The sequence below is a fragment of the Cherax quadricarinatus genome, chromosome 35, assembly GCF_038502225.1.
Source record: "Cherax quadricarinatus isolate ZL_2023a chromosome 35, ASM3850222v1, whole genome shotgun sequence".
In the NCBI taxonomy this organism is placed as follows: Eukaryota; Metazoa; Arthropoda; class Malacostraca; order Decapoda; family Parastacidae; genus Cherax; species Cherax quadricarinatus.
Window position 1 is genome coordinate 1404282 of NC_091326.1, and position 253737 is coordinate 1658018.

The 253737-nt window shown below is 40.2% G+C and overlaps 8 protein-coding genes across 20 annotated transcripts in view; 7 read left to right on the forward strand and 1 right to left on the reverse strand.

Annotated features, from left to right (window-relative positions):
* Positions 1-13317: 13317 nt before the first annotated feature.
* Positions 13318-37427, reverse strand: LOC128695190 (uncharacterized). 2 transcript variants are annotated; one of them, XM_053785690.2, is made up of 9 exons: positions 37312-37427; positions 33625-33811; positions 32662-32774; positions 24438-24551; positions 23657-23717; positions 23031-23143; positions 20217-20336; positions 16644-16710; positions 13318-14570 (listed from the first exon to the last, which is right to left on the reverse strand). In XM_053785690.2, the coding sequence occupies exons 2-9, from the start codon at positions 33775-33777 to the stop codon at positions 14475-14477; spliced, it is 837 nt and encodes a 278-aa protein (XP_053641665.1). In that variant the 5' UTR covers positions 33778-33811; positions 37312-37427; the 3' UTR covers positions 13318-14474. The 2 variants fall into 2 exon arrangements, with proteins under 2 accessions (XP_053641665.1, XP_053641666.1); XM_053785691.2 differs by lacking the exon at positions 37312-37427 and adding an exon at positions 37115-37269.
* Positions 37428-45738: 8311 nt separating this feature from the next.
* On the forward strand, positions 45739-51492 carry LOC128695192 (COX assembly mitochondrial protein 2 homolog). 2 transcript variants are annotated; one of them, XM_053785693.1, is made up of 4 exons: positions 45739-45884; positions 48512-48646; positions 49847-49918; positions 51355-51492. In XM_053785693.1, exons 2-4 carry the CDS (start codon positions 48566-48568, stop codon positions 51451-51453), a joined length of 252 nt encoding a protein of 83 aa, XP_053641668.1. In that variant the 5' UTR covers positions 45739-45884; positions 48512-48565; the 3' UTR covers positions 51454-51492. The 2 variants fall into 2 exon arrangements, with proteins under 2 accessions (XP_053641668.1, XP_053641669.1); XM_053785694.1 differs by lacking the exon at positions 45739-45884 and adding an exon at positions 46191-46213.
* A 91-nt stretch (positions 51493-51583) lies between these two features.
* LOC128695191 (protein Abitram) lies at positions 51584-54058 on the forward strand. The gene is made up of 3 exons (XM_053785692.1): positions 51584-51964; positions 52994-53158; positions 53725-54058. Exons 1-3 carry the CDS (start codon positions 51584-51586, stop codon positions 53911-53913), a joined length of 735 nt encoding a protein of 244 aa, XP_053641667.1. The 3' UTR covers positions 53914-54058.
* Positions 54059-57682: 3624 nt separating this feature from the next.
* On the forward strand, positions 57683-68526 carry Vps2 (vacuolar protein sorting 2). 3 transcript variants are annotated; one of them, XM_053785696.2, is made up of 5 exons: positions 57683-57879; positions 60362-60545; positions 62378-62553; positions 63633-63767; positions 64345-68526. In XM_053785696.2, exons 2-5 carry the CDS (start codon positions 60372-60374, stop codon positions 64523-64525), a joined length of 666 nt encoding a protein of 221 aa, XP_053641671.1. In that variant the 5' UTR covers positions 57683-57879; positions 60362-60371; the 3' UTR covers positions 64526-68526. The 3 variants fall into 3 exon arrangements, with proteins under 3 accessions (XP_053641671.1, XP_053641672.1, XP_053641673.1); XM_053785697.2 differs by lacking the exon at positions 57683-57879 and adding an exon at positions 57950-57970; XM_053785698.2 differs by lacking the exon at positions 57683-57879 and adding an exon at positions 57991-58012.
* Positions 68527-71930: 3404 nt separating this feature from the next.
* LOC128695050 (ral GTPase-activating protein subunit beta) lies at positions 71931-149986 on the forward strand. 6 transcript variants are annotated; one of them, XM_070091291.1, is made up of 36 exons: positions 71931-72026; positions 72860-72981; positions 73353-73493; positions 76080-76281; positions 76705-76869; positions 81590-81655; positions 82434-82542; positions 84327-84451; positions 85437-85523; positions 86631-86807; positions 87569-87661; positions 88408-88536; positions 88657-88837; positions 91556-91712; positions 92508-92735; positions 93787-93922; positions 100425-100529; positions 102175-102303; positions 102669-102722; positions 109120-109260; positions 112452-112537; positions 113113-113253; positions 114472-114579; positions 120942-121140; positions 122353-122566; positions 123760-123783; positions 128188-128281; positions 135495-135653; positions 136157-136327; positions 137334-137469; positions 138485-138646; positions 139757-139887; positions 140078-140210; positions 143408-143543; positions 148739-148855; positions 149105-149986. In XM_070091291.1, exons 2-36 carry the CDS (start codon positions 72907-72909, stop codon positions 149220-149222), a joined length of 4629 nt encoding a protein of 1542 aa, XP_069947392.1. In that variant the 5' UTR covers positions 71931-72026; positions 72860-72906; the 3' UTR covers positions 149223-149986. The 6 variants fall into 6 exon arrangements, with proteins under 6 accessions (XP_069947392.1, XP_069947395.1, XP_069947396.1 ...); XM_070091292.1 differs by lacking the exon at positions 71931-72026 and adding an exon at positions 72076-72173; XM_070091294.1 differs by lacking the exon at positions 102669-102722.
* A 9832-nt stretch (positions 149987-159818) lies between these two features.
* Positions 159819-178912, forward strand: LOC128695051 (uncharacterized). The gene is made up of 6 exons (XM_053785441.2): positions 159819-160668; positions 161319-161513; positions 163232-163330; positions 168874-168951; positions 169681-169779; positions 178772-178912. The coding sequence occupies exons 1-6, from the start codon at positions 160453-160455 to the stop codon at positions 178910-178912; spliced, it is 828 nt and encodes a 275-aa protein (XP_053641416.1). The 5' UTR covers positions 159819-160452.
* Positions 178913-184997: 6085 nt separating this feature from the next.
* LOC128695053 (uncharacterized) lies at positions 184998-198161 on the forward strand. The gene is made up of 7 exons (XM_070091524.1): positions 184998-185205; positions 187004-187197; positions 193705-193899; positions 194909-195007; positions 195194-195271; positions 196250-196348; positions 197140-198161. The coding sequence occupies exons 1-7, from the start codon at positions 185004-185006 to the stop codon at positions 197266-197268; spliced, it is 996 nt and encodes a 331-aa protein (XP_069947625.1). The 5' UTR covers positions 184998-185003; the 3' UTR covers positions 197269-198161.
* A 27229-nt stretch (positions 198162-225390) lies between these two features.
* Pxn (Peroxidasin) overlaps positions 225391-253737 on the forward strand; it is a 243207-nt gene continuing 214860 nt past the window's right edge. For 3 of the 4 annotated variants that reach the window (XR_011392793.1, XM_070091297.1, XM_070091298.1), the window contains exon 1: positions 225475-225814. Coding sequence is in view for 3 of the 4 variants with exons in the window: in XM_070091297.1 (XP_069947398.1) it covers positions 225621-225814 (194 nt within the window). In the remaining variant the exon portion in view is untranslated. Of the gene's footprint in view, positions 225815-253737 lie in introns of all 4 variants that reach the window. The other variant, XM_070091299.1, reaches the window with a different exon arrangement.

Sequence of the window (253737 nt, forward strand, 5' to 3'; positions counted from 1 at the left end):
TGGCTACCCAGGTTTTCCCATGGCCTGGATGTTTTGTATCTTTTTGTCCCCTTTAGATGGTATGCCTGGCAATTTAAGTTATAGCACAGTCTTTCCTGTACTGAAGAGGTACACATTTCAGGGTGAAAAAGCTTACAGGAAGGGAGTTTGCATTTTCCTGTTGTCATATGGGCATGACATTTTCTAGGGTGGTCATAGTTGCATGTCCCATCTGTTTTTCCAGATTTCCCATGCCAGCAGATACCAAGTGCATAGTATGTGCACAGGCTTGGTTTCCGTTTGCCTTGGGTTTCTGTGACTGTATTCCCTGTTGGTGCATGTTTCCCTGTCTTACTCCTATCCTCCCTAGCACCAACAATGGAGCTCCCACCAGTTGTTTTTGGTAATTTATCCTCACTATTGCTATTGGAGTCCTCTTGTTTGCTATTTCCTGCGGTATTTCTAGTTTGCAATATTGGTTTTATCTTATCTTTGACTACACTTGTTTCCCTACTATGGCTCCTGTCCTCTATGAGGTCATTTATATGTAGTCCTTCCTGCGTATAATTCCCGACTACCTGGACAAAATCTCCAGCTTCACCATTACTGTCTCCCAGGACAGTATCTCCAGCTTCACCATTTCTGTCTCCCAGGACAGCACCTCCAGCTTCACCATTACTGTCTCCCAGGACAGCACTATCAGCCCCACATTTACTGACTACCAGGACATCACCTCCAGCCTTACAGTTTGTGACTACATGGCCAGTATCAAGGGCAGTACCATTCAGCCCAGACTTTTTATGTTCCCATCTGTTGTAGAAAGCTTCCAGGTTTTCTATGAAAGCAGCTTTGATGTTATCCTCTTTTATTACCCTTGTAATTTTAGTCCACAGATTTTCCTCATTTGGGCATACCCAAAAACACTTCTCTGTTTTAATACTGCTTGTAGCTAGTTCTGGGATATCTGCACAAGGGGCGTGACACCAATTTCCACAAAAATGACAATTTATCCATGTGGAAGCCCGTTTGTTTGACTGACCACAGACTACACACAGCTTCATAATGATTTGAATGGTTGATTTACTGCAATTCTACTAGCAACCTCTTGAATATTATATTAATAACCTTAAATGAAACTCTAGCTATTTGTATTTCTGTTTCTAACTCTTTTTGTATATTGGACAGCTTACCGTCACGTTCCTGATTTTTAATGTTTGTGTTTATAAGGGCGCCTACAACCCCATCCGTTTACAGTCTGCTTTATTGTCCAACGAAACTGTTTGAAACCAGTCCCGGGTTCGGACCAGTCAAGGGTTCGGACCAGTCAAGGGTTCGGACCAGTCACGGGTTCGGACCAGTCGATCTGCTCTGATCAGTGGGTCACTTATTTAAAACATACTGGTCGGTGATTTGAGCTAACACATGAAGGATCTACTGGAAATTATCTACCCGAGTAATATGTGATTTGACTGATACAAAAGTATAACTTGCGTGTTGAAGAGCCGGTGATATCTGGCAGCTCCTACAATGACGTACAGTCGACCTCTTTGTTTATCAATCGCTGTATCTGGCTTTTCTATTTTTGTTTTTTCCGTCTCCACCACAATAAATGCTATATTATCACTATAGTTGACTGGTGAAAATTTTGGAGGAAGGACGCTTTTTCTGTAGTAATAATTGCTTCTCGTTGTGTATATTGCGACCGCTGGTAACTACAGGTTATATGAAATTCACAGTAACGTCTCGTATTTCAAGAAAAAGAAACTAATGAAAGTCACTCCACTCCACTAAGTACCATTATAATACTGGTTAGATGCTACTACAACACTGTATTCTGCTATTCACTGGTATCACTAGATTATATGCGAGTACACTAGCAGGCCAGGAAGATTATTAAAAACAGCTGACCTGTGGTAAGTTTCTGGCGACTTCTTGCACCTGCCTCTATAGGCTTATCACTTCATTTACAAATTCGCCCAAAAAAGAAAAACAAAAGTTTCTCTTTTTAAATTTAGTAATTTATATGGGAGAAGGGGTTACTAGCCCCTTGCTCCCAGCATTTTAGTTGCCTCTTACAACACGCATGGCTAACGGAGGAAGAATTCTGTTCCACTTCCATGTGCTTGATATTGTTATCCAACATATTAAGCAACCATAGTCATTTTTTAATATCACATTAGACTTTTGTGCTATATTTATACCATACACTTCCCCCTCATGACAGTTCCTTTACATACATGGTAGTCGATTATGATCTTCGTTGTCATAAGAGTAGAGGAGCACTGCAGCAGAGCTAGTGACACATGCAAAGAAGGTCCTCATGTCTAAGTGAGCATCAGAGGGCAGGCACTGTTTTGGTCCTGTGGCTGCCACTGAGTCCTCAGTTGGTCACTTGCATATACTTATTAGCCCCGGGGTCATTTTAGTAAATATAAGTCTTAATTTTTGGACTTGATGGTGTGGGAATTGAGAGCTTAAGTTTATTTTGTTTTGAACTCATCAGCAGTCTCCTACCAAGGTAGAGTGACCTAAAACAGGAAACATTCACCATTATTCATTTAGTTACTTGCCAGCACACTTATGACAAGACATAATTCAGATGATGCTCTTAACTACATCATTCTCACCCTTCCTTCAAAGTGTAAGCATTGCCCTTTCCACCTCCAGGACTCTTGAGTCTGCTAACTGATTTCCCTGAATCCCTTCATACACACTAACAGTTCATCAAGTCAAAAAACAAAAAACTTGCTGCCACATCTGTCAGATATGCTAATACATACCTGCTGAATGTCCAAGCCCCTCACATACAAAACCTCCTTGACCCCCTTCCCTCCAACCTTTCCTAGGGCAACCCCTACCTCACCTTCCTCCACCACAGATTTATACACCCTCCAAGTCATCCTATTTTGGTACATCCTCTCTTAATGTCCAGACCACCTCAACAGCCCCTCCTCAGCAGTCTGGATAATACTTTTAGTAACCCCACACCTCCTGATCTCCAAACGACGAATTGCCCTCGGATACAATATCTCCACTGCCTCCATCCTCCTCCTTGATGCAACATTGGTATCTCGTGCTTCACACCCACATAAGAATGGATAATGTTCTTTGTCTCCACAAATGCCTCGATGCACCACCCACCTTTTTTCCCATCATCAATTCTGTGGTTTACCTCATCTTTCACAGAACCGTCCACTAACAAATCCACTCCTAAATATTGAACACATTGACTTCCTCCAAACTCCCTTCTTTCAGTCTGACATCCAGTCTTCCGTTACCTACATATTTTGTTACCCCTCATCAACTTGCTCTTTACATAACTTAAATACTGTATTGGATATTAAACTTAGCATTCGGACAATTACATTTAACTTGGTGTCAGTTTCAAAAATGTAACCTGCACAGTGGGTCTACTGTATTATACATGTAATTTGGTCAGACATTTTCTTACCTTAAAATATGGTACAGTCCACCTAATAAGTCATGGTCCTGTACATTTGGTACTACAGTATAATATTGCTGAGCACTCAGTGACCCTGGAGGGAATAGTGATGGTTTAGAGAGCACTACAAGTTGGGACAGTTAACTAGTTCTACATATATATGTGTGCACCCACACGTGTATGCTACATGTTTGCTCTTGAGCATTTCATGATGACATACCTTTTTTTTTTTATTATGAAATGCTCAAGAGCAAACATGTTAAATTTTATACATGTGTGAGACTTGCTTTGGTACATTTATCTGCCAGTCAAATCCTCTCATCCATTTTATCAGTTTTATTTAGTTTTTGAACAGTTTAGTGATTAAAATTACAATCAGGTCTCATTGAAAGAGCATTATTATTATTATAATTAGAGGGAAGTGCTAAATCCATAGTGATCATACAGCACTTGGGAAAATGGGAGTCTATCATTTTGATCCAAGGAATGGGAAGACATTCAGTTCCTTGAATCAAGAGTCCCTCACCACTCCAAGCCACCTAATTTGAGGTGTGTTGAAAGAGTGGCCAGTTTAATGAGTTGAGTCTAAAGGTTTCAAAAACAAAAGAACAAGCTCAAGTTCTCCATATAATTTAACTAGCAAGTTGAGAGGAACTGTTCTAATTGTTACTGGTTGAGTGAGATAGTCACAGTTAATCACTGATAGTGGCAAGCTGGCCTAATAGACTTCATTTTTTATATTAAGTGAATTACGTGGCAGGATAACCCAAAAGCCTAGAAAATTTTGTTTTATTTGTATTTAAGTTAGTTCTCATTCATTGTCTTTACTTGCATTATACTTATTTACATTATTAAATAAAAAATTTTACACTTCTGGATATTATAGGTTTTACTGTTTACAATGCATTGAAATGTGTAATATATATCAGAAACAGAAATTGGTATTTAAAAATCATTTATGGATTTGGAAAAGGCATATGACAGGGTGGATAGGGGGGCAATGTGGCAGATGTTGCAGGTGTATGGTGTAGGAGGTAGGTTACTGAAAGCAGTGAAGAGTTTTTACGAGGATAGTGAGGCTCAAGTTAGAGTGTGTAGGAAAGAGGGAAATTATTTCCCAGTAAAAGTAGGCCTTAGACAAGGATGTGTGATGTCACCGTGGTTGTTTAACATATTTATAGATGGGGTTGTAAGAGAAGTAAATGCGAGGGTCTTGGCAAGAGACATGGAGTTAAAAGATAAAGAATCACACATAAAGTTGGAGTTGTCACAGTTGCTCTTTGCTGATGACACTGTGCTCTTGGGAGATTCTGAAGAGAAGTTGCAGAGATTGGTGGATGAATTTGGTAGGGTGTGCAAAAGAAGAAAATTAAAAGTGAATACAGGAAAGAGTAAGGTTATGAGGATAACAAAAAGATTAGGTGATGAAAGATTGGATATCAGATTGGAGGGAGGGAGTATGGAGGAGGTGAATGTATTCAGATATTTGGGAGTGGACGTGTCAGCGGATGGGTCTATGAAAGATGAGGTGAATCATAGAATTGATGAGGGGAAAAGGGTGAGCGGTGCACTTTGGAGTCTGTGGAGACAAAGAGGGGAATGTATGAGAGTATAGTTTTACCAATGCTCTTATATGGGTGTGAAGCATGGGTGATGAATGTTGCAGCGAGGAGAAGGCTGGAGGCAGTGGAGCTGTCATGTCTGAGGGCAATGTGTGGTGTGAATATAATGCAGAGAATTCGTAGTTTGGAAGTTAGGAGGAGGTGCGGGATTACCAAAACTGTTGTCCAGAGGGCTGAGGAAGGGTTGTTGAGGTGGTTCAGACATGTAGAGAATGGAGCGAAACAGTGTAACTTCAAGAGTGTATCAGTCTGGAAGGAAGGCGGGGTAGGGGTCGGCCTAGGAAAGGTTGGAGGGAGGGGGTAAAGGAGGTTTTGTGTGCGAGGGGCTTGGACTTCCAGCAGGCATGCGTGAGCGTGTTTGATAGGAGTGAATGGAGACAAGTGGTTTTTAATACTTGACGTGCTGTTGGAGTGTGAGCAAAGTAACATTTATGAAGGGGTTCAGGGAAACCGGCAGGCCGGACTTGAGTCCTGGAGATGGGAAGTACAGTGCCTGCACTCTGAAAGAGGGATGTTAATGTTGCAGTTTAAAAACTGTAGTGTAAAGCACCCTTCTGGCAAGACAGTGATGGAGTGAATGATGGTGAAAGTTTTTCTTTTTCGAACCACCCTGCCTTGGTGGGAATCGGCCAGTGTGATAATAAAAAAAAATCATTTCCTCTAATGTCACTATTTTTATTACATTGTACCTTGCATGTACAGCTTAAATCCATTCTTCAGGTATCATAACATTATTGACACAGCAACACCATGGAATCTTGGTACATTGGATATTTTCTATATCCAGCTTTCTAAACTCTGGTCCAAGTCTTGGGCATGACCTACTTCCACTAGTGGGTTCTGCCCACCAGTGATAGTGCCTTCAACTACTGCACCTCATTTGATTCCAGTATATAAGAATTATTCATCTTGTTTATGCTTTAGATTCATAAAGACTATGATAGTGAACACTTTCAAGGCTGAGGACCATATTACCTCATCTGTTGTCTCCTGTTATAATTATTATAATAATGGGGAAATGCTATATCTGTAGGATTATACAGCACCTGTGGGGGGGGGAATGGAAGGTATTCAGGCTTAATTCAGGGAACTGGAACACAGATCCAATTCCCTTGATCAAGGGCCCCTCACCAGCATCAAGGAATCCCCCTCGAGGGGACTGTCTCCTGTTACTTGTGCTGTATTAAATTGATAAGTCAGTGGTTGGTGAAGCATCTTTAAAATATAGGTACTCAGGTGTTGAACATATCTAATTCATCATTATGTTGGTATTGCTTACCAGTAATGTAATGATACTTGTCTGACACAACCATTATTATTATTATTATTATTATTACTATTATTATTATTATTACTATTATTATTATTATTATTATTCAGATGTGACATGGAATAGAACTCGTGGAAAGAGCTATGTTATACTGTAGAAATAGATACTCAAATCACTTCATTTTTAGGATGCATTACTGTATTACCTATTTGTAGCTACAGGAGCAGAGCTATACTCATGATATCCAGTCTTCTATCATATAGATTAATTTCTATGTGACGTACATGGTAATGTAATCATAGATCCAAATATGTGGCTAATTTACCTGTATGTCTGGTTAGCTGTTGCCAACTCTAGTGCTCTTGGGATGAACATGTGACTTGTGCAGGCTCCCCATGTAATTGTAATATACTGATGTATTCCAAATGTTATCTTGCATTTTTCTATAATGAATATTATTTGCCAGTCTGTTGCCCAATAGTGAAGTTGCATAGGCATGGTAGTAATGCCTTCTCTGCTGTTCACCATAAATCTCTGAAAAAAATTCTCATGGCATTCTATTCAAAAACAATGATTGTAGCTGCATTCTACTCTATTATAATACTTGATTTTAAAGTTCCAGCCATTGTTTTATACATTGTAAAGTATGTGATGTAGAAATGATGTTAATTGTACTTAAATTGTATTGTTGATCTCATGTAGCCATCTTTTAAAACATTTCAAATATACTGTATGAATGCAGTATTTTTAATGGAATAATATCATTATTGAAAAAGGACTTTTTTTTTTTTTCAATGAACTGGCCATATCCCACTGAGGCAGGGTGACCTAAAAACAAACTTAAAAGTTTTTCTTTTTACATTAATAATTTATACAGGAGAAGGGGTTACTAGCCCCTTGCCCCACCTCAAAAAGGAATGCAATTATATAGTGGTGCCTCGAGTTTTGAACTTAATTCGTTCCAGAAGGCTGTTCAAGTCCCGATACCGAACAAATTTGTTCCTATAAGGAATAATGTAAATTAGATTAGTCTGTTTGAGACCCCCAAAAATACACTTACAAAAATACACTTACATAATTGTTTGAGTTGGGAGCTGTTTGAAATTCGAGGTACCACTGTATATGTAAAACTTGCTAAGTTATACAGTATTATAATGATTGCTTCTTCATTTATTTAATATGTACAGTATTTTGAAAACTATTCAATGATTTTTGTTCTGTTACATTTGATATTTTGGCTGCAAGTGACTATCAACAAGATGCAGTTTTTGCTTCAAAATATTTCTGCTTGTTTAATTTTTTGTGGCAATATGTATAAAAATATTATCTCCTGTGTTACCCTAAGTACTTCCTTTTTAAGATGTTTTATAAACATGTACAGTACTATGCATTTTAGATCTGTATATAAATAAACAAAACCTGTGTAAAATGTATAGGTTTCACCTTATTTAAATTTGTGTCACTTTCAATTTAGATATTCAGCAGTTTAAGATATAGTCAAGTAAAACAAACACTTCATATCAACAAAATCCTGTGAAATTTTTCTAGATGTACCTGTTCTATTTAGGGCAGAAGCATTAAACCCATATGGGCCATACAATGCCTGAACAGTCATATTCAATCCAACTAAGAGGACACATCTTACCCATTGGATCAAGAGCCTTTACCAGCATTAAGGAACCTTCCTTGAGAGATGACAAGGGAAAACGGTGAGTATATGAGAATAGCTCTTAGCTAATCTTACCACAACCTTCTTTAACCCTTTCAGGGTCCGTCCCGTAGATCTACGGCTTTACGGTGAGTGTCCAAACCGTAGATCTACGCCATGAGCTCAGCTCACTCTGATAAACTGTGAGTGGTACATTTGGGCCTAGATATGAGAGAATACATCTATGTGGTATGTGTGCACCACATAAAACAGATCCTGCAGCACACTGTGTATAATGAGAGAAAAAAACTGAAATCATGATTTTTCGATTAAAACAGCGACTTTGCAGTGTTTTTTCGTATGTTTTTTATAGTTGTATTTGCGATTTCTTGGTCTCATTTGATAGAATGGAAGACATATTACAGAAATAGAGATGATTTTGATTGGTTTTAGCACTGGAAATGGCTTGAAACTGAGCTCAAAGTAGCGGAAATGTTAAATTTTTGCCGATATTCAAGAGTAAACAAACGACCTCACACATCTAATACACGTCAGCTGGTGGGTCTAATATACATTCACAAATATGGTGATGATATTTATACAATTATTACAGTATTGCATAACAGTAAATCTATTTTTTGGTGTGAATAAAAATTCATTATGTGAATAAAAAATCAAAGTGGAATTTATTTGTAAAGCCTCAAAATGTAACTAATGAACAGAGGAAATGTTAGTTTAGTTCCAGGAATACCTACATTGTTTATTCTGGAGCCTATTTTGAAATTGGAATATTTTGAACTTTGTGTTAAATTGGCCAAATTAACAATTTCCGATCACTTTATTTTGTAGTTGAAACAGTTGACTTGGCGATTTCTTGTGCTCAATCGATAGAGTAGAAGTAATACTAGTGAAATAGCCAAGAATTTGGTTGATTGGAATAATGTAATTGGCCTAAAATGGGAGTCAAAGTCGGCAAAATCGCCGATTCGTAAATATCGCTGACACATCAAAATTCGCGAGAGCATAATTTCGTCAATTTTCCACCAAATTTCGTACTTTTTGTTTTATTACCTTCACAAAAAGATTCTCTATGATTTCATAAGAAAAAATAACAAATTTTTTTTTTTGAAAATTCTTGGACACTGGTGCGTGACTTCAGATTTGGGCCTTGGACCCTGAAAGGGTTAAACTGTATAGCCCATACCAGAAAAAAGTGGCTGCCTATAAGAAATGGATAAAGAAGTGCAATGAGCTGATGACAAAACTAGTAACCAATGCCACTCAGGTGTTGATTATTTACATTCATGGGGAGGGTTAAGTCTATAGGGGTCACGTAATTTTAACCCTTTCAGGGTCCAAGGCCAAAATCTGAAGTGGTGCCCCAGTGTCCAAGAATTTTCAAAAAAAAAAAATTTTTATTTTTTCTTATGAAATGGTAGAGAATCTTTTTGTGAATGTAATAAAACAAAAAGTACAAAATTTGAAGGAAAACTGACGAAATTATGCTCTCGTGAATTTTGATGTGTCAGCGATATTTACGAATCGGCGATTTTGCCGACTTTGACTCCCATTTTAGGCCAATTACATTATTTCAGTCGACCAAATTCTCAGCTATTTCACTAGTATTACTTCTATTCTATCGATTGAGCACAAGAAATCGCCAAGTCAACTGTTTCAACTACAAAATAAAGTGACCGGAAATTGGTAATTTGGCCAATTTAACACAAAGTTCAAAATATTCCAATTTCAAAATAGGGTCCAGAATAAACTATGTAGGTATTCCTGGCACTAAACTAACATTTCCTCTGCTCATTAGTTATGTTTTGAGGCTTTACAAATAAATTCCATTTTGATTGTTTATTCACATAATGAATTTTTATTCACACCAAAAAATAGAAGATTTACTGTTATGCAATATTGTAATAATTGTATAAATATCATCACCACATTTGTGAATGTATATTAGACCCACCAGCTGGCGTATATTAGACGTGTGAGGTCGTTTGTTTACTCTTGAACATCGGCAAAAATTTAACATTTCCGCCACTTTGAGCTCAATTTCAAGCCATTTCCAGTGCTAACACCAATCAAAATTATCTCTATTTCTGTAATATGTCTTCCATTCTATCAAATGAGACCAAGAAATCACAAATACAACTATAAAAACATACGAAAAAACACTGCAAAGTCGCTGTTTTAATCGAAAATCATGGTCTCAGTTTTTTTTCTCATTATACACAGTGTGCTGCAGGATTTGTTTTATGTGGTGCACACATACCACATAGATGTATTCTCTCATATCTAGGCCCAAATTTACCACTCACAGTTTATCAGAGTGAGCTGAGCTCATGACGTAGATCTACGGTTTGGACCCTGAACGTAAAGCCGTTGATCTATGGGACGGACCCTGAAAGGGTTAATGGGAAATGCTAAACCCATAGGGGCCATGTAATTTTATGGGGAAATACTAAACCCATAGGGGTCATACAACATCTGTGGAATAGGAGAGAGACAGGTTCAATCTGAGGAAAAGGATGACATATTCCATGGATTAAGAGCCCCTCAAAAACATCAAGGGACCCTTGATGAGGATAGGTGTCAAAGCACCAAGGAAATTGGAAGTAATCAGATTCAATCCAAGGAAATTATTATTATTAGTTCTGATCCTCTCCCCTTGTGGTTTAGCACTTCTTTTTGATTATAATCTGATTCTCTCAATTGAACCTTACACCAACATCAAGGCACCTCCCTTGAAGGGCATACAGGTGATAGTAATAATTCACCAAGTACTAAACCCATACAGGTGATGAAACAAGTACATGCAATATGCTAAGTTGTGCTAATTAACCTTTAAACGGTCCAAACATATATATACGTTCACCTGCGCAGTGCCCCGAATATTTTGTGAAAAAAGTTTTTTTTTTTTATAGGAAAAAAGAGCATGTGGTACCCAGACGTCCCCAATTTTTTTTCATGTGGCGCACACTTGAGTGCACACCCATTCTCTCATGTCTAGGCAACTCAGGCCTATCGTGCCAATGTTGAATGAATGACAATTGAAACGTATACATACATTTGGGGCGCTAAGTAAGAGAACGTGTATATACGTTTGGACCGCTTAAGGGTTAATTAAAGATAATTACACATACCCGCACATGGAGTCATATATCAAATGATTGGTTAAGGTTTGAAGTGCTGGAAGTGAAGCCTGAAAACACAAGACAAAACATATCAAATCCACAAGAAATATCTTTTTTTTTTTTTTCAACAAGTCGGCCATCTCCCACCAGGGCAGGGTGACCCAAAAAGAAATAAAATCCCCAAAAAGAAAATACTTTCATCATCATTCAACAGTTTCACCTCACTCATACATAATCACTGTTTTTGCAGAAGCACCCAGATAAACAGTTTAGAAGCATATATATATAAAGATAGATAACATATCCCTCAAAACTGCCAATATCCCAAACCCCTCCTTTAAAGTGCAGACATTGTACTTCCCATTTCCAGTACTCAAGTCCAGCTATATAAAAATATCATGTTTACCAGAATCCCTTCACTAAATATTACCTTGCTCACACTCCAACAGCTCATCAGATCACAAAAACCATTCGTCTCCATTCACTCCTATCTAACACGCTCACGTACACTTGCTGGAAGTAAGCCCCTTGCCCACAAAACCTTCCTCCCTCCAACCTTTTCAAGGGTGACCCCTACCCCGCCTTCCTTCCCCTACAGATTTATACGCTCTCCATGTCATTCTACTGCGATTCATTCTCTCTGAATGACCAAACCACCTCAGCAACCCCTCTTCAGCCCTCTTGACTAATACTTTTATTAACTTCACACCTCCTAATTTCCACACTCTGAATTTTCTGCATATTATTATTATAATCAAAAAGAAGCGCTAAGCCACAAGGGCTATACAGCAATTTTCTGCATAATGTTTACACCACACATTGCCCTTAGACAGGACAATTCCACTGCCTTTTTGCTGCAGCATTTACAACCCAAGCTTCACACCCATTTAATAGAGTTGGTACCACTATACTTTCATACATTCCCTTCTTTGCCTCCATAGATAATATTTTTTGTCTACATGTACCTCAACACACCACTCGCCTTTTTTCCTTCATCAATTCTATTGTTAACCTCAGCCTTCATAAACCCATCCGCTGACACGTCAACTCCCAAATACCTGAAAACATTCAGTTCTCCAATGTGATATCCAATTTTTATCTAAATCACTTGATACCCTCATCACCTTACTCTTATCTGTGTTCACTTTCAACTTTCTACCTTTACACACCCTCCCAAACTCATCCACTAACTTTTGCAACTTTTCTTTAGAATCTCCCATAAGCACAGTATCATCAGCAAAAAAGTAGCTCTGTCAACTCCCATTTTGTATTTGATTCCCCAAAGTTTAATCCCACCCCTCTCCCCAACACCCTAGCATTTACTTCTTTTACAACCCCATTTTTTAAACCACCATGGTAACATTACACATCCCTGTCTAAGACCTACTTTTACTGGGTAGTAGTCTCCCTCTCCTACACACCCTAACCTGAGCCTCACTATCCTCATAAAAACTCTTTACAGCATTTAGTAACTTACTACCTATTCCATATACTTGCAACATCTGTTGCATTGCTCCCCTATCCACTCTATCATATGCCTTTTCTAAATCCATAAATGCAATGAAAACTTCCCTACCTTTATCTAAATACTGTTCACATATATGCTTCAATGTAAACACTTGATCTACACATCCCCTACCCATTCTAAAGCCTCCTTGCTCATCCGCAATCCTACTGTCTTGCCTCTAATTCTTCCAATAGTAACTATACCGTACACTTTTCATGGTATACTCGGTAAGCTTATTCCCCTATAATTTTTACAATCTCCTTTGTCCCCCTTCCCTTTATATAAAGGAAATATACAAGCTCTTTGCCAATCCCTCAGTACCTTCCCCTCTTTCATACATTTATTAAACAAAAAATACCAACCACTCCAACACTAACCCCCCCCCCCCTGCTTTTAACATTTCTGTCATGATCCAGTCATTCTACGTAATGCCTCACATAATTCCCCCACACTCACATCCTGCTCTTCTTCACTCCTAAAAGATGTTATACCTCCCTGACCAGTGCATGAAATTACTGCGTCCCTTACTTCATCGACATTTAAAAGTTCCTCAACATATTCCCACCATCTACCCAATACCTCCAGCTCCCCATCTACTAATTCCCTGTTTCTAACTGACAAATCCATTCATTCCCTAGGCTTCCTTAACTTGTTTATCTCACTCCAAATTTTTTTTATCTACAATAGATAGGAATAATAAAAATTTGAAAGTACTATAGTATTTAATGATTTTTTTTATTTTAATGAATGGTTAAACTGTAAATCATTGGAAATCTATAAAATACTAATTTGACTTGCTACCAAAATTTTCCTTGTGTGTGTGTGTGTGTATTACTAGTCACAAGTGACTAGAGGATGATGCAGCAAATAAGTTTAAATTTACAAAAAGCTTTAAACAAGAAAATTAGTGTATTTCCAGAAGAATTTACATTATTCAAAGCTGAAAAATGCTAACACTGCAAGATACTGATATGACAGCTAATTACAGTATTAATACATTTATCAATTACAAGAATAAATATTTACTAGTTTTCTAGTTTAGCTACATTAAATATTGCATTTCTGAATATGTTGGAGGCCTCATTCAGGTTAGCAGTTTCACGCCTATGACATCCTTTCCATTGTTAACAATGTATCTAACAATAAAGTGTAATCTCTGTGGGCAAAAATTATTTAAATGTTTAAAAGTTTCAAGTTTAATAATTAAACAAATTCAGTAATTGTGTTGTAGTATTATAATTGGTGTTTGATGTATGGGAGTGTTTGTTTATTTAGATATAGGTACTGTTTACATCCATAACAATAAGAACAAAATGAGCTATGATACGATGCATGGAAATGACATGAGCTTAAGATTATTTAACATACTGTGACATGAGTTACAGCAAATGAGTCAAGGGGCTTTTGTGCCATAGGTTATTCAAAATGAGATCAACATAAAACACACCAAAAGAAAAGCTGAAAATACTGTATATCCTGCTGACTTGACATGCAATATCAACTGATAGGTTTTCAACCTACTAGATAAGAAAATTTAATATTACATTGTACTGTCACAAATTTAACACTTAAGCTTTAGCAGACAAGGACTAACTGCTTTCTAAAATCCAAATGACTAACCATAAATTTCATATTACACACATGTTCAGTACTTAACTGAAGAAGACACAGTGGAGTGGAAAAATAAATTCTTTTGCTGACACTCATTCCTTGATGCCTATAACTTTAAACAAATGTTGTCAAAATTCTACATTTCTCATCAACCTATAATGACCGAGTATAAAATTTGCTAGGATACATTGCCTACAATAAAAAAAGTTTGTAAAGTCATTAAATTAGGAATTCTAATAGTTCACCATCATATTCTTATTCACTAACAGCATCATTGTTAGTATCCTCATTTTCTTCTATTTCTTCCTTATTATTTTCATCTTCATTTTCACCCTTTTCATCTTCCTTAGTCTGAGAAAAAAAAAAACATTTGTAAGAAGTGTGAGCCAATGATTATTACATACAAGTAAATGCACAAAGTGTAACGAACATAAAGAGCAGTTGAAAGATGCAAGTAAACATTAGACAGAAGTACAGTATCTATTTATCCATGTAATATCCAAATGTATTCATTTGGATCTATGAACCACAGAATAAAGGAAATAAAAGTAGATAGTGTACTGAGGCATCTGTGAAAAGAAAGGCATATATATGGAGGCAAAAGAGGGGAATGTACCAGAGTAAAGCTGATGAGACAGGCTTTAAAAGTTGCAGGCTGGAGGAAATGAGATGTCATTTTTGAAAGCAATGTGTGGTATGAATATTATGCATAGAATTCAGAGAATAGAAATTAGAAGACAGAGAGGGGGCTACCAAAAGTAAAATTCAGAGGGTTGAGCAGAGGTTGTTGAGGTGGTTAGGGCATTTCGAGAGGACAGAAGCAAAACAGGATGACAAGAGGGGTACACATATCCGGGGTGGAAGGAAGGAGGGGTAGTAGTTGTCCCAGGAAGAATTGGAGGGAGGTGGAAAAGAAGGTTTTGAAAGCTAGAGACTTGAGCATTCAACAGACTTGTGACAGTGAGTTAGACTGAAGCAAAGATGAATGATTTTCATTGCTTGACGTACTGCAAGAGTGTGAGGTAGCATTTATGAAGGGATTCAGGGAAACCAGTTAGCTGGATTTGAGTCCTGAAGGAAGGAAACAGTGCCTGCACTCTAAAGGAGGAATAGGGATGTTGCAGTCACCAGGGTCATTTGAACAGTGATATAAATTGATCTGAACAAACAGGGAAAGGGGCCAGACGACCAGACACAAATTACAAATTCAGGAGACAGAGGCTGCAGACCTCACTTGGGGAAAAAGACTAAGAGGTGAGCATAGTGCCTAGCATATCACCAGAGACTCGCAACAACCATATGACCTCTGCAGCCAATGCTCATCTGACAAATCTAAGAGTAGCCTTCAGGAACCTCAACAAAGAGCCCTTTGTACAACCTACATCATGCTCATCTTCAAGTGTGAAGCACTGTCATGGAACCCACAACTGAAAAAGCATATTAAGAAACTAGAGAATGCGTAGGCATATGTAACAAGACTAGTTATTGAGATACAAACAAAGGCTAACAGAATTGAATCTAATGACATTTGCAGAGGAATCAGGATATAACAACATTCAAAATATTCATGAGGAATTAATAGGGTACACAAGGATTAGTGGATAACAGATACTTCAGGACATAGCTGGAAATTAAAGACACAGATAAGCCACATCGATATCAAGAAGTGTTCTTTAGTCACAGGGTGCTCAGGAAGTGGAATAACTGAAAATTAAATACACAGATAAGCCACATGGATATCAGGAAGTGTTTCTTTAGTCATAGGGTGCTCAGGAAGTGGAATAACCTCAATGAAGGAGTAGTGGACTCCATACAGTTTACGATAAGGCGCAAGTGGCCAGGAGGAAGCTTATCTTCCATGCAGCAGGATGAGGAGGATCTAGGAGTAATAAATTGACCCCTGCAACCACATATAGGCAAGTATATACTGATGAGTACGTTGTGCAAGAAAGTGTATTCCAAATTTATTTTAAATTTTGGCAAAATTTTATGTATGTAAAGGCCATGATTTGAAAACTGGTGAATCACTCTTGCAAAATATGGTTCACTTACGGCCAAGAAAATATTGTAAATTATACATTAGTAAAAAGAGATGATTCACTTCATTCCTCACATTAAAGGAGATACTGATAATATATTAACAAGATCAAAAATAAAAAATGGATTAAGAAAACACATTATACAATTAATCTCTCTCAAAGCTGTCAGCTAAAATATATTTATAGATTTCTTGAACTACAAACCTGTTTTATAAATCAGAATATCTAAATGTATGAGCAATCTGAGGGCATTTTAATGTTCAAATAAAAAAACTGACAAATTTCTTATTGGAAATTTATGAATAAATTTCTTACTGGAAATTCATCCATAAATTTTTTCTATTATATACAACAATTTCATCTATGAGACTGATAAAAGGCTCACCTTTTTATTGGTGTGGGATTCTTCAATATCATCATCCACAACACGTTTTTCTTGTTTGACACCATCCCTAAAAAAACATCAAATGCATTATAAAACTTATTAGTCACAGTAAATCTAACCTTTACCTACTACTTACAAGCCACTCTAATTTTTCAACTCTCACTGCATCAAATTACTTATCTTTTAAATATTAATTATTTAGCAATCATACTTTCATTCCAACAGCAACAATAATATTATTATTATTACAATAATCATAACTAAGCACTAAACCCACAAGGGTCATACAGCAATAATAATTTTTTTTTTTAATACACCAGCTGTCTCTCACTAAGGTAAGATGACCATCACTTGCTCCATCAACATCTTGCTGTAGGCACACTGCAATATTCCCACCCCTCTTTCAGAATGCAGGCACTGTAATTCCCACCTCCAGGACTTAAGTCCAGCTAACCAGTTTCCACGATTCTCTTCATAAATGTTACGTTGCTCACAATTCAACAGCATCTCAAGTCATAAGAACCACTTGCCTCCACTCACTCCTAACTTACACACTCACACATACCTGTTGGATGTCAACCCTCCCATTACTTAAATTTTTTGCTATTCTCATCAACTTGCTCTTTCATATGTTCACTTTTAATTTCCTTCTTTTACATAATAATAATACTCCGGTAATAATACTCTAATGACAAATTATTCACCAAAAAATACAGTACAGTAGAACCCCTGTGTTCACAGATTCTGTTTCCATGGTTTCATTCATCCGCAGTTTACTGTGGCCCTTAAATATTAAATGGAAAATTCCAGAAATACACGATTCATGGGTTTCAAACTGCACGCCATTCTGAGTAACATGGTGAAACCTTCCTGCCCTGTTGTATTCAGTACATGACTCCTCTCTCTTTGTCCTATGTACCCACACTGGTCCTCTTTTAGGGGTATACAGCCTGCACGGTGCAGGCCATTTAGTGTTTGCCCAATTTCTTTTAATTTTTGGGGGGTTTGAATAAGCATATGTCATATTACTGTGTAAAAGTTTCATTAAGATCAGCCAACAAACAAATAAAAAAATATATACTGGCAGCAAGACCTCATGTACTGACACTGCCAAAAGAGTTCTGGGCACTCCCTACAGATAAAACAATGCTCAACCAATTTTATCATGAAATTAAATACTGTAATATACCTTATTTTCATTCCCACAAAAAATAAAGTTGGTAAGTTTTTGACATTTAGTATACCTGCCCTTTACCTTCCTCCTAATACAAAGAAATAAAAGCTACTGTGAAAATATCAACATTAGTTTGTAAAACACTCAGTGTTGAGTGCTTATTGTGAAAATGATTTCAATCCATGCATTATTAATGGATGGTTTTCAATAAGTCAACTTATTGCTGAGATCAAGAAAAAAACAGCCAAACATGTTACTTGGGAGCAAATTTTTTGCCCTATTTATGAGTCTTGGCATACAAAAGGAGTGTTCTTCTGCAGCTACCCCTATGATACACATTTTTTATCATGTTAGTGGACCAGTGAGAGTGTAAAATTATATTCTTATGGTTACACTGCTTTACCGCTCGCTGCCGACCACTCCTCAAATTATATCAGCTTTTCTTCATTTGGGCATCTGTATTATGTTTGTATGGTATTTATTGTATGTCTAATGTCATTCTGGAAGACTTGTGATAGATAAATACAATAGTCAATAATACAGTAAATAGGTAACATGGATGTCCTTTGAACCAAGATTCCATGATGTTGCAGTGTCTGACAAGTTGTACACGAATGGTATACAATACCGATAACTTGAAAAATTTAGACACGTGTAACATCTGGGTATCTTTACTGTAGACGTTCCGCCAACCAGTGGCTTTATCAATACAAATTCTAGGACATTATTAGAAGACAGTAGAACTATATACAAAAGATTAGGTAATCAGTCCCTCAGCCTCGAAGGTGGTGTTAAGAGCACCGTGGTCGTGAAGATTCTGGACCACAGGCAAGAAGGCTGCTGCTTTTATACTGGCGGAAGATGGAGGGCATAGTCACTGGTGGGCGGGAATCCCCAGTGGAAGTAGGTCACACCTGAGGCACAGGTTAGTGGTGGTAGTAGTAGTAGTAATCGTCGCAGTAGTAGTAGTCACAGTAGTAACAGCTAGAATTTGTACTGATAAAACCACTGGTTGGCGAAACATCTACAATCAAGATACCCAGATGATGCACATGCCTAAAGTTTTCAATACAGTAAATATACAATATACACCTACCATCTGACTTACAACCTGCTCGACTTACGACCACTCGACTTACGACCGTGTTTTTTATGCCAAATTTCTGGGAAATAAACAACTATTTGTGTTGTACACAGTGTTTATCCTAAACTTTACAGTATAAAATACAGTACTAACAACATAAAAAGTAAAGTAAAACATGAAATACCAAAATAAAACAATAAAGTCATTACAAAAATGTTTTGTTGATATTCAGTAGTAAAGTTCGACTTATGACCATTTCGACTTACGACCGGTTTCTCGGAACCGAACTCGGTCGTAAGTCAGATGGTAGGTGTACAACATTTTACAGCATCATGAGCGACATGCTACTTTTCGTCATGCCATCTTCATTGTCATTCCTGGCTTTTCCTTGGTCTGCCATAGCTATTCCCATTTTGTAACGATGCCAAATGGTGATTTTAATATATTAGGGGGGGAAAAATATAAAAATACAAAAATCAGAAAAAAAAAAAACTGAAAATTCACTTCATGTGCAGGGATGTACTAACTGTGGCATTACCACAAGAAATGTTGTAATGACTATAATTCATTGTAGAAATATTGTACAAAGATGAGACTTACACCAAAATGTTGAAGTATTTTTCTGTAAGTTTAATTTTTTTATCTTTTCAATTTTTTTTATACTGGCCTGCACCATACAGGCTATATACCCCTAAACTCGCATCCAGTTAGCCTCTAGCTTTCTCTCTGCCCGCATTCATTACTGTGTTTCACAATGTTGTTGTGAAGATAAAAATTAATTTTGCTTAATAATGGCCCCAAAGCACAAAAGTAGTGAGAGTGGCAATACTTCAAAGCCTAAGAGAAGTGTAATTTATCAATTAAACTTTATCAGATGTATGCATGTAAACAAAAACAACTTATATATAGGGTTCGCTATTGTCTACGGTTTCAGGCATCTGCATATCACCCACAGATACGGGGAGACTACTTTACTGTATATTGAACAAAAAAATACTGGAGATAATTCAGAAGGAATGAAAATATTGTTTTGTGAAACCTATGGTACAACAGTGACAGCATTTCAAGCAAAACAGTTGGGATAAATACATAAATAAGGATAAAGCATTAGGATGACACTAACACTATGCTATTTATACTGCAGGATGGATGGAGATGTTGCATTTCTGACGATATTTTGAATTAAGCTGTCTACGCACTTCTGGCAAGACAGCTATTGAAAGTGTGATGATCAATGTGTTTCCATTTGAGTCACCCCTACCTTGGTAGGAAACAGCCAGTGTAGTAAAAAAACAAAGAAAATACAATATTGTACCTGCTTCGATGTTTATATGCAGAGTCAACATGTGGCTTTAGTCCATCAAATTCCATTTCCATTAGTTGTTTTTTAATTTCTTCCGCCTCATCTTCTGTTGCAAAATTCATATGGCACATTCTGAAGTAAAAAGAAGATAATCAGTAACAATACTGCACAAAAAAAATGTTTCATTGAATAATTAAGACAGTTTTAGTGCTGAGTAGTTAATACAATACTCACTGTCCCATTTTAAGCAATGCAATGAAAGTGATATATCTTGAAGGTGAACATTAAATGTCAAAAGGAGTTAAAGTAAGCTGTCATCTGTAGCCCTTTATTTTGTACTATCTGCATTATATTTCTCATACAAAAATTTAAAAGTGCAATGTCTGCTGTCACTTGTCCCTCATCTTCAGTATGCTTTTTTAATTATACAGTAGATCAATATACACAATTTCTACATAAAAAGGACACTTCATGGTTTTGTGAGGACACACTTAACTGGTTCATAAGTTAAAGCATACATTTCCATTTACTTTAGATAAAGTACAATGGCTGATAACGAAAATATGAAAACACACAATACACAAATTTATATTGTGGGAGGTATTTCACATGGGGCTTGCTGAAAGTTCTTTTTAAGCAAAATGTTTACAATTAAGGAGTGTCCTTGTAAATTTTTCCTTCACATCCCTACATAGCCCTATCACGTCCAGGGATGGGAAAAACCACTCCTGCCTCTTCCAAGGAGGGGTGGGGGAGTCAGGTGGGACGGTATGATAGCCAGCAGTGTGCATAGCTGATCCTCAATAATATGAACCCACACTGCAATTACACATTCCAGTGCCTTTTAGGCTAATGTGTCTACTCTAGGCAGATCTTGATACTGCTGAGGTATGGTCAAGATCATCAACTGACTGCCCAAACACAGGCATAATCTAGTGATTCACCATACCCTGCTAAGTAGGGCAAATTAGTGCGTATCTGTGCCTCAAACTATATACAGTGGAACCCAGACTTATGAGTTTAATCCATTCTGTGACCTAGCTCGTAACTTAATTTACTCATATATCAATTTTCCTCATTTAAATTAACTGAAAAGCCATTAATCCGTTCCTGCACTCTGGAGACAAGACAAAATACTTGAATATGACACTAATATCAACTGTACAGCTTATTTATCTATCACAGTTTCTCTAATATGACATAATAAACAATATAGTTAACACAGAAACATGATATATACTCTAGAATTAATAAAATAGGCCATGATATGGTGGCAGAGGCAGTGGCGGAAGCGTCCGCCATTTCCTGTCTAACTTTGACTATACATGTATTATCTTACCATGCTCTAATTGTAAGAGAAAACGGAGTACTTGTGAGGCTAACTGCAGAAATATCGTATATAAAAACATAATAAATCATAATACACTACAGAATGTAAAGAAATATTAAACTGTTTATATAAAGTGTACATGTACTTACACACTTGGAGCAGAGATGGTGGGGGAGGTTAGTGTGGGGGATGTTGAGGGGGGGGAGGTTGAGAGTGGGGGAGGTTGAGCTGTGGCGTATGATGTCAGTGGCCCTTTACACCTCCAACAACAACATTGTTTTGTTTGATCGCTGAACTTAGCTGATACAATTTGTTTTGTTTAATCACTGAACTTAACTGATACATTTGTTTTTTTAATCGCTGAACTTAATTAATACAATCTGTTTTGTTTAATCACTGAACATAACTGATGCAGCTTTAGTATCTACATATCATAGATGTACTAAGCTGGTATTGCCTGGCTAAGTCCATGGAAATCATCATCTTTTTCTTCACAGTAGAAAAAAGAAATTTAACCAAATGACTGTCAAAAAAAATGCAAGAAAGCACGAGAGTACTACTCCCACAGCGATGTAAACGTGTACTGCTTACCGGATGTTTTGGCATCAGCTGTGCCAACTAGCGGCAACATTCTGAATTATTACTTACGTACTAATATGTATTATTATTTTTTTTTTTTTTCAACAAGTCGGCCGTCTCCCACCGAGGCAGGGTGACCCAAAAAAGAAAGAAAATCCCCAAAAAGAAAATACTTTCATCATCATTCAACACTTTCACCACACTCACACATTATCACTGTTTTTGCAGAGGTGCTCAGAATACAACAGTTTAGAAGCATACACATATAGAGATACACAACATATCCCTCCAAACTGCCAATATCCCAAACCCCTCCTTTAAAGTGCAGGCATTGTACTTCCCATTTCCAGGACTCAAGTCCGACTACACGAAAATAACCGGTTTCCCTGAATCCCTTCACTAAATATTACCCTGCTCACACTCCAACAGATCGTCAGGTCCCAAGTACCATTTGTCTCCATTCACTCCTATCTAACACGCTCATGCACGCTTGCTGGAAGTCCAAGCCCCTTGCCCACAAAACCTCTTTTACCCCCTCTCTCCAACCCTTTCGAGGACGACTCCTACCCCGCCTTCCTTCCCCTATAGATTTATATGCTTTTCATGTCATTCTACTTTGATGTGTAAGTGTAAAGGACAATGCTGAGAAGAAAAAGAGGATGATTTCCATGGAATTAAAGCATGAAATCATAGATAAACAAGCGAGGTGTCCAGGTTTTTGTGTTGATGGAGAAGCAGAAGGAGCTGGCTCGTAACTCAGAGCAAAAAATCGACCCAGAGATGGCTTGTATCTCAAAAAACTTGTACATTGGGGCACTCGTAAGTCAAGGTTCCACTGGACATGTATAGAATTACTGATTCTTCTGTAAAGACAAAAAAAAAAAAAAAAAAAAAAAAAAAAGGTTCCATTTACTCACCTGCCAAATCTAATTTGAGTTGCACTTTTACCAACTACCAATAACTTTGCAGCCGGGCTTGATGTGATAATATTTTTGAAGAAGATGAAAATCCCACATGGATCTTTCTCCCTCTGTGTGAAATTTAAACACGTTAAAAGGATGGAAAAAATTTACCGATTTAATATAAGGGTTAAAATAAAATTAATCTTGCAATATGCTGTCATTAAGACTTTCTCATGTTCCTCTTCTAACTAATGACCTACCAAATGCCATTCAACAATTATGAGCCTAGTACCTCAGTGATCTAGGTGCAAATACAATATCCTACTCATTTATGTACTGTTGTTCAGTTGAGTCTTTATATTGGTTAATTTGAAACATTTTAATTCTAAAATTTCTGGAATATCTACAAGTATAGGTGATAAAGAAAGATGAGGCTCTGCAATCTTCACTAAAAAAAAACAGAGGAACACAACTAAAATTAAGAAAAATAAAACTGAATGATCCATTAGGGCTCAGGGTATTGCGAGGTAATTTTGTCATTTTTACTTCAATGAAATACTAGCTGGTTATCAAATAAACAGATCTCAAGAAGATTAATTATGTAATATCATGTCTAATTTATGTTACCGATAAAGACTTACCTCCTTATTCTTGGATGGTGCTGCCTCTGTCTCTTCATTGGAATTCTGTTTGTTAGAATCCCTAAAAATATAAGTAGTTAAAAAAATTATTTGCCACAATTGGTAAAGAAAAATAAGCTACAGCTATATACATTTTTTCATTATGTATATAGCAGAGGACATTTTGGAAAACATGTATACTGAACAAAAAAAATATTTTGGGGTTCAACCCAACTGGTACTCTTTCATTCATTTACAGTACTCAGCTACATCCATTTTCCACATTCCTTTATCTTTCTTCTTTCAACAAATCGACCATATCCCACCAAAGCAGGGTGGCCCAAAAAGAAAAACAAAAGTTTCTCTTTTTAACTTTAGTAATGTATACAGGAGAATGGGTTACTAGCCCCTTGCTCCTGGCATTTTAATCGCCTATATTATAATAACGTAAATAATTTTGGCCAGTCAATCATGAAAGCATTATCACTCTTGAGAACCTCAGTAACTGATCAAAAATCTCCATACTGAAACATTTCAAACAGAAATTTGATAATAATGCAGCTTAAATAACTATTCATTTCCCACTGAAGTATTATGACCCCCCACTTTCCCTTAAAAAGAAGAATCACTTTCACCATGATTCAATCACTATCTTCCCAGAAGCATACCGACATGACAGCTCCGATGAACCTCCTGAACTACAACATCCCCACCCTCTCTTCAGAGTGTAGGCACCAAACTTCCCACTTCCAGGACTCCAGCCGTTATAACCAGAAATGTTAGTAAAGATCAGTAAACATACCGCTGCTTGAAGGCAGAATCAATATGTGGCTTCACACCATCAAAGTCCATGTCTGACAATTCTTTCTTCTTCTTTGTGGCTTCATCTTCAGTTGCAAAATTCATGTAGCACATCCTGGGAATTAAAAACACCAGTACTGTGTATTATATGCCTACAGCAAATTATTTTTAGTTGAAATCTTCATTTTAAGTTATCATACAATCACTGTTTTAAATTAATTCATGGTAGTCCCATTTACATAAAAAAAAAATTTCAACATACTGTAAGGCAGTATGAGATATTGTAATATTTGTACTGTACATATGAAGGCAAAAATAAATAACATGTACATATACAGTACAAAAGCAACAATAACAACCAAAATCTGGACAAACTGCAAGACTGGTCAGGTAAGTGGTTGGTTGATATCAACTCCAGCAAATGCAAGGTTATGAAGATGTGAGAAGGGGCAAGAAGACAGGATAGAGGCTGTAGACCCCACCAAAAGAAAAAGGCCTAGGGATGGGCATAGTTCCTGGTATGTCACCAAAGGCTTGCATAGCTGAATAACCTCAGCAGCCAATGCTGTCTGGCAAATCTTACAGTAACCATCAAAAATCTCAACAATGAGACATTCTGGGCCCTTTATATAAACATATGTAAGGCCCATCTTGGAGTATGCAGCACCAGTATGGAACCCATTCCTGAAAAAGCATGTTAAGAACATAGAGAAACTGCAAGAGTATACAAAAGGGCTTGTTCAAAAGCTAAGAAAATGAGCAATGAGGAGAACTACCAAAACTGAATCTAGTGACATTGAAAGACAGAAGACCCAACGAAAGTATGAAAAAACATAAACATACTAAGAGGAACTTATAGGAGAGAAAGGGATACAGCTGAAACTTAAAGACATAGATGGGCCACAGGCATGTCAGGAAGTATTCCTTCATCCTCAGGGTGGTCGGGAAGTGGAATGATCTGATGAAGTGGTGGAGGATCTGGGAAGATTATAAAATAGTTATCACAAAACACCACATAAATATAGTATAACAATCTCAAATGCTATATGGACAGACAAATTCTAAACTAGCTTTCAGATACAGCATAAGGAGTGTTAAAATATATAAAAATTACAATATACATTAGACCAAAATCAGAATATACAGCGGTAAAATAGCAACCTTAACAAGAAAACAAATATATGGAAAAAACATTCAGATGTGCTACATATTGGATCAAGGTCTTAGCAAATATGAAGCCCCCAAAAGACACTGAAAATGACTGTGTTGAGGAAGAAAAGAGATGTACAAAGCACATAAAAGATGGAAATCCAGCCATGATGAAGTCATGGGAAAACAGCCCCAGTGACACTTAGAGCCTTACTCTTTTTTTTTCTTTTTTTTTTCAACAAGTTGGCCGTCTCCCACCGAGGCAGGGTGACCCAAAAAAGAAAGAGAATCCCCAAAAAGAAAATACTTTCATCATCATTCAACACTTTCACCACACTCACACATTATCACTGCTTTTGCAGAGGTGCTCAGAATACAACAGTTTAGAAGCATATACGTATAAAGATACACAACATATCCCTCCAAACTGCCAATATCCCAAACCCCTCCTTTAAAGTGCAGGCATTGTACTTCCCATTTCCAGGACTCAAGTCCGACTATATGAAAATAACCGGTTTCCCTGAATCCCTTCACTAAATATTACCCTGCTCACACTCCAACAGATCGTCAGGTCCCAAGTACCATTTGTCTCCATTCACTCCTATCTAACACGCTCATGCACGCTTGCTGGAAGTCCAAGCCCCTTGCCCACAAAACCTCCTTTACCCCCTCTTTCCAACCCTTTCGAGGACGACCCCTACCCCTCCTTCCTTCCCCTATAGATTTATATGCTTTCCATGTCATTCTACTTTGATCCATTCTCTCTAAATGACCAAACCACCTCAAAAACCCCTCTTCTGCCCTCTAACTAATGCTTTTATTAACTCCACATCTTTTCCAAATTTCCACACTCCGAATTTTCTGCATAATATTTACACCACACATTGCCCTTAGACAGGACATCTCCACTGCCTCCAACCGTCTCCTCGCTGCTGCATTTACCACCCAAGCTTCACATCCATATAAGAGTGTTGGTACTACTATACTTTCATACATTCCCTTCTTTGCCTCCATAGATAACGTTTTTTGACTCCACATATACCTCAACGCACCACTCACCTTTTTTCCCTCATCAATTCTATGATTAACCTCATCCTTCATAAATCCATCCGCCGACACATCAACTCCCAAGTATCTGAAAACATTCACTTCTTCCACACTCCTCCTCCCCAATTTGATATCCAATTTTTCTTTATCTATATCATTTGATACCCTCATCACCTTACTCTTTTCTATGTTCACTTTCAACTTTCTACCTTTACACACATTCTCAAACTCATCCACTAACCTTTGCAATTTTTCTTTAGACTCTCCCATAAGCACAGTATCATCAGCAAAAAGTAACTGTGTCAGTTCCCATTCTGAATTTGATTCCCCATAATTTAATCCCACCCCTCTCCCGAACACCCTAGCATTTACTTCTTTTACAACCCCATCTATAAATATATTAAACAACCATGGTGACATTACACATCCCTGTCTAAGACCTACTTTTACCCTAACCTGAGCCTCACTATCCTCATAAAAGCTCTTTACAGCATTTAGTAACTTACCACCTATTCCATATACTTGCAACATCTGCCACATTGCTCCTCTATCCACTCTATCATATGCCTTTTCTAAATCCATAAATGCAATAAAAACTTCCCTACCTTTATCTAAATACTGTTCACATATATGCTTCAATGTAAACACCTGATCTACACATCCCCTACCCACTCTGAAGCCTCCCTGCTCATCCGCAATCCTACATTCTGTCTTACCTCTAATTCTTTCAATTATAACCCTACCGTATACTTTTCCTGGTATACTCAGTAAACTTATTCCTCTATAATTTTTACAATCTCTTTTGTCCCCTTTCCCTTTATATAAAGGGACTATACATGCTCTCCGCCAATCCCTAGGTACCTTCCCCTCTTTCGTACATTTATTAAACAAAAGTACCAACCACTCCAACACTATATCCCCCCTTGCTTTTAACATTTCTGTCATGATCCCATCAGCTCCAGCTGCTTTAACCCCTTTCATTCTACGTAATGCCTCACGTACCTCCACCCCACTTACATTCTGCTCTTCTTCACTCCTAAAAGATGGTATACCTCCCTGGCCAGTGCATGAAATTACCGCCTCCCTTTCTTCCTCAACATTTAAAAGTTCCTCAAAATATTCTCGTCATCTACCTAATACCTCCCTCTCCCCATCTAGTAACTCCCCTACTCTGTTTTTAACTGACAAATCCATACTTTCCCTAGGCTTTCTTAACTTGTTTAACTCACTTCAAAATTTTTTCTTATTTTCATTAAAATTTCTTGACAGTGCCTCTCCCACTCTTTCATCTGCTCTCCTTTTGCACTCTCTCACCACTCTCTTCACCTTTCTTTTACTCTCCATATACTCTGCTCTTCTTATAGCACTTCTGCTTTGTAAAAACCTCTCATAAGCTAACTTTTTCTCTTTTATCACACCCTTAACTTCATCATTCCACCAATCACTCCTCTTTCCTCCTGCCCCCACCCTCCTATAACCACAAACTTCTGCCCCGCATTCTAATACTGCATTTTTAAAACTATTCCAACCCTCTTCAACCCCCCCCACTACTCATCTTTGCACTAGCCCACCTTTCTGCCAATAGTCGCTTATATCTCGCCCGAACTTCCTCCTCCCTTAGTTTATGCACTTTCACCTCCCTCTTACTTGTTGTTGCCACCTTCCTCTTTTCCCATCTACCTCTTACTCTAACTGTAGCTACAACTAAATAATGATCCGATATATCAGTTGCCCCTCTATAAACATGTACATCCTGGAGCCTACCCATCAACCTTTTATCCACCAATACATAATCTAACAAACTACTTTCATTACGTGCTACATCATACCTTGTATATTTATTTATCCTCTTTTTCATAAAATATGTATTACTTATTACCAAATTTCTTTCTACACATAGCTCAATTAAAGGCTCCCCATTTACATTTACCCCTGAATCCCTTCACTAAATATTACCCTGCTCACACTCCAACAGATCGTCAGGTCCCAAGTACCATTCGTCTCCATTCACTCCTATCTAACACGCTCACGCACGCTTGCTGGAAGTCCAAGCCCCTTGCCCACATAACCTCCTTTACCCCCTCTCTCCAACCCTTTCGAGGACGACCCCTACCACACCTTCCTTCCCCTATAGATTTATATGCTTTCCATGTCATTCTACTTTGATCCATTCTCTCTAAATGACCAAACCACCTCAACAACCCCTCTTCTGCCCTCTGACTAATACTTTTATTAACTCCACACCTTTTCCTAATTTCCACACTCCGAATTTTCTGCATAATATTTACACCACACATTGCCCTTAAACCGGACATCTCCACTGCCTCCAACCGTCTCCTCGCTGCTGCATTTACCACCCAAGCTTCACACCCATATAAAAGTGTTGGTACTACTATACTTTCATACATTCCCTTCTTTGCCTCCATAGATAACGTTTTTTGACTCCACATATACCTCAATGCACCACTCACCTTTTTTCCCTCATCAATTCTATGATTAACCTCATCCTTCATAAATCCATCCGCCGACACGTCAGCTCCCAAGTATCTGAAAACATTCACTTCTTCCATACTCCTCCTCACCAATTTGATATCAAATTTTTCTTTATCTAAATCATTTGACACCCTCATCACCTTACTCTTTTCTATGTTCACTTTCAACTTTCTATCTTTACACACATTCCCAAACTCATCCACTAACCTTTGCAATTTTTCTTTAGAATCTCCCATAAGCACAGTATCATCAGCAAAAAGTAACTGTGTCAATTCCCATTTTGAATTTGATTCCCCAAAATTTAATCCCACCTCTCTCTCGAACACCCTAGCATTTACTTCCTTTACAACCCCATCTATAAATATATTAAACAACCATGGTGAAATTACACATCCCTGTCTAAGACCTACTTTTACCGGGAAGTAGTCTCCCTCTCTTCTACACACCCTAACCTAAGCCTCACTATCCTCATAAAAACTCTTTACAGCATTTAATAACTTACCACCTATTCCATATACTTGCAACATCTGCCACATTGCTCCTCTATCCACTCTATTTCTTTTTTTCTTTTTTTATCACACTGGCCGATTCCCACCAAGGCAGGGTGGCCCGAAAAAGAAAAACTTTCACCATCATTCACTCCATCACTGTCTTGCCAGAAGGGTGCTTTACACTACAGTTTTTAAACTGCAACATTAACACCCCTCCTTCAGAGTGCAGGCACTGTACTTCCCATCTCCAAGACTCAAGTCCGACCTGCTGGTTTCCCTGAACCCCTTCATAAATGTTACTTTGCTCACACTCCAACAGCACGTCAAGTATTAAAAACCATTTGTCTCCATTCACTCCTATCAAACACGCTCACGCATGCCTGCTGGAAGTCCAAGCCCCTCGCACACAAAACCTCCTTTACCCCCTCCCTCCAACCTTTCGTAGGCCAACCCCTACCCCGCCTTCCTTCCACAACAGACTGATACACTCTTGAAGTTATTCTGTTTCGCTCCATTCTCTCCACATGTCTGAACCACCTCAACGACCCTTCCTCAGCCCTCTGGACAACAGTTTTGGTAATCCCGCACCTCCTCCTAACTTCCAAACTACGAATTCTCTGCATTATATTCACACCACACATTGCTCTCAGACATGACATCTCCACTGCCTCCAGCCTGCTCCTCGCTGCAACATTCATCACCCATGCTTCACACCCATATAAGAGCGTTGGTAAAACTATACTCTCATACATTCCCCTCTTTGCCTCCAAGGACAAAGTTCTTTGTCTCCACAGACTCCTAAGTGCACCACTCACCCTTTTCCCCTCATCAATTCTATGATTCACCTCATCTTTCATAGACCCATCCGCTGACACGTCCACTCCCAAATATCTGAATACATTCACCTCCTCCATACTCTCTCCCTCCAATCTGATATTCAATCTTTCATCACCTAATCTTTTTGTTATCCTCATAACCTTACTCTTTCCTGTATTCACTTTCAATTTTCTTCTTTTGCACACCCTACCAAATTCATCCACCAATCTCTGCAACTTCTCTTCAGAATCTCCCAAGAGCACAGTGTCATCAGCAAAGAGCAACTGTGACAACTCCCACTTTATGTGTGATTCTTTATCTTTTAACTCCACGCCTCTTGCCAAGACCCTCGCATTTACTTCTCTTACAACCCCATCTATAATTATATTAAACAACCACGGTGACATCACACATCCTTGTCTAAGGCCTACTTTTACTGGGAAATAATTTCCCTCTTTCCTACATACTCTAACTTGAGCCTCACTATCCTCGTAAAAACTCTTCACTGCTTTCAGTAACCTACCTCCTACACCATACACCTGCAACATCTGCCACATTGCCCCCCTATCCACCTTGTCATACGCCTTTTCCAAATCCATAAATGCCACAAAGACCTGTTTAGCCTTATCTAAATATTGTTCACTTATATGTTTCACTGTAAACACCTGGTCCACACACCCCCTACCTTTCCTAAAGCCTCCTTGTTCATCTGCTATCCTATTCTCCGTCTTACTCTTAATTCTTTCAATAATAACTCTACTATACACTTTGCCAGGTATACTCAACAGACTTATCCCCCTATAATTTTTGCACTCTCTTTTATCTCCTTTGCCTTTATACAAAGGAACTATACATGCTCTCTGCCAATCCCTAGGTACCTTACCCTCTTCCATACATTTATTAAATAATTGCACAAACCACTCCAAAACTATATCCCCACCTGCTTTTAACATTTCTATCTTTATCCCATCAATCCCGGCTGCCTTACCCCCTTTCATTTTACCTACTGCCTCACGAACTTCCCCCACACTCACAACTGGCTCTTCCTCACTCCTACAAGATGTTGTTCCTCCTTGCCCTATACACGAAATCACAGCTTCCCTATCTTCATCAACATTTAACAATTCCTCAAAATATTCCCTCCATCTTCCCAATACCTCTAACTCTCCATTTAATAACTCTCCTCTCTCTATCATATGCCTTTTCTAAATCCATAAATGCAATAAAAACTTCCCTACCTTTATCTAAATACTTTTCACATATATGCTTCAATGTAAACACTTGAACTACACATCCCCTACCCACTCTGAAACCTCCTTGCTCATCCGCAATCCTACATTCTGTCTTACCTCTAATTCTTTCAATTATAACCCTACCGTACACTTTTCCTGGTATACTCAGTAAACTTATTCCTCTATAATTTTTAGTCTCTTTTGTCCCCTTTCCCTTTATATAAAGGGACTATACATGCTCTCTACCAATCCCTAGGTACCTTCCCCTCTTTCATACATTTATTAAACAAAAGTACCAACCACTCCAACACTATATCCCCCCCTGCTTTTAACATTTCTGTCATGATCCCATCAGTTCCAGCCTTACTCTTGTAGATGAAAAATACACATGTACAACACTTGTTATATTTATTGTGAAGACATTTTTGCCATCTAAATGGCATAAAGGATAAAGGAGTTTCCCAGAGAGACAGCAAGAGATTGCATTTACTGTGTACTGCTATTATCTAATAGAAGTGAAACTGAAAGGTAAAGAAGAGAAAAAAAAAGATCTATGACCATACCAATATTCAGAATGAAATTAAAAAGAAACAAGACGATTTCTGACAAAAATATAAAGGAACACAGAACTTAAATGATAAACCACCCAAACAAATTACACCATCTCATTTGGAATGAAGGCAAATAAACAAGAGGTTTAAGAAACTTGTATTTACACTATGCATGTTAAAACTGAGCAACTCAAGGATTGTGAATTATATTTTCATAAGCTAAAATGGAAATACTGTACCCTATTACTTAGAATTTTTACTAATATTAGTAACTGATATTATCAACTATGTTTAAATATTTAGTAAATACCATTGTGTACTGTCTGAGAAGAATTCCCATGGAGATTTCAACTTTTCTAAAATATTAAATACATGATAAAGAATAATACCTAAACATTGAAAAAATATAATTAGTTACCAGTAATCTGAGTCAGGATAAAACTTACTTTCCTAATCTTATTTCAGTAGCAATTTTTCCAACCCTCAATAATTCTGAAGCTATGTCAGCAGTGATGACGCTAGGAAAGAAGAGGAATACACCACAGGGGTCCTTTTCTCTCTGTATTAAAAAGAGCACAATTCATGAATAACTATAAAAAACATAAAATTATCAATACACTAAGAGTACCTAAATTAAATCTTCAATCCTTTTTTGTTTTTAGATCATTCCTCCATTGTCTTCCCAAGACATCTCAAATATATACTACACAGGGCAAAGAAGGAACCCAAAATACTTCAGTCTGTTCAATTATTAAGTTAATTAAATTAATGGGGGAGTAATAAACCTATCAAATTCATACAGCACCACCTCTTCTTCAGGTGGTGATCTAAGAGGAGAGTAGTAGCTTTCATTCCTTGGATCAAGACACTTTCCTTTGAAGAATCACCATTTTAAAGATTTCCATCCACTTGTTTGGCCATTAAAAACTGTACATATAGTAATTATCCTTCACAAGTCAGAAAGTAACAGGGAAAGGTAGCAAGCATAAAAAAAAAAAAAAATTATTGAAAGACAAAATGGAAGTGGGAAAACATGTCAGACCACCAAAGGTTCTATGTTAGTGTGGCAAAAAACCCATCATCAATGGTATGGTTCCACCATAAAGGTGCTTCAATAAAAATGGTCAACATACCCATATGTAAATTATATCATTTTAGTGCATACAGACAGTAGATTAATAATATAACTCTCCAGGAGAATACTGAGATTGTGTAAATAAATCTCAGCAAACCTAAACATTTATGTTGACTGACTTCATCATGCATAACCACCAAGTAGCATAGTCTGAATTGGATATGATAATGCTGCAGTTCCTATAGCTTGTTGCCATGTGAGTGTTTTACTGTAGTGTGACTAACACTATAGAAAATGAATGAATCATTTAAGAGTTTATCATCAGATTACACACCAGGTCATCTGAATCAGATCTTCCTTTGAAGGTTCCTCTTCCTCTAGCCCCACCTCTTCCACCTCGAGAACCAGTACGTTTCTCTTTCTTTTCTTCTTTAGGAGATGCACCATTGGCATCTGATACAACACTCGTAACCTCTCCATCTGCCATGTCTGTAGTTTAAGTATCTTCAATCCTTACTTAACTGAAAAGTAAAAAAGTAATTATTTTAAAAACATACAGTATTCTATAAATGTTTGAAAATTTAAAATACGTATAGTATTTTGGTTTTGAAACCTTAATTATGTAGATAGAACTCATTAAAACAACTTTGACAAGGTGCATGGAAGTGAAGAGGTGCAACAGAAAGACAAAAAAAGATGTAATAAAATACCCCAAAAAAAATGTTTGGTATTATCTGTACCACTGTTCACATAAGAAATTTACAACTGAATATCCAACTAGGTAACCCTTGGAAAATTCCAGCTTTTCCAAACCCATCCAATACTGTGAACAAAGTTTTAATTTTAAACAAAAATAAAAAACTCTGATGTGCTAACATTTAAAACTCACAAAACTAGTCTACAGTAAAATGCTGTTGCCACCAAACTACTTATTTGAATAAAATAAAAGGTACACAAAATTTGATAGAAACAAAAGACACGCCAGAATACCAGTCCTTATACGTACTCCAAGTTAAAGTTTAGATTTATGAAAATATAAATGCAACACAAAAACAAAATTAATTTTTTATACTGTAAGCCATAAAACAAGTACATACTGTACCAAGACGTGAAACAAGACAATACACTATTAACTAAAAATGATGGTACCACAATGCAGAAAAATACACACAATCACACATGAACTCCTTACTTACCAAGATATAAACTTATTCAATCACTAAGGAATGACAATTTGAATAAATGCATACCCATTTCCATCACATACTTTACTCTTCATTCCTATTTATTCATGTTTTCCATTTGAACACTTCATCCATATCCTCCCTCCAAATTCTATAAATTTTCTGGTTATAAATTCAATGTCTTTAACTTATCCTCACAGGAAACAGTTCTAACATTCTGATACTGGGATAAACTTTATTATCCTTCTCTGTAAATTTTCTGCACATTTATTCCATTCTGTAACATGGAGACCAAAAATGCATCTCATAATTTCAATAAAGCCTTACCAATAATAGGTATGTAATTGTGATATAAACCCTGGAACTTCTATTATACTAAGAAATTAAAGTGTACATATTACCTTTAATACTTATGATGATTGAGTTTCACTGTAGATTTCCAACCAGATCCCTTATGCTAATTATTATTATTACAATCAAAACTAAGAACTAAACCCACAAGGGCTATATAGCTTCCTTATGCTAAGTCTTTTTCACATTCCTTTTCCACAGTGAATGACTTAGTTTATAACTGCGGCAATTTTTTTTTCAGGATGAAGACCCTATACCTGTCAACACTAAGAGGCATCTTTAAACCTGTATAAAAAGACAAGTGCAACATACAGAGAGCTTTTATTTGGAAACATTTCACTCACCAGGAGCTTCCGTAATCCAACAGAATAAATACAATCAAAGAATCGTCAAAGGAGGATTATATGTGGTAAGGTCAGATGTACTATGATTGTCTAATGGCAGTGTTCTGTTAGTTACACTTGCCTAACAGTTTTGATGGACTAAAGCTTCCAATATTTTGCACAACTGTATTACTAATATATACTAAAACTGATTTTAGATAATGGTCGTTGTCATCGATGTCTCCCTCAACCAGACTTTGTCACAATCTCCATACAAAATAATGTAGACTCTTGAGTTGGCATCAACCAGTTAATGGTGGAGTTGTATAACAACAAAATGATAACCAACTGATTAACATTCATAATGTGAATAAATAGTTTAGAAAACTGACAAGTTGATAAATGAGACACTGTGCAACATTTGGCTATCTTTATTCTGGAAATGTTTCTCCAGCCAGTGGCTTCTTCAGTCCAATGCAGAGAAAGGTGGAAGATGAGGAGTTTGAGGTAATCAGTCCCTAGCCTGGAGTTGACGTGTTCTGTCCATCAGTATTGACACACAAGTGTGTCATTTATCAATAATCATCATAGAGTACACATGATGCAAAGTTCTATGCAATGGAAAGGAAAATAACCATAACACTTATAAACTAAATTTAGATCTTATGGTTGCAAAAGAGATTTAGGAGTTCTAGTTAGAAGTAATCTAAAACCAAGACAACAGTGCATAAGTGTTCGCAATAAAGCGAATAGAATTCTTGGGCTTTATATCAAAAAGTATAAATAACAGGATTTGTAGATGAATGGTTCAGAGAACCGACTTGTTGATAAATTAGACACATGTGCAACTCTTGGGTATCTTTATTGAGGAAACGTTTCGCCACACAGTGGCTTCATCAGTCCATACATAGGAGATTGATGGACTGAACACATCGACTCAAGGTTGAGGGACTGATTACCTCATTCTCCTCCTGTTCTTCAAGTTTCTCCTATGTATGGACTGATGAAGCCACTGTGTGGCGAAACGTTTCCTCAATAAAGATACCCAAGAGTTGCACATGTGTCTAATTTATCATAAATAACAGGAGTTCTCAGGTTGTTCTTCAACTCCACCTATCACTGGTTAGGCCTAATTTAGATTACGCTGCACAATTCTAGATACCATATTACAGAATGGGTATAAATGCACTGGAAAACATACAAAGAAGGATGACAAAGTTGATCCCATGACTGAGGGGCCCTGAATCTGCATTCTCTAGAAAGCCATAAAATTAGGGGGGGGGGGAATATGACTGAGGAGTGTAAATGGAAAACAGGAATAAACAAAGGGGATGTAAATAACGTGCTACAAGTATCTAACCAAGACAGGACTCAAAGCAATGGCTTCAAGCTGGAAAAATTTAGACTAAGTAAGAACATAAGAACATAAGAAGGAATGAACACTGCAGCAGGCCTACTGGCCCATACGAGGCAGGTCCAAGTCTCCTGCCCCACCCTAGTCAGGTCAGGTCACATTCACTTAAGGAAGGAACACGGCAACTGACCTAGTAGCACAAGCTAGTTAGGTCCAACTCACACCCACTCATGTATTTATCTAACCTATTTTTAAAGCTACACAACTGTACTTGGGAGTTTGTTCCACTCATCCACAACTCTATTGTGGGTGAGTGGGACAAACTCTCGAGTACCTTCACTGAAGATAAAACGTTATAAAGTTTTAAAAATAAGTCAGACAAATATACTAGTGGGTGTGAGTTGAACCTGACTGGCATGGCCCAGTGGGTCAGATGCACTGCTCCTTCTTATGTTCTCATGATGGCAAGGACATGTGGGACGGTGCCTGACTAACCCAGCTTTCTGATGAACGAGTAGAAGAAAATGCATTTTAAAGAGCAGTGTGCACATAATTATTAAGCCTGAGTCGCAAAAATACAAAAAAAAAGATAAAAATAAAGGGGGTGATCACCATTAATATTTTGTGGTAGAGTTCACCTCCAGACGGCCGCCACAGCTCTCCTGCCACCATTACACTATAAATACATCACATAAAGCTATATATTAGGGTCAGAGAGAGAGGCAAGTGCATAAAGCACAGTCAGGTGACCTTCCAGGCATGTGGAAACATCCACACATGTCTTTATCTTGTATTAAATGTGCACTTGCCTGTATAAAAGCTGTGTGGTCTGGGTGAGTGTGTTTACAGTGTTGCTCAAGTGAGGCGCCACAAGCGCAACACCATTATAACTTCATAGTAAGTAAGTAAGTAAGTAAGTAAGTAAGTAAGTTTATTCGTGTATACACAAATACGGTTACATAGAATTATCATACATAGAAGCATATGTGTAGAGAACCTGGGATAACCCAAAAAAGTCAGAGACTTATTTCCATTGGGGTCCTTTTACCTTATTATTATAATATAAAGAAGTAAGTAAGTAAGTTTATTCAGGTATACACAAATACAATTACATAGAATTATTATACATAGCAGCATATGTGTAGAGAACCTGGGATAACACAAAAAAGTCAGACAGAGTGACTTATTTCCATTGGGGTCCTTTTACCTTATTATAATATAAAGGTTATAATATTTTCTTATTATTCTATAATGAAGATAACATCTTATTATCATACTAAAAAGACTGTCTACTACACGAGGGTCATTAAGACTATCTACAATACGAGGGTCATTACTAGGAATAAGGTAAAATTTACACGTATGTTAGCTAAAAAATAAAAAATCATTCCTCTCCATCATCCTCATTAAGACACATGTGCAACACCTGACTCTCTACCTGTACCGAAACTCAAGAAAGAATGAAAAAGACACAATGCCGTGACTGGAATAAACCATAAATAACCCGCATGTAGGACACAAACGTATGACGCTTCATTCCGACTTGGACCTTGACCAGTCACCAGGGGGGGTTTTATCAACCTAATAACACCGATGTAAAAACAGAATTTTTTTTTAAAGTAGAGCCAGGGAAAGGAGTGGATTCATGAAGCAATACTGGATGCGGTCACATGTGATGCATTTATGCAGTAGTACTAGATGCGGTCACATGTGGACGGGGCCCACTAGTGGAAGAGAGGGGTCAGGCACATTGGGTGGGCAAGAGATTTAGAAATTGAGTGGAAGAGACTTTCACTGGTTTCATATAAGGAAGCTTATGGGTCTTTACCATGTTGTAATGGTAATTTGAGAAATAAGATACCTGCTGGTAGGCAACGCCTTCACTTCACATGCTGTGTGTCCTTGGTTCGATCCCCGGCAAGGGTGGAAACGTTGGGCGTTTCCTTACACCTGTTGTCCCCGTTCACCTAGCAAGTAGGCATCTGGGTGTTAGTCGACTGGTGTGGGTCGCATCCTGGGGGACAAGATTTGAGGACCACAGTGGAAATAAGACAAGACAGTCCTTGATGACTTCCTGACTTCCTTACCTGGAGTTTACCTGGGAGAGTTCCGGGGGTCAACGCCCCCGCAGCCCGGTCTGTGACCAGACCTCCTGGTGGATCAGAGCCTGATCAACCAGGCTGTTACTGTTAGCCCTCCGATACCTGGGTTAAAAATCCCAGCAAAATCTTATCTTCATTGCTGAAATTTTTGGCCTGCACAACTGGCTTCTTCAGTCAAATATAGAGGTGATTTTAATATGTACTGGATATGGTGGAAGTAACAGAGAGAATTTTAAGATGTTCACTCCCTCAGCATTGATAGGTGTCCACTCCTTTAATCTTGATTGATGGTGGCCAGTTCCTTAGCCTAAATTAAGTTAGTCTTAAGTTTGCCCGAAATGCTCTCCATATTAAGGGGCTTTCGGTATATATACCTAAATGTAATTCACCTTTGTACAAACATTGCATCATGGTGAAATAAAGCATCTTCAACTTTATGAGGACAAAGACTAATATGCCAAAAGTGATGTGCAGCAGTTGTAGATGGATTTAGATGAGCAGGACCCACCAGTGGAAGTAGGTTATACCAGTTCTTTAGCAATATAATTGCATAAAACTTCCCCTGTACCATGATACCATGGCAATATTAAAATGTCAAGTAATACCGAACATTTCGGCAATAAAGTTACCCCAGTGTTGCACATATATCTTAATCATCTACGTGTCAGTATTGTATACTGGCATAATATGATAACTGTCTACCCCAAGGTAAGGCAGCCCCCAAAGTACCCCAAATAAAAGTAACTAGGTGTATTTCTGTCACCGCAGGATCTGAGAACGGTATCCCCCATTTTGCAGAACTCGTCCTACAAAAGACATGGTGCAGAGCGAAGCCTCAGTTTGTACAGTTAAATATTAGCACTGGAGGTTTCAAGTGATAGGTAAGAGGCATTCACAAGTTACCACATGGAAACTAATATACCAGTTACATTAAAAAACTACAAATTAGGACATACACAGCCCAACGCAGATTCAAAGTTTCCACCAAGAAACATCAATTTTAAAAGTTAGGAGCCAAACTGAAGTCATTGTGTAATTATCTCACGTACATCAATATCCTATAATATACTAACGCTAAGTTTGAAGCCACTCAGAAGGTGCATTATTAGGTTGAAGGTTGAAAGTTTGAAGCCAGATGGGTGAGAGACTCTCAAATTATCTTATCACAACCAGTATTTCAATTTTCCAAATATCTTCAATAGAAAATAGCAGTTTAAGACCTACACAGACCAAAATCAATCCAAACTATTAAGGCTTATTAGCTTTTATTTACGCTTGTATGCATAACTACAAATTTGTTACAATGTCCTTGATGACACAGATGTCACGGGTGTAAAAAAATTACATAATGCAACTTAACCTAAGATAACTCAATAAAGTCAAACACTGACATCTAATTAGTAGACATTCCGGTTACTTCACGGAACAAAATTTGTTTAAAAAAAAAATGAGGCTTCCTTTTAGAAAACCACATCAACACTTTTTAAAGCTGACCGGAAACTGCATTCTTCAACTTTTACACATTTTCTCATCTAATAAATTAAGTTTTTGAAGCGTCATTTAATATATAATACCACAGAAATATGCGAAGTACAAAATGTTACTTGTCAATGCTTCAGGTTAGAACCAATAAATTCCGACAAGGAAGACCTGTATATACCCGGCTATATTGCCGGGTCAATTAATGAACATGATTTAACAATTTCAAGTTTGAGTTGGGTCAGGCGTCCCTCTCAGAGTAGGACTTATGGCTGCCGGTGTTGAGGTTCTGAGATACTGGGTCAATGCATGAAGAACTGGGATCCCTCACGGCGACCCTACTTGACCTAAGAACGTCGTCCCTGACCTTGAAGGGAGTTGTGCCGCCTGATCAGCTAGTTAAGCCTTAAACTGTCCAAACGTAGATCTACGTTTGGAGCACTACGCATGTGAACATAGATCTGTTTGGACAGTTTAAGGGTTAATATGCACTTCCTGCTGATCCTGTGCGGGGTAGCGCAAAAAATAACAGGATTGCAGAGGTAACAATAGACCTTATCAGACCCTACTGGGCATAGTTACATTAAAAAGCATTACAGACACTTCATATATTACAATTACTTCATATAGCCAATGTACACACACCAATGTGAAGACAATCTCAAAAAAAATAAGTACCTTATTCCCACTAAAACAAAATATTAATGAAAAAGCAGTTACAGTACCTCAGACAAGATGATCCAAAATATGACATACAATGAGAATAGTTGATAATCTAATGGAGAGAAATTTTGTTAGTGAATAAAACTTCACAGAGAGTTTAAACACTGTTTTCTGAGTTGCAGTTTAATTTGTTTATAATTAATTAGACCTTTTCTTTTATTTCTTCAGGTAGACTATTCTTCATTTTATGCTCCTTAATTTGTATAGTATTTTTACATAGATTCAACAGTACACATGGAATATCAAACAGGAGTTTATTGCATACTGAAGTCCAAGCCAAGGCCGGGTCACCACTACTGAAAAGACCCGGGCCGGGAGAGTACCGGCAAATAAAAAAAAAATCCCGCATCGACATCATGCCCAGCCCTTCTAGAGCAGGGTAGGTACCTGAGCCAGAGCTTGCAACTCACAAGACTGCCATTCCCATTAGGCCCCTTGGGGTGGGGATGGCAGACCAAAGAGGTCTAGCTTTTCCTTGCGAGCCCCGTGAGGGCGGGGAATGTGGCTAGGCATGGGGACAGTTGGTCCCAACGATGAAGGGGTACTTGTGCCTCCTTCCATGGGAGACTTAGATCTCAGACACTCCCTAGACAGGGAGCCACCACTTGGAAAAGGTCCGGGCCGGGAGAATACCGGCGAATCAAGAAGTTAATCCCGGTACGGGTGGAAACATTAGGACGTGTTTCCTTAAGACACCTGCTGTCCATGTTCACCATCAATAAAACAGGTATCTGAGTATTAGTCGACTGGTGTGGGTCGCATTTTGGGACAAAATTGACCCAATTTGCCAGAAATGCTCTGCATAACAAGGTGCTTTATAATAATAATAATAATAATAATAATAATAATAATAATAATAATAATAATAATAATAATAATAATAACAATGTTTATTCCTTTGTAAAGGTTACAAGGTGTAATTACAATTTTGATTTGCTAAGTACAAAGATAGCCACTATCATGCCAAGGCATGATAGTGGCATGTCATTGATGTCAATTAGGCCTGTATACACTGTAGATGTACTTGTAGAAATAAAGATTACTTTTATTATTATTATTAATTATTCTTTTATCGTCATTTATTCCCAGCAATATTCGTTTTTGGTGTTGCGGTTGTTAAAGGCCACCTAAGCTGATGCTTTTTAGTCCTACCTCCACGTGTTCTGGAAAAAGATGTTCCCTAATATGGAGGGAAAACAGAAAAGAAACAAAGATGACTTCGGTAAAAGAAAAGGGACCATGAAAATCCCACTTTAGTCAGGTGGACCCAGGCCTAAACACAGCCAGGCACTGAAGTCCTGGTAATTTAGCTGTGCCGCCGGGCGACGAGTTCAAAAACTGATTACAATGGTCACAATAGGTCTTTGTCTAATCCCTAGAACAATATTACCGGTCATCGAAAGATTGAGATCCATGCAGGACACGTGTCCTGGAGAATTATTATTATTAAAGATTCGCCGGCATTCTCCCGGCCCGGGCCTTTTCCAAGTGGTGGCCCGGCCTTGGCTCCCTCTTTAGGGAGTGTCTGAGACCTAAGTCTCCCATGGGAGGAGGCACAAGTACCTCCTCATCTTTGGGACCAACTGTCCCCAGGCCTAGCCACAAGCTAGGCCTCTCTGGTCTGCCATCCCCGCCCCAAGGGGGCTAATGGGAATGACAGTCTTATGAGCTAAAAGCTCCGGCTCAGGCACCTACCCTACCCTAGAAGGGCTGGGCATGGTGTCGATGTGTCCTGGAGAATATAACTGTTACATCATACACAAAAAATAGTTTTTTTTAGTATACTACAATTTATTTATATAGCCATTGAACACAATACAATCTCATAAACATTTAGGTATCTTATTACCACTAAAGCATCAGTCATTATACAAATATTAATAAAAACACAAGTCTTTATTTCAAAATTACTGTATAAAACAATAATCTGAAGGTCCATAGGATGATTACCTTATCGGGCAATAAAAATTAGTCTATACTTAAAATTAACATAGTTTTATTTTTATTTAAATGGGTCTATTACAGGGTACTATTATGAACTTAAAATATGCATAAGTTTATCCATAAAATGACGAATAAAAATAAAAATATGATCTTGTCAGTATAACAGCTATGTCGGTATTTTATACTTTTTATCTCCATACTGTCATCTTGCTATTGACTCACGAAATCGTAATGACACGATTGCAAACAAACCATACCACGGGAGGGGATAGAACTCGCGACAGTCTGGAGTTTTGAGACTGATCGCGGGTTCTATTCCCGCCCGTGGTATGGTTTATCTTGCTATTGTTCTTCCTTGGCCACCAGTACTTATGTACCAAAACTGGTGGTGTTTGATAGGTATGTGGTTTAGCACTGGGTACCAGGTAACTGTAATGGCTTCTTTTGCATCCTGGGCAGAAGGATTCTTATGGTAATAATAATAATAATAATAATAATAATAATAATAATAATAATAATAATAATAATAATAATAATAATAATAATAATAATAATAATAATAATTTTAATTACTACAAGTACATGTACAAGGTATACAGACCATAGCTGACATCAATGACATACTACTATATAGAAAGCCGCTTGTTATGCTCAGCATTTCCCGCAAATTAGATCGGTTTTGTCCCAGGATGCGACCCACACCAGTCCACTAACACCCAGGATGCGACCCACACCAGTCCACTAACACCCAGGATGCCACCCACACCAGTCCACTAACACCCAGGATGCGACCCACACCAGTCCACTAACACCCAGGATGCCACCCACACCAGTCCACTAACACCCAGGATGCGACCCACACCAGTCCACTAACACCCAGGATGCGACCCACACCAGTCCACTAACACCCAGGATGCGACCCACACCAGTCCACTAACACCCAGGATGCCACCCACACCAGTCCACTAACACCCAGGATGCGACCCACACCAGTCCACTAACACCCAGGATGCCACCCACACCAGTCCACTAACACCCAGGATGCGACCCACACCAGTCCACTAACACCCAGGATGCCACCCACACCAGTCCACTAACACCCAGGATGCGACCCACACCAGTCCACTAACACCCAGGATGCCACCCACACCAGTCCACTAACACCCAGGATGCGACCCACACCAGTCCACTAACACCCAGGATGCCACCCACACCAGTCCACTAACACCCAGGATGCGACCCACACCAGTCCACTAACACCCAGGATGCGACCCACACCAGTCCACTAACACCCAGGATGCGACCCACACCAGTCCACTAACACCCAGGATGCGGCCCACGCCAGTCGACTAACACCCAGGATGCGACCCACACCAGTCCACTAACACCCAGGATGCCACCCACACCAGTCCACTAACACCCAGGATGCCACCCACACCAGTCCACTAACACCCAGGATGCCACCCACACCAGTCCACTAACACCCAGGATGCCACCCACACCAGACCACTAACACCCAGGATGCCACCCATACCAATCCACTAACACCCAGGATGCCACCCACTCCAGCCCACTAACACCCAGGATGCGACCCACACCAGTCCACTAACACCCTGGATGCCACCCACACCAGTCCACTAACACCCAGGATGCCACCCACACCAGTCCACTAACACCCAGGATGCCACCCACACCAGTCCACTAACATCCAGGATGCCACCCACACCAGTCCACTAACACCCAGGATGCCACCCACACCAGTCCACTAACACCCAGGATGCCACCCACACCACTCCACTAACACCCAGGTACCCATTTTACACTGATGGGTGAACAGGGACAGGGACAGCAGGTGTCTTATGGAAACACGTCCCTAATATTTTCCAACCGTACTGGAGGAGATTCGAACCCCGGACCTCAGTGTGTGAGCTGAGTGCCACATGTTCTTGGTCAGGATTGCTACTGCAGAGAACAAAATAAACTGAAGGCCCATATGAATGCATAGCATCTTGAGGGCAACGCTTATACTAAATTTAAAATTTATTCTGTTAATTCAAAATAAAATTCACACTAAGTTTATTACGCACTCCATAATGTGGGGGGAAGTCAAAGAATTACAAAGAGGTACATAATAGGTCCAGGGACTGGACCCCAAAGTTTTGACAGCTGAACAAGTTAGTGATAATATAGTTTTTACATGGTTTTAGCTGGTTACAACCGTAGTGGATTATTTATGCTGACATAAAGTAGGTCAGGGGCCCGAGACTGTTCAACTGCCTCCCAGCATACATAAGGGGGATTACCAATAGACCCCTGACTGTCTTCAAGCTGGCACTGGACAAGCACCTAAAGTTGGTACCTGACCAGCCGGGCTGTGGCTCGTACGTTGGTTTGCGTGCAGCCAGCAGTAACAGCCTGGTTGATCAGGCTCTGATCCACCATGAGGCCTGGTCACAGACCGGGCCGCGGGGGCGTTGACCCCCGGAACTCTCTCCAGGTAAACTCCAGGTATACACACACGTTTGTGGTGAAGCGTTATTTACAGTACTTGTAGAAATAATAATAATAATAATAATAATAATAATAATAATAATAATAATAATAATAATAATAATAATAATAATAATAATAATAATAATATATTGCAAGATCCCAACATTATTATTATTATTATAATCAAGGGGGAAGCGCTAAACCCAGAGGATTATACAGCGCCTGGGGGGGGGGATGTGGAAGGCATTCAGGCTTAATTCGGGGAACTGGAGCACAGATCCAATTCCCTAAATCAAGAGCCCCTGACCAACATCAAGGAACCTTCCTTGAGGGGAAGATCCCAACAGAAATAAGTCACTTCGTCAGGCTTCTTTGGGTTATCCTAGTTACTTTACACATATTACTATATCTCCCAGCCCAAATAATTTCACATGTTTGTGAATCGTTTTAAGCATATATTACTATGTATGATAATTTGTTTAACTATATTTATGTGTATCTGTACCTAAATAAAGTTAATGTATATGTGTCCAGAGGTGGTTACTGAGGTAGTTGTTACTGACCCTTACAAACCCAACTACAACAATCTTTCTCATTTATTGTCCAGTATTTTCTCTGGTAAATTATTGCCTCAATAACAGGTAACTAAACATTTTCAAGTGTAAAGTCACATTTAAAGAATCCTTAAAATTTAGTTATTGTTATTTATTAGTTTTCTGGGTGTGATCATAGCAACTACTGTATCTTAAAGTGCTGTATGACCCTTGTTGGTTTAGCGCTTCTTTTTTATTATAATAATCTTAAAGTTAGGCTGTAAATAATAATTAATATTACGATTTAGATTAGATTTTGCCACCGAAGTGGCTAATTTATTGTGCACCCCTTAATATTACGAGGACTCCAGTGGAAATAAGTAATTTTTTTTTGAGGGGGGGGGGAGGTTATCAGACTAATTTACACACGTTACTACGTATGATAATTGTATTTGTGTACTTATACCAAAAAATAAGTAATTCTGTTACTACATAAGTCATACTACAAGACATTAACAACCTGTAGTATAACTGTATAGGCTTACACGTGAATTTACAAAGAATTTATTACATTTCGAAATTTCTGTAGGAAGTTTTGTCACTTATGTAGTAAGGCAGATTGTGATTTATTGATTTAATTAAATTTGATGCCTTTATTATACATCCTTTGACTATCACCCACAGGATGAGTAAGTTTATTTAAGCACAGATACACATAAGTACAATTATCATACGTAATTTACACCATTTATTATAATTGCATGTACTTATGTGTACCTGTGCCTAAGTAAACTTACCCCATGCTATCCTGTGATTACAGAAGCTCTATTGTTATTCCAGGTTAATCATCTACATAATATATATGTCCATAATATCTATGTGACCTCTGAACCATTCGGGGTGACCCAGTGGCCTGGTGGCTAAAGCTCTCGCTTCACACACATGGGCCGGGTTCGATTCCCGGCAGGTGGAAACATTTCGACACGTTTCCTTACACCTGTTGTTCTGTTCACCTAGCAGCAAATAGGTACCTGGGTGTTAGTCGACTGGTGTGGGTCGCATCCTGGGGAACAAGATTGAGGACCCCAATGGAAATAAGTTAGACAGTCCTCGATGACGCACTGACTTTCTTGGGTTATCCTGGGTGGCTAACCCTCCAGGGTTAAAAATCCGAACGAAATCTTATCTTACAAATTTATACTGCTAGGTAAAAAGACACATGTGCATCTAATGTGGCATTTTATTGTGGCAACATTTTTCTCTCTAGGAACTTTGTCACATAAGTTGCACATTTGTCTTTTTACTTAACATATTGTTGGTAATGCTGCCAACATTATTTCTGTTCTGCGTATATTGCCCTAAATACAATTTTATGCCCATTGTCTCTCCGGCTCAAGTCTGTTGATAGAGAGCCTAGCATGTTTTAATTCAAATGAAGATATTACCTATGCAAATGTTTCAAGTGTGTGTTCTCTCAGCAACCTGGTAATGAACACTTTATTAAACACTTTTTACCCTGCAGTCAATAGCTACCAGTTTATGAGTTAGGTTATATAAACCTATAAGAATTCATATTTAACCACAAATAAGTAAATTGAAAATGAATGTGACATGCTTGGTCAAGTGGTCCAATATTCATTTGTGTGTGGGTACCCAGCTATTGGTCAAATGACCTTGGCCTAAAACTTTAGTGTTGCATAATTCCAAAGGATTGAAATGCAACTAATTTCATATTTTAGAATTTTAAGGTTAAAGTTATTTGTTATTTCTTGGCTAGATTCAATTCAATTCAGTTCAAGTTTATTCTCTATAATGGTTACAATGTGGGGTTTACAGGTTTTGGGTATTTTGTGGTTTACATGTTATAAAATACTAATTACAGAGGGGGCCACTAGGACACCTAGCATGGCTAGGCATTTCGAGCAGACTTAGATTAATTCTTAACATTAAGTCTTACAGATTATAGTATTAAGGCTAAGTGACTACATCATAATTTTGAGTTATATGGGCTTAATCTCCTAACGTCGACTACCCATTACCTAGCAATAAGCAAATATATCTGGAAGTTAGTCAGCTGATGGAAAAGACCTCAAAAGGGCCTAATGAAAATAAGCCACACTGCTTGACTTTCTTGGGTTATCCAGGATTAACCCTCCAGGATTACTAATCCAAATAATATTTTCCCCCCTTTCCTGATAACAGCTAATAATGTGTAGATATAAATATAGCAGCCACCTTTTGGAACTTAGTGTTCTGCCATTATCTATCCACAACCATAGGGATACTATTACCAAGGGAATAACAGCCTCAGCTTGCATCATAGCTACTGTGGAAATTTACCACCAGTGTATCACCTTAACAATTATGTGCTTATTTCAACCTGACCAGTCAAGAGAGTAGACCGCATGCAGCAAGAAAACAATTGATGATAAATGTTTCTATTTTTTGGGTCACATTGCCTAGGTGGATGGGAAGTAGCTGACATACAGTAATTCAAAATTACATTCTGTATTAATGCAGTACATGATAAATATTTTGTGAGAATGGAAAGGAGATATTTTGGAATTTATGATATAAGTACCTCTCCATTATTTTCTCTGGTATTTGTGTTGAAATTTTACTTAGTTTTTTGGGAAGTTGAAAGGCTTAAGTTTAGAGTATTGTATTCTCTATACATTTTAGAGTTGACCTGAACAGTGGTTTATCTTACAGTAGTTTCTGTCCTGTACTTGCAGACGTGTCTAGTGGTTTTACTGACAGATTCTAGCAGACTTGTTATACGTAGCAGCATGCACCCAGATCTCTCTCCACATTTACACTCAGAAGAATGCAATGAGCTTATTTCTAAACTTCACAACTGCCACAAAGAGGTACTATTCTTAAACTTTATGTAAGTTTTTAAACTGAAATCATCAGTGCTGAAAGAGTTTTAAGGGAAATGAGAGGGCAGCAGTCCTTTTAAGGGTCAGTTTTACATAACTTGCCATATATAATTAATTGCATAATATGGAAATGAGTGCAATTTTAAAATGAAAATCAAATGATTTATGACTATTATACAAGCAACTGGAAAGAATAAATGTGAGAGAGTATGTAAAATTAAATTTGTTACCTTTCATCTTGCAAAAAATACTAATTATATGCAAGGGGTCAAACAAAATGTCCAACGCTAAATTTGTATTTTATTTGTGCACCATACTTAAATTTCATGTAACAGTATAGAAAGAGAAAAAAGAAAAAGGCATAGAGAAGTGCCACATTTGTGAGTTTTATGAAGACCATAGAAATAAGAAAGAAAGGGACAGATAGCATGGAAACTTCTAAGAAACTCAGAGTCATCTGAGATCATTTATCCCCAGGATGACTCGAGTATGGAACACATTCGTACAGCATTATGATGTCATCGAGATAGTCAGTTGATCAGATGAAAATGCTGGCCCACAGATGGCTCCAACTTCATCATGTTCCCTACTTGTATGTTTCATAACAATAAAAATGCTTTCAAATGAGCTGATGTAGGTAACAGCTCTTAACTTGTCAATAAAGTTAGGAATCCTCAACCTGTTAATAGCTTGTCAATAAAGCTAGGGATCCTTAACCTAACCTTGTCAAACCCTGTGTAAAAGAAAAAAAAAGAAAAAGATTAGAGAGAAAGTATGAAGTTCATGGTTGAAAGTTCTCTGGGAAACAAATGTGTAAGTGTGCAAATCTCATCATCTTGCTTTCTGGCTGGCCAAACCTCTCACTTCTTTCCTTGACTCTTTGTGAAGAATGCGCAGTTGTAGCAATTTATGTGGTGCATTATAGAAATTTGCCTTTCCAAATGGAATTTGTTTTATCACACTTGCAGAACTAGCTGGAAATGTTTTTTTTATTTTTAGATGCTGTGGTCAGTATTGCATCTATGCTTTTGTTGTAAATCTTTATATTTTTGGATCCTTTTCATTTATCAGTTGGTTGGCAGCTAATTTGTAGAAAAAATTGCAAATTATATTATATTTCTCACTCAGAAAAATTAATAAACAATACTGTATAAATTTCCTATAATTAAAGATTTTTTTGTCTTTCAGAATAAGTTCCTGAAATTTATTGGGGTTTGCAATGATATAGATTCAGCTGTGTGGAAGTGCATGAAGGCAGAGGTAAGTTGTGGGGCACAAATTCAATCATTGTGTTAAAGCAAATATAATGGTTTTTATTTTGTGAGGGGTGTTGTTGTTTTTGCGGTTATTTTTATTTTGTATTACACTATATGCTGTATATACATACATAGAGTACTGTAGGAGTGGGATACCTTTCTTAATGATGCTGTTCCTTTGCTGTAGAGTAAGTTCTGTATTGCTCTATATATGCCTTGACCACATGAGGTATGTTATAATATTATTAGATGGTGCTTTGGTGTAAGAGCTGATAACTTATACTGTTGCTGTGTTTTGGAAATTACCCTAAGATATTGTGTGATATTACTTTTTAACTCTCTGGCAAACTCCATCCATCAAGGTAGAATGACTCATAAAGGAAATACATTTCACCATCAATCATTCAGCAGTAGTACTTCCCACCAGGTTTCCCTGAGTCACTTAATAAATATTCCCATGCTCATACTCCAGCACTACATTGTTACTTTTTGGCTTCAATCACTCTGATCTCACATGCTGACACAAGCCTGCTTAATGTTCAAACCCCTAGCACTCAAAACCACCTTTACCCCTCCCTCCAATCCTTTCTGGGATTACTTGTACCCCTCCTTTCCTCCTCTCCAGATTAATACAGTGTCTTTGCCCTATTCTACTCCATTCTGTCTAAATATCCAAAACACTTCAACAACCCCCTCCTCAATGCTCTGGATTATACCTTTGGTAACTCCACACTGTCTTCTAATTTCTGCTCTCCAAATTTTCTGCATAATATTCATACCACACACTGCTCTCAAAGACTGTATCTCACACCCATATGAAATGTTTGTACCATTATAATGTACTATGGTACATTTTCTTTATTGTCTCCAAAGTTTGCTTCATTCTTTCCATGTATCTTTTCTTTCACCTTTTTTTTTTTCATAGACCCATCTGCCAACACATCCATTCTCAAATACTGTATCAAAATACATTCACTTCTTCAATAATTCCTCTCTCAAATCTGGTATCCAGTCTTTTATTGCCTAGACTTTGTTACTTTCATCACCCTGCTCTTTTCTATGTTCATTTTTGGTTTTCTTCTTTTTCATATCTTCTCAAAATTCATCCACTGACCTTTGCAATTTCTCTTCAGAATTTCCCAAAAACACTGTTAATGGTAGAGAGCAACTGTGACAACTCCTACATACTGTATTTGTAATTGTGTATCTATAATAAGAGCAGAGCAATGCTTGTCGTGCTCCATCTTAAGTACTTAATTTATCAAATAATTTTTTAAGTTTTCAGTGGTTGAAGCATTTAGTGTACTACATAACAAGCACAGTAAACCCTCAAATTTAAAATTAGAATCTTTGATTTTTATGCATTAATATTGCAAATTGGTAGTTTTTATCAGTTATAATTTTATTGATGGTTTACATCTGTGTTTTTTCTCTCGACAGCGCTTAGAGAAGCGTAAGAAGAACCAGATGGCTAGTGAGGAGCGAAGGAAGAAATTATTTGCCAAGCTTGAAGAAGGACACACTTGGCGAAACATGTAAAGTGTGAAAATATATAATCATTGGAGCAAATATTAAAGTACATACTTCGTTATTTGGAATTAAAACACTACGTACTGAATGTTTAATTTTTCCTTAGGTTAGTTTAGCAGAAAGCATAAAAATTATCACCATGTCGAATGTTGTAGATCGTATAGAAGAAACAGTTGTGCTGGATCTCAAGTATCCAAGTGTAAGTGAGAGATACTTTACAAAATATTACTTCATACCAAAGGAGAGGAAGAAAGTGGAAAATGTCAGCAATTTGTCGAATGTTGATCAAGATTCACCTGATGAGCTCAGTAATACCGAGACTAATCCTTTAAATGTCAACAGTGAAGAAACCAGTTTCCAGAGCCATGAATATGGCTTTGCCAAACTCAATGAGGAACAAATTTCATCAAATCCAGACAGCAGTGGGCATACGTGTGTTATGGTACACACCAACAAGTTGTGCCTTATAACCCTCTCACATGTTCACCCCATATTGGCTGAAAAGAAGGAAATTACTGAGGTCTGATAAAATTTGTGTACTTTATTTTTATATATATTTTGTGTTGTGTTTTCCATGGTAAACCCACTATTGAATGGAATGGGGGAAGAGGGTGGTTGGTAATGGTGATTACAGTGGGTAGAGATAAAATTATTTTGCTATGATCATAACAATATCTGACATTTCTGTAAACAACAGAGTTTGTCCAATGTTTATAAATCATTTTACTAGGCAGATTTTGTCCCCTATTTCAGAAGTTCATTAATTCGAGGACTGTTAAATCAAAGGGTTTACTAGATCAGTATTATTTTAGTATTTTACATTTAATTTCTTTTAACACTGGCTGTGTTAAAAGAAATTAAATGTAAAATACCCAACAACGAAGAAAATGCTTTCACTGTCTTGACAGACACACCAACATCACAGTTCCAGTGACCTTCCAAACCACAATATCCCTGCCCCTCTTTTAGAGCGAAGGCACTGTACTTCTCACCTCCAGGACTCGAGTCCAGGTACATGTATATAGGGAAACCTTAGATCAGCCTGATAACAATTGATTCAGTATAAAGCTCATTATCTTAATGTTCTGCTGTTCTGTACATGGTAATGCATAGTGTTGCATACTAGTAATTTTTCTATTTTTTTTCCTTTTACTAGCTCTACAGGCTATTAGTACAGTAAAACCCCTGTATCCACTGAATCTGTATCTGCTATTTCAGTTATCCACAGTTTACTGTGGCCCAAAAATATCTTTTAATTTTGCATAACAATGGTCCCAAAGTGCAAAAGTACAGAAGCTGGCAGTTCTTCAGAGCCTAAGAAAAACCGTAAAGTGTTTCTCATCAGTAAAAAAAATGATAATTCTCCACTTATTGTACATAATTTATCAATGAAACTTTATAATAGATATGTATAGGACTTATATATAGGGTTTGCTACTATCCACGGTTTCAGTATCCGCGGCATGTCCTTGAATGTACTCCCCGCCGATCTGGGGACCTTACTGTATTTGTATTACAACTGTGATGCGATGTCTTGTTTCATTTTTAGGTAAGCTATAATGTAGGCAAATTCAACCGATTAGAAAATCAAGTATCTGGAAAGGGAAAGCGAGGTGCTCAGCTGATGGGAGTGCAGTCGTCTGTGTGCATCATTACGTGTTCTGATGGTTCCAAATACAATATCTTAGCTGGAGTTCAAGGAAAACTAGTGGAGGTGAGTTCTTCCTAGCATTTAATTCTGATAACATTTTTCTTTTAGCTCTGTGACTATTCCTCGCTAGGCAAAGCAACCTAAGTAAGAAAACTACATTGGCCATCTCCCATCATGGTAGGGCGGGAGATTCACTCAATAGCTGTTTTGTCCGAGATGTCCTGTAGACATCAAAATTCAAATGACCTTTCATAAGCGTGTAGGCATTATATTCAAGTTTGGCTAACCAGTTTCCTCTGACTTCCTTTGTAAGTGTTACCTTGATTACACTCCAACAGCATGTTAAGCCATAAAGACCAGTCTGTAGGAGGGATGGAGATATACTGCAGATTTTGAACTGTAGTATTGGCATGCCTCTGGCAAGACAGTAATGGAGTGAGTGATGATGAAAGTGTTTCTGTTTTGGGTCTCCCTACCTAGGTGGGAAACAACCGATGTGTTAAAAAAAATATGCATTTTTGTTATTAGTGAATTTTCTTCTAAACCTTTTAAATTTTTTTTTTTTTTTTACTGTTTCTTTACCATCAATAGTGATGTTTTGAATTTTGCCTGCTTTCTTTTACATATAGGTAAATGAGCGATTAGTAACACAGCCCCAACTTGTGAGTGAGCATCCAGATGCAGAGGGCTACTTAGCTGTTGTTCTGCCTCCATTGAGAAATGGGGACTTCATGCGAAGCAAACTTCTGACCGAGGAGCAGTATAAGCAGTTGAACCACTGCACAAAAACTAAGAGCTCTAGTGAAGCAAGTAATTAGTAGTGAAAATTAAAACTAGTGCATCATTACTGTGTTATACTGAATTTTACAACTACAGTATATGTATACTGTAAATAGATTTGCCAAGTACATGTATTAAACTTTATGTTGGGCATTTGAAGAAAAATAAAATGTATTAGATTGCTTTTAGTGTTTTCTTTATTACCTGTATTTATCTTTTACTGAAAAAATGTGAATTGGTTTCATAATTATTACTGCTCTAATTCTTTTGGGCATTAAGATGTTGCTCTCTTTGGGGGTACCTGGATGCTGGTGAAAGGCTCTTGATCTAAAGATTTTGAGCTATCCTTCCTTTCCTTGGATGAAACCTGTTTACCTCTTATTCACCAGATGCTGTTTCCTGTTTGGATTTAGTGCTTGATAATGAATACACACTGAAATATTTAAAGAGTTCATCTGAAGGCTTAAAATGTATAAGAATTCTCATTATGTAATGGGTTTAGTGCTCTCCCATGATTATAATAATCTCATTATGTAGAATGTAAGCAGTGAAGAGCAGTGGTGCCATGGTCACTACTGCAGAACACTCAACAATCATGATATATGATTTTAACTGTCTCTTAGCAAATATCTCCTCAGGGTTGATGCTTTGATTATGGTGAGGGGTTTTGATCCAAGGAGCCCCTCAAGGGAGGTTCTTTGATGTTGGTGAGGAGCTCTTGATCTAGGGAATTGGATCTGTGCTCCAGTTCCCTGAATTGAGCCTGAATACCTTCCACCCCCCCCCCCCCCAATGTGAACTGTATAATCCTATGGGTTTAGCACTCCCCCTTAATAGTTTATTCAAGGAATTTGACCTATTCTTCCCTTGTATTGAACATGAATGCCTCTCATTCCTCAGGGGCTTTATAACCCCCATGGGTTTAGGTCCTCCCCAACTAATAATAATAATCATCATCTTTTTTTTTAACAAATTGGCTGTCTTCCCCTTAGACAGTGACCAAAGAGCAAGATATACCTCCATGATCACTAACTTGCCAGAGGCATGCCAGTACTACAGTTAGGATGCTCCTCCAAACTGCGAACATTCCAACACCAGAATGCAGGCACTGCACTTTCCACCTCCAGGACTCAAGTCTGGCTAACTGGTTCCCATGAATCTATAAATATTACCTTGCTCACACTCCAGCTCGGTTGGCAATGTTCTCGCCTCATACACTAAGCCTTATATGCCTTTATATTGATCTTTTATTGTTCTAAGAAGCAATATTGCCACCCACAACAACACATCATCATAAAAACCACATGCCTCCACTCCTATGTAACACGCTTATATGTGCCTGCTGGATGTTCAGGCCCCTTGCATACAAAAACCTTAACACCTTCCCTCCAACCTTTCCTAGGCAGCCCCTACCCTGCCTTCCCTCTAACACAGATTTATACACCTTCCAAGTCATCCTATTTTCCTATGTAGAATATAACTTTGGTATATCTGTGTCTAGCAATAAGAATAATATTAGGAGAGAAGTAAATAATGAAACTGATTGTTACTGGAATACAGTTAGAAGCCTGAGTAGATCTATAACCCACTAAGATAACATGGAGCAATTTGCAATGTGAACAGACTGATGTTGTAGTGGCCAGGCTTAGGCTTGGTTACAAGTACTTCTGGCAGTTTAGGAGATAAACAGATGATGATCAGACTAAATGCAAATTATGTGATCAGGCTTATGGTCACTGTCTTGAACACTGTGCTTAATTGTCCACTTATTGAGGAATACAGAGATAGACAGTATAATAACCTCTGTGACATGTCAAGATACAGTGGACCCCTGGTTTACGATCAGCTCCCAATGCGACCAATTATGTAAGTGTATTATGTAAGTGCATTTGTATGTGTGTTCTGTATAGTCCTTGTGGCTTAGCGCTTCTTTTTGATTATAATAATAATAATAATTTGTATGTGTATGTTTGGGGGTCTGAAATAGACAAATCTAATTCACAATATTCCTTATGGGAACAAATTCGGTCAGTACTGGCACCTGAACATACTTCTGGAATGAAATAATATCGTAAACCGGGGTCCACTGTGTTTTATTAATGAAAATAAGATACCAGATATACTAAGCAAATTTCCTAAATTTGCTTGTAACAGGTAAGTGAACTGTAGATATGTAAATATAAATCCATATGTACACCTGTTAACCCTTTTGGGGCCTAGTTCCTAGGCCTCACGTGTATCCATATGCTCTTGTGCTACCGTCCAGGGGATGTATATGGGGTGCACAATAAACTAGCCACTTCGGTGGCAAAATCTAATCCTATTTTCCTCCATTCTCTGAATGTCCAAGCCACCTCAATAATCCCTCTCAGCCCTCTGGATAATACTTTTAGTGTTATCCAGAATTCTTTGCATAGCATTTGCACCACGCATTACCCTCAAACACGACATCTCTATTGCTTACAGCCTCCTCCTTGCTGCAACATTCACAACCTATCCATCCTATCATACATCTTTTTTAAATCCAATAATGCAACAAAATCTTTCTTACCCTTATCTAAATATGTATTGTTCACTTGTGTTTTAATGTAACTCTCTGTATACACATCCCCTACCTTTCCTGAAACCTTGTTCATCTGCGATCCTGCTCTCCATCATATCCTTAATTCTTTCAATAATAAATAACTCTTCCATCCACTTCACCTGATATACTCAAGCTTATTTTCCTATAATTCTTACACCTTCTTGTATTACCATTTCCTTTATACAAAGGAACTAGTCATGCTCTCTGCCAGTCCCTAGGTACCCTCTCCTCTTTCATACATTTATTGAACAAAGGCACCAACCATTCCCTAACTATATCCCCACCTGCTGTTAACATTCCAAGTGGAACCATTAACTAGTCAATGGTCCAAGTGGGACCATTAACTAATCAATGGTCCAAGTGGGACCATTAACTAGTCAGTGGTCCAAGTGGGACCATTAACTAGTCAATACTCCAAGAGGGACCATTAACTAGGCAATGGTCCAAGTGGGACCATTAACTAGTCAGTGGTCCAAGTGGGACCATTAACTAGTCAATACTCCAAGTGGGACCATTAACTAGGCAATGGTCCAAGTGGGACCATTAACTAGTCAATGCTCCAAGTAGGACCATTAACTAGTCATTGGTCAAAGTAGGACCATTAACTGGTCAATGGTCCAAGCGGGCTCTGGTGGCTAAAGCTCTTGCTTTGCACGGCGAGGGTCTGGGTACAATTCCCAGCGAGGGTAGAAACATTGGGCGTGTTTCTTTACACCAGTTATCTATGTTCCCCATCAGTAAAATGGGTACCTGGGTGTTAGTCGACTGGTGTGGGTCGCATCCTGGGACACTGACCTAATTTGTCCGAAATGCTCAGCATAACAAGGGGCTTTCTGTATAGTAGTATTATTATAATCAAAAAGAAGCACTAAATCATAAAGGATATACAGTTTTCTATATAGTAGTATGTCACTGATGTCAGCTAGGCCTGTATACCTTATATATATACTTGTAGTAAATAAATATATTATTATTATGGTCCAAGTGGGACCATTAACTACTCATTGGTCCCAGTGGGACCATTAACTACTCATTGGTCCCAGTGGGACCATTAACTACTCATTGGTCCCAGTGGGACAGAAAGTGGTCATAAATTTTCGTCTGCCATGTGCGGGATATTTGTATAATAAAAACGTAAATTTTGGTTTAATTTTGATCATTTAAAAGTGGCGGCTGATGACGTCACAGTTGTAAACACTATATAAATCTTCCATATAAACTGTGTGTATAACATCTTGTGCAAGATTATATATTATTCCCCTTAAGCACCAATATACGACAAAATATATATATTAGTGGTGTGTTGAGTGTGTTAATATAAGTGAAGGTGTGACACTGACTCATTACTATCATCTTACTCATCAATATTAACTCACTCTTACACTCATCCTTCAAGTATCAACTCTTACAAGTTTCTTAAGTAAGTTAACTTAAGTAGACATGAGTACAGTTATCATAACTTGTAACATAAGGGTAAGTTACTTACTTAAGTTATCTACCAGAGTAAGACGGTAAAGTCAGTCATAAGTGACTTTATTTTCATTGTTGTCCTTGTAATATCTTATTATTTGAAGTTGTAAGATAGACAGTAACAACCTTCCCAGTCCAGTTATAATAGACAAGACTTTTTACAACGGCCACTTGAATATAAAAGCCAAGTTAAGGGAGTTTGTGCTGTGTGTGTTGAAATAATGTTGATTCTTACAGTTGCAGACAGACAGGTCTTCATACTGGTGGAAAAAGGTTCAACCCTTGTGGGTTTAGCGCGTAATTTTTGTGTATAATGGTGATAGGTTATTGATGAATGGGTTGAACCATCCTCTCTTTAAGATTTTGTTGGGATTTTTAACCCCGGAGGGTAAGCCACCCAGGATAACCCAAGAAAGTCACTGTCATCCAGGACTTTTTGTCTTATTTTCATTGGGATCCTCAATTTTGTACCCCCAGGATGCGACCCACACCAGTCGACTAACACCCAGGTACCCACTTTCTTCCTCGGAACATACCTTATAACACCCCCATTTTACCCCTCCCATTCCCCCCAGGTGTGTATGACTCCTACAGGTTTAGCACTTTCCTGTGAATATAGTAATAATCACGGTGACCTGGTGATGAAAGCTCGAGCGTCACACAGTGAGGGTCCGGATTCGATTCCCAGCGAAGGGTTAGGAACATTGGGCGTGTGTCCTTACATCACTTGTCCATGTTCACCTATCATTGAAAAATAGGTACCTGGGTGTTAGTCAACTGGTGTGGGTCGCATCCTGGGATAAAATTGACCTAATTTGCCTGAAATGCTCTGCAATGCCTGGTCACAGACCGGGCCACGGGGGGCATTGTCCCCCTGAAACTCTCTCCAGGTATACCCCAGGTATAACAAAGGGCTTTCTATATAGTAGTATGCACAGCATTTCGGGCAAATTAGGTCAGTTTTGTCCCCAGGATGCAACCCATACCAGCCGACTAACTCCCGGGTACCTATTTTACTGACCTTAGTGTGTGAGTTGAGTGGGCTAGCAGTCGAGCTACATATTGTAAATTATCTAGGATAAACCCAACATAGTCAAAGTGGGTGTGGGCATATGAGAGTTGACCCGCCTAGCATGGGCCAGTACATAGATAATGATATATGAATACGCGGAATATACCTGGAGAGGGTTTTGGGGCTCAACGCCCCTACAGCTTGGTCTGTGACCAGGCCTCCTGGTGGATCAGGGTCCGATCAGCCAGGCTGTCACTGCTGGCAGCAAGCAAACCAATGTATGAGCCAGGCCCAGCTGATCAGGTACTGACTTTAGGTGCCTGTATTATTATTATTATTATTATTATTATTACAATCAAGGGAGAAGCGCTAAACCCGTAGGATTATACAGCGCCTGGGGGGATGTGTAAGGCATTCGGGCTTAATTTGGGGAACTGGAGAACAGATCCAATTCTGTAAATCAAGAGCCCCTCACCAACATCAAGGAACCTTCCGTGAGGGGTTAGATGCCTGTACCTTCTGGCTAAATGTTTCCTCAATTAAATGTCTTGAACTGTAACATGTGTCTTTATTTACATATCGTCTGTATCACCATACCTCTCCAGTCATGGGCCAGGAGGCCTTCTGCAGTGTTCCTTCATGTAATCTCATGCACCACTCATTCTTAACTCTTGCCAAACCTGTATTTTACTGCATTCTTAGGAGATTTGGGGAAAACTTTTAATAAAACTAATTAACTACTTCACCAGTTTTGATGGCAAATTAAACCTTTTAGACTGTATTATGTATCAGAGTTTGTGAGAGACAAGAGGTTCTCATTGCATCATGTATATTTGGTTAATGCCTAAGGGGTTAATAATCCAAAGAAACTCCATGTAGCATTATATTGTTCTGGGAAAGTAGTCTTTATGTATACTAATTACATATTGATTTTGTTTTAATTTGTATAGTAATATTTATATTTAGTACATTATATAAGTAAAGAGTAAATCTCTATAAGTAAAGAGTAAACTCGCTCCAAAATTTTGTTTATATACATGCAGTACTTTGTTTTTATTATTACCTGGAGAGAGTTCTGGGGATCAACGCCCCCACGGCCCGATCTGTGACCAGGCCTCATGATGGATCAGGGCCTGATCAACCAGGCTGTTACTGCTGGCTGCACACAGTCCAGCAGTAACAGCCTGGTTGATCAGTCCCTGATCTACCATGAGGCCTGGTCACAGACCGGGCTGTGGGGGCGTTGACCCCCAGAACTCTCTCCAGATAAACACTTTCACCATCATTCACACTATCACTGTCTTTGCAGAGGCACACAGATACAATATTTCTTTTTTTTAGGGGATGGGGTCACCCTGCCTCTGTGGGAGCCAGTTAATTGTTAAAAAAAAAAATATTATGAATGTTTGATCTTCTACAGTTCATCAAACATGCCGTTGGAATGGCTATTTGGGCGGAAAATGACACCAGAGGAAATGCTGAGAAAAAATCAGCGTGCCTTAACCAAAGCCATGCGAGATCTAGATCGAGAGAGATCAAAGATGGAGCAGCAGGAGAAGAAAATAATTGCTGATATCAAAAAGATGGCAAAGATGGGACAGATGGTTAGTAGAAGCTTGTTTTCTTTGATGGACATTGTACTACTGGTAAGCCTGTAGGTAAACTGATTTTAATTTTATTGAGCAGTAAGGTATACAGTAGACAACCAAGATCTGATAATCTGACTTGTGATGATCTGCACTAACAATATTGGCACTTTGATATCTATTAATTGCAGATACAGACTCTTCCTTCCTGACAGTGGGACTACTTACAGTCATGGAAATATCATTTCCAGTGAGCAAGACATTATCAGTATTCAATGTAAATACTGCACTGTGTATTTTATTGTAGCTCTGTGACATGTAATTAGTCTCTACACATTTATTAAGCATTATTTGCAGTTAAAAGGAACAGTCATCAATGCAAAATGAAGGATAGTCTAAATATTCTTAAATTAGATTCACAATATTATGGTTCAGGGATGCTCTGATTATAACATGGGTATTCATGGGAAAGTTAAGAGCTCCAGGCACTCAGGTTAACAAAATTTTGGGGAATCTGTTAACGGCATAAGTGGGGGACCTATAGAGCTTGTCATTAAAGTACTCCTTCCTACTCTAAAACCACAACCACAAGATAAGTCATCCTTCATGTTTTAAGATATTTTTCAACTGTCTAGGAAGTGATTAACATACATTCTTTAGGATTTCATAGGGATAAATCCCCGACAGCTCATAGATAGCATTCTAAAACTGTGAGAGTAGATTGATATCCTTTCCCTACAGATCTCTCTACTACAACCCAGATGGTCTCATTGAGGTTCAAGTCTTGTGGAATATTAGTCATCAAGGAAGGGTATGTCACAGGCACAAAGCCACTGAACAATAGATTTTGCAGCATGGCAAGAAGCATTGTCTTGCACCACATTGGGTAAAAGATTTGGGTAAACATAGCAAAGCAATTCTAGGTATTTTGTTACAGTTAACATATGTGGGGATGTTTTTCTAGTCTTCCCTGGATGTGCTTTTAGTGTGGACATGTCAGCAACACTGTCCTCAAGGAAACGATGCAAACAGGTTTTCACCAGACACTCACATACATTGGTGGCTTCTATTCCCTTTGTTTGATGGCCTGTCTTATGTAATCCAATGATCCTCACAGTTGTATCTTGTGTCAGCCACTTACTCCTGCCCATATTAATTCATCAGTAGCCAAAAATGTCTGACTAACTCTATTTTCAAGACCACACAGTGAAAGCATATCACATACACAAAATCATCCATCACACAAGCCAAGAAATCACTTAGGAGCAACCTTTGGGAAACCTGGGACATCCCTCTTCAAGTTGCAAGGCCAGCATAATTTTTGGTTTCTGACAAACCTGGCAGGATAAGGTATTATTTTGGACATTTAGGTACAGAGTGCCTTCCACCTGGTATACTTTAATGACAAATGATGAACATTGTGTTATGTAATGTATACATTATTGTGTTATTAAGCTACCTAAAAGAGATCAAATTCCCCCTCAACTGTGGCTGCATTTTCCTTGGGAGGGAAAGGTAGGACCTTCAGTTAACTTCCAGCTATTAGAGTTTGGGATTCAACCACCTGGATTCATCAGAAAAAACTAAGGGATATGATAAATTTTCAGCTTTTATTAAGCAAGTGGGTACACGCAAAGGGAAGTATTCAGTGTTCATGAATATCGAGAAACCGAGCTGCTTTCTTTTGAAATGTATAAGAAAAAACTTTCAACAGATTGCCATCAGTTCCTTGAAGGAACAGTATTGTAGTTGTACATACTATTTCAGATAGATGATGTTTGACTTTAATGTGAATTTATTGTCTCTGTAATTGCTTTTCTTCATAAAATATTTAGCTCTTTACTTTTTAGGATGCGGTGAAAGTGATGGCAAAGGACCTGGTGCGCACCCGACGCTACACCAAAAAATTCATCATGATGCGTGCCCAGATCCAAGCTGTATCCCTTAAAATTACCACATTAAAGAGCCAAAATGCCATGGCTCAGGCTATGAAAGGAGTCACAAAGGCCATGATGAATATGAACAAGTTAGTAAATGCCTCATTCTCTTCATTATTTGCCAATAATAATATTTTACTGTAATGTTCTAGATACCCTTTTAAAAATTTTTTCAAACCACAGTGGCTGTATAAGCACCTTTTATCCAAACCAGAAGAAACTGGAAGTAGATAAAGAGTCACATAATTCCTGTACATGGTAGTTTGAATGATGTCTGCTGATTTTTCTGAAAACAGTGTGGGTATGGTAGCATTATCTTTTCCATGAATTCTGGAGGTGGGAAGGGCAATGCCTGCAATCTGAAGGAAGGGTGGAGATGTTGTGGTCAGAGAGTACTCTGAATTGTGATATGGAAAGATGGTGATTAAATAAATGATGTGGAAAGATGGTGATTAAATAAATGATGGTGAATATGTTTTCTTCTTTGAGTCACCCTGCCTTGACAGAAGATGACTGTTGAGAGAAAAAAATATTAGTAGTCGTAGAGTCATTGTTTTTATCAAATATTACTGCATAATACATGGTAAAAATACCGCAAAATTTTTGGGAAATTTTTATAGCTGATTCAGCAGAATATATTATTGTAAGTACAGTACTGTACTGCATATTGATATATATTCAATATATTTGTTATTTTCATATAGTCAGACTTGAGTCCTGGAAATGGGAAGTACAATGCCTGCACTTTAAAGGAGTGGTTTGGGATATTGGCAGTTTGGAGGGATATGTTGTGTATCTTTATACGTATATGCTTCTAAACTGTTGTATTCTGAGCACCTCTGCAAAAACAGTGATAATGTGTGAGTGTGGTGAAAGTGTTGAATGATGATGAAAGTATTTTCTTTTTGGGGATTTTCTTTCTTTTTTGGGTCACCCTGCCTCGGTGGGAGACGGCCGACTTGTTGAAAAAAAAAAAAATGTTAAAAACATTTATTTCAACTCTGAATCGCTATTTCACCTTTCATTGTTGCTAGCAGGCATCCCCATGCAGTGCTGAATTATCCACACACAGGTTTAATGCTTTTTCTACACAATTACCTCACAATTTAGTTTGCTGCATTTGATTTTTCATTCTAGTATTTTTACATTGCTTACATATTTCTTTCAGGCAACTAAAGCTTCCTCAGATCCAGCAAATTATGCAGGAATTTGAAAAGCAAACTGAAATTATGGATATGAAAGAAGAAATGATGAATGATGTGATTGATGATGCCATGGGTGATGAAGACGATGAAGAGGAGAGGTAACGTATTGCAATTAAAGGTTCTGTCTAAGTAGATGAGTGTGAAATGACCCACAGTCATAATTAGGGATTGCTGTCCCCACTGAACCATTTAACCATCATCACAGTTTCCATGTTGTTTTGTATAAGACATGTTTCATACTAATACTTAAAGAATAGAAACATTTTACTGTTATTGAGAAGTAGATATGTATATAATGGAAAATAACTAAGGTTTGTACATGTAATGAGGGAGTTTGCAATGGGAAGAGTGCAGCAAAATTTATGAAATTTCTTGGGAAGGACATTTGCTTCAATACAAGTTAATCTCTTTATTGTTCCTGCATCCAAATTCATGGTACAAATATCTGCATACTTTCTACATGAAGAATTGAAGAAATCCACTTGGTCTTCAGCAGAAAATTATAAATATGTATACCTTTATTTAACTTAGTGTAGCACTGTTGATCTTCACATGAAGTGGGGAAGAAATCCAGGAGATAGGCAGTCATCTTTATTTAATATTTTCCCTGATTGTAAATAAGATTTTTCTATTCATTTGAAAATTTTGGTCACTGACTTTTTGAATTCTTGACAGTGATGCTATTGTATCTCAAGTGTTGGACGAACTTGGCCTCCAAATGACAGAAGGTTTGAGTGAACTTCCATCAGCTGGTGGAACTCTTGGTACAACAACTGCTTCCAAGACACCTGTTGCTGTAGCAGATGCTGCTGATGATGACATTCAGGCAAGATTGGACAACCTCAGGAGAGAGTGAACATTCAAGGACAAGAAAATGAAGAACACTGTTTAACTTGAACTGTAGCCATTGTATTGTAACAGTTCAAGAGACAATATGATTGTGTTAAACACTATTACAGCAATGTAAATTTACAAACTATCTAGTTTTCCACACACACATTGTGTTATCATACTTAAGTGTTATCATTTGTCTACAGAGTTTGTAATATTATTGTCTAAAAACAGATCACAGCAACATATAAAGTAAAAAAAAAAAAAGGTAAACTCAGTCATTAAATATACTGTACATTCAGTCCTCCTGCATTTTCTTAACATTTATTGATCACATAAATTTTGTTTTTACAGAAGTTAAATTCCACCACTCCTTTCACCAAATGATCCATACAGGCTTAGCACTTCCAAAAAAAATGGCTCCTAGACTTACAATGGTGTTGTTCTAATAAACCCATCGTAAGTTAATAATATCATTAAGTTGAATATGGATATGATATGCTAAATAAATTAAGCAAGTAAGTAACTGTCACTGAGTAAGTAAACAGACAAATAATTACTGTAACTAAATACCAATATTAAAAAGTAAATGAATGAATACAAGTTATGGAATCATTGCCTTCATGCTGGGTAATTATCTTAAGTAAAGTCAAAATATCGTAAGTTGAACCATTGTAAGTTGAGGAGCACCTACCCATGAGAGAAAGACTCAAAAGTACTGTATTTTGAAATTAGACGTGGCTCAAATGTTTTGCCTTTTAGACGAATGAGTGGTAAACGATTTTTGTTACAGGTACTGTACTTAGGTATTTTATTTTATATGATCTCTTTCTTGTTGTCTTTGGGATGGAGGGTGCAAATGGGGATCACTTGTTAAGTGACACTGGTTGGTACTGTATGTGTAGACTCATCTCAGTGAAAAGGTCTTACCAAGGAGCTATCCCTTGTCATATAAATAATGTAATGTTTACAGGATGAGATTTATTATGACATTAATTTTTATATAGAGGTCTTCTGTGTCTGTAGGTAAAGGTAGCTAATCAGAAAATCTACAACATATACATACATACATATATCTTTCTACCTATCTATCTATTTAATCTCTGCACTATTAAATGTATCTAAAAACTATGTATATGTGTATGTACACAATGCACATAAATGATATCTAGACTCAACGCTACACTGGCAAACTATAAATAACCTTCAGATATATAGGTCACGAAATGCTCAAAAAAACCTTCATAACATATGCTAGGGCAAAATTAGAATAAGCAAAGGTGGTGTGGTGTCTGCATTTTGAAATGTGAAAAATGCAAAATGACTTTCAGAGAGAATTATGTAGAAATGCTGAAAACTTAAAAAGCCCTCATTGACCGAGAGGAAAAAAGGTGATGTGGTAATCACGTGGGATTATAAGAGAATATAAAATAATTGATGATGAATTCTTAGCACCATCTGCATGGAGAACACAAGGCTACAGTTATATATTAAAAGCAAGCAATGCTGAAAGGTAACCAGAAAGCTAATTCAAAGTGATAGAACAGTATAATGCCATACAAGAGGGGTGTAAGTGCTGCAGTTACAGAAATTTTTAAAAAATAACTTAAATGTTCAAGACAGCACCAGAAGAATATCCTTGCTACTATAGCTACAGATAATCATAGTGACTGAAAGACAAAATCATTATCCATCTTTCATTCTCTAACTGTGTTTGTAGAAGCACCAAGACATCACAATTTAAATGACCTTCCCAACTGCAGCATCTCCACTTATCCTTCAGCATACAGGCACTGTAATTACCACCTCCACATTTCAAGCCTAGCTAAATGTAAATAAATATTGTACAGATATGTATTATGACAAAATTACCAACTTAAGATTTTTGTTTAATCTGTAGACCAAAAGTAATAACTATGGTAAACTATTGTCAACTTTGTGTGTCAGCCAAGCTAGATTTTACATTTGCTAAAATTGATCACAAATGGTGATCAATTTTAGCAATGTGAATTGACTCCAAAAGGTCAAAATCATACCATCAGCATTCCTGTCATGAAATATGTGTATAATATATATTTTTTTTCAATTTTTCAGGCACAGTACTGTATACATGTATTAATATGACTTCATTTTTGAAACAAATGAAGGGAAATGTGAGGTACTGTGTTCCATCTTTCTACAAGGAAAATCAGTGTTTGACTAAAAATTATTTTTTTTATTACTTAAAATTGTATCCGTATTTAAAAATGCATTGGGATGTAGTATAAAATACATAAGTTAAATTTCTTCCTGCTTTCCCTTTGCCTTACCCCAACTCCTCAGCCATACTTCCTTGACCCCCTCTTTCCCCATTATACAATTTCCCCTCTTTGTCTCTCCTTCCTGTCTCTCCATCTTCCACTTCCACATCACTCCAACTACCTTCCAATCTTTCCCTCTCATATCACCCCAGCCTCTTATCCACCTTTACCCTATCGCATCACCCCAACCTCTTACCCACCTTTTCCTCTTCAGATTTACCCCTCCCCTCTCTTACTCCCCACCCGAATTCTCCATTCAATCCACCTTTCCCATTTCCCTTGTAACTGTTGTCAACCCCATCTCCCCCTACTTCTAAAATTTTCCTCCCTTGAACACTCCCAAGTTTATACAAACACTCACCCCCCAGTTTCCACCCCTTCCCTCCCTTTCCTGTGCTAGTGCCTTGGGTTGATAATGCACCACCATGTTTGTTATGGCAGTACTGTTAAAATGCTCCTTTATTCAGTACATCACTAGGGAGCCTGGAGTGTGTAGGATCTACAAAAATACACAAGGCTCAAGGTTAAACATAGTTTCGTCAGCAATATGAGATCATTTTCGTGAATTGAAACTTTGTACCAAGGTGAAAATATTTTAAACCTAGTAGATGCTGCAGAAACAACAAAAACATATAAATGGTGCTTCAATTATACAGTTCCCAAGATATTGTAAAAATTAGTCTTTATAGGACTTGCCTGAATACCAATCCTGCCATGCATTGATAGCACTACAGTGATTACAGTAAGCTCACTTATAAAGTGTGATTGAAAAAGGACATGCAAAAATAAATAGCATGTGGAAAGGCAAAAATACACACATTGGCTTCGGATTCACTTTTTCAGTCGTATTTACAAAAATTCACACCATGTAGAGGAGCTTTATAAGAGAGCTGACTGTACAATAGAATGTTACAAACCTATTAATAATTTTTTAATAGTTTGTATTGTTAGAAATTTTGATTGTCATTATTTTGAAAATGTCAGGGAATGAACCTGTGTGATGCATGTGTAATTGAATCCAAATCACTAAAGTTATCTGCTCTGGAAAGAGTTTACTTTACATAATCATTTTCTATCTGTGGTCTTTTAGCAGACATTCTATTTCATGTGAGATCAGATAACTGCACATAAGGGAGTTCACTATTTTTCATAAAGTTTTATTAACCCTTAAACGGTCCAAACATATATATACGTTTTTCAACATCTGAAAGTACGTAAAAAAATGTAGATCTTCTTTTTGTTTTACATTTGAAAATGTGTAAAAAAACTTTTATCTACATTTTTTTTTTTTTGTTATATTTGAAAATATGTAAAAAAAAGTAGATCTACTTTTGGAGCACTACGAATTTGAACGTCGATCTGTTTGGAGCATTTAAGGGTTAATGTGTATAATCATGTACTTAGAATGTTTGGAATGTATTAATGATTTATAAAGTGTCTTGCAGTAGTGACTACAGTGCATACTTAAAACACTTTTTGTTCAGATTTTAGTTAGATATACAGTAATTCATTTTTTCTCAAGTATAACAAAGTTTATATGTGCATATTTATCAATAATAGGTACAGTACATATACAAAAATCTAAAAATCTTTTCCGTCAAATGTATTGTTCATGATACATAACCAACAGTACCATATTTTTTTATATAAATTTGTCTTTTTCTGTAAATTTTAAAACTTGCCAAATGTTGAAGTAGCTTGTATCCAATATATTGTATATCTAACACCTTGTTCCTTCCATAAATTTCCCTTACTGGACGAGTTGACCTGGAGAACTATCATGATATTTTAAATGCCTTAAATACTGCAATGTGCACTTGAAATGTTTCCCGAGTCCATTTGACTTTTGCTAGTAATGAAAGAAAAGACTATGAAAAGATCCAGCAGTCTCAGCTAGTATCTATATAGGAGAAAGGAAGAATAAAGCAGCACAGAATAGCATGATTACTGAGAAAAAAGTGAAATGGGGAAACTACAGTGCTTATTGACATAGTAATTTCAGGGTGGAGGAAATGCAACAAACTATTATTGCCAAGTGGTCATGAAATTTGTGTGTTGCAAAAGAAAAGAATAATAATTGGCATGAAATTTATTCCTTTTCCTTTCTCAGTGGTAATACTAAAATTAGTAATCAAAATAACTCGTAGATATCTTACTATCTTTAACTGGTTCAACTTGTTTATCAACACTTGATGAATATTTCCTCAAAACAAGGATAATTGTTAATCTTCAATGGTGGTGCCTTGATGCCCATGAAGGGTTTTTGATCCAGTATTTTCACAGCAGTTATAAGTATATGGCAGTTCTCTCTGCTATCAAGCACATTGCAACTACCTTGTCATTTATAGTTGTTTCAGACTTCCAAAAGCACATTACAAGATATCTAGAAATTTGACTTCTCATATTCCATTTTCTACAGTAAACAAGTTTGGTTATGTCACATTTCTAGTAAACATGAAGAAGTCATTGTTTTTAGTGCTCTCTCAGCAACTCCACAACCATTGGCAACAATATTAGTCCACGTTGAACCATAACAAATTTTCTATCAAACCACATTTGGGATTCTTGCCATCTTCCCAGAAGTGTCGGGTTTGGGAAACTGCACTCTTGTACTTATGTATCGGACACACATGACTCACAGATGCCACATGGAGAAACAAATGGTATAGCTCTGTGGGGACTTGCAAGTCACACTGTCAGTCCACTACATCTTAATAGATTGTCGTGTCTACCAGCAGGTATGCACAATTAATTTCCAATGTCTACATCACCCTAACACATATATACCCTTAACTGATCACTCTAAGTCCCACCTTTGATATAGATCTCTCTCTGATTTTTTAACAGACACTAACCTATTGTGTTAACTGTGATTTAAATTTCACTCTTCTCCTACCCCACACTATCCACTATCCCTTGCACACCCCAACCCCTCACACATCCCTTCCCCTCACACACCCCCTACCCTGGCACATCCCTCACATACCCTTATTCCCCTACATGACAGTACCCCATGCTCACTCTTACCCTTCCCTTACTCGTAACCTTCACATTTGCCTACACTTGCATATTTCTACCTGCAGCGCTGTGTGACCCATATGACTTCCATTCGTCAAACTTGATTGCCTTCCATTCTCTAGGTGTTGTATGACCCCTATGGGTTTAGCACTTCCCCATAAATATAATAAAATACCTATTTATAAACAAGTGATGCATTGTATGAACCTTGAAGGTTTAGTGCTTCCTTTTGATTACATATAATAATATAAACAGGTAAACAAATTATCATGTGTTAATTGTTCTCATGGCAGAGAATAATTTGCTGTAATGTTAAATGTAGCATCTTCATTAACATGGCCTCTCAGTGAAGGTTCGTTGATGCTAGTGAGGAACTCTTGATCCAAGGAATTGGACTGGTTCTATCCTTCCTTGGATTAAACCTGATTGCCTTCCATTTCCCAGGTGCTGTATGACCCCTTTGGGTTTAAAGTTTCCTCTAAATACAATAACTGCAGAATCAAATACAGAATGGGAGTTGGCTCGGTTACTCTTTGCTGATGATTCTGTGCTTTTTGGGAGATTCTGAAGAAAAGTTGTTGTATAGCCCTTGTGGTTTAGTGCTTCTTTTTTATTATAATAATAATGAAGAAAAGTTGCAAAGGTTAGTGGACAAGTTTGGGAGGATGTGTGAAGAAGAAAGCTGAAAGTGAACACTCCTCAAGGGAGGTTCCTTGACACTGGTGAGGGGCTCTTGATATAGGGAATTGGATCTATGCTCCAGTTCCCTAAATTAAGCCTGAATACCTTTGACATCCCCCCACAGGTGCTGTATAATCCTACGGGTTTAGCGCTTCCCCCATTGATTATAATAATGAAAGTGAACATAGATAAGAGTAAGGTGAAGAGGGTATCAAATTATTTGGGTAAGGAAGAATTGGATATCAGATTGGAGGGAGTATGGAGGAAATGAATGTGTTCAGATATTTGGGAGTGGATGTGTGGGGCGGGTTTATGAAATACAAGGTAAACCAAAGAACTGATGAGGGGAAAAAGGTGGGTGGTGGATTGAGGTATCTGTGGAGGCAAAAAAAATGTTATCCATGGGGGCAAAGAAGGGAATGTATGAGTATTGTGGTAGCAACTCTTACAGGGGTGTAAAGCATGGGTTATAATGTTGCAGCGAGAAGACTGGAGGCAGTGATGTGTCTACCAGCAATGTGTGGTGTAAATATTATAAAAAAATATTATACAGAGAATTCATAGTTTAAATATTAGGTGTGGAGTTACTAAAAGTATTATCCAGAGAGCTGAGGAGGGGTTGTTGAGGTGGTTTGGTCATTTAGAGAGGATGGAGCAAAATAGGATGACTTGGAGGGTGTGTAAATCTGTAATGGAGGAGGGGGGGGTAAAGGAGGTTTTGTGTGCAAGGGGCTTTGACACGCAGCAGGCATATATGAGCGTGTTAGAGGAGGAGGGGGAGGAAGATGAGCAGTTGAAGCAGAATAAGAAGAAAAATGAGAAGAATAAGGAAAAGGAAAAAGAAAAAGAAAACCTCTAGAGTTTTACATTCTGAGGTGATTCTCCGCGAGCATAAAAATATTTGATATTACCTCCCAAGTTTATCTAGATACAAGTGACTAATATCCTTGAGGAAAGGCTCTTGATCCAAATAATTGACTCTGTCCTTCCCTTTCCTTGGATCAAGCATTCTCCAGGCACTGTATTATCTCTACGAGTTTGGCGTATATCTCTACATAATAATAATAATAATAATAATAATAATAATAATAATAATAATAATAATAATAATAATAATAATAATAATAATAATAATAATAATAATAATTAACACCAATAATAATAATAAGATGAAGAATAGATAATAATAGATAATTAAAAGCTTCAGTGATTTAAAGTGTTTTATGTATATATATAAGTAAATTTATTTATTTAGGCACAGGTTCACATAAGTACAATTATCATACATAGTGTAAATTATCAGGATAACCCAAAAAAAGGCAGAATGAGTGACTTATTTCCATTCAGGTCCCTTATTTCCATGTTGATTATCTTAGATCCATTTCTACATAACTTATTATACAAAAAACTAATTAGTTATTTACTAGGACCCTCTTAATCATTGTAACTTCTATTTATGCTTCTTAGAAATAAATATTTTGATTTTGACTTAGATTGTGCTGGCGGTCTCTGGCAGGTGGAGCTCCAGTAAGTGTTATTGTTAAATTATTCTTCATTAAATAGTATTTATGGTGTTTTATACACTTGTTGAGGGCACACACAGGTGTTGTGGGCACACACGGGTGTTGTGGGCACACAAGTACCCACAACAAGCCGAATTAAGAGTAATGTGAGGTATTTCCACTGTTGTCTTCTATCTTACAATATATCTATTTCCTTTCTGCAGTAAACAAAATGTAGTTTATTTGTAATGGAATATTGATAGACAGGAAAGAAAAACCACTAAGATAAAGTGTCTTGTTTGTAGCCTTGTTGATCTGACACTTGGCAGAGAAACCAGATATTTTCTGGCAAGATGTTAAAAAGTCGGGCTGTGAATGTTAATACTGTATAGCCCTTGTGGCTTAGCGCTTCTTTTTGATTATAATAATAATGTGAATGTTAATACAGTGTTCTATTATACCCACGAGGTTTATTCTACACATTCAAGGTTTATTCTACACATTCAAGGTTTATTATACATATTCAAGGTTTATTCTATACATTCAAGGTTTATTTTACACATTCAAGGTTTATTCTACACATTCAAGGTTTATTCTACACATTCAAGGTTTATTCTACATATTCAAGGTTTATTCTATACATTCAAGGTTTATTTTACACATTCAAGGTTTATTCTACACATTCAAGGTTTATTTTACACATTCAAGGATCCCAATAGTTGTGGTTGCAGGGGTCGAGTCACAGCTCCTGGGTATCTATTGAGGAAATGTTTTGCCAACCAGTGGCTTCCTCAATCCAATACAGAGAAGAATGGTTGTAATAATATAATTATTAAATAGTTTTTCATTCTATCACAGAATAAGATGGGTGGCACATGTAATAAGGTATAGTTGAAGCCTCAGAGATGTTCAGTGACTGGCCATCAGAACTAGTACCTCAGCAAGGATGGGGTGATGAAGCAGCCATCAGTGCTTTTAAGGTAAAGTTGAGCTCGGATTTTATAAAGCGTCAAAGAATACAATTGGTATACCAGTAACTACTTTTACGGGAAGTTTTTCACATCGTACTTTTTAATTCTTTTGTAATTTCATTATACAGATGTCTTCTTCTGTTTTGTTGTGCATATGATAATTTATATACTGTGTCATACATACTGTACTTAATATCTGTTTATAATTTGTAATAATTTAACCTAATATATCAAGCTGAGTTGTGAAACCGTGAATAATTTTAAAATATAATGTGATTACATGACCATGGTTTCATGTCATGGATGTTAGTAGGAAATTGGCTTTGCTGACTACCTTTTGTTCCTCCTTTGTTAAGTGTTTTAAATTAGTTTTTATGCAGGATGCCATACCATGGTCTGTAGGGCGAGACTTTGTGGCAGGCACTGCCAAACACCTTGCTACAAGTCTTGGCCTTACCAAGCCTGGGCCTCCTATTAAGAGCAAGATTATACATGATAAACAGCTGCAAGTTCTCATGCCTGTGAGTAAACTTTTAATTTCTTCTGTTGCTGTAGCACCATTTTCTTGTAGAAAATTTTGAATATAATTTCTCCTTGTTTGTTTTTTTGTATACTGTACATTTACTGTACAGTTGAATACTGTTATTCCAGACACTTTAGGAACTAAAATTCTTGTACAGAGAGAATATGCATTTGAATATAAATATACTAAAAAATGTTTTGAACACTCAAGGTATATGTCCACTTGCATTAAGTCTACTAATAATGTGTTTTCCCATACATTAACATGTACACAAAGATTATTGCCAACAATATTGCCATGATTATACTTTGCAATCTCTATTAAATAAGTGAAATACTACCATGAAGATGAGTAATGTCACTTTGGTTGTAAAAGAAGTAAATGCTAGATTGTTGAGGAGAGGGTTGGGATTAAATTATGCTGAATCAAATACATGTACAAAGTGGGAGTTGACACAGTTACGTTTTTCCTGATGATACTGTTCTTTTGTGAGATTCTGAAAAGTTGCAAAGGTTAGTGGACGAGTTTGGGAGGGTGTGTAAAGGAAGAAAGTTGAAAGTGAAAATAGTTAAGAGTAAGGTGATGAGAGAATCAAACGAGTTAGGTAAAGAAAAAATTGAATATCAGATTGGAGGGAAGGAGGGAGTATGGAAGATATGAATGTGTTCAGATATTTGGGAGTAGACTTGTTGGCAGATGGGTTTATGAAGGATGAGATAAACCATAGAATTGATGACTGAAAAAAGGTGGGTGGTGCATTGAGGTAACTGTGCAGACAAAGAACATTATCCATGGAGGCAAAGAAAGGAATGTATGAGAGTATAGTGGTACCAACACTCTTGTATGGGTGTAAAGCATGGGTTGCGAATGCTGTAGCAAGAAGAGGCTGGAGGCACTGGCGATGTTATGTCTGAGGGCGATGTGTGTAGCATAAATATTAGGTAGAGAATTCTTAGGTGTGAAGGTATTAAAATTAATACTCAGAGGGTTGAGGAGGGGTTGTTGAGGTGGTGTGGTCATTTAGAGAGGATGGAGTAAAATAGGATGACTTGGAGGGTGTATAAATCTGTAGTGGAGGGAAAGAAGGGTAGGGGTCATCCTAGGAAAGCATGAAGGGAGGGAGTAAAAGGGATTTTGTGTGCAAGGGATTTGGACATACAGCAGGCATATGTGAGTGTGTTAACCCTTAAACTGTCTAAACGTAGATCTACGTTGACATGCGTAGCGCTCCGACCTTGATTTTCTCCATTTGAAAGCATGTAAAATCGGATGTAGATCTACGTTAGGAGCACTGCTCACGTCAGCGTAGATCTACGTTTGGACAGTTTAAGGGTTAAATAAGAACGAGTGGAGTCGAATGGTTTTTGGGACTTGATGAGCTGTTGGTGTGAGAGCAGGGTAGTATTTTGTTAAGGGATTCAGAGAAACTGGTTAGCTGGACTTGAGTCCTGGAGGTGGGAAGTACAATGCCTTCACTTTACAGGAGGGGTTTGGGATATTTGCTGTAGAGTAACATCTAAACTGGTGTATCTGCATGCCTCTGCAAAGACAGTGATAGTGTGAATGATGGTGAGTGTTTCCTTTTTTTTGGGGGGGGTCACCAGGTCTCAGTGGGAAATGGTCAGGGTGTTAAAAAATATAAAAAAGAATAAAAAAATGATTAATGAATGAGGCAGTAGCTTACTGTTAGTGCCATTATGGACAAGTCTTCTTGAAGCCAAACTGGAATCCACAGCTTTGGTAGGGTGTTCTGCTACTTGACATTAAAAATGCTGCCCAAAATTTACAGAATAGAACAAAATTTTATAGTAATTAATTTTTAAGTACATACTAAGCTTATTGAGTATCTTAAATTAATACTGCTTGACTGTACAATATTTTTATATCCTTTGATGCCCGATTCCCACTTAGAAATTATCTTCTTGAAGTGATGGTCCCATGTACAATTCTTATACTGTATAAGGAGGAAAGTCTTGATTTCCCACTAATTTTTTTTAGCTATACAGTATTTGCAAAATTGTGTATGTGAAATCCTCTTGAGCTGTTCTTATGAGATATGATTATGATTTTATATTAAAAATATAAATACTGTGGTCACATTAATGCATCAATGGACTATCATATGTTTGATCCTTGGATATATGAGTGTAAGAGACTCGTGCATGAAAAAGGGCATGTACAGGGATGTAGAATAATTACCATTATACTGTGTATTGTCATACCTCTTTACTTCAAGAACATTCACTTTAAAGCTGTTTCTGCTGAAGATGTTCGAAATGGGTCATTGCTTAGAAGTAATACCTTCAGCTCAGAATTGAGGGACTCGGGTTCAATCCTGGGATGAGGTGAGATGGTGGGCACATTTCCCTATAAATGTTGCATCTGTTCACTACCAGTAAATGGTTATTTGGGTACAGTTAGCTGACTTTTGTGAGTCATATACGTACTACGTGGTGGCAGTAAACCCTTAGTTAGGGCTGTGTAATGTAAGTAAGAGCCTGTTAAATTCAATAGTGTAAAAAAAAAAAAAAAAGTCTGAACTTTGACATTTTTGCATGTTTTGATTAAAAATGCAACCTTTCAGGCACTTGGTCATGGATTAAGCTTCCCACTCTCTGAGATAGATATTCTGCGAGATTGTGTGAGCGTCTATTGTGAATGGCTTTCAGCACTTCTACCAAATCCCAAGAGCAGTGTTCCTGGCCCAATTCTTAATGATCCAAATCATTATGCCAGGATAATAATCAATCATTTTTATTATCTCTTTGTTCCAAGAGGAGCTCAAGGTAAATGTTTTAAAATGTATATTTTGTTAGCCATACATGTTAACATGATACTGTACCATTATTATATCTGTTGACTAGCATATCTGCTAAGTACAGTACATATGAAAATTTTCAGTAGTACTGCATTTGACTATACACAATGTGCATTTTATTTTTCATTATTCTCCTGTCTTGGCTTTTCAAGGGGAGGTGTACCTTGATGCTGGTGAACTGTATTTGATCCAAGGAATATGAGCTAGCCCCCTTCCCTCCTTTTCACACTAAACCCAAGTACTTCTCATTCCCAAGGCACTGTATAACCTCTGTAGGTTTAGTACTTCCCCCATGAATATAATAATTATGTTCCTGTGTCCTTCCATTCTTTATTAAATAATAACTATGTTCTTATGTAAGCCAGAGTATACCCATTACATTGAATTTCAGGTCCAGATGTTATAAACCGACAGGCTGTGTTGTGTCACCGTGTTCTTCGTACCCTTCAGAATATTGCTCAGAACTCTCCTTGCCTCAGTGAGGACACATGGCAAACACTACTTTTATTTCTCTTACATATAAACTCAGCTCTCCTTTCTCCTCCCACCATCAAAGGTATGGTTCTTCTTGAATATTTTATGGGGGATTATTTGCACTAACATTTTAATGTTGCAAATCTCAGATATAATATGTTAAGCAGCTGTTGTAAATTGCTCATTTCTGAAATTACAAATAGAGTACATGCTGAAAAAATGTATGTAGCTCTAGTTTATATGGCATTATTTCTAGTGAATGCATCCAAGGCTGTTTGCAGGGTCCAAATTATAGAAAATCATGAAGAAAATGTGGATATTTCTCTTTTAGTCAAGACAAAAAATTTGAATTAGGAAGTAATTTAAAAACTGAAATTTAGAATTTTTTCTTAATATTTTCTGAACGAGGCAAAAAATTCCAAAATGAAAATGTTAGGGAACATGTTCTCTTGATTTGGATAATTGACCATAAGAGTTAAGAATTTTATATTCCAAATCTGGGATATTCTGAACTCGAGAATTTTGAATAACAAAGAGATTTTAATGTACAGCAAACCCTCTTTGAAAGCAACTTTACATAGCATGTTTGTATTGTAATGGAAATCAGAATGTGCAACAAGAAATTTTTGTTGCACATGAAAATCTTAGTTGTCCATGGGGAAGTGGAGCAGAATTCTTCCTCCGTAAGCCATGCGTGTCATAAGAGGTGACGAAAGTGCTGGGAGCAAGGGGCTAGTAACCCCTTCTCCTGTGTACATTACAAATTTCAAAAGGAGAAACTTCATATTTCATTGCTCTGGACGGGTTTCCCTGTCATATTTCATTGTTTTAGATGGGTATCCCTGTCATATTTCATCGTTCATGATGGGTTTACCTGTCATATTTCATTGTTCTGGACAGATTTCCCTGTCATATTTCATCGTTCTGGACTGGTTTCCCTGTCATATTTCATTGTTCTGGACGGGTTTCCCTGTCATATTTCATTGTTCTGGACAGATTTCCCTGTCATATTTCATCGTTCTGGACAGGTTTCCCTGTCATATTTCATTGTTCTGCACGGTTTTTCTGTTTAGGTCACCCTGACTCGGTGGGATATGGCTGGTTTGTTAAAAAGAAAAAAAAAAAAAAGAAAAAAAAAAAGACTTTTAGATAAGCAAGTGGCTAGTAACAGCTTCTGTATAAATTGCTAAATTTAAAAAGAAGAAAATATTTTGTTTCTTCTTTTTAAGGTCATCCCATCTTGATGAACATCAAAATGGTATACAATACCGACAGGTTGTTAGGTAAGACACATATGCAACAGTTAGACAACTTTATTCCGAAACGTTTCGGAATAAAGTTGTCTAACTGTTGCATATGTGTCTTACCTAACAACCTGTCGGTATTGTATACCATTTTGATGTTCATCTTGTCAGACACTGCAACACATGGCATCTTGGTACAGAAAACACCTTGGACAAGCTTTTCAAGTGAGAAGTGTTGGATCTGAGAGGGACATGACCTCTCAGTGGCTACATTCTCACTACTACTACTACTACTACTCTGCACCTCTCCTTCCGACAGTATTTAAGTCTCCACACTGTCGCTTGATGTTCAGATAGTTCCTGACTATGGAACTGAACTTCTCCAGGCCGAGGGACTGACAACCTCAAATTCTATGACTTCAAGGGTGATGGACTGATTACATCGTCTTCACATCTCTACTGTTCCTGCCTACTTTCTGTATTCGACTGAAGAAGCCTACTGTGTAGGCGAAACGTTTCGGAATAAAGTTGTCTAACTGTTGCATATGTGTCTTACCTATCATCCCATCTTGGTGGGAAATGGCCAGTGTGTTAAAAAAAAAAAAAAAGATAACTAATTAGTATAAAGCACCTGTATAGAATGACTGAAGAGAATGTTCAGTGTGTTAATATCCAGCATCCACAAAAGGTCAGTGTTACATACAGTATTTTCATAATTACAGTGTAATGACACATTCTCATGCCTTTTATGGTCAGGTGTCCACTATACCTGTATTTTTACAGTTGTTGAATATGTTGGCAGTTTATAGCAAAGAATGAATAGATGTTTATGCAAGAAAGTTGTGTAGTGTATCCTGACACACTGCTGGGGCATGGTCATGATTATCAGCTAAGCACCCAAACACGGGCATTTTTCAGGGATTCCCCACACCTTGCTGAGTAGGCAAAGTGGTCCTCATTTGGCTGTCTAATAAAATGAGTATAAATGTACAGGCAAGTCTCCTCACATGCTGCTGCCCATGTTTACTTACATTATGAACATAAAAGTAATATTTGAGGGAGGACTGAGACGTGTTTTGGATTCCTGTATCCCTTGCTGACTCTGGCTTCATATTGGCTGAAGCATGTTGTGTTGGTGACTTCTTACACTATACTCAAAAAATGCCATTATTGGCCCTTTATGTGTAACTCGTACAAAATATAAACTGTACAGTACAGATAATTCAAAAGCTGTACAGACAATATGTATTGAATATAGAAATCTGTGATCTCATAATGTTGCCAAGAGCCTCAGCCAATATTACCATATATTGCGTTATCAAGTGCATTTATTTTAAATGTACAGTACTGTATGTACTGTATGTTTCTTTGGTGTGTGTGTTAAGTCCTATTCACTTGGTACAATTTGGTAAACTGCGGCTTTTATGACTGCGGCATTCACACGGTAAACCTCAGGAACATCCCTCTCAACTCAGCAGGCTCCCATCAGTAGTCTCCACACTCTTCACATCTTTCAAGTAACAACAATGAGGCAAGTTATAATGTAGCAATTTTGACAAGATACAGTTTTAAAAACATTGGCAAATTCAGAGGTGTCTGGAACATAACCCTGTTTTTCCCAAATATTCTTCATTTACATAAGTTACTGTATTTTGTATAGCACAACGGTCCTCAGGAATGTAACCCAAGCATTACGAGAGGGTTTACTGTATGTATAATGACTTCGTGCCCCTTGACAGGTAGTTAAATTTATTTACCAATGCAGTACAGTCTAATAAACACTTAGAACTATGCACTGCTTTGTTCTTTATAGCTGTGTGTTGACTCTGTTAATAATCCCTTGCATGTTATTTTTATTTGTGGAATGAGTAAAATTAATGTTTTGCTGTGGTGCACGTATTGACCTGAGACAGTTGTATAATCAGAGAACTTTGCTGTTATTGTAGGAAATCTTATGGTACAATTAGTACAGAGTAAATCAGTTGGTTAGCCTAGGTTGCCCATGGAAGCTCTAGGGAAAATTCCACATATGTCTGTGAAAATATCTGCATGTGATTGAGAAAGTATCTACATGTGTTTACACCTTTCTCATGGACTGAAAAATTCTAGAAAATTTTTGAACACTGTTAAAAACTTTATAACTATGGCAAAGCAGTGATGAATTATTTATATCTTCAGGCTCAGACTTAAATGTATTTGGGCACATGTCTCTGCAAGTCTGAAAAGTAAATAACAAAAAGGAAAATAAAGTACAGTACATAAAGAATTGGTAGAAACAAAAGATGAAGGAGAATGCCTCCTAATAAAAGGGGAAAGGAAATATTGAGCGTCCTATATCATTGTATACTGTAATGCTTCATGGGCAGCAGAAGTCATTCAGCTGGCTATTTGAAACTATGAAGCAAGAGATCTAAAAATTTCTCGAAGTTATTGTAGAACTCTGCATCAATTATAATTAGTTTGAAGTTATATAATACTGACAAATTGATTAATAAGACACACATGCAAGTCTTATTACTGTGCATCACTTACCTTTTATTGTCTTAAGTGCTTATTAAAGAGGTATTGAAGGCTGAGAACTAACTGATATTTACTTCATCTCTGCTATTAATTAATTTTCATTACCCTAGAATCTCTATATGTGATCAGATCAAGTTCCTTCTTTTATATGAGTTTGATGTGCCTTCTGTCATTATGTTAGGGAGCTTCTGCCATCCTATAACCCTTCAATAGGGATGCCTATGATACTGGTGAAGGGCTCTTGATACAAGAAATTGGAGCTGCCCCCCTCTCTTTCAATGAAACCTGAATGCCTTTCATTCTCCAGGCACTGTATGACACCTATGGGTTTAGCACTTCCCAGTGAATATAATAATGCAGTAATAACAAATAATTTGCCATTCTTATATATCATCAGTCATTTAGCTTACTGTTGGATCTCTTATATCTAAAGTAAATGTTGTATCTATATTTTTAATATCCTTCCATGCATAAGCAGATGTAGTTATGAGTGGAATATCTTCCCACGTATTTCTTTCCTTCTTCCATGTTGTTGCCTGTGTAACTGAGGCCCCTTTGCTGTTTTGGGTCTGTAGTCAAGTGTGATGGTGTGCTATGCATGCCTGGGACCATCTCACCTGTGATGCTGCTATTACTTTTTATGATTTAGGTGGGAAACACTAATCAATAAACATATCCAGTAATTCCCACATACACAAAAGGATCTGAAGAACTACTACAAGGAGGGCCTGTGATAGAAACTGTAATATACAGATTCTTTTTACTCTATATTTTATTTTCCATTCATGGAAAATTTGTTCCCTGCTTACACTATACATGTTTCTGAAAAGTTCAATCATGATCTAAAGGCATTTGTATAACTTTTTTTTTTGTTCCTTGTTACAAACATTCCTCTTCACTATTAAAATTGTGTAGGATGATCAGCATCTTAGCAGCATGATCAATTTCCTTCTACAGCCTATTAAGCATATGACAGCTCTAGATGTGTTTGTGTGTCAGTGTTTCTGTTCTGCATAATATCAACTTGTTCCACTCTAGTTGCAGATGAGAATGAGGTTACACCCAGCTCCACTCTAAGTCTAAACTTTACTGGAGATGTGCCTGGTATTTATGTACTCACGTTGTGTGTTGCTTATGCTGCTGCTTCTCTAGCATTGCTTATTTTGAGATGCTCTTTTGTATAATACACTCTTTGCAGCTCAATGAATGTAAGGGATAGGTTCTAATTCTTTATACTGTGCTGGTTATGGTAGTAAGGTGTTTCTGTGAGGTTATGCAATGTGTAATTAAGAATCAAGTCTTATCCAAGTGTTTCTGCTGCTACACCACTTTTTTGGCTTATCATCTCTTGTTATTTTTTACTAAAAAATGGGTATTTCAGTATGGTATATTTTATTCTCTCAATTTTTTTCCTTGCTTTGCCTGGATGAAGTTGTTAAAGGTAAGAATTAAGGCTTAAAATATTAAAATGTATATTGATTTGCTGAAATATAATAGTGTTGGCAGGTGTTGTTTAGTGTTTAAAAATTATGGAACCTGTAATACATTTAGAAAATATTTTATTTAATGTTATCTCTTATCTAAACAGTATTACAGAACCAAATTTTTAATATTAATCATAGTTTTTTAAAGAGTTGGTAAAATTTTAAGTTTTCTTTAATAAAGAAAGTTTAATTACAGTTTAATATTTCATTTTTTTGATAGGAAATCCATAATTATGATGGATTTTCTATTTTAAAGAGATTGCTAAACGTATAATAATTTAAAGAAGGTAGACTGTCTTAGTCTAGAGCTGTGCTTTAGCAGAGCTTGTATTTATATTCTGAAAATATTTTGTAATTTTTTCATGAATAATACTGTATTGTTAATGCTTGTATTACAGAGGATGCGGGAGAGCAGTTGTGTGAGCGTGTATTAAGTGTGCTCTTCGAAACCTGGCTTTTGGCCTGTGCTCGCTGCTTCCCTCCACCACCACTCTGGAATGCGTTAAGGTAAATATGTCAATGATGAATATAAGCATGTGATAGGGATCACTTGTAATGGTAAAATCTTTCAACATTTATTTAATATAATGATACTTCAATGACAGCATACATACAGCTTACTACAGTACCCCTCTATTCTTCTGTCCACTTGTAGAGTAATTTTCAAAATTAATTTTCAGGATGTTTGGTGTAAGGCTTCGTTTGCTTGCATTGTAAATATCGCCATTGCTTTCATTGTCACTGATGTTAGGAATTTTTTTTACAATAACACCTGTGCTCTCTTCCCAGAAAGTGTGATCCACTTCCTCTGATGCCCACTTAGTTACAGTAGGGCCCTGCGTATACTGCAGGTTAGGTGCCAGGCTACTGCCGTAAAGTCAGAATCATCATAAAGATATGACTCTCTTTTCAGTTTTAAATGCATATTAATGTCTGATAGCACAATACAAACATCTTACACTGTGTACAAATTGTCTTCACAGTCTTTTCTGGTGTTGTACTACAGAGAACGTGTTATAGTAATTATTGTTGTACACTCCTTTTCTCCCTCCCGGCTACCATACCTCACAATTGTGTTAACTTGTTCTAGTATGGTTGTTTGTGTTATGTTTATATGATATGTAGTGTGTCTCTAATATAATTTTGAAAAAATGTGATAGATGGATTAATGAAAATGTCTGCGATAATGTAATATTATCATTATTATTATTATTATTATGTTATTGCATTTTCAAATAGTGATTTTAATGTACCTGCATGCCAGCACTGTGTGTAAGCTTATTTACGTACAGGTATACATAAGGCCGATTATCAGTAGTATCTCAGTGCGATCTCAACCTTAGATATTCCTTGCTCACTGAGTTAAATCATTTCTAACATTCCACTTAATGTAAAAGCCTTATGATGACTCTTTTTATCACTACCTTTAGATGTCATTGTAACAAAAAGAGTGCATATGAAATAATCGAGAGAAACTTTGGAAAGATTCCAAACATAATTGAGAGAGGTACGGAGCTCATGGAGCTCCGCATCTCTCTCCCATGGTGTGGGGGTGAACCACTCTGTCTATTTACATCGGGAGCTGTACAAATGACTTCTTGGGTATAATTTGAAATGTCTATGTTAGTGAAGTGCCATAAAGTGGGGCCTACCTGTACTAAGCAATCACCTTGCTAGGCCATGAAGCACACAGGATTTTTATTGATAGCAGAAAGCTGATGTGGAAAAAAAGTGCATATTAAGTGCTCATATTAAGCCCATAAAAATTAAATAGCTAGTGGTGGGAAGTACAGTGCCAGTTATAGGGAAGTTACATTTTTGGTCATTGGAATTGCGATGTCCATGCACTTTTGGTAAGAGTTATTGAATGAGTGATGATGAATGTTTTCTTTTTTGGCCACCATACCTTGATGAGAAAGGCTGATGTGCTCTTTGATTGTAAATGAACTCTTTAATATTTCTTTGCCTTGGGTGTGTATGAGATAGATTATTTCTGGCCTGAAGAATAGATAAATACAGTGGACCCCCGGTTAACAATATTTTGTCATTCCAGAAGTATGTTCAGGTGCCAGTACTGACCGAATTTGTTCCCATAAGAAATATTGTGAAGTAGGTTAGTCCATTTCAGACCCCCAAACATACACGTACAAACGCACTTACATAAATACACTTACATAATTGGTCGCATTGGGAGGTGATCGTTAAGCGGGGGTCCACTGTACTTCCATGAATGTGCTTATGTGTGTCCATGTACTGAGGATTATTATTTATAATTCCAACATATTTTCCAGGGAGAGTTGTCAACGATGGCGTCATCGTGTTGGGCTCATTGACCAGTGGAACAGGATCAACTTTGCATTGACTCGTAAACTTATTGGTTTCATGTATGGACCCACCTTTCCTGAAATCATAATATGTAAGAATTATATTTTGAAACTGTTTGGGTAGTAGTACTCACTTGTTATATGTGTATGATCTTGATAACATTACTAAATCCTAGGTAGTAGGTTGGTAGACAGCAACCACCCAGGGAGGTACTACCGTCCTGCCAAGTCCTTTTTTTTCTGTCTCATAAACATGCAAGATTTCAGATACGTCTTGCTACTTCTACTACACTTAGGTCACACTACACATACATGTACAGTGGACCCCCGGTTAACGATATTTTTTCACTCCATAAGTATGTTCAGGTGCCAGTACTGACCGAATTTATTCCCATAAGGAATATTGTGAAGTAGATTATTCCTTTCAGACCCCCAAACATACACGTACAAACGCACTTACATAAATACACTTACATAATTGGTCGCATTTGGAGGTAATCGTTATGCGGGGGTCCACTGTACAAGCATATATATACTCACACCCCTCTGGGTTTTCTGCTATTTTCTTTCTAGTTGTTCTTGTTTATTTCCTCTTATCTCCATGGGGAAGTGGAACAGAATTCTTCCTCCGTAAGCCGTGCATGTTGTAAGAGGCGACTAAAATGCCAGGAGCACGGGGCTAGTAACCCCTTCTCCTGTATAAATTACTAAATTTAAAAAGAGAAACTTTTGTTTTTCTTTTTGGGCCACCCTGCCTCGGTGGGATATTGCCAGTTTGTTGAAAAAAGAAGAAAAGAACATCATTAAATAGTGTACAATATATAAATGGAAAATGGTGTGGTGATACCAACAAGATGTGGAAAAGGCACGTAGTTCAGGACATTTATTAGAAGAAAGATTTCTTCAGTCCTAGTGAAGAGGTCACTTGTAGCAAAACATTAACCCTAATAAATGTCCTGATCTGTGCACAAGTGTCTTTTTCCGCAGTATATAAATACATAGTTTTATCTTGTGTGAATCTTTTAAACAATTAAATCTCAGAATTGTACTGTAAGCTAACCTACTGAAACATTGCAGCTGCTGAGGATGACCTTAACATTATTCCTACAAATATGAGCCGTGACTGCATTGCACAAGTTTGGTACCGCATCTTGCATATCATTGGTAAGTCTCTTGTCTGTTTGTGTTTCAGACTCCTTTCCTATATTAATACAGTGGTTTATGAAACCCTTTACAGAATGTAGAATTTCATAATTCTGTGGTCAGGTTCCACGAATGACTTAGTCTTACAGGAATCCTACCACCATTACTCAATACTGTGTAGGAGGCAACTGAAGACCAAAGAGAAATACATGAGTGCAAGGGCACTGAGAAGGCAAAATCACAGATTTTAGAAAAGTTAATTGTTCAGTAGAGGTAGGACTAAAATCTCTAGCTCACCTCTACAAACTCAAATAGGTGATTAGATCGGTATGACTGTAGGTAGATGATTTCTTGTTATGGGTCCAGGGCAAAGCTATGTATCCTCAGTGAAAGATTGGTTTTAAGCTTACCACCTTGTTAGCCAAAAAAATCATGATAGTTGCAATTGTATGTGCTTGAAGAGTTCATGCAACATCACCTGCAACCTTATGTAATCAGTAGCATGAACCAGGAACTTGATCATACTTATGAATAACTATCAGTGTCAGGCTTAAATTATAAGACTCAAAACCCAGTCTCTGTGAAACCATGTTTAGGTGGGAAAGAGAGCCTTCACAAGATTGTAAATTTAGTGCTGACTGGTTTGAAAGTTTTAAGCCACAGCAAACTGCATATCACAGAGCAGAGATGCATTGCTGAATACTTGACCACTCCAAGTTGACCAAGTCCAGTCTTCCATCCCAGCTCTGTAAGTTAACATCAACCATCCTTTATAGAATCTTCACAAGTGATGCCTACTAAATTGTGAGGTAAATCATAGTGCTGTATACAGTTTTGGCCTAGTACAGTAGTAAACATTTTTTGATGGGTTAATTTTGAGATATATAGAATATAACCTCTTTTTCCACTGTGTTATTTACACTTTCATGCAGTTTTATTTTGCACTTGTTTTCAGGAATGTAACTCCTGCCATACATATTAAAAACTCTTTGAAATGGTGCTTTTATTTTCATCTTTTCATCAGTCTGCCTTGCTGGGAAATGACTGATGTTTAAAAATAAAACATTACATTTTATACATATTTTGGAAACCTTGAAAAATTAAATCCCACATGTGTGTCTGTTCCAGGAAACCCAGTGGATCTGAGTCGGCATACTGTCATCAGCAAAACACCAGCTTTCCTCAAGTATGCAATTTCATCAGCACTGGTTATTGAGCCCAGCCAACATCCTTGTCTCCAGATGTTGCCCTCAATTTTTCTCTCTGCCATGAAAGGAGTCTCAGGATTAGTAGATGCTTTCTTAGGTAATACACAATTGCCGATGGCTTGGACATCAAACATGTTTGTGTGAGCATGATTTATGAAGGGATATAGGGAAACCAGTTAGCCAGACTTGGGTCTTGGAGGTTGGAAGTACAGTTTCTGCAGTGTGCAGGATGGGTGAGGATGATGTAGTTCAGAGGGCTGTCTGAACTGTGATGTAGGTGTGCTTTTGGCAAGACAGCAGTTGGATGAGTGATGGTGAATTATTTTGCTCTCATTAGGTCACCCATACATTGGTGGGAGATGGCTGGTATGTTAAAAAAAAAATCTTATAATTTTCTCCTGTGTTGGTCAGGAATATCATTTTCCCACTATTCTTATGTAGCACATTATTTCAGTTAAACTACAATTAGTGCGTATCTCCTAATATTCAGCTTTTGTACTGCTATCATTGAGATTCACTAATTTTATTCTTTTCTTACATTGTCACCTTATTACTTAGCACCTGTGTTGTAATAAGCAAACATATCCCTTACTTATGTGGTCATTGTATAATATAATGACTTGGTGTAACACATAAGTGTCTGTATATGTGACTATATCATATCAGCATGCTTTCTATATTATGGCCCTGGGGGAAAAACCTGTTATATTTCTCGCCTCATTTGCAATGACACTCGCCTTTCATGACCTCAGCAAGATTTATAACGTCACCACTATAAATGAAGTAGATATTAAATAATATACTGTATTGTATAGGAAATCACAAGGTAAGGTGATGAAATGCATCTCTCTGTTGCAGGCGTTCCCAATACATCGTTAGATAACCTTAGTCATAAAGGTCGCCAAATCTCCCCTTCATCTACGCTGTCTTTGTCTTCAGATTGTAAAGGTGGTAAGTACTGATGATCTCTAATAATGCTATGGTCAGGCTGGGGTGCACCAATATCAGAGGATGAACATGTGCTTGGTAAATGAGTGTGGGATTTTTTTCTGTTATTTGGGGTGTTTTTGCTGAGGTTTATCAGCAGTAACATAAACCTTCTGCATTTTTATGCTTGGGATTAGCAGATAAATTTATTAATACTGTTTTGGTTTTCTTGACACTTATATCCAAAGGTTATTTATAGAACTACTTAACCAATTGATATATAAATGATCATGGCTAGGATGAGATAAATTGTGTCCTTTAATTTGTATTTGTGTAAGTTTAATTCCTACATGGTAATTTGGTGGATAAAATACAGAACTCTCCTCACACTCTTGCCTATTTGCATATGTATAAAGTAATATGAAGTAAAAATTCTTTACTACAGAATTTTTATATTTACTACTTAAGCTGATGCTTCAGGTAAGGTTTTCTCCATTCTCTTTTACATCTTTAAACTAATGATTTTGCTAATGGTAACAAATACTGAGCAGTGAATGTTTTGTAACACTGAAATGCATGCCAGCTACAGCCAGTCTTATATTCTTATAGATAACAGAAGTTTATCTTCTGAATAGCTGAAAAAGGCTAATGGCTTTTATAAGTAGCATATATATATATCAAGGTGTCATTTTTTATTGGGATCATTTTACTATCATGTATTTGGGAAATCTTGAATTAAAGTTTCAAATACTCGTTATGTTGTTTTACAGATGATACCTCTCGATTTTTGGCAAGTGGAAGACCCAAATGTAATAGTATTTTGCATCTTTTTGGTCCCTGGCTATTTGAGGCAGCTCTTATTAACTGCAATTTACAAGCTAGCCCAGGACCACAGCACAGTATGTAATGACTCTTCTCATTTTAACAGAATTTTTGCTTAATATTGAACCATCAGATGAATGAATGAATGCCATACAATATTTAGATTTTTTCAACTAAATTGATCATATGGCTTACAGAATCAGATGTAAGTGGGACTGCCAGTTCTGGGTCACGTAGACCAGTTTCTGTTTTTGTTGGTGAGAGTAGAAAGTTAAGTGATTCATCGGTGCCAGGAGAGTCTCATGCTGATCGTCTTGCCAATCTTACTCCTCAACACTTCCAGAGTGGAAGAGCTGAGGCACTTGGCGCACTCTGCAGGTATGCTAAGGAACCTTTTCCTATACAGGTGTGCTCCTCGACTTACGATGGGCTTATATTCTGATGAACCCATCGTAAGTTGAAAATATCGTAAGTTAAATATGAATATATGATATGATAAATAAATAAGTAAATGACTACTATCACTAAATAAGTAAATAAACAAATAATTACTGTAACTAACTTAATATCAAGTTTATCCATATATCCATGCTATTAATAAATGTACAGTACTGTCAAGTTTGAGCCATTCATCTAAAGTCAGAATATTGTAAGTCAAACCATTGTAAAGCAAGGAGTATCTGTGTATGGTTTAATTACGTAAACTTTTGTGTGTGCGAGTGTTCACTAAGCTACATTCACTTAACTGATCCTACAGCTCCTGGCCCTGCCACTAAACTTTGTCACTACTGTAGTTTGTTTTTAGCTTCTTCGCCTTTATCATATTTACTTTTGAATTTATATATTTATATATGGAGGGTGTGTAAAGGTAGAAAGTTGAAAGTGAACACAGAAAAGAGTAAGGTGTTGAAGGTATTAAATGATTTAGATAAAGAAAGATTTGATATCACATTGGAGAGAGGGAGTATGGAAGAAGTGAATGTTTTCAGATATTTGGGAGTTGACGTGTCAGCGGATGAGTTTATGAAGGATGAGGTTCACCATAGAATTGATGAAGGAAAAAGGGTGAGTGGTGCATTGAGGTATATGTGGAGACAAAAAAAAAACATAATCTGTGGAGGCAAAGAAGGGAATGTATGAAAGTAAAGTTTTACCAACTCTCCTATATGGATGTGAAGCTTTGTTGTAAATGATGCAGCAAGGAGGTGGTTGGAGGCAGTGGAGATGTCCTGTCTAAGGGCAATGTGTGGTGTAAATATTGGAAATTAGGAGGTGTGGAGTTAATAAAAGTATTAGTCAGAGGGCTGAAGAGAGGTTGTTGAGGTGGTTTGGTCATTTAGTGAGAAAGGATCAAAGTAGAATAACATGGAAAGCATATAAATCTGTAGGGGAAGGAAGGCGGGGTAGGAGCCGTCCTCGAAAAGGTTGAAGGGAGGGGGTAAAGGAGGTTTCGTGGGCGAGGGGCTTTGACTTCCAGCAAGCATGTGTGAGCATATTAGATAGGAGTGAATGGAGACGAATGGTTTTTGGGACCTGACAAGATGTTGGAGTGTGAGCAGGGTAATTTTTAGTGGAGGAATTCAGGGAACCCATTTATTATTATATACCCGGACTTGAGTATGTACTGGAAATGGGAAGTACATTGCCTGCACTTTAAAGGAGGGGCTTTGGGATATTGGCAGTTTGGAGGAGGTATGTTATATATGCTTCTAAACTGTTGTATCTGGGCACCTCTTCAAAGACAGTGATTATGTGTGAGTGAGGTGAAAGTGTTAAATGATGAAAGTATTTCCTTTTTGGGGATTTTTTTTCTTTTTGGGTCACCCTGCCTCGGTGGGAGATGGCCGACTTGTTGAAAAAAAAAAATATGGCGTCTAGATCTACTACTTGTTGATCTAGCTCATTCAACTTGTATGTACTGTATTCAGGTACTGCAGTATTCATACAGAATACAAAATGTGTTTTGCAAAATTTGAAGGATTGAAGTTTTCAGGTTTTTGGATTTTAATTGATCAGAATTATCTGAATTCTGGAAGAATTTCAATTCCTCTTATTCACTCTGTCACTCTTTCCCCTTTTTATCTGCCCTTTCACTCTTCCCCTCCCTTTTTTTTTATCCCTCTCACTTTCCCTCCTGCCTCTATCCTCATTGTCACTCATCTCCCTCCAGTCTATCCTCCCTCTCACTTTCCCCCTTCTGCCCTTCTGTCCTCTGTCTCACATCTGCCCCATCCTTTCCATATCTTTCATCTTCCTTATCTCCTGTCCTTTCCCACTTTCCCACATCTCCTTTTTTCTTTTCTTTTCCTCACTAGTGTCAGCTCATTATTTAGAATAAGAATAAGAATAAGATTTCGTTCGGATTTTTAACCCCGGAGGGTTAGCCACCCAGGATAACCCAAGAAAGTCAGTGCGTCATCGAGGACTGTCTAACTTATTTCCATTGGGGTCCTTAATCTTGTCCCCCAGGATGCGACCCACACCAGTCGACTAACACCCAGGTACCTATTTGCTGCTAGGTGAACAGGACAACAGGTGTAAGGAAACGTGTCGAAATGTTTCCACCCGCCGGGAATCGAACCCGGGCCCTCCGTGTGTGAAGCGGGAGCTTTAGCCACCAGGCCACCGGGCCACCCGCCAGGCCACCGGGCTTATAGTATTTGCTAATTTGAACTTGTGTGCAGTATTCCTAATACAAATACACCTATCATCCGACTTATGACTTGCTCGACTTAAGACCACTCGACTTACGACCGTGTTTTTTATGCCAAATTTCTGGGAAATAAACAGCTATTTGTGTTGTACACAGTGTTTATCCTAAACCTTACAGTATAAAATACAGTACTAACAACATAAAAAGTAAAGTAAAACATGAAATACCAAAATAAAACAATAAAATAAAGTCATTACAAAAATGTTTTGTTGATATTCAGTAGTAAAGTTCGACTTACGACTGCTTTCTCGGAACCGAACTCGGTCGTAAGTCGGATGGTAGGTGTATAGGTACTGTATATGTCTTAGTGTTAAATATATAATACTTATACATTACTAAAATTTCTATTAATTTCTTGCTTATTATAAATGTATTTTTCACAGGATATTTTGTTCTAAAAAAACTGGTGAAGAAATTTTGCCGGTATACTTAGCTCGATTCTACATCGCTCTGCACCAAGGTCTGCGTCAGAGTGATCCTTCTGTCCCTGCTCCCCATCATGACGCCAGTCAGGGCTCGTCCAGCCGTCATAGTATCAGGGTAAGTTGTCTGTTGGGACTGTGATGTTTTTTAATTAAAATGGACAAGTCTCATATACCTAGGTAGTAGGTTGGTAGACAGCAACCGCTCATGGAAGTACTGCCATCTTGCCAAGTGAGTGTAAAACGAAAGCCTGTAATTGTTTTACATGATGGTAGGATTGCTGGTGTCTTTTTTCTGTCTCATAAACATCTTGCTCCTTCTACTTACACTTAGGTCACACTACACATACATGTACAAGCATATGTATACACACCCCTCTGGGTTTTCTTCTATTTTCTTACTAGTTCTTGTTCTTGTTTATTTCCTCTTATCTCCATGGGGAAGTGGAACAGAATTCTTCCTCCGTAATCCATGCGTGTCTTAAGAGGCGACTAACATGCCAGGAGCAAGTGGGCTAGTAACCCCTTCTCCTGTATACATTACTAAAGTTAAAAATAGAAGCTTTTGTTTTTCTTTTTGGGCCACCCTGCTTCGGTGGGATACGGCTGGTTTGTTGAAAGAAGAAGTCTCATATATTGTTAGAGGCATAATTAAGGGCTCCACAACAGTTAGTTTAAGTGCTGTTGTCCTGTTCCACTCTCTTTTTTTCTTTCTTTTTTCTCCCTTTTAATTTTACACTTCGTCCTTTTCTTACACAAATTCTTGCTGTTCATGTCATATTGACTTTCACTCCTGCAATAATGTGTGCATTTTCTCTCCATTTTTTACTTTTGCACTTTATCTTTTTTTCATTCTTCTGTCTCATGTCTCTTGTTGTTTACATAAAATTACTTTTATTATAATTTATTGCAGACTGGAATATGTAGTGAAACTGCAGCAAGTATCCTGATGAATGGCGTGGATTTATTCCGCTTGGACCTGCAGGGTGTGATCAGCTTGGTGCCCAGTGTTTTGGGAGTGTTGGAGTGTGTACTGCCAGAAGGAGAGCTCACTGCTCCTTCCCACCTTCCAGTGACACTCTTGCGTCGAGCAGCCACCCATGTCTTGCTCTCCATCCTTCCATTGCCTCTTCACTTTCAGGTGAATAATATGTAAATTTAGTTTGAGTCATTGCTGCTTTGTGGCTTGAATTGAAGCCCAGTTCAAACTTACCATGAGTGGGAGGGGTTGGATTTGAGTGGGACTTTCACATCAGAGCTTATTTCTTGGGTAGCATTGAAAATTGGGTTGGGCAAATGTTTTGTTAGTGGGATGAATTGTAAAGGACCTGCCTAGTATGGGCCAACAGGCCTCCTGCAGTGTTCCTCCTTTCTTATGTTCTTCTGTCCTCCTTTTGTGTGTCTGATTCTGCATATGTAATTACCTATATGCAGTTTAAAGTAATAATGTCATGGAATAGCATGTCAAACCAAGAAAACCACCCAATTCCAATCACTGCAATCTAGCATGCTCCCACAAGCATGCTGGACTCTCAAGCCCTAACACACTAAACCTCTTTTACCCCTCCCTCTAATCCCTTCTAGAATGACTCCTACCCCTCCTTTCTTCCATCCCAGAGTTGTATACCCTCGTGGTCATCCTGTCCTGCTCCAGCCTCTCTAAATGCCTCACCAGCCTCTCCTTATTCCTCTCAATTATACGTTTGGTAACCCATTCAGTCTTCTAATTTGTACATTTTGAGGTCTGTACATCCATACATAATATTCACATATCACATTTTACATATGCATTTATTGTACATGTCATATATACATATTGATCCTTAGATCGATCTTGTGTGATAAGGGAATAATTCCACAGCATGTAGAACAGTTTTTGTACATAACTTGATTCCACTGAAGTCTACAGCAGGTAGTACCAAAATTTAGTATGTTGACTTATTTTTTCATGCTTTACCATGTGTACATGTATTATCTTAGGCTATCAAAATTCTTGGTGCACTTTATCAGTTGCATTGCAACAAAATAGCACTGTGATGTTGCATTGTAAGAAAGAGTATTGTATTTGTTTTTGGTCCATTTGAATCTTTGGTTTTTCAGGAAGTTTGTTGATTGTGGGTACTTTTTGTGTATCTAAAACTGTCTAAGCTTCTTTATTGTACTGTATTGCTAATGAAAATGTATTTTCTTAGGGTTTACAAGTAAAAGAAGTTGGCAGTAACAGTGGTGAAAGATTGTCCCTATCCCACCTTCGTCCCCAGCTTGTCAACCTTCTGACAAATGCTCTCCAAGTGGAGACTGATCCAGCAAATACCCAAATGCTTCTAGGTAAACTGTATTCATGACTTAAGTGATGTGTATATGTTAAAAGGGTTTTACAAGTAGGCCGGGAAGACTTTGCTCACGACAGGCTTTGTTTTAATTTGTTTTTTAAAGTACCTACTAGATTGTATTGTTTCTTACCTGTCCATGAGTGTGACTTTCAGTATATTTTTTCTTAAATCTGTTACTCTACTTTTTGACAGTTTTGTAGCATTTTCTACTTGTAAAAATCTTAGGTACACTTAGGTCACACTACACATGCATATACAAGCATATATATATATATATATTTTTTTTTTCAACAAGTCGGCCGTCTCTCACCGAGGCAGGGTGACCCAAAAAAGAAAGAAAATTCCCAAAAAGAAAATACTTTCATCATCATTCAACACTTTCACCACACTCGCACATTATCACTGTTTTTGCAGAGGTGCTCAGAATACAACAGTTTAGAAGCATACACATATAAAGATACACAACATATCCCCCAAACTGCCAATATCCCAAACCCCTCCTTTAAAGTGCAGGCATTGTACTTCCCATTTCCAGGACTCAAGTCCGACTATATGAAAATAACTGGTTTCCCTGAATCCCTTCACTAAATATTACCCTGCTCACACTCCAACAGATCGTCAGGTCCCAAGTACCATTCGTCTCCATTCACTCCTATCTAACACGCTCAGGCACGCTTGCTGGAAGTCCAAGCCCCTTGCCCACAAAACCTCCTTTACCCCCTCTCTCCAACCCTTTTGAGGATGACCCCTACCCCGCCTTCCTTCCCCTATAGATTTATATGCTTTCCATGTCATTCTACTGTGATCCATTCTCTCTAAATGACCAAACCACCTCAACAACCCTTCTTCTGCCCTCTGACTAATACTTTTATTAACTCCACACCTTTTCCTAATTTCCACACTCCGAATTTTCTGCATAATATTTACACCACACATTGCCCTTAAACAGGACACTGCCTCCAACCGTCTCCTCGCTGCTGCATTTACCACCCAAGCTTCACACCCATATAAGAGTGTTGGTACTACTATACTTTCATACATTCCCTTCTTTGCCTCCATAGATAACGTTTTTTGACTCCACATATACCTCAACACACCACTCACCTTTTTTCCCTCATCAATTCTATGATTAACCTCATCCTTCATAAATCCATCTGCCGACACGTCAACTCCCAAGTATCTGAAAACATACACTTCTTCCATACTCTTCCTCCTCAATTTGATATCCAGTTTTTCTTTATCTAAATCATTTGATACCCTCATCACCTTACTCATTTCTATGTTCACTTTCAACTTTCTACCTTTACACACATTCCCAAACTCATCCACTAACCTTTGCAATTTTTCTTTAGAATCTCCTATAAGCACAGTGTCATCAGCAAAAAGTAACTGTGTTAATTCCCATTTTGAATTTGATTCCCCAAAATTTAATCCCACCTCTCTCCCGAACACCCTAGCATTTACTTACTTTACAACCCCATCTATAAATATATTAAACAACCATGGTGACATTACACGTCCCTGTCTAAGACCTACTTTTACCGGGAAGTAGTCTCCCTCTCTTCTACACACCCTAACCTGAGCCTCACTATCCTCATAAAAACTCTTTACAGCATTTAATAACTTACCACCTATTCCATATACTTGCAACATCTGCCACATTGCTCCTCTATCCACTCTATCATATGCCTTTTCTAAATCCATAAATGCAATAAAAACTTCCCTACCTTTATCTAAATACTGTTCACATATATGCTTCAATGTAAACACTTGATCTACACATCCCCTACCCACTCTGAAACCTCCTTGCTCATCCGCAATCCTACATTCTGTCTTACCTCTAATTCTTTCAGTTATAACCCTACCGTACACTTTTCCTGGTATACTCAGTAAACTTATTCCTCTATAATTTTTACATTCTCTTTTGTCCCCTTTCCCTTTATATAAAGGGACTATACATGCTCTCCGCCAATCCCTAGGTACCTTTCCCTCTTTCATACATTTATTAAACAAAAGTACCAACCACTCCAACACTATATTCCCCCCTGCTTTTAACATTTCTGTCATGATCCCATCAGTTCCAGCTGCTTTACCCCCTTTCATTCTACGTAATGCCTCACGTACCTCCCCCACACTTACATTCGGCTCATCTTCACTCCTAAAAGATGGTATACCTCCCTGACCAGTGCATGAAATTACTGCCTCTCTTTCTTCCTTAACAATTAAAAGTTCCTCAAAATATTCTCGCCATCTACCTAATACCTCCATCTCCCCGTCTACTAACTCCCCTACTCTGTTTTTAACTGACAAATCCATACTTTTCCTAGGCTTTCTTAATTTGTTTAACTCACTCCAAAATTTTTTCTTATTTTCATTAAAATTTCTTGACAGTGCCTCTCCCACTCTATCATCTGCTCTCCTTTTGCACTCTCTCACCACTCTCTTTACCTTTCTTTTACTCTCCATATACTCTGCTCTTCTTATAACACTTCTGCTTTGTAAAAACCTCTCATAAGCTACCTTTTTCTCTTTTATCACACCCTTTACTTCATCATTCCACCAATCACTCCTCTTTCCTCCTGCCCCCACCCTCCTATAACCACAAACTTCTGCCCCACATTCTAATACTGCATTTTTAAAACTATTCCAACCCTCTTCAACCCCTCCCCCCCCCACTACTCATCGTTGCACTAGCCCACCTTTCTGCCAATAGTCGCTTATATCTCACCCGAACTTCCTCCTCCCTTAGTTTATACACTTTCACCTCCCTCTTACTTGTTGCCACCTTCCTCTTTTCCCATCTACCTCTTACTCTAACTGTAGCTACAACTAAATAATGATCCGATATATCAGTTGCCCCTCTATAAACATGTACATCCTGGAGCCTACCCATCAACCTTTTATCCACCAATACATAATCTAATAAACTACTTTCATTATGTGCTACATCATACCTTGTATATTTATTTATCCTCTTTTTCATAAAATATGTATTACTTATTACCAAATCTCTTTCTACACATAGCTCAATTAAAGGCTCCCCATTTACATTTACCCCTGGCACCCCAAATTTACCTACTACTTCCTCCATAACATTTTTACCCACTTTAGCATTGAAATCCCCAACCACCATTACTCTCTCACTTGATTCAAAACTCCCCATGCATTCACTCAACATTTCCCAAAATCTCTCTCTCTCTCTCCTCTACACTTCTCTCTTCTCCAGGTGCATACACACTTATTATAACCCACTTTTCACATCCAATCTTTATTTTACTCCACATAATCCTTGAATTAATACATTTATAGTCCCTCTTTTCCTGCCATAGCTTATCCTTCAACATTATTGCTACTCCTTCTTTAGCTCTAACTCTATTTGAAACCCCTGACCTAATCCCATTTATTCCTCTCCATTGAAACTCTCCCACCCCCTTCAGCTTTGTTTCACTTAAAGCCAGGACATCCAGCTTCTTCTCATTCATAACATCCACAATCATCTCTTTCTTATCATTTGCACAACATCCACGCACATTCAGACTTCCCACTTTGACAATTTTCTTCTTCTTATTCTTTTTAGTAATCTTTACAGGAAAAGGGGTTACTAGCCCATGGTTCCCGGCATTTTAGTTGACTTTTACAACACACATGGCTTACGGAGGAAAGATTCTTATTCCACTTCCCCATGGATATGAAAGGAAAAGTAATAAGACCAAGAACTATTAAGATAAAATCAAAGAAAACTCAGATGAGTGTGCATAAATAAATGTGTACATGTATGTGTAGTGTGACCTAACACACACACACCCCTTTGGGTTTTCTTCTGTTTCCTTACTAGTTCTTCTTCTTGTAAATTTCCTCTTATGTCCATATTGAAGTGGAACAGAATTTTTCTTCCATAAGCCATGCGTGTTGTAAGAGGCGATTAAAATGCTGGGAACAAGGGGCTGGTGACCCCTTCTGTATATATTACTAAATTTAAAAGGAGAAACTTTCATATTTCCTTTTGGGCCACCCCGCCTTGGTGGAATATGACCAGTTTGTTGAAAGAAGAAGAAGAAGAAGAAGAAGCTTCTTTCTCCTATGTGTGGGTTATTTATGTATTGATCCAGTCACAGTATTGTGCCTTTTTATTCTACATTTACTAATAATTTGTCTTTCACCTAATTCGGGATGATAGCTTATCTCAATCATTTTCATTTGATATTTGCTGAAATTAATATGTAAATTATATGATTCAGTTTTTAAAAAATTACTATACAGTGGACCCTCAACCAACGGCATTAATCCATTCCAGAGGGGTTGCTGTTGGTCAAAATTGCCATTGGTTGAGTTAATTTTCCCCATAAGAAATAATGGAAATAGAATTAATCTGTGCCTGACACCCCAAAGTCTGATTTTTTTTTTTTTTGCATGAAATGATTTCCTTATATGGAAAGGAATGGGACATGCAAAATAAACAATAATTAAATGCCACTTACCTTTATTGTGGAGTTGTTGATGAGTGATGTGCCAGCAGCAGGGGAAATTCAGGATTGTCTATTGCTTGGAAGGAGAATCCCCTTCCATGAAGACTTCAAGTACCAAGTCCTTGATGGGGTTACCTCCCTTCTTGGTTTTTTAATGCCACTAGGACCAGCTTGAGAATCACTGGACCACCCTCTACCTCCATCACTACCACCCTCTACCACCATCACTACCACCCTCTACCACCATCACTACCACCCTCTACTACCATCACAACCAGTATCACCCTCTGCCACCTAACCAGTACAACCATCACTACTACCCTCTACCACCTTCACTACTGCCCTCTACCACCATCACTACTGCCCTCTTCCACCATCACTTCCACCCTCTACCACCATCGCTACCACTATCACTACCACCATCACAACCAGTACCACTCTCTACCACCATCACAACCAGTACCACTCTCTACCACCATCACAACCAGTACCACTCTCTACCACCATCACAACCAGTACCACTCTCTACCACCATCACAACAAGTACCACCCTCTGCCACCATCACTACCACCCTCTACCACCACCACTTTCGTATTTTTCTACAGATGTTTTCTTGAATCCTATCGTGTTTCCCATATCCTTTACCAAAGGGCTGGCTCTAGAAGCTTTCTTGGGGCCTATTTTGTGGCTTATTTAGTGGTTACAAGCACTAGAAACAGTGGAATAATCCAAAATGTATGGGAGGCACACGTGGAAACCGAATGCAACAGCTTGTAAACAATGGCACACTGAATCTTGGAGTGGCTGGGGACATGTTCCGGACGAACATCGTTAGTTAAGTTTTTTGCCGTTGGTTAAGGTATTTTTTCTACGGCAAAAAGCGCTGTTAGACAAAATTGCCATTACTTAATGCCGCCATTAGTTGAGGGTCTACTGTATAAATAATTGGAGGGTATTTCATTTTAACAAATTTTTTCCATACAAGTCATTGCCCACGAAGGCAGGGTAATCTTAACAAGGAAAGCACATTTACTAATATTCATTCCCTGGGTATCTTTCCATGAACATCTCAGTCCAGATAACCCTCCTAACTGCAAAATTCCCATCTTTCAAAGAACAGGCACTGTACTCTTTAAGTCTGGTTAATCAATTTTACTATATCCCTTCATAGATATTACCTTGTTCACACTCCAACACTACATCAAATACTTAGAGAAACACTTGTCTGCACTTACTAATTCTGCAGTCAGGGATTAACCATGCTCAGTTCGGGATTATGAACTGCATTATGAAAGAGGAAAGCAAACATATTTTCTTTATGACTAGTGAAATCTCAGTGATATGACTAAACAACTCATGAAATGGGTGGAATGCGAACTCGTATTCTATGAATATTTTACGATCGTGTCATAATGACTTTGCAAATCACAGATGATGGCTTTGAAAGGACTTTAGGTAGAGCTTGCCACAGACATGTTGGTGTGAGACTTGTTATGTAGGATCAAGCAAAATTATATTATATTCATTTTATCATGATGAAGTTAGGCTGCTGAATTAATCCTGTTTGAAAATTAAGAATGTGCACATCATATTAATTCACACATTTATGCAGTATTTATCATTGAGAAGAGAAAATGTTCATGAACATCTGTCTTCCAAATAGGTTTTGTTTATTTAATTGACTCTGCTTAAAAAAGCACAGCAGTGTTTTTCATTTTAAAGCATTTCACTTGTAACAGGGAATATACATTTTAAACACCTGTTCCAGTATGTTTTTATCTGCATAATCATTTATAAATAAAGTTAATTGTGTTATGACTGTAAATTAAAGATTTCATGAGGATACTTTTATACCATATGTGACTTGTGTAGACTTTTAATGTTGTGTTTTTATTCAATTATACTTTAGTAAGTTTCCTTATTATTTGGTTCTGGACACTGTACTAGTGCAGATATATCTGTGAACTGGGAACATCAGCTCGGCTGTCTGTTAGTTACTATCTTACATCTAGATATATTTGTGCTTACAGGGGGACTACTTTTCTGTGTCCAAGATGCTGCTCTTTGTGAAGTTATGGACTCCATTTCACAGCATAACTTTTCAACAGATCGAGATCACAACATTATGTCTTCTGGTAAGTTTTTTTTTTTATGCCACATCAGACATTTTCCACCAAGGTAGAGTAATCCAAAGAAACCAGTACATTACTCACAAAATTGTAATAACACATCTACAAATAAACCCCAGAGCGGCCTGGAAATTTACGACACTCTCCATGGGTTCAAGCCCCACCCGTTGTGTGGTTGAAAGCAGTGCATTTTCCATCACTTGCTATCTAGCTGTCAGAGTTATACCATGTTGTTCAGTGTATTTCATAGTTCAGTCTGAAAAATATTTTCATAGAAACAAACTAAAAATAGAAGTTTCACGACTGTGTCTTTAAATAGTGTGTACTACACTTGATATAATTAAACAGCTTCAGGTTTGTCTTAGAGATATTTAAAATGGATTTATATGCTTGTGCTTGCTTTGCTCACAGTTTTTTTAATATATTGCATTATTATTATATCAACTTTGCAGTTAATCTTTGCATATTCCTTCGGAAATTGAGGCTATAAAATTACTGTATTTCAATTCCTCAAGCTCAGGTTTATAGTTTATGGAATTGTGTATTTGTGTAAATGAACACAAATACTCAACTTAAGACAACATCTCAATTCTCTCCTGGACTGTTATGAAGTGTATATTGTGTGTTACACTGTCCATTATTAAAAAAATTATATTCTGCTAATGAACACGTAAATTCGTCTAGATATAAATTAATGTGTAAATATGCAATATCTAAATCTGAGGTGGCTGGTAGGTTTTAAGTGGTGGTGTCTCATCATCGAGCTTTAACTTGCGAGGCTCTTAGATCAGAGCAAGTGAAATTGAGTAGTTTTGGAGATATGACATGCATTTGGAGTGTGAGCAAGGTAATGTATGTGATGGGATTCAGACAAACTACTTATATAAGATATGCCTTTCTGTAACTCGTGCATACTCTTTTTCTTTTTTTCATTTATATATTTTATGGCTTTTTCTTAGTTTTTTATTTGAATTGCTTTTATATTTTAACTAAAATATGTTTATTCAACATAGATATTTTAAGTGCACTTTTGACCTTTTTTATTAGTTGACTAAAGTTCTTAGGTCTCTATCATTGATGAATCCAAATTTCTGCTATTGCATGAGATCAGCTTCTTTGTTATGAATTATGATAGTGAGCTGCTGTTAGCAAACCATGTTGCATCGAATAATATTAATCACGTATCTTAAATTTACCATTATATGATTAATTACATTATCGATCAGCTTGCTTAAAAATTAACAAATTAGCATTTAAGTATAGTCAATTTGTTCATCTGTTTGCATTTCTTTGTGTTATACTTATTGCCTGGTGAATGGTTAAGAATAAGTACAGTAAACCCTCAGTATAACAAACTTTTAAATTAACTGGCAAAATACACTGGGTAAATTGTACTTTTAACATCTTTTTCTCTTTTTTTATATAATGAGTACTATATTAGGTGTACAGTACAGTATTTTGTTTTGGATATTTTTAAACATTATTCTGGTTTAACAAAGACCTGGACAATCCCCCTATTAGTCTATATTGAGAGGTTACTGTATTACCTAATTATATAATTCAGAATTATTTTCTTGAAAGTATTGTAGGAAGTTGCCTTCTTGATCATTAGCCATATTAGCTTATGCTTATCAGTCTCCTAAACCTGTAGGTGCCTCAGACACAGTTAGTTCGCATGGTGACTATAACAGTCTCCTGGACGAGAGCTGCGACACGCTGCCTGAAGGAAGTCTCGGCCAAGTTGGCTCCCCAAACTTCACCAGTGCAGCCACTAGCCATGGTAATAATTACATTCTTATGTTTCCTTTCACCTCTAATTAAAATTACATGTTTTGATCATGTTTTATACTTATCACTATGTGTTTATGAACGGAATGCCTCCTGAATATGGTACAGTCCTTTGCATTTATAATACTTATCCCCTGTTGTTTTTAAATATCAGTAGTTAGTATTTAGTTAAAAAATCATAATACAGTTGATAAAGAATTTTTAAGTTTAATTGTTGTCTAAATTAATTAGTGATTAATAAAGCCAATAAACAGGTAAATGGCTGACTAAGCTGTTAACCGCTGTTTTATAATTATTAGTATTGTCATCAATTGTCATCATTATTCATTGTCATTTATTTGAAGACTTGTTTTGCAGCAACCTTGCCGAGTACTACAGAGGGTGAAGCTCTGCAGGTCTTAGAAGATTCTGGTAAAGCAAGTCATGTGTAATTTACTAACAACATAGAATTAGTTGAACCTACAGATATGGCTACTAATTTTACCTCTGTATTTATATTATGAATATGTCTTTTGTGCTATGATAATAACTGCTTTTTTTTTGTCCTAAATATTTCAGTGATGTAACAATTTGTGCACTTTATATGAGATACAGAATTTGTTTTGTACAGCACAGGTACATAATATGTTGTGTACAGCACAAGTACACAGTGTGTTGTGTACAGCACAAGTACACAATGTGTTGTGTACAGCACAAGTACACAGTGTGTTGTGTACAGCACAAGTGCACAGTGTGTTGTGTACAGCACAAGTACACAGTGTGTTGTGTACAGCACAAGTGCACAGTGTGTTGTGTACAGCACAAGTAGTACACAGTGTGTTGTGTACAGCACAAGTAGTACACAGTGTGTTGTGTACAGCACAAGTAGTGCACAGTGTGTTGTGTACAGCACAAGTAGTACACAGTGTGTTGTGTACAGCACAAGTAGTACACAGTGTGTTGTTTACAGCACAAGTAGTACACTGTGTTGTGTACAGCACAAGTAGTACACAGTGTGTTGTGTACAGCACAAGTAGTACACAGTGTGTTGTGTACAGCACAAGTAGTACACAGTGTGTTGTGTACAGCACAAGTACACAGTGTGTTGTGTACAGCACAAGTACACAGTGTGTTGTGTACAGCACAAGTAGTACACAGTGTGTTGTGTACAGCACAAGTAGTACACAGTGCGTTGTGTACAGCACAAGTAGTACACAGTGTGTTGTGTACAGCACAAGTAGTACACAGTGTGTTGTGTACAGCACAAGTAGTACACAGTGTGTTGTGTACAGCACAAGTAGTACACAGTGTGTTGTGTACAGCACAAGTAGTACACAGTGTGTTGTGTACAGCACAAGTAGTACACAGTGTGTTGTGTACAGCACAAGTACACAGTGTGTTGTGTACAGCACAAGTAGTACACAGTGTGTTGTGTACAGCACAAGTAGTACACAGTGTGTTGTGTACAGCACAAGTAGTACACAGTGTGTTGTGTACAGCACAAGTAGTACACAGTGTGTTGTGTAGAGCACAAGTAGTACACAGTGTGTTGTTTACAGCACAAGTAGTACACAGTGTGTTGTGTACAGCACAAGTAGTACACAGTGTGTTGTGTACAGCACAAGTAGTACACAGTGTGTTGTGTACAGCACAAGTACACAGTGTGTTGTGTACAGCACAAGTACACAGTGTGTTGTGTACAGCACAAGTACACAGTGTGTTGTGTACAGCACAAGTAGTACACAGTGTGTTGTGTACAGCACAAGTAGTACACAGTGTGTTGTGTACAGCACAAGTAGTACACAGTGTGTTGTGTACAGCACAAGTAGTACACAGTGTGTTGTGTACAGCACAAGTAGTACACAGTGTGTTGTGTACAGCACAAGTAGTACACAGTGTGTTGTGTACAGCACAAGTAGTACACAGTGTGTTGTGTACAGCACAAGTAGTACACAGTGTGTTGTGTACAGCACAAGTAGTACACAGTGTGTTGTGTACAGCACAAGTAGTACACAGTGTGTTGTGTACAGCACAAGTAGTACACAGTGTGTTGTGTACAGCACAAGTACACAGTGTGTTGTGTACAGCACAAGTAGTACACAGTGTGTTGTGTACAGCACAAGTAGTACACAGTGTGTTGTGTACAGCACAAGTACACAGTGTGTTGTGTACAGCACAAGTACACAGTGTGTTGTGTACAGCACAAGTACACAGTGTGTTGTGTACAGCACAAGTACACAGTGTGTTGTGTACAGCACAAGTACACAGTGTGTTGTGTACAGCACAAGTAGTACACAGTGTGTTGTGTACAGCACAAGTACACAGTGTGTTGTGTACAGCACAAGTAGTACACAGTGTGTTGTGTACAGCACAAGTAGTACACAGTGTGTTGTGTACAGCACAAGTAGTACACAGTGTGTTGTGTACAGCACAAGTAGTACACAGTGTGTTGTGTACAGCACAAGTAGTACACAGTGTGTTGTGTACAGCACAAGTACACAGTGTGTTGTTTACAGCACAAGTAGTACACAGTGTGTTGTGTACAGCACAAGTAGTACACAGTGTGTTGTGTACAGCACAAGTAGTACACAGTGTGTTGTGTACAGCACAAGTACACAGTGTGTTGTGTACAGCACAAGTACACAGTGTGTTGTGTACAGCACAAGTACACAGTGTGTTGTGTACAGCACAAGTACACAGTGTGTTGTGTACAGCACAAGTACACAGTGTGTTGTGTACAGCACAAGTACACAGTGTGTTGTGTACAGCACAAGTACACAGTGTGTTGTGTACAGCACAAGTACACAGTGTGTTGTGTACAGCACAAGTACACAGTGTGTTGTGTACAGCACAAGTACACAGTGTGTTGTGTACAGCACAAGTACACAGTGTGTTGTGTACAGCACAAGTAGTACACAGTGTGTTGTGTACAGCACAAGTAGTACACAGTGTGTTGTGTACAGCACAAGTAGTACACAGTGTGTTGTGTACAGCACAAGTAGTACACAGTGTGTTGTGTACAGCACAAGTAGTACACAGTGTGTTGTGTACAGCACAAGTACACAGTGTGTTGTGTACAGCACAAGTACACAGTGTGTTGTGTACAGCACAAGTACACAGTGTGTTGTGTACAGCACAAGTACACAGTGTGTTGTGTACAGCACAAGTAGTACACAGTGTGTTGTGTACAGCACAAGTAGTACACAGTGTGTTGTGTACAGCACAAGTAGTACACAGTGTGTTGTGTACAGCACAAGTACACAGTGTGTTGTGTACAGCACAAGTAGTACACAGTGTGTTGTGTACAGCACAAGTAGTACACAGTGTGTTGTGTACAGCACAAGTAGTACACAGTGTGTTGTGTACAGCACAAGTAGTACACAGTGTGTTGTGTACAGCACAAGTAGTACACAGTGTGTTGTGTACAGCACAAGTACACAGTGTGTTGTGTACAGCACAAGTACACAGTGTGTTGTGTACAGCACAAGTACACAGTGTGTTGTGTACAGCACAAGTACACAGTGTGTTGTGTACAGCACAAGTAGTACACAGTGTGTTGTGTACAGCACAAGTAGTACACAGTGTGTTGTGTACAGCACAAGTAGTACACAGTGTGTTGTGTACAGCACAAGTACACAGTGTGTTGTGTACAGCACAAGTAGTACACAGTGTGTTGTGTACAGCACAAGTAGTACACAGTGTGTTGTGTACAGCACAAGTAGTACACAGTGTGTTGTGTACAGCACAAGTAGTACACAGTGTGTTGTGTACAGCACAAGTACACAGTGTGTTGTGTACAGCACAAGTACACAGTGTGTTGTGTACAGCACAAGTACACAGTGTGTTGTGTACAGCACAAGTGCACAATATTGTATTATATTTCTCCACAAGTGTTTTCAGTATGGGATATAATACAATATTTTTTTACATTTAATTAATGAATCAGTGTCACCATCGTTCCTAACTATAACTGTTTTCATACTTTCACCATGATTAACAAGGCTTTTATGGGCCATGTGACACAAGCCTTCATTCCTTTAAATATCAACAAGGAGAAGGTGACTCGTCTTGATCATGTTATCAATCTTCTTTATCTCTATATTTTGATCATTCATTTCGTCTAGAAGTCTCATTCCTTGATGGATTATCATATGCAGAATTTTCCCCAGGCATTATATGTTTTGAGGAAGTGAAGGATAAGTGGGGGAAAAGTGGGGGGAGGAATTTTCATTCATGCTAGTGGAAGGCTCTTGATCAGAGGAATGGAAGCAAGAATTTTTTTTTTAACATGTCTGCCATTTCCCACTGAGACAGGGGGATCCAGAAAAAAAAAGAAAGAAAAAACTTTCATCATCAATCAACACTTTCACCATTTTTTTTTTTTAACAAGTCGGCCGTCTCCCACTGAAGCAGGGTGACCCAAAAAGAAAGAAAATCCCCAAAAAGAAAATACTTTCATCATCATTCAACACTTTCACCTCACTCACACATAATCACTGTTTTTGCAGAGGTGCTAAGAATACAACAGTTTAGAAGCATATACGTATAAAAAAGATTTCAACAACCATTCCTGCAACCTGGTTAGTTTATCATACATAGTTTATTTATACGTAATGATGGTGAAAGTGTTGAATGATGATGAAAGTTTTTTCCTTTCTTTTTTGGGTCACTGCCTCGGTGAGAAACAGCCAACATGTTAAAAAAAAAAAAAAGTAATTTGTGAATAATTTAAAGATAACATCACTGAATATGTGCAGATTGGAATACACAGAGGTGCAATTTTTTTTTTTTCAACAAACCGGCCGCATCCCACCAAGGCAGGGTGGCCCAAAAAGAAAAACAAAAGAGAGGTGCAAGTAAGGGTAACAAATACAGGTAAATAAATAAGTAGTCTTATATCTATATATCTTTGGGACCTCCTCTTTCTTGAGCAAGATTTTCCCGTTTACAATTATCACCAGACGTATAAACCTTTTTCAAGGGTTATCATCCATTAAAAGGCCACTTGAATCACAGTATAGAACATATTTATTCCCATAATGTGTGGGAAGGTTGAGGATTGCATCAGGGGAAAATATACAGTAAGAAAGAAGAGGGAAAATTGGTTAAAGATAAAGGGGAAGGTAATAAAGATTTTAAGATATTGGAATGAAGACTCCCAGTGTGGAAATTTAGTATTGCTCTATAGCATATTAAAACATTTATGTATAAGAGGTGAAGCCTATATCACACAGAAAGTGAAGCATTTTGAAATTTTGATGCTTTAGTAATATTAGCACTAATTTTCACAGTTAAAGCAAACCTAAATATAAGTATAGCTTGTTTATCAAAGTGAACCGTGCTACACATTGAGAAGAAGTTTCAGTGAATTAAATTGTTAAGACCATTTTATTTTTACTGACAAACACAGCCAGTTAAACAGCTTTATAATGTATATTATTTCCAGATGTTTGACTTGTGCTATTATTTGGCTTATTTGCTTGCATCATATTAAGATACTGTGAATAATGTATCACATTATAAAACAAAGTAGACAAAAACAATGGTAAATACTGGTGACACTGTGGATTGGCACTTTTTATACTTCTGTATTTCCCAAGAGTCAGTTTAGCAGGTGTTTAATTGCACCTCACCTGCTTGTATATTATACACCAAATTTTGCTACATACTTAAGGCTGTTACATAAAAACAATTCTTCTTGGTCAGCTTTGTTCTTTCTGGCTATTCCTGTATTACTTTTGTTTTACCTTTGCTTTTCTTCAGTTCTGTGGTTCTGCCTATTTACTAACCACCAAAGAAGGGGCTCCTGACAGAGGGGGTGGGAGGGATAGAGGATTAGAGATTCATTGTCATTATACATCAGGGAATGTGAGTATCAGCACCTTCGGTAGACAAGGCATAAAGAAAAAAATAGGTATAAATAAAAATTAAAAAAAAAGAATTGTCAAAATATCTGAATTAATAAACTAAAATTAAAATATAAATTAAAAGTATTGTAAGTGCACATTGGAACCCCAGTTATCGCCTGTCCTAATAATTTGTGTATATATTCATTAGCATATAATTGACTCTTTTTGTGTTTATCTTATACTTGTCAGCCATCTCCCAACAAGATAGGGTGACCAAGAAACAACAAAGAAAAGGAAATATTCACCATCATTCATTCAGTAACTGCCTTGCCAGAAATGCACAAACATCACAGTTTAAATGACCTTCCTAGATGTAACATCCCCAGCCTTTCTTCAGAGTGCAAGCACTATACTGCCTACCTGCAGGACTCTAAGTCCTGCTAATTATTTGCCCTGAATTCCTTCATAAATGATACCTTGTTAACACTCCAACAATGGAATTTGTGTATAATTTACCTTTGCATGTGTTAGTTCATCAGATTTGATGTAACATATATGAATGTTAAAGTTTCCCATCTGTTGTCTGCACTGCCACTTCTGTATGAAACAGTAAGGTCCATTTGAACCTAGATTTTCATTCTTCAATTTACACACAGCAAGTGAAAATGAACCAAGTTCTCCACACTAGAAACTTGAGCATTTCAGTATTTTTTTTGTACATAAGCCATTTGTTAACAGTTCCTGTAACATTGTTTTCTTTCAGATGTTTATGCACAAATTACTGCCATTGCTTTCTTTTGAAATATCACCTCAGTATCATAAACAACTCATTTCTATCATTATTTGATATTAGGTAATTGAGGTTTTAATTGAAAACTAAACTTCTCATTCTTTCATAATATTTTGGAAGAGAGAAAGTTGTGAAATAAGGAAAAGGGAAATAGTGCTAATTGTGCCTTTTTTGACTCTGGTATCTACAGATTCAGCTCATGCTTTGTTTGTGCGATCAATTTATCTCGTATGCCATCGACTCATCTCTTCGTGGAAGAGTGATGTTAATGTTTCACTTGCTGGGCTGGAGCTGCTCTCTGGTTTGGCACGTCTTAATATTGCAGAGCAAGGTTTGTGACACCCATTTAATGCTTTGAAATTATCTTTTTTTACATGAAAGTTTAATTGATAATTTTAGAATGTTCATTGTGCAGCTGTTACTCAGTAAAGAAAAAAATGGCATGAAACCATTACGATGTATCCTACAGTCATTGTTGATGTTATTGGTGCGGCACGTGTGTGTGTTCATATACAAGTGGACAAATCCCTAGGTATCTCACCCACATATACTTTATTGCAACTAGTACAAGGGATGGTGTAGATTCCTGCAGTCTTCTCTGAGCTTCTCTTAGACTTAGTAATATACAGTAGGGCTCTGCTTTACGGCATTTCGCTAATACGGACATTTCAAATTATGACCAAAACTCATTATATGGCTCCCCCCTCCCCCCAACTTGACTCGCTGGCATTTACAGTGGACCCCCGCATAACGCTATTAATCCGTTCCTGAGAGCTCAATGTTATGTGAAATTATCGTTATGCGAATTAATTTTCCCCATAAGAAATAATGGAAATCAAATTAATCCGTGGAAGACACCCAAAAGTATGAAAAAAAAAATTTTTACCACATGAAATATTAATTTTAATACACACAAACTTAAGAAAACATGCACAGTTACATGACACTTACCTTTATTGAAGATGTGGTGATGATTGATAGGATGGGAGGAGGGGAGACTGGATGGTTTTAGTGTTTAGAAGGGGAATCCCCTTCCATTAGGACTTGAGGTGTCAAGTCCTTTTCCGGGGTTGCTTCCCTTCTTCTTTTAATGCCACTAGGACCAGCTTCAGAGTCACTGGACTTCTGTCGCACAACATATCTGTCCATAGTGGCCTGTACCTCTCGTTCCTTTATGACTTTCCTAAAGTGTTTCACAACAGTGTCAGTGTAATAGTCACCAGCACGGCTTGCAATAGCTGTCTGAGGGTGATTGTCATCAAAAAAGGTTTGCACTTTAAGCCACATTGCACACATTTCCTTAATCTTTGAAGTAGGCAACTTCTTCAATTTCTCTCTCCCCTCCTCCAAAGCAATTTCCTCAGGTGTGGCCTCTTGCTGTTGAAGTTGATCTAGCAGCTCATCAGTGGTTAGTTCTTCATTGTCCTCCTCCACCAACTCTTCCACATCCTCCCCACTAACCTCCAACCCCAAGGACTTCCCCAATGCCACAATTGATTCCTCAACTGGCATACTCCTCTCAGGGTTAGCCTCAAATCCTTCAAAATCCCTTTGGTCTACACATTCTGGCCACAGTTTCTTCCAAGCATAGTTCAAGGTCCTCTTAGTCACTTCCTCCCAAGCCTTACCTCTAAGGTTTACACAAGTGAGGATATTAAAGTGATCTCTCCAAAACTCTAAGAGAGTCAATTGAGTTTCTGAGGTCACTACAAAGCACCTTTCAAACAGAGCTTTTGTGTACAGTTTTTTGAAGTTTGCAATAACCTGCTGGTCCATGGGCTGCAGGAGAGGAGTGGTATTAGGAGGCAAAAACTTCATCTTAATGAAGCTCATGTCCCCACAAAGTCGCTCTGCCAAGTCTGTAGGATGACCAGGGGAATTGTCTAAAACCAGGAGGCACTTAAGGTCTAATTTCTTATCAGTTAGGTAATTTTTCACAGTGGGGGCAAATGCTTGGTGTAACCAGTCATAGAAAAAGTCCCTAGTGACCCATGCCTTACTGTTTGCCCTCCACAGCACACACAAATTAGCCTTGAGGATATTCTTTTGCCTGAACGCTCTGGGAGTTTCAGAGTGATACACTAATAAAGGCTTCACTTTGCAATCACCACTAGCATTGGCACACATGAGAAGAGTAAGCCTCTCTTTCATAGGCTTATGTCCTGGGAGTGCCTTTTCCTCCTCAGTAATGTAGGTCCTGCTTGGCATTTTCTTCCAAAACAGGCCTGTTTCGTCACAATTAAACACTTGTTCAGGTTTCAGTCCTTCACTGTCTATGTACTCCTTGAATTCCTGCACATATTTTTCAGCTGCTTTTTGGTCCGAACTGGCAGCCTCACCATGCCTTATCACACTATGTATGCCACTACGCCTCTTAAATCTCTCAAACCAACCTTTGCTGGCCTTAAATTCACTGAAGGCATTTTTCTAATTAAATCCTCGTGCAACTTCCTAGCCTTTTCATTTATGATCGCTTGAGAGATGCTATTGCCTGCTATCTGCTTTTCGTTTATCCACACCAATAACAGTCTCTCAACATCTTCTATCACTTGCGATCTCTGTTTCGAAAGCACAGTTAAACCTTTGGCAAGAACAGCTTCCTTGATTGCCGTTCTCTTGGACACAATAGTAGCAATGGTTGATTGGGGTTTACTATACAACCTGGCCAGCTCGGAGACACGCACTCCACTTTCATACTTAGCAATGATCTCTTTCTTCATCTCCATAGTAATTCTCACCCTTATTCCTGTAGGGTTGGCACTAGAAGCTTTCTTGGGGCCCATGGTCACTTATTTTTCAGGTGAAATCACTATGAAAAGGCTGTAATAATACAAAATGTTCCGATTGTATGCTTGAATGTTACCGCGGAGGCTGGCTTGTAAACAATGCCACTGGCAGAACAAGTGAGGCTGGCTCAGGCCGCATGGACGCATTTCGGACAAATCGCATTGAGCGAATTTTTTAGCACTATGCAAGGCAAAATTTTAGCGATAAAATGTATCGCTATGCGGATTTAACGCTATGCGATGCCAACGTTATGCGGGGGTCCACTGCATATGCATTTATAAGTGGATAAAAAGGGCTTTCCACTTTACGGTGATTTCTGCTTTACAGCAGTAACCAGGAACTTGACCTGCTGTATAAGTGGGGCCCTGCTGTATACGATAACATTGGAGGTGATGCTTGTTCTCAGTTAAATATCTCAGTTTCCAGTCTGCCACAGTGTCTTTGTATCAACTTCTCAGTTTTACAGTTTTGAGTATTGTATATAAATTTTGGTTAGATTTATTTTAGGCATTCTAAAAGTTACTTTTATATTACTTTTATGTTACTTTTATATTACGCAAAATATTCTTGCCAACATATTTGCTTAAATTTCTTACCTATAAAATAATTGAGGTGACATGGTGATCTACCATATGGATTCTTGCTGATTTCAAAAAATTTAAATCTTTTTCTTGCAAGTCATGCTAACAGTGGTAAGTTGACTGTAAATAAAGTTCAGTATTACACATTTACCAGATGGGTTAGAGTGCAAACGTGCCGTGAAATGGTTATGCGACTACATAGCATATCAGTGCTCGAGACCACCCAGGGCACACTCCAAGGCAAGTTAAAAAATACAGTAATTGTCTTCCTTATCCTCTAGTTGTCACTCATACCTTTGGTAGTATTTATTGATTCTTTGAAGTATCTAAAAGTGTTTGGTTCATTACAATAAATAATAGCACTGTTTTCACCGTGCTGAAAAAAAAGAAAGCAAGCTTGTACAGTGGACCCCCGGTTAACGATATTTTTTCATTCCAGAAGTATGTTCAGGTGCCAGTACTGACCGAATTTGTTCCCATAAGGAATATTGAGAAGTAGATTAGTCCATTTCAGACCCCCAAACATACACGTACAAATGCACTTACATAAATACACTTACATAATTGGTCGCATTGGGAGGTGATCGTTATGCGGGGGTCCACTGTTTTACAAAAAGGCATTTTTTTTTTTTTGCTAATACGTGTTCAAGTGTATCACAAATATTAAAAATAATAATATTTAATTTTTATCATCATATTTTTAGTACTGTTTTGCATTAGAGAATTTTTAAACTAGCATTCACAGTTAGAGCTTCCTAGTCACCTCAAATTGTTCTCATGAACTAAATAATGTAGTTGTAATGTACCTTCCATAGGATCTGCACTCAACCATTGTTGCAGCATTCCATTGTGCAAGTGTGTGGCTGGTTGCTCACCCATACCTACTCCAGGATAAAGAATGTCTGTCAACAGTACTGGAAGTTGTGGAGCTTGGCATCTCAGGATCAAAGTCACAAGTAAGCTATTTATTAAGTGAAAATGATGATATTATTTTGCAAGATTGATTGAAGCTGTGATATAGATTTTATAATTTCAACTGTGTGATATTCTTTAATGATAATTAATTCAATCTGATTTCCCGGTAAAGTAGATACAGTAGGACCCTGCTTTACGGTGTTCCGCTAATACGGACATTTCAAATTATGATCAAAACTCGCTATATGGCTCTACCATACCTCCCACACCTGACTTTCTACAAGTAAATACTACTCATCTCTTGCCCTACATTAAGACTATAAATATTTTAAGGTAAGTAATGAGTGTACTGTGTGTGTACTTTACTTTTTATTGTTTTTAATACCTAGTTCTATTACTAACTTAGTATATGTTAGTGTAAACTTGTTATCTGGCATTTATATGCATTATTTATGAGTGGAAAAAATGGCGTTCGTTCTGCTTTCCGGCGGTAGCTTGGAGCCCAAACTGCCGTATAAGTGGGGCCCTTCTGTGCAGTTTATTCACTTGGGCAAAATGAATGATATAAAATTACAGTCTAGAAGATAAACCACCTTAGTATAGCTCATAAGGTACAGTTTTCATAAAATTTAAGAGTGTAACAGTTGACATCAAATTTAATTCAAGTCTAAAAGTATTTAAACATACTTGAGAACCTAGAACATAACAGCTGTGAATATGGACTTAAGAATGTGAAGCATCTTTTTCTGAATTGCTCTTTGTTAGGGAGATACTCAGTAGTTTTGTCTTCATTAAATTTTATACTTGTTTTAAAGACATTTTCTTTCTTGCTGATGAATCTTCTGTACTGTACTTCAGGAAGTTTATTAAAAAGTTAGGTTTATATATTAAAAAGTTTATATATTTCTTTAAAGTGTCTCATTTTATTCTAACTTTTCAGTATTCACATATATTTCAACCTAAAATACTGTATTTACAGTCATATATGTAAAGATTCATGCATCAGGAGAGTATTGTTGTGTTTTCATTTGCTGGAATGTATGCAATGTTCTTTCCTCATATGTATCAGCAACATTACTACTACTTACTACTTATTCCATACTAAGTGTTATCTACCAGATCTATACCAACTAGCATAAAGTTTGTCATAACATTGTACTATCAGGAAATTACTCATGCTTATTTAATACATATTCTATTAGGTAAGTGTCAAGAAGTATATTGAAGACATACCAGCCAAGTATGTAATGTATTCCCAGGTTAAGTCCAGTGATGCCCCTCGTCTGAAGCACGAGAAAGAGCTGAAGCCAGCCAGTATGCGAGTGCGAGACTCTGCTGAAGCTTTATTGTCTTGCGTGCTCTCACAAGTAAGGAACAATTGAGGCTTTTATAATTTTTAGTGAAAATGTAAAGCATTTGGATGATTTTTGTGTTGGTGGTATCATAGATGAAAAGATTTTACAAAGCTCTTCATTTAGTAATTTTTACAGAAGGGTTTACTAGTTCCCTTGCTCCTTACATTTTAGTCGCCTCTTACGACACGCATAACTTATGGAGGAAGAATTCTTCTCCACTTCCTCATGGAGGATAGGATATTTTTTTTTTTTTTTTTCAACAAGTCGGTCGTCTCCCACCGAGGCAGGGTGACCCAAAAAAGAAAGAAAATCCCCAAAAAGAAAATACTTTCATCATCATTCAACACTTTCACCACACTCACACATTATCACTGTTTTTGCAGAGGTGCTCAGAATACAACAGTTTAGAAGCATACACATATAAAGATACACAACATATCCCTCCAAACTGCCAGTATCCCAAACCCCTCCTTTAAAGTGCAGGCATTGTACTTCCCATTTCCAGGACTCAAGTCTGACTATATGAAAATAACTGGTTTCCCTGAATTTTTTTTTTTTTTTTTTTCAACAAGTCGGCCGTCTCCCACCGAGGCAGGGTGACCCAAAAAAAATATTACCCTGCTCACACTCCAACAGATTGTCAGGTCCCAAGTACCATTCGTCTACATTCACTCCTATCTAACACGCTCACGCACGCTTGCTGGAAGTCCAAGCCCCTTGCCCACAAAACCTCCTTTACCCCCTCTCTCCAACCCTTTCGAGGACGACCCCTACCCCGCCTTCCTTCCCCTATAGATTTATATGCTTTCCATGTCATTCTACTTTGATCCATTCTCTCTAAATGACCAAACCACCTCAACAACCCCTCTTCTGCCCTCTGACTAATACTTTTATTAACTCCACACCTTTTCCTAATTTCCACACTCCGAATTTTCTGCATAATATTTACACCACACATTGCCCTTAAACAGGACATCTCCACTGCCTCCAACCGTCTCCTCGCTGCTGCATTTACCACCCAAGCTTCACACCCATATAAGAGTGTTGGTACTACTATACTTTCATACATTCCCTTCTTTGCCTCCATAGATAACGTTTTTTGACTCCACATATACCTCAACGCACCACTCACCTTTTTTCCCTCATCAATTCTATGATTAACCTCATCCTTCATAAATCCATCCGCCGACACGTCAACTCCCAAGTATCTGAAAACATTCATTTCTTCCATACTCCTCCCCAATTTGATATCCAATTTTTCTTTATCTAAATCATTTGATACCCTCATCACCTTACTCTTTTCTATGTTCACTTTCAACTTTCTACCTTTACACACATTCCCAAACTCATCCACTAACCTTTGCAATTTTTCTATAGAATCTCCCATAAGCACAGCATCATCAGCAAAAAGTAACTGTGTCAATTCCCATTTTGAATTTGATTCCCCTAAATTTAATCCTACCCCTCTCCCGAACACCCTAGCATTTACTTCCTTTACAACCCCATCTATAAATATATTAAACAACCATGGTGACATTACACATCCCTGTCTAAGACCTACTTTTACCGGGAAGTAGTCTCCCTCTTCTACACACCCTAACCTGAGCCTCACTATCCTCATAAAAACTCTTTACAGCATTTAATAACTTACCACCTATTCCATATACTTGCAACATCTGCCACATTGCTCTTCTATCCACTCTATCATATGCCTTTTCTAAATCCATAAATGCAATAAAAACTTCCCTACCTTTATCTAAATACTGTTCACATATATGCTTCAATGTAAACACTTGATCTACACATCCCCTACCCACTCTGAAACCTCCTTGCTCATCCACAATCCTACGTTCTGTCTTACCTCTAATTCTTTCAATTATAACTCTACCGTACACTTTTCCTGGTATACTCAGTAAACTTATTACTCTATAATTTTTAGTCTCTTTTGTCCCCTTTCCCTTTACATAAAGGGACTATATATGCTCTCCGCCAATCCCTAGGTACCTTCCCCTCTTTCATACATTTATTAAACAAAAGTACCAACCACTCCAACACTATATCCCCCCCTGCTTTTAACATTTCTTTCATGATCCCATCAGTTCCTGCTGCTTTACCCCCTTTCATTTTACGTAATGCCTCACGTACCTCCACCACACTTACATTCTGCTCTTCTTCACTCCTAAAAGATGGTATACCTCCCTGACCAGTGCAGGAAATTACTGCCTCTCTTTCTTCCTTAACCTTTAAAAGTTCCTCAAAATATTCTCGCCATCTACCTAATACCTCCCTCTCCCCATCTACTAACTCCCCTACTCTGTTCTTAACTGACAAATCCATACTTTCCCTAGGCTTTCTTAACTTGTTTAACTCTAAAAAAATTTCTTATTTTCATTAAAATTTCTTGACAGTACCTATCCCACTCTATCATCTGCTCTCCTTTTGCACTCTCTCACCACTCTCTTTACCTTTCTTTTACTCTCCATATACTCTGCTCTTCTTATAACACTTCTGCTTTGTAAAAACCTCTCATAAGCTACCTTTTTCTCTTTTATCACACCCTTTACTTCATCATTCCACCAATCACTCCTCTTTCCTCCTGCCCCCACCCTCCTATAACCACAAACTTCTGCCCCACATTCTAATACTGCATTTTTAAAACTATTCCAACCCTCTTCAACCCCCCCACTACTCATCTTTGCACTAGCCCACCTTTCTGCCAATAGTCGCTTATATCTCACCTGAGTTCCTCCTCCCTTAGTTGATACACTTTCACCTCCCTCTTACTTGTTGTTGCCACCTTCCTCTTTTCCCATCTACCTCTTACTCTAACTGTAGCTACAACTAAATAATGATCCAATATATCAGTTGCCCCTCTATAAACATGTACATCCTGGAGCCTACCCATCAACCTTTTATCCACCAATACATAATCTAATAAACTACTTTCATTACATGCTACATCATACCTTGTATATTTATTTATCCTCTTTTTCATAAAATATGTATTACTTATTACCAAGTCTCTTTCTACACATAGCTCAATTAAAGGCTCCCCATTTACATTTACCCCTGGCACCCCAAATTTACCTACTACTCCCTCCATAACATTTTTACCCACTTTAGCATTGAAATCCCCCAACCACCATTACTCTCACACTTGATTAAAAACTCACCATGCATTCACTCAACATATCCCAAAATCTCTCTCTCTCTCCTCTACACTTCTCTCTTCTCCAGGTGCATACACACTTATTATAACCCACTTTTCACATCCAATCTTTATTTTACTCCACATAATCCTTGAATTAATACATTTATAGTCCCTCTTTTCCTGCCATAGCTCATCCTTCAACATTATTGCTACTCCTTCTTTAGCTCTAACTCTGACTTAAGAAATCGTAATGACACGATTGCAAATAAACCATAGAGTTCGTCACGGCCACGCTAGCTGGAGATTCGTCTGTAAAAACTTGCATTTGTGGTCACAGAGGTGCCTGTGCTAACCTTCCTATGGTGTAGAAATATACCTAGTTGGATGAATCTTATTGTGGCTAGCTGGTCTAGTGGTTAGCGCGACGGGCTGGAGTTTTGAGACTCTATGACCGCGGGTTCAATCCCGGCCGGGGGTATGGCTCTAACTCTATTTGAAACCCCTGACCTAATCCCATTTATTCCTCTCCATTGAAACTCTCCCACCCCCTTCAGCTTTGTTTCACTTAAAGCCAGGACATCCAGCTTCTTCTCATTCATAACATCCACAATCATCTCTTTCTTATCATTTGCACAACATCCACGCACATTCAGACTTCCCACTTTGACAATTTTCTTCTTCTTATTCTTTTTAGTAATCTTTACAGGAAAAGGGGTTACTAGCCCATTGTTCCCGGCATTTTAGTTGACTTGTACAACATGCATGGCTTACGGAGGAAAGATTCTTATTCCACTTCCCCATGGATATAAAAGGAAAAGTAATAAGACCAAGAACTATTAAGATAAAATCAAAGAAAACTCAGATGAGTGTGTATAAATAAATGTGTACATGTATGTGTAGTGTGACCTAAGTGTAAGTAGAAGTAGCAAGACATACCTGTAATCTTGCATATTTATGAGACAGGATAATTATGATGTGTAAATTAAATGATGGGGAAGTGTGTTTCCTATTTTTGAGTCACCCGTCCCTTGGTGTGAGACGGCTGATGTTGTTAAAAAAAAAATGTTAGGTGAAATGGTGTAGCGTTGGAAGGTGATATAGTATATTAATCCCTATCTTAATGAGGTTACCTACTTATTGTACCCTGTCAAGGCTTGAACCCACTGGAGCTAATTGGGATTCTTAAGTAGGCTTTTAAGTAGTTTTTGCTTTTGTTCACCTCTACTGTGGTTACTTTGGAAACTAATTTTTGCCTATTATTGTGTAGGGAGGATCCTTTGGATTTCTTTTGAACCATGTTAAAAAAAATAATGAATAAAGAATAAAAAGGCACAATACCATGCCTGGGGCAAAGTGCAAATATCCTGCTCATAGGAGAATGAAACTTACGAAAATGTTTTGGTTGTGGGAGAAACTGTTCTAGTGTAGATGGCATAGTTGGTAACCAGGGGTAAATGATAATGGGGGTCTTTAATTGAACTATGTATAGAAAGAGGTTTGCGAATAGGTAATACATATTTTAAGAAAAAGAGGATAAATAAGTATATCATTTATGATACAGAGTGTAATGGTAGCTGTTAGATTGTCTATTAGGAAATAAGAAGTCGATGGGTAGGCTTCTAGATATTCATGTGTTTAGAGAGGACATTTATATCAGATCATTATTTAGTGGCAGCTACAGTGAGAGTAAGAGGTAAATGGGGTACAAGGAGAATGTCATCAGTGGGCAAGAATGAAGTGAAAGTTAGTCACTTAAAGGTGGATAAGATGGATGAATTTGGTAGGGTATGTAAAAGAAGAAAATTAAAAGTGAATACAGGAAAGAGTAAGGTTATGAGGATAACGAAAAGATTAGGTGATGAAAGATTGGATATCAGATTGGAGGGAGAGAGTATGGAGGAGGTGAATGTATTCAGATATTTGGGAGTGGACGTGTCAGCGGATGGGTCTATGAAAGATTAGGTGAATCATAGAATTGATGAGGGGAAAAGGGTGAGCGGTGCACTTAGGAGTCTGTGGAGACAAAGTACTTTGTCCTTGGAGGCAAAGAGGGGAATGTATGAGAGTATAGTTTTACCAACGCTCTTATATGGTTGTGAAGCATGGGTGATGAATGTTGCAGCAAGGAGAAGGCTGGAGGCAGTGGAGATATCATGTCTGAGGGCAATGTGTGGCGCAAATATAATGCAGAGAATTCGTAGTTTGGAAGTTAGGAGGAGGTGCGGGATTGCCAAAACTGTTGTCCAGAGGGCTGAGGAAGGGTTGTTGAGGTGGTTTGGACATGTAGAGAGAATGGAGCGAAACAGAATGACTTCAAGAGTGTATCAGTCTGTAGTGGAAGGAAGGCGGGGTAGGGGTCGGCCTAGGAAAACTTGGAGGGAGGGGGTAAAGGAGGTTTTGTGTGCAAGGGGCTTGGACTTCCAGCGGGCATGCGTGAGTGTGTTTGATAGGAGTGAATGGAGACAAGTGGTTTTTAATACTTGACGTGCTGTTGGAGTGTGAGCAAAGTAACATTTATGAAGGGATTCAGGGAAACTGGCAGGCCGGACTTGAGTCCTGGAGATGGGAAGTACAGTGTCTGCACTCTGAAGGAGGGGTGTTAATGTTGCAGTTTAAAAAACTGTAGTGTAAAGCACCCTTCTGGCAAGACAGTGATGGAGTGAATGATGGTGAAAGTTTTTCTTTTTTGGGCCACCCTGCCTTGGTGGGAATCGGCCAGTGTGCTAATAAAAAAAGAAAAGATATAAACAACTATTAGAAAAAAGGTGGGCTAGAGAGAGTACAGATAATGAGGAAGGGGTTGAAAAAATAAGGGATAGATTGAAGAATGCAGTGTTGGTGTGTGCAGAAGTTTGAGAGTATAGGAGGGTCGGGATATTGTAGTTCAGACATCCATCTGAACTGTGATGTCGGCACACTTCTGCCAAGACATTAATTGAATGAGTGACGGTGAAAGTGTTTCTTTTTATAGGTTACAATACCTCAATGGGAGATGTCCAGTGTATTAAAAAAGAAACATATTAATGACGTGGTTTACTTTCTGCATGTTTGTTATGCATTTCAAGGACCATAAGTTCAACTTTGAAGAGCTTTTTTATTACACTAATTATTCATGGCTACTACAGTTCAGACCAGTTTATATATTTTGTTTTGAAATTAGCAAAATATGAGAAACTGAAGAATAAACTTGATCAGTTATTTTATACTTTGTTTTTTTCTACAGGTTGGCACTTTTCCATCGGTGTGCGGTGCTGAATCATTATCATCACTATTAGATGAGGTGACTCTTCTGCGACACTGTAACACCTGGGGTGGTTCAGACCAGCTCACACGAGACTCTGCAGCTCAGCACTTCAGATATTTTGTTGCCCAAAATTCAATTATGCTGGCCCTCTTAGAACAACCGCTTGGCAATCATCAAGGTATCACAGTTCCCTCTGTCACACACCTAAAAAAAAAAAAAAACAGAAAAACACAATTAGCTTATTTATTCTACAAAACAATCTTTTTCTTGTTAACACTGGCCATCTCCCATTGAGGTAGGATGACCTGTAAAAGAAACACCTTCACCATCATTCACTCCATCACTGTCTTGCCAAAGGCATGCTGAAACTACAGTTCAGATGCCCCTCTAAACTGCAAATATCTCCATCACTCCTTCAAGAGTACAGGCACTATATTTTCCACCTCCAGGACTGGAGGTGAAAAATACAGTTTCCCTTAATCCCTTCAGAAAATGTTACCTTACATTTCAGCAGCTCATTAAGTCCTAAAAACCAATTACCTTCAGTTGCTCCTATGTAACATGTTTACACATGCCTGCTGGATGTCCAAGCCCATTGCACACAAAACCACCTTTACCCCCTTCCTCCAATTTTTCCTAGGGTGACCTCTATCCCTACCTTCCCTTCACTACAGATTTATACATTCTCCAAATCATCTGTTTTGATCCATCCTCTCTGAAGTCCAGACTACCTCAACAACCCCTCTGGATAATGCTTTTAATAACTCTCCACTTCCTTCTCATCTCCAAGCTATGAATTCTCTGCATAATATTTACACCACACATTGCCCTCAGACACATCATCACTACCTCCAGCCTCCTCACTGCAAAATTCATAACCTATGCTTCACAACCATATAACAGTGTTGGTTCCACTAAACTCTTATACATTCCCTTCTCTGCATGGATAACATTCATTGTCTCCACAGATACCTCAATGCATCACCCACTAGTTCAGTTTGTTTTGGTGTTTGTAACAGCATTCTTTCAGTTGCTTTCCCTGTGTGTTTGGGAAGGTGCTTCTTCTAGATGCAGGAGCAACAGTGATTAAGTGGAATTGTGTGAAGCTCACTAAACATATTCCAGTATCCAAAAGGCTGTCTTTACAGGCTTCATTTCATTTTGTTGGCCCCAGAATTTTTCTTGGAATAAGTTTTATGAATCTTGTGAGGTAGATTTGAGTTTCACTTTGAAAATTATGCAGTATTGTAGAAGCTTTTAAAAAAATTGAAATTATGCCCAAAGCATTTTGGTGTTTGAGAAATTATGTTAGATTTTGTTAAGGCAGAATTATTAGAAAATTAAATTGTATACATTTTTTTTGGGAGGACATCATAATTTGTTTCACCAGATCCTCAGCCAACAGTAACAGCACTCATACGTGGGCCATTTGGTAGAGTGGCATGGACCATGCAGCTTCGTCATTTACCCAGGCACAAATCATCAGCAAAGCTGTACACAGTTAACCCAGGACGTCCTTTGCCCATGAACGATGTAGGAATTAAGCACAGCGTCAAGCCTAAGTACTTCCCTGACAGTGTTGACAGGATACCTCTTTGTAAAGCGTAAGTTTTAAAATAAATGCTATAACTCTGTTATGTAATTAAATGATTACATGAAATTAATAGTAATTGGTCATTTTTACAAGAGACAGATGGTGAATATTTGAGATAGTATACAAGCCAGTTGCACTGTGAATAATTATTATTTATGAATGGAAAAGTAATTGCTTCATAAATTGTTTGTAATATAACTTGCACTTTAAATACAGTGGACCCCCGGTTAACGATATTTTTTCATTCCAGAAGTATGTTCAGGTGCCAGTACTGACCGAATTTGTTCCCATAAGGAATATTGTGAAGTAGATTAGTCCATTTCAGACCCCCAAACATACACGTACAAATGCACTTACATAAATACACTTACATAATTGGTCGCATTGGGAGGTGATCGTTAAGCTGGGGTCCACTGTATTTAGTTACCACACGAGTTCAGCTTATTATTGATCACGCATTTTGGATAGTAGCTGAAAATTGCTTACCTAATGTAGACAAACTTAATTTCAAAATTAAAATTCATCACTGCTTCATTTTTTGAGTTTTGTGGATTTTTATTTATTAACTTGTTTATTTAATTACTATTTTATGGTAATGTATGTACTGTAAATTGTTTCTGCTGAACCACTTTACAAAGCACTTTCTATCAGTTGTACTCCCTAGACAACCAATTTTAGATCTCCCTTCTTCACCAAATTTAACTTCAATAACATAAACATGCAGTGGGATCAAATCATCCATGTCCTAAATGAAACACACTGGAAAGATATCCTAAATGACATGCTGGCCTGGTGTTTTACAACTCGCTTGCTGGAAGTTCAGTCCCCACCCATTCCGTGGTTTGTTGTGAGTCCAGTTCATCATAGAAAAAGCAGGAGAGCTTGAAGAAAAATGAAGGAAGGAAACCAGACTGATCAAAAAAGTGGTAGGGAGGTCCCAAACTGGTAATTTAGGGGTAAATCTGATAAATATTGATTACTGGAGTGGTTCATCAAACCAAGTACAGGAAAATGCTTTTCATTCTGAAAAAATAGTATTGATGCTTTATTTGGTTTATTTACAACAGGAAGGCTTATGACTTTATTTGCCATTATTCCATTTTTTCAGCAAGCAGAACGGGATATTATAACATGGTTGTCTTTACGTATGTTTATTTGGTTGTTTCAGTGCATTTTAATAATGATTGTGTTCCCCATGCAAAGAGGATGCTTGGGATTGCTTTGGAGGTCAGTGGGTCTCTGGCCAAGATCATTGGTACTTTTATTTTTTTATTTAATCTTAGGGCATTTATAATATGAACTTTAGATAGATTTTCATTCAGATTTATTGTCTTGTATCCAAAGGATAGAATTCAGATGAATTGTTTGTTATTGTTTTTACTACATCATGGAACTTGATCTTAACCATTAAATTGTTTCATCTTGATGATCTGCCAAGTGGGCAACCAGCAGAACATGAAGCAACAATTTTATTAACCCTTTGACTGTCGCGGCCGTATATATACGTCTTACGAGGTGCCGTGTTTGACGTATATATACTCATAAATTCTAGCGGCTTCAAATCAAGCAGGAGAAAGCTGGTAGGCCCACATGTGAGAGAATGGGTCTGTGGTCAGTGTGCACCATATAAAAAAAATCCTGGAGCACCCAGTGCATAATGAGAAAAAAAAAAACTCCGACCATTTTTTTTAATTAAAATGCCGACTTTGTGGTCTATTTTCGTATAGTATTTGTGGTTGTATTCTCATTTTCTTGGTCTCATTTGATAGAATGGAAAACATATTATAGAAGTAGAGGTGATTTTGAATGATTTTACTATAAAAAGAACCTGGAAATGGAGCTCAAAGTAGGGGAAATGTTTGATTTTTGCCAATGTTCAAAAGTAAACAAATGATGTCATTGTCCAATAAATGTCCAACTAGCCATTATAATATGCAGTCATGAATGGGCTGATGTTATTTATACAATTATTGCAGTAGTCTGCATAATAGTAAGTCTTCTATTTTTTGTTTGAATAAAAATTCAAAATAGAAAGCAAGAGTAATATCAGAGGGGCCTGGAGACGTGACTGATGAACAAAGAAAATGTTATTTTAGAGCCAGGAATGTCTGCATTGTTCATTCTGGACCTTATTTTGAAAATGTCATATTTTTTAATTTTCGTGAAATTGGCCAAATTCCAAATTTCTGACAACATTATTAGGTAGTTGAAATTGGTAAATGGGCAGTTTCTTGTACTCAATCGATAGAAAAAATGGAGTTCTAAAGAAATAGCTATGAGTTTGGTCGACTGGAACAATGGAATTAGCCGAAAATAGGGCTCAAAATGGGCGAAATCGCCGATTTGTAAATATCGCCGAGGTCGCTAACTTCGCGAGAGCATAATTCCATCAGTTTTCCATCAAATTTCGTTTTTTTGGTGTCATTTCATTTGGGAAAAGATTCTCTATCATTTCATAAGAAAAAATAATTTTTTTTTTTTTTAAATTTTGCGACACCAGGAGACACCTCAGGATTGGGGGTTGCAACAGTCGAAGGGTTAAAGTAAGAAGTACATAATTTATATCTAGCAAATATTTTAGGTCTTGTGCTGAATATTTATATCAAATAAAAAATGTTCATCACCCACCAAGGAGGTTGTTTAGTAATAAAATGGGTGTCACAATAAAGAGGACAATACATTCTGGGAAGAAAACATTAGTATTATTGTACAGCAGGATTTTGATAACAGTGACACAGATATCAGCTGTGATAAAATATATTGTAATATAGTTTGTAAAGATAGTAAGTAAAATGAGCATAAGCTTGGCTTGGACCCTCCCAGGAGGTGTAATAAAATGTATGTTATGGTAAGAACAATGTTTTTTGATCATACAACATTGTTGTTTTTAACAGTGAAAAACAGAGCTAACATTTTTCATTTTAGAATTTATATTATAATGGAACGAATGGATTTGTCAGTTAAAAACAGAGTAGGGGAGTTAGTAGATGGGGAGATGGAGGTATTGGGTACATGGCAAGAATATTTTGAGGAACTTTTAAATGTTGACGAAGAAAGGGAGGCGGTAATTTCATGCACTGGCCAGGGAGGTAGACCATCTTTTAGGAGTGAAGAAGAGCAGGATGTGAGTGTGAGGGAGGTGCGTGAGGCATTACGTAGAATGAAAGCGGGTAAAGCAGCTGGAACTGACGGGACCATGACAGAAATGTTAAAAGCAGGGGAGGATATAGTGTTGGAGTGGCTGGTATTTTTGTTTAATGTATGAAAGAGGGGAAGATACCTAGGGATTGATGGAGAGCATGTATAGTCCCTTTATATAAAGGGAAGGGGGACAAAAGATATTGTAAAAATTATAGAGGAATAAGTTTACTGAGTATACCAGGAGAAGTGTACGGTAGGGTTATTATTGAAAGAATTAGAGGTAAGACAGAATGTAGGATTGCGGATGAGCAAGGAGGTTTTAGAGTGGGTAGGGGATGTGTAGGTCAAGTGTTTACATTGAAGCATATATGTGAACAGTATTTAGATAAAGGTAGGGAAGTTTTTATTGCATTTATGGATTTAGAGAAGGCATATGATTGAGTGGAGAGGGGAGCAATGTGGCAGATGTTGCAAGTTCGTATATGGAATAGGTGGTAAGTTACTAAATGCTGTAAAGAGTTTTTATGATGATAGTGAGGCTTAGGTTAGGGTGTGTAGACGAGAGGGAGACTACTTCCCGGTAAAAGTAGGTCTTAGACAGGGATGTGTAATGTCACCATGGTTGTTTAATATATATTTATAGATGGGGTTGTAAAAGTAGTAAATGCTAGGTTGTTCAGGAGAGGGGTGGAATTAAATTATGGGGAATCAAATACAAAATGGGAATTGACAGTAATTTTTTTGCTGATGATACTGTGCTTATGGGAGATTCTAAAGAAAAATTGCAAAGGTTAGTGGACGAGTTTGGGAGTACATATGTGTAATGTTAGAAAGTTGAAAGTGAACATAGAAAAGAGTAAGGTGATGAGGGTATCAAATGATTTAGATAAAAATTGGATATCAATTGGTGAGGAGGAGTATGGAAGAAGTGAATGTTTTCGGATATTTGGGAGTTGACGTCTCGGTGGATGGATTTATGAAGGATGAGGTTAATCATAGAATTGATGAAGGAAAAAAGGCGAGTGGTGCATTGAGGTATATGTGGAGACAAAAAATGTTATCTGTGGAGGCAAAGAAGGGAATGTATGAAAGTTTAGTAGTACCAACACTCTTATATGGGTTTTTAGCTTGGGTTGTAAATGCTGCAGCGAGGAGACGGTTGGAGGCAGTGGAGATGTCCTGTCTAAAGGCAGTGTGTGGTGTAAATATTATGCAGAAAATTCAGAGTGTGGAAATTAGGAGAAGGTGTGGAGTTAATAAAAGTATTAGTCAGAGGGCTGAAGAAGGGTTGTTGAGGTGGTTTGGTCATTTAGAGAGAATGGATCAAAGTAGAATGACATGGAGAACGTATAAATCTGTAGGGTAAGGAATGCGGGGTAGGGGTCGTCTTCGAAAAGGTTGGAGGGAGGGGGTAAAGGAGGTTTCGTGGGCGAGGGGCTTGGACTTCCAGCAAGCATGTGTGAGTGTGTTAGATAGGAGTGAATGGAGATGAATGGTATTTGGGACCTGACAAGCTGTTGGAGTGTGAGCAGGGTAATATTTAGTGAAGGGATTCAGGGAAACCGGTTATTTTTATATAACCGGACTTGAGTCCTGGAAATGGGAAGTACAATGCCTACACTTTAAAGGAGGGGTTTGGGATATTGGCAGTTTGGAGGGATATGCTGTGTTTCTTTATATGTATATGCTTTTAAACTGTTGTATTCTGAGCACCTCTGCAAAAACAGTGATTATGTTTGAGTGAAGTGAAAGTGTTGAATGATGATGAAAGTATTTTTTGGGAGGGGGATTTTCTTTCTTTTTGGGTCACTCTGCTTTGGTGGGAGACGGCCAACTTGTTAAAAAAAAAAATTTTGTCACAAGGAAAAATAAGATTTAGAAAATGCCACGGGCTAGTTGGTTGCCTTTGATTGCAAGGATTACCTGGGAAGAGGGATGTGGTAAAGATTCCTATGTGCCACAATTTAAAAGTTACTAAATTTATTTACAAGTCTGCTCTTTCATTTTATAAAATATTAAAACTACAGTATATATTTTGCTAAGTCTGTTGTAGTAAGATTTTCTCTGTATTCATTTTAACTAAGAAATTTTGTAGTTGCTTATTTTCAACCTTTGACAATGCAATTAGCTGCCATTTCCTAAAAACATTTTTTTTTTTTTCCCAAAGCATACAACTGGACCACAGGGATCTTGCTTGTTATCTCATTATTTACATACATTGCTCTTCATTGTGTGAGTGAGGTGAAAGTGTTGAATGATGATGAAAGTATTTTCTTTTTGGGGATTTTCTTTCTCTTTGGGTCACCCTGCCTTGGTGGGAGACGGCCGACTTGTTGAAAAAAAAAAATTGCTCTTCATAGTATATTAAAGTACTTATGTCATATTTAGGTATTAATAGGCTGCTGTAAGTAAATATAAATAAGAATACACTATACAGTATTTCAATTCTGGACTAATCAGAATGTTATCTTATAAATAAATTAATTGCAGGGACAAATCCATTCCATCGTTGGAGAGTGTGATCATGAATGATGAAAGATCTGCACTGGAACACGATAAGCTTCTTCAAATATTGGATCACCAGGTAAAATTACATTGAATTTCACTGTCAGTATTAAAAATCGGTTTGCCAGGAAATGCATTAATAATAAAATAAGACTAAAATAAAGTTTCATATTTCCTACTAGCCTTGTTACTAGAGTGGATCCAGTTGAGTAAACACTAGTATAAGAGAATGGAATCATTTGAAAGATTAGGTAGTCAATGCTACAACCATTGGAAATATAAAATAAAATATGAACTTATTAATGAAGAGAGGATACTATGAGCATAGCTTAGTTCCTGTAGCTACAATTAGGTGATTCCCACTTATACTTGATCATCTTAATGCACTTATGGGGTTTGGCAAGTTTGTCTAGGGACAGTTTCTCTTCTCTTGGAGGAGTGCCACTCTTCCCACAGGTTGCACACATGGTTAAGAACCCAGTGTCTTGGCAAAAATGGTGTTCATATTTATATCCCTTTGTCTGAATTTGCTAATGGTGCAGAATGAATTATGGATGTGGATCATGAAATGTGAAAAATAATTTGAACAGTTTTATTTGCTTTGTGATCATGATTTATGTACTAGGAGAATGAATTAGTCATACCATTAGGGAGTTATTAATGATAGTATTACTTTGGTACTGTTAGAAATTGAAAATGTTTAAAGCACTGAATAACCAAATGGTTCTTGTAATTTGTAAATAAATATACAGGAGGCCCTCCACATTTGCGAGGGTTAGGGAATCAAGAACCTCACGAACCTTGAAAATTCACAAATGTTTGGTGCACAAACATGATGTAGGGAAATATAATAATACTGTACTGTAGCATTCACGGATGTTTTGATGCGTAAATATATTGTAGGGAAATATAATAATAGCATTTACTTAGCCTAACAATACTGCTTCCTTAACCTGTTGAACCACGAACAATCGTAAAACACATGAAAACATTGTAAAGTATTGTACACGCATGTTATGGTTTAATAACGAATAATGAGCAAACAAAACTCGCCACTCATAAGGTTAGGCAGACGAACTCTGATGACTTGTGATGATGACAATGACAATGATGGTGATGCTAGCCATGCAGTTACCGATGACAGTTGAATGGAGGTGATTATATGGAGTGTAACTGCATGGCATGATGAGTCTAGCATGTGAATTCTTACTCTTCACTGCCAGTGTCACTGCTGATATTGCTAGAGTCAGAGTTAGCAACGGTCGGATTCTACCACGGGTTCAGGTGAGGCGGTAGGGGTAGCAGGAAGGGTAGTGGCAGGCTTCCTTGTGAAGAACATTGTGATGGGCAACTGAGACCATTTCCTCTTCATAGCTACAAACAGAGTTTTGTAGGGAATTATGCTCCTATCAATGTCGCTCGTTACCTTCGAAGCCCTCAACATCAATGGGTCTGTCATCCTCATCACTTGCCCTAGTTTTTCAGGGGTGAGGGCTTGAGGTTGATTTGCCTCAGCAACACACTCTTCTTCATCCTCACTCTCTGCCTGCACAGTTTTCAACAATTCTTCATCATTTAGGCCCAGTGCATGTTCTTCGACCAGTTCTCTCACCTTGCCCTCTTGAATGTCCTCGAACCCTTCACCACCCACTAGCCTTGCTAACTCCAGTCTTCCTAACTCCACAGTCTTCCTCACGACTTTGTTAACCTCGGCGAGAAGCGTTTTCCTGTACTTTTTTCCCACATTTGTTTGGTAAATATGATTGGGCAGCGAATGTTTGAAGCTCGCGAGAGTGGAACTCGCGAAAGTGGAGGGCTAGCTGTAGTACAGTAAAATAAACAAATTCTCCATGGGGAAGTGGAACAGAATTCTCCCTCTGTAAGTTATGAGTGTCAAAAGAAGGGACTAAAATGCCGGGAACAAGGGGCTAGTAACCCCTTCTCCTGTATACATTACTAAATTTAAAAAGAGAAACTTTCGTTTTTTTTAGGTCACCTGCTTCGGTGAGATATGGCCGGTTTGATGAAAAAAAAAAAATAGGTAATTACTATTTAAGATTCTTAAGATGTAAATTGATTGAGGTGAAGGACTCGAGGGTAACACCATGGTCAGGTACGAAGGTGGAAGGAGCAGAGCCAAAACTTTTGAGGTGCTTGAACAATGAATGCATCGGGAGTTATATGTAGATTATGTGTCAAGATTGTCATAGAAAAAATTAAAGATTATTTAAAAAATTAAAAGAAAATTCAGGTGATGATATGGGACAGTTTGATTAAAATAATTCTTTTTGGGGAATGAAAAAGGAGTGAAGATTCGGTCAGAAAATAATACAGTGGACCCCTGGTTTACGATATTTTTTCATTCCAGAAGTATGTTCAGGTGCCAGTACTGACCGAATTTGTTCCCATAAGAAATATTGTGAAGTAGATTAGTCCATTTCAGACCCCCAAACATACACGTGCAAACACACTTACATAAATACACTTACATAATTGGCCGCATTGGGAGGTGATCGTTAAGCGGGGGTCCACTGTATAGTAGAGACCCCCTGTATCAGTGGATTCAGTTTCCGTTGTTTCAGTTATGTACAGTTTACAGTGGCCTGAAAATAATAAATGGAAAATTCCAGAAATAAACAATTCATAAGTTTCAAACTGCGTGCCATTCTGAGTAACACAGTGAAACCTTCCTGACCTGTCATGCTCAGTACACGACTCTTCTCTCTTTGTCCTCTGTACCCACACTGGCCTGCTTTACAACCTCTCCAGCAAAAGTTTAATGAGCTGAAAAGAAAGAAACGTCTTCCTATCATGATGTTTTTCCAAGAGGTTGAAAAACAAACCATGTCCACTATCTACGATCCCCAACCATCAACATCATCCTGTCTTATTGTGCATAATTTATCAATTAGACTTTATTATAGGTATGTATGTAAACAAAAAACAACATATATAGGGTTTGCTATTATCTGCAGTTTTGGGCATCCACGGTAGGTCTTGGAACGCATCGCCCACAGATGTGGGGGGACTACTGTATGTGAGAAAGTGGTTACATAAACTACAATGGGAAAAAAATAGGAAACCCCCCAAGTGTAGATGAAACCATAGCAGAAACACTTAAAAGCTGACTTTAACAATTGAAACATAAGTGGCCATAAATAACATGTACGATGATCAATACATTTTTTTTATTATTATTTATTTATTATTTTTTTTATTAACACACTGGCCGATTCCCACCAAGGCAGGGTGGCCCGAAAAAGAAAAACTTTCACCATCATTCACTCCATCACTGTCTTGCCAGAAGGGTGCTTTACACTACAGTTTTTAAACTGCAACATTAACACCCCTCTTTCAGAGTGCAGGCACTGTACTTCCCATCTCCAGGACTCAAGTCCGGCCTGCTGGTTTCCCTGAACCCCTTCATAAATGTTACTTTGCTCACACTCCAACAGCACGTCAAGTATTAAAAACCATTCGTCTCCATTCACTCCTATCAAACACGCTCACGCATGCCTGCTGGAAGTCCAAGCCCCTCGCACACAAAACCTCCTTTACCCCCTCTCTCCAACCTTTCCTAGGCCGACCCCTACCCCGCCTTCCTTCCACTACAGACTGATACACTCTTGAAGTCATTCTGTTTCGCTCCATTCTCTCTACATGTCCGAACCACCGCAACAACCCTTCCTCAGCCCTCTGGACAACACTTTTGGTAATCCCGCACCTCCTCCTAACTTCCAAACTACGAATTCTCTGCATTATATTCACACCACACATTGCCCTCAGACATGACATCTCCACTGCCTCCAGCCTTCTCCTCGCTGCAACATTCATCACCCATGCTTCACACCCATATAAGAGCGTTGGTAAAACTATACTCTCATACATTCCCCTCTTTGCCTCCAAGGACAAAGTTCTTTGTCTCCACAGACTCCTAAGTGCACCACTCACTCTTTTCCCCTCATCAATTCTATGATTCACCTCATCTTTCATAGACCCATCCGCTGACACGTCCACTCCCAAATATCTGAATACATTCACCTCCTCCATACTCTCTCCCTCCAATCTGATATTCAATCTTTCATCACCTAATCTTTTTGTTATCCTCATAACCTTACTCTTTCCTGTATTCACCTTCAATTTTCTTCTTTTGCACACCCTACCAAATTCATCCACCAGCCTCTGCAACTTCTCTTCAGAATCTCCCAAGAGCACAGTGTCATCAGCAAAGAGCAGCTGTGACAACTCCCACTTTGTGTGTGATTCTTTATCTTTTAACTCCACGCCTCTTGCCAAGGCCCTCGCATTTACTTCTCTTACAACCCCATCTATAAATATATTAAATAACCACGGTGACATCACACATCCTTGTCTAAGGCCTACTTTTACTGGGAAATAATTTCCCTCTTTCCTACATACTCTAACTTGAGCCTCACTATCCTTGTAAAAACTCTTCACTGCTTTCAGTAACCTACCTCCTACACCATACACTTGCAACATCTGCCACATTGCCCCCCTATCCACCCTGTCATATGCCTTTTCCAAATCCATAAATGCCACAAAGACCTCTTTAGCCTTATCTAAATACTGTTCACTTATATGTTTCACTGTAAACACCTAGTCCACACACCCCCTACCTTTCCTAAAGCCTCCTTGTTCATCTGCTATCCTATTCTCCGTCTTACTCTTAATTCTTTCAATTATAACTCTACCATACACTTTACCAGGTATACTCAGCAGACTTATCCCCCTATAATTTTTGCACTCTCTTTTATCCCTTTTGCCTTTATACAAAGGAACTATGCATGCTCTCTGCCAATCCCTAGGTACCTTACCCTCTTCCATACATTTATTAAATAATTGCACCAACCACTCCAAAACTATATCCCCACCTGCTTTTAACATTTCTATCTTTATCCCATCAATCCTGGCTGCCTTACCCCCTTTCATTTTACCTACTGCCTCAAGAACTTCCCCCACACTCACAACTGGCTCTTCCTCACTCCTACAAGATGTTATTCCTCCTTGTCCTATACACGAAATCACAGCTTCCCTATCTTCATCAACATTTAACAATTCCTCAAAATATTCCCTCCATCTTCCCAATACCTCTAACTCTCCATTTAATAACTCTCCTCTCCTATTTTTAACTGACAAATCCATTTGTTCTCTATGCTTTCTTAACTTGTTAATCTCACTCCAAAACTTTTTCTTATTTTCAACAAAATTTGTTGATAACATCTCACCCACTCAATCATTTGCTCTCTTTTTACATTGCTTCACCACTCTCTTAACCTCTCTCTTTTTCTCCATATACTCTTCCCTCCTTGCATCACTTCTACTTTGTAAAAACTTCTCATATGGTAACTTTTTCTCCCTTACTACTCTCTTTACATCATCATTCCACTAATCGCTCCTCTTCCCTCCCGCACCCACTTTCCTGTAACCACAAACTTCTGCTGAACACTCTAACACTACATTTTTAAACCTACCCCATACCTCTTCGACCCCATTGCCTATGCTCTCATTAGCCCATCTATCCTCCAATAGCTGTTTATATCTTACCCTAACTGCCTCCTCTTTTAGTTTATAAACCTTCACCTCTCTCTTCCCTGATGCTTCTATTCTCCTTGTATCCCATCTACCTTTTACTCTCAGTGTAGCTACAACTAGAAAGTGATCTGATATATCTGTGGCCCCTCTATAAACATGTACATCCTGAAGTCTACTCAACAGTCTTTTATCTACCAATACATAATCCAACAAACTACTGTCATTTCGCCCTACATCATATCTTGTATACTTATTTATCCTCTTTTTCTTAAAATATGTATTACCTATAACTAAACCCCTTTCTATACAAAGTCCAATCAAAGGGCTCCCATTATCATTTACACCTGGCACCCCAAACTTACCTACCACACCCTCTCTAAAAGTTTCTCCTACTTTAGCATTTAGGTCCCCTACCACAATTACTCTCTCACTTGGTTCAAAGGCTCCTATACATTCACTTAACATCTCCCAAAATCTCTCTCTTTCCTCTGCATTCCTCTCTTCTCCAGGTGCATACACGCTTATTATGACCCACTTCTCGCATCCAACCTTTACTTTAATCCACATAATTCTTGAATTTACACATTCATATTCTCTTTTCTCCTTCCATAACTGATCATTCAACATTACTGCTACCCCTTCCTTTGCTCTAACTCTCTCAGATACTCCAGATTTAATCCCATTTATTTCCCCCCACTGAAACTCTCCTACCCCCTTCAGCTTTGTTTCGCTTAGGGCCAGGACATCCAACTTCTTTTCATTCATAACATCAGCAATCATCTGTTTCTTGTCATCCGCACTACATCCACGCACATTTAAGCATCCCAGTTTTATAAAGTTTTTCTTCTCTTTTTTAGTAAATGTCTACAGGAGAAGGGGTTACTAGCCCATTGCTCCCGGCATTTTAGTTGCCTCATACGACACGCATGGCTTACGGAGGAAAGATTCTTTTCCACTTCCCCATGGACAAAAGAAGAAATAAAGAAGAACAAGAGTTATTTAGAAAAAGGAGAAAAAACCTAGATGTATGTATATATATATGCATGTGCGTGTCTGTGAAGTGTGACCGAAGTGTAAGTAGGAGTAGCAAGATATCCCTGTTATCTAGCGTGTTTATGAGACAGAAAAAGAAACCAGCAATCCTACCATCATGCAAAACAGTTACAGGTTTCTGTTTCACAGTCATCTGGCAGGACGGTAGTACTTCCCTGGGTGGTTGCTGTCTACCAACCTACTACCCCAATACATGTTGCATAAAAAAAAACTTTAACAGAAATTAATATTTAAAGCAAATGAATAAGCAATAAATAAAGAATATTTGATGTTTTATGTAAAATGAGCAAATAAACAATAGGCCACCTGAGCTGTGTTGTCAGCATGTCTCTGTCAAGACAGTGATTGAATGAATGATGAAAGTGTTTTTTTTTTTCTCTCATTTATGGGTCACCCTTTGGTGGGAGACAGCCAATGAGTTAAAAAAAAAAATTGATCATATATTTTGTACAAAATATTTACTCTGACTTTTGATCTAGAATAGAATATTAAATTGAGATATGAAAATACTGGATTATAAAAAGATTCTCTTAAAAACTGAATGATTACTTATAAGAGATCGTGGGGATGAATACGAACACAGACACATTTTACTGAGGATGACATGTAAATAAAAAATTAAAACAGCTGTTAGTTTTTCATAATATGACCTGTATTCCAAACAGTCATTGTATTCCTTTCATCAGATTGCATTTGAAGAAAACACAAGGCGACAGGTTGAGAGAGAGACCTCTGAGTACCCAGATGTTGAAACAGAATGTGTTGCTCCTCCACTATGCCTAGAATTCCAGACAGCTCGTCTTTTGCTGTCTCACTTTGGATTTTTATCTATTGATGCACTGCAGGTAAAAGTACTTGTGACCTCATTATATGAAATAGGACTTTGTTGTATCATTGTCATTGTTTGAAGAGTATAATTATTTTGAAAACTGATTTACATAAAATTATTGGGTATTTAATTGTATAAGGAATTTTTAAAATTAGTATTTGATATATAAAAAAAGGTCAGAGTAGTGCCAACACTTATGTATGGGTGTCTGAATGATCTTTATAGAAACTCCATAGAAATAAAGGAATTTACAGTATTGGCCATCCTATCAGGAGAAACTGTAAATTTGTAAAATTTCATCGTTTAAAAGAAATGTCATAGTGCATTTCCTGAACTCCATGCAAATACTACCCTGTCTGTACCTGTATTTTTTGTAAACCTTTGAAATATAAAGCATTCATATGTATATTCTGTATTTGTCTTTCCAGAAGTACATGAACATCACTATTTTTTATGCTATTTGAACCTCTACCATTTTGCTACTTGTATCCATGTTTTAAATAATTATTTTGTTTGCAGGAATCAGTTGAGTCTGCAGTACCATCTTTGGTTGCTTTGGACTCGAGTATAGCTGGATTTGCTCGAGATATTGATATTCTCGATACTACCAACAATAGAACTGTGGATACAGCACATGTTTTTTATGTCCAAGCTGGTCAAAGTGCACCACAAGATATTCTCTCAAATGTGGTAAGTTAGCATCATATTGTCTTTAGGGGTTTAAACCACAAAACAATAAATCTCTTGAGATATGTCTAAATATGGAGCACTCAAGAGTGTGCAAAATAAGGATTTAATGATAATACTGTAATACGTTGTAGGTAGTCTGTTGGTAAACAGCAACTGCCCAGGGAGGCACTACTGCCCTGCCAAGCGAGTGTAAAATGGAAACCTGTAATTGTTTTACATGATGGTAGGATTGCTGGTGTCTTTTTTTCTGTCTCATGAACATGCAAGATTTCAGGGGTGTCTTTCTACTTCTACTTAGGTTACACTACACATACATGAACAATCATATATATACACACCCCTCTGGGTTTTCTGCTATTTTCTTTCTGATTCGTGTTCTTGTTTATTTCCTCTTATCTCCATGGGGAAGTGGAACAGAATTCTTCCTCCGTAAGCCATGCATGTTGTAAGAGGCAACTAAAATGCTGGGAACAGGGGGCTACTAACCCTTTCTGTATAGATTACTAAATTTAAAAAGAGAAAGTTTTGTTTTTCTTTTTGGGCCACCCTGCCTTGGTGGAATACGGCCAGTTTGTTGAAAAAAAAAAAAACTAATGCGTGGCTTATTAGTAAGGATGAGCCAGTTAATTTTTCTCTCTATTTCGGTTGTATTCCTCTTATGCCATCATGTGACCTATCCCATATACTATTCTCTTATCAAGGATAGGGCACTTACAGCCTTTGAAGCATGCACCAGTTCTGTATGAGTTTTTCAGGTATCTTTTAATTATGAATAGTGTTCTTGTTTTGACACCTTCAGTAGGTAGCCTTATCTCGTAGGCTTACTTTCTATATCTTGACAATTATTAAAACAAAATTTCACTGTGGCAGTCTATTTCAACAAGTTTAAGGAAGCTATGTAATAGGGAATACATGGTTTATTTATAAGCAGCTGATGTATGTATTATCCAGTGTGCTTATTCTGCTAAAAAACATTTTTTTAAGTTAATTATCAATTTATTTTCAGGTGACTTCCAGTTCTGTACATCCTCATTTCTTGGAATTGTTAAATGGTCTGGGATGGACTGTGTGTGTTCACCAGCACCCAGGCTGGACTGGTCACACATCTACTGCTTTCACAGTTACTTCACCACCAACTGATGGTACATTGTTTGCTAGTCTCTAACATGTACTATATTATAATTATCTTTTAAGTCATACATGTTTTGAATGACATGCAATATTAAGTGTGAATGAAATAGGTGTTTCAAAATATAGATAGAGAATATATCCTGGTTATTTTAAGCAAATTTGATATATTTAGAGCATTGCAAGTCAAAATACTGTAAATGGCTTTGCAAATAATGGGAAGAAGGCAAAGTATGTGAGACATACATTTAAGATCTATGGTAAAAAAGTTGATTGAATATAAATGAGGGTCATTTCATTCAGTTTTGTTGTCTTGAAACTTGTGGATGGGGTGAGACTTAATGCAGAGGATATTTCATGTGATCAGCTTTAATAAATTGTCATTATAGATAGTTTGTTTAGTTGATGTACTGTATTTTCTATATGTGTATTACTCTGCATTGATTTTCTTGCTTTTCCCCATTGTGTTTTCACTTAGCATATTTACCCTTTTGTATGCAGCCTGGTACTATATTTGCAAGGGAATCAAGCATGTCTACCACATGATTCCTGACAATTCAGACATTAGGTTATTAAAAAATCAGTTTGTTTCTTAATTTTGTAATTGATTTAATATAATGTAGTCATATGAATTGTAGTCATTTTTTTTATCTTAATAAGGTGTTAACTTACTTCCTCCCTTGCTCTTTCCTTTTCTTATGCATTTTCCAATTCTGTACCTTTGATATACCTTTACCAGCACAGCACTGTATTTGTGAGGAAGCACTTCTCAGTATCTTTTATGTATTTAATTTTTTTTTGTAATTTTAAATTGTAGCCTCTTGTTCTGTTACTGATTCTCCCTTGACTCCTGCCCCCCAAAATTCTTATTTCTGATAGTCTTTTATACACTTTAATGTGTTATTTGGCACAGTACTAGTGCCAGTGTAATAATGGGTTTCTTGTTTTTACCTTAAAAAGAACTACTTTTGAATACTGTATAGTCAGCTTCTATTTTGCTTCAAATACCTTTTGTCTTTCCTTCTCTAGGAGCAGTTGATGGAAACCATGGCGGCAGTGGCTTCAGTGGACGCTCCCATGTATTATACTGGTCTGATGCCCTCAGTGAGATAGCCTTTGTTGTGCCTGCACCAACACTTGGTAATCAATCCTCTGGCACCCAACCACCAAGCACAAGTAATGTTAATATGGGTAAGTTCACAGGATTTGCCTATTTTGCTTTCAGTTTAAGATCAATCTCTCATTTGCTCATATGATGATTGAATTATTTTATACTACTACACCATCCAACTCACCAAGGAGTGTGTCTGAAAGTTGACAGGATCAACTTAGTGCTTGTTACTTTTCCTTCAGGTGGTGGTTATTCTTTTTGGATAATTATTCTGGTAATGATAATACAGATTCTCAAAATAACCATTACTAAATGCAGCTTTTATAAGGTTAGAAAAAAATTTTTTTTCCTCTAACAGTCTAACTCATATTTTCATCTTCAGCTTCACACAGATTTGTGATGTTCATGTACAAATTAACATAAATTCATTGGAACTAGCAGTGCATCACAATCCATTTGAATTTTGATGTCTGCACACTTCTGGCAAGAATGAATGGTAATGGTGAATGCTTTTTTTTTGTCACCTGAGGTCCTGTAGGGACCTCAGGAAACTTTCAGGAGATTCTTTTGACAATAATTTAATGTTTTTTTTTTTTAAATTGACTGGTTATTATAACTTGGTATGGTAGTATTTATTTGTGTTGAGTGTTTGGTCAAAGTACTCTACTAATGTCACAACTACTACCCTACTTTGGTGGGAGAGATGGCCAGTGTGATAAAAAACATATAAAATTAAAAACTGTGTGTTGTAGAAATGGTTCTGAAAAATCTTATGATGGGGAATTAGAATGCCATATAAAACATTTTGGAAGTCAGTGCTGTTATTGAGAAGCTGTTAGGTGCAGTAAAGTTGTTCTATGAAAGAAGTAAAAAATTTTTTAAAGCAAATAGAAAATTGAGTTGAATTTTTTAGTAGATGTTGGAGTAAGACACTCCTCTCTCATGAGTCCAGTTAACAGGAGTGAATCTTGAATGGGATGGAATCTCATTATTCCTGCTCAAAACACTTGTTTCTCATAATATCATTAATGATTTAAAATGAAAACGAAGCGATAGAAAAAACTGAGTTAACACAATGTGTAATAGCAGATTGCATGCTGTATTAACTTACTATTTTGTATACTTTATTTCTAAGGTAGTTGGAAGGTGATCCCCAAAGTTCATTTACAGTTCTGTAATTGTTATTGCAGTTGGATTTGTTCTTGAGCCATGTGATCGTGTTAGTGGTGGTGGCGGGTCTGGTAGTGAACGCTCAGATTCTCTTCCTCCTTATGATACTGATGTAGATGCTGGATCATCAATTTCCTCACATACTTCCCAGGTGTGTTCTACGCAAATACTCTGTACTATTTGTTAATTATTCTGTTTAGATTATTGTAGGTTATACAGTAAATATTTGTAAAAGTAAATAATCCAGTTTTATAGCTATGGAAATCATGTAACTGATATTAATTTTAAAGTAAGAGATATAGAACTAAAGTGCTCATCTACTAATTGCACTCATTTTTCAGATGTCATATGGTCATGGAAGTGACAACAAACACCGGAAATTTGGTCGGCAAACAAGTGCCATGTCTTGTAGTGACCACAAAGTGTACATAGTGTGGATGGAGAGTTTTGATGATTGTTACACATTCCCAGCAAGTAAGCTTACTTACATGCTTTGTTTACATTTGTGGATGACCAGTGGTGTACCTACATTTTTGGAGCCCTGAAGGTTGGGGGGGGGACCCTTTGCAACCCCTTCAGCTTTAGGGCCCCTAATCCCAGAGGGATTAGGGGCCCAAAAGCTGAAGCTTTATTAGTTTCATATTAGGGAGTAGTAGGTAAATTTGGGGTGCCAGGGGTAAATGTAAATGGGGAGCCTTTAATTGAGCTATGTGTAGAAAGAGATTTGGTAATAAGTAATACATATTTTATGAAAAAGAGGATAAATAAATATACAAGGTATGATGTAGCATGTAATGAAAGTAATTTGTTAGATTATGTATTGGTGGATAAAAGGTTGGTGGGTAGGCTCCAGGATGTACATGTTTATAGAGGGGCAACTGATATATCGGATCATTATTTAGTTGTAGCTACAGTTAGAGTAAGAGGTAGATGGGAAAAGAGGAAGGTGGCAACAACAAGTAAGAGGGAGGTGAAAGTGTATAAACTAAGGAAGGAGGAAGTTCGGGGGAGATATAAGTGACTCTTGGCAGAAAGGTAGGCTAGTGCAAAGATGAGTAGTGGGGGGGTTGAAGAGGGTTGGAATAGTTTTAAAAATGCAGTATTAGAATGTGGGGGCAGAAGTTTGTGGTTATAGGAGGGTGGGGGCAGGTGGAAAGAGGAGTGATTGATGGAATGATGAAGTAAAGGGTGTGATAAAAGAGAAAAAGTTAGCTTATGAGAGATTTTTACAAAGCAGAAGTGTTATAAGAAGAGCAGAGTATATGGAGAGTAAAAGAAAGGTGAAGAGAGTGGTGAGAGAGTGCAAAAGGAGAGCAGATGATAGAGTGGGAGAGGCACTGTCAAGAAATTTTAATGAAAATAAGAAAAAATTTTGGAGTGAGTTAAACAAGTTAAGAAAGCCTAGGGAAAGTATGGATTTGTCAGTTAAAAACAGAGTAGGGGAGTTAGTAGATGGGGAGAGGGAGGTATTAGGTAGATGGCGAGAATATTTTGAGGAACTTTTAAATGTTGAGGAAGAAAGGGAGACGGTAATTTCATGCACTGGTCAGGGAGGTATACCATCTTTTAGGAGTGAAGAAGAGCAGAATGTAAGTGTGGGGGAGGTACGCGAGGCATTACGTAGAATGAAAGGGGGTAAAGCAGCTGGAACTGATGGGATCATGACAGAAATGTTAAAAGCAGGGGGGATATAGTGTTGGAGTGGTTTTTTTTTTTTTTTTTCTTCAACAAGTTGGCCGTCTCCCACCGAGGCAGGGTGACCCAAAAAAGAAAGAAAATCCCCAAAAAGAAAATGCTTTAATCATCATTCAACACTTTCACCACACTCACACATAATCACTGTTTTTGCAGAGGTGCTCAGAATACAACAGTTTAGAAGCATATACGTGTAAAGATACACAACATATCCCTCCAAACTGCCAATATCCCAAACCCCTCCTTTAAAGTGCAGGCATTGTACTTCCCATTTCCAGGACTCAAGTCCGACTATATGAAAATAACCGGTTTCCCTGAATCCCTTCACTAAATATTACCCTGCTCACACTCCAACAGATCGTCAGGTCCCAAGTACCATTCGTCTCCATTCACTCCTATCTAACACGCTCACGCACGCTTGCTGGAAATCCAAGCCCCTTGCCCACAAAACCTCCTTTACCCCCTCTCTCCAACCCTTTCGAGGACGACCCCTACCTCGCCTTCCTTCCCCTATAGATTTATATGCTTTCCATGTCATTCTACTTTGATCCATTCTCTCTAAATGACCAAACCACCTCAACAACCCCTCTTCTGCCCTCTGACTAATACTTTTATTAACTCCACACCTTTTCCTAATTTCCACACTCCGAATTTTCTGCATAATATTTACACCACACATTGCCCTTAGACAGGACATAATAATAATACCTTCCATTCTACACCATCCCTCATTAATAAATAGCTTCAAGAGTGTGGCTTTGTGCGTTGCAATGTAAAGTACAGTGGTACCTTGAGTTACGAACTTAATTCATTCCAGAAGGCTGTTCGAATGCCATTACCAAACGAGTTTGTTCCCATAAGGAATAATGTAAATTAGATTAGTCGGCTTCAGACCCCCAAAAATACATTTAAAAAAACACTTACAAAAATACACTTGAACATTGAAATGGTATAAAATACCAACAGGTTGTTAGGTAAGACACATATGCAACAGTTAGGTATCTCTATTTCTATTTTCTGTATTCGACTGAAGAAGCCTACTGTGTAGGCGAAACATTTTGAAATAGAGATACCTAACTGTTGCATGTGTGTCTTACCTAACAACCTGTTGGTATTTTATACCATTTCAATGTTCACTCTGTCAGACACTGCAACACAAGGGTATCTTGGTACAGACCTGAAATCAACTTTGTAAACTTATACTAGTGAGAATGGCTGGATTTGAGAGGAACCTGACCTTCCAACGACAATATTCTTACCTCTACTAGTGGCCTACATCTCACCTCCTTGCAGTATATAGGCTCCATCCTGTCACTTCAACTCCATATTGTTTAAGACTATGGAACAATACTCTTCTCCAGACTGAGGGACTGACGACCTCAAAACTTCAAGGGTGATGGACTGATTACATCGTCTTCAAGTATCTTCTGCTTCTATCAACTTTTCTGTACTCGACTGAAGAAGCCTACTGTGTAGGCGAAACGTTTCGAAATAGAGATACCTAACTGTTGCATATGTGTCTTACCTAACAAAAATACACTTACATAATTGTTCGAGTTGGGAGCTGTTCGAAACTCAAAGTACCACTGTACCTGTAAATGTCTTTTCCTAGTGTAAGACAGTGATAATTTATTGTGCAGCAGGGCAAAAAGTGATGGATGATAGTTTTTCTTGCTGCACCAAATACATGATGCAGACATATCCAGATGATGAATAATTTTAAGCTTTATTATAGTATTTAATAGATGTTTGAACTAATTTATGTCTTTTGATAGGTGATATTTTTAATGCAATGACACTTGCTAGACATTTTATACATAACCAAGGATGGGAACCTTTAGGAAGGAATCTTTGAAGGCTCAAGTTTATTGACAAGACAATCATTATAAGCCATAAATATCAAGGTTTTTTAGAGCTATATTTTGTTTGTTAATTTTCTGCAGTTATTTTTTTAAAACATAAGCCTTGCCTTTCAGATGAACTGCTATGCGAGACTGTAACAGGCTTAGAATCCAGCTCGTGGAAGGACAAAGAAGCTAATGTATATATTATCTTCATACATCCCCTCACTAATGGACTTTTCAGAATAAAACTTCAGGGACAGAATGCAAAGTGGGTATTTATTCTATATGATGGATGATTGAAGGTTATCAGAATTTGTATTTGTCATTACTTTTTAGATATTCCTCTTGTGATCAGTAGCTTGGTATTTTGCAGTTGATTTCATGTTGTCTATCAGGTTTCTCTTAAATGAGAAATTGCAAAATTTTATGCAAGGAAATGAAAGTTGTGTAAGAAGCTTAACCCTTTGACTGTCGCGGCCGTATATATACGTCTTATGAGGTACCGTGTTTGACGTATATATACTCATAAATTCTAGCGGCTTCAAATCAAGCAGGAGAAAGCTGGTAGGCCCACATGTGAGAGAATGGGTCTGTGTGGTCAGTGTGCACCATATAAAAAAAATCCTGGAGCACGCAGTGCATAATGAGAAAAAAAAAACTCCGACCGTTTTTTTTTTTAATTAAAATGCCGACTTTGTGGTCTATTTTCGTATAGTATTTATGGTTGTATTCTCATTTTCTTGGTCTCATTTGATAGAATGGAAAACATATTATAGAAGTAGAGGTGATTTTGATTGATTTTACTATAAAAAGAACCTGGAAATGGAGCTCAAAGTAGGGAAAAATGTTTGATTTTTGCCAATGTTCAAAAGTAAACAAATGATGTCATTGTCCAATAAATGTCCAACTAGCCATTCTAATATGTAGTCATGAATGGGTTGATGTAATTTATACAATTATTACAGTATTGCAGTAGTCTGCATAATAGTAAGTCTTCTATTTTTTGTTTGAATAAAAATTCAAAATAGAAAGCAAGAGTAATATCAGAGGGGCCTGGAGACATGACTGATGAACAAAGAAAATGTTATTTTAGAGCCAGGAATGTCTGCATTATTCATTCTGGACCTTATTTTGAAATTGTCATATTTTTTAATTTTCGTGAAATTGGCCAAATTGCAAATTTCTGACCACATTATTGGGTAGTTGAAATCAGTAAATGGGCAGTTTCTTGTACTCAGTCGATAGAAAAAATGGAGTTCTAAAGAAATAGCCATGAGTTTGGTCGACTGGAACAATGGAATTAGCCGAAAATAGGGCTCAAAGTGGGCGAAATCGCTGATTTGTAAATATCGCTTAGGTCGCTAACTTCGCGAGAGCATAATTCCGTCAGTTTTCATCAAATTTCGTTTTTTTGGTGTCATTACAATCGGGAAAAGATTCTCTATCATTTCATAAGAAAAAATAATTTTTTTTTTTTTTTAATTTTGCGACACCAGGAGACACCTCAGGATTGGGGGTTGTGACAGTCAAAGGGTTAAGTTATTATTCCTTAAATTCTTATTAAAATGTAATGTTGTAATAAATAGTATTTATTAAATAAACAGCTCTTTCTTCTTTCAACACACTGGCCGTATCCCACCGAGGTGGGGTGGCCCAAAAGGAAAAACGAAAGTTTCTCCTTTTACATTTAGTAATATATACAGGAGAAGGGGTTACTAGCCCCTTGCTCCTGGCATTTCAGTCGCCTCTTCCAACACGCATGGCTTATGGAGGAAGAATTCTGTTCTACTTCCCCATGGAGGTAAGAGGAGATAAACAAGAACAAGAACTAGAAAGAAAATAGAAGAAAACCCAGAGAGGTGTGTATATATATGCTTGTACATGTATGTGTAGTGTGACCTAAGTGTAAGTAGAAGTAGCAAGACGTACCTGAAATCTTGCATGTGTATGAGACAGAAAAAGACACCAGCAATCCTACCATCGTGTAAAACAATTACAGGCTTCCGTTTTACACTCACTTGGCAGGATGGTAGTACCTCCCTGGGCAGTTTCCCACCAAGGTAGGGTGACCCAAAAAGAAAGAAAACTACTTTCATCATCATTCAACACTTTCATTGCCACTCATACATAATCATTGTCTTTACAGAGGTGCTCATATACAACAGTTTAGAAGTCCTTCCAAACTGCCAATATCCCAAACCCCTCCTTTAACCCTTTGACTGTCGAAGGGCCCAATCCTGAAGTTGCTCCTGGTGTCGCAAAATATTCGAAAAAAAAAAAATTATTTTTTCTTATGAAATGATAGAGAATCTTTTCCCGATTGTAAAGACACCAAAAAAACGAAATTTGATGGAAAACTGACGGAATTACGCTCTCGCGAAGTTAGCGACTTCGGCGATATTTAAAAATCGGCAATTTCGCCCACTTTGAGCCCTATTTTCGGCTAATTCCATTATTCCAGTCAACCAAACTCATAACTATTTCTTCTATTTTTTCTATCGATTGAGCACAAGAAACTGCCCATTTACCGATTTCAACTACCCAATAACATGGTCAGAAATTTGCAATTTGGCCAATTTCACGAAAATTAAAAAATACGACAATTTCAAAATAAGGTCCAGAATGAACAATGCAGACATTCCTGGCTCTAAAATAAGATTTTCTTTGTTCATCAGTCATGTCTCCAGGTCCCTGTGATATTACTCTTGCTTTTTATTTTGAAATTTTATTCAAACAAAAAATAGAAGATTTACTGTTATGCAGACTACTGCAATACTGTAATAATTGTAAAAATTACATCAACCCATTCATGACTGCGTATTAGAATGGCTATTTGGACATTTATTGGAAAATGACATCATTTGTTTACTTTTGAACATCGGCAAAAATCAAACATTTCCTGTACTTTGTGCTCCATTTCCAGGTTCTTTTTATAGTAAAATTAATCAAAATCACCTCCATTTCTATAATATAGTTTCCATTCTATCAAATGAGACCATGAAAACGAGAATACAACCACAAATACTATACGAAAATAGACCACAAAGTCGGCATTTTAATTAAAAAAAACGGTCGGAGTTTTTTTTTTCTCATTATGCACTGCGTGCTCCAGGATTTTTTTTATGTGGTGCACACTGACCATACAGACCCATTCTCTCACATGTGGGCCTACTAGCTTTCTCCTGCCTGATTTGAAGCCGCTAGAATTTATGAGTATATATACGTCAAACACGGTACCTCACAAACGTATATATACGGCCGCGACAGTCAAAGGGTTAAAGTGCAGGCATTGTACTTCCCATTTCCAGGACTTGAGTCCGGCTAACCGGTTTCCCTGAATCCCTTCACAAAATATTACCCTGCTCACACTTCAACAGCTTGTCAGGTTCCAAAAACCATTTGTCTCCATTCACTCATATCTAGCACACTCGCACGTTTGCTGGAAGTCCAAGCCCCTCGCCCACAAAACCTCCTTTACCCCCTCCCTCCAACCAGCTCTATATACTGTAATTAATGTCAAACTTGAAGGAGGGGGAAAAAATGTAAGAAAGTAGGTGGAAGAGCACAGTAAGTATGTACTGTATTAAGAATTCTTACTTATAGTAAAATGAATATAAGTAAAAATCACCCTGCCTTGGTATGAGATAGCCAGTGTGTTAACAAATAAATAAAAGTAGTGAGAAAATTAATTATTGGAAATAGTATTAAAGTTTTAAAATTATTTAATATGCAATTAATAATTACTTACAGCCAAATTGTGGAGCAATTCTTCATGGTGGAGCATAGCTACTGTGTCCGTTTAGTCAAGTAATAGAAACTGAAAGGGTGGAAATGTTACAGTTGGGATGGTTATGTGAATTAACAAGAATTCTGACAGGACAGCTATTGAATGAACACTGATGAATGTATTTCCTTCTTTGGGTCACACTACTTTTGCAGGAAATGACCAATATAATTAAAAAAGAAAAAACTGAATGCTATACAATGTGACTTGTGTTTTCAGTTGTAAATATTGAAGTGTTTAGGCAGAGTGAGTTTGTTATACAGTATAAAGGTTTAACAGGATCAGAAAAAAATATTGCCAAAAGCTACTTGTGGAATTTTGCAAAAAAGTGCAGTTTATGAAAAATGTATACTAATAAAATTTCATTTATAAATAACAAAAAGGCACAATACCGTGACTGGAACGATACACAAATAACCCGCACATAAAAGACAGAAGCTTACGACGACGTTTCGGTCCGACTTGGACCATTGACAAAGTCACACTAACAGAGGAGGAGCAGGACGGCTATATATAGGCAGGAAGAGGTGGAGGTAGTAGTAGTGGTAGTAGTAGTAGTAGTAGTAGTAGTAGTACAAGAATTGTATATAATACCGACAGGATGAAATGACACATGCACAACACCCGGGCATCCCCACCGTAGACGTTTCGCCATCCAGCCAGCCACTGGATGGCGAAACGTCCACAACAAAGACAACCAGACGCCGCACAAGTGTCTAATTTCATCAGTAGATGTAGTAGAAGAAGAAGAGGTAGTAGTAGTGGTAGTGGTAGAAGTGGGAAATAAGGAAGACGAGCCAGTCAAATACAAAGGAAGGGGAGCACTGCAAGAGAGCTAGATGCCCACAGAGGGAGAGCAAGCTCACCGAGGTGCGTGAAAGGGAAAGTGGTGAAATAAAATAAAGAAGGAACAGAAACACGAGACAGGAGAGAGAAAGACAACCCTGAGGAGAAAAGGAGAGAGGAAAGGGGAAGAGGAAGGAGAAAAAGAAGAAGCTTCTGTCTTTTATGTGCGGGTTATTTGTGTATCATTTATAAACTTAGTAATTTTAGGAGTCATAAAAGACTTGCTGGTAAGATTTTATTAGCAACTGTTGGATCTAACAGTATTATATGGTACAATATTTTTTACACGGCACCTGCATTATTATTTGAAATTAAAAGTAAATTACATGTATAAATCTGTTGGGTAAGGAAGGCGGGGTAGGGGGGTAAAGGAGGTTTTGTGGGCAAGGGGCTTGGACTTCCAGCAAGTGTACATGAGCGTGTTAGATAAGAGTGAATGGAGATGAATGGTTTTTGGGACCTGACGAGCTGTAGGAGTGTGAGCAGGGTAATATTTTGTAAAAGGATTCAGGGAAACCGGTTAGCCGGACTGGAGTCCTGAAAATGGGAAGTACAATGCCTGCACTTTAAAGGAGGGGTTTAGGATATTGGCAGTTTGGAGGGATGTCTAAGCTGTCATATCTGGGTGCCTCTACAGAGATGATTATGTATGAGTGATGGTGAAAGTGTTGAATAATGATGAAAGTTTTTTCTTTCTTTTTGGGTCACCCTGCCCCTGTGGGAAACAGCCAATGTTAAAAAAAAAAAAAAAGTAAATTATGTACAAAATATGATATGTAATGAAATCTGTCTCATTTGCCTAGTTTTAGTTTAACATGTACTGTATCACACAGATTAAACATGGCTGGTCCACTAGTAGATGGTCAAGTGGTTAGCAGACGAGTTCTGGGCACACTCGTTAGACAGACTGCCCTCAATATGTGTAGACGTAGAAGACTAGAGAGCGACAGGTTTGTATGATGTATATGTCTATTGTTTAAAAATTTGCTGTGCTACATATTCCAGATCTTATCCAAAACCACTCCATCTAAATTACACCCATCATCCTCAAATATGCAATACTGCTGTCTGCCTGTACTTGTTAATTAATAGTGATTATTTGAGAATACAGTACCAAGTTTTTCTTTGCCTTTATACCCTAGTGCTCATTCCAACCCATTTTCAGATTTAAAAATATTAAAAAAAATTTCTTCCAACAGTTACCAACCTCCTCATGTTCGGCGCAAGTTACGTATTCAAGAAATGGTGCAGAAATATAGATACGAGATGAATGAGCCAGAGTTCTACACCCACTTATTTACCAGTCCTTTATGTTAATTACAACAATTTTGTTAATAATTTAGAATAGAATTTACAGTCTGAGTAGTTACAGCTTTGCAATTTGAGAAATAGTACTTAATTAAAATGGGTATATGTACTGTGTTAGAAATTTATATACAATACATAAGAACTCGCATTCTGATAAACTTTAACAGCAGTTAGTTTGACAAAAGGAAAAAATGTAAAAATCAAGAATATTTACAAATTGCTGTTAAAGTTGTAATACCAAAGAATACTTGTGATTTTTTTATATAATTAATGTTTGAATTTTAATTATTCTAAACTGTATTTGCCAGGGTTGTGAACATTTAATATAGTTTAATTTTTTCTTTAAAAGTGTGGCTTAATTTGATATTGGAATCTGTAATTAATTTATTTCTAATGGACTTGTGGTATTAATTTTAACCTAAGTTTTTCTAGTGTAATTAACATTGTTTTTCCTTGTTGATATTATTGATTTTTTTAAATTAGTGTCTTTGAAACTTATCTGGTAGGATGCATAAGTTTTTATATAAAAATATGTATGATATATAATGTATATGCTACAGTTTAATATTTAGCTATTAAGATTGGATGCACTGTAATATATGTATATATTTTCAACTATTAGGATACAAACTACATGTGTCAGTGGTTCGCTTTTTTTTATATATATCATCTTATATACCTTCAGGATTAATGCTCATGTTTGTTTTATTTTTCTATATTGGTGTGACTTCACAACCTGTCAACTGGAAGAGGAAATAAAAAATTTTTTTTAATCATCTTTGTGCCCAGATCCTGGACTTATTGTTCTGAGAAAATGGTCTCATTTTGGATGCTTCCCATATATTGTAATTTCAGTACATACCTTTATTATAATCAAAAAGAAGCACTAAGCGCATACCTTTATTATTATAATCAAAAAGAAGCGCTAAGCCACAAGGGCTATACAGCATACAGCTCTCTTCTTCTCAACAAGTCGGCCGTCTCCCACCGAGGCAGGGTGACCCAAAAAAAAAGAAAGAAAATCCCCAAAAAGAAAATACTTTCATCATCATTCAACACTTTCACCACACTCGCACATTATCACTGTTTTTGCAGAGGTGCTCAGAATACAACAGTCTAGAAGCACACACATGTAAAGATACACAACATATCCCTCCAAACTGCCAATATCATACCTTTAAATATTTGGAACCTCTGAACTTTGAACCCTTTAAGACCCTAGTGAGCTTGGCACTTCATTTTGATGATAATAATGAACCCTTTAAGTAGGGTGCCTTGATGCTGGTGAAGGACTCTTGATCAAAAAAATTGCCCTCACCTTGGATCAAGTTTGTTTTCTATACCTTCTGTTCTCTGTTTTATGAAGAAGCTCCAAACCTTTAGAGGTCATAGTGAATGAAGTATGGGAAGCATTCAGGTTCAATTATTATTATTATAATCAAGGGGGAAGCGCTAAACCCGGAGGATTATACAGCGCCTGGGGGGGGGGGATGTGGAAGGCATTCAGGCTTAATTCGGGGAACTGGAGCACAGATCCAATTCTCTAAATCAAGAGCCCCTCACCAACATCAAGGAACCTTCCTTGAGGGGGCAATTCAGGTTCAAGAAATTATTATTATTATTATAATCAAAAAGAAGCGCTAAGCCACAAGGACTATACAGCGTCAGGTTCAAGAAAAAGAAGGTAAAGTCCTATTCCTTGGATTAAGAGCCCCTCACTGTCTTCAAGGCACTTGCCTTGATGTGGTTCTACTCCTCATTGAATGATGACCAGAGATTTATTGTTTTTGCATTGATATATAAAAAAAAAAAAAATGAAGTTCAGCTTTAGTGTTTTGCTTGTGTGTGTAATATGCTGCTAAGTTTATATTGCCTTTCAACTGATTCACCTTTATGTAGCGAGTGAGATTCCAAGAACTATTGGGGGAGTGTGTCCCATGGACTGAGTCCAGCAAGTTTTAGTTCAAGGGTAATGGTAAAACAATTACAGGTCTCCCTCAACATTTGCGAGGGTTAGGGGATCAAGAGCCTCGCGAATGTTGAAAAATCGCGAAAGTTTGGTGCCCCAATATATTGTAGGGAAATATAATACAATACTGCTTCCTTAACTTGTTGAACCATGAACAATCATAAAATACGTGAAAATGTCGTAAATTGAACTAAATACATACATGTTATGCTTTAATAACATGTATGCTATTAAATACCACTGCCTCCACCACTTCCTCAACCACTGCGAGTCCCTACTACTCTCCCTCCGACCCCCACAACTGGCAGCCAGCCCTCCCACCACTCAGTGTGGTGAGTGTTTTGTTTGTTCATTATTTGCTATTAATCTACAGTATAAATAATGTAAACCCATTCATGACTGCATATTGGAATGGCTATTCGGACAGGTATTGGACGGTGACACCATGTGTTTACTCTTGAACACAGCAAAGAATCAAACATTTCTGCTACTGCTAATAATAACAACAGTAATAATAATAATAATAAATACGATAGAATTGAATTAGGAAATTGTACAAAAATACGAGGGAGTGGTTGACACATTGTCAGTATGGGTTTGTTTATGCTGGAGTGAGCATTAGACTGCTGCCTCAACCGCTGCCTCAACCACTGCCTCAACCGCTGCCTCACCCACTGCCTCAACCGCTGCCTCAACCGCTGCCTCAACCACTCTAGTCGCACTCAGTCTACAAGCACCAAACAATGAATTATTGTGAAACGTCTGGAAGAGCTTGGAGACTAATGCTCACTCCAGCATAAACAAACCCACACTGACAATGTGTCAACCACTCCCTCGTATTTTTGTACAATTTCCTCCTTCAATTCTATCGTATTTATTATTATTATTATTACTATTGTTATTATTAGCAGTAGCAGAAATGTTTGATTCTTTGCTGTGTTCAAGAGTAAACACATAATGTCACCGTCCAATACCTGTCCGAATAGCCATTCCAATATGCAGTCATGAATGGGTTTACATTATTTATACCATAGTTTAATAGCAAATACAGTGGACCCCCGCTTAATGATCACCTCCAAATGCGACCAATTATGTAAGTGTATTTATGTAAGTGCGTTTGTACGTGTATGTTTGGGGGTCTGAAATGGACTAATCTACTTCACAATATTCCTTATGGGAAAAAATTCAGTCAGTACTGGCACCTGAACATACTACTGGAATGAAAAAAGTTCGTTAACCGGGGGTCCACTGTAATGAACAAACAAAACACTCGCTACACTGAGTGGTGGGAGGGCTGGCTGCCAGTTGCGGGGGTCAGAGGGAGGGTAGTAGGGACTCTCAGGTGGCGGGAAACTTAAATATGATTTGGCAGCTGGGAATTTGGCGATTGGGAATTCGCGAATGTGTGAAGCCCGCGAAAGTTGAAAACGCGAATGTTGAGGGAGACCTGTATAATCAAAAAGCGCTAAACCTACTAGGGTCAATGGTAAAACAAATTTTCCATATTATCATAATCAGGCGTTAAACCCACAAGGGTCGTATTATTATAATCAAAAGAAGTGGTAAACCTACAAGGGTCATACATCTGTATTTTCCACAAATAATTATTTCAGTGTTTCTTCTTCAGGCGCTGTGTGGCCTTTGTCGGTTTAGCGCTTTCTTTGATAATAATTTTTCTTCAGGTTTTAGCCTTCAAAGGGGGTTCCTCAATTATTGCACTCATGGAGAGCACTAAATTCATAGCAATCACACAGCACCTGGGGAATGGGAGGCATTCAGATTCTATCCGAGGAAGAGCAGGTCCAGTTTCTTTAGATCAAGAACCCTTCACTGGCTTAATGATGGTAAGGAGCTTTTGATCCAAGGAAATGGACTCATCCTCCTCTTCCTAGGATTAAACCTGAATGTTTCAGATTCTCCAGGATCTACATACCTCAATGGGTTTTAGCACTCCCAATTAAAATAAATTCTTTGGGCTTCAGGAGTGCTGTTTATTACTGTACAGTGGAACCTCGAATATCAAACTGCTCCCAACTCAACCAATTATGTAAGTGTATTTTTGTAAGTGCTTTTATAAGTGTATTTTTGAGGATCTGAATTGAACTAATCTAATTTATATTATTCCTGATGGGAATAAATTCGTTCGGTAACGGCACTCGAACTGCCATCTGGAACAAAGTTCGATATTTGAGGTTCCACTGCATTTTGAAATTAATTTCTATATATGACTTAAGTTTCTATGGTGACACAATTAGGCTTATAGATAGTTGGTTACACAATGAATTCAGTCACATAAACATTAAAATGAAATATTCAGTATGTTACAAACACACTGGTTCAAGTGACTGGGTAAAAAGTATTGTGTTGAAGTTACAGTAGTAAAGAATTACAGAAGACAGTCCTTCAAGGGACTTCCTTGCTAAAATGAAGGACTCCAAGTCCATGTAACTGGGAGCTTTTCCTCCTCCCTCTGATAACCCTGGGGAGGGTTAATGCCAAAAAATTGGCATTAACTGTGTCTTCGGATCAAACCTGATTGTCTCCCATTCTCCAGATGCTACATAATGCTTATGGTTTAGCATTTCCTCATGAATGTAACAATAATCCTTCGACTAAACCTGAATATCCCTACCCGTCTTTTTCAGCATACATAGTGCAGCATTTTCCCATTCTAAATCTGTTGCAGCTTATCATAATCCCTTGATGTTGGTAAGGGACTTGAGATCCAAGGAGTCAGACTTGTCTTTTGTATGAAACCTGAATGCTTGCCATTTTCCAGGTGCTACATGATCCCTATATGGGTCTGTTGCCTCCCCAATTAATTTATAAATGCTGTGGTTTATTGCCTGTGACTTGCACTGGACAGGGACAAGTGAATTTTGATTTGCATTACTGTCGATTCTGCCTTTGCTACAACCAATACTGCTAACACCTCTATCAATACTACAGTTACTGCTGATGCTGAAAACACCACTGCCATTGCTACTGTTAGGTGATAGTCATCTTTGATGGTCCGAGTCTTAATGCAGACACTACCTTTGCTTGGCTATACTATATTACTTATGGTTACTCCAAAACACTTCTGGTGCTGCTATGCCTTAATGCCCATAAGGGGCTCTTGATCCAAGGCACTGCACATCATCCCCTTCCTTGGATTGATTCTGACTGCAACCCATTACCCAATATGGTGCAGTATAGCCTTATGTGTTCAGCACTTTTCCATGATAATAATACAGTAAGCTATGTCGAGACATATCACTGTATTCTGGTGAACAAAATTTGTATTGTGGATGAAATATGTAGACATTTCTCAACAATGTGTGATAATGGTCTCTCTAAATTCTTGGCTTTTTGTGTTCTCAAGTATACACCACCATCAGCTGGTGGGGCAAATTGCCAGAAATATTCAGTCAACTGATTTTGTATGCTATGAAATATAATGTTTATGTTGCAGTACAGATAGTCAGGGTGGCCCTGACTGCTTCTTGTATCTCCCTCCTATGATGATAATTTTTTCATTTATTTTATTAACACCGGCCATCTCCCACCAGGGCAGGGTGGCCCGAAAAAGAAAATCTTTCATCATTCACTCCAATAATAATAATAATAATGTTCTAAGAAATTCACTAGTGCTTGGACACCAAGTGATAAATGCAACAATGAAGAGGAAATACTAAAGTTTATATTCAAGAGTGAATAAGATCATCAATATTATAAACTCTAGAAAAGAGATTTGCTCTCAACTGAGACTTGAGAGCATGAACAGATTCCTGATTTAACACATTTGCAACCTACTGAACAATTTAGGAAAGAAAAAGCTTTCTGCAAAGGATTTCTCAACAGCATGCTGTATGACCCTGGTGGGTTTAGCACTTCGTTTTGATTATAATAATATTTCTCAACAGCACAAGGCTCAATCAGTTTAAAAGGGTAAGTGGCAATTTGCAGAAACATTCCTGAGCCCATTGTAACAGGTATAAGCATATTAGCAAGATACTTGGGGAGGTTCCCTAATGCTAGTGAGGGGCTCTTGATCTAAGGAATTGGACCTATGCTGAATGCCTTATATTACCCTGGTGCTGTATGACGACTATGGGTTGAGCGCTTCCCTCGTGAGTGTAATAGGTAAATTCAATTCTAACCTAACTTTACCTAACAGTAAAAATACTGTTCCAATAACAGACTGTTGAGGAACATTGTAGGGCAAAGGAGAAGTATTAGATGCAAAATTATTGACTACTTGATATGACCAACCAGAAAGATAATTTCAGAAACAACAATGAAGTATCCTTAAGGCCACAGCCGATAAGCTCACTTAACAGCAATCCACTGTCAATAGTATCAAGTGCAGTTAAGGGGGCCAACAATATTAGCAGGGACACATTCCCTTTGTTATCTTAGTTGAATGAAATAGTCTATATGCAGACTGAACATGTGGTAAAATATAAATCCTTTCCAAAAAAAGGTAAATAGTTGATCAAAAATGGCAATTTTAATCAATTATGAAAGAAATATATATAAGATTAGAAACAATGATAATGTGACATGTGTTCTGAATCAAGGGAAAGTTTCTTGAGGAGTGGGTGAACCTAAGCCCTCCTTCATTTACTGTGGAAAATATCCATTTTGAAAATAACTGATCAGAATAGTTATAAAAGAAACAGCACTTAATATGCAGGCAAGAGCTCTGAAACATTTATACGATCTAATGCACAATACGTATGTCTTATTGGATAAGTCCAGAAATCCCTCTTTGCCAGTCAGAGCAAAGTGAATAAATGTAATCTGACTAATTAATCACAAAGAACTCTCCAAGGAGCTTGAGTAGAATCCAAATCCAAATGAATATTCCCTATTTTCCAAACAAAATAATCAGAGAAGGCCAAGGCCACCTGAACAAAAACAATCAGAGGTACCCAGAGCAGATTCAGATACACAACCAAGCAGGTAATTAGTTTAAATTTTTTTCCCCCTGTTATATTTCACCCTATGCCAATACCCTGTTCACAATTGCTCTCCAAGCTTCTATATAATCAGACCATGGTTCATGATACGTAATCTACGTCATCAATGCTCCACACTCCTACGAGATCTATGAAGCTGAGTAACAGAGGACTCCTGCCAAGAAGCAAAGATCCTTTTAGTGATCAAAGGTCAGAACTTACTAGTCAGCCACACACAACATGAATCTTTGCTAACCGGTCAACAGACATTCCATTATTACTCAACTCACGAAATCGTAATGGCACAATTGTAAACAAACCATACCACGGGTGGGGTTTGAACCTGCGGTCAGAGTCTCAAAACTCCAGACCGTCGTGTTAGCCACTGGTCCAGTGGTTAACGCAACGGTCTGGAGTTTTAAGACTCTCTGACCACAGGTTCAAACCCCACCCATGGTATGGTTTGGTTAGTGCATTATTATAATCAAAGGGGAATTGCTAAACCCATAGGATTATACAGCACCTGTGGGGGATGTAAAAGGTATTCAGGCTTAATTCAGGGAAATGGAGCACAGATCCAATTCCCTAGATCAAGAGCCCCTCATCAGTGTCAAGGAACCTTCCTTGAGGGGAACAGACAGTGTAGACACACCCGCTTTACCCAAGGCAACTGTCACCAACCTGGTCAATATCAAAATTTCTTTAATTATAGAAAAACAGTGATAATAAGATGACAACATTTAAATATTAGGACAAGGCGATGACATTATGAATGAACAAAGTAATATCAAGAGGTATTACCTCAACTTCCTTAATGTTCTGAGATGTTGCAGTAGACAGAACCAAGCTCAATATATGGCCACCATACATGTGGGTGATAACACATTTTCAAGTTATTCAAATCCATTAGCTCCAGGAACTCAGTGAATAGGACTTCTGGTGTGAACAATCAATTCAGTAGTTAAAGTTACCACACAGAAAGATGACCAGTCTTCTTTGCAAAGGATTCAATTAAAAAAATCAAGAAACAAGGAATCTGTGCCATCAGTGCCAGGATGATAAACAACCATCTGTCTTACAATATGCTGATAACAATTTGCTACTTCCATGACCTCAAATAACACAGTATGCTGACCAATTGGTATACAAAGAGCACTTGACAAATGAAGAATAAATGACAACCCAACCATCCCAAGCAGCAGTTGACCTTAAAATATGGTAAATAGAAGAGGGAAGAGAAACTGCAACCTTTGCTATATCAGACTCCAACAGTCATATTTCTGTCAGACATAAAATATCAAAGGAAAATCTCGTGTTGAATTTCAGTAACATGCATGATATACTGAGTCATGCATGGTTTATTTTGCACTGAGCGAATGTTGAATAAGGAAGGACAGCATTATTCAAGGAAAGTTTTTCGAGACTAGATGCAATGTGGTGAATTAAGCCCTGAGAAGCATCTCCGGAGGAACAACTGAACTGAATCACCACAAACAGCCAATTTCGGCGAACTCTCCTCATTTTATTCACGGGAAAGTGCTAAATTTATTGGAGTCGTGTAGCGCCTGGGGGATAGGAGACATTCAGGTTCGATCTAAGGAAGGGGAGGTTAAGTTTAATTCCGTGGATCAAGAGCCCCTTCACCAGCATCAAGGCAAGGAAACAGTTTGTTGTAGTATGACTAACGCCTTGACAACGGTAACATTGGGCCAACCAACACCTGTCATGTATTAATGTTGGTAGAATTACCTACAATATGTTGAGTATAAGGACACAACGTTTCACTCTCCAGAAGCTTGATAAAGCTCCTGGAGAGCGAAACGTTGCCACAAGTGCAACTAATGTGAAGTTTTATTGTGGCAACGTTTCGCTCTCCAGAAGCTTGATAAAGCTCCTGGAGAGCGAAACGTTGCCACAATAAAACGTCACATTAGTTGCACTTGTGTCCTTTTACTCAACACCTGTCATAAAGTGGTTACTGATGGAATGAGACATTAACTGGAAATCTTCTGCGTCTCTGTTGTTAAGCAAGTATAATGTTCACCATCCCTCGTGACGTGGCAGTGTACTCACCTATTTGTGGTTGCAGGGGTCGATACATAGCTCCTGGACCCGCCTCTTCACTGATCGCAACTAGATGTGTTCTGCAGCTGAGGTGGAAGCTGGCTTGTAGGATTTACTTTACCTCAGTGGATTAACACGTTTCTAAATGGAAGTACTGCCTACGAAAACTTGAATGCTGTGTTGGTAATGATAAAGGGCTCTTCGTCCAAGGAATTAACGCTACCCTCTCCTTCCGTGGATCAAATCTTATTGCTTCCCATTCCCCAGGTGCTCTGACGGGCTTAGCGCTTCCATGAGATTCTAATAAAGGCAATGATAATCTACGACCTATATCCTTGAAATGGTAATATATCCATGGAACAATATACATATCCACTGATATGAATAACAACTCGAATAACCGGTAAAACTCAAAGGTATATAAAAAAACCACAGAAGGTCCCACACCATGAGAAAGAAAAAATGCAACAGGAAAACTGCACAAAAATTTGATGTACCGGTTTATATATGTATATAAAAAGATCCCACCGAAGGTTCCAAGTCATAAGAGGAAAAATGCAACAAGGAAAACCACAAAAAAATATATATACGTGTGCACTTTCTGCTGTCGCAAAATAGATTTTTCAGGAAAAGGTGACCAGGCAGTCCAGGTGTCAGTATACGTCACTGGCTGGGATAATATTGAATGACAATAGTGACTGTCTGGACGTAGTGACAGGCATTACTGCCTTATTAGACTCAGTGATAAGTCATTCTTGCCCTGCTGTCTTCAGTGACACCAGCAGGTTCTCATACAATATGAAAAAGGTGATATGGTGAGGGAAGGAGTGCCTCCCAGGCAAATATCATGGGAGTAATTATGCGGGAGTGGGGAGGATGGGGGTGTCAGGAGAGGACATGTCCCATCTACTAATACTACTGCTACCATTACTACCCATAATAATAATAGAGCTCTCGCCTAGAGCAAGGTATACCGGTATACATAAAGGGGATTACCAATAGACCCCTGGCTGTCTTCAAGAAGGCGCTGGACAGGCACTTAAAGTCTGTACCTGACCAGTCGGGCTTTGGTTCATACGTCAGTTTGCGTGCAGCCAACAGTAACAGCCTGGTTGATCAGGCCCTGATCCACCGCGAAGCCTGGTCACCGACCGGACAGCGGGGACATTGACCCAGAAACACCCTCCAGGTCTACCTGCTGCTAGGTGAGTACAATAAGATCCTGTCTTTCTCTACGTTAAAAGACGGAGGATAAAGCCTACACCAGTCCTGATCTCAATGACACACAGGGGTTTACTTCACATACCTAAATGGAGATACCTGGAGAGGGTTTGGGGGTCAACGCCCCCGCGGCCCGGTCTGTGACCAGGCCTCATGGATCCGGGTTTGATCAACCAGGCTGTTACTGCTGGGCGCACGCTGGTCAGTACCTGACCAGCCCGGCTGGTCAGGTACTGATTTTAGGTGCTTGTCCAGTGCCTTCTTGAAGACAGCCAGGGGCCTACTGGTAATCCCCCTTATGTATGCTGGGAGGCAGCTGAACAGTCTTGGGCCCCTGACACTTATTGTATTGTCTCTTAGCTTACTTGTGGTACATAAATATAATTATATAATAAATTCTTGCGGAAATATAGTTCGATATGTTTATTATGTAACGCTGAGGACAAGTCACTAGACTGCATCGCACAGAGGGTCCAGGAACTAGGCTCCAACACTGTTAGTTATAGTATTAACTAATTATAAATTTCAGTGGTGGCGTCGTGCGGGCCAGCGAACCCTGTGGTGGACCTGGGCCACACTGCTGACGGTGGTACAGATATATCTATGGTACAGGGAGAAACTGGAGCAGGAGCAGCCAGCCGCCTTGCACGACACCACCAGTCAACACATCCTTGACAACTACAAACACTGTGCCAACAGTGGGTGTCTGGTCACAGTGTGTCCATAAGATAAATTAGATTTTGTCTCACGAAATTGTAATAACACGTCTGTAAACAAACCACGGAACAGGTAGGGGTTTGAACCCCATCTGTTCCGTGGTTAGATTTCTGTCCCTAGTGGCGAGTTTAATGGGCAGTGTCACATCCTGTGAGTGGACATGCCTCCATAAACTCTTTATAATAACATCTTTATTTCTACAAGTACAAGGTATACAGACCATAGCTGACATCAATGACATACTACTATATGGAAAGCTTTGTAATTTAATTTTCTCTCATCGTGTTAAATTGCACATTAATATAAGTTTATCGTGATCTTTTATATGTACACGTATGGAGTAGAGATTTGTTGGAGACGCAAGCTGCGTTACCCCATCATGCGTCCAGACGACGCTCGTCTTGTGCGTTACCTGCGACGTATGATAGAAGCTCCACCCATGGGTGGCGATGGCACCCTCCACCCTCAACACCCTCCCTGGCACAATGTCACCTCTTACAACGCAACAGAGAAAGCCATTAGAGATATATTTGCAGCCACAGTAAGTGGGATACGTCTAAATATTGTTATTTTAATCAAAGTAAACTTTATTAACAGTTCTGTTTTCTGTTAATACAATCATAACCAAGTTGCAGGACTTATGTGGCCTTTTAACTGTTATATTTTTTTTGTTAGATATGCCATAATAAATATCAAAGTTGTCCACTCATTTGTGCTTACTTAAAAAAAATATTATAGAACATTATCTAGTGTGCAAACTAACTCCGGAGATACCTGTTGAATTTGAGATGGAAGGTGAGAGGCAAAGCAGCCCCGAGACTATGGTAAATTGTCCACACTAACTGTACGGTGAGAAAGTGAGACATCACAATTTATTATACATTTTTCCCACTGAAAAGATCGGGAATAAACCACCTTCACGTGGGTTCAGTCAGGACTGACTTCCTCCCTTTCCCAGGTCGTTATTGAGAGTCTGGATTTTAGGAATTAATGTATTCTTGACTGATTCATTCATGTAGGTTCACTGGTACTTCCGGCTGGGGTCTTCTCCAGATGGCGACCCGGCGTCTTGACTGATTGTGAAGAGAGATCAGTCTTAATGACTCTCGTGTAGTATAGGCTTTCAAAATATTAACCAACTTAATTATCTTATTTATATACTTGTAATATAGTGTTACTTGTGTTGTGCAGGAGGGTGGAGTGTTCGTGGAGGTTGGTGCTCAGGATGGAGTGTGGCTGAGCAACACTTGGTGGCTGGAGGCAGCTCGGGGGTGGAGGGGGCTGTTAGTGGAGGCTGATCCACTTAATTATCATCATCTACGTAACTCACCCAGAACCTCACCCACACTACCTGTCTGTGTCACCACCGGCCTAACACCCACACAGGTAAGCCTTCACCCACACTCACCCAGGTCTTCACCCACCCATCTGAAAATTAAGGAGTCCCGCTGGGATCGGTATTAGAGCCAGTACTGCTTCTTGTTTATGTAAATGATATACCAAATGGATTATGTCAAATGTATCCGTTTGCTGATGTAAAACTAATGAGGAGGAGACAGGGAAAGGCTCCAAATGAATCTTGACAAACTGTAAGATTAGTTTGATAAATGGTTGTTGGAATTCAACCCCAGCAAATGCAAGATAATGAAGATTGGGATGGGACAAGAAGATCGGACACTAAGTACAGGCTCAAGGGACAGAGGTTGTAGACTTCAAAGAGGACCTGGAGGTGATCATACTGCCTATCATATCTCCACAAGCTCACATGAACTGAATGACCTCTGCAGCCAATGCTCGTCTGGCAAATCTAAGAGTGACCTTCAGGAACCTCAAGTTTGCAGCACCAGTATGGAACCCATACCTGGAAAAGCATGTTAGGAAGCTGGAGAACGAGGCTTGTTTTTGAGCTAAGATGTTTGAGCTTCGTGGAGACGCTACCGGAACTTAATCAAACACTGGACACGAGAACCAGGAGTAACATGACAGAAAATACTCAGAGGAATTGAAGGTATAGACAGGGATAGCTAGTTTGAGAGGAAGGACACAGGTACACAGGGGCACAGCTGGAAATTAGACACAGTTGAGTCACAGAGCTGTCAAGAAGTATTTCTTCAGTCACAGAGTGGTCAGAAAATAGAATGACCTCGACGAAACAGTACGTTTACAAGCAAGTACCATAGGACGCAAGAGATGAGGAAGTGAATCTGGCAAGTAGCAAGTTGATAGGCTGGGTCAGGAGCTATGATCCGATCCCTCTAACAACATATAGGCGAGTCCATGCAGATGACTCCTTCAAAAGGGAGCTGGACTGATACCTAAAGTCAGTACCCGACCAGCCGGTCTGTGGTTCGTACGTTCGACTACGTGCGGCCATCAGTAACAGCCTGGTTAACCAGGCCCTGATCCACCGGGAGACCTGATTATGGATTGGGCCGCGGGGGCGTTGACCCCCGGAATATCCTCCAGGTATACCCCACATTGACCCAGGTCTGTAACCACTGGTCACATACTCATACTTAATACATATTATCAGTAGTAGTAGAAGATTTAAAACAAGCGCCAAACCCGCATGGGTCAAAGGGTATTAATTAATACAATATATTCTGACTACGTATGGCTGTATTTAGTATTAGTGTATCAGCTTGTGTATGTTGTGTGTACCTGAGTGTATGTGTGTACCTGAGTGTATGCTGTGTGTACCTGAGTGTATGTTGTGTGTACCTGAGTGTATGTTGTGTGTACCTGAGTGTATGCTGTGTGTACCTGAGTGTATGCTGTGTGTACCTGAGTGTATGCTGTGTGTACCTGAGTGTATGCTGTGTGTACCTGAGTGTATGCTGTGTGTACCTGAGTATGTTGTGTGTACCTGAGTGTATGTTGTGTGTACCTGAGTGTATGTTGTGTGTACCTGAGTGTATGTTGTGTGTACCTGAATATGTTGTGTGTACCTGAATATGTTGTGTGTACCTGTGAGTGTACAATATATTATTGCACACAGAACTGAAGATGTTAGGTGCCAAAGCTCTATAATTTATCATGGCACTCTTATACTCCTGGAGTATTATTGTTCCTCCCTTCCTAAAACTGTTGACCACCTCCTGCAGGAGGCGCTGGTGAGGAGGAAGCAGCCGGAGCCTTGGAACACCACTATAGGAATGCATCAACGAGGCCAAACCATGCTGAACCGCTACGCCACACCCACGGTCAGTCTGGTGCCCACCTTATCCTACTATCTTTAATACAAGACTCACGAAATCGTAATGACACGACTGCAAACAACTACACACTGACAGACAAGCCAGTCTCCGGGAGTTAAAAAACTCGAAACTCAAAGGTATATCAAAGGTAAAGTCAATGTATGACACACAGTAGGTTAGCATCAGGCTTAAAAAAAATACATAGACTCATTTTATTAGTTAGGTGTCTGGAGGTCAGAAGAGTTGAAGGCAGAGTTAAGTATTAATTTTAGGAAGGGTTGGGTTAATATAAGGGAGAAGCCTGGAAGCAACCAGATAATAATATGTCTGTATTTGAACATTTCTTTCTATTTATAAAATACACATGAAAAATGAATTATAACAATAATCAGTTTTTAAGGGATAAACTCGGAAGGGCTATACAGCTCTACAGGGCGGGGTGTGTGACAGTAGCAGTGTGCTAGGGCAGAAGAGAGTACAAGAGTAAAATCTACGTCATCTCCCACCCTAATCTTGCCACCCTCAACACCATTGTTAACGAGGAGCTGCTCAAAATATCGACTTGGATGACAGCCAATAAACTTACACTTAACACTGGCAAAACCTACTATATTATGTTTGGTAGCAGAGCAGGTGTTGCGCAACTTAACATTAAGATCGACAACACTCTAATTGCCAGACATAATGAGGGCAAATTCCTTGGCCTATACCTCGACAACAACCTAAATTTCAGCACCCATATCCAACACATAACAAAAAAAGTATCCAAAACGGTGGGGATCCTCTCCAAGATACGATACTACGCACCGCAAACTGCCCTTCTCACACTATACCATTCACTTATATATCCATACCTCACCTATGCTATCTGTGCTTGGGGTTCAACTGCAGCAACACACCTAAAGCCAATAATAACCCAACAAAAAGCCGCAGTAAGAATAATCACTAAATCCCATCCCTGGCAACCCATCTCCCCCCACTCTTCATAGATCTAAACTTACTCCCTGTTCAGAACATCAACACTTACTACTGTGCAATCTATATCTACAGGACCTTAAATTCCAATATTAACCTTGACCTAAAACGCTTTCTTAATAGTTTTGACAGGATCCACAGGCATAACACCAGACACAAACATCTCTATGACATTCCCTGTGTTCGACTAAACCTTTACAAAAAATCAATGTATTTCAAAGGACCTAAAATCTGGAACACCCTATCTGAAAACTCTAGAACTGCAGACACATTCATCACTTTCAAAACTACAGTTAGAAAACATCTTATCTCCCTGATCTACCCCGACAACTAACTACATGATAACTACTTGGTGGTTCACACTTACACTCACCCACTGACTATAAACCCAGAAATACTAATCTTAATCTTAAAATAATAAATCCTAACTAGTCATAAGTTTGCCTATGATACTCCAATATAGACACTTTGTATTGTGCCAAAACAAAAGCATTCACATTGCTAAACTCACAAATTATGATGTAGTCACTTAGCCTTAATACCATAATCTGTAAGGATTTAATGTTAAGAATTAATCTAAGTCTGCTGGAAATGCCTAGCCATGCTAGGTGTCCTAGTGGCCCCCTCTGTAATTAGTATTTTATAACATGTAAACCACACAATACCCAAAACCTGTAAACCCCACATTGTAACCATTATAGAGAATAAACTTGAATTGAATAGCTGGGTGCAGCAAGTTACTTTCTGCTGAAAATTGAGAGAGAGAGAGAGAGAGAGAGAGAGAGAGAGAGAGAGAGAGAGAGAGAGAGAGAGAGAGAGAGAGAGAGAGAGAGAGAGAGAGAGAGTGTGTGTGTGTGTGTGTCTGCGTCAAAGATGAACTTTCAGCAAGGCCTCTCTCTCTCTCTCTCTCTCTCTCTCTATATATATATATATATATATATATATATATATATATATATATATATATATATATATATATATATATATATATATATATATACATACATACATATACACATATACAAGAAAAGACATTATCTCTGAATTCTGGACTGTGTATTTCGCAGTGTAAGACGTGTATGAAGTATTTTTTTAATTTCTACAATTCCGCATTTAATACGTAAAGTTAATCTCTACCCATGAAGATCTCAGGAGTTAGCGAAGGTGCAACCTGCTTGGCTGAAGTAGGTGCAACCTGCTTGGCTGAAGTAGGTGCAACCTGCTTGGCTGAAGTAGGTGCAACCTGCTTGGCTGAAGTAGGTGCAACCTGCTTGGCTGAAGTAGGTGCAACCTGCTTGGCTGAAGTAGGTGCAACCTGCTTGGCTGAAGTAGGTGCAACCTGCTTGGCTGAAGTAGGTGCAACCTGCTTGGCTGAAGAAGCTGCAACCTGCTTGGCTGGAGTAGGTGCAACCTGCTTGGCTGAAGTAGGTGCAACCTGCTAGGCTGAAGAAGCTGCAACCTGCTTGGCTGAAGTAGGTGCAACCTGCTTGGCTGAAGTAGGTGCAACCTGCTAGGCTGAAGAAGCTGCAACCTGCTTGGCTGAAGTAGGTGCAACCTGCTTGGCTGAAGTAGGTGCAACCTGCTTGGCTGAAGTAGGTGCAACCTGCTTGGCTGAAGTAGGTGCAACCTGCTTGGCTGAAGTAGGTGCAACCTGCTTGGCTGAAGAAGGTGCAACCTGCTTGGCTGAAGAAGCTGCAACCTGCTTGGCTGAAGTAGGTGCAACCTGCTTGGCTGAAGTAGGTGCAACCTGCTTGGCTGAAGAAGGTGCAACCTGCTTGGCTGAAGAAGCTGCAACCTGCTTGGCTGAAGTAGGTGCAACCTGCTTGGCTGAAGTAGGTGCAACCTGCTTGGCTGAAGTAGGTGCAACCTGCTTGGCTGAAGTAGGTGCAACCTGCTTGGCTGAAGTAGGTGCAACCTGCTTGGCTGAAGTAGGTGCAACCTGCTTGGCTGAAGTAGGTGCAACCTGCTTGGCTGAAGTAGGTGCAACCTGCTTGGCTGAAGTAGGTGCAACCTGCTTGGCTGAAGTAGGTGCAACCTGCTTGGCTGAAGTAGGTGCAACCTGCTTGGTTGAAGTAGGTGCAACCTGCTTGGCTGAAGTAGGTGCAACCTGCTTGGCTGAAGTAGGTGCAACCTGCTTGGCTGAAGTAGGTGCAACCTGCTTGGCTGAAGTAGGTGCAACCTGCTTGGCTGAAGTAGGTGCAACCTGCTTGGCTGAAGTAGGTGCAACCTGCTTGGCTGAAGTAGGTGCAACCTGCTTGGCTGAAGTAGGTGCAACCTGCTTGGCTGAAGTAGGTGCAACCTGCTTGGCTGAAGTAGGTGCAACCTGCTTGGCTGAAGTAGGTGCAACCTGCTTGGCTGAAGTAGGTGCAACCTGCTTGGCTGAAGTAGGTGCAACCTGCTTGGCTGAAGTAGGTGCAACCTGCTTGGCTGAAGTAGGTGCAACCTGCTTGGCTGAAGTAGGTGCAACCTGCTTGGCTGAAGTAGGTGCAACCTGCTTGGCTGAAGTAGGTGCAACCTGCTTGGCTGAAGTAGGTGCAACCTGCTTGGCTGAAGTAGGTGCAACCTGCTTGGCTGACGTAGGTGCAACCTGCTTGGTTGAAGTAGGTGCAACCTGCTTGGCTGAAGTAGGTGCAACCTGCTTGGCTGAAGTAGGTGCAACCTGCTTGGTTGAAGTAGGTGCAACCTGCTTGGCTGAAGTAGGTGCAACCTGCTTGGCTGAAGTAGGTGCAACCTGCTTGGCTGAAGTAGGTGCAACCTGCTTGGCTGAAGTAGGTGCAACCTGCTTGGCTGAAGTAGGTGCAACCTGCTTGGCTGAAGTAGGTGCAACCTGCTTGGCTGAAGTAGGTGCAACCTGCTTGGCTGAAGTAGGTGCAACCTGCTTGGCTGAAGTAGGTGCAACCTGCTTGGCTGAAGAAGGTGCAACCTGCTTGGCTGAAGTAGGTGCAACCTGCTTGGCTGAAGTAGGTGCAACCTGCTTGGCTGAAGAAGGTGCAACCTGCTTGGCTAAAGAAGGTGCAACCTGCTTGGCTGAAGAAGGTGCAACCTGCTTGGCTGAAGAAGCTGCAACCTGCTTGGCTGAAGTAGGTGCAACCTGCTTGGCTGAAGAAGCTGCAACCTGCTTGGCTGAAGTAGGTGCAACCTGCTTGGCTGAAGAAGCTGCAACCTGCTTGGCTGAAGTAGGTGCAACCTGCTTGGCTGAAGTAGGTGCAACCTGCTTGGCTGAAGTAGGTGCAACCTGCTTGGCTGAAGTAGGTGCAACCTGCTTGGCTGAAGAAGGTGCAACCTGCTTGGCTGAAGTAGGTGCAACCTGCTTGGCTGAAGTAGGTGCAATCTGCTTGGCTGAAGTAGGTGCAACCTGCTTGGCTGAAGTAGGTGCAACCTGCTTGGCTGAAGTAGGTGCAACCTGCTTGGTTGAAGTAGGTGCAACCTGCTTGGCTGAAGTAGGTGCAACCTGCTTGGCTGAAGTAGGTGCAACCTGCTTGGCTGAAGAAGGTGCAACCTGCTTGGCTGAAGTAGGTGCAACCTGCTTGGCTGAAGTAGGTGCAACCTGCTTGGCTGAAGAAGGTGCAACCTGCTTGGCTGAAGAAGGTGCAACCTGCTTGGCTGAAGAAGCTGCAACCTGCTTGGCTGAAGTAGGTGCAACCTGCTTGGCTGAAGAAGCTGCAACCTGCTTGGCTGAAGTAGGTGCAACCTGCTTGGCTGAAGAAGCTGCAACCTGCTTGGCTGAAGTAGGTGCAACCTGCTTGGCTGAAGTAGGTGCAACCTGCTTGGCTGAAGTAGGTGCAACCTGCTTGGCTGAAGTAGGTGCAACCTGCTTGGCTGAAGAAGCTGCAACCTGCTTGGCTGAAGTAGGTGCAACCTGCTTGGCTGAAGTAGGTGCAACCTGCTTGGCTGAAGTAGGTGCAACCTGCTTGGCTGAAGTAGGTGCAACCTGCTTGGCTGAAGTAGGTGCAACCTGCTTGGCTGAAGAAGCTGCAACCTGCTTGGCTAAAGTAGGTGCAACCTGCTTGGCTGAAGTAGGTGCAACCTGCTTGGCTGAAGTAGGTGCAACCTGCTTGGCTGAAGTAGGTGCAACCTGCTTGGCTGAAGTAGGTGCAACCTGCTTGGCTGAAGTAGGTGCACCCTGCTTGGCTGAAGTAGGTGCAACCTGCTTGGTCACAAAGCTGGTGCAACCTGCTTGGCTGAAGTAGGTGCAACCTGCTTGGCTGAAGTAGGTGCAACCTGCTTGGCTGAAGAAGGTGCAACCTGCTTGGTCACAAAGCTGGTGCAACCTGCTTGGCTGAAGTAGGTGCAACCTGCTTGGCTGAAGTAGGTGCAACCTGCTTGGTCACAAAGCTGGTGCAACCTGCTTGGTCACAAAGCTGGTGCAACCTGCTTGGTCACAAAGCTGGTGCAACCTGCTTGGCTGAAGTAGGTGCAACCTGCTTGGTCACAAAGCTGGTGCAACCTGCTTGGCTGAAGTAGGTGCAACCTGCTTGGCTGAAGTAGGTGCAACCTGCTTGGTCACTAAGCTGCTATAAACACAAGTGTTGAAACCTGGGAAATTCTGATAGTTTGTGTTGTTTTATCAACAGGACCTTTACCTGGGCCAGACCTGGCACACCACCTGCTACCCGCTACTCACCGTCCTAGCTGCTGCTGGCTACAAGCAGGTATTGTGTGCGTGCTCTTACCTAGTAGTTCTCAACAAAGCATTCTTGGAAAGTTGAGCTTCCTAGCTCCTTCGATCGACCGATAGATTTAATTTTAAACGCTAAGAGTCCTGCTGTACACGCTCTTAACTCAGGGTGTGGAGTCTGCCTCGACACAACCTTCTGTGATATCTGGCCAGACTTCCTCAATATGCTTAAAAATAAAGTTTCCTTATTCATTTGCCTTATTTGAAAGCTCAGGTTTCTTCAAGTCTCTACTTTTCAAATAACTTATCCACCTTCTTGAAATCCCTCACCGTATTTAATAATTCACTGTTTATGTTTACAAGAGTTACTGGTGAGGAGTTTGTCCCATCTCATTAGATTATATTGGTTCAGCTTTATATATATGTTGCAGATCTTCAGAGTTCACTCCACTCATCACCTGCTCTACCCTGAAGAAATACTTATCACAAACAATTTTTTTAACATTGCTTCCACAAGTTAAGAATGTATTCTCTTGTCCTTCCTCCTGCTACCTTTAAGAGATTATCTTCACAGTCTTTATAGGTACTTAATGTATTACCTGTTATCTCTGCCTATTCCTCTTTCCCTCTTTCTCTTCCTCCTCTTCCAGCATCATTTTTAGTTTCCTTAGTCATTCTTTACAGTTGAATTTCACAGCTATGTAATTCACTTTGTTGAAGCTCTGCTTGCATGTGCCTCTAAGGTCCATTTTATTTTTTATAGATAAATCTGCTGATATTTGACATGGCTGGCGGAGGATTTGAATTACTTCAAGACTTTATGACAGTCAATATGGAACTTGGGAACCCCTTCAGAGTACAGGTACAGTAGTGAGTACTTCATTCTTACTTCTCAGAGTACTTGTACAGTAATGTGTTCTACTGATACGGAACCATGAAAAACACCGTATTTATAGTAGTGTTTTAAGTAAATTAAAATTTGCTCGAATCTCTGACAGACACAGACACACACAGACCTCCCTAAGCAGGGCACATGCCAGTAAATTGGAAAAAGACAAATATAGTCCCCATATATAACAAGGGCAAGAGCCGAGAGGCACAGAATTAAGATAAGATAAGATTTCGTTCGGATTTTTAACCCCGGAGGGTTAGCCACCCAGGATAACCCAAGAAAGTCAGTGCGTCATCGAGGACTAACTTATTTCCATTGGGGTCCTTAATCTTGTCCCCCAGGATGCGACCCACACCAGTCGACTAACACCCAGGTACCTATTTGCTGCTAGGTGAACAGGACAATAGGTGTAAGGAAACGTGTCGGAATTTCCACCCGCCGGGAATCGAACCCGGGCCTTCCGTGTGTGGAGCGGGAGTTTTAGCCACCAGACCACCGGGCCACCAATTAGAGGCCAATGTGTCTGATATTGTGTACTATCTAAAGCATTTGAAAAAAAAAACTGAGGAAAAGGATATTGGAGCATTTGGGAGAAGAAAAACTGTTTACAGACAACCAGGAAAGATTATGGGATGGAAAAACCCTGGTCTTACGAATTTGCTGGAGTTTACGACAGAATCGGAGGCCGTTTTCTTAGACTACAACGACGAACATGATACACTACTACACCAGAGATTTCTTCCATTATTTTTACATAAATGATTCTCAAAAGTTTTTCAATTAAATAATGTAGTTTACACACTGTTCAGGGAACAATGTAGTTTACACACTGCTCAGGGAACAATGTAGTTTACACACTGCTCAGGGAACAATGTAGTTTACACACTGTTCAGGGAACAATGTAGTTTACACACTGCTCAGGGAACAATGTAGTTTACACACTGTTCAGGGAACAATGTAGTTTACACACTGCTCAGGGAACAATGGAGTTTACACACTGCTCAGGGAACAATGTAGTTTACACACTATTCAGGGAACAATGGAGTTTACACACTGTTCAGGGAACAATGTAGTTTACACACTGTTCAGGGAACAATGTAGTTTACACACTGCTCAGGGAACAATGTAGTTTACACACTGTTCAGGGAACAATGTAGTTTACACACTGTTCAGGTAACAATGTACGAGCCACAGCCCGGCTGATCAGGAACCGACTTTAGGTGCTTGTCCAGTGCCAGCTTGAAGACTGCCAGGGGTCTGTTGGTAATCCCCCTTATGTATGCTGGGAGGCAGTTGAACAGTCTCGGGCCTCTGACACTTATTGTATGGTCTCTTAACGTGCTAGTGACACCCCTGCTTTTCAGTGGGGGGATGTTGCATCGTCTGCTGCTAGTTTTAGCACTGGGTTATTCTGGGTTGCACTGGGTTGCTCTGGGTTGCACTGGGTTACACTGGGTTGCTCTGGGTTGCTCTGGGTTGCTCTGGGTTGCACTGGGTTACACTGGGTTGCTCTGGGTTGCTGTCCTACCATTAGAGAACAGTGGATGGAACCATCTCCATACCTGGCGCTGAGTGAGCCGCACCGCTTGATGTTCCATGTGAATATAATCATTCTAACAACATTTTTAACATGTTGTGTATTCATATTATCCTGCGCTACCCTCCACCATCAGTATTGGGTGCACAATAAACTAGCTACTAGCGTCCACAAGATGGTTATGGGGTACACAAACTAGCCATTACCGTCCACAGGATTTAAGTTAGTAAGTTTATTCAGGTATACACAAATACGGTTACATAGAATTATCATACATAGCAGCATATGTGTAGAGAACCTGGGATAACCCAAAAAAGTCAGACAGAGAGACTTATTTCCATTGGGGTCCTTTTACCTTATTATTATAATATAAAGGTTATAAAATGTTCTTATTATTCTACAATGAAGATAACATCTTATTATTATACTAAAAAGACTATCAACTACACGAGGGTCATTACTAGCAATAAGGTAAAATTTACACGTATGTTAGCTAAAAGAATAGAAAATTATTCCCCTCCCTTTCTGTAGCTACATTCATCAGACACCTTTTGGCACTCTTCTTGAACTGGTTCATGCTATGACTGGCTTTGACATGTGCGGGCAGTCTGTTCCATTCCTTTATTACTGTACAATAAAAGGTGTTTGACGCCTGGCCACTGACTGTGGCTACTACAAAGTTGTGCTCTCTCCCCCTAGTACTATGATTGCTTTGGTTCCCAACCTTGACAAAATTGACAGCAAGATATTCTGGACATTGTTTGTGAGCAATTTTATAAACATGACTTAGCTTCAGTTGTTTTACTCTGTCTTCAACATTCAGCATATCCAACTGCTGTAATTCATCCTGGCCTACATGTTCTCTTGGTCCCAGCCCCAGGATGAATCTTACGATTTTGTTCTGGGTGATTTGCAGTCTATCTTTCAGTTTTTTTGTCAAGGCAGAGTACCATGAAGAGCAATCGTAATCTATATGGCATTGTATAAGGGCTAGACATAGGGTCCTGCGAGCCTCAGTAGGTAGACACTGTGCTTGTCTATACAGGAACTTCAGTCTGGCATTCGCTTTCTTTACTACACTGTTCCCTATCAATTCTCCTGACATGCATGGGTCAACGGGGATTCCCAGATATTTTACTGAAGAAACCAAAGTGATGGGCTCCCCATTACACTGAACATTAAAATTATTTACCCTTCTCAGTTTATGTTTCGTGCCAAAGAGAATGGCTTCAGTTTTCCCGAGGTGTAATGATAGTTTGTTGTCTACTAACCATTTGCTGCAGGACTCCAGCTATATCTTGTGGATCTTTACCTGACACTAACAGGGCACTGTCATCTGCATACAGTAGGAGTTTGCACTTGACACTGATAGGCATGTCATTGACATAACATAAGAATAATAAGGGACCCAGAATACTACCTTGGGGAACTCCGCATGTTATAGGCAGGGGTTCTGATTCCGTTTTGTTGATTTTGACTATTTGTCTCCTGTTGCTAAGGTAGGACTTAAACCAGTCTACAGAACCTATACCGATAGCTTGAAGTTTTTTACATAATATATTGTGGTTGACAGTATCGAAGGCCTTTTGCAGATCCTATGAGGTTCCCCTTTGACATTTCAGTTCTCAGGTAATCCATCAGATTAATTAGGGAGGTGTCGGTTGAGTAGGATCTTCTAAAGCCCGATTGATAGCTATGAAGAATGTTGTTGTCATTAAGGTACTTAACTACTTGAGAATACACCGCCCTCTCTAGAATTTTAGATGTTATACTGAGTATACTAACAGGCCTATAGTTGCTGACATCAGACCTACTATTTTTCTTGAAGATAGGAGTTACTCTGGCCTCCTTGAACCCCTCTGGTACGGTATTAGTGGTGATTGATAGATTTATTATGTGAGCAATAGGGACTGACAGTTCAGAAGCACCATCTTTTAGGAACTTAGACGGGATGTTATCAGGGCCTGTGCTCTTAGCTGGGTTTAACCTGCTTAGTTTTTTTTGTATAAAGTCATGAGATACACTTACTAGTTGACAACTGTTTGGGGTTACCCCTTTATTGATATAGTATGTTTGAAACTTATCAGACACTGTGTTAAAGGTATTTGATGCAGCTGGTAGTTTACTTACTAGTGTTGATGCAACAGATGTGTAGTAGGAATTAAAACAATTTGCCACCTTAGATGTTTCGTGGCATACCTCATTATCGATAGTGAGTACTATGTTAGACCTATCTACTGGCTTATGGCTATACCCCAACTGTTTTAGTTGTTGCCAGAGCTTTCTGGGGTTATGCTTATACTCTTCAATTTTTGAGCAGTAGTGCTTTGCCTTTGCTCCTTTTATAAGTCTCTGTACTCTGTTCCTCACCCTTTGGAATTCATTTAGTGCTGCAATATCCTGTCTGTTTGCTTTAAATCTTTTTAGCAGCTGGTCTCTGAATTTCATATTATCTAATATCTCAGTATTCATCCAGGGTTCAGTTCTTCGTTTAATCCTAACCTCTTTAACTGGTACAATATTATCAAGGATGGTAGTGAACATTGTTTTGAATTTTTCCAAGGCATCGTTTACGTCCGTGCAACTTGTTATCTCTCTCAACAATAAAAGCCAATGTAAATACTATAATGATCCACAGCTACGCAATCTAACACATGCAGCTAGGAGGATTGGTAAAGCATACCGTGAATGTAGAACCCCAGACCTTCTCAGAACGTTCCAAGCTGCACTAACAAATGCAAGGAATAGAAAGCAAGAACTTAGGCAACAGGAATGGGAACAGTTTGTTAGTGGATTAAATAGGTCCACCCCTTTAAGTTTGGCTTGGAAAGGTATAAATAAAATGACCAGGAAAAAGACTGGTAATGTTGCTCATCCCTTTCCTCTTGAAAAAGCAAATGACCTCATAAATGACTGGTCCAAAACATCCAGGCATGAAAACCTTCCATCTCATATTAGAAAAAATTTAGAGAGTACTTCTGAAGAAATGTTGAAACTGATTAATTTTATGAGCCAAAATATTGATGAGAGTGATTGCCTCTTTACCGAGTATGAATTAGATAATGCATTAACTAAAGGTCGATCAACTGCTCCTGGAGAGGATGGTATAACCTATGATATTCTCAGAACTCTAAGGCACGTGCCTGATAACCCTTTGTTGGCACTGTATAATCTCAAGTTACATTGAGGGCGTTCTTCCTACTTCCTGGACTAATAGTCTCATTGTGCCTATCCCTAAGCCCCAACAGCCTGATACATTTAGGCCGATCTCCTTAACTAGTTGTCTTTGTAAAACTTTTGAAAGAATGATACTTAACAGACTGTACTACAGAATCAGACACCAACTTTTCCCCTACCTCTATGGGTTCATGAAAGGTAAAAGTGTGCAGAACTGTATTTCCACCTTTCTCACTGCACACACCTCTACTAGTTTTACCACTTTCCTTGATCTAAAATCTGCATTTGATATTGCGAACAGAACCATTATACTACATGAACTAGCCAAAATGAATATTGGTGGTAGCTTACTCTGCTGGATAATAGGATACCTGTCAAATAGAGTATCCTCTGTCCTTTACCAAGGCTTCAGAAGTGATTCTAAAGAAATGTCTTTAGGTACACCGCAGGGAGGAGTTCTTAGTCCCATGCTATTTAATATTCTGATTAATGCTCTCCTAAATGCTCTACCTGCCTCACCTAAACATATAGCTATAAGCTATGCTGATGATATCATGATCCATACAACAGGGCATAAGAAGATGAGTACCACTCTTAATGAAGTTCAAGCAATTTGTAACTGACTAGGCCTCATAATATCCTCCTCTAAAACAGATACATTAACAAGCAAACGACATCCCCCACCCATCTATTTGCAGGGTGAAAACATTAGCTACGTTAAAACTTACAGATATCTTGGTGTAGATGTACCCTTTAACAAATCCACTATACCACAACTAAACAAGAAATGCAAAGATAGGCTAAATGCTCTCAAAGCTGTTGCTGGCTACAACCCCAACTATGGTGCTAATGTGAGAATCGTAAGAATGATGTACATAGTGTATGAGTGTGTGTGTGTGTGTGTGTGTGTATGAGTGTGTGTGCGTGTATGAGTTTGTGTGTGTGTGTGTGTGTGTGTGTGTGTGTGTGTGTGTGTGTGTATGAATTTGTATGTGTGTGTGTGTGTGAGAGAGAGAGAGAGACTCAGCAATCAACATTTGCACCAATAACTCACTACAGTTGTGACCGGGTGTGGAAGTGTGAATTGCTCATTACTCTAAAATTTGTTCATGATTGCAGCCATGTATAAACGTAAGTAACCATTCTTACAGTATTCATTACCTTTGTAACTTGTGAGTTCATTACCTTTGTAACTTGTGAGTTCATTACCTTGTACCTAGTTCAGCCATCAAAACTTTGGAGCCCGGTCCCTGGACCCATTGTGTACCTCTGTAATCTGTAAATACCTTTGTAACTTGTCATGATTGTGACTAGACCTACCTGGAGTTCATTACCTTTGTAAATTGTGAGTTCATTACCTTTGTAAATTGTGAATTCATTACCTCTGTAACTTGCTCAGCTATCAAAACTTTGAGGCCCAGTCCCTGGACCCATTATGTACCTCTGTAATCTTTTGACTACCGCCCACAGGATGGGTATGGGGTGCATAATAAACATATTAAACTAACTAACTAACATAGCCTATGTTAGGTCCTTAATTCATTATGCTGCTCCCATGTTGATATTAGCTAGAGAAAGTTCTCTCCGACCCTTGGAGTTAATGCAAAATGAAGCTCTCAGGATTATTCTTGGCTGTCCCAGATCTACAAAAGTTCTTAACATGAGGAAGGAGCTTGGTATTTCTAGTATCAGTGATAGGATTATTGAGATTAACACTGTACTCGGTATTAGAATGTTGAGAAACGAACCAGACACTGTCACAATGAACCTTACCAAGTGTCTAGAGGTAAATACACACAGATCTAAATGAATTGCTATGGATCCCATCACACATTGGATTACTCCTTCATGATAAAGTTGATATGTTAGCCAAGAAGAGTACCCAGAAGGAGAATGTAGAATATAACTTTGGTATAACTGTGTCTAGCATTAGGAATAATATTAGGAGAGAAGTAAATAATGAAGATGATTGTTATAGGAATGCAGTTAGAAGCCTGAGTAGATCTATAACCCACTATGATAACATGAACGTAGATAAGTATGTTTATGGAGCAACTTGCAATGTGAACAGACTGACTGATGTAGTGGCCAGGCTTAGGCTTGGTTACAAGTACTTCTGGCAGTTTGGGAGACACACAGATGATGATCAAACTAAATGTAAATTATGTGATCAGGCATATGGTCACTCTTGAACACTATGTGCTTAACTGTCCACTTATTGAAGAATACAGAGACAGACAGTAAAATAACCTATGTGACATGTCAAGATATCTTATTAATGAAAATAAGATACCAGATATACTAAGCAAATTTCCTAAATTTGCTTGTAACAGATAAGTGAACTATAGATATGTAGATATAAATCCATATGTATTCCTGTTAACCCTTTAGGGCCTAGTTCCTGGGCCTTTTGTGTATCCATATGCTCTTGCGCTACCGTCCACAGGATGGATATGGGGTGCACAATAAACTAGCCACTTCGGTGGCAAAATCTAATCTGCCCAGTCACAATTGTGTAGCCTATTTACCAGTGTTTCTTTACTGTAGTTTCTAGTTGACCTCATTTTTATTGTCCTGTGTAGGCCTATCCTATCCCTAGTAATTTTCCTGGTGCAGTAAATGATGAAATGATCACTAAGACCTGTGGTAATGACGCCTGACTGACTAATGTTCTCAGAGCGGTTACAAAGTATGTGGTCAATTAGGGTGGCTGAGAACTGTGTGATCCGGGTTGGTGTATTAATTAGTTGAGTGTAACTATTTAATCCTAGAATTTGCTTATACCTTTTGCATAGCCCGTTATTTTGCTGCTGAAAACATATATTGAAGTCGCCCAGTATTATTGTCTCGCAATTGTTTTCAAGTCCGGACAATACTCTGGAAAAGTCTTCTAAGAACTGGTCCTGGGTAGGAGGGCGGTAACTAGTTCCTACTAAGATGGGTTTGCTCTTGGGAAGCAGCACTTCAAACCATAGAATCTCCAGTTTATGTTATTTAAATCAGGTCTTGGGTTGTAAGCTAAGTCATTTCTAATGTAGGCACATACTCCACCACCCTTTCTGTTCCTATCTAAGCGTTTTATATTGTAACCATCTATTTTGACCTCGTCGTCAGTCACCGTATCATCCAACCAAGATTCAGAGATGGTTATAACTGCCGCCCTAATTTTGTTAGCTAGAATCCTAATCTCTGCCAATTTAGGAAGAAGTGATCTTGCGTTGACATGAATAAAGTGAAGGCCTGTTTTCATAAAACAATCATAATCATCAATATATGGCAATGGGTCATTTGTATTAAAATCAGGTAAATCAATGTCATCACTGCTAAAGGGTAACTGTGCCAAAGTGCATTTGTTACACACAAAATGAATTCTGGCACCGTTGCTATAATTGTACATAGATCCATCATGCACCCACCCCTTACATATTTTACATAAGGTGCCTTTTCTGTTTTTCATGCGTACTTTAGTACAGTGTATGCACCTGTTTGGTAGTGTTTGAGATAATAATGTAAAGTAAAAGGACACAAGTGCAACTAATGTGACATTTATTGTGGCAACGTTTCGCTCTCCAGGAGCTTTATCAAGCCATTACAAACAATACATGGACACAGAGGGTATATAAAGGCTCAGAGTGAGGTGAATACTAGTGAGGTACCATTTCGATGTTCACTAGTGGTAGTAGTAGTAGTAGTAGTAGTAGTAGTGGTAGTGACAAAAGTAATACAATATGGTAGAGCAATTAATTCGTACATGAGTAAAAGGATATAAAAGCTATTACTTGGGTAATGGCTGTATTGTCTCACATTGACCTATGTATGCATTACATATGGAGTTAAGGTTATCATTCCTAGCTACTAGACCGTCATTATCGCCGTCATTTATCTGTCTGTTTTGCCTCTGCACAATAGTTTGAGGTCCTGGATTAATTTGGATATCACCACTTAAGAGCACTACAATAAGAGCTGTGTGCCACTGTTTTTTTTGGGTATGCGGTGTTGCCATACCTTGCGGCGATAGTGACATTTACTTTTCTGGTAGGATGGCATATTGGATACTGGATATTGGATACTTGGATATTGGATACTCAATAAACTAGCCACAGGATGGTTATGGTGTACAAAAAATAGGCACTAGCGTCCACAGGATGGATATGGGGTTAGACGAACTAGCCACTAAGTATGAACAATTAACTAGCCGCACCAGCGGCACATATCTAACACTGTTATAATGGATAATGTTGGCTGCAGATGATCCTGTACCAGGACACGTCACTGGTCAACGAGAAGGTTATAAGTGAGGAAGCCAAGTCTCTGGGATACACTCACCTGGCCATCACTGCTGCACACTTCCTCCTCCTTCATAACTCTCTGGGTGTTGCTCTGCAGTAACCCACACCGCCCACAACCCACCACAACGCCCACAACCCACCACAACGCCCACAACCCACCACACCGCCCACAACCCACCACAACGCCCACAACCCACCACACCGCCCACAACCCACCACAACGCCCACAACCCACCACACCGCCCACAACCCACCACACCGCCCACAACCCACCACAACGCCCACAACCCACCACACCGCCCACAACCCACCACAACGCCCACAACCCACCACACCGCCCACAACCCACCACAACGCCCACAACCCACCACAACGCCCACAACCCACCACACCGCCCACAACCCACCACAACGCCCACAACCCACCACAACGCCCACAACCCACCACAACGCCCACAACCCACCACACCGCCCACAACCCACCACAACGCCCACAACCCACCACACCGCCCACAACCCACCACACCGCCCACACCCCACCACAACGCCCACAACCCACCACACCGCCCACAACCCACCACACCGCCCACAACCCACCACAACGCCCACAACCCACCACACCGCCCACAACCCACCACAACGCCCACAACCCACCACACCGCCCACAACCCACCACACCGCCCACAACCCAGCACACCGCCCACAACCCACCACAACGCCCACAACCCACCACACCGCCCACAACCCACCACACCGCCCACAACCCACCACAACGCCCACAACCCACCACACCGCCCACAACCCACCACACCGCCCACAACCCACCACACCGCCCACAACCCACCACACCGCCCACAACCCACCACACCGCCCACAACCCACCACACCGCCCACAACCCACCACAACGCCCACAACCCACCACACCGCCCACAACCCACCACACCGCCCACAACCCACCACAACGCCCACAACCCACCACACCGCCCACAACCCACCACACCGCCCACAACCCACAACGCCCACAACCCACCACACCGCCCACAACCCACCACAACGCCCACAACCCACCACAACGCCCACAACCCACCACACCGCCCACAACCCACCACAACGCCCACAACCCACCACACCGCCCACAACCCACCACACCGCCCACAACCCACCACAACGCCCACAACCCACCACAACGCCCACAACCCACCACACCGCCCACAACCCACCACAACGGCCACAACCCACCACACCGCCCACAACCCACCACACCGCCCACAACCCACCACCCCGCCCACAACCCACCACCCCGCCCACCTCACATACTAAACATCTCGTTGCTTATGAATCTATTAACTTAAGTCAATATATTTCACAGAAAAAAAAACATTTATTTAAAGAAACCTTTTTTATAAATAAATAATTTTTTATAATTGTATTTTTCTTTACCTTTTAACAACAATTATGATGAACCAAGTGGCGAGTGATGTATATATTCTGAGATATATTCTGAGATATATTCTGAGATATATTCTGAGATAAACACTGTATTTATACTTGAAATACATTTATCACTTGATTATATTCACCTGGGAGCACTAAACCCACATGAGACCTACATAAATGGGTCATATATTCCCTTACTGCCTTCAAAGTGGAATGTTCACAGTGGGACTGGCACTGACCAGTACTGTTATTACAGTGGTATGTTCAATCACAGTGGGACTGGCACTGACCAGTGTTGTTATTACAGTGGTATGTTCAATCACAGTGGGACTGGCACTGACCAGTGTTGTTATTACAGTGGTATGTTCAATCACAGTGGGACTGGCACTGACCAGTGTTGTTATTACAGTGGTATGTTCAATCACAGTGGGACTGGCACTGACCAGTGTTGTTATTACAGTGGTATGTTCAATCACAGTGGGACTGGCACTGACCAGTGTTGTTATTACAGTGGTATGTTCAATCACAGTGGGACTGGCACTGACCAGTGTTGTTATTACAGTGGTATGTTCACTCAGTGTGATTACCATTAACAAACTCCCTCTCCGGAACATATTTCATATATTTCAGTTCTCTCGAAGCTTTGCCAGCCACTTATATGTCAGAATTTCGGAGTTCAGTCATTTTTATTTTTTCTAGTGAATAAAAATAATATAGGAGCAACGAGAGAATGGATTGAGAGGTGAGCTAGGGGTTCAGGATGGCTGGCGAGGGGTTCAAGATGGCTGGCGAGGGGTTCAGAATGGCTGGCGAGGGGTCTAAGATGGCTGGCGAGGGGTTCAAGATGGCTGGCGAGGGGTTCAGAATGGCTGGCGAGGGGTCTAAGATGGCTGGCGAGGGGTTCAAGATGGCTGGCGAGGGGTTCAGGATGGCTGGCGAGGGGTTCAGGATGGCTGGCGAGGGGTTCAAGATGGCTGGCGAAGGGTTCAGGATGGCTGGCGAGGGGTTCAGGATGGCTGGCGAGGGGTTCAAGATGGCTGGCGAGGGGTTCAGGATGGCTGGCGAGGGGTTCAAGATGGCTGGCGAGGGGTTCAGGATCCCTGGCGAGGGGTTCAGGATGGCTGGCGAGGGGTTCAGGATGGCTGGCGAGGGGTTCAGGATGGCTGGCGAGGGGTTCAGGATGGCTGGCGAGGGGTTCAGGATGGCTGGCGAGGGGTTCAGGATGGCTGGCGAGGGGTTCAAGATGGCTGGCGAGGGGTTCAGGATGGCTGGCGAGGGGTTCAGGATGGCTGGCGAGGGGTTCAAGATGGCTGGCGAGGGGTTCAGGATGGCTGGCGAGGGGTTCAGGATGGCTGGCGAGGGGTTCAAGATGGCTGGCGAGGGGTTCAGGATGGCTGGCGAGGGGTTCAAGATGGCTGGCGAGGGGTTCAGGATCCCTGGCGAGGGGTTCAGGATGGCTGGCGAGGGGTTCAGGATGGCTGGCGAGGGGTTCAGGATGGCTGGCGAGGGGTTCAGGATGGCTGGCGAGGGGTTCAGGATGGCTGGCGAGGGGTTCAGGATGGCTGGCGAGGGGTTCAGGATGGCTGGCGAGGGGTTCAGGATGGCTGGCGAGGGGTTCAAGATGGCTGGCGAGGGGTTCAGGATGGCTGGCGAGGGGTTCAGGATGGCTGGCGAGGGGTTCAAGATGGCTGGCGAGGGGTTCAGGATGGCTGGCGAGGGGTTCAAGATGGCTGGCGAGGGGTTCAGGATCCCTGGCGAGGGGTTCAGGATGGCTGGCGAGGGGTTCAGGATGGCTGGCGAGGGGTTCAGGATGGCTGGCGAGGGGTTCAGGATGGCTGGCGAGGGGTTCAGGATGGCTGGCGAGGGGTTCAAGATGGCTGGCGAGGGGTTCAGGATGGCTGGCGAGGGGTTCAGGATGGCTGGCGAGGGGTTCAGAATGGCTGGCGAGGGGTCTAAGATGGCTGGCGAGGGGTTCAAGATGGCTGGCGAGGGGTTCAGGATGGCTGGCGAGTGGTTCAGGATGGCTGGCGAGGGGTTCAGGGTGGCTGGCGAGGGGTTCAGGATGGCTGGCGAGGGGTTCAAGATGGCTGGCGAGGGGTTCAAGATGGCTGGCGAGGGGTTCAGGATGGCTGGCGAGGGGTTCAGAATGGCTGGCGAGGGGTCTAAGATGGCTGGCGAGGGGTTCAAGATGGCTGGCGAGGGGTTCAGGATGGCTGGCGAGGGGTTCAGGATGGCTGGCGAGGGGTTCAAGATGGCTGGCGAAGGGTTCAGGATGGCTGGCGAGGGGTTCAAGATGGCTGGCGAGGGGTTCAAGATGGCTGGCGAGGGGTTCAAAATGGCTGGCGAGGGGTTCAAAATGGCTGGCGAGGGGTTCAAGATGGCTGGCGAGGGGTTCAAGATGGCTGGCGAGGGGTTCAAGATGGCTGGCGAGGGGTTCAAGATGGCTGGCGAGGGGTTCAAGATGGCTGGCGAGGGGTTCAAGATGGCTGGCGAGGGGTTCAAGATGGCTGGCGAGGGGTTCAAAATGGCTGGCGAGGGGTTTAAAAAGGCTGGCGAGGGGTTCAAGATGGCTGGCGAGGGGTTCAAGATGGCTGGCGAGGGGTTCAAGATGGCTGGCGAGGGGTTCAAAATGGCTGGCGAGGAGTTCAAGATGGCTGGCGAGGGGTTCAAAATGGCTGGCGAGGGGTTCAAAATGGCTGGCGAGGGGTTCAAGATGGCTGGCGAGGGGTTCAAGATGGCTGGCGAGGGGTTCAAGATGGCTGTGTTGGTTAGGAATCTTAGAACCTTATTTAGGCACAGGTACACATACCTATGGTTACGCAAATTTAAGTGAATTATAATAATTAAACTTGGAGAAGATTTCGGGGATCAACGCCCCCACGGCCTGGTCTGTGACCAGGCTGTTACTGCTGGTCGCACGCGGACTGACGTACGAACCACAGCCCGGCTGGTCAGGTACTGACTTTAGGTGCCTTTCAAGCACGTTTTGGAAGACAGCCTGGGGTCTATTAGTAATCCCCCCCCCTATGTCTTCTGGGAGGCAGTTGAACAGTCTTGGGCCACTGACACTGTCTCCAAGCGTACTCGTGGTGCCTCTTCTTTTCAGTGGACGTTGCATCGCCTGCAGTCTTTTGCAGAAGCGTCGCTAGAGTTAGTGTCACCCGGGGCGGAATCTCTGGTGTCACACCCATGAAATTCAAGGCCGGGGGGGATGGGGGGGTGAACTCCAGTTACGTCACTACTGCATGACCAGTTACGTCACTACTGCATGACCAGTTACGTCACTACTGCATGACCAGTTACGTCACTACTGCATGACCAGTAACTAATGATAAAATAAATAATCGTAGTAATATTGAGGAACCATAAACTCAAATACCACTTTGAGTACAGCAACACATCCTACATTTATTCATTGTCAACAATGCAAAAACAAAACAAAAACTTGAAAAATAAAGAAAAACATAGCAATATCAGAGAAATACTAGTTCCAATTTGACCATGAGTACAGGTAACATCTCAGTGAATCTGATCTTACATTACCTTCCTGGCCTTCAATCCTGCAAAATCATCTATCACATCATCAAAATCAATGATTTTCCCTATATAGGCCTATTTGTACTTTGTTAATATATAATAGGCTATATAGAAACGAAGGATTTTTCTCTTATGTTGGTGCAGCACTGTTTTGGTCATTAGTGTCACCTTCATTAGAGGATCTGTGGTGTCACCCCCTAAATGGTGTCACCTTGGGCGCCCCCCCCCCCTCCTTACGACGCCCCTGGTCTTTTGCTTTCGTTGGGAGTGATTTTCGTGTACAAATTTCCGACTAGTCCTTCTAGATAACCTAGTAAGTTATCTAGGCTAACTCTAGAAAGTCAAAGTGACTTATATGTATGTTTGAAGAGTGACTTACAATGCTACTTTTACTAGTGTTTATGTCTGACTACTTCAGAAGCTAGACAGTACCAGGAAAACTGGACCGTAATACCATCTTGTAGGAGGAAGTTCTGGTTACGATGGTGGTATCTAGGTAGTAGTGTTGTCGAGTGCTTCTACCCACCACCAGCAATATTACCTTCACTAGGATATTTATCCATTCCACCACCACCAATAACATTACAACCAATAAAATCACTACCATCAATTACATTACCCTTTCCACCACCAGCAGCACCACACTCTTGCCACATATTCTAGTTATTTCCTCATTTTAGTGTAAAATGGTGGGTGTTGTAGGTTGTATCCTAGACAAGGGTCAAGGAACCCTAATGGAAATAAGCCACACTGCTTGGCTTTCTTGGGTTATCCTGGATTAATATTTTATAAGTAGTGACAACGAGGTTAGTGACACTGTATAGTGGTAACGAGATTACAGTGACACTGTATAGTGGTAACGAGGTTACAGTGACACATTGTACAAGAAGTGATAACGCAGTTACAGTGACATTGTACAAGCAGTGATACTGACGTTACAGTAACATTTGTAATCCCAGACAGGTGGTTCCTGTTCACTGTTTGCACTTGCTATGTGTTTTTATATCAGTGTGTGCAGTGTACACCTGTCGTGGTTACACTTGTGTGCAGTGTACACCCGTTGTAATTGAACCTAATGTGTGTATGCTGTGTAATACCTCAATCTACCCATGCCAATGTATATTGAAAATGTATATTTTAAACCCAATATTTAGACAAATTGCGAGGAAAATCTCGTTTACATTTCATGTCTCATTTAGTATAAAAAAAAGCCCAAAATGGCAAAGCATTTTAGTACCAGTGTTACATTGCAGTGGAGCAGACAGGAGTCTACGTGGAAGCTGCTGTACCTGTGGGCGACGGTACTGACGGTGCTGCAGGTGGTACATCACTGCTGGTGGTGGTGGAAGGAAGATGTACACTCTAGCCAGCCTCCTGCTGGTGACCTCACTCTTATCCGGCCATCACCATCCTCCTGCAGTGAGTGTCCTACCATCACTATTGATACCCCCCTCTCCTGTCAGTAGTGCTTGCACAATCCATTTCCATCTTTCCCTCCCTCCCTAGGGTTTCTCTACAGCTGCAACACCTATGTTTCACCTTCACAACAGTTTACTACAAAAACATAAGGACATGTGTCCTTAATAAAGCTAGCTTCTGCAGGCGAAACATCTCAGTAAAAACATATTCATGTTGCAAATATGTCTTAGTCATTAACTTTTCTATATTATAAATTATTTAAAGTCAATTAGTTTGTTACTCTTGTTGCGCCACACCAGACGGTGGCTAATACTCTTGTTGCGTCACACCAGACGGTGGCTAATACTCTTGTTGCGTCACACCAGACGGTGGCTAATACTCTTGTTGCGTCACACCAGACGGTGGCTAATACTCTTGTTGCGTCACACCAGACGGTGGCTAATCCTCTGTCAGAACACTTTCCGTCACTCAAACTCTACTCTAATAGCCACTTAAAATATCAGGTCATTATATTGTGGAAAGTGATGTACAATATGAGGGAATACACTTAATTACACTAATAATGAAAGTTTGAGGGAATAGTCAAGGTTATGGAGAGGAAAATAATCTGTATAAATGGGGGAGGGGGTTATTACAACCCCCAGACGATGCAACATCCCCCCAATGAAAAGCAGGGGTGTCACTAGCACGTTAAGAGACCATACAATAAGTGTCAGAGGCCCGAGACTGTTCAACTGCCTCCCAGCATACATAAGGGGGATTACCAACAGACCCCTGGCAGTCTTCAAGCTGGCACTGGACAAGCACCTAAAGTCGGTTCCTGACCAGCCGGGCTGTGGCTCGTACGTTGGTTTGCGTGCAGCCAGCAGCAACAGCCTGGTTGATCAGGCTCTGATCCACCAGGAGGCCTGGTCACAGACCGGGCCGCGGGTGCGTTGACCCCCGGAACTCTCTCCAGGTAAACTCCAGGTAAACACACACAAATAACCCGCACATAAAAGAGAGAAGCTTACGACGACGTGTATCGTTCCAGTCACGGTATTGTGCCTTTTTTTGTTATTTATTACACAGTTGTGAGACTTGAAAATACAAACCAGACTGACAAATATGAAAACAGATAGTGCACTTTGCCAGTTTCCTTGAGAGAACATCAGCCTCACTGCCTCTCCTACAGCCTCGCCTCTAATAATGTTGGTAGAATTTAGTAGAATTTCCATACAAAGAGACCAGTCCCATCGTTCTCCCTCTCGCCATTCTGTTTTCGTAGCAGCTCTGTTGCTCCTCCCAAGCTAATCACTTGTATTGGTACGTACATTTGAGTTTCAGATCAATATAAGTTTCCTTAGGGGCAGGTATACCAAAACCCAGGTCAACACTTCTTAACAGACGAGGAAACAGAGCCAACAGTGACATCATAACGTCTTCATAAAGGGGAGAATAAAACCAACAGATAACGAGACAAGAATACCGAGTTGCTCTCTGTACAAATTATAAAGCTTAAACACTCAAGATTCCATCTGAAGAGGATGATGAGGCTGGAGTAACATGGCGAGTGATGTGATGCTTCACCTGACTTAATACTTGATAATGTTTAAAGAACAAGAAGGCATAATACTGTGGCTGGAACAATACACAGATAACCAGTACATAGGAGAAAGAAGTTCATGACGCTACTTTCTCTTGTGTACAGGTTGTGTAATATTTACAACTCAGAAAACAACCATCACTTTTGTAATGTATCTTGCTATATTATCCGTCAGTGATCACAACACTAACTTGTGATGTGTTGTGATGGCAGGCGAGTGTGTGCGTCACGCACTGCGTCATCCGCTGATCTGGCACGACAAGCGTTTAATAAGTCACCTGCGAGACACTACAGAGGTGGCACCGCGGGCACTTGGGCATGACCTTGATCCTCACCACCCGCCCTGGGCACACATACCTTCATACAACGTCACAGAAGAAAACATCAGGAATATTCTTCAGAGACAGGTGTTTGTATGAGCTTGATGTAACTAGGTAATGTATATTTCTCATGATTAGTGCATGCAGGATCGAGGCTGCAACACTTGTGATGAATGACCCAAACGAGTTTCACGCTTTACTATACGAGATGGTAAGTAATATTTTTTAATTTCTCCCTTTCAATGTTCCAAAATATTTGTGTACTCATCCATGAAGCAATGTAGCGAATTTGACGTGTAAATATAGATACAGTAAGATATTTGTTTAACATATATCGGGATCTACATTCTTAAAAACATGAAATTAGAAGAAGGCAGAAGCGTCTTCCAGGACGCGGATAAAACTATGGAGGTGGTGGTTGAATGTTCTGCCAGTGAGCTACAAGTCCATCACCCCCACAACACTGATGTTCCTCTACACTTAGAAGTAAATAAGTACCCGGCAGTATGTCGAATGTTGTGGGTGGTAGCTTGGAGAAGGAAAAAATCTTGGTGTAAATAAGCCACTCTGCTTGGCTTTGATTATCCAGAGTTATTAACCATCCGAGGTTAATTAGTGCAGCAGTATCCACCAGCGTCCACTACACATCTACAGGACCCTACAGCAGTATCCACCACACATCTACAGGACCCTACAATAGTGTCTACCAGCGTCCACCACACGTCTACAGGACCCTACAATAGTGTCTACCAGCGTCCACCACACATCTACAGGACCCTACAATAGTGTCTACCAGCGTCCACCACACGTCTACAGGACCCTACAATAGTGTCTACCAGCTTCCACCACACATCTACAGGACCCTACAATAGTGTCTACCAGCGTCCACCACACATCTACAGGACCCTACAATAGTGTCTACCAGCGTCCACGACACATCTACAGGACCCTACAATAGTGTCTACCAGCTTCCACCACACATCTACAGGACCCTACAATAGTGTCTACCAGCGTCCACCACACATCTACAGGACCCTACAATAGTGTCTACCAGCGTCCACCACACATCTACAGGACCCTACAATAGTGTCTACCAGCGTCCACCACACATCTACAGGACCCTACAATAGTGTCTACCAGCGTCCACCACACATCTACAGGACCCTACAATAGTGTCTACCAGCGTCCACCACACATCTACAGGACCCTACAATAGTGTCTACCAGCTTCCACCACACATCTACAGGACCCTACAATAGTGTCTACCAGCGTCCACCACACATCTACAGGACCCTACAATAGTGTCTACCAGCGTCCACCACACATCTACAGGACCCTACAATAGTGTCTACCAGCGTCCACCACACATCTACAGGACCCTACAATAGTGTCTACCAGCGTCCACCACACATCTACAGGACCCTACAATAGTGTCTACCAGCGTCCACCACACATCTACAGGACCCTACAATAGTGTCTACCAGCGTCCACCACACATCTACAGGACCCTACAATAGTGTCTACCAGCTTCCACCACACATCTACAGGACCCTACAATAGTGTCTACCAGCGTCCACCACACATCTACAGGACCCTACAATAGTGTCTACCAGCGTCCACCAAACATCTACAGGACCCTACAATAGTGTCTACCAGCTTCCACCACACATCTACAGGACCCTACAATAGTGTCTACCAGTGTCTACCACACATCTACAGGACCCTACAATAGTGTCTACCAGCGTCCACCACACATCTACAGGACCCTACAATAGAGTCTACCAGCGTCCACCACACATCTACAGGACCCTACAATAGTGTCTACCAGCGTCCACCACACGTCTACAGGACCCTACAGTAGTATCCACCAGCGTCCACCACACGTCTACAGGACCCTACAGTAGTATCCACCAGCGTCCACCACACGTCTACAGGACCCTACAGTAGTATCCACCAGCGTCCACCACACGTCTACAGGACCCTACAGTAGTATCCACCAGCGTCCACCACACGTCTACAGGACCCTACAGTAGTATCCACCAGCATCCACCACACATCTACAGGACCCTACAATAGTGTCTACCAGCGTCCACCACACATCTACAGGATCCTACAATAATGTCTACCAGCGTCCACCACACGTCTACAGGACCCTACAGTAGTATCCACCAGCGTCCACCACACGTCTACAGGACCCTACAGTAGTATCCACCAGCATCCACCACACATCTACAGGACCCTACAATATTGTCTACCAGCGTCCACCACACATCTACAGGACCCTACAATAGTGTCTACCAGCGTCCACCACACGTCTACAGGACCCTACAGTAGTATCCACCAGCGTCCACCACACGTCTACAGGACCCTACAATAGTGTCTACCAGCGTCCACCACACATCTACAGGACCCTACAATAGTGTCTACCAGCGTCCACCACACATCTACAGGACCCTACAATAGTGTCTACCAGCGTCCACCACACATCTACAGGACCCTACAATAGTGTCTACCAGCGTCCACCACACATCTACAGGACCCTACAATAGTGTCTACCAGCGTCCACCACACATCTACAGGACCCTACAATAGTGTCTACCAGCGTCCACCACACATCTACAGGACCCTACAATAGTGTCTACCAGCGTCCACCACACATCTACAGGACCCTACAATAGTGTCTACCAGCGTCCACCACACATCTACAGGACCCTACAATAGTGTCTACCAGCGTCCACCACACATCTACAGGACCCTACAATAGTGTCCACCAGCGTCCACCACACATCTACAGGACCCTACAATAGTGTCTACCAGCGTCCACCACACATCTACAGGACCCTACAATAGTGTCTACCAGCGTCCACCACACGTCTACAGGACCCTACAATAGTGTCTACCAGCGTCCACCACACATCTACAGGACCCTACAATAGTGTCTACCAGCGTCCACCACACATCTACAGGACCCTACAATAGTGTCTACCAGCGTCCACCACACGTCTACAGGACCCTACAATAGTGTCTACCAGCGTCCACCACACATCTACAGGACCCTACAATAGTGTCTACCAGCGTCCACCACACATCTACAGGACCCTACAATAGTGTCTACCAGCGTCCACCACACATCTACAGGACCCTACAATAGTGTCTACCAGCGTCCACCACACATCTACAGGACCCTACAATAGTGTCTACCAGCGTCCACCACACATCTACAGGACCCTACAATAGTGTCTACCAGCGTCCACCACACATCTACAGGACCCTACAGTAGTATCCACCAGCGTCCACCACACGTCTACAGGACCGTATAGTAGTATCCACCAGCGTCCACCACACGTCTACAGGACCCTACAGTAGTATCCACCAGCGTCCACCACACGTCTACAGGACCCTACAGTAGTATCCACCAGCGTCCACCACACGTCTACAGGACCGTACAGTAGTATCCACCAGCGTCCACCACACGTCTACAGGACCCTACAGAAGTATCCACCAGCGTCCACCACACGTCTACAGGACCCTACAGTAGTATCCACCAGCGTCCACCACACGTCTACAGGACCCTACAGTAGTATCCACCAGCGTCCACCACACGTCTACAGGACCCTACAGTAGTATCCACCAGCGTCCACCACACGTCTACAGGACCCTACAGTAGTATCCACCAGCGTCCACCACACGTCTACAGGACCCTACAGTAGTATCCACCAGCGTCCACCACACGTCTACAGGACCCTACAGTAGTATCCACCAGCGTCCACCACACGTCTACAGGACCCTACAGTAGTATCCACCAGCGTCCACCACACGTCTACAGGACCCTACAGTAGTATCCACCAGCGTCCACCACACGTCTACAGGACCCTACAGTAGTATCCACCAGCGTCCACCACACGTCTACAGGACCCTACAGTAGTATCCACCAGCGTCCACCACACGTCTACAGGACCCTACAGTAGTATCCACCAGCGTCCACCACACGTCTACAGGACCCTACAGTAGTATCCACCAGCGTCCACCACACGTCTACAGGACCCTACAGTAGTATCCACCAGCGTCCACCACACGTCTACAGGACCCTACAGTAGTATCCACCAGCGTCCACCACACGTCTACAGGACCCTACAGTAGTATCCACCAGCGTCCACCACACGTGTACAGGACCCTACAGTAGTATCCACCAGCGTCCACCACACGTCTACAGGACCCTACAGTAGTATCCACCAGCGTCCACCACACGTCTACAGGACCCTACAGTAGTATCCACCAGCGTCCACCACACGTCTACAGGACCCTACAGTAGTATCCACCAGCGTCCACCACACGTCTACAGGACCCTACAGTAGTATCCACCAGCGTCCACCACACGTCTACAGGACCCTACAGTAGTATCCACCAGCGTCCACCACACGTCTACAGGACCCTACAGTAGTATCCACCAGCGTCCACCACACGTCTACAGGACCCTACAGTAGTATCCACCAGCGTCCACCACACGTCTACAGGACCCTACAGTAGTATCCACCAGCGTCCACCACACGTCTACAGGACCCTACAGTAGTATCCACCAGCGTCCACCACACGTCTACAGGACCCTACAGTAGTATCCACCAGCGTCCACCACACGTCTACAGGACCCTACAGTAGTATCCACCAGCGTCCACCACACGTCTACAGGACCCTACAGTAGTATCCACCAGCGTCCACCACACGTCTACAGGACCCTACAATAGTGTCTACCAGCGTCCACCACACATCTACAGGACCCTACAGTAGTATCCACCAGCATCCACCACACATCTACAGGACCCTACAATAGTGTCTACCAGCGTCCACCACACGTCTACAGGACCCTACAGTAGTATCCACCAGCGTCCACCACACGTCTACAGGACCCTACAGTAGTATCCACCAGCGTCCACCACACGTCTACAGGACCCTACAGTAGTATCCACCAGCGTCCACCACACGTCTACAGGACCCTACAATAGTGTCTACCAGCGTCCACCACACATCTACAGGACCCTACAGTAGTATCCACCAGCATCCACCACACATCTACAGGACCCTACAATAGTGTCTACCAGCGTCCACCACACGTCTACAGGACCCTACAGTAGTATCCACCAGCGTCCACCACACGTCTACAGGACCCTACAGTAGTATCCACCAGCGTCCACCACACGTCTACAGGACCCTACAGTAGTATCCACCAGCGTCCACCACACGTCTACAGGACCCTACAATAGTGTCTACCAGCGTCCACCACACATCTACAGGACCCTACAGTAGTATCCACCAGCATCCACCACACATCTACAGGACCCTACAATAGTGTCTACCAGCGTCCACCACACGTCTACAGGACCCTACAGTAGTATCCACCAGCGTCCACCACACGTCTACAGGACCCTACAGTAGTATCCACCAGCGTCCACCACACGTCTACAGGACCCTACAGTAGTATCCACCAGCGTCCACCACACGTCTACAGGACCCTACAGTAGTATCCACCAGCGTCCACCACACGTCTACAGGACCCTACAGTAGTATCCACCAGCGTCCACCACACGTCTACAGGACCCTACAGTAGTATCCACCAGCGTCCACCACACGTCTACAGGACCCTACAGTAGTATCCACCAGCGTCCACCACACGTCTACAGGACCCTACAGTAGTATCCACCAGCGTCCACCACACGTCTACAGGACCCTACAGTAGTATCCACCAGCGTCCACCACACGTCTACAGGACCCTACAGTAGTATCCACCAGCATCCACCATACTTTACAGGGGCCTAGTGCAGATCCTAACCTAACTTCCTCTAAGGCTATATTTAAAACCCCTCTGACATGATAGCCCCCATGGGCTATTAAGCACTACACAGCTTCACACTCATGTTGCAAATGTAAAAACTACTCAGGATATCCGTGGAAAAGGGACTTCACATCCCATTAACCTCTCCTAGGTACACCAACTTTACATTAGACGCCTGACATCAAGTTAAGCCTGGGACCCCCACAACACACTCATCAACAGCTGCCCCGTCCCGGTCTTGCATGTAAATATTTGGTGTATAAAAAATCCATTAACAATTTACAGACAACACAAGCTTGTTTGGATTCTGATTCAGATTATATGTTTTTTTTTTTTACCTTAACGGCCGTCGCCCACCACGGTTGGGTGACCCAGGTAAAGGAAATACAGTCACCATCATTCATTCACTCGCTGGTTTTCCAGCGATGTACATAGTGTATGATATACGTATTGCATTCTTTTTAAGAAAGTATTATTATAGAAATGGTCAGTACAATTTCATTAAAACGTAAGTACGTTTTAATTTTATACATGATTAGTATATGGCTATAATTGTTGCCTGTAGTATGCACGATAATATACACAGAATTGTATGCCTCTCAGTGCTCATAGTTTGTTTCAATATCTGATTTAGAGATTAATATAGTCTTGACTGGTGGTTAGAATAGATGTCTTAATGACCCTCATGTAGTATAGGCTTTCAAAATATTAACCAACCTAATTGTAACTTATACGCTTGTAATATGGTGTTGTGTTGTCTTGTGCAGGAGGGTGGAGTGTTCGTGGAGGTTGGTGCTCAGGATGGAGTGTGGCTGAGCAACACTTGGTGGCTGGAGGCAGCTCGGGGGTGGAGGGGGCTGTTAGTGGAGGCTGATCCACTTAACTATCATCACCTACGTAACTCACCCAGAACCTCACCCACACTACCTGTCTGTGTCACCACCGGCCTAACACCCACACAGGTAAGCCTTCACCCACACTCCCCCAGAACTTCTCCTACACTCAGGTCCTCGCCCACACTACCAGTTTGGGGGATTATTATAGCCATGGAGCGCTAAACCCGTAGGATGATACAGCTCATTTGGGTGAGGGGGATGGAAGGTATTCAGGCTCGATTCAGGGAACCGGAGCACAGATCCAATTCCCTAGAGCAAGAGCCCCTCACCAGCATCAAGGAACCTCCCTTGCGGTGAGCCCAGTGTGGGACAGTATACAAGGCAACACCAAACTTACCTTCGGGGGATGGATACCTGAGTTACGCATAATGATTCCCAATCATTTTATATAAGCATGAATCAGTTGTAGCTGGGAAGATACAATTGTTAATGGCCCAGGTCATTCTTGAAATAATATTAAAGTCATTTATTTTCTCCGTTTATGAATAAGCTTCTTTGAAACATATGTAATATGAAGATAAAATTAAAAAAAGAGCTTTTATTGGCACAGCTTACAGCTGTGAATAGCTTTAGCAAGTCCAGCTTACCTGTAACATTATTAGCTTAGCTGTGCTCCGTGGCAAAAGCTCTCACTTCACACGGTGAGGGTCCGGGTTCGATTCCCGGCGAAGAGGTGGAAACATCGGACGTGTTTCCTTACAACGGTTATCTATGTTCACCCATCAGTAAAATAGGTACCTGGGTGTTAGTCGACTGGTGTGGGTGGCATCCTGGGTGTTAGTCGACTGGTGTGGGTCGCATCCTGGGACAAAATTAACCTAATTTGCGGGAAATGCTCAGCATAACAAGGGACTTTCTATATAGTAGTATGTCACTGATGTCAGCTATGACCTGTATACCTTGTACATGTACTTGTAGTAAATAAAGATATTATTTATTAGCTTACCTATAACTTCACTATTAGCTTGGTTGTAATATTTGTAATATTTGAATGTTTATACGAATCATGTTAATGTCATGTTACAAGGTTATTAATATAATGGTAGTAACTGGTTGTCTCATCTACTGTGTACAGGAGAAGTTTGTACGGACACGATCCCCAAGTAAAGTGACCGAGGAAGTCTATCGTAACCAGCTGGGACACTCCAAACTACTCAAGTACGCTACTACTACAGTACGTTCACTCTACCTTACCTTGATGTGGCTGCTGGGGGTCGAGTCGTACGTAGCGTGGTATATGGAAGAAGTACTGGTGTACTGGCTCAAAGTATTTTGCGTTTTTGTAATTCATGGGTAAGAACATGTAAATGTGATTTTTCATAGTTGAAGATGATATTAATGGTGTGCTAATCTCGTTCAGGAAGTGTTGTTTGGTGAGACGTGGACCACCACATGCTACCCTCTCTTCTCCGTGCTCACTGCCAGTAGGTACAGGCAGGTGAGTCATGATGGCTTACTAAACAATACTTGTATCTTCTCACTCTCCAGCCACACGGCCACAGTACATACTGTATACACCCAGAGGTGGATTTCTCTCGTCGTATATATCCTGACAGTTTATTTTCATCCCTATTTTAGGGGTTAAAGTATTCCTGTCTGGTGGTGAAAAGGTTACATGTAGCCTTAATGACCCTAGTGTAGTGGACAGGCTTTAAACCCCCATTAACCAACCATCCCCGGCCACACATCATTCCTGTAATAAGCTATCTTACTTTACTAGATATTAGCACTGTATACGTTATGCTAGAACTGGTTACGTTGAGTTCAACTAACCCATTAAACCAATTCTAACAAGATATATAACCGTGCATGATGATCCATGGTACCTACAGGTGAGTACCACACAAATTAGCTAGGAAAAGTAGCATAGATTAAACTTTAGTTAAGTTTGTGAGGTGCAGACATGACCTTAGTCGTCTCAACATTCCATATCAAATGAACATTGTATAAATACTGAGAGGAGTGTATCTCATTGTATATACTGAGCTGTGTATCTTTCAGAATATATATATACACCGAGAAGTGTATATATGCAATTTGTTTTAATCATCTGGTTTTAGTTAACAGTGAGCTTTATTAAACTGTATAGTGGTGAGCAGTTCACTACTGTATCACTACTGTGGAAGGCCTCAGTCAGATGAGCAAAAAGCTCCAGCTGCGGGTCATCATATAACAAGACCCGTGTCAGGAAACACTTGTCCTGTTTCTGATGAATCTTACCTAATTCAGTATTCTCATTATTATTACACACGTAGGGAAGAGTTATATCTGTGAAGGTCATATAGTACCTGATGTCTGACAATCAGGTTTGTTCCGAGGAAGGGAGAATAGCTACAATTCCTTGGATGAAGAGCCTTTCAGCTACATGAATTTCCGCGTCCTTGAAGGGAGTAACTAAGGTCACTGACTTCCTCAGGTTGACCTACTCATCCTGGACGTTTATGGTGGAGGTATGGAGATGACCCTAAACTTCATCACTCGCAATAATCAACTTAAAAACAAGTTCCACGTGCAGGTAACTTAGTTCTATTATCCTAAGTAACTTCAGTGTTCCTCTAGTAGTCTATTAACGATGGCTTATTTTTAAGCTTTTTAACTTGGTGATAGTATTTGTATTGTTTGTGCTAGTAATTACATTTATGGGGGAGCTCTAAACCTGACCCATACTTGCCTTGTATGGGCCAGTAGGCCTGCTGCAGTGGTCCTATTCTTATGTTCTTATCAAGGAACCTTCCTTGAGGGGTGTTTGCGTTAGTAATTCTTATTTTTGCTAGTTTTTTTTCTTTGACCTTAGTTTTTTACCTTGATTATTACAGGCAAGATTGCTGTGTGACCTACCAGGTCAAAACATTCTTCAACTCTCTCACTTTGTCTTCCTGTTCAGTTATTATAGGCGGTAAACTGCATTTATATACTAGGCTTCATTTGCTTTCACGACAATAGACCAGTTATAGGTTACTTGGCACTGTCATAATTATATGAAAACACCAAACACAAAATTTTGTGCCAAGTTTACCAGACAGTTACAGACTTGGTTTACTGGTGCTAATCTAATTTCTTATAAAGATATGATCAGCCAGTATCTTGATCTATGATGTCAATAAGTAAACACAAGGCTCCTGTGTCACACTAAGTGGACTCTCATCATTCGGACTGTATTTCGAGAAGACCTAAACCCGTTTAGGTTATCCAAAGGAGTGGTGGAGGCTCAGTCGTTCGTACATTTAAGTGCGGCCAGATTTGTAACAAGTCAAGTTACTGAAGCTTGAGAAAAACCTGTTGTAATGTTTGTTCTTCGTGTTGCAGATGATCCTGTACCAAGACAATGAACTGCAGCAATTCTTCAGCATAAACGACGTGAAGGAGTCATTCAAGCAGGAGGGCTACAATCTCTTTCAGCTTAATCAGTTTCATTACCTGGCTCTAATGACGTAGTTAATTTTCAGACTTTCTCACATTATTATTATAATCAAAGGGGAAGCGCTAAACCCGGAGGATTATACAGCGCCTGGGGGGGGGGATGTGGAAGGCATTCAGGCTTAATTCGGGGAACTGGAGCACAGATCCAATTCCCTAAATCAAGAGCCCCTCACCAACATCAAGGAACCTTCCTTGAGGGGAGACTTTCTCACAAACACTTGAAATTTAGCTTCAATGCTATTGTGATTTTTCCCAACTTTTAATTTGTTTATTTCTTAGTTCTAAACAGAATTTGTTGAACTATATCAGTTTATTAAACTGCTCAATGATTTTCTTATTGAGCGGAGATACTCGTTACAATATTTTCTTTCATGTATTTACTGGGCACCATCACCTCATCTCTTCTTACGATAACCATATACAAAAATGAAAACATTTTGCTTCATATTAGAGTTTCCACATTACTTAATCCATACAAGAACTTTTATGTATCGCACTGGATATACCTATACGAAGTTGCCACTGACTACATCCAGACAGCTATGGAAATTAAATGAAAACTGTCGCAATACCTGGTGTGTTGTAAGGCTCGCTCATGTGTTGATCAGTCAAGAATACTGGTTGAGTTACTGTCTTGCTCCCAGCGCCGTCATCTTGCCTCCTAGAAAAAACAGAAACAGGATGTCTTATCTAGCTATGTACTGCTTGCTTATGCAATGCTTCTGGATTCTTGCGATGCATATCTGGTCACCTCACACTACACTACATTGACTGTATCTGCTTGTATTTTGATTAACTGCTTGGTTGATTCATGTTCTGATGTTTTGGATAAAATGACAGTCGACAAGTATGAAGACAAAGAGAGCTGAAAAATAAGCTTTGATTTGGGACGACTTGATAAAGCTGTACAGATGGAAATACCCTATTAAAAGTTTGTTCTTCAACCCGTCTTTGTCTACACCTCAGTGCTATGTTTCTGATGTTTGACGTTACTGTCACAGCATCAGTAATGCTGTTTTACACAATATAAACACAACACACTATTTTGCATAATAGACAGCAGGTTGGTTAACTGGGTTTAAAAACCTATCGGCTACGCAAGCCATTAGGGCTCTATGTAACGTGTTCACAATCCCTAAAATACGGACTGAAGAAAACTTTGAGTGTACTATACAAAGACACTCCTCTGTGTTAGAAAAAAAATAGAATAAAAACAGTCCTACGAGTTGCATTATATTCATGAGGGAGCGCTAAACACGCAAGAGGTTCTACAGTCTGGAGGAACGAGATGCAGTCAGGTTTGATCCAGGGAAGGAGAGGTAGTACCAATTCCGTGGATGAAGAGCCCTTCAATATCATCAAGGAGAGAACTGTATGTCTAGCATGGGAGTAGTGAGACACCGGCTGTCACACCAGCCTAACTTACTTTACCAGGAAAGTTACTTCGGGAGCAACAGGATATATACACCGAGATGTGTATGTTTCTCAGTGTAAATATACTGAGAGTATATATACAGAGAGTAAACGGGTGACAGGTAGTCTTAATTATTGACTCGTGTAGTTGACAGGATTGAAACATCATTACCCCACAAACCAAAGGTTTTATTTAGGACTGGTACACTAAAATGTTCTTTAGCTATTCGACATTACTGTGAATTAAATCTATGACATACTAACCTCAAATACTAATGACTGAATATCGTAGGGATTTATTTTAATAAAAAAGAAGCGCTAAACCCACAAGGGAGGTATTTATTAAAGGTTAATGCGTTAGGCTCACAGCTTATCGACTGTATATTAACCTGTATATCTCCAGTCAGGCCCCTCAAAGGAGGGGCTCTTGATCTAGGGAATTGGATCTGTGCTTCCAACCCCCCCCCCAAGGCGCTGTATAATCCTACGGATTTAGCGCTTCGCCATGATTATAATCTCCAGTCAGAAACCTAATCCAGGGGGGAGGGTAATTATTTTGACTACTGGCATACATCTGGAGTTTGGCCAGTTTAAATAAGCTACGCGAGCCACACATTTTGGGTGAAAAAAAACATAAAAGTTTAGCAAAAGCTCAAAATTCACGTCTTCCATTAGTATATAGGAAAGATTAAGAGACATTAGTGACATCAGCTAAAAATTAAGTTAAACAAACGCAAATCATTGATCAGATATTAAATAAGCGTATGTTTATATGGGAGAAGTTGATACAAGAGCCATTACTTACGCTGGTCAGGTGCAAAACTTGTCCAAAGTTGTCAAAAGTAAACAAAGAAACCAAGAAAAGAAAGAAAAATATAGAGACCTCTTTGGGGTACTCCAGGCGAGCCCCTGAAGGAATAAAAGTTGAAACACAGGTGGCGCTGGTATGCACTCACTCATACATTAACAAGGAACGGGGGACTCAGAGAAACGTATCTGTCCTGAAATCAGGTTAAATTATCTAAAATGTTATATTAAGTACGTCAAGCGTTGTAGGATGTTGCAGCTATGACTCAAATGCCAGCTGCTCGTACGAACATTCTCAAATCAAAACGAGTTCGTTTTTAAACTGCAGGCTATAAATTTTCTCAAATTGTTTAACAAAGTGGGGGGGTCGTTAGAATGCCTTGGAGGGCGGATGTATCTATGAAAGATGAGGTGAACCACAAAACTTATAAGAAAAAAGTAGGCGGTGCATTGAGACATCTAAGGAGAATACCTGGAGTATGGAGAAAGAATTTTATACATAAAGACAAAAAAAGGAATGTGAAATTGTACCAATAGCGCTATATGAATTTTAAATGCTGCATCGGGGAGAAAGTGGAGATGTGTCTGAGGGCCCTGTGTGGTGCGAATCTTATGCAGAGAATTTATCACTTGGAGCTTAGATGTGTGGGGTTACCCAAAATATTATTCACAAGGATGAGTAGGGGTTGTTGACGTGCCTTGGATATTTAGAAAGGAAGGAATTAGGAGTATAAATCTGGGGTGGAGGGATAGGAGTCGTCCCAGAAAAAGTTGGAGGGAGGAAGGTAAAGGTTTTGAGTGCTATGGGCTTGGACATCCAGCATGCTTGTGTCTGCATGTTACAAAAAGTGGAGGAAAATAATTTTCAGGGGTTGGCAGATTGTTGCAGTGCGAGCAGGTAATATTTATGAAGGTATTTAGAGAAACCAGTTAGCTGGACTTGAATGCTGAAGGGAAGAAGCAAGGTGTCTTCACTCTTGGAAGGGTGTGAATGTTGCAGTTCAAAGGATAAGATAAGATTTTGTTGGGATTTTTAACCTCGGAGGGCTAGCCACCTAGAATAACTCTAAAAAGGCAGTGCGTCATCAAGGACTATCTGTCTTATTTCCATTGGGTCCTCAATCTTGTCCCCCAGGATGCGACTCATACCAATTGATTAACACCCAGGTACCTACTTACTTGCTAGGTGAACGTGACAATAGGTGTAAGGAAATACGCCCAGTGTTTTCACCCCTGCCGGGGATGGAACCACGGACACTGTGTGCAAGGCAAGAGCGTTGCCTACCAGGCCACAGGACTGTGACATCAACACGCTTCTGCTAAGACTGATTGAATGAATGACGATGAAAATGTTTCTTCTTTTTCGGGTCACTTTGCCTCGATGGGAGGGATGTTAAAAAATGTATTTATAGACAGCGTTTCATTTATTTATTTAAGTTTATGTCCTAAATTCGTTTTCTCTATATGCAGTTTCTACATTTTCTGTGACGTGTCGAGGTGGACTACACCTCAGACCAATGGTCCAAGTCGGACCGAAACGTCGTCGTAAGCTTCTCTCTTTTATGTGCGGGTTATTTGTGTATCGTTCCAGTCACGGTATTGTGCATTTTTTGTTATTTATTTACATAAGTTAGTAAGTTTATTCAGGTATACACAAATACAGTTACATATAATTATCATACATAGCAGCATATGTGTAGAGAACCTGGGATAACCCAAAAAAGTCAGACAGAGTGACTTATTTCTATTGGGGTCCTTTTACCTTATTATTATAATATAAAGATTATAATATTTTCTTATTACTCTATAATGAAGATAACATCTTATTATCATACTAAAAAGACTATCTACTACACGAGGGTCATTAAGACTATCAACAATACGAGGGTCATTTATTTATTTATTTATTTATTTATTTATTTCCAATTTGTGCACACATACAGAGGTACAAAAAAAATACAGATAAGAGCAGTATGCCAAAGCCACTTATACTATGCATAGCATTACGGGCTGGCTTAAAATTAACTTAAGATTAACTAAGCAATGATTATTATTATTATTATAATCAAAAAGAAGCGCTAAGCCACAAGGACTATACAGCGCTGCTACTAAGCAATGATGAAATCAGTGATAAAACATTAATGTAAACAGATAACTATAAAGCACAAGTGAGTATTACAAAGACAGGTCATATGGTTGCATTCAGTTAGGTAGTGATTCTGTTAGGTAGTGTATTTAAAAAATAATAAAGTTAGATTGGGTTTTAGGTTTAACATTTATGTGATATAATTGTGAGAAACATTTAAGATATACAATTTATAATGTTCAGTTATTCAGTATTTATTTGGTTTTGGGTGAGTAAGTAATCTTTGAGAAGAGACTTGAATTTATAAACAGGTAGTGTTTCTTTTATATTTACAGGTAATGAATTCCAGATTTTAGGGCCTTTTATGTGCATTGAGTTTTTGCATAGTGTGAGATGGACACGAGGAACACCAAAGAGTGATCTGTGCCTTGTGTTATGGTCATGTGTTCTGTTGAGGTTGGCAAGGAGATGTTTGAGGGGAGGGTTAATATCAGAGTTAAGTGTTCTATGTATGTAATAGGTGCAGTAATAAGTATGGATGTTTTGTATGGTGAGTAGGTTTAGTGTATTGAATATTGGTGGAGTGTGCTGCCTGTAATGAGAATTTGTTATCATTCTAACTGCAGCCTTTTGTTGGGTAATTAGTGGTCTGAGATGGTTAATTGTTGTTGAGCCCCATGCACAAATTCCATAGGTGAGATAGGGGTAAATAAGAGAGTGATATAGGGCCAGGAGGGCTGACTGTGGAACATAGTACCGTATCTTCGATAGTATGCCTACAGTCTTGGAAATTTTCTTAGAAATTTGATGTATATGTGTATGAAATTTGAGTCTATTACTAGGAATAAGGTAAAATTTACACGTATGTTAGCTAAAAAATAGAAAATCATTCCCCTCCCTTTCTGTAGCTACATTCATCAGACACCTTTTGGCACTCTTCTTGAACTGGTTCATGCTATGACTGGCTTTGACATGTGCGGGTAGTCTATTCCATTCCTTTATTGCTGTACAATAAAAGGTGTTTGAGGCCTGGCCACTGACTGTGGCTACTACACAGTTGTGCTCTCTCCCCCTAGTACATATAATATCCTAACTAAAACATTAACTACTGTTAGGTGATTCTTTGTTTATTATAGTGAAAAATCTACTACATCTTATGATGTGATATGTAATTTTTATAGAGTGGACCGGTAAGTAAGCTGAGGAAGTCTCATCCAAATAACCAAAATCTCCTCTGAGCTGGTCATGTGACTGTTTATGTAAGACCCACGTAAGGAGGACTTTCTGCTGACAAATAAAACACTACCACCACCACCAGAGGTGATGGACGAGTACCGGATGCCCTGTGGCCTGGTGGCTAAAACTCTTGCTTCACACGGCGAGGATCTGGGTTCGATTCTCAGCGAGGGTAGAAACATTGGGCGTGTTTCTTTACACCGGTTGTCTATGTTCCCCATCAGTAAAATGGGTACCTGGGTGCTAGTCGACTGGTGTGGGTCGCATCCTGGGACACTGACCTAAGGAGGCCTGGTCACAGACCGGGCCGCGGGGGCGTTGACCCCCGGAACTCTCTCCAGATAAACTCCAGATAAACCCCGGGAACACTGAGGCACCTTGAGAACATACAGGATGGAGTTGATGGAGTCAGTATTTGCTGACACAGTTCGAAGCCACATTGAATGATGTTTGATTGACGAATCTCAGTACAGTTTTACAAAGGGGCGTTCTTGCTTTACGGATTGATTAACCTTCTTCATCTAAGGTATTCGAGGCAGCAGATAAAGAATGAGATATTGTGTGTATGGATTTCAGTAAAGCCTTTGATAAAGTTCCACGCAGGAGACCGATAAGAAAGCAGTGGCACATAGAATAAAAAGAGAAATTATTTCCTGGGCCGAGGCATCGCTGACCGATAGGCAACAGTTTGCATTAATGGGGAGAAATTTGAATGGGAACCTGCTACGAGTGGTGTGCCACAAGGGTCAGTGTTAGGGCACTTGTAGTTCACAATCTATATATATATATATATATATATATATATATATATATATATATATATATATATATATATATATATATATATATATATATATATATATATATATATATATATATATATATATATATATATATATATATATATATATATATATATATATATATATATATATATATATATATATATATATATATATAAATATATATATATATATATATATAGTGAAGAGGTGACCAGCGGGGCCAGGAGCTATGAATCGACCCCTGTAACCACAATTAGGTGAGGACATACACACATACATACTTGCATACATTCAGGTTATAATACATTTTAAATGATACTTTGAGAATGAGGATAACATGTATGACATAACGCAGCTTAAATCAGGAACACGTCATCCACCTCCCCAGAGGATGGCCTCGTGCCCAGGATATTGAAAGACTTTTCTGTCTGGATCACGACACTGAGTCTGGAAAATATAGCTGATGGCTTTGGGATCCTTAGTTTCTCTGACAAGTTTGTTACCTAACTCTTTCAGAAACTTGAGTGCACACCTGTTCCATAATTCAAGGGTCTCCGTTCCTATTGGAACAAAGTTATATCATGGTGTCAAGCCCTTGTATATGCGGATCTTCTGGGTCTCCCTGAAACGTGGCAATTAATGCAAAAACTTAAATGCTTTCTTGTTACCAGTCACCTAATATGTACCTCACATAATGACAGTCAGTGAAGGTTGAGGCTAGTGTATCCTTGTCTGGTGTAGTGCTCCACCATGGAGGCTAGTGTATCCTTGTCTGGTGTAGTGCTCCACCATGGAGGCTAGTGTATCCTTGTCTGGTGTAGTGCTCCACCATGGAGGCTAGTGTATCCTTGTCTGGTGTAGTGCTCCACCATGGAGGCTAGTGTATCCTTGTCTGGTGTAGTGCTCCACCATGGAGGCTAGTGTACCCTTGTCTACTGTAGTGCTCCGCCATGGAGGCTAGTGTATCCTTGTCTGCTGTAGTGCTCCACCATGGAGACTAGTATATCCTTGTCTGCTGTAGTGCTCCACCATGGAGACTAGTGTACCCTTGTCTACTGTAGTGCCCCACCATGGAGACTAGTATATCCTTGTCTGGTGCAGTGCTCCACCATGGAGACTAGTATATCCTTGTCTACTGTAGTGCTCCACCATGGAGACTAGTATATCCTTGTCTACTGTAGTGCTCCACCATGGAGACTAGTATATCCTTGTCTACTGTAGTGCTCCACCATGGAGACTAGTATATCCTTGTCTACTGTAGTGCTCCACCATGGAGACTAGTATATCCTTGTCTGGTGTAGTGCTCCACCATGGAGACTAGTATATCCTTGTCTGGTGTAGTGCTCCACCATGGAGACTAGTGTACCCTTGTCTACTGTAGTGCTCCACCATGGAGACTAGTATATCCTTGTCTACTGTAGTGCTCCACCATGGAGACTAGTATATCCTTGTCTACTGTAGTGCTCCACCATGGAGACTAGTGTACCCTTGTCTACTGTAGTGCTCCACCATGGAGACTAGTATATCCTTGTCTGGTGTAGTGCTCCACCATGGAGACTAGTATATCCTTGTCTACTGTAGTGCTCCACCATGGAGACTAGTATATCCTTGTCTACTGTAGTGCTCCACCATGGAGACTAGTGTACCCTTGTCTACTGTAGTGCTCCACCATGGAGACTAGTATATCCTTGTCTGGTGTAGTGCTCCACCATGGAGGCTAGTGTATCCTTGTCTACTGTAGTGCTCCACCATGGAGACTAATGTACCCTTGTCTACTGTAGTGCTCCACCATGGAGACTAGTGTACCCTTGTCTACTGTAGTGCTCCACCATGGAGACTAGTATATCCTTGTCTGGTGTAGTGCTCCACCATGGAGACTAGTATATCCTTGTCTACTGTAGTGCTCCACCATGGAGACTAGAATATACTTGTCTACTGTAGTGCTCCACCATGGAGACTAGTATATCCTTGTCTGGTGTAGTGCTCCATCATGAAGACTAGTATATCCTTGTCTACTGTAGTGCTCCACCATGGAGACTAGTATATCCTTGTCTACTGTAGTGCTCCACCATGGAGACTAGTATATCCTTGTCTACTGTAGTGCTCCACCATGGAGACTAGTATATCCTTGTCTACTGTAGTGCTCCACCATGGAGACTAGTATATACTTGTCTACTGTAGGGCTCCACCATGGAGACTAGTGTACCCTTGTCTACTGTAGTGCTCCACCATGGAGGCTAGTGTATCCTTGTCTACTGTTGTGCTCCACCATGGAGACTAGTATATCCTTGTCTACTGTAGTGCTCCACCATGGAGACTAGTATATCCTTGTCTGGTGTAGTGCTCCACCATAGAGACTAGTATATACTTGTCTACTGTAGTGCTCCACCTTGGAGACTAGTGTATCCTTGTCTACTGTAGTGCTCCACCATGGAGACTAGTGTATCCTTGTCTACTGTAGTGCTCCACCTTGGAGACTAGTGTATCCTTGTCTACTGTAGTGCTCCACCATGGAGACTAGTATATACTTGTCTACTGTAGTGCTCCACCATGGAGACTAGTGTATCCTTGTCTACTGTAGTGCTCCACCATGGAGGCTAGTGTATCCTTGTCTACTGTAGTGCTCCACCATGGAGACTAGTATATACTTGTCTGGTGTAGTGCTCCACCATGGAGACTAGTATATCCTTGTCTACTGTAGTGCTCCACCATGGAGACTAGTGTATCCTTGTCTACTGTAGTGCTCCACCATGGAGACTAGTATATCATTGTCTGGTGTAGTGCTCCACCATGGAGACTAGTATATCCTTGTCTACTGTAGTGCTCCACCATGGAGACTAGTATATCCTTGTCTAGTGTAGTGCTCCACCATGGAGACTAGTATATACTTGTCTACTGTAGTGCTCCACCATGGAGACTAGTGTATCCTTGTCTGCTGTAGTGCTCCACCATGGAGGCTAGTGTATCCTTGTCTACTGTAGTGCTCCACCATGGAGACTAGAATATCCTTGTCTGGTGTAGTGCTCCACCATGGAGACTAGTATATCCTTGTCTACTGTAGTGCTCCACCATGGAGACTAGTATATCCTTGTCTGGTGTAGTGCTCCACCATGGAGACTAGTATATCCTTGTCTACTGTAGTGCTCCACCATGGAGACTAGCATATCCTTGTCTGGTGTAGTGCTCCACCATGGAGGCTAGTGTATCCTTGTCTACTGTAGTGCTCCACCATGGAGGCTAGTGTATCCTTGTCTACTGTAGTGCTCCACCATGGAGGCTAGTGTATCCTTGTCTACTGTAGTGCTCCACCATGGAGGCTAGTGTATACTTGTCTACTGTAGTGCTCCACCATGGAGGCTAGTGTATACTTGTCTACTGTAGTGCTCCACCATGGAGACTAGTATATCCTTGTCTGGTGTAGTGCTCCACTATGGAGACTAGTATATCCTTGTCTGGTGTAGTGCTCCACCATGGAGACTAGTATATTCTTGTCTACTGTAGTGCTCCACCATGGAGGCTAGTGTATCCTTGTCTACTGTAGTGCTCCACCATGGAGACTAGTATATCCTTGTCTACTGTAGTGCTCCACCATGGAGGCTAGTGTATCCTTGTCTACTGTAGTGCTCCACCATGGAGGCTAGTGTATCCTTGTCTACTGTAGTGCTCCACCATGGAGGCTAGTGTATACTTGTCTACTGTAGTGCTCCACCATGGAGGCTAGTGTATACTTGTCTACTGTAGTGCTCCACCATGGAGACTAGTATATCCTTGTCTGGTGTAGTGCTCCACTATGGAGACTAGTATATCCTTGTCTGGTGTAGTGCTCCACCATGGAGACTAGTATATTCTTGTCTACTGTAGTGCTCCACCATGGAGGCTAGTGTATCCTTGTCTGGTGTAGTGCTCCACCATGGAGACTAGTATATACTTGTCTGGTGTAGTGCTCCACCATGGAGACTAGTATATCCTTGTCTACTGTAGTGCTCCACCATGGAGACTAGTGTATCCTTGTCTACTGTAGTGCTCCACCATGGAGACTAGTATATCATTGTCTGGTGTAGTGCTCCACCATGGAGACTAGTATATCCTTGTCTACTGTAGTGCTCCACCATGGAGACTAGTATATCCTTGTCTAGTGTAGTGCTCCACCATGGAGACTAGTATATACTTGTCTACTGTAGTGCTCCACCATGGAGACTAGTGTATCCTTGTCTGCTGTAGTGCTCCACCATGGAGGCTAGTGTATCCTTGTCTACTGTAGTGCTCCACCATGGAGACTAGTATATTCTTGTCTGGTGTAGTGCTCCACCATGGAGACTAGTATATCCTTGTCTACTGTAGTGCTCCACCATGGAGACTAGTATATCCTTGTCTGGTGTAGTGCTCCACCATGGAGACTAGTATATCCTTGTCTACTGTAGTGCTCCACCATGGAGACTAGCATATCCTTGTCTGGTGTAGTGCTCCACCATGGAGGCTAGTGTATCCTTGTCTACTGTAGTGCTCCACCATGGAGGCTAGTGTATCCTTGTCTACTGTAGTGCTCCACCATGGAGGCTAGTGTATCCTTGTCTACTGTAGTGCTCCACCATGGAGGCTAGTGTATACTTGTCTACTGTAGTGCTCCACCATGGAGGCTAGTGTATACTTGTCTACTGTAGTGCTCCACCATGGAGACTAGTATATCCTTGTCTGGTGTAGTGCTCCACTATGGAGACTAGTATATCCTTGTCTGGTGTAGTGCTCCACCATGGAGACTAGTATATTCTTGTCTACTGTAGTGCTCCACCATGGAGGCTAGTGTATCCTTGTCTACTGTAGTGCTCCACCATGGAGACTAGTATATCCTTGTCTACTGTAGTGCTCCACCATGGAGGCTAGTGTATCCTTGTCTACTGTAGTGCTCCACCATGGAGGCTAGTGTATCCTTGTCTACTGTAGTGCTCCACCATGGAGGCTAGTGTATACTTGTCTACTGTAGTGCTCCACCATGGAGGCTAGTGTATACTTGTCTACTGTAGTGCTCCACCATGGAGACTAGTATATCCTTGTCTGGTGTAGTGCTCCACTATGGAGACTAGTATATCCTTGTCTGGTGTAGTGCTCCACCATGGAGACTAGTATATTCTTGTCTACTGTAGTGCTCCACCATGGAGACTAGTGTATCCTTGTCTACTGTAGTGCTCCACCATGGAGACTAGTATATCCTTGTCTACTGTAGTGCTCCACCATGGAGACTAGTGTATCCTTGTCTACTGTAGTGCTCCACCATGGAGACTAGTGTATCCTTGTCTACTGTAGTGCTCCACCATTGAGGCTAGTGTATCCTTGTCTACTGTAGTGCTCCACCATGGAGGCTAGTGTATACTTGTCTACTGTAGTGCTCCACCATGGAGGCTAGTGTATACTTGTCTACTGTAGTGCTCCACCATGGAGGCTAATGTATACTTGTCTACTGCAGTGCTCCACCATGGAGGCTAGTGTATCCTTGTCTGGTGTAGTGCTCCACCATGGAGACTAGTATATCCTTGTCTACTGTAGTGCTCCACCATGGAGGCTAGTGTATCCTTGTCTGGTGTAGTGCTCCACCATGGAGGCTAGTGTATCCTTGTCTGGTGTAGTGCTCCACCATGGAGACTAGTATATCCTTGTCTACTGTAGTGCTCCACCATGGAGGCTAGTGTATCCTTGTCTGGTGTAGTGCTCCACCATGGAGACTAGTATATCCTTGTCTACTGTAGTGCTGCACCATGGAGGCTAGTGTATCCTTGTCTGGTGTAGTCCTCCACCATGGAGGCTAGTGTATCCTTGTCTGGTGTAGTGCTCCACCATGGAGACTAGTATATCCTTGTCTACTGTAGTGCTCCACCATGGAGACTAGTATATCCTTGTCTACTGTAGTGCTCCACCATGGAGACTAGTGTACCCTTGTCTACTGTAGTGCTCCACCATGGAGGCTAGTGTATCCTTGTCTACTGTAGTGCTCCACCATGGAGGCTAGTGTATCCTTGTCTGGTGTAGTGCTCCACCATGGAGAATAGTATATCCTTGTCTACTGTAGTGCTCCACCATGGAGACTAGTATATCCTTGTCTACTGTAGTGCTCCACCATGGAGGCTAGTGTATCCTTGTCTGGTGTAGTGCTCCACCATGGAGACTAGTGTATCCTTGTCTGGTGTAGTGCTCCACCATGGAAGCTAGTGTATCCTTGTCTACTGTAGTGCTCCACCATGGAGACTAGTGTATCCTTGTCTGGTGTAGTGCTCCACCATGGAGACTAGTGTATCCTTGTCTGGTGTAGTGCTCCACCATGGAAGCTAGTGTATCCTTGTCTGGTGTAGTGCTCCACCATGGAGACTAGTGTATCCTTGTCTGGTGTAGTGCTCCACCATGGAGGCTAGTGTATCCTTGTCTGGTGTAGTGCTCCACCATGGAGACTAGTGTATCCTTGTCTGGTGTAGTGCTCCACCATGGAGACTAGTGTATCCTTGTCTACTGTAGTGCTCCACCATGGAGGCTAGTGTATCCTTGTCTGGTGTAGTGCTCCACCATGGAGACTAGTGTATCCTTGTCTGGTGTAGTGCTCCACCATGGGTATACCGAGATTATTTCCTTCATAAATTCTCATATTATTCACAATTTTCACAGCGATTTTACTCGATATCAATTTTAAAATGTAATTTATATTTAAATTTTGTTGTTGCGTTACCAGGGCAAGGTATTATGAGGGTTTTTCTTATGCAGATTGTTGAGACGAGTGAGTGCGGCTTGTTATCATGATGATAAAGACTTGACCACCTTGCTTGCCCTCCCAGTCAAAGCTTTTATCTTGTATCTCCCATAAAACCTGTTCTTCGTTAATTCCATACCAAAATGAAAGGAAACTTGAAATTGTATTGTGTCTTTCTTCTCCTCCTTCCTTCTTGTTGATGATAGAAGGTCCAGGACAGGTATGACAGTATCGTGGGTATCACTCTTCAACAAGGGAGTGACGGTGGTGGTGTTATATTTGTCAGGAAACTCTCCTGACGTGGGCATTTGTCAGAAGATGATCCTCTTAGTCATTAGCTGAATCTTTGTACTGGTAGTGTATATATGTTGTTAAGCATCTGCTGGTTTACAGGTGTTGTGTACCAGTGGATAATTAAAAATTGCAGGCACATTGAAACTGGGCTGTCCAACCCATTTAAAAACCAAAGGGTCACCTTTTCGTGTATTAAATACGCAGATATACACTTCTCAGTGTATATACACTGATTTCATTAACATTGATACCGATTCCTTGCTAATACTTGACATCATACGCTGTGTGACCTCTTACTTATAAGGAGCGTCTTGGTCATCATCTCCCAGCATATCAAACTCGTTTTTATTGCCATGACCATTAATAACTATGTGAGTGATGACGTCAGTGTCTAAGATATGTCAGTGATCATAATAGTAAGTATAAGTCTGGCTTATCATGAGTTAAAACCCAGCCTCTTTCCTGGCTTATTACAATGGTGTTATTATGATTATGACTCATTACACATATGTGTGATTGATCACGTTAGTAGTTAAATATGCATATATACATACATGTGACTGATCCTGTGAACCGCTAAATGTACATATATGCATGTGTGAGTGATCATCTTAGTCGTTAAATATACATATATATGTGTGAGTGATCATGTTAGTCACATAATACACATACATGTGTCTGGTATACACTAGTGCATGTATAAGTCCCACATTGTACAATGTCAACAGTCTCTGATGTACTGCGAGGTTCTCTTAATTATTACTATTAATTTACGTGACTAAGTTTCTTCTCGTGAATTTCTGGGAAAAATTGCATCAACTGGACCACGTAACAAGACACAGCCTAGTGTGTGTCAACCTACGTCAACTAGTCCATGCAGCAAGACACAGCCTAGTGTGTATCAACCTACGTCAACTAGTCCATGCAACAAGACACAGCCTAGTGTGTCAACCTACGTCAACTAGTCCATGCAACAACACAGCCTAGTGTGTGTCAACCTACGCCAACTAAACCATGCAACAAGACACAGCCTAGTGTGTATCAACCTACGTCAACTAGTCCATGCAACAACACACAGCCTAGTGTGTGTCAACCTACGTCAACTAGTCCATGCAACAACACACAGCCTAGTATCAACCTACGTCAACTAGTCCATGCAACAACACACAGCCTAGTGTGTGTAACCTACGTCAACTAGATCATGCAACAACACAGCCTAGTGTGTGTCAACCTGCGTCAACTAATCCATGCAACAAGACTCAGCCTAGTGTGTGTAACCTACGTCAACTAGATCATGCAACAACACAGCCTAGTGTGTGTCAACCTACGTCAACTAGATCATGCAACAACACAGCCTAGTGTGTGTCAACCTACGTCAACTAGATCATGCAACAACACAGCCTAGTGTGTGTCAACCTACGTCAACTAGATCATGCAACAACACAGCCTAGTGTGTGTCAACCTACGTCAACTAGATCATGCAACAACACAGCCTAGTGTGTGTCAACCTACGTCAACTAGATCATGCAACAACACAGCCTAGTGTGTGTCAACCTACGTCAACTAGATCATGCAACAACACAGCCTAGTGTGTGTCAACCTACGTCAACTAGATCATGCAACAACACAGCCTAGTGTGTGTCAACCTACGTCAACTAGATCATGCAACAACACAGCCTAGTGTGTGTCAACCTACGTCAACTAGATCATGCAACAACACAGCCTAGTGTGTGTCAACCTACGTCAACTAGATCATGCAACAACACAGCCTAGTGTGTGTCAAGTGTGATAACTTTATATAGGAAGGATCAGGGTCGCTCAGTGATAACAACTGCGTCGTGCACTTCATTAAGCTCTATACAAATTTATTATTAATGTATTTATAAATTGTTGAAAGTTTTTAATAATTACATAAAGAAGATTGTGACAGTAGAGCTGTATGGTCCACACGGGTTTAGCGCTGTTGTTTAAATGTAATAGTTGAGTATCTTAGAGATGGTTAGTTAGACTTAGTGATTACACGAGTGTATTCACCTAGTTGAGATTGCAGGGGTCGAGTCCTAGCTCCTGGCCTCCTGGTCATTAAGGTTCCATGTAAATTATTCACCAACAATAAAAGAAAGTTTAAACTAAAACTGGGATTAAAATAAATTCAGAGAGTATATACACTGACAGACATACACCTTAAGATGTATATATCCAGAGTAGTTACAGTATCATTAATCATTTCGTATTGCTATCAACAACAAAGTTCACATAACATACACCACTGCTATGTTAAGTTTAATTAAGTTAGGGCTGCATTACAACAAACTTCACATAACTCAGACGATCAGGTTAAGCAGATATGACACAGCATCAAACCGCCATTTATGAGACAAAACACAATTAAATATGTTGAAATTATTAATTTTAGCTCAATAAACTGAAATGCAAAAATAAGCCCTATGTTTTCTTTATAACAATGAAGAATTAGATTATATATATCATGAGAATAAAGTAAGCTACTGATGAGCATGACTTTCCTTGATGCTGGTGAGGGGGTTCTTGATCCAAGGAATTGGACATGACTTCCCTGAAAACGAACGCGATTGCTTTCCATTTCCCCAAGGCGCTGCATGACTCCCACGGCTTTAGCGCTCCCCCATGAATGTAAGACTGCCAAAAGCATGACGTAAGCCATCTCAGTAGAGACATGACTGTTTTAGTGCTCATCTTTATGTGTGTTTGTTGTGTGATAGTGTGTGTGTGTGTATTGAATCTTGTGTGTTTGTCATGTGATAGTGTGTGTAGAAGTCATAATGTAGTGGATGGAACAATTAACCATTAACACACAATTACGAGAGGAGAGTAGATGATGTTTGGGTCTATATTCGACTGCTATCTCCGGGTTGTGTATTTATTGCTAATAGTTTATGTTGAACCAGCAGTAGAGTGGTTACTGTGTATGTTGAACCAGCAGTAGAGTGGTTACTGTGTATGTTGAACCAGCAGTAGAGTAGTTACTGACTGTGTATGTTGAACCAGCAGTAGAGTGATTACTGACTGTGTATGTTGAACCAGCAGTAGAGTGGTTACTGTGTATGTTGAACCAGCAGTAGAGTGGTTACTGTGTATGTTGAACCAGCAGTAGAGTGGTTACTGTGTATGTTGAACCAGCAGTAGAGTGGTTACTGTGTATGTTGAACCAGCAGTAGAGTGGTTACTGTGTATGTTGAACCAGCAGTAGAGTGGTTACTGTGTATGTTGAACCAGCAGTAGAGTGGTTACTGTGTATGTTGAACCAGCAGTAGAGTAGTTACTGACTGTGTATGCTGAACCAGCAGTAGAGTGATTACTGACTGTGTATGTTGAACCAGCAGTAGAGTGGTTACTGACTGTGTATGTTGAACCAGCAGTAGTGTGGTCACTGACTGTGTATGTTGAACCAGCAGTAGAGTGATTACTGACTGTGTATGTTGAACCAGCAGTAGAGTGGTCACTGACTGTGTATGTTGAACCAGCAGTAGTGTGGTTGCTGTGTATGTTGAACCAGCAGTAGACTAGTTACCGAGATGGTTTGCTCACATGAAATAGAGACGCACGATACAATAATTAAGGTACTTACATAATTTCGGGGTGTATGGAAGGTGGTAACAAGTATGTCCCAGGAAGGTTAATTAACGTTGTGCATTATTCCCGAGGCCAGTAATGTTTAGTACTCCTAACTCGTTTTAACACTGCTGAGGTGTTCCTAAACCACGGTGACATCACACAGCTATGTGTAAGGAACACCTTTATTGGAAAATATTCCCCTTCTCTCCTACATACACTAACCTGAACCTTATCTCATGAAACTCAACTACTTACAACCTAATCATATCCACCCTACCCTATTTTTTTTTTCCAAATCTATAAACATTCCTTAAATTAGATTGTATAAGGGTAATTGAAATCTTTTGTATTGTGACCCATACGGAAATCACGCTTCACATAAAGAATATACTGCATAAATTAAATATTTGTACAGTTATGGAAGATTGGCAGTGTGTTGGTGCTGCACATAGCTGACTGCCTCTGCCCTCAGTAAGATGCTTATTGACCTTATCATGCAAATTGTAAGGACGTTGTACGCCGAGACTGTTATTGCAAGTTTATCTTTCAGAATGTGTACAGTGAAATTATCACACTCAAGAACAGGGAAAAGAAAAAACAGGCTGGAACCTCCCAGGAGGTCAAGTTCCTGGATGTAGTGTTGAGCTGCCAAGGTTTAGAGAGTTATGTAAGTTTATTCAGGTACAGGTACACATAAATAGTTACATAAATTATCATATATAGTATATGTAGATTACCTAGGATAACCCAAAATGTCAAAGTGACTTATTTCCATTGGGGTAGTTGAGCACTTACTGTGACTTACTGTGACTCAGGTGTGCCTCACTGTTTTACCCTGAGAGATATACTTTGCTTTTATTTAATATTATAATCATATTCACGGTGAAAGGTTAAACCTGTAGGGGTCATAGAGCTCCTGGGCAATGGAAGGGTAATAATCCTTCACCGTTATCAAACTACACTTAACTCATGAAAGTTTTTTTATAGAGGATGAAATTATGATAGCCAGGCAAGCCACATGCTCCCAGGATATAAATTACACCAGACACACCTAAGTCGTAACATATGTTGACTATTTTGAGTCTCACAAACAAAGGATTCTTAATGGAAGTCTACTTAGTGTCGTTTACGTTAAAAAAAAAACATAGGTTAAACGTAGAAAAGTTTCTCTATAAGTGGACCCCCGCCTTACGATCAGCTCCCAACTAGAACAATTATGTAAGTGTATTTTTGTAAGTGCTTTTGTACGTATATTTTTGGAGGTCTGAAACGGACTAATCTAATTTACAGTATTCCTTATGGGAACAAATTCGTTCGGTAACGGCACCCGAACAGACTTCTGGGATGAATTAATATCGTAAGTCGGGGGTCCACTGAACCGGACATCGAGAGATGTGTATTTCTCAGTATATACTCCGAGAGATGTATATCTCGTTTTGTGTATAAGGTGAGTATTTATTATAATTCCTATCATAGGGAGTAAAATATATTTGATGTAAATATCTAGGACAGTATCGTCAGTGACACTTGACTGTTGACTGGGAATATAACCTAACAACTACACGAGGGTCATTAAAGCTGCAAGTCACCTGTACACTACCAAAGTACACTTGTATCCCTTAAATAAAAATAAAACTATTAGCATATGCACACTGAGAGATACACGTTCTGTGCATATAACATTGTAATTACTCTTGCCTAGTCGACAAGCAATAAACCTATCAGACTAATTTCACTCAGGGTTTACTGTCCCCTCAAGGGAGGTTCCTTAACGCTGGTGAGGGGTTCTTGATCTATGGGCCCCTCAAGGGAGGTTCCTTGATGCTAGTGAGGGGCTCTTGATATAGGGAATTGGATCTGTGCTCCAGTCCCCTGAATACCTTCCATCCCCCCAGACGCTGCATAATCCTACGGGTTTAGCGCCCCCTCATGATTTCAATAATAATAATCTGGGATTGCTGTTAATTTTGTAGTTTTGTTAACCTTTGAATTTTAACAGCAACATCACTAATAACACAGTGAGGTTAGAACAATTAGATGACAAATTAACAGAAATGGGGTGTTTGTATACATACAATAATTTTTGTAGCTGGTAATTAGAGATTCTCCAGGAAAGAAGAATATTATTCTATCAGTGAGAATAAATGGCTCATTAAACTGTCCAAACGTAGATCTACGTTTGTGCGCGCAGTGCTCCGACCTTGATTTTCTCCATAAGAAACAATGTAAAAAAAAACGTAGATCTACGTTCGGAGCGCTACGCGAACAAACGTAAATCTACATTTGGACAGTTTAAGGGTTAATACACTTATTTATCTGAGAAATTCTGTAGTGAAGTCACACATTTGTGTCCCCCACCCGGGGTAAGACAACACATTGTGTCCCCCACCTGGGGTAAGACAACACATTGTGTCCCCCACCCGGGGTAAGACACATTGTGTCCCCACCCGGGATAAGACAACACATTGTCCCCTACCTGGGGTAAGACACATTGTGTCCCCCACCTGGGGTAAGACAACACATTGTGTCCCCACCCAGGGTAAGACAACACATTGTCCCCTACCTGGGGTAAGACACATTGTGTCCCCCACCTGCGGTAAGACAACACATTGTGTCCCCCACCTGGGGTAAGACAACACATTGTCCCCTACCTGGGGTAAGACACATTGTGTCCCCCACCTGCGGTAAGACAACACATTGTGTCCCCCACCTGGGGTAAGACAACACATTGTGTCCCCACCCAGGGTAAGACAACACATTGTCCCCTACCTGGGGTAAGACACATTGTGTCCCCCACCTGCGGTAAGACAACACATTGTGTCCCCCACCTGGGGTAAGACAACACATTGTGTCCCCCACCTGGGGTAAGACAACACATTGTCCCCTACCTGGGGTAAGACAACACATTGTGTCCCCCACCTGGGGTAAGACAACACATTGTGTCCCCCACCTGGGGTAAGACAACACATTGTCCCCTACCTGGGGTAAGACACATTGTGTCCCCCACCTGGGGTAAGACAACACATTGTGTCCCCCACCTGGGGTAAGACAACACATTGTGTCCCCACCCGGGGTAAGACAACACATTGTCCCCTACCTGGGGTAAGACACATTGTGTCCCCCACCTGGGGTAAGACAACACATTGTCCCCTACCTGGGGTAAGACACATTGTGTCCCCCACCTGGGGTAAGACAACACATTGTGTCCCCACCCAGGGTAAGACAACACATTGTCCCCTACCTGGGGTAAGACACATTGTGTCCCCCACCTGGGGTAAGACAACACATTGTGTCCCCCACCCAGGGTAAGACAACACATTGTGTCCCCACCCGGGGTAAGACAACGCATTGTGTCCCCCACCTGGGGTAAGACAACACATTATGTCCCCCACCCGGGGTAAGACAACACATTGTCCCCTACCTGGGGTAAGACACATTGTGTCCCCCACCTGGGGTAAGACAACACATTGTGTCCCCCACCTGGGATAAGACAACACATTGTGTCCCCCACCCGGGGTAAGACAACGCACTGTGTCCCCCACCCGTGGTAAAACAGCACATTTCGCTGTGTCGAAGATATGGGATCAAGTCTATAATAAAGTTGAAAAAATGTAAATATGTCTGTTGACATGAACCATAAAAGTAGAATGACACTAATCTGAAGGTTTCTCTGGGACCAGTAATATGACACTGGCCTTGTTGTCTATTGACTGATGCAAGTGATAGTTATATTGTGACTGTTTTAGATGGTAGGATTCTATGTCGGTGATGCAGATTATAGCACTGTTCGTCGCCAGAGTCTGTGTGATTTTAAAAGTTGAATTTGTATGCGAGGACCAAGACCACACATTGCCTCTCACCATATTAATACCACAAAAGTCCTCCACACAACATTAATACATCACCACTACACATTACCTTCACACAACATTAATACATCACCACCACACAACACTAACATCAAACATCACATAACATTAACATCACACATTGCACAAAATTAATACCATACATCACACAACATTAACACCATACATCACACAAAATTAACACCACACATCACACAACATTAAGACCATACATCACACAACATTAACACCATACATCACACAACATTAACACCATACATCACATAAAATTATCACACATCACACAACATTAACACTATACATCACACAAAATTTACACCACACATCACACAACATTAACACCATACATCACACAACATTAACACCATACATCACACAACATTAACATCACACATCACACAACATTAAGACCATACATCACACAACATTAACATCACACATCACACAACATTAACGCCATACATCACACAAAATTAACACCATACATCACACAACATTAACACCATACATAACACAACATTAACATCACATAACATTAACATCACACATCACACATTAACATCACACATCACACAACATAAACATCACACATCACACAGCATTAGCACCACGCATCACAACATTAACATCACACATCACATAACATTAACATCACACATCACACAACATTAACATCACACATCACACATCACACAACATTTACACCACACATCACACAACATTAACATCACACATCACACAACATTAACATCACACATCACACAACATTAACATCACACATCACACAACATTAACATCACACATCACACATCACACAACATTTACACCACACATCACACAACATTAACATCACACATCACACAACATTAACATCACACATCACACAACATTAACATCACACATCACACAACATTAACATCACACATCACACAACATTAACATCAAACAATATTAACACCACACATCACCACACAACATCAACACCACACATCACCACACAACATTAACACCATACATCACCACACAACATTAACATCACACATCACCACACAACATTAACACCACACATCACCACACAACATCAACACCACACAACTTTAACATCACACAACATCAACACCACACAACATCAACACAACATTAACATCACACATCATCACACAACATTAACACCACACACCACCATACAACATTAACATCACACAACATTAACACCACACATCATCACACAACATTAACACCACACATCATCACACAACATTAACACCACACATCATCACACAACATTAACACCACACAAACATTAACACCACACATCATCACATCATTAACACCAAACATGACCTTCAAAGCACGGTAACACCATACATCACCACACAACATTAACACCACACATCCCACACAACATTAACACCATACATCACCACACAACATTAACACCACACATCCCACACAACATTAACACCACACATCACCACACAACATCAACACCATACATCACCACACAACATTAACACCATACATCACCACACAACATCAACACCATACATCACCACACAACATTAACACCATACATCACCACACAACATCAACACCACACATCACCACACAACATTAACATCAAACATCCCACACAACATTAACACCACACATCACCACACAACATCAACACCATACATCACCACACAACATTAACACCATACATCACCACACAACATCAACACCACACATCACCACACAACATTAACACCACACATCACCACACATCATTAACATCAAACATGACCTTCAAAGCACGGTAACACCATACATCACCATGCAACATTAACACCACACATCACCACACAACATTAACACCATACATCACCACACAACATTAACACCATACATCACCACACAACATCAACACCACACATCACCACACATCATTAACATCAAACATGACCTTCAAAGCACGGTAACACCATACATCACCACACAACATTAACACCACACATCACCACACAACATCAACACCACACATCACCACACAACATTAACATCAAACATGACCTTCAAAGCACGGTAACACCATACATCACCACACAACATCACCATACATCACCACACAACATCACCATACATCACCACACAACACATTATATTGCTAACATCAACCCATCATCTTATATTTCCACGGCCAAGCGCCTTAGGGTGATATACATATATTTTTGTTAGTTTATTATTCATATATTATAGTCACTCCTTGTGTTTATTTTACGAGTGGCAGCTGGAGTAGGCAAGGCCATGTATGTCTTGTGATGGACAACCTTGTGTCTAACATTATTCTGTGTAAATTATGGCCATTTCAAGTTTATGTTCCATGATAACCTTATTCACCATTCTATAATATATCATTCCATATTTAATTCAGCTTGAACATACTCCATGGCCTAGTACAGGCTATAGTCGACATAGTACTAGCAGGTTCCGAACCCCTTGGTGCTTGTTTCATGTTGAAAGTGCCAAGTGATCCCACATATGTGTGTTCTAGGTGTGTTTAGGTTGTCTGTACACCTTGTGTTGCAGGTTACTTAATTGTGTTGTCAGACTGCAAGACATTCTGTCTGGAGTAATTAATTTGAAAAAGTAACACTAATTAATTACTAATTACCTACACACTGTAATGGAATTCAGAAATCCATCCCGTTTATTTATCACTATATTATTCTAAGCTAGTGATTAACTTGAACCAATTGTTGGGTACAATTATTACGGTGGGAGCTGGAAGTACTGTGTTACATTACTTATCTGTGTTTAATGGAAGTATCGTGTAAATTTAAAACATCAATTTGTAAAAGCATCTGTAACTCTAACATGAAAAAAGCTGCCTTAATTTTATGCAAGTAGTGTTACGTATAGCTTGTTATTTCCAAATTTAGTTTAACAGTCAATTATTATGCATGAATTAACTAATAGACCCCTGACTGTCTTCAAGAAGGCGCTAGACAGACACCTAAGGTCAGTAACTGACCAGCCGAGCTGTGGTTCATACGTTGGTTTACGTGCGGCCAGCAGTAACAGCCTGGTTGATCATGTCCTGATCCACTGAGAGGCCTGGTCACAGACCGGGCCCCGGGGGCGTTGACCCCCGAAACCATATACACAACACCATATACACAACAACAGTAATCTGATTCTTTGCGTCTTATAAATATGTCTGACTCTCAAGTATGTCTTTACTCTTTACCTTAGCATGAAGATAGACATAAACTCGGAGATTTTCAAATTCATATTTTTGGTCCCATTAAATAAGCTAATTTAAGGTGGACACGCCCTACTTTATATGCAGGAAGAGCATTAGAACAAATGCTACATGTGTGTATACAAAAATATAATAGTTTTAGATTGATGACGACAGTTAAGTGGTAGAAAGCAGGTATTGTTAGTTACATGTTAGAAGACGTAGGAGAGGCTTCTGCCAGCCTAGATAAACATAAATTACTGATACTCAGCCACTTGAAAAAAATTAATAACTTTTTTTAATCTTGTCAAAAATTATTATTATTATTATTATTATTATTATTATTATTATTATTATTATTATTATTATTATTGTGGGGAATAATTTTCCAAAAATTATGCTGTGTAAATAAACCTGATTAATTCATTACTATTGTCCTAAAGTGTATTTTTAAAAGAAGAGAATGGAGAGGGAAGCTCTGCGCTGAGGAGCAGGGACAGATGCCATTGTTTTTTGAATGTGATACAAGCACGTTAATGTAATGTGCATAATTTTCGTCGCTCTAGGGGTTATGTTGGGCTTAAAACCTCTCAAATAGGAGCCGAAATTGTTGGATGTGCATTCCTGCATAACTTGAGCATTAAGCAGATGTACAGGACAGATCCAGGAACCTCAGATAAGCTATCTAAATTATGTTTGTAATTCTGGCCAGTATTATCCTCATAAATTTAGTTAGAGGGGGGTTTTTGAGTATTATACACAGTAATCTCCAGACTAATTGGTGAGTGTTATGATTATAAATTCTCCTTCTGTTATATAAATGTCTATATGTAATCATTTATTAATTTTAATATACAGCCCACAAATTTATATTAAATTTTACCAGAATTCCTGGTGATGTACATTTCATTTGATATTAATATAGATCTAGAGCAACTTGTGGAGAGATAGATTATGGTAGGTATGGAAGGGGAACATTTTCTGCGACCTAGGTGTCCTAAAAATTTCTACTTGTCTCTGTAACTTTGATAAATAATAATTATCTTTGTTACCATTTACTTGTATGTATCTAATGAGATACATCCAGGTAAATGTAATTTTCCACAATGATTATTATTGGAAAGTGCTAAACTCGTATAGTCTACCTGGAGGTGGTTCTGGGGATCAGCGCTCCCGTGGCCAGGCTTCCCAGTCCATCAGGGCCTGATGGACTGGGAAGCCATCAGGCCAGTCCATCAGGGCTGTTATTGTTGGTCGAATGCAGTCCAACTTACGAACCACAACCCGGCTGATCTAGCACTGACTTCGGGTATCTGTCCAGTTCCATCTTGACAATCAAGGGTTTAATGGTAATCCACCTTATGTGTGATGGGAGGATGATGAACAGTCTTGGGCCCCGGACACTTATTTCACATGGAGTGATTTCTGTGTGCAGATTTGGGAACAGTCCCTGTAGAATTTTCCAGGTGTAGATTATCATGTATCTTTCTCGCTTGCATTCCAGGGAGTACGTACAGGTCCGGGGACTTCAAACGTCCCCAAATGAAAATGGTCATAATCATAACCATAATTTTTAAAGGAGTGGACCGGTAAGCCAGCGGAAGGCCTTTGTCAGATGACCAAAAGCTCCAGCTGCGGGTCATCATACGACTAAAACCCGCATCAGGAAACATTTATCCTGTTACCAGACAAACCTTATCTAAACGTCCCCAGTAATTAACATGCTAGACTGAACTAATACGTCCAGTGAAGGTTTTCTGTACATTCTATAGATCTGCAGTTTCGCCTGCCCTGAATGGTGTTGTTAGAGTACAGTAATATTTCAACCTAGAGAGGATCATCATTGGCTTGGTATTTCCTCACGGATGTTATGACATTGTTGTGCTCCTTCAGGGTGAGATCCTCTGAGATTATTACTCCCAATTCCTTCACACTGGTTTTTCGCTCTGTTGTGTGGTTAGAATTTGTTGTATAACCCGTTCTAGCTATTATTTCCTCAAGTTCCCCGTAACGGAATATCAGAAATTTGTTCTTACTGGACGTATATTGTTTTTCACAGCACACGGGATATATTAAAAGCTCTTCACCGACTTCAAGGCGCCACCCAAAGGACAAAACAAGTATGAGAACTCCTACATAACCAGATAATTTTGGTGGAAATCAACATATGGATCGCTTCCTCATACTACTGACAAATCGTCACATGTCTTTGGTCTTGTGCAAAAATGTAGTATGATCACGTATAGTGTTTTTAATTAACACTGCTACTGACGCAACCTATTACTGTATTTTAAGAGAGAGGGAGGTGCCTTGATGCCGCTGGAGGGCTCTTGATCTCACGAAGTGTACCTATGTTCTCCTTCCTTGGCCCCCTCAGGGAAGGTTCCTTGATATTGGTAAGGGGCTTTTGATATAGGGAATTGGATCTGTGCTCCAGTTCCCCGAATTAAGCCTGAATGCCTTCCACACATCCCCCCCCAGGCGCTGTATAATCCTACGGGTTAAGCGCTTCCCCCTTGATTATAACAATAATAATAAAAATCCTTCCTTGGCTCGAAATTTGATTGCCTCTCATTCCGCATGCGCTGTATGACCCTTACATGTTTAGCGCTTCCCCTGGCTATGATAATAACATGCCTTAAGCGTTACCAATACTCCCGTATCCTAGTACTTCCACCACCCCGAGAATTATTTTGTTATTTTAGGGCTACCGTGACGATGGTCCTTATATTACCATAATTACATTTTATCTTCTTGATAATACAGGCAGCATTAGGTAGATGTGGCACTATCAATGCTTCATCAGCAGTGTCTTGACTTGGCCTGACCTCCCTGCTATACTGGTCAGTGTTTTGATTCTAAATTTTGAAAAAAACAAAAACAAATAGGATATGTTATATTCTTTACCCCCGAGACTGATATCAGTGAGTTGTATTGTGAGGTTCGAGTTTCAGCTCCTGGCCCAAGTTCTTTACCTTAAGTCGACTGGAATATTTAATTCTTAGCCTTTTGGGTCTTATCAACTGTTGAAACAAGTGGTTTGTTGAATATAATAATGGTATATAATACCGACGGGTTGATAAGACACTAGGGTATCTTCATTAAGAAACGTTTCGTTTACACAGTAGGCGTCTTCAGTTAAATATAGAGGAGGCAGTAGAAGCAGTAGAGATGTAAAGACAAGTAATAAGTCCATCATCATCACTGACGACGTAGTTTTGAGGTGGTCAGTCCCTCAGCCTACTATGTAGGCGGCACGTTTCGGAATAAAGACATTTACCTGTTGCACTTGTGTCTTACTTATCAAGTGTTTTTTTCACGTAAGTCTATAATATGTCACCAGTGTATACCTATAATAATGTACTTAATGCAAGCACTGTTGAAATTTAAAATATAAATTTGCAGATTTAACAAGTTTCGTTTCATTTAGGTCACACTAAAGAAAATTTGCGAACATTCCTGTAGATCAGCTTAGTGTTGGCCTTCCATCTATGCTGTCTTGTTCTGGTCCGTCCAGAACGACAGCTTCTCTATGCTTTTAAGTATCTTGTAAGACGTGATGATATTATTTTCTTGCCTCTGTCCTCTTCCGGTGACTTGAGATTTATATAATCTATATAACTCATTCCCTCAAGCATATACACAAGCTTGTGTATACGTGTATTGCTGTCCATAAGCTCAGTATGGCAAGCCACTGTTGTTTTTAGCATAACTTATTCTTATATAAATATAGGATACGAAATGTGTTTCTCCTTTTAGGGGTTCAATGTTTAAAGTTATTTGCATGGTGTAAGTTTAGTTGGTTAACTTTATCACGTATGTCTGGTGCACTTATGAAGATGTTTGTTTAATGTGTCAACAGTAATGTAAACATTTCTGAAGGTTGACTTCATTATACTGTATTTTGTAAAGGAAGTATCAGAAAGTATAGTGGTATAGTGATGCTCAATAATCAGTATCAGTCAGCATCTTTTCATAAGAAGAGGAGGACGAGTGGAATAAGGGAGAGGGTAAAGATGGGAGGAAGATGATGGCATGTATATAACGTCAGTGGTTGAGCGAGGCAGCAACACCCATGAGGGTAGTCAGTGTGAGCAGAGCGGGCACAGTGTAAGGGGTGTACTGCCTTTATCCCCTGCCATCCCTGCTGCTGCTCACACACGCCCTGCCTTCACCCACCAGTCTGTCATACCTGTGCTCACCGCCGACACATTACATCTCGTAAACAGTATACGTGTACTCAAGTGATTTCTTGGCAAAGAAATGTGATATATTGTTATTTTGAGTTAAGTGTAGTGATCAAATAAGGCAGCCCAGGCAGCGGTAAAAGATGTACTTTGGAAGTATGGTGAGTGGTGGCCAGGGTAGCATGGCGCTGAGGGTGTCGCTGCTGGTGGTGATGCTGGGGGCAGCAGCAGCTGCTGTCAGATGCCCTCCCAAGTGCTTGTGTTTCCGCACCACTGTCCGCTGTATGTTCCTCGGCCTCAAGAGGATACCACACGTGCCACCCAAGACCACCATTCTGTAAGTACATCTTCACTTTGCCTTTATTTAGTGGCAGGTTCTCAGGCCACGGCACTTTGCATGTAGCTGGTGAAGCAGCCAGCAGTTCTCTCTGATCACAATAGCAGGGATGCTTACTTTACCATACTGAAGCTCTCGTCCATACCAAATTGCTTGTGCACTTAATGTAGTGCCAACATCACACAGGGCGACTTATAAACTATCTCCAGTAAAGGCGCCGTACTGAGGTGTGACCTTCAGCACTACATATAGAAGAAACTAGTACACATGTGCACGGCTTAATGTGAACTTTAAAAGGTTGTAGATAGCAGTAGTAGTTGCGTCAGTTAGTGTTACCGTGAACTTGATCTTGAAGAGTTGCACTCTGGGTTATTGCCCTCCCATCCCACCAGTAGTGACTGTCTTCGTTTAAGGGAGACGTGGGCAAACTTTGAACTTTCTTATATTCAAAGAACACCCATAACTGCTCAAGGAAGTCATGGAGCAAACCTTGCATTTCTTTTACTCAAAAGAACACCCATATCTGCTCAAAATTATTATATTAAAATCAAAGTCATAGATGTTCAAGAGTAAACGTGGGCAAACTTTGCATTTTCTTAACCACCAGGGAATGCACTCTTACAGCAGATTTCATTACGGATGTCCGAATATGACAATGAAATACAGCTAGCTTTTATTCCTTCTATGTAACTATCATATAGAGGAAGATAGTAGTGCTCCTGATGTACCTAATTTCATTACTACCACGAAAGTTTCGTACTCAGGCAAGCTTATCAAGTTAGGTAATTAATGTAGCATGCTGGGGATGCCAGAGTAGTCAAAATATCACTACTTAATAGACCAGGAATATGTCGTGCTCTGAGTAAGTCAGTATTGAATCCACTTGTTGCAGACATCTAGCCTTCGCTGCAAATTATCTGAATGTGTTTTATATTACCTTATAGTGTTGTATATTATCTTGTAGTTTTGTATAGTGCTTTGTAGTATCATATAGTACCTTGTATGTGTTGCACAGGACCCCGGAATGTGTTGTGTCATGTAGACACTGATGTTTATTTAGGTTACATTCGTTTTACATTTTTTAAATACATGTTTACAAAAAAAATCCCATTCCTGTATTGGGATTTAACCACAGATTACATTACCTTATATGTACATAGGTCTACAGCGGTGACAAACAGTGACGCTTTAACTTAAGATAACAAAGCTGAATAGAATGATTTATTTCCACTGTAGAATGTGTTATGTCACGCTGGGTCATTCAGAGCTCATAGCTGGGGTCTCAAGGTGTAGAGGAGTGGGAGGTGTAAGGGTGTGTAGAATATATAAGGGGGAGGTGTAAGGGTGTGTGAAATCTGTGAGGGAGGTGTAAGAGTATGTGGCAAATCTGTAAATGAGTAGGGAAGAGAATAGACGGGGTTGTGTGAGGAGTCTGTAAATGTGTAAGGAAGGGAAGGTGTGTGTGAGGGATGTCTGTAAGGGGAGGTGTAAGGGTGTGTGAGGGGAGTCTCTAAGGGAAGAGGGTATGTGTGTGTGTGTGTGTGTGTGTGTGTGTGTGTGAAGGAAGTTTGTAACTTTATGGGACATCAGTAAGTGTGTTTAGGGGCATGTTTAATTGTGTGAGAGAGTCTGTGAGATTGTCACATGTGTAAATATTTAGAATTGTGATATATGTTATGTGTAAATGTTTATATGTGTTTGACATTTATAAATATGCGTGTGATATCTGTAAATGTGTATAGTGAGCTTGTGTACAGGAAGGCTCTTAAGTTTTGGGGGTATCTGTTAATCTCTTTGGGCACTGTAAATGTGCGGGACTGGGGTTTCTAACACATTTGCATAGCGTGATGAAGATTGTGTCTAGCGAATTTGCCTGCTTAGATAGTGGCATGATTGTGCGGTGGTAAAGCAGCTGAAGCTATTGTCTAGAGAAGATAACTCATCAGATTCCCCCTAAAAGGAATGAAGATCACAAGTGCCAGGCAAGAGAGGGTGGTAATTATACTGAATGGCTGAAGAATGGAGAGATACGAGAGAGCATAACATTCTATTCAAGGATTACCAACAAACGAAGAACATCCGGGAGAACAGACTGTGTTCGAGGCCATATATGATGAGGAGGTATATAATTTGCAAGTTTCTGAGAGCAAGAACCATGGAGGTAGTGACAGACGAGAGTGATGGACGCACTTATGTGGCAAAAGGCAAATGATTCAAGATTATATGTCAGTATATGCTGAAGTCAGATGAACAAATGAGATGAACTGGTTTCCTGTGAATTTGGTAAAAAAAAGGACACCTTTATTTACACTCGGAGACTTGGTAAAACTATATAGAACGAAACATCTGTAAATAAGGGTTTTGTGGAAAATAATTTCCCAAAAATTATGCTGTATTTTATAATGTAAATAAACCTGATTAATACATTACTATTGCTCTAAAGTGTATAAAAAAAATGAACCGACAGGGAAGCTCTGCGCTTGCGCTGAGGAGCAGGGAGGAGACGCCATTGTTTTTGAATGTGATACAGGCAAGCTAATGTAATGTGCATGATTTTCGTCGCTCTAGGGGTTATATTGGGCTTAAAACCTCTCAAATAGGAGCCGAAATTGTTGGATTTGCAGTCCTGCGTAACGTGAGAAATGAGGCGACTGGACAGGACTCCGTAATTAGATGGAAATAGGATATTACCCCAGCTAAGTGTTGTCTAATTTGTGTTAGAATTCTGGCCATATAATTTCTTCATAAATTTAGACGGGGGGGGGGGGGTTCTGTACATGACACACAGTAATCTCCAGACTAATTGGTGAGTGGTATTATAAATTCTCCTTCTGTTACATAAATGTGTATATGTAATCATTTATTAATTTTAACATACAGTCTACAAATTTATGTTTACCATAATTCTTGGTAATGTATATTTCATTTGCAGTTAATATAAGTCAAGAGTGACTTGTGGATATGACAGTCGTAGGTATCGAAAGGGGACATTTTTTGCGACCTAGGTGTCTCAAAAATTCCTACTTGTCTCTGTAACTTTGATAAATAATAATCTTTGTTACCATTTACTGGTATGTATCTAATGAGATACATCCAGGTAAATTTAATTTTCCACAGGTTTACTGTGCACATATAGAAGTGTCTGTTTACCATATTTGTCGGCAAGTCTTACCAATCAATATACATCCCTGAATTGTAAAACGAATCCAGTGGAAAGCTTCCCCAGAGAATGGCAGAGGAGAGCTTCCCCGGAGATTTTACACAGCGTTCGTAGTTGGGAGTCGATGGCTCACACTTCTTTTAAGGCAGTTGCAATTAGGGGTTAAGAGGCCAGCTTTTGTATGCTTTCCAGCAACGATACAGAGAAAGGTCTTATTCCACTAATCACCTGCTTTGGAACACAGCGGAAACAATATATATTCAAGCTACAATTCCAATATTATGTCTGGGTAAATTGTTCAGGACACTAGGATACATTATGTTACGTATGTAAACTACAATTTTATCATTAATAATCTCACTTATCCAGGACACAAGAATACACTATATGACAAGAAGCAATATTCACCACTAGGAAAAATATAAATAACAGAGAATAAGATGGCTCCAGTGAGCGGAGCCTAGTTGTTGCAGGCGGTGGGCATGTTCGCAGATAAGAGGAGTAGAGCCATAGATCACATTTAATAGAGGTTGCATAGGAGTTGGAGGGTAGTTGTATGGGAACAAGGGAAGGGGTTGTATGGTAGCAAAGGGAGGGTGTGGTATGGTAGGGAGGGAAGGGGGTGTTATGGCACAAAGGGGAAGAGGTAGTATGGTAGCAATGGAGGAGTGCAGTTCTAGATATTTTAGGCGCTCCCAGCAATTTAGGTGCTTGACTGAGTTTATACAACCTGTGAAGGTTCTCTGTACATTTTCCAGCTCAGTAATTTCGCCTGCCTTGAAGAGGGCCATTAGTACACAACAAGTCCACCCTAGATATAACGAGTGACCTGAAATGTACCAGTTTGGAGGGGAAACTTCGACGACGTTTCAGTCCGTCTTTGCATGAACCTAAGCGTAGTTTAGAGATACATTTCCAATTTGTGGATATGCATAGTTCTAGCCACAGCATTGTAATTAGTTAACAAACAAAATACAACGCATCACCTCACATGTCAGGTTAGTCCATTCATTCAGCCTCCTTTCCCTGACGCGACTATCTTGACATGTTAATAAGAGCAAGTAAAAGATGTGAACATTAACCAGGCGAGAGTGCGAGTAAGTTTTAATCACTAGCACGAGTGAAGAGGGTTCGTGTACCTGCTGCTTGATGGTCGTGACGACCAAGTGGCTGCGACCCCTAGCAGATAATGTTTGGGTGAGTGTTAGCTGTATTTACTAGGTTCTACCGATCTGCACAAGTCAGTCCCACGCCCCCACTATCACTGTTGTCTATACGTATTGACCGCTTGTTTTTAATAATGATTATAGTCATTATTATTATTATTATTCAGCAACTGATGAGTCCAGGCTTCCTGAAGGGGTCCCCAGACTCAGTATCTCTGGCCCCTCACTAGAGACCTCACTATGAGTCGCAGCTCTGACCGATTCTGTTATCTCAAATATCAAGCCCATTCTGTATTAGAATATGATAGGAAAACAAAACTATCATTTCTCCCTCAATATAACTCTCATACAGTTTATTGGTGTCCCAAACTACGAGTATTCCTATCATATACAATATTGTAGACGCATAGTACTTCAATATCCAAGTTTATTCAAATTTAAATTCAGAATTCAAATATTTATTTCTTTGCATATTATACAGTGTGTAGTTTACATGTAATAAAATATTGTTTAGCACAAAGAAAGCCACTAGCATGCATGTGCATTTCGGGCAGAAGAGGGTAGTCTCTCGGAGCGCCATCTTGCGCAGAGGTCTCTAATACTTACCTAATTTGTTATAAACGTATACTGATTTGTGTAAGTGGATAAATCTTGCATATGTAATGATTCATGGAGGCTCGTGTGAGTGTATGTGTGTGTGTGTTAGTATGGTGCGAGCACTTTGCATGGCCAGTCACGTCGTCTGAGAACAAGTTAGCCTCGCACCTTCAGTGTGTGCCCCGGGCACTGAGCCTAGCCAACACTTGCAGTACTAATGTGGTGGTGACGCTGGTGCTCGTCAGCTTGGTGATGAGGCTGGGAGGTATAGAGGGGGAGAGGAGCAACAGTAAGAGTGGTGGAGTGTTAGGTGGGAGGGGTGGGGCTTGATAGCAGAGCTCTTACAGGAGTTGCCAGAGTGTCTTGAAGATCACAAGACTGGTGAGGTATTAAAGAGAGGGAGGCGAAGTTTTAAAAAGGGTTGGAGCCAGAGTATTAAAAGCTAGTGGGAAAGGATGATATCAGAGTTAGTAAGTTTTCCTGTGTATCTTAAAGGATTCTATATGACAAAATCTTGATTGCCTGTGTATAGTTCATTATCTGACGAAGACCCGCGTCAGGAGATGCTGACTTGTTTCCTGACGAACCAAACACTCTCCTCCTTTTTACCCCGCTGGAAAATAAAATAAAAGGAAAAGCAGGAAGATCTCTGATCATGACGACCGCATATAACAATATGACTGGATAAAAGAGGGAAGAGGAAGAGTTGGAGGATGTGTGTACCGCTGCTGACAAGCCATAGTTGACAGTCTAGTAATTGGTAACGCACATGGACTGCCTCAGTTACTTGGTGGCGCCCTTCCCCACCATCCTTCAAGGGTATTATTTTATAAATGGTTTAAAAAAAAACACGACAAGTTGATGAATGAGACACTTGTGCAACACTGGGGTATCTCTATTGTGGAAATATTTCGCCGTCCAGTGACTTCATCAGTATAATACGGAGAAGAACGCTGGAAGAAGTGAAGGAGTTTGATGTAATCAGTCCCTCAACCTGAATATCGTAGTGGTCACTAGTAACTAACTCAGATATCCTTGTAGTGGTCATTAGTAACTACCTCAGATATCCTTGTAGTGGTCCCTAGTAACTACCTCAGATATCGTTGTAGTGGTCACTAGTAACTACCTCAGATATCCTTGTAGTGGTCACTAGTAACTACCTCAGATATACAAAAGGATGTGTAATAATCAAGGCCTTTTATTTTGCTTGAAGGATCGACTTTATTGACCAGTGTCACTCATACTGTGAGTGAACACTGCCACCATAATAGTATTGACCAGTGTCACTCATACTGTGAGTGAACACTGCCACCATAATAGTATTGACCCGCGTCACTCATACTGTGAGTGAACACTGCCACCATAATAGTATTAACCAGTGTCACTCATACTATGAGTGAACACTGCCACCATAATAGTATTGACCAGTGTCACTCATACTGTGAGTGAACACTGCCACCATAATAGTATTGACCAGTGTCACTCATATTGTGAGTGAACACTGCCACCATAATAGTATTGACCAGCGTCACTCATACTGTGAGTGAACAATGCCACCATAATAGTATTAACCAGTGTCACTCATACTATGAGTGAACACTGCCACCATAATAGTATTGACCAGTGTCACTCATACTGTGAGTGAACACTGCCACTATAATAGTATTGACCCGTGTCACTCATACTGTGAGTGACCACTGCCACCATAATAGTATTGACCAGTGTCACCCATACTGTGAGTGAACACTGCCACCATAATAGTATTGACCACTGTCACTCATACTGTGAGTAAACACTACCCCCATAATAACAGTATTGACCAGTATCATACTGTGAGTAAACACTACCCCCATAATAACAGTATTGACCAGTATCATACTGTGAGTAAACACTACCACCATAATAACAGTATTGACCAGTGTCATACTGTGAGTAAACACTACCCCCATAATAACAGTATTGACCAGTGTCATACTGTGAGTAAACACTACCCCCATAATAACAGTATTGACCAGTGTCATACTGTGAGTAAACACTACCACCATAATAACAGTATTGACCAGTGTCATACTGTGAGTAAACACTACCCCCATAATAACAGTATTGACCAGTGTCATACTGTGAGTAAACACTACCACCATAATAACAGTATTGACCAGTATCATACTGTGAGTAAACACTACCCCCATAATAACAGTATTGACCAGTATCATACTGTGAGTAAACACTACCACCATAATAACAGTATTGACCAGTGTCATACTGTGAGTAAACACTACCCCCATAATAACAGTATTGACCAGTGTCATACTGTGAGTAAACACTACCACCATAATAACAGTATTGACCAGTATCATACTGTGAGTAAACACTACCCCCATAATAACAGTATTGACCAGTATCATACTGTGAGTAAACACTACCACCATAATAACAGTATTGACCAGTGTCATACTGTGAGTGAATACACTATAAACAAGCAGTACAATGCAGCCGAAATAGATGGCGACGTCATCTCGTCTCTTACAACATACAACCATCACTACACCTACTCTGAAGAGGCCACGTATTCACAGATATCTGAGAAATCTGTAGGTGAGTGTTTATCCTCCCATCCACACACTTTACATTGTCTTTCATCTGCTACAATTGTTATATCAACATACCACATACACAAGTAACCCAAACTAGTCCTGGCCACCTTGCTCGATACTCTCCAAGTTCCATCTTTCTATAAACAAACAATTCTTTTATATAATGTAACTTTATTTTAGTGTTGTATACACAGTCTGTAAGTTAACTATTGATTTATATACTTGCTTCGTTTGTAAGACTTAGACAGTAGTGCGCAGGCAAGACTTGCAAGACTTGATTGACCATCAGAGCTCAGGCAAGTCTTGCGAAACTTGACGATCAGGGCGCAGGCAAATCTTGCGAGGCTATACCATGGTAACCATCAGAGACAAGGTCTTGTAAACAAGGGCATGACGTAAGGTTCATCTCAGGTGACGATGTAATGATACCGCTCTTTAAAAAAGTGTTTGGAGCGGTCTAGTAATGGTATGCTGGTGTAACATGATCATGAAAGAAAGAAGAGAGAGAGAGAAAGAAGGGGTACAAGGGAGTACACAGGAAAGGCAGATAACAGAGGATTTTGGAAGACCACACCAAGACTATATATACCGAGAAGAATTAAGTGTGCCTAGATTAAAAACTATCGTGACCTAGGTGCGTGAGTCTAGGATAGGAAAGCAGAAGAGTGCTGGGTGAGTGAGTTAAAAGAGTTGGTTCAGAAGTCATGGCAGCAAGTAAACACAAGCTGCAGACTGGACCATCGTACAGGAGATCCATTAATAAGAAGAATGATGATAGTGTTATAAGAGAACACAGGATAAGAGTAGAAACACCTGCACACTTGGCCTCACCCTCCCTCCTGGTATCAGGTCCCTGAGAGAAGGTAGGTCTGCGGCTGGTCCTGGGGTCTTGAGGCTTTGTGACCTGGCTTTTCGTAGTGTTATGACCTCTGCTTTAGGCTGATTTGTAAATGTAAGAAGAAAAGGCACAATACCGTGACTGGAACAATGCACAAATAACCCGTACGTAGAGAGAAACTTGTGACGTTATATGGTTCTTTCTCCTCTGTGCTGGTTATTTATGTATGATTGTAAGAGTGATAGGAAAAGAGACGGAGGATAGAAGAATGTGATGAGAGAGTGCAGAGTTAACTGGATTCACCTGCAAGGGTCACCGTCCCCGCGACCCGGTCCCAGACCAGGCCTCCAGGTTGCTGGCCTAATAGATTAAACTGTTAGTGCACGGTGTCTGCAGGCCAACGTATGCGCCACAACCCGGCTCATCAGGAACTGATTTGAGAAACTAGTCGAGTTCCGTCTTGAAGACAGCCAGTGGTCTCGTGGTAATTCTCCTTATACATGAAAGGAGGGTGTTGAAGAGTCGTGGTCCCTTTACATTTATGCACTTATTAAAATCTCTCTCAGTGTACTCATTACTCCATTGCTTTTAACAGGATGAATCTTGAAGTGAGAGACTGGAAGAGTGAGTGGTGCACCTCTTAAGTGATTCACATAGTGTCTTATTAGAGGGGTTAGATGGATCAACTAGTGTGGTATAATGTTATGTTAGAAGCTCCTTGTTCGTTCAGTTCCCAGCCAGAGTTTAACTTAACAAAACAACAATATTTACACGAGTGTGATCTAATGGCTCACTTCTTGTTTTCTTAACCCTATGAAAGTAGGGTAGGCCATGGCACTGCTGGCCCACGGCACTGCTGGGCCACGGCACTGCTGGGTCATGGCACTGCTGGGCCACGGCACTGCTGGGTCATGGCACTGCTGGGTCATGGCACTGCTGGACTCTGGCAGCCACTGTCGATGGCACGGCTGGGTCATGGCACTGGTGTATTATACACTACCTGTTTACTTCCAGCCTGTAGTCATCAACCACTGAACACAAACAACCAACATCAACACAAACAACCACCATCAACACTCCCTCAGGCTTCACTCTTGTAAACCGTAAGGGCAACTGTTATGTTTATTAGTAAACGATGGGCCGAGCCTCCAGTTGTGGCGTCTGAGTAATTCTTGTCGGGCCTCCCTGGGTAGTACACTATTCCACACCATTGAAGACTGTCACAACCATGATGTCCGGTATAAGTAGCAACAGTGGTAGTGGTGGTGGCAGTATCTGGTATAAGTGAGTATACTGGTGGTAGAATCTGGTATGAGTAGGTGTCAGTATCTGGTATAAGTTAGTGAAGACGTTATGTCTTGAGACTGAAGAACAAAAGTTTAAATACGATAGCTTGGTGGCGCCGTCAGTGTGGTGGTCGTCCATGTAGCTATCGTGAGAGCTAAGAGTGTGTTTGTTGTCTATGTTGTGTAGTGAGAGCTAAGAGTGTGTTTGTTGTCTATGTTGTGTAGTGAGAGCTAAGAGTGTGTTGTCTATGTTGTGTAGTGAGAGCTGAGAGTGTGTTGTCTATGTTGTGTAGTGAGAGCTGAGAGTGTGTTGTCTATGTTGTGTAGTGAGAGCTGAGAGTGTGTTGTCTATGTTGTGTAGTGAGAGCTGAGAGTAGTGTAGTGCCGCTATTGTCCTCGAGTCGAAACTCTGTGGTTGGTGGTCCATTGAGATATTTTTTTGTTGGTTCACTGATCAAACTTCCAGATGTTGGTGTAACAGCTCGCTCCAATAGTAACCGGAATTCATTGCTTTATTCATAGGGAATCACTGACATCAAAAACATTGCCAGAACAAGTGAACATCATTTTCAAAGCGTTAGTGAAGGGGATCAATTACTTGATGAATCGGCTGTGAACGCCAGACTTTTCAAAAAAGTTTTTTTGCCAGGAAAGGGGTTCCAAATTTGATGTGTTTCTGGTTTGCAATTCTGTAGGTTGGTTGTCAGCAGCGAACGTACTCAGGAGGATTCTTTTTCAGTTGAGAGAGGAGTTGGATTGATTTCTTCATGATCAAGGGAGAGAGGAATTCTGAAATGAGTTGACGTTGTCAGGTGTACAGCTTGCCTATCTTGTTAATATTTTTGGAATCTTGAGTAAATTGAATCTTCAGCTAAAAGGAAAATGTGCAGATTTGCTTTCTTATCAAGGCCTTTTTCTTGACAAATTGAAACTCTGGATCGTAAGAGTGAAAGAGAATAATTTGGTTCAGTTTCCACGTATGGATGCCATACTCGGGGAAAAGGAAACCATTCGAATGCAGATTCTCGATCATTTATAGTAGCTACGAGACGAATTACAACCATCCTTTCCTGAGATGAACATCTGGAAGGCGTTCCGGGGGTCAACGCCCCCGAGGCCTAGTCTTTGACCAGGCCTCCGACAAAGGATGGGTTATCTTCGTCAGGATTCTTTTCACAACACGTATTAATAGTATTTCAGAGGATCTTCCTGAAGAATTATTGGATTCGATTAATTATTTGGCAGCAGTCGACCAGTGCTAACTTTTGGGCCAGCATAACTGAAAGTTACCCAGATATGTCAGCACGTGCAGTCAGATTTCTGTAGCCATCGACTTACATGTGTGAAACTGGATTTTCGTGTTTGTTGCGCCTTAAATTCAAACAAACAAAAAATTGACATGCAGTGGAAAGTGATATTCGCTGTGCATTATCAAGTATCACTCCAAACATTCAGAATCTTGTCAGTGGGAAGAGAATCCAAATATCAGTAAGGTGTCAATTTTGCAACATGATATTAGCTGTCTGTTCTATTTTATCATGTCTCAAACAGGTGGTGGTCCATGATTTTTTTAAATTGTCCTGGTGGTCCGTGGACTGAAACGGGTTGAGAACCACACACTGCGCTGACACTTATGAACACTGACGAACATTTGTAAGACCCGAGACTGTGTAGGAAGAAGCAATGTTTCACATTACACCCCCAACTGCGCTGGGTAGAGCTTTACAAAGCTCTACCCAGCGTGTGTACCAGCCTAGTGGGTAGTATCTGCCATCTTATACACAGAACCACACTTAGGAGAGAAAGCTTCAGTCAACGTTTCGGTCAGTGGAGAACCAGTATCATGCAGTCAGATGCTTCGTTATCTTACCCAGTGATCAACTATGTTTTGGTCTATTCTGGCGTCATATTGTATTATCTTGGACAAATATATACCCATGTATACTTTTGTTATTGTTATGATTGCCTTAGTTTTATTATGATGGTGTTAGTGGTGATAATGTGATTGTGATAGTGGCGTTGTGGTGCTGTTAATGTTATTATAGTGAGGGTGGTGGTGCTGTTATAGTGAGGGTGGTGGTAGTGGTGAGACGTGGGCGAGGGGAAATGAGTGGGCGAGTATCCTTTCTGAGTGATCTCACGCTGGCCAGGATTGACTCATCAAGATCATGAATTATCCACTGCTCGAGGATCTTGATCCTAATTAATCCAGGGATCAAACCTTCACGTTATGACCTGACCAGCGTCATCTCTTCGGCACTTATTTATTAAAACCAGTGCCCGAGTGGTATTTATATTGTTCATGTGTTGACGAACAGGGGCACCTTTGATATACCTTTGATGAATTTCGAGAGTCCTGCTACTTCTCGGAGCCCGGCCATGGGCCAGGCTCGTCTGGTGAAGAGAAAACAGCAAACGGGTGGAGTCGTGCCTGTTGACTGAGTTATCTTACTGTTAGTATGATGTCACCAGTCACTCCTAACAGCTGTGCAGGGGCGTGGTTATCATAGTTACGGACAAGTGATAAACTTGTAGGGGTCATGTGCATGAGACATGATTAGGCGTGATACAAGGAAGGGAAGGTGTAATTTTCTTGTATCAGAAAGCCCCTCTTACTACACCAGGTAGTAAAACATACAGGTAGTGTATAATACACCAGGTAGTGTACAATACACCAGTGTAAAACACACAAGTGGTGTATAAGACACAGGTAGTGTATAATACACCAGTGTAAAACACACAGCTAGTGTATATCTCAGTAGTATCAGTTCCCAGTAGTACCAGTAACCAGTTACCAGTAGCATGACTCACTACCAACCGTCTGTGTGAAACACTGTTATTCACTGACGTTCTCAGAATTCGGAGAGAACGTGAACACAAAAAAAATCTTGAATATTGATAAGTTGATACTGTAATTATTCATCTATACAGATTATTTATATTTAACCCAAACTCTGCTAGGGTGAGACTGACATATGCAGAATGGGTGTCATCTCTGTTGCACTGGCTAACTCATGCCGTGTTTGAGGCAGATCTGAATTGGTAGTTACAAATGATACTTGAGGATTTCTCAATACCTGTCGTATACGTAGGGAATAACGACATTCAGGTTGATCATCTGACTGAGTATCAGAGGTAGAGAGTACAGGATCAGGAGGATTGTCAGAGTCTGTCACATTAGTCTGGGTTGGAACATCATTATCATCACATACCAACTTCATATGATCTAAATGCGATTCTTTATACTGACCAGTACTAATTTCTCCTACCTTATATTTATTGCCAGTGATATGTTCAACTACTCGATAAGGACCAACAAACTTTTGATCAAGCTTTGGCATTGCAGACGTTTTGTTAAAGTTAGTCAGTATAACTCTCGAACCTACTTTGATTTTGGATGGCTTTGCTCGAGTGTTTGCGACTCTTGTAAATTCTGCTGTTGATTTATGAAGTGTTTCACGGATTCTTCTAAAGACGCTTTGAGCTAAGCTGGTACAAGTTGCTATGAAATCATCAGGGTTGTAATTTGGTTTTGGATTAGAATATACCAACTCATAAGGCAAGCGTTTATCTACATCGTACAATGCATAATGTGGAGTGTCACCTATAGAAACATTGTAAGCAGAATTTATAGCACACTGCACATCAGGTATAACTTCATCCCAAGTTTCACTGTTGGGATTGATAGTGACTCTCAAGACATCAAGTACTTTCTTATTAGTTCGTTCCGTTAACCCATTGCTGGCAGGATGATGAGGAACAATGGTGGATTTAGAGATCTTGTACAAGGTACACAAATGTTCAAGAATCTCATTACAGAATTCACCTCCATTATCTGTTACTAGGGACTTAGGGGTGGTATGCCTGCAGATAATGCGTTCTTTAAACGCTTTAGCTACTGTCTCAGCAGTCTTATCTGCAATAGGAACTAACTCACAATATCTGGTGAAATGGTCTACCATAACACACACACATGTTTGTTGCCCTGGAGGGAACATTGGAAATTAGTTAACAGATCTATCGCTCTGGTGGCCTGGTGGTTAACGCTCTCGCTTCACACGGTGAGGGCCTGGGTTCGATTCCCAGCCAGAGTAGAAACATTGGACGTGTTTCTTTCCACCTGTTGTCTATGTTCCCCATCAGTAAAATGGGTACCTGGGTGTTAGTCGACTGGTGTGGGTCGCATCCTGGGACACTGACCTAAGGAGGCCTGGTCACAGACCGGGCCGCGGGGACATTGACCCCCGGAACTCTCTCCAGGTAAACTCCAGGTAAACTCTTTCCCACTGTTCGCTAGTAGTTGGATACACTTGGATTGGATTAGGACCATTAACATTACATTTCTTAACATATTCGGAAATATCAGTTGCCAAACCAGGCCAATAGTATTTCAATCTGGCTTGTTTTACTGAATGATCCATACCAGGGTGCGCAACACCTGGTACATCGTGAACTAGCTGTAAGGCTACATTCATTAGTGACTGTGGAATAACTAACTGGTATACTCCTCTGCTTGGAGTACCCAACTCTTCACATCTCTACTGCTCCTGCCTACTTTCTGTACTCGACTGAAGAAGCCTACTGTGTAGGCGAAACGTTTCGGAATAAAGTTGCCTATGTGTCTTACCTACCAAATTAAAGTTAATAGAATGCCAGGTTATTGTAGTTCAGTTTATTCTGATGAAGATTGTAGTGAGAAACTTGTGATTTTGTGGTCAGTTCTTGGTTACGCTGAGAAGTGCTTGCAACGGCACAACGCACCTTATTTTGTGTTGGTCAGTTCTTGGTTACGCTGAAAGTGCTTACAACGGCACAACACACCTTATTTTGTGTTGGTCAGTTCTTGGTTAATCTGAGAAGTGCTTACAACGGCACAACACACCTTATTTTGTGTTGGTCAATTCTTGGTTAATCTGAGAAGTGCTTACAACGGCACAACACACCTTATTTTGTGTTGGTCAGTTCTTGGTTAATCTGAGAAGTGCTTACAACGGCACAACACACCTTATTTTGTGTTGGTCAATTCTTGGTTAATCTGAGAAGTGCTTACAACGGCACAACACACCTTATTTTCAACCTGCAGTCTGCTTCGTTACTTCGTTTTCGTTTGCAACAGAGTTGGAAAGCCCGAGTTACAAAGATATGTTGACACAACTGGAAGCAATCTCAAGGTTGATGGACTAAGCACGTCGACTCCAGGCTGAGGGACTGATTACCTCAAACTCCTCTTCTGCCGTTCTTTTCTGTACTGGACTGAAGAATCCACTGCCTGGCGGAACGTTTCCTCAGTAAAGATTCACAAATGTTCCACAAGTGTCTCATTCTGCCCACTTCTTGTTGAAGATGTCAATCATGCCCTATACCAGGTAGACTCCAGGTGCCCGACCTGCCTCCCTGACTGCCTGTCTCTCTGCCTGCCTGTCTGCTTCTCTGCCTTCTTCCTTGCTTGCCTCCCTGCTTGTCCCCCTGCCTTCCTACCTCCCTGACTGCCTGCTTCCCTACTTCCCTGCCTGCCTCCCTCCCTCCCTGCCTGCCTCCCTGCCTTCCTCCCTACCTCTCTGCCTGCCTGCCTTCCTGCTTGTCCCCCTGCCTCCTTATCTCCCTGCCTCCCTGCCTGCCACCCTGCTCGCTGGCCCTCCCTCCCTAGCTGTACCTAACATTCCTTCACTTATACTACCCACCTACATGACTGTCCCCTGAGGTTCTCCACAGTAATGGGCCACTTCAATAGTTTCTCCAGCACTTGATTACCCTTACCATAGCTTATAAAGTGTCTAATAACTCCTATAGGTTATAAAGTGCCTAGTATCCGTGACAGTACCTTATTAAGAGCCTAATTACCCCTACAATAACTTATAAACTGCCTAATTACCCCTACAGTAGCTTATAATGTACCTAATTAACCCTGCGATAGTTTATAAAGTGCTTAATAACCGTCACAATAGCTTATAAAATGCCTAATAACCCCTACGATAGCTTATAAAGTACCTAACTACCTCACAAAAGCTAATAAAGTGCCTGATAACCCCTACAACAGTTTATAAAGCACATGTACATCAATTCAGTTTAGGTAAAGTTTGGTTAGGTTATGTAAGTATGTACAAACATTTATTTAACTAAAAAAAATCGGAAAATTGCAAAAACTGGCCACGATGCGTCTGGCAGCGGGGTGGCTCTGGGAACGGCGGTATGATACGTTGAGTGTTGAACGTTGTTTATCTTGATGCCTGACTGACTGGTGTAACATCAGTCACACTAGCACACGGTGGTCACTGACTGGTGTAACATCAGTCACTCTAATACACGGTGGTCACTGACTGGTGTAACATCAGTCACACTAACACACGGTGGTCACTGACTGGTGTAACATCAGTCACACTAACACACGGTGGTCACTGACTGGTGTAACATCAGTCACACTAACACACGGTGGGTCACTGACTGGTGTAACATCAGTCACACTAACACACGGTGGTCACTGACTGGTGTAACATCAGTCACACTAACACACGGTGGTCACTGACTGGTGTAACATCAGTCACACTAGCACACGGTGGTCACTGACTGGTGTAACATCAGTCACTCTAATACACGGTGGTCACTGACTGGTGTAACATCAGTCACACTAACACACGGTGGTCACTGACTGGTGTAACATCAGTCACACTAACACACGGTGGTCACTGACTGGTGTAACATCAGTCACACTAACACACGGTGGGTCACTGACTGGTGTAACATCAGTCACACTAACACACGGAGGTCACTGACTGGTGTAACATCAGTCACACTAACACACGGTGGTCACTGACTGGTGTAACATCAGTCACACTAACACACGGAGGTCACTGACTGGTGTAACATCAGTCACACTAACACACGGTGGTCACTGACTGGTGTAACATCAGTCACACTAACACACGGTGAGTCACTGACTGGTGTAACATCAGTCACACTAACACACGGAGGTCACTGACTGGTGTAACATCAGTCACACTAACACACGGTGGTCACTGAGTGGTGTAACATCAGTCACACTAACACACGGTGAGTCACTGACTGGTGTAACATCAGTCACACTAACACACGGTGGGTCACTGACTGGTGTAACATCAGTCACACTAACACACGGAGGTCACTGACTGGTGTAACATCAGTCACACTAACACACGGAGGTCACTGACTGGTGTAACATCAGTCACACTAACACATGGAGGTCACTGACTGGTGTAACATCAGTCACACTAACACACGGTGGTCACTGACTGGTGTAACATCAGTCACTCTAACACACGTAACATCAGACGGGGGGTCACACTGGTGTAACATCAGTCACACTAACACACGGAGGTCACTGACTGGTGTAACATCAGTCACACTAACACACGGTGGTCACTGACTGGTGTAACATCAGTCACACTAACACACGGTGGTCACTGACTGGTGTAACATCAGTCACACTAACACACGGGGGTCACTGACTGGTGTAACATCAGTCAGACTAACACACGGTGAGTCACTGACGGTGTAACATCAGTCACACTAACACACGGTCACTGACTGGTGTAACATCAGTCACACTAACACACGGGGGTCACTGACTGGTGTAACATCAGTCACACTAACACACGGTGGGTCACTGACTGGTGTAACATCAGTCACACTAACACACGGAGGCCACTGACTGGTGTAACATCAGTCACACTAACACACGGTGGGTCACTGACTGGTGTAACATCAGTCACACTAACACACGGTGGTCACTGACTGGTGTAACATCAGTCACACTAACACACGGAGGTCACTGACTGGTGTAACATCAGTCACACTAACACACGGGGGTCACTGACTGGTGTAACATCAGTCACACTAACACACGGAGGTCACTGACTGGTGTAACATCAGTCACACTAACACACGGGGGTCACTGACTGGTGTAACATCAGTCACACTAACACACGGGGGTCACTGACTGGTGTAACATCAGTCACACTAACACACGGGGGGGTCACTGACTGGTGTAACATCAGTCACACTAACACACGGTGGGTCACTGACTGGTGTAACATCAGTCACACTAACACACGGTGGGTCACTGACTGGTGTAACATCAGTCACACTAACACACGGAGGTCACTGACTGGTGTAACATCAGTCACACTAACACACGGTGGTCACTGGTGTAACATCAGTCACACTAACACACGGTGAGTCACTGACTCGTGTAACATCAGTCACACTAACACACGGTGGGTCACTGACTGGTGTAACATGTCACACTAACACACGGGGGTCACTGACTGGTGTAACATCAGTCACACTAACACACGGTGAGTCACTGACTGGTGTAACATCAGTCACACTAACACACGGAGGTCACTGACTGGTGTAACATGTCACACTAACACACGGGGGTCACTGACTGGTGTAACATGTCACACTAACACACGGGGGTCACTGACTGGTGTAACATCAGTCACACTAACACACGGTGAGTCACTGACTGGTGTAACATCAGTCACACTAACACACGGAGGTCACTGACTGGTGTAACATCAGTCACACTAACACACGGTGGTCACTGACTGGTGTAACATCAGTCACACTAACACACGGAGGTCACTGACTGGTGTAACATCAGTCACACTAACACACGGTGGTCACTGACTGGTGTAACATCAGTCACACTAACACACGGTGGTCACTGACTGGTGTAACATCAGTCACACTAACACACGGTGGGTCACTGACTGGTGTAACATCAGTCACACTAACACACGGAGGTCACTGACTGGTGTAACATCAGTCACACTAACACACGGTGGTCACTGACTGGTGTAACATCAGTCACACTAACACACGGTGGGTCACTGACTGGTGTAACATGTCACACTAGACGAGTAATGTGTTAATATTTGTTAATGTTGTGGTGTGTGAAGTTCATTACTCCACCTCTCTCTCTCTCTCTCTCTCTCTCTCTCTCTCTCTCTCTCTCTCTCTCTCTCTCTCTCTCTCTCTCTCCTCCCCACTCTCCAGCCTCCCCTCTCCCCAGCCTCCCCTCTCCCCAGCCACCCCTCTCCCCAGTCTCCCCTCTCCCCAGCCTCCCCGCTACCCAGCCTCCCCGCTACCCAGCCTCCCCTCTCCCCAGCCTCCCCTCTCCCCAGCCTCCCCTCTCCCCAGCCTCCCCTCCCCCCAGCCTCCCTAACCTCCCCTCTCCCCAGTCTCCCCTCTCCCCAGCCTCTCCTCTCCCCAGCCTCCCCTCTCCCCAGCTTCTCCTCTGCCCAGCCTCTCCTCTGCCCAGCCTCCCCTCTGCCCAGCCTCCCCTCTGCCCAGCCACCCCTCTCCCAGGCCTCCCCTCTCCCCAGCCTCCCCTCTCCCAAGCCTCCCCTCTCCGCAGCCTCCCCTCTCCCAAGCCTCCCCTCTCCCAAGCCTCCCCTCTCCCCAGCCTCCCCTCTTCCCAGCCTCTCCTCTCCCCAGCCTCTCCTCTGCCCAGGCTCTCCTCTGCCCAGCCTCCCCTCTGCCCAGCCTCCCCTCTGCCCAGCCTCCCCTCGAATAACCTCCAGGTAACCTCCAGGTATCTCCCAAGCCTCCCCTCTCCCCAGCCTCCCCTCTCCCCAGCGTCCCCTCTCCCCAGCCTCCCCTCTCCCAATCATTCCCACTCCCCAGCTTCAGCCTCCCCAGACTCCCCCTCTTGCTTATCATATCTTAAATATTACAGCAGAATATCGTCAGTATTACAGCAGAATATTGGCTTATAGTGTGGGAACACCCACAGTGTGCTGCTACACCAGGCTATGATAGTTACAGTGTGGGAACACCCACAGTGTGCTGCTACACCAGGTTATAATAGTGTGGGAACACCCACAGTGTGCTGCTACACCAGGTTATGATAGTTACAGTGTGGGAACACCCACAGTGTGCTGCTACACCAGGTTATAATAGTGTGGGAACACCCACAGTGTGCTGCTACACCAGGTTATGATAGTTACAGTGTGGGAACACCCACAGTGTGCTGCTACACCAGGCTATGATAGTTACAGTGTGGGAACACCCACAGTGTGCTGCTACACCAGGTTATGATAGTTACAGTGTGGGAACACCCACAGTGTGCTGCTACACCAGGTTATGGTAGTTACAGTGTGGGAACACCCACAGTGTGCTGCTACACCAGGTTATGGTAGTTACAGTTTGGGAACACCCACAGTGTGCTGCTACACCAGGTTATGGTAGTTACAGTGTGGGAACACCCACAGTGTGCTGCTACACCAGGTTATGGTAGTTACAGTGTGGGAACACCCACAGTGTGCTGCTACACCAGGTTATGATAGTTACAGTGTGGGAACACCCACAGTGTGCTGCTACACCAGGTTATGATAGTTACAGTGTGGGAACACCCACAGTGTGCTGCTACACCAGGTTATGATAGTTACAGTGTGGGAACACCCACAGTTTGTGTTAATTTAGATTTCTTCTGTTAATAAAAATTAACCAAATGTAACATTACACAAAGATAATGAAAGAAATGTTAAACAGATGCAAGAGTAACCATAATAGTCTGCTTGTCTGACTTGTTAATTGTGAACCTTGTGTGAGTGAAGGCGGGAGATGGGCGGGAGTGGGTGTAAAATGTATGGGAGAGAGAGTATGAGTGTATGAGTGATGGGTAGGAGCCGGACGTAGTCTGGATAAGGTGTAAGAGAGGTACTTTAGTACTGTTGAGAGTTATCTCCTGACTCAGTTGGTGGAGTGGTGGGTGAGGGAGGAGTTGTGGGGGTGAGGGAGGGGGTGTGGAGGCGAGGGAGGGTTTGTGGAGGTGAGGGAGGGTTTGTGGAGGCGAGGGAGGGTTTGTGGAGGTTAGGGAGGGTTTGTGGAGGTGAGGGAGGGGGTGTGGAGGCGAGGGAGGGTTTGTGGAGGTGATGGATGGGGTGTGGTGGTGGGGGAGGGGTTGTGGGGGTGGGTCAGGGAGAATGATGGGGTGATGGAACACAATGATGGATGGAGGGTTGGCACCAACACACTTACCTGTCAATCCATCATGCGGATCCATCCCACTACAGTACTCCTCCACTGGTGACCTGGAGGTTACCTGGAGCTGCTACCGGAGGTTACCCCCCTCCCGCCCCTCGGGGAACAGTCCCAAGACAGACCTCCTGGTTGGTGTCCTAATCAATCAAACTGTTACTGTTCGCCGCCAGCAGTTCAACATATGCACAGCAGCCTCACTAGTAAATATAAATTTAGCTTGAAATAATAATAATAATAATAATAATAATAATAATCTTTATTTCTACAAGCACGTGATACACCTTATACAGACCATAGCTGACCATCAGTGCCATACTATATAGCAAGCCCCGTGTTATGCAGAGCATTTCCCGAAACTTAGATTAATTTTGTCCCCAGAATGCGACCCACAACAGTCGACTAACACCCAGGTACCTGTCTACTGCTAGGTGAACATGACCAGTAGATCTCTTAAGGAAACACGCTCCAATGTTTCTACCCGTACCGAGGATCGAACCACTGAGCTCAATGTGTGAGCTGAGTGCGCTACCAACCCAGCTACGGCGTGGAGAGTGTGCCTTGTCGGTGGTAAGAAAGCCATAGTGGAGCGTCGTGAGCCTAGTTGCATTGTAGTCAATAAGGGAGAAGAAAGTGTGTCTGGGATGTATAATTAATGCCAGGATAGTGGCACGACGCTAGTCAGAGTGACGACCAGTGAGTGGTAGTACTTCGTGTTCCTTGTTGCTCCATTGTTCCCTTCTGGCAGATGCTCCTTTGTTACTCTCCTCTACTGTCACCTACTGCTGCCTTAACACTTTGTATGGGTCACGCTTGTGTCTTCCCTAGCAGGTATTCTCTCTCTCTCTCTCTCTCTCTCTCTCTCTCTCTCTCTCTCTCTCTCTCTCTCTCTCTCTCTCTCTCTCTCTCTCTCAGCTACTATACTATGCTCATACCCTGCCACATCCCTACATCACAACATAGCAACAACACATCGATACTTGCAATCCCTTACCAGCACCTGTGTTCAACCTGCCTACCTCACTACCAGCCCTCAACACCCATCCTTTATCACTTTATGCTTTGTACCATCACGTCTTGCCTTATACATATCAGTACATAGCACTGTGTGTACATTATGCGTATGTGCTCAACTATGTGTTTGTGTGTGTAGAGAGAGAGAGAGAGAGGACGGTAGCAGTGTGATGATCATCACTCGCCACAAACGACCTTAATTGACAAATATCACTGAGGGTAATATATCTTGTGTAACTATGTGTGGACTTTTATTGTTGGGGCGTAGGATGTGGTAGTGTAGGATGTGGTAGTGTAGGGTGTGGCAGTGTAGGATGTGGTAGTGTAGGGTGTGGTAGTGTAGGATGTGGTAGTGTAGGGTGTTTTAGTGTAGGATGTGGTAGTGTAGGATGTGGTAGTGTAGGGTGTGGCAGTGTAGGATGTGGTAGTGTAGGGTGTGGTAGTGTAGGATGTGGTAGTGTAGGGTGTTTTAGTGTAGGATGTGGTAGTGTAGGATGTGGTAGTGTAGGGTGTGGCAGTGTAGGATGTGGTAGTGTAGGATGTGGTTGTGAAGGATGTGGTAGTGTAGGATGTGGTAGTGTAGGGTGTGGTAGTGTAGGGTGTGGTAGTGTAGGATGTGGTAGTGTAGTTTTAGTGTAGGATGTGGTAGTGTAGGATGTGGTAGTGTAGGGTGTGGTAGTGTAGGGTGTGGTAGTGTAGGATGTGGTAGTGTAGGGTGTTTTAGTGTAGGATGTTGTAGTGTAGGGTGTGGTAGTGTATGTGGTAGTGTAGGATGTGGTAGTGTAGGATGTGGTAGTGTAGGGTGTGGCAGTGTAGGATGTGGTAGTGTAGGATGTGGTTGTGAAGGATGTGGTAGTGTAGGATGTGGTAGTGTAGGGTGTGGTAGTGTAGGGTGTGGTAGTGTAGGGTGTGGTAGTGTAGGATGTGGTAGTGTAGGGTGTGGTAGTGTAGGATGTGGTAGTGTAGGGTGTGGTAGTGTAGGATGTGGTAGTGTAGGGTGTTTTAGTGTAGGATGTGGTAGTGTAGGATGTGGTAGTGTAGGATGTGGTAGTGTAGGGTGTGGTAGTGTAGGATGTGGTAGTGTAGGATGTGGTAGTGTAGGGTGTGGTAGTGTAGGATGTGGTAGTGTAGGGTGTGGTAGTGTAGGATGTGGTAGTGTAGGGTGTGGTAGTGTAGGGTGTGGTAGTGTAGGATGTGGTAGTGTAGGGTGTGGTAGTGTAGGGTGTGGTAGTGTAGGATGTGGTAGTGTAGGGTGTGGTAGTGTAGGATGTGGTAGTGTAGGATGTGGTAGTGTAGGATGTGGTAGTGTAGGGTGTGGTAGTGTAGGGTGTGGTAGTGTAGGGTATGGTAGTGTAGGGTGTGGTAGTGTAGGATGTGGTAGTGTAAGGTATGGTAGTGTAGGATGTGGTAGTGTAAGGTATGGTAGTGTAGGATGTGGTAGTATAGGGTGTGGTAGTGTAGGATGTGGTAGTGTAGGGTATGGTAGTGTAGGGTGTGGTAGTGTAGGATGTGGTAGTGTAAGGTATGGTAGTGTAGGATGTGGTAGTATAGGGTGTGGTAGTGTAGGATGTGGTAGTGTAGGGTGTTGTAGTGTAAGGTGTGGTAGTGTAGGATGTGGTAGTGTAGGGTGTGGTAGTGTAGGATGTGGTAGTGTAGGGTGTTGTAGTGTAAGGTGTGGTAGTGTAGGATGTGGTAGTGTAGGATGTGGTAGTGTAGGATGTGGTAGTGTAGGGTGTTGTAGTGTAAGGTGTGGTAGTGTAGGATGTGGTAGTGTAGGATGTGGTAGTGTAGGGTATGGTAGGGTAGGGTATGGTAGTGTAGGGTGTGGTAGTGTAGGGTATGGTAGGGTAGGGTATGGTAGTGTAGGATGTGGTAGTGTAGGATGTGGTAGTGTAGGGTGTGGTAGTGTAGGGTATGGTAGTGTAGGGTATGGTAGTGTAGGGTGTGGTAGTGTAGGATGTGGTAGTGTAGGGTAGGGTAGGGTATGGTAGTGTAGGGTGTGGTAGTGTAGGATGTGGTAGTGTAGGATGTGGTAGTGTAGGATGTGGTAGTGTAGGATATGGTAGGGTAGGGTATGGTAGTGTAGGGTGTGGTAGTGTAGGATGTGGTAGTGTAGGATGTGGTAGTGTAGGGTGTTGTAGTGTAAGGTGTGGTAGTGTAGGATGTGGTAGTGTAGGGTGTTGTAGTGTAGGATGTGGTAGTGTAGGATGTGGTAGTGTAGGGTATGGTAGTGTAGGATGTGGTAGTGTAGGATGTGGTAGTGTAGGGTATGGTAGGGTAGGATGTGGTAGTGTATGGTGTGGTAGTGTAGGATGTGGTAGTGTAGGATGTGGTAGTGTAGGATGTGGTAGTGTAGGGTGTGGTAGTGTAGGGTGTAGTGTAGGTGTGGTAGTGTAGGATGTGGTAGTGTAGGATTGTAGGTGTGGTAGGATGTAGTGTAGTGTAGGATGTGGTAGTGTAGGATGTGGTAGTGTAGGGTGTGGTAGTGTAGGGTGTGGTAGTGTAGGATGTGGTAGTGTAGGGTGTTTTAGTGTAGGATGTGGTAGTGTAGGGTGTGGTAGTGTAGGATGTGGTAGTGTAGGATGTGGTAGTGTAGGATGTGGTAGTGTAGGATGTGGTAGTGTAGGATGTGGTAGTGTAGGGTGTTGTAGTGTAGGATGTGGTAGTGTAGGATGTGGTAGTGTAGGATGTGGTAGTGTAGGATATGGTAGTGTAGGATGTGGTAGTGTAGGGTGTTGTAGTGTAGGATGTGGTAGTGTAGGGTGTTGTAGTGTAAGGTGTGGTAGTGTAGGATGTGGTAGTGTAGGATGTGGTAGTGTAGGATATGGTAGTGTAGGATGTGGTAGTGTAGGGTGTTGTAGTGTAAGGTGTGGTAGTGTAGGATGTGGTAGTGTAAGGTGTGGTAGTGTAGGATGTGGTAGTGTAGGATGTGGTAGTGTAGGGTGTGGTAGTGTAGGATATGGTAGTGTAGGATGTGGTAGTGTAAGGTGTGGTAGTGTAGGATGTGGTAGTGTAGGATGTGGTAGTGTAAGGTGTGGTAGTGTAGGATGTGGTAGTGTAGGATGTGGTAGTGTAAGGTGTGGTAGTGTAGGATGTGGTAGTGTAGGATGTGGTAGTGTAAGGTGTGGTAGTGTAGGATGTGGTAGTGTAGGATGTGGTAGTGTAAGGTGTGGTAGTGTAGGATATGGTAGTGTAGGGTATGGTAGTGTAAGGTGTAGTGTGCTAGTGTAACGGGGTATGGTAGTGTAAGGTGTAGTGTGCTAGTGTAACGGGGTATGGTAGTGTAAGGTGTAGTGTGCTAGTGTAACGGGGTATGGTAGTGTAAGGTGTAGTGTGCTAGTGTAACGGGGTATGGTAGTGTAAGGTGTAGTGTGCTAGTGTAACGGGGTATGGTAGTGTAAGGTGTAGTGTGCTAGTGTAAAGGGGTATGGTAGTGTAAGGTGTAGTGTGTTAGTGTAACGGGGTATGATAGTGTAAGGTGTAGTGTGTTAGTGTAACGGGGTATGGTAGTGTAAGGTGTAGTGTGCTAGTGTAACGGGGTATGGTAGTGTAAGGTGTAGTGTGTTAGTGTAACGGGGTATGGTAGTGTAAGGTGTAGTGTGCTAGTGTAACGGGGTATGGTAGTGTAAGGTGTAGTGTGCTAGTGTAACGGGGTATGGTAGTGTAAGGTGTAGTGTGCTAGTGTAACGGGGTATGGTAGTGTAAGGTGTAGTGTGCTAGTGTAACGGGGTATGGTAGTGTAAGGTGTAGTGTGCTAGTGTAACGGGGTATGGTAGTGTAAGGTGTAGTGTGCTAGTGTAACGGGGTATGGTAGTGTAAGGTGTAGTGTGCTAGTGTAACGGGGTATGGTAGTGTAAGGTGTAGTGTGCTAGTGTAACGGGGTATGGTAGTGTAAGGTGTAGTGTGCTAGTGTAACGGGGTATGGTAGTGTAAGGTGTAGTGTGTTAGTGTAACGGGGTATGGTAGTGTAAGGTGTAGTGTGTTAGTGTAACGGGGTATGGTAGTGTAAGGTGTAGTGTGCTAGTGTAACGGGGTATGGTAGTGTAAGGTGTAGTGTGTTAGTGTAACGGGGTATGGTAGTGTAAGGTGTAGTGTGCTAGTGTAACGGGGTATGGTAGTGTAAGGTGTAGTGTGCTAGTGTAACGGGGTATGGTAGTGTAAGGTGTAGTGTGTTAGTGTAACGGGGTATGGTAGTGTAAGGTGTAGTGTGCTAGTGTAACGGGGTATGGTAGTGTAAGGTGTAGTGTGCTAGTGTAACGGGGTATGGTAGTGTAAGGTGTAGTGTGTTAGTGTAACGGGGTATGGTAGTGTAAGGTGTAGTGTGCTAGTGTAACGGGGTATGGTAGTGTAAGGTGTAGTGTGCTAGTGTAACGGGGTATGGTAGTGTAAGGTGTAGTGTGCTAGTGTAACGGGGTATGGTAGTGTAAGGTGTAGTGTGCTAGTGTAACGGGGTATGGTAGTGTAAGGTGTAGTATGCTAGTTTAACGGGGTATGGTAGTGTAAGGTGTAGTGTGCTAGTGTAACGGGGTATGGTAGTGTAAGGTGTAGTGTGCTAGTGTAACGGGGTATGGTAGTGTAAGGTGTAGTGTGCTAGTGTAACGGGGTATGGTAGTGTAAGGTGTAGTGTGCTAGTGTAACGGGGTATGGTAGTGTAAGGTGTAGTGTGCTAGTGTAACGGGGTATGGTAGTGTAAGGTGTAGTGTGCTAGTGTAACGGGGTATGGTAGTGTAGTTACAATAACTTAAGGAGAGTTGCAGTGATCTGGCCACTACCATCCTCGCATCATAACAAACTCTACCTCACTAACAAACAATAAACTTATAACCCTGATTGTAAAGAAGATTGGAGGGGTAAGCCAGTGAAAGGCCTCGGTCAGACGACCAAAAGCTTCAGCTGTGGGTCATCATATGACTAAGACCCACGTCAGGAACACTTGTCCTGTTTCCTGACGAACCTTACCTAACCTAACCTACTTCACTTGTTATGAGCAACACTCGCTCACAGGGCGCTTATCACTGAGATATTCCGCATTAGGAATATATCAATGGATACCTGAGGTAGTCTTCACCAAGCTATATTAATTTCTCAGGTAGGTCTTGTCGCTACGCTAGTTCGACTCCTCGTAAACACACAGAAATAAAAATACGCCATAGTGTATTGGCAAGTTGAGAGGCGGGGCCAGGAGCTAAGACTCGGCCCCTGCAACCACATATAGGTAATTATTGGTCAATACAGCCTCCACAGTAGTGAACCGTATATACACTGCTACCGCCGCCTGCTGTATATATATACAAACGTTGTGTATATACATTGAGAAAGAGTCTTCAGAGTAATTATCTACACTTAAGGGTTTACAACTGTCGCCTCATACACAGACTGTGGTTCGGTTCCCGGCCGGGTGGAAACATTGGGCGTGTTTTCTTACACCTGCTGTCCCTGTTCACCTAGTAAGCAAGTAGGTACCTGGGTGTTAGTCGACTGGTGTGGGTCGCATCCTGGGGACCACAATGGAAATAAGACAGTCCTCGATGACGCGTTGACTTTCTTGGGTTATCCTAGGTGGCTAACCCTCCGGGGTTAAAAATCCCAACAAAGTCTTGTCTCTTATGATACAGACTAACATAGCACCATCATGGTCTCAACCTTCCCCATAACTCATAATTCCCCTCCTCCCCACCATCTCTCCCCCACCCTTCCCCCCACCATCACCCAGTTGTTGTATCAACTATGTCACTATCAAATACAGTATTGTAGCAGCACACTGCTGATGCACCTAATTTTGTTTCGATAAGTAAACCCCCACTCATCTCTCATTCACCTCCAAATCCCTCTCGTCTTCCCTCTCCATTCCTTGTAGTACTCATTCTCTTCCTCCACTCCACTCCATACCTCCCAACAGTCATACCTCCCATCCCATCTCATTTACGGGAGGATGTCAGTCACTAGTACCACTCCATCATTTGTGTTGTCTCTTCCCTCCATCACCTTTGTCCTTCCCCATCACCCATAAATGCCCTACCCCATACTCTCCGCTTCTTCCTGCTATACCAGGAACCAGCCGGTCGAGTCAAGTAGGTAGACAGGACCAGGCTAGACTCTGGCTGGAGGCTGCATCTGGCCACGTCTCAGATGGGACCTTACCACCATCACATTCCTAACATCCTTCTGTTCCTTGACTGCTAGGAGGGTTCTGAAGGGGATGCCTTCTATCCCCGAACAGCTAGGATGGTACTGGAAGGAATAAAA

Excerpts from the sequence above, each read along its gene's own strand:
- LOC128695190 (XM_053785690.2), bottom strand. The coding sequence starts at position 33,777 with ATGGCAGATGGAGAGGTTACGAGTGTTGTATCAGATGCCAATGGTGCA. Across the intron at positions 23,718-24,437 it reads GATTCTGCCTTCAAGCAGCG|GGATTCTAACAAACAGAATT; the intron begins GTATGTTTACTG and ends TTATATTTTTAG. Across the intron at positions 23,144-23,656 it reads CACCATCCAAGAATAAGGAG|AGGGAGAAAGATCCATGTGG; the intron begins GTAAGTCTTTAT and ends AATTTCACACAG.
- LOC128695192 (XM_053785693.1), top strand. The coding sequence starts at position 48,566 with ATGCACCCAGATCTCTCTCCACATTTACACTCAGAAGAATGCAATGAG. Across the intron at positions 48,647-49,846 it reads TTCACAACTGCCACAAAGAG|AATAAGTTCCTGAAATTTAT; the intron begins GTACTATTCTTA and ends TTTGTCTTTCAG. Across the intron at positions 49,919-51,354 it reads GGAAGTGCATGAAGGCAGAG|CGCTTAGAGAAGCGTAAGAA; the intron begins GTAAGTTGTGGG and ends TTCTCTCGACAG.
- LOC128695191 (XM_053785692.1), top strand. The coding sequence starts at position 51,584 with ATGTCGAATGTTGTAGATCGTATAGAAGAAACAGTTGTGCTGGATCTC. Across the intron at positions 51,965-52,993 it reads AAAAGAAGGAAATTACTGAG|GTAAGCTATAATGTAGGCAA; the intron begins GTCTGATAAAAT and ends TTTCATTTTTAG. Across the intron at positions 53,159-53,724 it reads TTCAAGGAAAACTAGTGGAG|GTAAATGAGCGATTAGTAAC; the intron begins GTGAGTTCTTCC and ends TTTTACATATAG.
- Vps2 (XM_053785696.2), top strand. The coding sequence starts at position 60,372 with ATGCCGTTGGAATGGCTATTTGGGCGGAAAATGACACCAGAGGAAATG. Across the intron at positions 62,554-63,632 it reads GCCATGATGAATATGAACAA|GCAACTAAAGCTTCCTCAGA; the intron begins GTTAGTAAATGC and ends TATTTCTTTCAG. Across the intron at positions 63,768-64,344 it reads GAAGACGATGAAGAGGAGAG|TGATGCTATTGTATCTCAAG; the intron begins GTAACGTATTGC and ends AATTCTTGACAG.
- LOC128695050 (XM_070091291.1), top strand. The coding sequence starts at position 72,907 with ATGTTCAGTGACTGGCCATCAGAACTAGTACCTCAGCAAGGATGGGGT. Across the intron at positions 135,654-136,156 it reads TATCTATTGATGCACTGCAG|GAATCAGTTGAGTCTGCAGT; the intron begins GTAAAAGTACTT and ends TTTTGTTTGCAG. Across the intron at positions 137,470-138,484 it reads TACTTCACCACCAACTGATG|GAGCAGTTGATGGAAACCAT; the intron begins GTACATTGTTTG and ends TTCCTTCTCTAG.
- LOC128695051 (XM_053785441.2), top strand. The coding sequence starts at position 160,453 with ATGTACACGTATGGAGTAGAGATTTGTTGGAGACGCAAGCTGCGTTAC. Across the intron at positions 160,669-161,318 it reads GAGATATATTTGCAGCCACA|GAGGGTGGAGTGTTCGTGGA; the intron begins GTAAGTGGGATA and ends TGTGTTGTGCAG. Across the intron at positions 163,331-168,873 it reads ACCGCTACGCCACACCCACG|GACCTTTACCTGGGCCAGAC; the intron begins GTCAGTCTGGTG and ends TTTTATCAACAG.
- LOC128695053 (XM_070091524.1), top strand. The coding sequence starts at position 185,004 with ATGGCAAAGCATTTTAGTACCAGTGTTACATTGCAGTGGAGCAGACAG. Across the intron at positions 185,206-187,003 it reads GCCATCACCATCCTCCTGCA|GCGAGTGTGTGCGTCACGCA; the intron begins GTGAGTGTCCTA and ends TTGTGATGGCAG. Across the intron at positions 195,008-195,193 it reads TCAAGTACGCTACTACTACA|GAAGTGTTGTTTGGTGAGAC; the intron begins GTACGTTCACTC and ends AATCTCGTTCAG.